The sequence below is a fragment of the Carcharodon carcharias genome, chromosome 28 (assembly GCF_017639515.1).
Source record: "Carcharodon carcharias isolate sCarCar2 chromosome 28, sCarCar2.pri, whole genome shotgun sequence".
NCBI classification, from domain to species: domain Eukaryota; kingdom Metazoa; phylum Chordata; class Chondrichthyes; order Lamniformes; family Lamnidae; genus Carcharodon; species Carcharodon carcharias.
In genome coordinates this window covers 33,145,695-33,434,052 of record NC_054494.1, presented here as the reverse complement: position 1 = coordinate 33,434,052, position 288,358 = coordinate 33,145,695, and the positions used below count along the sequence as shown (strand labels likewise).

Here is a 288,358-nt window from a genome sequence, read left to right as displayed (position 1 = left end):
GGGTCAGTATTAGTACCCTTGCTTTTCCTGATATATAAATGATCTAAATCTTGATGTGCAGGGGACAATTTCAAAGATTTGTGTCAACACAAAACTTGGGAAAATTGTAAACTGAGAGTAGGACAGTGTAGAACTTCAAAAGGACATTGACACATTGGTGGAGATAGGTGGCAGATGAAGTTCAATGCAGAGAAGTGTGATGTGATACACTTGGGTACAAAGAACATGGAGAGACAGTAAAAAATAAAGGATACTATTCTAAAGGGTGTGCAGGAGCAGAGATACCTGGGTGTATATGTACATAAATCATTAAAGATGGCAGTACAGGTAGAGCATACATATTCTAGGCTTCATTAATAGGGGCATAGTGTACAAGAGCAGGGAGTTTATGATGAACTTATATAAGTTAGAGCTTAGCTAAAGTACAGTGTACAGTTCTGGGCGTCAAACTATAGGAAGGATGTGAACGCATTGGAGAGAGTGCAGAAGAGGTTTACGAGAATGGTTCCTGGGATGAGACACTTCATTTATGAGGAAAGATTGGAGAAGTTGGGACTGTTTTCCATGGAGAGGAGAAGGCTAAGAGGAGACTTGATAGAAGTTTTCAAAATCATGAGGGGTCTGGACAGAGTAGATAGGGAGAAATTGTTCCTGCTCGTAATCGATCGAGAACCAGAGGGTACAGTTTTAAAGTGTTTTGTAAAAGAAGCAAATGCGAGGTGAGAAAAAACTTTATCACACAGAGAGTAGTTAGAGTTTGGAATGCACTGTCTGGAAGTGTGGTGGAGGCAGGTTCAACTTGTGCATTCAAGAGGGCATTGGATGATTATTTAAATAGAAACAATATGCAGGGTTATGAGGAAAAGGCAGGAGATTGGTACCAAGTTAAAATGCTCAGAGAGCCGGTGCAGACACGATGGGCTGAATGGCCTCATTCTACACTGTAACAATTCTGCAATTCCGTATATTCAACATTTTCTATTTTTATTTCAAATGTCCAGCATCCGCAGTATTTTGCTTTTGTGTGATTTGTTAGGTATTGGTTGAGGGGTAAATATTGGACTGGGCATTGGGGGAGCCACTCCTCTGTTCTTTGAAATAGCGCCACAGGATCTTTTATATCCACCTGAGAGGGCAGGCGGGCCCCCAGTTTGATGTCTACTTGGGAAAATGGCACCTCTGATCATGCAGCCTCCTTGAATAGCAACACCAGATTCGGAATGAATGCCAAGGATCCACTGACATTCAAAAATGGAAAGGGTGCAGACATCCACCATGGTCAATCAGAAGACCACCAACTGGGATCATGGCTGATGTCAGCTCATCCAACAGATCCACAAGATCATTACTTTCCTGAGCAGAGTGAATTCCAGTAAACTTTAAATGAGAAGTGTAAGGAAAAACCGGAATGATTTGAAAGTGCTTGCGCCCAAAATACTGCCCTCCTTTAAGGAAGCTGAAACATTTTTTCATGGGGAGTAAGAGATGGACAGAGCCTCCATTTAAAATTTCAAACATGTTCAAAGAATGCAGTGGTATGCAATCTCTTTAATGAATCCATAGTTATGCTTTTGATCTGTAAAGTGGGATTTAGCATTTGTTATACTTCGGTCTTCTGAACAATTAGGTTGTATTTTTAGTCCAAAATAAATAATCTTCAAAGTAATTAACTGTTTGGTGTATGTTATTTAATCGGCTTTGCTTAGTCCTGTGAAATGATGCGCCAAACTTTAATTCAGCAGGATAATAAGTCCAGTATTAATAGAAGAGATTACTTTTCTATCCTGATTTATAACATGGATCTACTTCCATTTGTGCAGTCTTTAATAGTTGGAACTGGTGTTGGACATGAGTTGCATTAACCAGATTAACAAGCTGTGAATAATGAAACATAAAGCACGTTCTGATGTAATCTAATGGACCTCAAGTGCACTGAGATGTAGCTCAATCATCCGTCTTTTTGCTAAACTACTGCTCACCATCATTTATCCTCCTTTTTGTGTACTGGGATGTCTAAATGCTCACCATTTTGTTCCCTAATTCAAATAAAACAGGAGAAAATTGGAATTGCTCACAAGTTAATTCAGGCCATCTGCGCCCCAGCTAAGCATAAAACACTTGCCCTTTGCCCGTCAATCAGGAAGCAAAAGAAAGTAAAGGAGAAACAAAAGAAAAAGTTAACAAAAAAAAAGGAAACTACTGAAAAATTTAAGGAACTGTCTTAAAGACTAGAACACCATGATTGGGAGGAAAATATAAGCAAAAGAGAAAAGACAGATAACTTTGAAAGATTTATAGCAAGGCGTTGTTGGGGAAATGTGATACAGCACTGAGTAATAATCAGAACCATTGAGCCGCTATGACTGAATAAGGCAAATTCCAGGATTATTACATGGAATCCGAAGATTTTTATCGCTCTTTTGGGGATCACATTTCAAGATTCTGTCCATTTATGATCAGGCCTATCAATGTTTGGTGACTGAATAATTCAAATTCCATTTATATTATATGGGATTTTGCGATTTGGGGGAATCCTATTCCATGGTTTGGATCATTTTTCCACGAAAACCACAAATTAGTGGCTTTACTCACAAGCATCATGCAAGCACAGAAGGATTTCTGACTTCAATCCTGGGCTTTGAGCTTGCTCATCAGGTTGGGATTGTAAGTGAGGAACATCATAGGCCACTATTAAGTTTCAGTTTTTATTTTTAGCCATTGTTCCACAGAAGGGAATGGCAAGGAAGAGTTACTTTTAATGTTTTTTTATTGCTTTAACAGAGTGTGTACTCACAAGTTGTTTTTTTTTAAAAAGGCACCTGGGTGAAAGATGTAAGTTTTAACTAAGTGGAGGTTGTTGCCCTGGAGATTAAACCATTCATTAGCTTGTCAAGGTGTTCAGAAAACACAGCACACCCCATGAGTTGTAAGGTAATTTGATCCCTGGCTGAACAGAAGGCAGGTAAAGATAAAACAAAAGAGAGAGAGTCTTCTTGAAAGCAGAAAGGCTAATGGGGCAGCCAGGCTTTTAACCAGAGCTCCATGAAAACTACTGGAAGAGTTAGAAAGTCAGAAACGCTGGCTGGATGGTCAAAAGATTTATTTTCTAAATCATATTGTTATGGTTAGTTCAGGAGGAGTAAACTGGAACCCCTTTATTTCAGCCCCCTCAGTTGGTCACAACAAAGGTTTTTAAAATTTCTTTTCCCCGTGAATGCTTTTTCCAATCCAAATGTATTTAGTTGTTAATAAGAAGCCAATCAAAACAGGTTTTCTTGTTTATTACCACGCACACACACACACTTTTTAAAATTCATTCGTGGGATGTGGGCGTCACTGGCTAAATGACATTTATTGCCCATCCCTAATTGCCCTTTTGATGGTGGTGGTGAGCTGCCTTCTTGAATCACTGTGGTCCATGTGGTGTAGGTATACCCACAACCACAATGTTAGGGAGGGAGTTCCAGGATTTTGACCCAACAACAGTGAAGGAACGGCGATATATTTCCAAGTCAGGATGGTGAGTGACTTGGAGGGGAACTTCCAGGTGGTGGTGTTCCCATCTATCTGCTGCCCTTGACCTTCTAGATGGTAGTGGTCGTGGGATTTGAAGGTGCTGCCTAAGGAGCCTTGGTGAGTTCCTGCAGTGCATCTTGTAGTTGCCACTGTGCATCGGTACTGGAGGGAGTGAATGTTTGTGGATTGGACGCCAATCAAGCAGGCTGCTTTGTCTTGGATGGTGTCAAGCTTCTTGAGTGTTGTGGGAGCTGCACTCATCCAGGCAAGTGGAGAATATTCCACCACACTCCTGATTTGTGCCTTGTTGATGTTGGACAGGCTTTGGGGAGACAGACGGTGAGTTACTTGCCTCAGGATTCCTAGCCTCTGACCTACTCTTGTAGCCACAATACTTATATGGTTAGTTCAGTTCAGTTTTTGGTCAATGGTAACCCCCCAGGATGTTGATAGTGGGGGACTCAGCAATGGTAATGCCATTGAATGTCAAGAGGCGATGGTTAGATTCTGTCTTGTTGGAGATGGTCATTGCCTGGCACTTGTGTGGCACGAATGTTACTTGCCACTTGTCAGCCCAAGCCTGGATATTGTGCTGAACATTATGCAAACATTAGCGATCATCCCTACTTCTGACCTTATGATGGAAAGAAGGTCATTGATGAAACAGCTGAAGATGGTTGGGCCGAAGGCACTACCCTGAGAAACTCCTGCATGATGTCCTGGGACTGAGATAACTGACTGCCAACAACCATAACTATCTTCCTTTATGCTAGGTATGAATCCAACTAGCGGAGATTTTCTCCCCTGATTTCCATTGACTTCAGCTTTGCTAGGGCTCCTTCATGCCACGCTCGGTCAAATGCTGCCTTGATGTCAAGGGCAGTCACTCTCACCTCACCTCTGGAATTCAGCTCTTTTGTCCACATTTGAATCAAGGCTGTAATGATGTCAGGAGCTGAGTGATCCTGGCAGAACCCAAATTGAGCATCAGCGAGCAGGTTATTGCTAAGCAGTGCCGCTTGACAGCTGTTGATGACCCATTCCATTACTTTACTAATGATCAAGAGTAGACTGAGGGGGAAAGTAAGTGGCCGGGTTGGATTTGTCCTGTTTTTTGTGTACAGGTCATACCTAGGCAATTTTCCACATTTCCGGGAAAACGCCAGTGTTGTAGCTGTACTGGAACAGCTTGGCTAGGAGTGTGGCAAGTTCTGGAATACAAGTCTTCAATACTATTGCTGAATATTGTCAGGGCCCATTGCCTTTGCAGTATCCAATGCCTTCAGCTGTTTCTTAATATCATGTTGAGTGAATCAAATTAACTGAAGAATGGCATCTGTGATGCTAGGGACCTCAGGAGGAAGCCGAGATGAATCATCTACTTGGCACTTCTGGCTGAAGATTGTTGAAAATGTTTCAGCTTTAATTTTGTCAAAGTAAGAAAGTTAGAGTCCAAGTTAAAAGTTAAAAGTATATACAATTAAATCCTTTTGTTTGTCCGTAAGGTGCAGTTTGCTGAACATTGTGGCCGTTTGAGGTAAATTGATTTCCTTTAAAATCCTGGAGTCGAATTAAAGTTCAGATACACACTTTTGCTGGAAACACTCTTAGCTTCAGAGCAAGAGAGATTCCTCACTGCTTTTTCAGTGGTTCTTTTCCAGATGACTTTGATGATTTTTCTCTGTTTGTTTCTGGCTTTGCAAAACCAGTTCTTAATCCTCCTGTTTGTATATTCCAAGGGAGGTATTTGATTAACATGTCTCACGGTCATTGTTGTAAACCAAGTAATCATAATTTTTGGGTCTTTCATCTCAGAAACTTTTCGACACATTTTGAGATGGTTGAAACCAACAGGGTATGGGGTTATTTCATCCTCCACAGGGAGTTTCAAGTGTCTGAAATGGTATAATTGTCCGAGTAGCATTCCCATTGTCTTGACATAATTACAGTGGATTAAAAGTCCAGCACTTTTCCAACTGGAAGAGAATTGATCAGTTGTACAAAAGAAGGAAAGAAAGACTTGTATTTATATAGTGTCTTTCACAACCTCAGGATATTTCAAAGTGCTTTACGTAAAGTGGAGTACATTTGAAATATAATATAGGAAACCCTGGAATTTGCACACATAGTAATGTGATAATAAAACTGGATATTCTATTTACAATGGTATTGTTTAAGGAATAAATATTGACAGGGCAGCAAGGAGATTTCCTTTGCTCTTGTTCAAAATGATGCCATGGAATCTTTTATTTCCACCTGTTAGTAAGGACCCTCAGCCCTTCAAATTCTTGTCTGAAACACAGCACCTCCAACACTTCAACATTCCCTCACTACTGCACTGGAGTATCAAACTGGATTACCTCCTTACCGCTTTCTCAAGGGCAATTAAGGATGGGCTATAAATGTTGGCCTAGCCAAAGATGCCCATATCCTGTAAATGAATTTAAAGAGTGTGTAGTCTGTAAGTGGCAATGGTCCCAGACTAGCATTCCCAGAGATATTGAGTACATTATGGTAAATTGTGAAATTGAATTCAATTAATCTTATAATTTACAACTGGCACTATAAAACTAACCATGAAAACTGGTAGCTTATTGTAAAGGAACAATTGGATCACAAATGTGTATATTCCCACCTGTACTCTCAAGCCGTTTAAAGCATCATGGTCTTGCTGGTGTAAACATCAGTGGCTACCATATAATTCCACAATCAATGTGACAATAAGTGCTTTTGTTTGCTGTGATAGTGTTAAAGAAATTCAAAATCTGGATATTCTCGTCCCTTTGACTGCAAAGTGCCTCTCATCACGTGGCACGTGCTCTATGGCCAGAAGATTGCACTTGTCGGGTGGGAGCGTGCCCAACCTGAACCAACGTAAAATGACGCACGATGATGTCGGGCGAGCGTCCCGACATCATCACGCACTCACGATATTTCGGTCAGCAAGCACGGACAGGAGTCGGCAGCCCGCCTGCCAACAATTAACAGGCCTATTAAGGCCATTAAAGATCTAATTTAATGTTTTTTTCGCTGCCCGTCCAATCTTACGGTTGGCGGGCAGATGAAAAGGCACAAGAGGCCTTTGGAATTTTTGCAAAACCTCATCCACTGGCAGGGTGAGGTTTCGATCAGTCATTAAAAACATCATAATTTTCAAACCAATGTCTAACATGTCCCTGCTCATGTGACAGAGCCACATGAGGAGACATGTTGTTAACATTTTTAAAATCTTTCTCTTTCATTGTTCAAAATCTTTATTTCCCCGAGGCTGCTCTGTGCCTCAGGGAGCTTTTCCTGCGCGCACCCATGCGCATGCACAAACTTGTGCGCTTGCCCTCCTCCGCACCCCCACCCCGGCAGCGCTGAGCGATGCAGTGTGCGTTTCAGGCTAGGAGGGGCTTAATTGGCCTGCCAGCATGAAATCACACTCACGGCCCGATCGCGGGCAACAGTCAGCTTCCCGACCACTCCTGCTCACCCCCACTGAGCCCGCCCAGCGAGGACAAAATTCTGCCCTATAATTGCCCTGTTCATTTTTTTTCCAGACAATTCCACTCAAATGACTGGGTTGAGTCAATCTCCCTGGTTTGGGAAATGGAAAGTGTGATGTAAAATTTTATTTCATCAGTTATTTAAAAGTGTCTTGCATATGTTGTTTAGGCTCTCACTTCACAGCTTAAATTGTCTGAATGATTGCCCTCCTCTGCAACACTCCATTTAAAGCAAAATAAAAATAGTTGAGGGACAAATACAGATTGCTTTATAATCTGTCCCTCCAGATAAGTAAAGCTCAAGGATTAGGATCCTGTGGCGTTATTGATTTTATGTGAATATTAACTTTTTAAAAACCTGTAGCTCAGTTTTCTCAGCAGTGATGTAGGGACAGAATTTGTTCTCTCTCTCTCTCTCTCTCTCTCTCTCTTTCTTTTGTGAAATTTTATTTTACAACTGCTAACCATATTATTCCTCAACATCCTGAATGATCTTGAGTGCCACTATTTCTATGTAGGGCTGCCACAGCTAATTATAGTTTTTTACCAATGCAATGGAAAATATTGCACCAGTTCACCACTATTTTGTCCGCTTAACTGAACCATTTCATTCTGTGCCTCAATTTTAAAGTATCCTCCAGTAGAAATTCCACTTCAACTGCGGACTTTGATTAGATTGTAGCATCGACGACCGCCAAGAGAATGATCCAAAAACACACCTGAGTGATGGCATTATGTAAATTCTGGTCAAAGCAGAAATCCACATTCTAAAACTGTCATTAAATCTCCATTCACATGAAGAAGATATTTACACTTGTGCTGAATTTCCAAGTTGCCAGGCATCTGATGTGTTAGTGGATGGTGAATTTTGTTTATCAACTCACCCATTTCTCAAAACACTAAAACTGTTCTGTATACTGGTTACACAATATTTTATCACAAACATGTGTGACCATCTACAAGATGTACGCAGGAATTCACCAAGGCTCCTTAGACAGCACCTTCCAAACCCACGACCGCTACCAGCTAGAAGGACAAGGGCAGCAGATAGATGGGAACACCACTACCTGGAAGTTCCTTAAGTCACTCACCATCCTGACTTGGAAATATATCGCCTTTCCTTCACTGTCGCTGGGTCAAAATCCTGGAACCCCCTTCCTAACAGCACTGTGGGTGTACCTCCACCACATGGACTGCAGTGGTTCAAGAAGGCAGCTCACCACCACTTTCTCAAGGGCAACTAGGGATGGGCAATAAATGCTGGCCCAGCCAGCGAAGCCCACATCCCGTGAATGAATAATCCCATGAAAATAAACATGCCAGATAGACTTTCTGTGTCGCACATTCTGATTTAAAGGATATTATTCGGAGTGGTTTTGAATAATAAAAGGATAGGGTTGGGTCATTGCTTTTGTATTTTGAATTTCCCATTGTTTGTTACAATGAGAGGAAGTTACAAACTGAGTATGACAAGCTGTGAAACATTTAATGTCTTCAACCGTATATTGGTGCTTTAAGAGCTCACAGTTAAAACATCTGAAACATCCCTAGGTATTTCACAGGAGCATTATCAAAGAAAATTTGATGCAGGAGGACTAAAGAAGATATTAGGACAGATGACCAAAATGTTGGTCAAAGCAGTAGGTTTTAAGGACCTTTTCAAATGAGGAGGGAAAGGTAAAGATGTGGAGAGTTTTGGATCTAGGCTTACAAAGGCCCAGCAGCTTATGATGGAGCAATTAAAATTTGAAATGTGCGAGAGACCAGGATGAAAGAAGTGCAGAAATTTCAGAGGGATTTGGGCCTGGAGGAGGTTATGTGGAAAGGGAGGGGCAAGATTATGGGGGAATTTGAAAACAAGAACACAAATCTTAAAATTGAGGCGTTGTTTAACCGAGATCCAATGTAGGTCAGCGCAAACAGAGGTGATGGGTGAACAGAATTTGGTATGAGTTAGGATAGTGACAGCAGAGTTTTGGATGAGCCCAAGTTAAGGTGAAAGGTGGGAGACCAACCAGGACAGTATTGGAATAGTCGAGTTTGGAGGTAAGAAAGGCATAGGTGCTATGATTGCCTTCCCCCTCATCCTTTCTAATCTAGAAGGTTGAGATTGTTCTCTCTCTGGAAATTCATAGCCTCACACCCTTGGGTTCTGTTTCAAATTTCTTGTATGTAATCTGTGTCTTTGACCCCTAATTCTGAACAACCCCCACCCCACAACTGCCCTTTCTATCTGTCTTGTAATGATCTGTCATAAATTTTTAAACCTCCATGCATGAGTTCATGCCAGGCAAGTATCTTCCTCACTTCAAGAGACTGCTGGAGAAAGAGAGAATTTTTAAACACTTCTATCATATCATCCCTACAATGTACATTGTTCGAATGAAAACAGACTCAATTTTTTTGCCTCTCTTGTTGCTTGTATCCCTTCAAATCAGACAGTGCCCTATTCAATTTGTTTTATATCCTCTCTAATAATCAATATCATTTTTATAACATGGAGCTAAACACAATACATGAGTGAGGTTTTATTATGATTTTATATGGGCTCATGCTTACTTTTTAAATAATATATCTTTTCCTTTTGTGGTCATATGACACTGAAAGTAAGCTAAATTTAATACAGCATTCTTGTAGACAGTCTAACATTCTGTTCTGCCCAAAGATCTATACCCAACCTTACCCATCCTTTCTCCTTTACAAATGCTGAGGGAGCTGCTGTGTATTTCCAGCATTTTCAACTTTTGTTTTGTGTAAAGGGTGCCTCCTCTTGAGTGTTTATTGCACAGAAACCATAGAATAGATAATGGTGCATCTGCACTGCAATTTCTACTTCACAGCAAGCTAAAGCTGAATTTAGGGTCCATCCTGACTCCAAATCCAAGCAAGGGGGTGAGACGTAGTTTGGGTAGTTGGGTTTGACACCACATGGAGTGTAAATCTGGGCGGTGTCATACCTGCTTTGGAAAGCGCTGAGGGGAGAGATTGTGGGGTTTTTTTACACCTACCTAACCTTAATGGAAATAATAAGAGTAGGATTCCTCCCTTGTCTCTCAACATTAAAGATGCCTTCACAGCACAACTGCAGTCAGTAGGACATGGTTCATTTTTGTGCCTAGGTAAACAGTTACAGTGTGATTACAGCTTTCTACCAGGATCCGAGTCCAACCAGACTCCGAGTGAGCCTGGAGGAGGTAATCTCACTATTTCACTTTGGAGTCCATTTCGGTTTGAATTATATTGCATCAGGTTTGCACCTGTGTCAAACCAAAGCTGCTTTCAACCTGTGGTGTGAATGCACCATTCATTTTTAACCTCTGGGAGCTATCTCTATCCATGCCAGTATCGAGACTTACACGAGCTCTCTCTGAAACAAGATAGGTCCAGTTCCAGCAGGAACCAGCTGTTTAAACAGACTGTGGCCTGGCTGAAAACTGACCAACAGCCATTTTCACATTACACCCAACATCACAGCAATGATTCCATATCAGAAAGCACTACATTGGCTACAGGTTGCTTTGGGGCATCCAGTGATCATGGAAAGGCTCTATGGAAATGCAAGACTTTCTTTTCACCAGTCTCATGTCGGGTCTCAGCTTGATTTCAAACTGTAACTATCAAATGCATTGGATAAATCTAAATATTTTACATCTTGAAACAAACTGCCAAATGTATCCGTCTTATCTGCTCCTTGCAAGAAGCACTTGGGTACAAAGAAGTTTGAACAACTGCACAGTAAAACACCAAAGATGTGTAATCACAGCACAATGTTACCTTGAAAATCCTAACTGTGTAAGGGATAAACAGAAGCAAACAGAATGCCTGGAGTGTTAAACAAATCTAGCAAACATTGTGAAGTTTATGGGTCTCCAACTATCATCAAGTGTACAAATAAATTCCTTGAGTGTTTGCTTTCAGACAGCAATGTGATGAAATGCAGTTTGATTCAATACATTAGTGCAAGAATACTTAACAAAATCCAGCTTCATAATCCTGCCCAATTCCTTTTGATTCTGAAATGTGATTTATTCATTCAGAAATTAATTGAGCTCAACTTCACATTATTACAGGAACATCTCCAAATATGGATACTGGCTGACCTACTATGTATTTCCACACTTTCTGTTTTTATTTTGTACTAATAATTATGATTTCCAATCAGATATTACAGTTTGCGGTTGTCCAATTTAATTTTTAGTCCCTTTATGTTTTTGTAAACGATTTGTGTGACACTTTGCAAGGTAATCACAAGCATATACAGGTGTACTTCAGCACCATCATTTTGTGATTTTTCCTGTCTGGAAAGTTCAATCTAATTGTTTAACATTGGGTGTTTTGGTTTGACACCTGAACTGCCAGACTGGACCTCAAAACAGACAACTTCAGTGCCATCAACCCAAATCTCAGAACTACAAGTATTCAAGATTTTTTCACAGCCCAATAACTTTTAGGCCTGAATTTTTCGCTCGTCCGGTGTGTGCAATTGGCGGGCCCAGGAACAGATGGGAAACAGTTCCCCGAGCACGATCAGCCCCTGACCATGATTTCACACTGGCTGGCCAATTAACAGCCAGCCAGCGTGAAACGCGTACTGAGAAAGGCTCAGCACTGGCAGTGGGGACGAGTGCCAACATCACCGCGGGTGCTGGTGGGCACTTCCACTGAGCTCCCTGAAGGCAGACAGCTGCCTCAGAGAGCTACAGACCTCCGCAGAACAAACGAAACAACAAAAATGCTGCAAAATATGCCCATGCAGTACAATCAAGCACCTGAAAGCAAACCACATAAAAAAAAACAGTCCCCAGATATCTCTTAAACAAAAATAAAAAATACCTGGAAAAACTCAGCAGGTCTGGCAGCATCCGCGGAGAGGGACACAATTAATGTTTCAAGTCCGTATGACTCTTCAACAGAACTAAGTAAAAATAAAAATACTGTTCATTATGTGAGGCGTATGCTTAAATGCTGTTTTGACATTGTAACTTCTATGATTGCATCAAAGGAACTATTCATAGGCACATTTAATTTCATTTTTTTTCTTTTTGTTTGTTTTATGAAGTGAGGCATTTGGAAACCCACAAGTTTCAATACAGCCTACTGCTATATTTAAACGCTGTTTAAACTGTTTAAAAACACTTCATTGCAATATTTAAACCAGATGGATTTTGATGTCCTGCTGAGTTTTTCCAGGTATTTTTATTTTTGTTTTGGATTTCCAGCATCCGCAGTTTTTTGCTCTTATCCCAGATATCACTTCTTGTTTTATTTCCCCACTGAGATTTCACCCGCCCTGGATCGAGGTTTGAGCAAAAACTTAAAGGCCGCCTGGCCAATTGGCCCATCTGCTGACTGAAAAAGTGGACAGGCCAGGAAAAACCACTTTCAATTGCCTCTTTAATGGGCTTTAATTGTCCACTTAATTGTTGGCAGGCCCACTTCCGACTGCCATGCGCACCCGCCAAGTGGGATATCGCTCAAGGACATCGGTACACTGGTCCAACGTCATCTCGTGGCCGGGTGGGTCGGGCGCGCACCTGCCCTCAGGACATAAAATTCCGGCCTTAAACGTACACAGAATTTACAGGGCAGCAATACACCATTTGGCACAACAGATTTACGTCAGTGTTTATGCTCCACAGGCCTCCTCCACCCTACTTCATCTCATCCCAACAACAAACTCTTTTTCATTCATGTGTTTATCCAGCTTCCCCTTAAAATGTATCTATGCTACTCATTTCGACCACACCATAGTGAGTTCCACATTCTCAACATCCTCTTGGTAAAGAAGTTAAAGAAGGAGGAAGATTCTTTTGCTCTTGTACAGAGCTTTTCACAACCTCCTTTCACTTTTGCTCGGTTTTATGTTTTCAGAAGTTTTTCTGATAGTGGTTTTCAAACAACCCCATCGTCAGCCAAATAAACTCAAAGATCGACACACCACAGTTACACAAAGCGCCTTTTAGAACCATTGTAGCTTACACCACAGAAGGAGACCATTTGGCTCTTCTTGGCTTTTTGCTAAGACAACTCAAAACTCATCCCACTTCCCTGCTCTCCCTAGACATTTGAATGGTAATCCAATCCTCGCTTCTGAGAGCGAAGGGGCCCCTGCATCAACCACTGCCTTTCACATTTCACAAAACATCTTACAGGAGCAAGAGAAGCAGGAGCAGGTATAAGCCAAACAAGCCCTCGAAACTGCTCTGCCCTTCAATATGGTCATGACTGGTCTTCCAACTCAACTCCAAATTCCTGCTCTATCCCCATAGTCCCTTCAAGTCCAAAAATCTATCAATCTTAGAATTGAATATACTCAATGATAGAGCATTCACAGCCCTCTGGGTTGGAGAATTCTAAAGATGCACCACTCTCCGAGTGAAAGATTTCTTCCTCATATCAGTCTTAAATGGCCGAACCCTTATCCTGAGACTATGGTCAGAATTTTCTGGCCCTGTCATGGCTGGGAAAATGCCATAAAATGCGAACAGGCCAGCCTAAACTCCATTGACTTCAGCGGGACTGTAAAATCCCACTGGCATAAAATTCGGCACCACGCACAGGATTTTTACGTCATCGGGCAGGCATAGCAGATGGGCCCAGGAACGGCTACGAACCAACCTCCTCCCGCGATCGGACCCTGGCCGCAATTTCACGCTGGCTGGCCAATTAGCGGGCAGCCAGCATGAAAGGCGTGTTCAGATCCTCAGCTCTGCCGGGGTGGGGGTAGGAGGAACATGACTCTTAACCCGGGGAAACAACCTTGACGTGTCTAACCTGTCAAGGCCTCTAAGAAACGTTATACGCTTCAATGAGACCTCCTGCCATTCTTCTTAACTCCAGAGATTATCGGCCCATTTGACTCCAACTCTCCTCATAGAACAATGCTCTCATTCCCAGGAATCAACCCAGCGTACCTTCACTGCTCCAACTCCAAGGCAGATATATCCCTTCTTGAGTGTAGAAACCAAAAATATATGGTTTTCATGCTCCAAAAACCCTCTGGGAAAATAAGTGAAAGTTACAAACATTTCCTGTGACCAGACCAGCTCTCTGAGCTTTTAAAAAAAGATGTTTAGTTAGAATATTATTCTTCAGTTCTGAGTCACATCAGCATTCTTAAAACAATGTCAACATATTTTGTGTCAATCACTCCTATACGAGGGCAGCACATTCAGATCCCATGATGGCAGGATGATTCCATTTAATGACTGCCAATACAAATAATTATTTCATGTGAAGTTGAAACATTATTTCATTTGGAACAAATTGTTTGACAATAAAAACATGAATAGATGTTAAAATTAATGAGAAATGTGAAATAAAATTTATGATTGCAGGAGTGACTAATCCAAGGTGTTCTCCTTTGGCGAGTAAACATTGATGCAACCTGCAACTGACAAAGTCACATCTCGACCTGCATTCTAGATCAGACCTTTGAAAGTCCAGAGTCTGGGCACATGGTGGAATTCTTCAGATAGCTTATGTCAGTTTGATTTTATTTTGCAGAAAATGGAGCAATAGGTTAGTTAGAGAAAGCAAATTTTAAGTTAATTAATTGTTCTGAGAGAACGAGAATATTTTTCTCCAAGGTAAGGTTGAGCTACAGGTAAGTGGAAGATAGAGTCAGTTTATGTATGTTCACTGTCAATCCCTTTCCTGCTAACCTCAAGGGACTTATACTCTATCTGCCAGGTTGCATTCATTGTTCAAGAGAAATATCACGAGAGATTTTGGGATTTTAGAATCCCAAAATCTCACCTTAGGCCCTGTAGGATTTGAATTAGACTACATTTTCCATCCAATTTCCATAAGTGGATGATCAATCATTGTATCTCAATTCTCTTAAAATTGTGAAAGGAATGCATGCCTTGCCCATTGCGAACAGTGGAAGGGACATGCTGTTTGATCCTGTCTTTGGGACGTACGGCCTACATACCTAAATCACACTGGCACTGAAATTCATACATCACATTATTCATTTGTGTGATAGGGAGAATGTCTTTTGGCTTGATGGTAGCATCCTGTTGGTGGCAAATACCACTCGTGTTCGCAATGGCCAAGGTACGGACCATACCCAAGCAGCCTGCGCTTGCAAAAGTCAAAACATAGTGTCCAACATTGGATGTTATTCCTTGATTGGAAACATTGCTAAATAATCCTCAGTGTGCTAAGAATTACGCTGACAACCAATTTAAGATTGTCAGCTGGGCTCGCAGTGTGGTGCATTTGTGCACATTGGAAGCTACATATATGAATACACAGGGCCCTGCTCTTTACAGACAGAAAGAATGTGTACACAAATTGCACCTGTTTCAGCTAAACAAAATAAGTGAAGGCCATTTGCTGGTTCATTCCCCAGGACAATGGCTTGACCAATCAGAGTCAAGCTGCCTGGTTTAAATTTCAACAAAGCTTGGAAGTTAACTGTCAGTCACCATCCACTGGTGCATTCTCCCTGGCAATGCCTCTGCCAATCAGAGTCCACTTGCCATTTCAGTGCAATCAGCACTTTCTTCTCATACAGTATAAATATTTTGTTTCTCCCGACATTGGTACTTTCTTGCGAATGTCCTGATGCGTGCAAGACTAAAAGCTTAGACAAAAGATTTTTTTTTTCAGCAATACTCAAGTTCTGTATTACCAAGTGACTATTCATGTATTTGAAATAAAAGTTGCGTGTGAGAGAGGGACAGTGCTAGAAATGATTCATACAGATTTTACAGATTTGTTGATTTGACTTTTGATATGTACTTTTAAATACATTATTATTTTGCAGTTCCATTTGTGGGGGGCTGGGGGTGGGTGGGGTGGGGGGGGGGGGTGGTGGTTGGTGGCGTGATTTGAACCATTTACTCCATTTTTCACTGCTCTTTTGCCGAAGTTCGGACGGTACAGCCAGACACCATACCATGTGAAATCTCTTATGAGCTTGAGGTCCAATAAATATTCAAAGCCTCAACTGTGAAATAACAAAGCTAGTTTCGTGGAGTTAATTAACTCATCTCGTGTTGCTTGATTAACCTTTAGAGATTTGCGAACATTAAGAAATGACTTTCTATTCAATGTCTTGTTTCCCCTGGGGCTCTGTACATGAAAAGGTTGAGAAGCAACATCATCTACTACAGGGTTTTCTTATGGGTTTAAAACTTGTCTAATGTTTGTGGTGTACTAACTGATAAGCCTGAATACTGCTTTGCTTAAAACAGAATCAGCCTTTATCTGGGCCCATGTAACCTTAACGTAGAAACAAACCTTGCTCACGTATTGTGTTAAAACAATTTGGAAATGCTGGGATGAGAAAGGCCAATTAATTCAATCCTCCACCACCTCTCTCTCTGGCTGTTAGTAACTGGAGCAGCTGAATAACCTGGTTTATTTTTTGATTCTTTACTTGCTTGCCAGATTACCCCAAACATTTGTCACCATTGGTTAGAGATAAGAAACAGTAAAGGTAGGAAGTCACTTGTGGGAGTAGTTTATAGGTGGTTAACAGTAACCATACTGTAGGACAGGGTATACAGGAAGAAATAAAGGGGGCTTGTGACCAGGACCGTCCCTAGGGGCAGGGGCACAGGGCCTGGAGAAAAATCACACTGTGTGGGCCCCCCCTGTAATATTTTTGGACAAGTTTCCTCTGATGGCTGAGCCCCTGAGCGTGTGTGTGTGAGAAAAGGAGCAGCAGGGTCCCAGCTACCGAGCACTTGGGTACAAGCACTTACTGCACTACTGACTGTGACAACCGTGTCACCTGTAAAACTACACCTTGCTTCCAAGGCTGAGCATAATTGTTGACTCTCCTTTTGTTAAGGTGAAATCCATGATCTCGATGGGATTCCGTTAGAACATTTTTACTAGCGCACCCCACACCCCAACTGGAGAAAACTTTAAGGCCGGAATTTTCCAACCCCTAACGTCAGTGGGATCTTCCGGTCCCGCCGATGTGAACGGAGATTTCAATGGCTCACCAGCCCCACCTAGGAGCGGGATGGGGGTGCTGGAATATTCTAGCCTAAACATCGGAGCGAGGACAGTCACTGCGTTCAACTTCTTAAAAACAAATTACAAACACGGTGCAATAAATAATTCAACTTAAAAAAAAATGACTGCCCATCTTCCAACGCTAAGCAAATATTAGTTGCAGATCCACACTGGGAAAAAATAAAATGAGAAGCGGAGGGTTTCAATTGGCCGGGACCGAATATAAACACAGCCAGTGAGTGACTGACCCTGCAGGTCGGAGGCTATGCACTATATGTTGGCTTTAAAGACGTCAACTAGTTTGGAATAGTTCATCTTGCCCCTCTGCGGTGAATGAAATTTGCAATAAAAGCTGCTTCGCCACTGCTGCCACAGTCAGCACTGCTGTCTCGATGGGTGACAGACGGTGCTGAGCCTACACCATGCTTCCGGCCACCCGGTCCTCTGCTTTGGCCAGGATTTATGGTTTTAATCTGTTTTCTCTTCTACCCTTTTCTGCATTTTGGAAGGGGGGATACCTGCTTCGTATATTCGCTTATATCCACTAGTAAACATTCATTTTGAGCTTAGAGTGTGAGAGACAGCGAATCAGCTGGTATGTACTACAGGCTGTATTACATCTGACACAGTGATGTTGAAGCACAGGGCCCCCAAATGCAGAGTACCCTATGGATGGCCCTACTTGTGACAAATGTATGGTGATGATCATGAATGATTTTAATCTACAAAAAGATTGAGTCAGATTGGCAAAGGTAGCCTGGAAGATGCGTTCATAGTATTTTCAGGGCAGTTTCTTGGAGCAACACATTATACAGCCAACCAGAGAGTAGGCTCTTCTAGATCTGGTAATGTGCAAGATTAATTAATCACCTCCTAATAATGGTGCCTCTAGGTAGCAGTCTTCATAACATGATTGGAGTTTGTATTCATTTTGATGCAGAGAAGAGCGGGTCTAAGACTAGTGTTTTGAACCTAAATCAGGGCAATTCGAAGGGTATGAAGACAGAGCTGGCTAAAGTGAACTGCGTGGTTAGGTTAAGGGATAGATCAGTAGAGGTACAATGGCAGACATTTAAGGAGATAGTTCATAATGCTCAACAAAGATACATTCCAGTTAGAAAGAGAGGCTCTAGGGGAAGGACGCACTCTCTGTGGCTAACTAAGGAAATTCAAGATAGTAGCAAATTGAAATAAAAAGTATACAATTTTGCTAAGACAAGTGGCAGGTCAGAAGATTGGATAGATAAAAAAAAAGCAAATGACTAAAAGAACAATAAGGAGGAAGAACATAGAGCATGAGAGAAAGCCATCTAGAAATGTAAAATCATATATTAAGGGTTTCTACAGATATTTAAAAAGGAAAAGAATAACCAAGGTGAGCATTGGTCCTCTAGAGAGTGAGCCTGGGGAATTAATAATGTTAAATAAAGAAATGGCAGATGAATTGATCAGATATTTTGCATCTGTCTTCACTGTCAGGGATACAGATAAAAAGCAATTGTGAATCAAGAGGTGAAAGGGAGGGAGGAACTTAAAACAATTCCAACCAGCAAGGGAACTGAAAAAATTATTAGAACTAAAAGCTGACAAGTCCCCAAGTTCAGATGGACTTCACCCTAGGGTCTGAAAAGAAGTGGTTGCTGAGAAAGGAGGTGCATTGGCTTTCATTTTCCAAAACTTCCTACATTCTGTAAAAGTCCCATCAGATTGAAAAATAGAAAATGTAACTCCTCTGTTCAAGAAAGGATGGAGATAGAAAGCAGGAAACTACAGGCCAGTTAGCTTAACATCTGTCATAGGGAAAATGCTGCCATCTATTATTAAGGAGGTTATTGTGGGGCACTAAGAAAATCTCAATACAATCAAGCAGTGTCAACATGGTTTTGTGAAAGGTAAATCATGTTTGACTAATTTGTTAGAATTCTTTAAGGAAGTAACAAGCAACTTGAATAAAGGGGAACCTGTGTATGTGGTGTACTTAGCTTTCCAGAAGGTGTTTAACAAGGCATGACATCAAAGGTTGCTATACAAAAGATAAGCTCATGATGTAGGGATAACATATTAGCATAGACAGAGAATTGGGTAGCTAACAGGAAGCAGAGAGTAGGGATAAGTGGGTCCTTTTTGGGTTGGCAAACTGTAACACATGGAGATCCACAGGGATCAGTGCTGGGGCCTCAACTATTTACAATTTATATCTATGATTTGGGTGAAGAGACTGAATGTATAGTTGCTAAATTTTCTGATGACACAAAGATAGGTAGGAAAGTAAGTCATGAAGAAGACATAAGGAGTCTGCAAAGGGATATAAATAGGTTAAGTGAATAGGCAAAAATTTAGCAGATAGAATTTGATGTGGGAAAATGTGAACTTGTCCATGTTGGCATGAAAAAGCATCATATTATCTAAATGGAGAGAAATTGCAGAACTCTGAGGTGCAAAGGGATTTGGGTGTTCTGGTACAACAAATGATTAGGAAGGGAAATGGAATGTTGTCATTTGTTGGAATGGGAATGGGAATGGAAAATAAAACTAGGGATGTTGTACAGGGCATTGGTGAGACCACATCTGGAGGACTGTGTATGGTTGTGGTCTCCTTATATAAGAAAGGACATGATTGCCTTAGAAACAGTTCAGAGGAGGTTTGCTTGACTGATTCCTGGGATGAGGGGGTTATCGTGTGAGGAAAGGTTGGACAGGCTGGGCCTGTATCCATTGGAGTTTAGAAGAATGAGTGGTGATCTGATTGAAACAGATAAGATCCTGAGGGGACTTGACAGAGGATGTTTCCTCTTGTGGGAGAGACTAGAACTAGGGTTCACAGTTTAAGAATAAAGGACCTCTCATTTAAGATGGAGATGAGAATTTGTTTCTCTCAGAAGGCCATGCATCAGTGGAACTCCACACACACACCACCCCCCCCCCCCCACCCCCCCCCCCACCCCCAAAAGAGCAGTGGAGGCAGGGCCATTGAATACTTTTAACGCAAAGGTAGATAGATTCTTGACTAACGGAATGAAAGGGTATAGGAGATAGGCAGGAAAGTGGTGTGAGGCCACAATCAGATCAGCAAGCCACTCAGTTCAATTAGGGTTGGGCAACAAATGTTGGCACTGCCAGCGATGCCCACATCCCATGACAGAATTTTTAAAAATGCTAAATCTAAACATTTCATAAGTTTCCATTTGCACCAATTTGGTTAATAAATGGCACCGTATGACCAAATTAAAGCAGAAATTATTTAAGTAATTTGCCTATTGTAATTAAACAGAGATATTGGTTAGATTGGGCGGCAATGGTTCTGTTAGAATTTACCTTATGTGGTATGAATTTTCTTATTGTATTTAAAAAGGCAAACTGGTGCAGTGTAAGAATGCAATAGATGGAATGGACAGCTGCAATCCTTGTCAGAGAGGAGAGTGTCTTTTAATAATCCATGCCCAACTTACATGAATATGTATCACAAAGGTATTTTTCTTCCTACCATTGTATTAGGTGATGACAATGAACGACTGAGTTAAATATTTAGTGATTCAACATTAGAGCTAAACAGCCAGACATGTGCATGCGACTGAAGTGTCTTTAACAAAAAATATAATGCCTGCTTCCTTCAGCCTTTTCTCTCCCTATAAAGAAAGATTTTAAGTTTTATTGTAAGTAAAGAACTGTTGGGATTTTTTTTGACCAGAGCAGAGGAGACCTGAAAGAGACCTTTGAAATTCTGTAGGGGCTCAGTAGGGTGGATGTAGGAAAATGGATTTCATTTGTGGGTGAGTACAGAACAAGAAGTATAAATCCAAGGTAGCCACTAACCGATCAAGTAAAGAACTTAAGAGGAAATTCTTTTCATGGAAAGGGGTGAGAATATGAAGTTGTTGCCATATGAGAGTGTTTGAAACAAACAGCAGTGATGCACTTTAGGGGAGGGTTGGTTCATACATAATACTGGGAGGTGGTAGAGTGGTAGAGGCTGATGTGAAATATAAACACAGGCGTCGACCAGTTATGTTGAATAGCCTGTTCCTATGGATTCTATGTTAGAACCTAAATGTATGGCTAGACTGACACAACTATGAGGCAAGGAGTTTTAAGAAGTTTGGACTTATTGTCTCTTCTTTTAACATTAGATTTTGTTAGATCATCCTAATTAATTTTAACTCAATGTTGATTTGCCTTTTGTTACACAAGAATGTCCGTGTGGAGTTCAAAATACTTGTACCTAAAGTGCCAAACATATCTTGTATAAAAATAACCGATGTGGTCAGAAAAAAAAAGAGCGGAAATCCCAGGAGTACAGTAACTCTAGCAGGCGAAAGGGCTGTAGTAGGATTATAATGGATAGAATGTAAATACAGATAGACAACACAAACACGGTGGAACATGACAATAGCTAAAAACAAATCTCTGGATCAAATCACTCTCCACACTTATACTGACCGGCCATTCAGCAACAGATAATTTTGCAAAATGCAACGTTTAAGAGAAATTGAGAACTGACTGCAGTTCAAAGTTTGATCAAATTTTTTTCAACAAGAATGCGAAAGAGTCAATATTTCAAAGTGGTTAATTGAATAAAATTCGCATTTTGTTAATTGTTTCAACAACTATATATATATATATATAATGGTTTAGAAACTGGCCTTTAGTCGTCTCTTTTCAGTAGAACACAAACATTCGTTCATGAATCTGACATGTCCTGCTAATCATACTGACGGTACTCGCTAGATTCTTACGGTCTGTCCCTACACACTGAGTCAACTGCAACTTGTTCACACACACATCTCCAACCAGCCTAAGCCCTTTCACAACGAGTTACCCTCAGGAGGGCAGTCACCATTGCATCTGAGAGCAGACCGTTGTAAACATAACAGCCTCCGACCATGCAAAAAAAAAACACTATGGTATGACAACTTTCCATTTCTCTGCTGGTGTTTGACTATGGAATGGCATTGGATCTGTCTGCTATCAGGAATCTGGGCTCCAGCCCGTCTCTGGTCACCCACTCACCTGTTGGTTTCGGTTTTGCTACTTTGCATTTTATCAAAACGATCACACCCTCCCTCCTCTTTCCGTTCACATTCTCCGATTTGAATCGCTTGCTCTAGACTCGTGGATTACTCTGGTGTCGGCTTTATTCAGCCGCTGTTCACTTGCTGCTTATTTCGGACAGTTCCGCGCCTAAAACTGCCTGCGGAAGGCCGGCTGTTCGACAATGAAAGCGGCTGGATATCCATGTACGATACCCTTCTCTGGCGACGCTGGGCTTTAATCCACAAATCAGCATTTATTTTCTCACCCTGCTGTTGATGATGGTAAAACTGACTGTAAATCGAATACAGTCTGTAAATACTGAGCTGCTGAATGAGGAAAAACGCGTTGCCGGGGTGTCTGCGGAAGTATGGGGCAGAGTCGGTGTATGGTCAGATTTATTGGGCCATTAGCAAGTTACAGGCCAAAACAATTCGCATAAAATGCGATGGGCTGCTCTCCTGTTATTCTTCAAAAATGGGCGGCAGATACACACAAACACAGATACACAGACATACACACAGAGATACAAACAGACAGACAAGCACACACACAGACAGTCACAGAGACATACATACACACACAGACATACACAGAGAGATACACACAGACAGACACACAGAGAGACATACACACACAGACATACACACAGACAGACACGCACACACACAGATAGACAGTCACAAAGAGACATACATACACACACAGACATACACACAGAGATACACACAGACAGACACACAGAGAGACATACACACAGACATACACACACAGAGATACACACAGACAGACACACAGAGACATACACACAGACATACACACAGAGAGATACACACAGAGACAGACACACAGAGAGACATACACACACAGACATGCACACAAAGAGATACAGACGGACACACAGAGAGACATACACACACAGACATACACACAGAGAGATACACACAGACAGACACGCACACACACAGAATATAGGACAAGGAGGAACAAATTGGGTCGGATATTGAGGGATTAGAGAGGAAAGTCAAGTTAGTCAAACACTGTAAACTGGTTGAAATGAGCAATAATTTATTTGTCTAGCAGCGGGTCTTAAAGAGGTGTTAAAATTGGCGACTTGCGAGGAGACCCCCACTCCCTCCCCAGCTTTACAAGGAAATAAGATGACAAGAATGTTTTTTAATGGAAAATTAATTCATTGATTGGTCGGACAGATTGGGATCTACAGTCCATTTCACTCACCACTCCACTCTCCTAAACACTGGTCTCCCTTTTGGTTTAGGTATTCAACTCCCAAACCAAATATTGTAAACAAACCGACACTTTCCCCATTACAAATAAATGTTGCAATTTAAATCTTAGATTCTGTGCTGATTTGCAATGAATCTCAATCCCTGTAGTCACCCCTCCCAAACAGTGCACCCTCAAACAGGATTGTTTTAAATGTTTCACACACATCAGTGCAGGTTTAATTTTTTTTTCCAATTGCACAATCGAATCCAATAATTCTATTTCCACTGGCTGGTAAATCTCCGCATTAGCAGCGCCTCGTCTGAGCTTGATCACAATCCTTCGAAATGATTGCATTCCGTTTAAAACGGTGCGTGGTGCGAATCCCCGATTTCCTCAGTGAATTCCGTCTGCTCCGTTTGCCCGTTGCATTGTGTTCTGTCCTATGGCAGGTTCTTTTTGCCAAACTACTTAATCGGAAAAGTGCGCTCCCTAATGTTTTATTTGCCCCGCACTTATTTAACACTGCATGCATTGGGACCTGAAATTACCTCTTCGCCTAATGCATTGCAATGGCTCAACAATAATGGAGGCAGATTTCCTCTCTGCTGAGCAGTAAACTCATTCTTCATAAATAGAATTAAAATCTCATTGTACATGACACACAGAGGAAATATCTCCCCAATATCTATCACTGATTTTGATCAATGCTATCGGACTCTTAAGTAATTTCAGCTCACGTTCTTATCCGAGTCATATTATTGATATCAGTTTATTTAAAATCAGTATTTACAGAGAGAGGGGGTTTTCAAAATAACATTAATTGGAGATTAATTTACACCATCATTAATTTCAGAGTTTATTTCGGTTTACCAAGAAATACCGGATAGTAAAGTCAGTGGAAATCATGCCAACTATATAGTTTGCAACGTATTCTTCCCTTAGAATTCTACTTCCTGCTGTATTTACATAAATGCCATAAGCTTTCAAAGAGCAAGACATGTTACTTTGACACAAAGTAGGTTTGTTTTCAATAGAATGTCAGAATATTAAAGCGGGATTTGACCAAAGTTTTCTAAATATTAAGGGGAGTAGATCGGGTAGATAGAGAGAAACTATTGCTTCTGGCTGTGAAGCCTAGAACTAGTCTAAAAAATTGAGCTCGGCCTTCAGGAATTAGATTAGAAAAAAAACTTATATACACAAAGCGTGAATGAGGTTGAAACTTCCTTCAACAAATGGCATTTGACGCCAGAGCAATTGTTAATTTTACATCTGATAATAAAGGCGGAATAAAGTATGGAATTAGGTCGCAGGCTGAAAGGGATGAATCGCCTCTCTGGTCCCAATGTTTCCTGGTGGGCAGCATGGCATTATACAGAAGGTTCATGATGCTACGTACTGTTGCTGTCACTGTTTTAGTACCTTAGGGTCTTGTTGAGCCCCGAACCGTGTTGCCTAGGTTAAGTTTAGGTATGAATTTTCGTTCAAAGTTGATCAAAATTAGCGGGCTTGGCGTGTTTATACAAAGTGAGATCTGCCCAAAGTTACTAAGCGAGTTTAGAGGGGCGGGGGTGGGGTATGGTGGAAAGAACCCAGCCCTAACATGTCCTGTGCTGCTAACAGTAGCCTGGGCCATTTGTAACCATTAAAAAAAAACTACAGCCCGTATTCCGGGCTGTGCCACTGACACCAGCACCAGCTTATTTAGAACATTTCTGGAGTTAAGTTCAGACATAAAATGTAAGTAGACAAGGCGTGTTGGCATCTTGTTTTTTTGGCCATTATCTCTCCCTCCTCAAGATGTTGGCTCATGATGGACTCCAACCAATGTCTCGCTGAATTGACATTCTCCACAAAGGAGTTTAGAGAGTGATTGATAGATTCGTCATCTTCCAGAGGTATTATAACCAAGCCCATTCCTGCTCTCTGTCAGCTATAGCTCAACAGGTAACACTCTTGCCTCTGAGTCACAAGATTCTAGGCTCTCAAGTCCAAGGCTTGAATGTAAAACTCCAAGCTGACAGTGCAGTGTGGAGATGGTGCTGTCTTTTGAATGAGATGGAGTCTCGTTGGGTGTACGTAAAAAAAATCCCATGGCACTATTTTGGAAAAGAGAAGGGGAGTTCTCCCTGATGTCCTGGCCATTATTCATCCCTCAACCCACATCACTAAAAACATTACAAAAACAAAAATACCTGGAAATCAGCAGGTCTGGCAGCATCTGCGCAGAGGAATATAGTTAACGTTTCGAGTCCGTATGGCCGCTGCCAGACCTGCTGAGTTTTTCCAGTTATCTTTGTTTTCGTTTTGGAGTTCCAGCATCCTCAGTTTTTTGCTTTTATCACTAAAACATTACTTGGTCGTTATCACATTGCTGTTTGTGGGAGCTTGCTGTGCACTAATTGGCTACTGCGTTTCCTGCATTACAACAGTGACTTTACTTAAGAGCTATTTCATTCGCTCAGTGTTTTGATACGTCCAGGCTGTTTGCAAGACGTATTTCTCTCTCTCTCTCTCGCCTGTTTTCCACATGTCCGTTTACCAGCAAGGGGCTCTAATTAATTGTAAGGAGGAGAACCCTGTTTTCATTTCCCTACCCCTCCCCAAGGGTCTTGAGGACAATTGTCTTATCCTTTCTGCCGGCCTGACTGAGACGAATAGAACCTGGAACCTACTGGTTCCCATTAACATTCTTTGTCAACTGATCCAGGGAAATTTTAAATACAGCCACCTCGAAACAGATATGCAGAGGCATGGGACACAAAAGCAAAAGACTGATTAGGCCTCAGCTAGAGTATTCATCGCCATCTTCTCAAGGGCAATTAGGGATGGGCAATAAATGCTGGCCTTGCCAGCGAAGCCCGTTATCCCATGAAAGATTTTTTTAAAAACTCTCCAGTCCTGATCACCACAATTTAGGAAGGATGTAAGAGTCTTGGGGAGGATACAGAGGAGATTGACTGGAATGGCACCAGAGATGACTTCCGTATGTGGAGCGACTGGGGAACTGGTGTTGTTCTACCTGAAACAGTGAATTTTAAGAGGAGGTTTAATATAAAAGGCTCAAAATCATCAAAGACTCTAATATGGTAAGTATGGAGAAACTGTTTCCAGTGGCTGAAAGATCCATAACCGGAGGACACAGATTTAAGGAATTGGAAAAGAACCAATTCCGGTATGAGGAAACTTATTTTACACAGGGAGTTGTGCTCTTGAAAGCGCTCCCTGTAAGGGCGGCGGCAGCAGATTCCAGAATAACTTTCGAAAGGGAATTGGATAAATACTTAAAGGGTCGGGGTGGGGTGGGGGGGGCGGGGGCGCGCGGCGGAGGTGGTTGACGGGGGAGGTTGCAGGATCACGGGGAAAGAACAGGAGACTGAGACTTATTGGATAGCTCTTTCAAAGAGCCGGTACAGGCACGGTGGGCCGAATAGCCTCATGCTGAGGTTTATAATTCCATGATTGAACATGTTGCCCGGGCGTTCTGTTAACCCAAGGATTCGCAGCCAGACTGCGGTGGGACTGAAGCGACTGAGAGGAGATTGAAGGCGATAGTCCAACAACAGTTGAAAATTGTTATGACGCTAGTGCAATCACAGCTACTTTAGCTTCACAATAATTGTTACAACCCGCGTAAGTGCCCATCTTTAACATGCGTAACTTCTAAAATCTTTAAAAATAATAAGTCGACTGGACCAGAAACTAAAAATGTTGCAAATTGCATCAGCTCTCAATAAAGGGAAAAGACAAGTTAATCTTTTGGATGTGTAGACTTCGCCAGAACCTTCTCCGCAGTCTGTTGGACCACTTTCAAGTTTCTAATGTAAGGGCCCGCGCTGGAGTTCCTCCCTTGCTCCGACCTCCATCATCATCAGTAATCCTGTTCTAGTAAAAACTGCTAAACTACACCCCTAATAGTGATGTGCACAAGGCAAAATCCTGCGGGTGCTGGAACTCTGAAATAAAAACAGAAAATGCTGGAAACTCAGCCGGTCCGCCAGCATCTGCGGAGAGAGAAATAGACATACGGCTTCGGACGAAAGGACCTGAAAGATTTAATTCAGTTTCGCACTCCACAGATGCTGCCTAACCTGCTGAGTGTTCCCAACATTTTCTGTTTTTATTACTGACCAGCAGCACACACATCTTACCCTTTGCTGCACACCCTGGATCTGTACCATATAATCTCATTGGCGCAAGATGCGCATGTAACTGCATCGCACACCAGCTTCTCGCTGGGCAAAAACATAAGCACCTGAAATAAGAGGTTTCGATCCGCCGATGCTGTGGATTCAGCAACAGAACAACTGCAACCGGGTTTAAACTAATTCAAGGCGATTATGTATAATTAAAAACTAAAGTTTTAAAAGGAACTCCGGCGCTTCAGTTTCACATTTCCAATGATCCGAATGTCAGCGGGAGTCGGAGCCAGTGAACCGAGCGCTTATCCACTCTGCTTATGTCCATTCTGAACGATGCAAAAGCGTTACTACAGTACACAACTGCCAACCTTCTCATAGGTGGTGCTGGTATACTGGTACTGACAGTACAACTGGGGCATTGTGACCTTTCAGTTGTTCACTAAACACCCAATCAAGCCTGGAGGCTTTGAGTAAATAAGGATTTTGGTGTCATGTTCAATCAGGGCTTCTCTGTGAAAAAAAAATGTAATTTTTACCCAAGTCATCAAAACGCTGATACCTAACAAAACCTCAGGCAACTTCACAGATTATTATCGGTTCCAAATGATTCGAGGAGTTCTGAATTGTCTTAGATATGGGGAGAAAATGAAGATAACATGACACGGTAAAAGCATACCTTGGAGCTGAGAGAATAAATGATAATCCCTGCTTCTCAGTAATTATATGGCGGGAATTTAATGAAAGGTTCCCATGGGGTCATGAACTGCGGGGCGAAATTTCCAGTGACTTGCAAACAAGTCTCAAGGCAGAAGGTGTGTCAGAGAGCAAGGCCTAAAGATATAGTCCAGGCTAACTCTCCACTGCAGCACCGGGGGAAGTGCTGCATTGTCGGAAGTGCCGTCTTTCAGTGGGCCAGGTGAATATTAATGATCCGGAGGCACTATTCAGAGAGAGTTTTCTTCGTGTCCCCCGACTCACAGCACCAGGAACTGATCAAACGATTACTCATCTCATTGGTGTCAGTGGGATCCTGTTATGCACAGAAAGCCCAATGGGGCTTCCTCCCAATGCATTCCAGCCGAAATGTTGGGGGTCATATTTAGGAATGTCTTTTTTGAGGATGCGACAAGGCGCTTTATAAATACCAGTGTTTATTTTCCGCAACAGCGGAATTTTTCAGCTTGAGGTCAAGCTTTCTTTATCACTCGGGGCTGTACCGCTTCATTTCTAGATTCTTTCAGCTTATGTTTGAGATGCTGGTCTATTTTGGCCTAGTTTCGATGTGAAGTAGAAGCAGAACTGATTTTGCACCGTGTTCCCAGGATTCAGACCAATTACAGTGCGGTCATCAACAATAATAGTGTTGACGTTCGGAGGAAGTTTATATTTGATCTCTCATGAGAGGAAATATTTATGAATGATAAAATTAACTAAAATGAATACCACTTCATGCACGAATTCAGCCAAATATCGAAAATTCATACTTTAGATACATGTCCAAACGAACAAATTATTTTAGTAGCAATTACGTTCAGAAAATGAGGCTTCCGTCAAATTCAACACATGTACTTCCATGTTTAGAGAGTCAGGTTCAGTCTTTAGTCTTTTTTTCATCTTTATTTTTCTGAACATAAATGTTTTAACGGAGCCCATTTCAATGACACGACGAAGTGCTAAGGTGCTTGTTATAAGTACATTATTCATACTTGGGAATGTTCACCTTGCAATCCAATGTAATGTACTATGCTCACACCTAATCTTTAAAACAAGACACCTGATCCTTAATGTAATTCCCGACACAACTCCCTGAACCTATCAAACTTGCTGCGGACAGGCGGAAATCAGCACAACACATAATGATACTGCCTTGCACAGAATTTGCAGTTTGCAATTGAAACAAGCTGGCGTGGGTTTGTCGGAAATATTTAGACATGTAGTAATATTCGGCGTCCTTTTACTTCAATGCAGACAACAGGGAGAGATTTTCAGAGAATTAAACCCTTAATATTGCCCAATACCTTGCAAAACCCCAAAAGTTAGAACGGATCTCGATAACATTTTATAAATGATCCTAAAGGACGGTCGCAGGAATGAAATTTAGATGCAAGGGTTTTATGTCAGTGTCGTACTTTCTTCTTCTGGGACTAATAATCCCTCCATGGTGGAAAATGTTACATTAACACGGGCAAGATGGGCCGAAAGGCCTCCTTGTGCGCCATCAAGCTTTTTAAGTTTCTTTACGATGTCGCTACGCACAGCGACCAGGAAAATTCGTATCGTTTATTAACTCAACTTATTAATTTCCAAATACCCATTTGGACATTTCGAAAACAAAAAGGAAGCCAGATCTACACTCCCTCGGCGTGGCACGGGCTCTCGAGAATAAGATAGCGTACACAGACATTGTAGAATCTGTTTATTAAGCATTAGCCAGAGTGCAAATCAAGCTGTCTTGTCTGTAAACTTTGGCCTTCTTGGAGAATGTTGCGCACAATAGATTAGAATGAGAAATGCAATAGCTGTCAGCGTCAAGCCAGGAGCCAAACCGTTACAAATACTAAGAACTCGACAAATTAAGGAAAGACCCCACAGAGAATGAGTATATTAATCTGCAGCAAATCTAAGATCACAAGTGGGGATGTATTGATGGGGTGTGGACTTTTGGTTAACGCCTGCTGTTGCGCTGAAAGAAAAACTATCATAAAAGGTCTATTGTTAAAAGGGAAAAAATGAGACATTTTGATGGATCATACAGGGATAAATGAGGGACACTGTGTAAGGGTATACAACAGTGAATAATTCACAGCAGTCTTTACATTCCTAATCTACTAACCAAGGCGCAAGTCAAGTGATCATAGGTATGCTGTTAGAGGACATGCTTTCTTTAACTCTTAAAAACACTACTTTATAGATAATTATTTCACATACAAAAGGAAAACAAAAAAAAAGTTCATTATATACAGCAGATTCCGCATTACAACCGAGGAGGCTGATTGTAACGGTCATGCATATTTTGAATTGTATGTCAACTTGATTAACAAATATTTATCTGCAATAGTTACGAGTATAACACTCTTTTATGAAAGCTTTCTAAAACCCGTCCATGTGAAATGGAAATGTGTCCTCTCAATTGAACAGGTATCATTTTAACCAGCACTGTCAAGGGGCCGGTGGTGTACATTGATGGGTCAAAGGTCATATCTTTAGGGTTAAACCGGTTTTGCTTTTAAAAATAACCATCAGGCTCATACAGGTCTGTCCACAGCATATTGACACGGACTTAGGTTGGACACTTGGTTCTGAACTCCTGGGTAGCCGAAATTGGTGTGTTGTTTGGCCTTGAGCCGGAGACTGGCGAGGCTTGAGTTGCATGTGTCCCGGTACGAGTAAGGGCTGGCCGAAGATGCGTAAGGACAGGCGCCGGCAGTCATGGCCGAGTTGAGGGAGGGGCTGTTGAGGTTGTTCAGATTGCTTAAATTATTCAGACTGGTCCCGGGCACTCCGGTCACGGCCGAAGGCACCATGGAGGCCGGCATGGTCATAGAGGAGATGGAGCTGGGAGGAGAGAACATGGGCTGCGTGGACAGGGGGCTGACGTTCATGGAGTTGAAGAATTGAAAGCTCTTGGCTGACAGAGGGCTGCTTGTCAAACTCTTGGTGGCCCAGTTGTTGTAGGAATAGCCAGAATACATATCATCGTAAGGTTGCATGAGTCCGTTAAACTGTGCGCCAAACCCATTTTTACACAGTTCGGCCTGTTGGTTGCGCTCCCTTTTCCTCCATTTCGCTCTGCGATTTTTAAACCATACCTAGATCAGAAAGGAAACACTATTATTTGTAGGCTGGCGCGCGTGTGTCTAACGTGTGTTTATGAAACAAGTGATCGGTTAAACAGACTCCTTTACGTTCAGGTGTTATTTCACTCAAAATACAAATGTTAAATTCCCAATCAAATTTTACCCGAGACAAGTCCAACTACTTCAGGCTCACGTGGTCTAACCTGTACGCGTAATGAGAATCCTTTGGTAATAATTGCGTGTGATGCTGTCACAAATGAACGGAAAAGAGACTGTTTCGGAGTAAAATTGAATCTAAATGTAAATCACAGTGTATAAATTATAAAATCACAGGAGCTCATCACACCTGTGTCTGCTCCTTGACAAGGGTCTCCACCCGCCTGCCCTTTCCCCATAGCCCTAACATCCCCACCCCCACCCACCTTTTCAAATATTTATCCAATTCCCTTTGAAAGTTATGACTGAATCTGCTTCCACCGCCCCATCTGCTTCAGGCAGCCCATTCCAGATCGTAACAACGTTCAAAAAAAGTTATCTTCAAGTTCCAATGTTCATTGTTCCCTGAAACTCGATTGTCGTGACGATAGAATGGTTCATGTCAACTCATTTCTGACCCCTGTAACTTCAACAAACGTGTACATGTATCTTGCTCCAAGAGATAAAACAAATCGGAATAGTTGCTAGGTATTCATAAGGGCCTAATTTCTAGATTGAACGTAATTACTTTAGAGAACACGCCAAAATATTATAAGCTTCAGACTAATTCTGTTCTCTCATTTATAACGCAGGGTTAATAACAGATGTCCGCCGTTATTCACTTGCAGCATGTCCAAATGATTGCGACAACAGACAGCTTTGGAATTGGTTGCTAAATGATCTTAAAAAAAAAACGAATTTCCTTGAGATCTTACACGATTTCCATGCTGTTTACCCTTCCTCTGCATTTCCTACATTACTTTAGCACTCTGGGCTCCTCTGAATTACATGGCCAATGGCTGTCATGCTCGGATCTAGATTTATAGAGTGATCATAAATATCAAATGCCCGGCGTGTAATATTATCCGTCAATGATTTTAATTACTTAGTGTCCAACAGGCTCTAAATCAAAAAAAAAGATCATGACATGGAATGTAGTGGGGGGATTGAGTGTGTTGAAGTGACTATATTCAGCGTCCAGGGTAATAAAACAATGAATGATTGGGAGAGCAACGTAGAGAGTGTGCTTCGATCCGACTGCTGAAATCCAGTTAGCCGGCTGCATCCGCACATTGATCCGCAGCATCGGAAATGAATGGGAAATGATTTGGTTCTTTGGACAATTCGGGATCAGGTGTGCCTGATTGTGTTTGTCTTAAGGACTTGGCGAACCCTTCACCTTTCACAGTTTCTCTGGATTATTCGAGAATCCATTTTTCTGGCCGTGTAAGGGGCTAACTTGACCTTTTGGGCAGATGCCAGACTTTCGCATAGGAACTATTATCAACTTTAATTCCGCGCCCAAAGCTCAAGACAGTCTTACCCTGACTCGTGCCTCGGTTAAATTTGTCCAGACTGCGATCTCCTCCCTGGTTGACATGTCAGGATATCGGTTTCTTTGAAAAGTGGCCTCCAGTTCCTGTAGTTGTTGGCTTGTAAAGTGTGTCCTTTGGCGTCTCTGCTTCTTCTTGATGGTCGGGTCCTTTGAATCCGAATCATCCGTTTGATTCTGCTGGGATTTCTCATTATCTGTAGAAGTAAATAGGGTTCTCGAAATTAATCGCGCTCCTTCCCCTAAACTCTGGCCCTTACAAACAGGCAGATTCCAAACACTTGCACAAATCCTGATGTTTATTTGGTTGTTGTTGATAACGGTCGTCAGAGGGAACATATGTTTTGATCAATAAACGGAGTTATCCGCGTCCTAACTGACAGCAGAAAAGTTCTATCGCCACTTAGCGTCTCAGGTTACTAAAGAAACGGGTGTTTGTGGATTTTTACCCATGTGATTTTTACCCATTTGATGGGCTTATGAGGGTTCCAAATCGCTATTCGCGATTCAGAAAATGATTCATGATCCACCGGGGCGGATTCTAAATGCGGGTTAGTCACAAGGAATTTCAATCGATGGGCCGAAAAGACGCCAGCGAGAGAAGCAGCTTAGAAGCAAAAAAAAATAATAATTTCTGTTGATGCAGATCTGATCTTTGTATTAACCTTTTCCTCGACACGTCATAACTAGATCAAGAATATTGTGTAATTGTTGTTTTTACATCCCAGTGACCCTGTTTGGAATGCCGGAATTAAAGGAGATTAACGAAGGACAAACTATGCTAATTACCTTTCAACCTCTAGTCCCCCCTCAGCTCCCCCATCACCCCGCACCCCGCACAACAATTCATCACTGAGAGATGGAGAGAGGTAAATACGACCTGACTTTATAAACAATCTGCTTGAATCCAGCGTTCCTGGACGGATTGGATAATTGGTTTTCTACCCAGAAACCTTGTTTCTTTCCTACCTGTACATTGGGTGTTCGGGGTGTCGAGCAGATTCCTCAGTTGATCGGCGTATTGTCCTTTCGGGACTCTGAATGTTTGGACATTGGATGACATTGCAAACCAAAACACCAGGCAAATAAATCTCCAATCTAGCCTTATCTCTTAGCAAAAACAGGCGGACGTTCAATTTGCCTTATAAAACACGCCTTGTGCCCTATCGCTTCCCAAGTCAGTAAGCCTCTCCCAATCCCGGGACCCCACAGAGGGCATCAATTTAGTTGCAAGTAAATCCCTAGCTCAGACAGGCTGACAAGGCCAGGTATGAGGACCCCCTGGTCGCCGCCTTTCCTTTGACTCTTGTTTGTTAAAGGCTTAGCTTTTGGGGCAGTTATAAATGAGCAATAGATGAACCTTCGGACCCCTCCTTGCTGTGAGGCCAGTAACGTCAAGGCGGGCCCGCCGGTGATGCAGGCTGCAAACTGACGCAGAATGTGGCTGTCAGAAAACCTGAGCATCCTCAGAGGGAGAGGGGAAAAAAAATCATCACGTCAGACAATAGCGCAGACAACTTAGAATAAAGCAGTGCACCCAATGATGGTTGTTTTAAAACTGGGAGGGATTAGCTGCAGAAAGAGGGGACGAAACCAAATATTGCCAAGCCGTATTAGATTTCAAGAAGTATTTGTGAGTTAAAGACACAAATAGGGTCTTACAACACTGGGCTTTGCCTTTTAGACTTTCTGTTCAACCCAAACCTGGTGGCTCTCGTTTTTAGTGGAAGTATCTCTTTACTGTATACACCTTCATTACAATATACAGCATTATGGAATGTGATACTTTTACAATTGTAAGGGTTGATTCTATTCCTTTTACTCCTTCCTACTAATCCATGAAATCCGCCTGAAACTGGCAACTAGAACCGGTAGCTTTAAGTGAACGGGCGGATACGATATTCATTCATATCAAACCCGATTAAATTCACATCTCTTTTTACCGAAACTCAGGGACGGGGCCATTGTGGTTAATGTGCCGAGGATCAAACGTGTGAAATGTTGACATGAAAACAAGCAAACAAAAATCCTGGGGGAGTTTCTTGCGGAAATTTAGGTTGAAAATATCCCCCCTCCTCGCCCCCCCCCCCCATATTTAGTCTTTTTCTCTGCATCACTGATTCGTGCGGTTCAAAGTAATGCATGGGACACCAGACACTAAAGCAACCCAAGTCGTTTTATTTTTAGCTCCGAACCTTATTATAAATCACCCCACCCGTATTTAAAATCGATAACTAATAATGCAGACAGGAGTTCCATTATATGTCAGGAAAAACACCAAGGAAACAGGCCCTTCCTGAGAATGCCCAACAGCTGTGGTCAGACGCTTTGCTTCTCGGGGTCACTATTGGATTCTGTGCAGTTTCGGACGCTTTGGGTCCGGAGATTAAAGGTCATTTAAAGATGGAGAAAATGGGGCAGAGGGAAAAGGGAGTTTTTGTGAGGAATGTCAACAATCGCAGATAACCGGTCACGTTTGGCAGAGATGGTTCTCGCCCCTGACCAGTGGTGCATTTTTTTCCTCTTCTTTAGTTAAAAATTAAGCTTTATTACGCAGGTGGATTTTATGATCACGCCGTATCAGCAAAAAAGTGCTAAATCTCCCAGTGGATGTTAGCTTAACAATAATTTATGATGTGAAAGTCCTGCTGGTGCCGCGTAAACATTTTCCAGGTGAGAACGAGAGCGATTCCTGCATTTAAACGTGTGAAGGTCAACTTTTTCATCTAGATTTCAGTAACTCTGAACAAGATGCTGGGTTGGTATCTGTCTGTTTTTTTTTGAGCTCTCTGCTATTAAAATACAAGCATTTCAATTACGGCATCGTCTTTATTCTAAAATTAACGGGCTACTCCTTGGGTGAAAATACTGGACCCACATGTTGAATTCTCCGAGTATCTTCAACGGAAATTGGTCGAAGTTTTTTCAACAGCGGGCAAGTTAATATTCATGGTGTACGGTCATAATATTTGATGTTCGTGTGGCTAGAGGGAAAGCTTGCGAGATATTCCTAAATGCCAGTTTCCCCAGATAGCGACTATTTACAAAAGCAGTCACAATATCTTCTCGTTCAATATTTGCTACTGTCTCTCCGACTGTAAACTCACTCTGGGGAGGGCTCTTGGCATTTGTTCATAAACTGAAGGTTATTTTAACTCGATTTAAAGTATTCACATACCGATCTCCCAAAGGTGCCCGCATAAAAGCTTTTTTTTCAATCATGCGGAAAACGTGGTGTGGAGGGTCAAATGTGCGCAGCACTGATCAAACAAATAATCGACTCCTTAAATTGTTTGGTAGAACTTACATTCTGGGCACTGTGTTATTGCTAAAGCACTCTCCCGTTCTTATCTTGTATCAGAGGGACGATCTCGCCCCCTTATTTTGTGCTTAAAATAAAAATGTGATTGAATGGTTAGGTAAAATTATCAATACAACCCGTGGCCGTTCGGGATAGAATTTCTAATCTATAGATAATAGAGATTATTACAGAGAAACTGCAGTATTGACGGACCTGTTAAAAGCTAATGGCTGTGTTGTTGGTGCTATCTGTTCATTTCAAAATGAGGCAGAGTCACGGTACTAAGCAGCATTTAATAAGTTTTTAATCACGAATTTAAGCATAGAATTTTTTTTTTAATGGAATGTCTCAATGCCTCAGGGGTGCCCATTGCAAAACTGGCGTTATTGGAAATAACTCCCAGCAGAGAGAATGCTTTATTCGAGTTGGATTTTCATAATCACAGTATGCGCATGCATTTTAATCTCTTTAATCCAATCGCATCGTAAAAGAGAGAGGGGATTAATATTTATTTCATTATGTCCTGAAAGCATCTAACCGAATTATATTTGAAGAAGAGAGCCCCAACATTTGAGCCCAGGCTCTGCTCACTCTCCCTCCCTTTCCTTGCTGGATGCAGGTTTGTCTGAATGTGTGGGAAGAGAGCTCGTTCATATTCACTCGGATTTCAAATTGAGAGCATGTAACCTATTAATTAAAGTCCAATGGAGTTCCACTGCACTTGTTGGAGTCCTGCCTGGTGTCAGTTCATTAAAAACAAATTAAGGTAAACATGTATTTATTTTCTAGCCGTCAGGTGATTTAGTTTTAATTTATTTGTTCCAGATTTTTTCAGATATAGCGTGTTTGTGCAATGCCTTCGTTCTCTCGTTTTAAACAAAGAATCCAACTCGCTTTAGAATTACATGTTTGTCTATATCCACAATTAAATTAGATTTACATTTAGGCCAAATTTAGGATCATATTGTCCAGAGCTTAAGAGTTGAATTGTAAAACGACCCTCACTTTTCGGGTGTGCCGGTAGCTGGTAAACAGTTGTATTTACTGACATAATTCTATCCAAAATATGATCCCTCATCTCGAATCGGACATGAGTCTATGATAATCAAGCTATCGTATACATATTCACTCTCGTTTCGCGCCATCTTTCTTGTACCGAAGCATAACATCAAACAATGCTCAAGTGATTTACAAATAGAAAAAAAATCCTTAGCCAAATTCCTCCAAAACACGCAAACAGTCCAATGCGTGTATCATTTTGCTTTCGCACCTAAATTGATCTGCAAATATCGCAATTGGGTCAGTATTTAAATCCCTGCCAAGAGTAAAACCGATCAGCCTGAAGCGAGCCAGATTTCAACACAAGTCACAAAGGCCGCTGGAAATGTGATTTCAAGTGAAGATTGTGAGAGACCCTCTCTGCTTGCAGTACATCTCGCTCTCTTTTTAACCCTCCCAGCCTTTATCCCTTTCTTTCCATCGCTCTTTTTTTTTGTGTCCAGACTTCCACCAAATAAAGATGTGACTGATCTGTCAGTGAAAGATTAGATTTTGGAAAGTAAATATTTTGATGGTTTTTAAACAGAGAGCTCATTGCGTGCCAGATCGTGGCGCCGTCAATCCCTTTTTAATCAACTCGTTTCAATTCAATTAAAAATCCCACTTCTAAAGCCGGGAACTACAGGATCTGCCCCTTTCTCCTCACCTCACGTCCCGGCGCTGGGAAAATAAAAAGGATGTTGAAAATATGGTGCTTTCTGTATTTGCAATCCGGAAATGACCTGTCCTGATTAGACCTTTCGAGAAATGTGTTATACCGTGTCGGCGATTTCTACTAATCCTTATTAAAACTCGGGAGGCCATATCACACAAAACGACGCCTATTTCGACCTTACAGGCAGCCTACAGTACATATTGAGAATTTAAAAGAGGATTTTTATTTTTAAAATACTGCAGACTTTGACCTTTAGTGAGTGGCTACTAGCTGTAAGTGTATGAGATGCAATGCAAGTTTGAGGGGCTTGCTGGGTGGTGTATTTTACACCCACATCTCTCCCAAACTCTTAGCCAATGACTCCCCAAGAAGGAACATTTATCTTTATTTCGGGACAGGGAAGAATGTATTTTTCCATAGCAGTTTGTGTTGAGGTTACCAAACAGGAGGAGAGGAGCAGGATCCTGATTAATGGCTCGATGCCGTCATCTGCCTTGAATAGGAATGTCTGTTTGTCAGAGGGTGAATTATTTCAAAATATTTTAAGGCTTCGATGCAAATGCGGATGTATAACGTGCTTTTCGGGAAATGCTTACACTTTGATATTACCTTCCGTTTTAATGAGTCTTGTCACACAGTCAAATCAAACCGCCACCACACAGGTACTTTCATTAAGGCTCCTGATCGGGGTCAAAATCTGCTGTGAATTGTCGGCGTTAACACGCTCCAGAACGAAAATATTATTTCAACTGAACTGTCCCCGCATGTGAAGCAGAATAAGGTTGGCTTTGTGGGACTGGAATTACCCCGGAGAGATCCGTGAAACAGACTTAGAACAATGTGTAGCACACTATTGAGCCACAATTAATCTGGTGATTCTGGGAATTCTTAAGGGAAATTCCTCTGATTTACACCGAAATTTATTCCACTTTACATATAATGTCTTGATTCCAAATCAATTCCTGGTGGACAATATTTATTTTCTTTGCCGGGTTGAATACAACCAGGTCGGATTGCAGGATATATCATATGATACGCGTTTTTACAGTAGGGATGTTCATCATCCATCTGACTGTACTGTAATTACAGCAAGAATATATCCAACATTATCAGCTGACTTTAACATTTCAACAAACACTAACTTCTAACTTTCTGCAGCCTTTAGTCACCCCCGAACAACTCGCGCCCAGCACAGAAAAGCCGAGCCCTTTGCACGACTAACCCCCCCCCCCACCCCCCACCCCCATTGCGACAGAACAAACCCACACGACTGGAGAGCAGGGGAGACTGGTGGGCATCACTTTAAATCGAACTACTGTCATTGAGCGGCAAGGGATAATTGGATTCACAGCATTTCGCAATATGTGATTCACATACAAAAAAAAAACAGGTTAACGCCCGTTTCAGTGCAGGTGACCGGACGCTACTTTGCTGGAATTTTCATCCCTCTTGTGCAACTGCCTGGAAACAAATACACAATGTTTTGTTCCCTATTCTTCGTCTAGAGTCCCAAAGCTGATTGTGGGTTGAAGTTGACCCAGCCAGACATAATGGCGCGCCCAGACAACGGTGCAACGTGCCGGGAAAACTCAGACACATCAGTGTTGCATTAACGTGGTGACATGCGCCCGCCCGCGCATCGCTCCATCAAACCCAACAGGATTCCTCCCCTTGCCGCAGCTCAAGCCGGCTTGCTTCGGTTCTTTCCTTCACTGGGGTGAAAGCTCACTTGCAACATATATCTATTATCTTCTTCTTATTTTTTAAACTTTGCACAAGCAGGGGCAGAGAGAAAAATGTTGGAGATACAATGGTCTTCATCACATTGCTGTTTGTGGGAGTTTGCTGTGCGCAAATTGAGTGCGGGCTTCCTGCGTTACAACAGTTCAAAGTACTCCATTGGCTGTAAAGAGTTTTGAGATATCCAGCGGTCGCGAAAAGCGCTATATAAATACAAATCTTTCTCTCTTTACAATTGACATTGTTTAGTTGGACACAATGAACCCCCGATTGTTATTTCCTCGAGGCCCTTCACTAACCTCAGTAGCCACTAGAGGTCGCGCGGTTTAACACTGGGACACTCAATCACTGAAGCTGCCTGAATTCTTGGGCCTATTTTCCTACTGAATGTCATCCTTCCGGGTTTTTGTTATTTGCCCCCCTTTTAGGGGAAAGGGGGCAGCTTTTAGGTTTCAGCCTCTTTAATAAGCCTACCCCCCTTATTCCTCTGTCAGTTCTGCCCCTGCCTCTGATTAGCTGCAGTCAGAACTGTTATCAACTCACCGCTGCTTTCATGGTGCGTTTTACAGATTGCTTCTCGTTGTGGGGTCCCGGAGTCTGAGAGAGTCATAGGGCTGTGATCAGGAGCGTCCGAGTCGGTCAGAACCCCGCCCGACAGGTTGTATTCCATCCGATGAGCCTGTCCTGCAAAACAGGAGATCAATTCACATCAGCAAAGCCGCACAAGCCAGAGATACCTCCTTTTCAGCAGTGCGCTATGCGCGGGCACCGAGCTGTTGCAATGGACAGTTCACAGTTTAGATTTCCCAGGTTGACTGTGCTGTGAATCAATCCATTTCAGAAACTGTAATTCAGTTCTAGTTACCAGCATTGGTTATGAACCTGTGATCTGGATCTGGTTGGAGTTTACAGCTGAAACTCGGAACGGGGACTGTTAGAATATATGTGAGGATATTTCGTTTGAAAGTTAACCAAATGCCTTTTAGTTTTCACTGATTTTTTTTCCTTGCTCCGTTAAAAACTTGCGGTAATTCTCAGCGGAGAATTGACAGACAGAAGACAACTTCAGCTGGATAACTTCCATCTGATGCTAATTAAGGAGGCGACCATCAATCAGTTTTCCTCCTGGTCAATTTCAACCAGCTTTGATGCTTTTAAAAATTTCGAGCCTGGTAAAATACACAATGTGGCGTTTTTATTGGAATCCCTTGTTCCATTAAGTTATTATTATCATCCTTCCTTTGGTCCCAAGTATCAGGCGACAGGACACATTTTTTTGTAAAATAGGGTTAGTTACGATGTGTGTGTCACTGGGCTACGTGCTGCACCACACTCTTGACAATTCAACGGTTGAATTAAAGACTGAGCAAATTTCCAGCTTCTGTTTATTTGTAATGGCATCTATTTCAAGGACAGTGATGTGTACGTGTTAAATTTACAATTAAATGCTGAGTTAAATCTGATAAATCGGAGCTGAATAACTAGTAGACCAGCGCCAAAAATGCAAAACCTTATTTCTTTTGTCATGGTGAGATTGGTTTCCAAGGGCACGTGCCTATAGTTTGCTTAAACCATAGCCACTGTATTCCGTAAAATAATTTGTTGCACGATGTTGCTAAGATTTGTAATAAAATGCGATATAAATATTGTATTTTTAAAGATAGAAATTCAGACGGTAACGTCCATCAGAGTCTCCAGGCTGTCTCAAGCCTTGCAATGACGTATAAATTGACAGCTTTTATCACTCACATTTCTATTAATTGAACGTTTAGTTTAATTTTGTACGTCGCCCTTGCTTGAAAGCATATGACAATGCGGCCCCTGACAATTTAACCAGATAGTTACTTTCGCGGCAAATATATCCCCCCAAAAAAGTGTTTTACATTAATTACTAGACCTAACTCAGGATCAAAATGTTGCTTTTTCTCACTTGCAATATCAGGCCCATTGAACAAGAAAGAGATATATCCATTTATATAGCGTCTGTCACATCCTTGGGACATTCCTAAACGCTTTACTGCCATTTAAGTCTTTTTGAAGTATAGTCACTGTTGTAATCCAAGGAAATATACATGTTTCATGGGATTGCTGCCTTGTACCGATCTTTAGTGACGAGGATATTCTTCTAGGGCGTTTCCAGTGTTAGGATTATTCAGCTTTCCCTCTTATTAAGGCGTTTGCTCTGTCTCAAACGAAATTTTCTGCGAATTGAAAATCAATACAATGCTGTCTTTGAACCTCGTGTCAAGACTTTAATGTCATTTTAAATAAATACAATCAAAAGGCCATTGTACTGAGATTCTAGGCCACCATATTTGTTAGGGTCAGACTGCCTTGGCTTCGGATAAAACAATAACTGAACATGTTTGTTGCCCATAACCTAGGTTTAGTATATGTTTAAAATGTCACTTGTTAAAAAAAAAGTCAAATAGCTTATCCGCCAATCCATGGAGTCAGATGCTCCCATCTGTGACCAGAGACATAGCTGTGGTTTTATACAATCTGACAACACCTTTCACGGAGGGGGAAGAGAGAAAAAAAATCATAAACGCGCCGTGAATTAATTTCTTGGATTAAGATTTGATTAAGATGTGTGTCAATTTGCCGTCCCATAACTTATTAAGATGCGGCGCCTCCCGGGCTGTCCCTATATATACATATAGATATAGAGGGAGACGGAGCAGATGGAATTTTGACGGAATGTTTGTAGATGATAATTTCAGCTCTTCTGCTCCCATTTGCATCTGATTGCGTCTGTCAGGCGCGTTTCTTTTCTGCAGAGCTGCCTGCCTCAGGTTGAGGTGGGGGTGGGGGTGTGGGGGTCATGCAGAGCAGCAACAACTTCATTTAATTCCAAGTCACATTTATTATCCAATCTGTTTGAACGCATTAATATTCAATATTGAACCGAGACTGAGCTTATTCGTGTTCCTAGCCGTTGCGAGAGTTAATTCAATGCATTGCGGAAAAAGGGGACAAATCCTTGCGCCAGAGGCTCCACGGTGTGTGAGACAATAGTGGGGACATTTCAGGGTTCGAACGGGAACAGCAACAAGCAGATTTTTTTTTGGTTGTGTGTCCTTGCATGTCACTTGAAGAATGCCGATAGTCAAAGTCTTTAGCTGATTAATCGGTTAGTCATAACGCAAGATGTGCGCTGGACATTATGTGAGACCTTCCCAGTTTATCGTTCGCCCCTTTCCTTGTTTTCTATTTTGCATTTACATTTTTTTTTGCCAGTAAAGCGGCCCAGAGAGGGTTTACTGACCAGGGACTGGTATTTGGTCACATTGCACGGCGAGCCCCAAATGTACACAGGCACCAAAGCTAACAACAAGCCTTGCCAGTGAACACAATATCTGCGCCTCGTTGCGGCTAAAGAAAACTCCGAGGCCAGATGATGTGTTCGGAATGTTATTTAAATCTAATCATCCTCACTCTGGCTATGCGGCTATCCAGCCTCAGGACGGATCCTATTGTGATGATCCCAATATAAGACCTTTGGAAAGGGAAGTAGGCCCAAGTGTATTTCATAGTTAAAATCAATATCAGAAATTCGCAGAAGCCCACTCTTATTTCTCTTGTTAAACCCTTCCAGTGTTCAGTATAATTTTCGTGGGATTTGCAGGATGAATAGCATAAGCGGTCACTCGGCTCAATTTGCATGCGCCAGTTCTCTTTTTAAATATGTATATTTCCTAAAGTTTATTTGACGGAGAACCGTTACATAGCTCGGCAATTTCAATCGTTTGGCTTATTTCACTCAAAAGACTAACTCCCGGCTTTATATACTCTTGTGACATGCCGCTGTTAGGTGGACATTTTTGAATCAGAGGCATGCATTTATTTATATTTAAAATAAGGGGTGGATCGTATGAAAATACTTTCGGGAATACTTCACAATTTTATAATAAAAGCAAAATACTGCTGGAAATTTGAAACAAAAAATACAGAAAGTGCTGGAAAAATTCAGCAGGTCTGGCAGCATCTGTGGAGAGAGAGATTCAGAGATAACGTTTCGAGTCCAGCAAGACTTCTTCAGAATTGCTGAGCATTTCCAGCACTTTCTGTTTTTATATCACACTTTTATGATCTCGCTAATGAATACGGACCTTGGAATTCGTTTAGACTCCCTCGGCATATTCTCACCAGGCCAAACATGCCCGGTGGAGAACTTGTTATTATTTTGAGTTTGATGTTCAGTCGGGTTCGTTTGTACAGATATTTATTTACTTCGAAATGCAATTCTTAACAGCTCCTTCTGAGAAAATAAAGCGACACTTGCCATAGTTGTAGCTATTAATTCTGCAGTTATTTCGCTGTTATTTAAACTCGCCTCAATCTGTTTCGAATTTAATAACGCGTGCATGCAGACAATGCCGTGACACTTACCAGTCATTTCCCGTAAAAGGAGCCTCACTATTAACTGAAAAACTCGTTATATTTTCTTGAAAGGCTCGCAGTTACCGTGCCTGCACGGTCATTCCAATGTTTGTTTAAAATTGGGATTGATAGAGGTGTTTGCCCCTGTCTTACTGAACTCCAAATGCCCGGGTTTGTCTCCAGTAACTTTCTCCAACTTGGTCCTTGTCTCTTCCAGTGAACGTACTGAAAGTTTGTGGGTCTTATACAGAGTCTCCCGTGGCTAGGGCGCACCTGCTAGCCATCAATTTTCCACCCGAACCCACTCGGCACAATTGTGAAAGATTCCTTTTGTTCACAGGCCAGCCATACACGGGCAGCAGAATGTGCACATATACATTATCTGAGGATGTTCTTTCTCGGCCTCTACCTGGATTAGATCTGAAAATAAGCGTCAGAAACCAAACCGATTTCAAATGACCTGCCCCTAACACTTGGAGTGTTCAATTATGCCCCGAGTGCTCGGTAGTAACAGGCAAACCCATTAATTATTTCCAGAAAGAACACAAAAAAAGTTCTGTAAAAAGCTATAAGATTAAAAAAAAACTATTTGAACGCGATTTGATTTCTAAATCTCTTTACATTTTAAAAATGGTTGAAAAAGTAGGCGCGGTTCTTTTTCAATGTGTTTCCTCTTCATCTCAGAGCTGAGTTAAAAAAATAATAATTTCACCCGGCTAATGTCAGAAAAACAACAATCTGAACATCGTTCAAACCCTTGTCAAATTGTGGGTCTGACGGCTCTTGATGCGTTGCTGAATGGAAGAATGTACGTTGCTGGATTCACGGCTGTCCGCTCAGCAAAACGGTGACATAATTCCGAAAGTTACTTCTGCGCAAACAATTCTGTTATATTCTTGCCCGGGGGATGGTGGTGGGGGAGGGAGAGTGGGGTGGGGTGGGGGGGATGCTGTGGCGGGGTGGGGGGAGAGAAATAAACCTTACTTGTGCCTTCACATAAATCATTGGGTATTACCATCTCAGATATATGGCCATCTTATCGGACTCGTAACACCTACTGTGACATCTATTTATGATGTGTTCTCATACATTGGCCTCATCTCGCCTTTATAGCCAAATATTATCGAAGCTGGGAACTTTCCTGACACGTTTTATTTCATTCAGATCCTGTGTCTGGAAACGGCTCACAAGTTCCCCATTGCCTTCACTGAAGGTAATAGTTGAAAGTGACAGTTCTGTTTCAAGCCTGAAACAGGCTTATGTGGTCAAATAATTGTACGAAGTTCGTAAAATCGTTTCCTTCCTGCAATTTTTTTTCCCTAAAAGATATTGACTTGAAACGCGAAATTGATCGATGACAGTGTTTAATAAAAAAAACCAAGAATTTAGCATTCAGCGAAAGTAAAGCAATCCGTTTCGAAATATTTTCATTTTTTTACACACATTAGCCAAGAGAAATAACATTCGCTTTCAGTCTAAATGGAGAAACGGCTGTAAACCGTGGCTCATTAATCATTCTTAAAATATCCTGCTGTTAACACGCCTTCGATACCGAGCCCTGGACATGAAGGAATAGGTCATTCTGGCTTGAAAGGAAGGCAGTCTCGCGCTCTTGGATCACTGCTAACAGATTCAGACTTCAGGAAAGTTCGGATACAACCCCAACAAACACCGAATTCAAGCATTCTTAAACAGTGCACGCAGGTTCAAAGCGCCGCCTAAAATACATATAATGCGGAGTAAAGCTGAACTCTGTGTATAGACTCAATTCGGGGGATTTTCAGTTTTAGCAACAACCCATTCAATTATGTACATATTCTATACAAACACGTACATTAGCAATTGAGGACATACAATACACAATATGACATCTCGGACGCCAAAAGGCAAGCGGCAACTCAAAAAAAAGCACACAAACATTTATCAATGGGAACAAGTCGATACCAGCAATCACTTACAACAAATCCCTCTTTAAATGAATAAATCCGGGGATAGGGTAAGTTTACCGAAGATTAGTGGTTCCTGTACCTGTCAGGATTAAGAGTTCCTTCGAAAACACGCGGCCAGGTCCTTGCAGTTGCACGAAGAGCCTCGGTGAAACCCAAGCTATGCGATCCCATTTGCTGGAAGGATTGATTTTATGCCAATATCATCGGCAGCCACGAAACGACGCGACCACTGTGTGTGAGCTGAAAGGTCCAGCCCACTCGAGTACACAATAAGTCCCAACCCCTCTGATTCATTCAGAAGGGTTTGGGGAGACTGGATTGGATCCCTGCATGTACACCAATCCATTAAAGGCTGACAATTAACAAATTCACATCAGGGGAAAAAGGCCATTTTTCTGGACTGTAGCATCTACTTTTTGCCGGATTATGAAACGTTTGACTAACATCTGTTTATTTATCTGCCGGAAATTCAGGCACACGGATTGATTTTAGGAAGCTGCCTATTTAAGATATAAATTTAACACTGTCAATTTCATAAATTCAGACGCAGGTGTCGAATGAAGTTTCCACCTCAGTTGAAACAGATCTCTCTGGGAGAGCCGGTAGGTCCGTTAAAATTGTTTGCTGCACACACAATAAAGATACGAAGGACTGGGGCAAAGTCTACATTTTAAAGTCTGTACTGTTTAATAAGGCGCTCTTTGCTTACCGCGTTTAAATTCATTGGAATCAATGTAGACTATGAATCAAAATCTGTAAAATTACAACATCCATACTGGCCTCACCTATTCCCACCTGATTTCCTCAAATACCTATCACAAACTTTGCAAGTCCGAATCTGTCCCAGGAAGGGATTGCGCCGCCGGAGAAGGTCTTGTCATAATGAAATTTTGGTTAGTGAGAAAAGACTGTCATCATGTCTGTCACACCCTATTGCACATGGCAGATTCGTTTTATTTTGTTAGCGAGATGAGCAGTGTTTGCAACTCTTCGATCTTCCAGCTTGCTCTATTTCACCATTGTTCCTGCGTCTACTGTTTCAGTCATTAGTTAAAACATCTACAAGTGCATAAGAACAATGACACGAGCACAACATTTTCCAGCGCTGGTGCCACGTCATTTCGTGGAGTGCCAACATATATTGCACAGAGTTCAGGGTTCACTGTAGATTGTGCTCAAGGGTTCACAGCCAGGGCACACGATCAAAAATAAACCACACATGCTGAAAAATTCCATTGCAAAAAGAGGTCTGCTGCTGTAGGGTGCATAAGCTAAGCTGCGAAAGGCCAGGCAGGTTGCAATCAGTTGTCAAACAGCCAATAGCCCAGGAGCAGGCTTTTGCTCCCAACACTGAGCATGTTTGAGGAAATAGAAGCAAAGCACCTTGATCCAGCAGCCTTTGCGAAGACACGCTCTGTTGGGTCAATCGAACTTGATAGGTCGAAGTTTCCCCCCCCTCCGACTGCGTCTATTGGATAACGTCCTCGTCGCTCTTCGACTACGCGGCTTTCGATTGGCTGTTGTCTCCCGTCCATCATCCAGGAGCCGGCAGCAGGTTAGATTGGACCCCTGCGCACCACGTCACTCAGGCCGTGCCGGTTCCCAGGGAGCCGCCGCTTTGCAGCGTCTCCGGCAGGCGGAAAAGCTTCGCTTCTCACTCGGGGGCTGGGGACTGTGATGTAGCTCGGGGCTGTCTGCTGCTCGGGGTGTTAATGATCCAAGGTGATCGGCCGAGGGTATCGCCTGGGTTTTTTTTCCCCAGTCTCCCCATCTCTCTCCACAGGCTGCGGTAACCAGGCCGCCATCTTGGATGTGTTGGAAGTTCCCCCCAGGGGGTAAGTTTCTCGCTCTCTCCCTGTGTCCTCACTCCCAAGGCCCCTGCACACCCACCCACCCACTCACTCCACAACTTCCCTCAGCCTCTCCTCTTTACAATGCCAGGATTGAGAGCTCTGACTCTGCGGCTAATCACCCCCACCCACCTACCTACCTAAAGTGGGGACTGCCTATTGGCGGAGGCCTGACAACCACCAAAGGCCTTTATAAACTCCTGAGTTGCCACCCCCCCAGTTGGAGTATTGTATCCACTTCTGGGCTCGACCCTTCAGGAAGGATGACAGGGCATTGGCAAAGGTGCAGAGGGCATTTGCTGGAATGGTATCCAGGTACTTCTGCTATGTGGAGAAGCTGGGGTGGTTCTCCTAAGAGTAGAAATGGTTAAGGGGCGATTGAATAGAGGCGTTCAACATCAGAAAGATTTTTAATGGAGTTGTCCTGTTTCCACTGGCCAAAGGATTGGTAATCAGTCTTACAACTCTCCTAAACTGTCCGTTCCTATGTATTGTTTCCCACCCCTCCCCCCCCCCCCGCCATCTTTCCCTTGCTTCACCCCTCCATTGGAATTCATGCTTTCAGCCACCTGGACCACTTTAGCAAATTAGAACAGGCCTATTGCAACTCACAGTGTTACTTTTTAACCTGATAGAAGTCTACTTACTGCAGAGTTCATTTGTTATGTTGGTTACCTTGACCCTTGCCATTCCTTTGCTGAAAGGCTGTGCACACTTGAAACCTAAAGGAGGTTTCTCACTAGGTGGGCAGCTGCAGGCCTGACCAAACCACCAGGTCCAAGTGAGGTCAAGAGAGCTAATCAGGAACACACTGGACTGCACCTGTAACCTGTGCTGCCAGAGGAAACAATTATCTGTATTTATATAGTACCTTTAAAGTAGTGGACCATCTCAAGATGCTTCCCAGGAACATTATCAAACCAAAAATTAACACTGAACCACATGAGATATTAGGGCAGACGACTAAAGGCTTGTTTATTGAGGCAGATTTTACCGAGTGCCTTAAAGGAGGATTGAGAGGTAATAGCTCCGGAACAGCAGATCTCCAAAAACTTGAAATCTCAGTCAAGATGTTTACTCAAAGTAAACTGTTAGCAGAGAGTTTTTATATTGAGAGAATGTATATTATGGGATGCCTTGTTTCCTCTATCCAGGTTTAACACCAAAGATTTCATCTCACAACATTTCTAAACAGCTTTCAGAAGTACTAAACAAAAAGTCAAAGCAAAATAGGGATCTGCATATTTTTCTAATTGTCTTGAAATTAACGCTAAGGCAGTTCAACCTAATAATTCATATGGGATCAAAATAGAAAATAGCTGAAGTGACTTGAGGTTAGTAGAATCTTGAGGTTGTTTTACTGGCTCAAACACACACAAATGTTTATTGTTCATATATGTCATTTGTTTACAAATGTTCTTTTGTTTGTTACTTTGGTAGCCAAATGCCAGTAGAAGGGTGAGGTAGGTGAAAGTGTAAGCAAGGTGATATTGACATGAGAGTTCAAGGCATAGATATTGTGCAGTGGCTAACTGTACTAATATTGTTACATGTTTCAATAGCATACTTCCAACAAACCTATCACATTGTTTAGTAGACTAAAAACTTAAACTCCATGGGAAAAGTGGTCCAGCTGTGGCTAAAAAGAGAAGTTAAAAATAGTGCAAGATTAGAGGAAGAAGTGTATAATGTTGCCAAAAAGAGTATTAAGCCTGAGAATTGGGAGGATTTTGGAATGCAACAAAGGCTGACTAAGAAATTGATAGAGAGCAAATAGAAAAGGAGAGTAAACTAGCGAGAGATGCAAGAACACGTTTTAAAAGTTAAATTTCTGCTGGTATGTAAAAAGGAAGAGATTAATGAAAGTAAATGTGGGTCCATTAGTGGAAGAGACCGGAGAAATTATAATGGAGAATAAAGAAATGGCAGAGGCATTAAACCAATACTTTGTATCTGTCATCATGGTTGAAGATGTATGAAACATTCCAGAAATAGTGGGGAACCAAAGGTTCAGTAGAAATGAGGAGCTGATAATATCTCCATATTATCACTATGGAGATAGTGCTGGAGAAATCAACGATGTTGATCATTGACAAATCCCCTGGACCTGATGGCCTGCATCCTAGGGTTCTAAAGGAGGCAGCTACAGAGTTAGCAGGTGCATTGGTTTTCAGAATTCTCTATATTCTAGAACAATGCCTATTGTTAAGAAAGTAGCAAACATAACCCTGTCATTTAAGAAAGAAGGTAGTTTGCTCTATATTAGTCAGTTAGCCTGACAATAGGCGGAAGAATTCTGGAATCTACTATTAGTGATGTTGCAACAGAGCACTTAGAGAATCATGACTTTATTAGGCAGAGTCAACGCAGATTTATGAAATGGAAATAGTGTTTTACAAATCTATTAGTTTTTTGAGGATGTAACTGTTGGTATTCAGAGGGACCTGGATACCCTTATACATGAATCAAATAAATTAAATATGCAGGTACAGCAGAAATTAGGAAAACAAATGGTATGTTAACCTTTATTACAAACAGATTAAAATTTAATAATAAAGTAGCATTACTGCAATTTTCTAGGGCGATGGTGAAATCGGATGAGAAATTTCTTCACTTAAAGGGTTGTGGATCTTTTGAAATCTCTACAGTAGAGGGCTGTGAATGCTGAGTTGAATATATTCAAGACAATTTTGGACAATTCTGGGATTATAGGATATGGGGATAGCGTGGGAAGGTGAAGTTGAGGTAGAAAATCATCTGTGATCATTTCAATGGTGGAGTAGGTTTGAAGGGCTGAACAGCCTACCCCTGTTCCTATTCCTTTGGTTCTTAAAACCTGTGGAAAGCATGCGATAACAGCTTTCATTTCCATAGTGCCTTTGAAGTAGAAAAATGCACAAAAGCACCTCAGGTGTGTCATCTATAAATGAACAAGGCTCCTCCACTAGCAGATCAAACAAATCTCAACATTGCTGTTGTAATTTCTTCAAGGAAACATAAATTCTCTCCACTGAAATGCAATTATTGAAGCTATCTTTTTCTCTTAAGCTTGATGTGTTAACTATCAAATCTCTGGAAGAAGGAACATGCATTTATATATGTCGGTCTCGTTCTCAAGATTTCAGAAGTGCTTCATGGTCAATTCATTACATTTCATGTTTCATCACTGTTGTTATTTAAGCAGATTTTGCAGCCAGCTTGTCCATAGCAAGGTTCCATAAATGTATGTGATCAGCTAATTCATTTGGGATGTATAAGAGATAAGCTGTTGTGCAGGATACTGCAAAATCACATCTGCTCTTTGGATAGTGCCACAATCGTGCCATTTGGGCTTTTATGTCCAATTAAATAGGTAAGGTGATACTTTTGTTCAATATCTTATCCAAATTGTGGCATCTCTGTAAATGCAGCACTCGTTCAGTACTGTTCTGAATCAGATTTGTCACAGCAAGGAAATTGCTGGCCCATTGGCTTCTCATTTCTCATATGGCCTACAAAGAGCCTGAACGTTGTAAATCCATAATTTTATGGGCACAAAGTCTATATTTGATTCTTGGAGTGAAGTGATATGTTGCTGTGATAAAGTTGATGGAAACTTATACACGGACCTTGACTTTGCTGCAATAGTAATGCTAGGCAGGAAGCGAATGTTAACAGCTGAAGTCAACCCCCTTCTGATGAATGATATCTCACCTGAAGAAACTAGATTTGTGGAGGAGTTTTGCATTTTTTGTTTATCTAACTTTGAACCCACAGTGGCCTCTATTAAATTTCCATCAGTATACTTAAGTAATAATTAGGTCAAAGGTAATAGTCACTTTGTGGGAGCGATTATCCTAGCAGTGTTGCAGGTAGGTCGGATTGCTGAAACCTTAGGAACGTTGCAAATTGTGCTGTCCTGAGTTGGTGACATTACAACTGACTCCAGTTTTGGGAAATTGTGTAGAGTTGGTGATAGATGTAGCTGTTAATTCAGTAATTTTGGAGCCATTTGCGATTTGTTAGTCAGCAATCCTTACTTTGTGTACTCTTTGTTCAAGTTTGGCATCTATAAATAATCATAATTGACGCAATCCAGGTGTACCAATTTCCATTGATTATTTAAAGAGGATTAAGCTGGCCTGAGGCCTTGGAATTTATTGTTATGGAAAACAAAACCCTATGTATTAATCTTTCAAGAATATCTGTTGTTATAGACAGATGGTATTAGTGCAAGCACTTTTGGAAACCTTTGGATTTTCCAAAGAGGTTTAAATGTCTTTAAATATCTTTTCAAGTATTTAGTTTTCAATAAATTTGGTGTGCTATTTGTTGGTTTGACTTAAAATTGGAGAAACTTTGAGGCATGAGTATTTTAAAATACATTTTTAAGCATAATTAAATGCAAAAGCAACAAAGCAAAGGAACTAATTCTGTAGAATGGATAATACTCCAGCTACACTGCACTGACCTGATATTTTAACTTTGCATGTTTTACCCAGGTATGGTTGCACTCTTTTTAAGGTGGTCCCTCCTGACCCTAAATCTTGACCTTAAGGTAGTTTTGCTGCAGTTAGCTGCAATTGTTGCTTCATGAGAGTGAAACTGTTTTGCAGTGATGCCAAATACGTCCTTTCCCTTTGGGGCCATTGGATAATTATTAACACTGGCAATTCTTGCTCCTGTGATCAGCCGGGCAATGCCTACACAAATTACTGCTAGCATGTTCATGATCAGCTATCGTAGCAGAAAATGGAGATTAACCTGAAACCTTCCTAATCTGCTCACTTCCAGACCCAGCACTTCCCAATGCAAGATTGCAAAGGAACTCGCGTTGTATTTATATTACTGAATGTAAGGATGTTGATCAAGTTTGAAGCACCATGTAAAGATTATTCCATTTTACACCTGGCAGAGAAAGCAAATCCTTTGTTTTATTCACCTTCAATAATGTGGCTGTGACTGAGTGTGAGCTTATGTTTCCAACATTTAAAATAATTTGTATATGAATTTGTACAGAATGAAATCCTCACTAGGCAATTCTTTCCAATTTTATATAACCATTTCTTTCCCCTTTGCAGATCCTTCACTATGGTAGATAAAGGCATTTATATTGTGCAAGGTGAAATAAATAGTGTCGTTGGTGCTATAAAGCGAAATTCAAGATGGACCACTCATACTCCATTGGTAAGTTTTTCTGAGGAACATTTTCTTTCTGCTGTCCTGTGGTTCACATTAATGTAGTACACCACATCGTATATTCTGTATGAGTGCCAAATCTGTTGTGGATGATCCTTGAATATGATTGTGGTAGCAAGGCTGCACTTGTCTGCTAGTTAGTGTCTTAGTGTTGGTTGTGCGTTTATACAATGTCTCTTTGCTTGTGCAGTGCTTGAACCATGTATTGAGTATTACAGATATGTTGTTGATATGCTACTCAGCCACTGGCCTTAGATGGAGAATGAAAACTAAATTGTAGACACTTCATGATTTAGCCTTTCTGGATACTATTTTTTCAGACTGTGCTACTTTGTTTAGTGTTGCAATGAACTGAAAGGTTCAGCTGCTGCCATTTCAGTGGGCTGAGTGGAATGAGAGAAAATGCCAAGAGGCTCCTTGTGTCTTCAATTCATAGGGTCACTGTGGACAGAAATTTCCATATTGGGCCCAGTTGACCGCTCATGTTCAGTGAGTTATTTTGTTATTCAGTGGCATATAGTGAACCTCTAGTTATCACGAAGGAATGTTTAGCATTGTGACCTCTTATGGTCGGTGTTAGGAACAATGTAAGAAACAGGAGCAGCTGAAGACCTTATGAGCAGTTGAGCCTGTGTTCTGCTAACCTTCTAGAAGTTTTTATGCTAGAACCAAAAACTAGCCATCCATTTAAATTCACATGTCCTGTTTGAGAGTTCAAATCTGCATGACAACTTAAGTTATTTTTCCTTGTTTCCTTACTGACCTTACGCTGTGAATGTGGGCTGAGAAGCAACAAAGAGTGTAATTAGAGAATTTTTTCCAGTGGTGAGCAGCAACTTGTTTATTTGCCACCTGAAAAAGAGAAACTTCTTTTGGGTGATCCGTTCTCTTATACCCCACCGCCCTCCATTCTTTCTTGAAGATACCAACTCCTTTGTTGGGTAGTTGAACAGTTTCTGGCTGTCTTTGGCCATGTCACTGAACAAATCATAAGTTATATTTGAGCCCAGGCCCTGTGTGTTGGCAGCTATTACATCATATGCAGCATCATAGCGGCATTTAAGGCTGTCTTCATCTGATAGTCACACGTTTCAGCAAAAGCTGCTAATAAGAATTGTTCTTTTCGTCGTTTCTAGCCCAGGGTACTGTGGTCAATTATGGTGCAGTTAATGATGTCCCAAGTAATTTTTGTGCCAGGCAGTTTGCTGGGGTGAGTGTGGAAAATCATTGTCGTTAGACACTTGTGTATATAGTTATCATTTCAGTAGCTAAAATGCTTCACTCATTTTCTAATACAACTTCATAAATGCCTTCAGGTTGTGCAATAATTCTTTCGCAGGGCATGTTTGGAAAATTCTACTTTTCTGACTGACAGATATCTTCACTTCTATGTTGGATTGCTGTGTAGTGGTGAGATGAGGCTTTTCATTTCTAGTTCATCACGTGGGGACAAACAATGACAATACTGGCATCGGAAGGTGCCAAGAGGAGGCCAGGTGCTTTCACGCTGAAGGGCCAGCATTATTAGGATGCTAACTGTACCAGATGAATTATGCTGATTTCCTTGAGGCTGGCTAAAGAGGGGTGTAGGGAGAAATCATGATGCATTTCACAGGACTGTTAATTACAAAAGTGAACGCAAAGAAATGCAAACTAGTGAGGCTGTCATGATTTAGGAATTTTTATTATTAAAGAAGTGGATCACTTTGCTTCACAGATTTAAAGTGTAAATGGCTACATGAATGTCAGGAACAGGAGGTTCTTGTTTGGTGATACAGCTACAGTTTTGTCCTGTGAATTTCTTGTTAAAGGTCCTTGTCTGGAAAATATACCTGAGTGAGCCTTTGGAGATAAAAAATAATGTTCCTGATTGGATTATGTCTTTATATCTTACGTTTCCCCTTTCCATATTTTTATGTTGTTGATAACAATAGTAATCATTCACTATAGTTGTGTTCATCTCCTTGAGAACTTATTCACAAGTCCTTATGCTTGCTAGGAAGTATGTGTCATTGTCTGTCCCAGGCTAAGTCAAAGAATGTTGGAGAGTTCCTACATCTGTTGGATTAAAGATAATATTTGGAGAAGTTTGAGAATTTTTCCATAAATTTTGGTAACCGATTCAAATACAAACTCAAGTTGGCTTCCTTGAAGGGTGAAGCTACATTGAGATACACTCTTACAGAAACTGAAATGAAAAGGCAACTGTCAGACCAGACCGTTTAGAAACTTGCTGCTACATCCCATGATGTTTATTACAAAGTATAATTAATATATTAGAGTTTCTTGGCAATTTCCTCTTAGTACAGTTTCACAGTTACTTAATGTTTCAATGGAATTTTAAATTATTGTTGGTTCTTTTAATCTGTAAAATATGACCTTTGTTTAATATTCAACAGTCCAAAGTGAGATAAAAACAGAAAATGCTGGAGTTACTCAGCAGGCCAGACAACATCTGTGGAGAGGGAAACAGAGCTAACATTTCGGGTTGCTGACCTTTCATCAGACGATATACTAAACTTCCACCATTTTCTGTTTTTAATTTCAGATTTCCAACATCAGGAGTAGTTTGCTTTTGTATTGGTCTAGAGTGAGAGTTGTGGCATAGTGTGAGACTAGATTAAATTCAGTGTGCATATTACTTCAAGTAGGGTAATTGCTAATCACTTGTTTAATCATTGCCACACTGCAGGTGCAGATAACAGAACAAGTAAGGGGCAACAATCTCTTGGGGGAACTGCTGTGAACCAATTTGAAGAGCCATCAGAAATTTAATAGTGCAAAAATGTAACTGAAGTATTTACCGATAAGTCAGGTGACCCAGCAGTGCCCTTTAAGCTTGTTTGCTGGTAAGCCTGTTTATTAAAAAAAATCAATAAATGGGAAAACAGGAACTCACCTTTTATTTATGAAGGGGTTCTTCTTGAACACGCCTTTTAATCACCAATGTAAATCCTTTCAGCACAATTAACACTGAAATATTTCTAGACGCTGCCAATTTTATATTTTGCATTTGGTGGCATTTCAATTATTTTGCATAGGATTATCATAACTTTCTCGAATTCCTTTTGCTTGATGTTGGATCTTACAGTAAATAGCTGCTAGACAGTGATATAACTGCAATGTGCAACTCACTTTTCAAGTTGTTTTACTGATAGTAACATCTTTTTAATTGCTTGTTTCAATACCTTTTTAAAGCATTTCTTCTACAGTCAGATGATTCCCAATCCTGAGAATCCCAATCGAATTCTTACCTGATTTCTGCACAAGAATACTTCCCAGCAAAGACTATTAAATACCAGTCAGGAACCAGAAACCTGGCAGATCTTATTTTTGCATTCTTCCCTTTCCTGGCCTAGGCATTGAGGCCACTTGGATTGCTGCTCTGGGTGATATCAGCTAACTTGACCTACAGTGGGGATTGAACGTGGGACTTTTTAGACAGCTTTTGAAAAAAAACTTGAACTTCTAACACGTAATGCTAGGTTACATAAATGATTTGGAAATTTAGAGTTATTGGTGGTAGTTTCTAACAATTGGAATTCTGATTTGCTTTCCAATTTGAAGGTGAGCATGAGCTGAGTGAGTCTTTCACAAGTTCTTTGGATGTGGCCACGTTATGAAACAAGTTGGAGGCGCTACCTTTTCTCAGCCGACCTTACTAGCTCTTGGCTTCTTCAATCTGTTTTTTACTGCTTTGTTTTCCATTTCCTTTGTTGCCGCAGACTGCATTACTGGGGGACAGCAAAACAACACGGCCGTATCAGGTATGTCATAGTTTTTACTGTGATGTATCTGCTGCGTGCTGTTACTTAATTGTAGCATCAGTTGGGTGCTGAATGTTTTTTTTGGACAAGTCACTTGTATGTCATGTGGCCGCAAACACCCATGCAGTGTCTGTATCATTTGTAGACCAATTTGGCATTGTTGGATCTACTATTGTTTATTATGGGAGGTACATTCAGTTATTGTTCAAATAGAATATCTTCCCTGATGATATTGTAATGTAGAAGTTGTAGTCATTGGGTAATGAGAGTGGTTTCAACAAATTTAAAAAGAACACTCTCTTTGTGAATGTCTCTCTGATCCTTTCTTTCTCTGGCCCAATAGTATATTGGTCCCAACTGTCAGTTTCTACATTTTTAGAGTATTTACTGTTCAGTGTAGATTTTCTACCTTTAAAAATGCTCAAGTGAACCTTTTTATTAGTGAATGTGCAATTAGGTTAAATCAGTCTTCAAAAGCCAGGGTGTTAACCCCAGAGAAAAATCTGTCGTTAAAATATTAATAGTGCTTTTTGGATGGATTGTTGATGTGGTTCAGAGCTCACTCACCTTTCACATTGAGGACCTTGGTTTGAAAGCAGTTTTGACGATTTAAAAGATAAACCTACATCTGTGTATAAAAGGGGTTGAATACATTGGAAAATAGGAACAGGAGTCAGCCATTTAGCTTCTTGTGCCCTTCTTACCATTCATTGAGATTACGACTGATCTGTTTCCCAACTCCATTCATCTGCCTTGGCACCATTTCCCTTAATACCCTTAGCTAAGAAAAAATGATCAATCTCAGATTAACAATTATTAATTGAGATAATAAGAGTTAGAGCACAGTGGTTGCAATTACCTTGCAGTACAGACCACGATGATTTAGGTTCTTATGCTTGATGAACTAAAATTGTGTGCACAGTCAGTTCTGCAGAAGCTTGGAGCACTGTCACCACTGTCATTCACACACAGACCACAAGTTAGATTTGTGTGAAGCTTCTTGCATATGCCTGGAACCTTCAACACACTTGTGTTGATGGTTGTAATAATGGTAAAAATTAGTGTTCAGGGTGTATAACCACTGCTCATGATATCAAAATTTTGGTGTGCGATTTCTGAGTACAAGGATTGAACTTGTGTTAGTGGGTAAACTGGTCACAGCATGACAAAGTGACATTGGGCCATGAAAAGGATTCTGAGGCCTGTTCCTGCTTCTCTTCTAATGGAGCTAAAAAAATTGAGGCAGTGCAGTTAGTGATATTGTGTCAGAATGTCGATAGTTAAATGCTTTGGTTGCATTTGTAGTTAGATAAATCTATGGATCTGCCCCCAAAACTGAAGTAAATACCACAAAATTAATGTGGCCAATTCTAAAATGGTTATTTTGAGTGAGCTTGCAGAGAAAGTTCAATTCTGACTGAGGTAGATCTCTCAGAAGTGCTACTTGGTTTTTCCGAATTCCCAATGCATGTTTTTAGAGAGGCGTCTGATTATGAAGCATCAATGGCCGTGTTTGTATTGATTGCCAGACAATAGGGTCAGAAAGTCTTGCTCTAAATTAAACATGATTATAGACTTAATTTCTTTGTGGCAGCAAGTTTAAAATCTGTTGGTGTCAGGGCAGTTTGTGTGGTTTTCAATCTCGCAACATGTTGTGTTTGGTTCATAGTCAGTCTTCCCAGTTTGAAAACTCATTAGTTGATTAGGTAGCAATCAAACACCCTTATAACTGTGCATTGCCCACAAAGGAATTTGGAAGAGTATGAAGCAATCTGCTGGACATAGCTAGGCACTTCAAGTTCTAAAATGCACATTCCTCCCTTTGATCTTTGAGTCTGCTGGGCAGCAAATATTACTTAAATCAGCATAATTGCTTATAATCTATATTTTCATACTTTATGTTTTTATTTCAGGATGAAGAGCAAGATCTACTTCTAAATAGTTTCAACCATCTTAAGGAAGTGTTGAACAACATATCAGGTACCTACAAGTTCACAGATAATTAAACTGAGCAAATTGTGCATCAAACATTTGAAAGGTCGCCTTAATCAAACTTTACATTTTGAGTTATCGCATATTCTTTTATGATTTTAAAATTCTGTACACAATGTGGTTGCAGAAATTAAAATTTACGTAAGAGTTTTCTTTAAAGAAAGAAATAAATGTCATGATTTGTAATGTGCCTTTCAAATAGCAAGTTAGTGAAGTTAATATTCTCTTGAAGGTTAGTCTTTTTTAAGGTTAATAGAATATATTCGGTAAATTCTTCTAATCCTGTGAGCTGCATTGTAATAAATTTCAACTTGGTTCGAATTGCCTTTTTTCCTTTCCGTGCTGAGATTCAGAACTGAAATATTTGATCAGGTGTGGTGGAAATAACCATTGTGAAGTGGTGTTCTTTAGGTTTGTCAATATTATCTCTGTTTCCCATTTTATGGGTTTCAGAGTTTATTTATAATTTTCAGATTCCCTCAGGAAGTGATAACATGGTCTGTTCATTATTTAACCAAAAATTGTAATGAAGTGAGCGAGGCAGTGTAAATGTTAAGCAGTGTTCCAGTGGTGCACAGTTTGCTCCTGTGTGTTGCCTGCTGGTATCTCTGTGCAAAGTGCTGCCTGTAATCCCTAACCCACCTGCACAGTGCTGTGCTTCAGTGCTGCAAATCACAGAGGAGATGCTTACTGTAGCATAGCACACATATAAAAATAGACTTTTATAATGTTAATGCTGGATAAACAAACCTAGGTTTAAAAAATAGATCTATGTTGCTTAGACAATACTTGTTGGATTCATTTTAAGATTTTAAAATAATTTTGACGGTTCAGGAGGTTTGGTTCTTTGAATGGTGTTACTGCTGAGCACAATATAAAACACTGTAGATGTTGGCGTATAAGTTGATCTTTGAAGCCTCAAAATCCCTCCAAAAATGGGGGTCCACTTATATACCAAGTATAAAAGTGAAATGCCAGCTTGGGTGTGGGTGGCCACCATTTTGAAATGGCATCTGCTTCTGGTGTGCCTTAAATTTTCATGCAGCTTTGCAACACAGCCTGTATTGCCTGCTTGATTCCTTACACCCAGTTATAAGTACTGGTAAGTAAAACATGCATTTGTGACTACTAATGCAAGTTTAGCATGATGTGGCTGAAAAATGGTTTGACTTATATGCCAAGTATATGCAAAAACATGATTTTTGGGGCTGGAAAAATGGGACCATCTTGTATGCTGAGTCGACTTATATGCCATGATTTACATAACTACCAAATACCAGGGAGGAACGTGTGTGTGCCAAACATGCTGGTCACAGGATATTGTTTGTGCCTTTTTCCTGTTGGCAAAGGCTTGGTTTTATTTTTCTAATTTTCATCCTTCTGTAGTAGCTTCAGGTGATGTTCAGGTACAAGGGTATTTTTTTGCTATTAACATCCGTTTTTGCTCTACCTTTTCAAAGTATTATGTGAACCTTTCCCTGTGTTATTCCCATTTTTACTGAGTTTACCTCCACTGGTGACAAGTGATTCTGGAATAAACCTGGAACTAGATAAGTTGGTGATAACCCATTTGAGAGATCAGGTTCATTCAGAATGAGATAGATCTTTGGTTGACCCCTATGATAGCAATAGAGACCGCTTTCTCCAAGTGGCAGGCAAACTCACTGCTTTCTTGAGTGTTGGCCAAGAAGACCCAGTCTTCAATTCTGGCCCGTTACTCGTTCATGATTTTCCTAATTTCGTTATTTGGCAATGGGCGTTCAATTGCCTGGGTCTTAAGCCTTGGAATTCTCCTCCCTAAACCTCTGTCTTACTGTCTGTCTCTATTTCCTTAAGACATTCCTTACCACTTGGTATTAACTATCGTAATACCACCCATGACGTGCCTTGGGACATTTTACTTTCTTAAAGATTGTTCTCATTCATACTTCTTAGCATAATGCTGGAATTTTCTGTCCCTATTGGCGCGGGCCTCGTGGCAGGCGTGAGTGGACAATATGGTAAGAAGGCCAAAAAATTGGTTTTATGCAGTTGCACCAATTTGCAATCGTCTGCTCTGCCCGTCAATGGCGGACTGCCTTTCTTGCCATCCAACATCAGGAACCTAATTTCGATGCAGTTGCATCTCATCACTTTGCCTGCTTGCTGGAATCAAACCCACGCCATGTCAAATTTACTGCCAATGTCGGCAGGAAGAGATGCTGGCACAGAACATGTCTTGACAAGAGTGATGTACCCAATTCAGGACTTGCCGTTAGGGTCTTGCTCATATTGGACATCAGACTAGCAGAAGATGCTGGAGTGCTACAGCTAGCAGACCCTGGAGGGACACATGTATCGAATGCTGGGTGGATCCTGATGGACGTGGCTCCACCACGAACTAGCTCACGGAAGGTAGGTGGTCTCCGTTGATAACTGGGGTCTGCTTCGGGACATCACGGCCTTGGCCGTGGGCTGCTACAGATAATCATTCAGGGGGGCAGTGGGAGAGAGGAAGATCCAGTTGTGAGTGGGAGAGGACGGTCTAGTTTTGGCTGGGAGAGGAAGGTGTACTGGGCAGGACTGAGGTTGGGGGGCTGGGGGGAACAAAGGCATTGGGGGGGGTGCAGGTTGGTTGGAGGGGGAAATGAAGGTGTTGGGTGGTTGAGATTGGAAGGAGGGGAATGCAGGTGCTGAGGTTGAGGTTTGGGGGGGTCACAAAGGCGTGACGGGGATGAGGTTGGGAGGGGGGATAGAGGAAGGGGGAAGGAGGGTGTGACCGAGGGGGAAAGCGGCAATTGGGGCGTTAGGTGGAAGGTGGGTGGAGGAAGGTGTAAGGGTAGCACATTGCGGGGAGGAAGGAGTTCGGAGGGGGGTGAATGACTTCGGGAGGAGGAGGGAGTAAGGGTGGGGGGTGATGTCCAGATGAGCGTGCAAGGGAGGAGTCTTTGGAGTCAATGACTGCATCCTGGGAAGCGAACCGAAGGTGGATGTGGTAGCAGGGACTGGTGAGCATGAGAGCGGGCAGAGCGAACTGGAAGGGTGGGAGGGTGAGGGTGCAGTGGTAGCAGTAGAAAGGGTGATGAGGGCGTTTCTTCAGGATTCGGAGGCAGACATGGAACCTAAGGGTGGGAAGGAGGAGGTTGGGAGGTCAATGTGGATGGAGTGGCATTCTTAAGAAGGTAGGGAGCATGCATATTCACCTGAAATTCCTGGAAAGAAGAGGGTTCTGGTTGGTAGGTGATGGTGGGGAGGTGGAATGTGATGCCGGGGTGGTGGTCAACAATGATGGGGGACAGGACATGGGTGACTGAGGGAGGGGAAAGGATGGGGGAGTTGAGAAGAAACCTTACTATGAGCATGTTTTTCAAATTGAAAGTAAGAGGAGCCTCGTGTTGGTCGGGCGCAGGTGCTTCATGAGAGTGTGATCAGTGGGTGGGTGGAGATGCAGGTCAGCTCAGATGGACAACTGAAAGAGAACCCCAGCAGGCAGCATTGAAGTTGCTTGGGACATTGAGATCGAGTGTGATGAAGAAAGGCTCCCCGTGTGTGGGAAAATGCTTGCACAAGGCTCCGAAAGGCCCTGCTGCATAAACATTTCTCCCCCCGGAATCACTCGTGCCCCAGCTGCATGCAGCTGATCTGGTGGCTGGGGATGCAGAAGGAGGACTTGTGAAGCCTTAAAATGAAGCTGAAAGACACCATTGCTCGTTACTCAGCGAAAGTGAATATATTTTCAGATTATAAAGTGATCAGAAATTCTTATCTTTTCTAGGCCTACAATTTTTTCTTGGTATTGCCCTGACGTCCGCAGGAGGGATGGAGACAGTCTGTGCAATGGTTGGCCCTGTTACCTCTGATGACTTCGGCGTGGGTGCTCTGGACCGCTGAGGCCTTGAGGGCTCAGGTTGTCCTCCTGTGGGCCAGCTGCTCCCTTTGCAGTGACAGAGGATGAGGTTGAGTGGGTCACAGGCAAAGGGGAGTTTGACGGAGTGGACAGCCTCTGAGATTCCTAAGAGATGATCCGGGGTGCCCAGCTGCCGCTGCTCCTCCCCCCTTTGGGTGCCCAGGGGCCCGGGCCTGACTCCTTGAGGGGAAGGAACACCTGGAGGGATGTCGAAGTGCCCCATTCCCCTCTCATATTGCCTCTGCAGGAGCTCACCCATGGCCACCGTGGTAGAGCGTAGGTCTGTGCACATCTCCGTGTTGTGCTGGACCATGGTCTGCATGGTGCCTGCCATCCTTTCCATGGAGATCTCCATGCGTGCACATGTAGACACCACTTCATCAGAGAGCAGGTGGACACACTCCTCTGACTCGTGTGCCACTCAGTTGAGGGCTTCCAACAGCTCTGCTTGATTTTCCCCGTCTTCTGCTGATTGACACGGTAAGTTGGAAGGCCGAATCCAGAGGCTCGTCATCTGACTCTGACTTCACAGATGCTCCTTCCCCAGCAGTCCTCCAAGTGCTGCGGAGCTTGGCTGAATGTCTTCCTGCTGCAGACACTTGTCCATGTGGTGATCACCAGATTGTGGACCCAACGTCTGCTCTAGATCGAGGTCCCACCGAGGTGTGTGTCTCTGTGCTGGTGGAAGGTGTGTCTAAGCACTGTGATGGCTCTTCCAGGCTGCTTATTTCCAGCACTTCAATGGAGGAGGTGTACTCTTGGCTGGAGGTGAGGATCTGGATGGAGCTGAGAGGCTGGCTGGCTGAGGATGTTGGTCGCTTGGCAGAGCTCCCTGTGAGCCAACATGGAGATGATTCATGCATAGCAGCAGAGTCAAAAACAGGAGAGAGAGCACCCACAGTTGTGTTGAGAGAGGGATGACATCTTCACTGAGTGTTTGCCTCTGACTTCACCGTCATTGTAGGCACGGACTATGTCCTCACCAGCCGGTGCAAGTTCCTCAAAGTTCCTAATGTCGGCCACTCCACCCCTGGCCTTGGAACTCTCACTGCTGTTGTGAGCCAGCTTCTCCTGCATGAAATCAGATGGAGAGTGTGAGAGTAGGACACATGGCACTGTGTGGAATGTTTGTGTGGTGAGTGGAACCATAGACAGAATGAGGATGTGAGCTCGAGAGGATATGAGCCTGATGGAGTTGTGAGGGTGTGTGTGAGAATTAGTGGTGTTGTCCCTTGAGGTGAGAGATCTCTGTGGACGTGAGATGGTTTATGAGTGTGAGTTGAGAGTGATAAGGTGGTTGATTACCCTGGCGGAACGGATGAGAGCATTCATCATCATCTTGCACTGGATGGCTGACCTCCCCTGTGCTCCGGTGGTGCTGACCTTCACTGCCACGCCTCCCAGGTTGGATTGGTGACTCTGGTGGACCTCCTGTGGCCAGAATGAGGGTAGAAGACATTGTGGTGGCCTTCCCCTGCAGCCAGCAGGCGCCCCATAGAGGCGTCACTAAATTTGGGGGCTGCTGTCTTCTGTGCTTTCAGGACCATCTATTGCCTGGAGCAGTCCTGCTGAAGATGTGAAGTAGGCATGTGCTCTGGCACACTTTAAATATGGTGCCCAGACTGAAGAAGTGCTGAGGTTATGTGTGGCAGGAAAATCTGAGCCTGCCTGCTAGCGAGTTGGCATGTACCCCATGAATGCATTATTAATGAGGCTGGGAATGGGGCAATACAGCGTGAAAAACCGCCGTTGTAGCCGCTGGGTAAAATGCCCTTTTTCCTGTCTGCTACCACACAGCGCAAATCTGGGACGATTCTGCCCGGAGCCTTCGGCCAGTGATTGGGATTTGGAATTCAACTTGATTACCCCTTCCCAGGTCATACTGAGGTGAAATGAGGCTTCCCAAGTGCTGCATGAGATGAGATTAGCCAAATTGGTACTGGTCAGAATGGCTCAGCAATACACAGATTTCATTGAATTACGCACTAGAATCCAAAAGCCTGGTTTAATATATTGTACCACCTGATTATTCATCATATACTACCTTTTTTGGTTTCTTATACTAATCATTTTGAATCTGGTTGCATTGTTCACATTACTTGCTCAGTAATTTCAGTATCATTTTCAAACTTAGTGGCTACTCTCATCCAAATCTCTAACATATAACGAGGATTCTAGTATTGTTCTATGGGGTTCTTCAGCTGCAACCTCAAAAACCCTGCTGAAGGAGATTACTTGGCTCTATTAGCTGATGTTGAGTGGCAAACTAGGCAGCAGTTGGGACTTCCTCTAAATGTGAATGGCTGTAACCAAATGGATAGGATCGAATTGGATAGGACTTTTGCAACATCGGTCCATTTTCCTGCATTCTGCTGTCAAAGACATGCCTTCTCTTTGTACCAAGGAAGTTGCCCAGGCCACTATGTAGCAGCAGGACATTGCAGTGGATACTCTTTATTCACAAACTTATTTTACAGCCCTTAATATTTACTCTGTTTGCACTCAAGATTTTCTCCACCTTTGCTAACTGATTTGTGGATTTGCCAGAATGATCTTTTATGGTTAAGGCCCTCGATAGTGAGCAACTAGAAAATCTTCAACTGGATTACACGAGAAAGGGAAAACTGCATTCATATCGTGCCTTTTGTGACCCCAGGGCAATTCCAAAGCATTTTACAACAAATGAAATATTTTTGAAGTGTTGAAATGTAAAGAAATGAGATAATGACTAGGCAATCTCTTTTAGTGATATAGGTTGATGGATATAAACTGACCAGGACATGAGGAAGACCCCTCTTTGAATGCTAACATCGGATCTTTTGTGTCCACCTGAGAGGGTAGATGGGGCCTCAGTTTAACATATCGTTTGAAATAAGGCACCTCAGAAAATGCAGCACTCCTCAGTACCACACTGAAGTGTCAGCCTGGGATTTATGTTTTGTTTGTGGATTGAGGCTTGAACAGACAACCTTCTGACTCAGGTGATGTTCTGATCTAGATTGCCAGACAATGAAGTATAGAACTGGAGCCAAATCTTTACAGACTTCCTGAGCTTTTATTTGCAGAGGTACATGCTATAAACAAACACCCCTGAACTCGAGGACACAACAGTTTCAGTCTGCTCCAATATGTACCTCTTGTAACTGCCCCTATATATAGGAGAGCAAATGAATCCCCAATTAATTCCCACTGCTTGAATATAATTAAATACTCAATTATTATACAATTAACAGGGAGAGTAGTACCATTGAGCCAGTAGACTGCCATGTGTTATGATAAAGAGAGCGCTTCAGAACAAGTCTGGATATGCGACATGTTGTATTCAAGAGGATCAGGAAACAGATACTAGTAGACATAGGTACATGTACTTTTTAATGACACTACTTCAGGTTATATTGGATAAAGTCACTACCATAAGTGATTGACCAAAGGCAGGTTGTGGCTCAGTTCTCACTATGATCTCCCATTTTTCATGTAGCCTGGAAATATCTTAATTTTTCTCCCTCTTGGTCTTTTTCCTTCCTTCTGTCCTTGTAACATTGCCTTCCATGTGCAACCCATTTCTAAACACATGCCTAAACAAATTAATTTGCCTTTTTCTGAACACAACAATTAAACTGTTTTTCTTGTATAATCTCCAACATTGCCTCAGTAGTTTCCTTATCCGTTTCCTCAAAGCATCTCAAACCTCCATCTCAAAATTCTCTAGAAGCCTGACTTCTTTTATCTCATCAATATTTCAATACTATACAGAACCAAACCCCATATCAGCTCTTCACTAGTCTTTTCTTCAGTTCTGTTCTGTTCAGTTCTCCAATTGTGTACTCCGTATCCTCTTCTTTCTAATGAATGCAACTTTTGCCATTGAATCCTAACTCTTATCCCCTTGGCAGATCTGCCACCTTCACTCATTATACTGCCCAGAGATTTACCCAAATCTAACTATTTCCTGTTCATTAAAATGCTCCCTCTTACACTTGGATTTCTAGAACCTTCGTACTGTGCCCCTATCCGCATTGATCTTCATTTCTTAATCCACTGCTGCAGCATTCTGGCTATCTACACCAACTGTAGCCTGTTCAGGGTACAGTATTTTCTATGACAGATTTCACATGACAAAAGTAGGCTTAGAGAAATATGGTTTGAAGTTTTTAATTGGATTAATGTTTCTTGTCAGTCTACATGCATGAGAGACTGGGCTCTACCATCCTTGTTAGGAATCTGACTCTAAACTGGCCTGAGAACTAATCTGGAGCCATGGGACATGGGTGGTAAGAGGGAAGTTCTGTTGCCTGGGACCTTTGCAGCTTCTGCCAATTTCACAGGTTCCCTGGGTGAGTAGCTTTTTCACCAGCCTAAATGATGGTTCTGGTTGCTTCCAAATGAGCCGCTTGAGGGCATTTGGAGACTCCTAGTTAATGATAATGTGGAGTTGCTTAGTGAGGACGGAGGGAAGAAGTCTAACCTCAGGTTCCCGCCAGCAGGCAGAATATTTAAAAAAAAAAAATTTTGATAAGTCTATCCAATGAAATGCGGGAGTACTTTTTATTAGAAGCTCTTTTTTTTATCTTCTGCTCCCCCCCACCCCACCAATTTAACTGTTCCCATCAATGAAAGGAAAAAGATTGTATTAATAGAAATAAAAGTTTAGTCATGGCTCAGTGAATGAACGCAGAGGGGTAAAAAAGATTATAGCTTTATTTAAACCAACTGAAAGAATCATATTCGGAAGCATACATGACTTAATTTGATGCAATTTGGGTTTTCGTTTGGTAATGATGGTATCAAATTGCAGAATTAAAATTCCGCCTCTTGCTGGTGCAGAGTACAGATTGTTAAGCTGCTAATTAATAAAAACGGTATGATCAGTGGTAGAATGCAAGTGATTGCTTTCTGCCTTCTGTCAATAGCTTTGTATACAGCACAGCTGGCTCCACATGAAAAACGTTAGATGGACAAGCACTTGTGGCTGCGGCATGGCAAGAATCCTACAATGGAGTTTTATTCAAAACCAAACTCCTGTTAGTGCTTGGTTATTTTGAAGAATTGCCACATGTGCATAACTCCAAACTGATTCCCTTTTGTCTTATGTTTCTAAATCGATTGCCATCACTTGCTTGGCGCCCATCATTTCTTGGGCATAATGTTTGTTTCTGACACTGAAGAGTTGTTGCTGTGAACAGAATATCTGTGCTGCTTTGTTTTTAATTTGTTTTCCCTGTTAAAGGCAGGGATCAATAAAACTTTGTGTACACATTGCTGCAATCAGTATTCCCTCTTAAAAGCAGACCATGCTGATGGAAAACAAAACACAAGTGCTTGACAGACTTGAATTGGTTCAAGTCATTATCTACTTTTTAAACTGCAGTTTCTCTCACACACGTGCCTTTGTCTCCACAGAGGACCCGTGTGCACACCATTAAATCTGATGTGTTGATATGCCACTGTCGTGTGGTGTACTTTCAGGGCCATAATGTCTTCATTTAACTTATTAAAACAGCTTCAGCAAATAGCTGCTTAGAATGATGAGGCATTCTGACACCAAAATGAGTTTGAGATGTTGCGTATAAGATTTTTGAGGACTTTGATTAAAATTTTCAGTTAAAAAATGACAACTGATGCTAAAATCTGTCAGACTAGATTATAATTGTGTTCCAATGCATTTCTCAACAACTCAATCAAAACTAGTAAACCGAAGATTCTCCCAAGGATCAGTGACTGTGAATTCACTGAGTTCTAATTAATTAGACCGTTGAATGCCTGTTGGTTTTAACTTATGCCATTTGCATTGTAGTCACAAGCATATTAAACTTTGGCAGCAGACATTTTTTTTACATAAAGATTCTGATGACTACCACTGTCTACAAGTTAAGCTAAGTTATGTTTTCTTTATATTTGGGGAAGGCAAGGAAACCGTTGTTGTTCATTTTTGACCCAGTAAATTTTTAAGCTGTGTTGCCCTCCGATCAAATTTGAAGCTTTAAAATTTGAATTAACCCCAAGACAATAAGGTTGAACTTAAATGCCCAATGTAAAAAATAGAATTTGTGCCTATGTATTTAACTGGCTAATCTTGGCTCAGGTTTAATGATGTCTGCAAGAGGAAATTGAAAACTTTTATATGAAATGTCACAAGCTGTGAGATAATGCCAAAAATGGGACACACTAGAGAGCTGTGCAATACGATGCAGCAAAAGAATCTGAAGAGAGGAAAGAGAAGAAAGCAAAAATGAAAGTACATCAGACTTTGAGTTATCACTGCGGTGGCTTCTTCATCTGGCCCTGTGATTTTTGTCTGCTTCACTGTTGGCAGGGGCTGTCACTCACGAATTGAACCCATCAGCCATTCTTAACCACACAGCAAAGTAACATGGTCAGATATGGAAAATACTACAAATTGGAGGTGCAGTTTTTGGTAACCTTGGTTGTGAACTTTAAAATATCAAACAGCTAAGTATAAAAGCTCTTTGCCACTTTACTAGGCACATTCGACATCATCATTGCTGCCGATGTGAACAATGAGTATCACCCTTATCAGCAGTCATTCTTTTTCAGTTGGTTGAAACTTTTTATTTGGTCATTTGGGTTTATCATTTTTATAAATGTTTAAAAATGCAATTACTGCAGCGACTGAGTGCATTAACTTGTACTATTCAGATTGTTACAGTTAAATAATTTTGAAGAAATGCCTTGCGATGAATTTTAGTCACCAGTTCATTTCCTTAGTACACAGTTCTCTATATCTTTTTTAACAAGTGATTGACAGGAACATGTGTGTATTGTACAGCTGGAAGTATATCATCTGCAAATTCGGTTGGGTAAATATAGTAGACAGTCTGTCGAGTCGAGAGATGGATTGTTCTGGGAAAGGAAGTGCTGTCTATATTCTGAAAATAATTTCCTGCACTTCTGGGACTATATTTTTTTTAACAAAGACAATTCAGTGAGGGAATTGGCAAGTCTGTGTGCAATTGAGGAAATACTTGTGATTGTCTTGTTTGGGGGAGGTGGGGAGAAATCGCTGAAGATGGAAGCTAAATGGTTCATTCCCCAATGGCATAGGTTTCTTTAGTGTGTTTTGCTTTTCCAGAGATTTGCAGAGTAGCTGCCAAAATTGTTTCTTACAGAAATGTATTCTTCAGTTATCGAGCAGATTTTTCTGCTGTAATTTCAATCTGTTTCTTTCTCTTAATGATACTTTAGAACAATAGGCAGACACCGCCTTAGCTTGTGATATGTGCTTTTTAAAAAAAATCATTTTCTTGCTGTAAAGGTCACTGTTTGATAGCTTTGTGGGAGAACAGAGCTGCTAAATCCCCTCATTTTTATTCATACAAATACAAGCATTTAGTGAATCCCAGACAACCACAAGGCTCAGTGGCAGGTTGAATTTTGAGTGACAGCTGCAACAGGCTCCCCTTTCTCCCTCCACCACTGGTTTGAATTAAATTTATAGGCACGTTTCCCTGTTAAGAAAAATGGAGTTAATAGTTCTCTCGGTCAGTTTTTCTGGTTTTAGTTAGTAATTTTAAACACAATAATTGTGACAATCTTGCTTGTCATCATTTTAAGTATGTCTGCACAACCAAACTCCATATTTGTAAAAGAATGTTCAAGGGCATACATAATGTGACACTATCGGGAATGAAGTCAGCAGCCAGGTTAGCAATGACAGGCTGTTTTATTTGCTTTGGATAGGAGCCTATATTTACGCTTTCTTTCTCAGTATTGCCATATAAGATTTAAAACCATGTGGAGCTTTCCAGGGCATTGACTGATGCTTTATTTCCTAAAATAATGACCCAGCTTATGAAGGAACTACCTCCCTGGGAAGTAGAATTGTGTACATTTTTTTCGAGTGTCAAAATGGAAATACATTTCCATTAGCAGTAATAGAACCTTTAGAAAACTCATCGGTTTGCATCCTGAATGTAAATACTCTGGCTACTACCAGTGGTCACTTTGATTCACTGAATGAAGTGAGTTAACCGAGAAGCTATTCTAAAGTAAACAATAGCACGTATTATTTAATAATAAATATTCCTTACTGATTTAGTCAACTCGGTATTCAGAACCATGAAGTTGGTTTTGATCATTTCTTTGATTTTCAGTATGTTGTTAGGGGAGCCGCCAACCTGGGTCACATACTTTTCACAGGGAATGGAAATGACGAGAGACTCATCCTATGCAGCTCTCAAATTCACTGAAGTTTGTTTTATATAACTGATTCTAATAACTTGCAATGATCATATCATAATGGTTTTGTTGATTTCTTAAATTTAACAAAATTTTCACGATTGATATTTGTTGAGCATAAATAAACAGCACTTCTGCTTGGCTTGACTTCAAGCTGAGAAACAGGGAATCAGTGCTGAAGTTTTGGCAAATTCTAGAAGTCAATCAAATAGAAATTTCTGACTTTAGAAGTTAAAAGTATTGTGGAATAATTTTATTGCTAAGTTTAATGGCTTCCCTGAATCTCTCCACTTCTCTCCTTGTTTAAGACCCTCCTTAAAACCTATCTCTCTGGAAAGCTTTTGGTCGTCAGTCATAATATCTCCTTTGGCTTGTTTTTTTTTTGTCTGATTACTTGTGAAATTCCTTGGGTGTTTTATTATTTTAGGATGTTATGTAAATGCAAGCTGTTGTTATGCATTAGATTAATATTTGCTGCACAAGCAAAGCGAAGAATTTGATTATTTTCCAGCAGCTAGTTATTTTCAAAATCAGTGCACGCCTCATAATGATGACGAACATAAAAATTTTTTAAAATTAGCATAATTAATCCAGCTATAACTAGATTCTCACAGCCTGCTGCCAAGAAATTGTACTTCAGGCTGTAAATCTGAGCAGTTAACGGCGTTTTAAATGAGAACTGACAGCTCGGCTTAGGCATGGCGTGAGGAAGGATGCAACTGTTGTTTTTTTAAAAGCATGGTTCAGTTATATGTGTTGAATAATTTAAGTGTCCCAGCAGGAGGTAATTAATCACTTAGGTCTGTAACTTGGTGACAGAAACATTGTGTAAGACATTTACAAAAAAGCTCATGAACTTCAGAGGCAGTTCTCATTATGATGGCCATTGAATTCCATTGAGTAATATTTGGTGTATGCCTGTTGTTTCCTGACTTTAATTACCAACCATTTACTTTTAATTTAAACTTGGAGCTTTTAATTAATTATGTTGGGGAGACAGCCTTGTAATGGGGAGTAACGAGTGGTTAGGTTGGTTGAAGCACTTGTCCTTCAGATGCCTTATTTATACTGCAATTTGAATCCTCAAATCTTCATATTAGTTTGAAATCCATAGTATGATACAGTTTGCCACCAATGTTTATTGTTTGGCATTGTCGGACACAGTTGCACTATTGACATTTTTTGATGTTCTTTTCTAGCTTTCAAAAGATAATACCCAATTTAGGCATAATCAGTTGAATAGAATTGAAGATGGTTCTGTTATAATTGATGGTCAACTGGAGGTGGTGGTGGGCAACCATTAGGGCAGTGGCAGGTGAGTTTGAAAGCAGAGTGAGAATACAAAATTCTCAAAGGGAACAATTACTTGCATTTATACAGTGCCTTTAAAGTAAGGCACCTCTTGAGGGCGATTATCGAGCAAAATTTGTCACTGAGACACATAAGGAGCTGCTAGGGCAGATGTCCCAAAGCTTGGTCAAAAAGTTAGGTAGGGGCTTCTTAAAGGAGGAGGGAGATGCAGAGAGCTTTAGGAAGGAAATTCCAAAGCTCAGGCCTAGACAGTTGAAAGGACCAATGGTGGAGCAATGAAAATTGGGAACATGCAGAGATCTCGGGTTGGAGGAGCTAAAGAGATAGGATGGGCTGGAGCCATGGACAGATTTAAAAACAAGGATGAGAATTTTAAAATCAAGGTCTTGAGATTGAGGAATGTAATTATGGTCCAGAGCGAGGAGACCACAGGAATTTGAGTAGATTCATAATTTTTAAAAGAATCTTTTATCAGACTTTCCGTACATGTAAATATTTAGCGCCATTAATCTTCTTGCTATGAAGTTTTTTTTAAACCAACAAGCTGTCCATAACCTTAAGTGATTCCGAACCAGAAGTCTAAGTTCAACTACTGGGACTAACAGCTGACTTTGCCTTGCTTATGGCTAGGCAACAAAATGGAGCAGTGTGTGAAAGCACTGAAGTGTTATTTATTCCTCCTATGACTATTTCATTATTTGACTACATGGTGCCTTTGGATACAGACTAGAATAATTATTCCATTACCAGATAGTCAGGTTGCATTACATATGAGCATGCGAATTAGGAGCAGGAGTAGGCCATTTGGCCCTTCTAGCCTGCTCCGCCATTCGATTGGATCATGGCTGATCTGATTGTTTGACTATATAAATGCTGACATTTTCTGGGCCAGAAGCATTTTTATGGACTTCAGAGTAAATTTAATCTAGACTTTCTGAAAAACGAAGAGCCTTTTGGTTTTCATTAGTAATGTGCAGTTTGTCACTTTTGACAGTTAGTATTCAGTTTGGATCATTTGAAAAAAGTGAAATATTTCAACATCTCAACAATGCTTTAAAAAAATTCCAAGCTAGCCTTGAACATCTGTACAATGTCAATATTTTCAATCCCATTGTTTCTTTTGATGTGCAATAATTTTAATGCTTTGTACAGCACACGTTATACCTGCATAAGTGCATCTGTGATACTGTTAGCCTTTTTTAATTCCTTTTGATTAAAATTCTATATGCATTGCTTATGTTATATATGAGGGGGAAAAAGGTAAAAGTGAGAACTGACTGAAGTTAAAAGAATAATAGAATGTAGACGATTGTTTGCCAAAATCCCAAATCACAGATTGCTGAATGTATTTTAAAAAAAAGTTAAGCAAGGCTGTGATTCACAATTTTCTCAATGCTGGATGGATTTGTGGAGTTCCATGTTATAAAAACTGAATTTACTTAGTTAAAATTAGGACCACTGGTTGACAGTAACTTGATGGAATTGTAGGATGCACTCCCCAAAATACCAATTTTTAAAATTTTGGGAACCCATGTTAAAAATAACATTTGACTTATTCTGTCACTGTAAACTAGTGCTCCAGACTGAGTTAAACTGTCAGTTAAGTTAGAAGATTGGCCAAGATGCACACAGTCTGGTCATTACAAGCTTTCTTAGTAATTTCTGTAACTCTGTGATCAATAATTTGCTCCTGTCAACTGCATTATTTGTATGCTGTCAATCTTATCTGCTGCTCAGACAGGTTAGAATTCAGTTGAGTAAAAAACAGATGTATTGAACAAATCACTTTCGAGGTCTGCACCATGGGATATGATTAAACTTGCACCTTGAATTGTCTTTTGTGTCTCCGAATGCCTTCATTAAAGTTTTCACTTGAAGTTCTTAGCCTATCCCAAAAGCCTGGGCTTGGAGTTGATATTTTAACTCTGAGCTGTGCTGCTGTGAGCTGAATTTGGATTGTGTAGTTTGTGCATGTGCAATGCACCCAGTTTTCCAGGATGCATCAGTGCCATTCATTTAGTTATACCAAGAGATATTTTTTTTCTTCAGTTTGTAGACATTTATGCCAAACATGCTTCAGAAATGTTTAAAAGGCCACAAATTCCAAATACTTTGCTGAGGAAAAATTGAACACATTTGGTCTAGAAAAGAGAAGGCTGAGGGCTGATTTGAGAAAGATCATTAAGATTTTCAAAGGGTTTGATAGGCTAATGTAGAGAAGTTGTTTCCGCTTGTCAGGAGATCAAAATTTTGGGGGCATAAATATAAGCTAGTCACTAATGCATTAGGAGGAACTTCTTTACTCAGATTTGTGAGAATGTGGAAAATGCTACCACAAAGAGTAGTTGAAGTGAACAAATAATGTGCAATTCTGTGGGCACTTTTTGTGCTTTGGATGCATGCATGTAAAATTTGCCTTGTGCAGTGCTATTCCTTGAGTTGCATTGGGTTTCATTGGAACAGCACTGGAGGCCAAGGCCAAAGTGGGTGAGAGAATTCAAGTGGTAAGCAGCTGGAAGCTGGAGGAAACCTTTCTTGAAAGTGGTAGGGCAATGTAAGATTAGTTTCAATCAGCTTTTGCAAAGCCACCTAACCACAGCAACCCTGCCAGTGATCATTAAAACATACTGATTTATTGTCATCTTGTTGTTTCGAAACATTCAAATTTATGTTCAGCGATTCTGATCTGTTCTCCTAATTGCCATAGCATATGAAAAATCAAATTTTCGTGATTAAATCCCGTCACAGCTTCACATTTAAAGCCAAATTTCCTGTATCTGCATTTTTGGAATGAAATGATCTGCCCCATGAGCCATTGTGCAGACAATTTAGCATGGTCCTTGGTATGTTGGTCTTTATTCAGCTATTTGCATCCATTTTGCTAGTATTATATCATCGTTTAACTTCATCAGCCAATTTTGTTTCACAGTTGTCAGTTCTATGTTGGTTTATGGGAAATGTTTGATCCCACAGGTTTGAGTTTATTTGACACTTGGTCACAGCTCATCAGTCAAATTTTAAATATGTCTGTGATACAAACATCTACATGTATTTTAGAAGCAGAACATTTTGAAGAATGTTTTTATAATTAAAACAGATTACTTTTTAAATATTGCCATTTGTATGAATTCAAGCCAGTATATACATTCACACACGTCCACTCATACTCTCACAAATGCTCTGATTTCATCTTTTAGTAGTTACTATTTTTTTCTTTTGAATTCAGATGTTTGCTTCTCCCCTGCATTGGTTTTTCTCCAGTTTCTATTTGTTTGATAATATTGTACAACCTCAGTTTGGATTCTGTCTTGGTTTTTCCATCGTAACTTTTGTGGTAATGTCATGTTAATGCATCAGTTTTAGTGCTTCTTTTCATTGGGAAACTGTGGAAAATTATGCAAAATAAATTAGTGTGTGTTGATGTTTTGATTTTCATTATTTCATATATACACTGTCATTTAGATTATGGATACAACAAAGCAAAGTACCGCGGTTGCTGGAAATCTGAAATAAAAATGGGAAATGCTGGAAATACTCAGCAGGCCAGGCAAAAAGAAACAGACTACGGATAGTGCATTTGGATTACAGCTGCCTTTGGTCCCAAGGTGTCTAGTTTTGTGGTTCTGCTTTATTGCTGTTGAGTGATTTTGCTAGAGCAGTATTTGTAAAGATGCTGTTTATGCAGAGAATTTATCTCTGCCATATGTTGCGCACACGCAATGTAACAAGTCATCCATTGAAGATTCTTCATCACAATATCGATTCTACTTTGCATCAAAGATTTTCTCCTGCATAGGCTTTACTGAAACACTTTTTAAAAAGTGAAAATGAGTGCAATTTCTCTTTGATTTTTATTTAGATATGTTCAACTCCCTATTCTATAATTTCCCTTTTGATGTGGTACCTTCAGCTCCATAAACAAATGGAGCCTTTTTAGTGACTGGAGTCTAGTAGTAGGAAGTGTGGCTCTCATCTGGTGAACATAATGCTTTGTCACAAACATGTCGTCTTTTTAGATTATGTTAAGCCTCAAAATGGACTTTATTTATACTGCGCATTCACAGGAACATTGACGTGTTTTTCACAAAGCAGCATTTGGGAGAGCTGTAGGGTAAAGATGTAAGTGATTGCTCACTGGAGGAGGAAATCACTGGGTGACATTCTTTTTCAGACAGATTTCTCATTGCAGAGAATTATGAATGCTATCATCAGTGAAACTTAAAGGGAGAAAATAGATAGAGTGAAGAAAAATTAATGTTGAAATAAGTGCTCTGAGACCAAACTGACAGATGTTGCTTTGTCTCCTCTCATGAAGTTTCTGATGTCTGATTCTGGGCACTTGTCATATTATCTACATGAATTATGCTTTGTTTTGGGACATTTTTTTTGCCAGTGTCTGTTTGAAATGTATTTTCATCATTGTAGCAACCATTGTGGTACAGCAATTCTTCCTTAACAGCCTTCCTTAATTTCTCCCCCAAAGTTAGAGAGCTCTCACTATTAGTCTTCAGTCAGGGTTGTAAATAGAATTGAAAGAAGAAACTCTGTTTTCATTTAAAATGCTGGAGATTGAATGATTAAATGAATGGAGGTGCAAACACAGCAATGGTTCTGCCTAGAGACTTCTGACCAAATCAGGGCACTACTTGACAAACCAGTTGATTATGATTGTTGCATTTAACACAGACACTTTAGAACCCTGTAAAGTCTACTGTAATCCACACATGTCTTGTTTATGTGCAACTCTGTATACATTGCGGTGTATTTTAAGGAGCTCCACATAGCCAATCTTTTATTCCTTTATGCGCAAGAAAAACTCACAATTTGTGTCACTTCAAATGGATCATTCTTGACTGCGTTGAATGACAAAATGAGTTACAAATTCTGTTTTCATTCTAAAAAATTCATTTCATAGTTGTGCTAAATGCTAATTTGTAGCAATTTGAAATGTCTGCCCTTTGTTCAGTGGTAGAAATTACCCATCCCAGCCCACTGGTGCAAACTGTTGTCCATTCAAGTACAGCCCCCTAGTTCAGTCAGGGTGTAGGGGAACTTGACTTTGTCATGCTGTGTAAATCCATTTGCTTACTGGCAAAGTGACCGTGGAAACCGCAGCTCTGCTGCCAATGACTGGACCAGATGTCTTTGGTTGTTTCTGGTGTGCACACTTTTTGCTTCTCAAAATCATGCAGCAAGCAATTTTCATCCGAAAGATTCCATTATCATAGTTATTCAAATCAATTTGTTCCATGCAGCGATAATTCAATTTGTTCTATACTGTACACATTTATAACTACGGGAAAATCTGGCTTTGGGATGTACTGTATAGATGAGTTAATGCAGTCTTAGCTAGACAATCTTTTCCCAGCATTCTTACCCCTGAATATGGTAAGAGTAGAAGGAATTAAACAATAAATTTTCTGGGTCACATGCATGCTACAGATTTCAACATTTTACAGGCAAAAGCATTCCAACAAAACAGCACCAAATTTGCTTCCTGGCATCATGAATCCGATCTGCACTCATGAAATTCAGAAAATACCACCTCAAGAATCTAAATTTTTCAGTACAATTTCTTCTCGTTCTGCCTTCCCCCTTGCAAAAGCATTTTTAAAAATTCATATACTAGAGAACTCAGCCATGCAGGTGAGACTAATGCACACTTCCCCTTGATAATATGTGTTCAAAGTCAAGAAAGTTCCCCTCAAAGGAGCATGTGATCTGGCCTAATAATTTAAGTAGTTGAGCCTTAGATTCTCAACTAACAGGTTAAGTTGTGTTTGATTTTAACTTGTTTTGTTTTTTCTTCAAATACTAAGTAGAGGAACAGATGGACTACTGTGGAAAGGTGATCAGTAACTTCTGTTAGGCAGATTTCTGAAATTTAAATCTGTTCATGATAAGGTTGTCTTCAGTATTTCACTGTAACACAACTTTATTTGTATTCTTCATCTCACACCTTGCACAAAGCATTTGAAGTAAGTAACATTCATCACCAGGAAGAATTCTGAGGGTTGTATCATGTTGAGCGTATTGGTGTTATCCTGAGGACTTTCCCTTCCAATACCATCTATAAGGGATGGTCTGCATTTATGCATCCTTCCCTTTTCTTGTTGCAATCTCAAACACTCAGAAGACCACTGCATTGTTGAACAGACTCTTTTTTTGAAGGGTGCATTGTTAAGTAGACCATGCATATATTGCTAGAGTTAGCAATTGCACCATTTAGCAGATGCTAAGTTATATAAAATCAAATAAACATTCCGCCTGCCAAGTCCTACAACGTACAAGTACTTGCTTATGGAACAACTTTGTAGCTCCTAACTTTGAAGCCAAGCTTTGTACATGTACATTTCAAACAAAACAATTCTCTACAATTCTTGATGAAAGGTTCTTTTAGAATATTATTCTCCACACCTCCAGAAACATCAATGCTGTCTATGATTGTGACTTAAGTCTTAAAGGCTTGAAGCCTAGGTGAGATTTAAAATTAATTTTGCAGTCCATTTTAGCATTGTTATATTTTAGTGGCCTTAAATTTCCAATACAGAAAACAATCTTGCTGGTGGTTTTGGTTATAATCCAGTAAGGATAATATGCTCCAAGTGTTGGTTATCACAGTTCTGTCTCTCCTGCAGGAGGCTAAGGCTGATTAGATCTCCTCTGAAGTTCATTAGATGTAGTCTCTCTCGCTTGTGAGATTACTGTTTCTGTTTGTGAATGGGGATGGATTGGATCCATTGGTTTGTGGTGATACCCAAAGACCCATCATCTAAAACTACTCTCATTTCAATTTCTGCTGCTTTGTTTGCAACACCTTTATGGTGTATGTTGGCATAGTGCCCTGGTACTCTATGACTCGGGCACAGGTCATATGTAAATATGCAAAGGATTACATCATACAAGGAGAATTTCAGTCTGATGCCATGTCATTTTGAAAGTGTTTTGATCATTGTGCTTAAAAAAAAAATGAAACCCTTCCCGGACATCAGGACATTTGCACAGCTATTCGGTGTATTGCTGGTGACATTCAGAACAAGATAATTGTTGTGAATGAGGCAGAATGAGATGACATGCACTGCAGGTCCAGTTAATTTTTCATTTAGTCAGATGTGATCTTGCTGTTTTAGCCACATTCTAAGGAAGGGCATGTGAGATGTATTCTAGATTAGAAATTGATGGGGTAGAAATTTCCTTGAAGTTGATCTCCCATGTTCATTTATCTGAAGCCAAGGGGACAGATGTGTATTCTGTTCCCAGGTCACTGTCATTGCCCCCTTTAGTTCCTCACCAGGAAGCTCTAGTGCTACCCAGGTATGCCTTCTCTTTCAGCTTTCCCCAATGCCTCCCCGCTGGGAAATGTTGCGACCTCTGTTGAACATAGCCAGAATCAAAATCATAGTAGGCTGCAATAGTCAGCATGTTTGCTCCCCCAACCCAAATAATTCTTTAATGAGACCTGAGTCATGAAGTTCTACAGTGGAGGAGGAAATTCCATTACGATTTTGGTCTAGAGATGAAGAGGAGACAATTTTCTGCACACTTAACTACATGTACCATATACTATATTTTTAATACATATTTTTAGAATACAAAAATATTTTTTCATAAATCATTTGAATTTATTTAAAAATCATGTGCTCAGAAATGCTCAGATTTCCTCTGAGCTTCAAGATAACTTACATTTCGTAAGCATGGTAATTCAAGTATCCAAGCACCAAGTAAATTGGCAATGTGGTACTGAACCATAGAATTTAGTAAGATCCTTGGTTTGATCCAAGGCCTGTGCTGAGGTGGTTGATTTCAGCAGAGTTGTACATTGTGTGTATCAGATGAAGGCAATCACTGAGCTTGGCTGTCTAACCCTTGTGGTAGAATGATGCTCTGTCAAGAATCATTCTTATGGCTCAGTTATGAAGAACGGCATTTTGGTTCAGGTGACAGAAGGTGCCCATGGAACTTGACGACAGCATGGGTTCATGCATTCCTGAGAGGAGTTGGAAGAGAAAGGGTATAAGCCCAGCAGTTTTCTTGTGGTGGATCTGTGCATGTAGTAGCACTTAGTTTGGCACACTTAGAAAGGAGCACATTCCCCAAACTTATAGCTGATGCTTAGTACTGTCTCCCTAAAATAGGAGGCATACAAAATGCTCTCTTTGTAATAGACCTTTCTGTCACATTTTACATGACTCCCACAGATTGTCATGTGATAAACAGAACTTGAGCATTGCTGAAAAAAGAGACGTGCTGTTGAAGCTTTTCGTCTTGCACTCATTAGGACATTTTTCAGCAATACCTCCACAGACTTTATTATGGAAGTTCTCACTGTAAATTCTAATTTTAAAGATGTATCACAAAGTGGTGCAACAATAACTTGATCACTGCAACAAAGAGCTAAAAGCACTGACAGATGCAATTTTGAAGGAAGCTAATGAGGATGGATATGCTTGGAGTGCTTGGGTGTGTTAAAATTACAATATTGTTGACACTGAAGTCTTGTGCCTTATGCATACTGACAGCTGGGGGTTGGGCTGTGAGAAGAAAACAATGTTTTTTGAGATCTGCTTCAGGATTGTTTTTCTGTTTGTTGTAGATGGCATGATTGTTGGCGCAGTGGCAGGGCTGTGTTACCATTGCTAAATATACATACTTGACAGCTTTATAATGGGTTCCAGGAAGTTCATTGGAAAATAAAAACAAAGCAACATTTATAGCTGATTGAACTTGAAAAGCTTTTTTTTCTAGTTGAATAGGAAATATGCGCACTTCAGCATTCCATGTCACTGATGCAGTCAGGTTAGATGGGTTGACCTTGTATATGCAGATTGAGCTGTAGACACTGCTGCATGTAGTTTGTTCCTTGTATTGCAACGTTTATAGAAAACATGACAATGTATGAAAAGCATTCAGTTGTATAAATTTTTGCTTTTTTGCAAGTCAGCAGCTCTGCTAGAAACACTCAAGGCAAATGTTGAATTTACTTCCATAAAATTATATTTCAAAGATGGTTTCTGTCACTCACAATGAATGAATGGTAATGATTCACAGTGGAAATGTTTTTTGCTTATGTTATACTTAATTAACTTGGTTTACTTTCTAAAGTAAATGCTTGTCTGTTGAACATGGAAGATATATACTAATATGATTTGTATATAATATAACATACACACAAGTGCTGGAAAGTTCTACTCACCAGTTAGGCAGGGGTGAGTTACTTGGCAGCTTTGGTGAATTGCACAGCTCGCCAACTTGTAACTCTGAAGTATTTTTATGACTCAATTTTTGTATCCTTTATTTCCCCTCCCCTCTGTTTTGTAGCATTTGATTCAATAAGGCCTGTTGCAGTTCTTTATGCACTGACTAAACATCTTTAAAAATACTTCCATCAAAGGTTCCTCACTCATCTCGGTGATTGTACTCCACTTTATGCACCTGCAGCCATCATGTATCTCAGCCAATTGGGGTCTGTTCCTATGTGCTCTGTGAAAGTGCCATCTAGTTGCCTGTTGATAGATGACATTGTGGCTGTGTTTGTTCCTGTTAGTTAATGTAGTGATTGGTGATCAGTGTATATGGTTAGTGTTTGCATTATTACATACAGTAAACATAAAACAGTTATAATATCAAAACTGTTCTTGTGGACAGTTCAGTCACTGTTGCATAGATCTATCATGTGAATAATACAGCCATAGTTGTATAAACATAGCTGAGAGCTTTCTGATATGGAAGTACGTCTCCTGCAATGAATGAAGCCCTTAATTTTACTTGACCGAAGAGTAACCCTCATTGATACATCTGGGATGTATAAACAGAGGCCAGCGTTAAGTTATCCACACATACAGTTCAAAGTGTTAACTTAGTAAGTGCAGCATAGAGTTGTTTGGTTTTGTGGCAGACGAGGAAGGGAGCAGATTGTGCAAAACTGAGGACTGGGTCGTGTCATTTGTGAGATGGGCAACAACTTCTCCATTCTCACCACCATTTCCTTTCTCTTTGTTTGTAGTGAGGTGTGCGCAGGGGGTGATGGTGGGGGGAAGTGACTACACAGTTACAGGACATTGTGACACATGATGGAAGGTTTCGAGCACTCTGGTATAATGTGTATGCGTTTTCCCTGAGTACTGTAGACTGATTTATTCATTTCTCCCACACTGGAGCTGTGGTTATCCTCTGTCTTTTGGGGATCAAGTTGTAATTACTGTCATTTTTAAATGCAGTCATCTTCAAATTGTTGATGTTTTGAAATCAGCCCCCTGGTATCTAAAATGGAAACCCTGAGAAATGTCCAACGCAGGGTTATAGGAAAACAGGATACAAAAGACTCTCTAATCCATCTGGCTGATCCTAAAAAACATCTTCAAAAGTTCATTGTCTTAAATTTCTAATGGCTTCTCCTGTAAGTTTTTCTTCAAGGTGCCAAGCCTTGGGCTCAATGCTTACATATTCACCTCTGAGCTAGAAGGTGGTGGCTTAAGCCCATTTGAGCATACAGGCTGGCACAGTGCCCCATTTGAGCACACAGGCTGGCACAGTGCAGTACTGAAGAAGTACTTCACTGTCTGACGCTGTCTTTCAGATGAGATGTTAAACTGAAGCCCTGTCTGCCCTGTCGGGTGGATGCAAAAGATCCCATGTCTTGATTTGAAGTAGTTCAGGGGAGTTCTCCTGGAGTGCTGGCCAATATTTATCCTTTGACCATTATCAAAAAGATTATCACACCACTATCCCATTGCTGTTGGTGGGCCATGCTGGACATAAATTGGCTTTTGAGTTTTTCTACATTAAAACAGTAACAACCCTTCAGAAGTACTTCTTTGCCTGTAAAGTGCTGTTAGGCATCTTGGGGCCATTGCATCCATTATATAAATGCATGATATTTCTTTTTTCCCCTGTTTTCTCTACTGCAACCCTTGACAGTTTGACTGACACATTCACCATCTTCTGATTAGTTAAACTGTGTGAACTTTCTGTTTCTGTGATTGAATCTCTGTTCCTTGATTCTGCAGTATGTGGCAATCTCAAATGTATCTATTCCTTTAGCTGCTCCAAGTGTGAGACTATCAGTGTATTGTGCACACTCATCACCACCTGGGATTTGTGCTGTATCCCTTGGACCATACATCCTTTTCATACTGCTGTTGGTTTCAGTATCCATCAGTATCCCTTGATCCTTCACCTTTGCTATTACCTATTATCTAAAGGTGTTTAGTTTATCTTGTGCTTATATTTCCCTTCCTTCATTATTTTGCATTAACTGCCAGTTTCTGCAGTAATCTCATCTATCAAACCTATCCAGATCTCTTGTGTTTGGTTTGCCTCTTCGGTACTGTTTTGAAACCTCACCCCTCTGCCATTTAACCTTTGTGAACGGCTATTTTTTCCGTACTCCTTTCCAAGAGTATAAATAAAACACTGGATATGCTTGACTTTTCTATAATGGGATCATTAGTATATCCTCATGCATCGTTCCCTCTTTGAGAAGGCAGTCAGACCAATGCTACTTTGTAGCAAGCTAATATGTGCGTACGAGTGGGCCAAAAAAGCTGAATCAGTGATTTAATTTTAAATCACTGTCATCATTTTCTATGGGGGAACGCCACACTCCACACAGCATCGCTTGAATAACTGATCTTGCTGGGTGGAAAATTGCAGTCTTGAATTATCACTTCAACATTACATGGTGCAGTGCACATCAGATATCTGTGCATCTGAGCTGTATCACTAGAGGAATTTTTATTCTCATGTTTGTCTCATAGCAAAAGCAGCTATATCCTGAAGTGGTTTCACAGAAATAGTAACAACGTTCCCATATAACTTGTATTGAAGTAGTGGCAAGGCACTGTTGTGAAATTGCAGCTTTCGGCCAATCTACTGAATTATTCTTAAAACCCTTTATATTGGAAACTTCCTAAATTTAATGTCTAGCTTCAGTTCCTTGCTCCGTTGCTGTGTAAGTTTCACGGCATCTGGATTGACTGAAACAGCTACATGTGTGCGTTAAAGTTCATGTTTTTGATCATTTCTTTCAGTTGGGAGTGCTTTGCTCACTTAACCTATCACTGTGGATGGTTTTTGGCAGCCTTTATCTCAGAATGCTTCACTGGTATTTACTTTGGAGGTTGAGGCAGTGCCTACTCAATGATGGGCATCACTTCTGACAGTACTGCTGCTTTATTAACATTCAGAATTTTATGGTGGCAAACTCCTTATACAGACGCGGTTTAAATGTCAGCAACAGCCAGCGACAGGTTTGCGTATAGAATCATATACTTCACCTTTCTGTTATTACATCTACATGGTCTGCAATTTTAATCATGTATTGGAAGTCAGTAAATCCTAAGTCTCAATGTTGTGTTAAGCAGTCTTGGCTCTCTTAACTCTAACGAGGCCTTCGAAAAACTCAGCAGGTCTCGCAGCATCTGTGGAGAGGAGCACAGTTAACGTTTCGAGTACACATGACTCTTCAACAGAACTAAGGAAAAATAGAAAAGGGGTGAAATGTAAGCTGGTTTGAGCTGGGGTTGGGGGGGGGGCGCACAAGAAGAGCTGGATAGAGGGCCAGTGATAAGTGGAGATAACCAAAAGATGTCACAGACAAAAGGACAAAGAGGTGTTGAAGGTATTTTTGTATTTTCCCCTCCTTTTTGTTTTTTTCCAATAATTTATATAGATTTTTCTTTTCCCGCTTATTTCCATTATTTTTAAATGTATTTCCATCCATTGTTTTATCTCTACCTTTTAGCCTTTTTCGATTCCTTCCCCCCACCCCACCCCCACTAGGGCTATCTGTACCTTGCTCGTCCTGCTTTCTACCTTTAATTAGCACATTCCTTAGATAATATCACCACCTTCAACACCTCTTTGTCCTTTTGTCTGTGACATCTTTTGGCTATCTCCACCTATCTCTGGCCCTCTATCCAGCTCTTCTTGTCCCACCTTCTCCCCCCCCCACACCCCTTAAACCAGCTTATATTTCACCCCTTTTCTATTTTTCCTTAGTTCTGTTGAAGGGTTATGCGGACTCGAAACGTTAACTGTGTTCCTCTCCACAGATGCTGCCAGACCTGCTGAGTTTTTCCAAATTTTTTTGTTTTTGTTTTGGATTTCCAGCATCCGCAGTTTTTTGCTTTTATCTAATGCCTTAATTGTAGGCTCAGTGCAACTAGAAAACTGTACCTTGTTGGGAAATGTACCTACACAACATATAAAACTGCTTGCATTTAGAATTTGTTTTGGTATGTATCTTCCAAATTGCTGTCGGGGTATTTCTTGGTACTTTTTAAAAATGTCAAATCAACAAGAAAGAAAATATCCGTGAATAATGTTCAATCATGTTGTTAAAAGGATCTGATGGTATTTGACGCCAGAAATTATTTTTAAAGCCAAGTGACTTCTATGTAGACAATTAGAGAAGCCATCCAACCACACATGAAATGAATGAGCAGTTTTGCTTTTTGGCCAAATTGAAGGAGGAATGTTGTCCAAGAGATGGGGTGAAATCACTATTAACTATCAAATTGGGCCTTCATTGCCTACCTAAAACTGACAAATGGGACCTTGTTTTATCATCACATCAAAGCTTGGAGATTGTGCATCTGCATTGGCAAGACTTTAGAAGATATTTGTGTAAGTTCCATTGTTGAAGTCAGAAAATGTAGAGGTAAAATGAAAATTCAGCTCAAGCCAAGTCAGAATCTTATATTGGTCACTGTGTTGATACTCAAGCACTCTACTGTGACTTGCCTTAACTAGTGTTTAGGTTCAGGACTTGGTTTTTAAATTGAGTTTTTTTTGCTTTAATCAACGTGCAAAATACAGATGAAAAGATGAAAATATTTTTGATTTAAACAGGAAGTTTAATCTACAATATTTATTTGAAATCTATTAGAAGCAAGCATTCAACATAAGTCAGTGATGAAGTGATAAACATTGTAGCATTCACAGATGAACAAGGCCAAGCATGTTGACCCTTGTCAAGTTTGTAAATTGTGATCTATTTTTAAAATAAAAAAACCCAAATAAGGAATTAGGATTCGATTTAAAAATCAATAGCCAAATTTGAAGTTTACCACGTAAGATATGATAAGTCAGTGCAAAATTTTCAATGGTATTTAAAGAGCACTTCACGTTTCACTGCTGATGTCATGTTTAATGTGATCTGTTAAAAAATGCAAAAGACGAATAACTGTCTCAAAAGCATTCTGTATTTGCAACACACATTCTCATGTGAAAGTGACCTAAACTGTTTACAGCACAAAAGTTTAAATTAAATTTGTGGTTGATTATACCATAACAATTTTTGGGTAATGCATCTATTGGACTGCTTCCCATTAGTTGAGTTATATTCGTTTTCAGGGTCTCTTAGTAAAATCGCAGTTTTCCATATTAAATGCCAGCATCATTGGCTCTGGCTCCTAATCTTACAAATAATTTCTGCATCAGTTTTTTTTTTGATCATCACTGTTGCTTCTTAGTTCTGGGGTGGGAATACTATGTCTCCTTTTGATCTTAAGAAATTTGTTTTAACTCTTTATTAGTTTAAGATCTTACTAATTATTGCTCACACCTCTGAAACCTGCCCTTTCCATATCAATAGAACATTTTGCTGTTGAGCAGCTTTGAATATCTTGAAGCAGTCTGAAATGATAATGCTGATCAGAGTGTTTGAACACAAACTACTGCTATCGTAAATGTTCAGATCTGAATAAAGCAATGGAAACATTTTTCATCTCAATCTAGTGGCAGATGGGGAGGAACAGATTTCAGTTGAGATTGGAAAACATTTTCTATGTGGACAAGTTTGTCCTGATTCTCAACGTAGATCACGCTGGCAGTGAAAATGACAATGAAATCTTCATTTTTCTTCTTACAGTATATAGCACAGATAACCATGTATCATTCCTGACTGTGCAGTATTTTTCATCCAGCCTCTATAACAGGATCTTTGTGCTTTATAAAATGAGAAGAAACATTTTATTGGGTGCTCCATTGCTATTTTTAATCTGATTTGATTTTTGATAGAAGATAAAAGAAATGCACAAAATAATGTCTTTTTTTGAATTTACTGTTTACCTTGGAGGAGCTTTTGAGTCATCCAGAGTCGATGGAAAATGCATTTATCATGAAGCTGCAGTTTGACACACTGGGGCAGCAATCTGACACACTTCAGTGGGTTTCATGAAAATAAAGTTGGGGACACTGTCTTGGGTTAGAATTTCGCATCTGTTGTCCTGCTGCAAAACATAACTTATCCCATGCTAAACATACCGTAATAAGTCACTAGCACTGCTCTTCAGATTTTGAAAAATCGTAGGTGAAGCTTGAATGATTTGAAATCCTCTTGTATAATTTTATGCTGAGGTGCCCTTCTGTGTTTATAGACTTATCAGCAGCAGACTGTATTTAGACAATGCCTTATAATGTCTTTCAGAAATGTCAGAAAGCACAACATGTACAAAGGATTACTTTGAAGTGCAATGACTATTATGCTGGAAATGCAGCAGTCATTCTGTGCCAAATGCAATTTCCGCAACAAAACAGTGGAATGAATAAGTTGTTACCATCCATCCGAACCGCCAGAACTGTAATAAGGAAACCTGGTTGCAAATTATTTAATGTAAAAGAATTCTGTGTTTCTGCTGCACACTTTTAACATATCTTGACTGTAGGGCAGCAGTGTCAGGTGCAATACATTGATATTTTTAACAATTATTGGCTGCTGGTAACTCGAGAGACTCCATGGAGCTCGGGCATTGATGCAGTATTCGCAGCCATTATGGTTACATACAGAATTTGGATATTGAGCTTAAAACCATAACTATGAGCAATAATTTGAAATTTCAAAGAATCATTTAAAGTGTGTGACGAGAAGCCACAGGAGCAACCATTTTGACACTGAGATATGAAGACCATCTTATTTTCTCACAACATTGTCCTGACCCTTTAAAAAATGTTTATTATCTCTTATTAGTACCTTTATTTCAGCCCTAAGGGTGTGATGGCCTGGACCAAGGAGTGTATTCACTCACTCATGTCACTCTGTGATCGGCTGATGGGAGGTGAGGTGGGAATGCTACTGGAACGTCATTGCCTTTTCCCACACCCCTTTCAATCTCTCTCTTGAAATTTACCATTTTATTTCCTTATACTGCAGCATCTAATGACTGGACTGAGAACATGGACAACTCCTGCAGTGAAAATAAGCAAAGTTAAATTGGGTGTTCAAATTTAGATAACATGTCACTGAATGCTCTGGATACATCAGGTTAACTGTGATATACATAGTAAAACAAATTGTTTAATTGAAATATATTCCATGTAGGAAGTTTTAATTGCATTTTAAAATCTTTAGTATAATTAAATTAGGCAAAGCAAAAATTATAACTATGAACAGATTCAGAAAGAGGTTTTCAGCTGATCATCTCTTATGGTATCATCATTATATTATTGTTCCAGCGTGCTTGCTCATGAATAGAAAGTAATTGCAGTGGTACTTTCCGATTTGTTTTTTTCTCATTTTTGATGGTTAATGACATTTGTCAGCATTTTCAGGTGGTGATAAGTGGGAAGATGATCCACATAGTCTTTGGTACAAGGAAGCAGAAAATGTGTGACAAAAGTGTGCATCAGAGTTAAGTTCTGCTTTAAGTCAATTCATCTATGGTCTCCTTACTAAGGAAGAATATACTTACCTGAGAGGTAGTGCAACAGATGTTCACTAGACTAACCCCAGAATGAGGAGATTGTCCTTTGAGGGGAATTTGAGTAGACTAGGCCGATATTCCTTAGAGTTTACAAGAATGAGAGTTGATCTCACTGAAAAAAATAAAATTCTTAAGGGGCTTGATAGGGTACATGGAGGGGTGGATGCTTCCCCTGACTTAGGGAGTCTAGAACTAGGGCTTAGAGCCTTAGAATAAGGGATTGTCATTTAGGCCTGAGATGTGAAATTTCTTGACTTGGGGCTGTGAACTTTTGGAATTCTCAGTTGCACATGGCTGTGAATGCTTGGTCATTGAGTGTATATTCAAGTCAGACATTGACAGATTTTTGGGCACGAAATGAATCAAGGGATATGGGGATAGTGCCATAAGATCCAGCTGAGGTAGGAAATTAGCCATATCTTACAAAGTGGTGGAGCAGGCTCAAGGGGCCAGATTGTCTGTCTATTTCCCCTATTCCCTTTGTTCTAGAATGAGCTATACTGTATCTACTGATAGCAAATGTTTCTTTACATTTGGAATTGTAAGCCATATAAAGTGTAGTTCTGTATTGAGAAGTTGCAGCAATTTCTATTTGGTGCTTTTTAGACAATGCATTTCTTATTAATTCCCTGATATTATATGGGTGGTGAATTGAGGATGGAGTATGGACATGCTCCCAAACATATTTTTGTTAAATTTATAAATAGAGCTATTCTATTACCTTGAATAGTTTGAATTGTTCTATGAAAGACATATGCACACAACTCATTTTCTGTGAATCATAAATAGGCCCTCTAATTTTAAGGTTTTATTCTTGGGCTAAAAATATTGGGTAGAAAAAAAGTAAGTTCATGCCCTTTTGGGTCAAAACTAATCAGCATGTCATGTCAGAAAACTTCGGGTTCAGTCAGGAAAGTAACGGGAAGAAGCGTGATCCGTCCAGTGGCAGGTGATGGTCAATGGTGAAAATCTGTGAATTTTCAGCACTGAGGGATGCTCCTTGTTTCTAGCAAGGAAGCAGGGAGAGTCATTTTGTCTTGTGATTTCCTTCAACTAGGTTGAAACTTGTCATTCAAGGTATTATCCTGTTTATCTTGAATTTTTAAATTTATTTTTCAAAGATAATTATAAAGGAAAACGAAGGACTTGTATTTGTATTGTACCTTCCATGACTTGAGGAAGTCTTAAAGCACTTTATGATGGATCCTTGGCTCTAGATGCCTTCTGAAAGGTGGCATCTCTGACTGTATTGCATTGGAGTTGGGTTAAACCCTAAAATAAATAGGGCAAATCATAAAGTAGCACTCCTCCCCAACCCAAAAGAACATTTGACACAAAACTGACTTAATTTGATATGCAATAAGTAAGGAAGATAAGACCGTGAACTTGCTTGATGCTAAATTTCCATGGCTGCTTCAATGGTATTAGTTTTAGAAGGAGTATTGTGAATGAATGGCTAATGCTTACAAGGATTAGCTATCTGAGATTTGAGATGTGTTTATTCCTGGACTGTCTTGCGATATACACTGGGCTTTACTGCAGTTTCATTTGGTAAATTAAAACTCGCAAGTGGAATGCTAAATCTCTCATTAATCTTTTGCTTCAGTTTTGGATTACTTGTGGTGCTGCTGTTGCTGTCAGCACTGTGGACAATCTATGCCAGTTAGTTGAAACAACTCAGATTAATATTAATCCTTTTAATACTGCTGCTCATAATATAGTCATTAGGTGACTTGAAACTAATCCTGCCCACCTAACCAGGATGATTTATTAAATACACATAGCAGATTACCCATAATACAGCTTTGTATGAACAGGCATCAAATAAATGCACCCATCATCTCTCTGTTTTTACTGGTGGCTTGAATAATGTGCATTTTGCATTTGTGGGTTTATCTGGAAACCCGAGTGTATTATACTGCACAAAATAAATTCTGTAAAGATAATTTGGTTTAAGTTAGTCAGTATCCTGCATAGTACTGGCCACAGAAGGAAAATAATGAACTCACCAGTGTACGTGATTTGAGATTTCAAGTAATTGGTTGGTTTGTTTTGAAAAAAATTGTCAAATTTGAGTTTGTTGCTGGAAACAGAGGACAAGGAGGCCCTAAATTTTCTGCTGTGCCACTTTGCCAATTTGTAAAGGCACTATCTGGCACTGGCATCAAGATTTAGAGAGGGAAAGCATACATATGAGCTTACTATGAAGATTACTGTACAGCCTTAACCGTGTTCAGCTCATTTGTACGCTGCTTTTACTGGTCGTTTCTAATGCAGAAATGCTGTCTACATGTAAGTCTGCTGAGCGTGGTTGAGGATTCTCACAATCCCACAGGCATGCCATTAGTAGGCCTGAAGGGACTGAGCAGGTGAAACAAATAAGGAGGAGGTTATTGCACAGTTGTGGATACTGGAACTTATCAGGACTGGTGTGAAATGTTGTCAGAGCTGGAGCATGTGGGGATTTTCTATGCAAACTACACACCAGCTGTGGTTAAGTGAGAGCATGAGGAGCACTGGGAATTGCTCCGTTTGCTGTTGCTTGTTTCTCCTTTTCGTGTGATAAGACATCCGTTATTTGTAAGTTGATGAAGCATAAACTATTTCATTATAAAAAATGACCATCTATCACATAGTGATATAATGGGGGCCTGTAAAAGACATTAACTGTATGGTTTGCCTGACATTTTAATCCGTTAGAATAATACAGCTTCTGTTTCAAGCATGCAGCATAAAAAATGAATCCACTGTGCAAGAAAACAGGTGGCAGCTCGTAGGACTATATTCTTTTTCCCTCCTCCCCAGTTTAACATTCTGTTTCACATCCTTTATGCTGTTTTTGCACTGACTAGTATGTTTGGCCCATTTTTGCTGGCTTTTAATTCTTGTAGCCAAATGGTTTAGCAGTCTGCACGTTTGGAATTAAAATGCTTTGTGGTTGATTAGCATCAGTAAAACCCACAACAGTATCTTGATATGATCCACTGAGATTGAAATGTAGCCAGACCAAAGTGTGTGAAGGGTGAGGTAGATTGGTATTAGTGGAGGAGTTAGCCAATTTCCAATTACATGGCATCTCTTAAGATTTCCATATTCTAATAATATTTTGAGTACACACTTTTTTATAACTTGAACAATAAATGTTTGATTCCACCAATTCATGTGAAACATTGAGAAATTTTTCCACTTCAGTTTCCCCTCTTTTGAGGCTCACCAGCCTGAAGATCGAATCATCAGTTTGTTTTTGCAGGCATGCTGCCATTTTGGAGGTTGGTAGACCTGTGTGAAATTTGTTTCCAAATAAATTTTGTTGCACATTAAGTTACGACATTACAAAATGCCCTTTTAAAAAAAAATATGTAGGATGGATCATTGGGTTTACTCTTTTTTTTGAAAACACTGAATTTGGGAAATCTCCTAATTGTCCATTTAGCTACCAATTAAATGCCTTTAATCCTGATAGCAAAAGCTGGAGTATTCTGTCAACATTGGGCAGTTGAAGTCCTAAACTGCTTTGTCTTCCAAGCTGGAGGAGGATGTACAATATTAAGCAACATGAAAGTTGGGAGAAGGAAAGCTCAGGGATCCATTGGTAAAATATTCTGAGCCACTGTTTCCCCTCCCACGCCATTTGGCATGCAAAGAAAGACTTGCATTTTATATAGCACCTTTCATGACCCCACAACATTCCAAAGTGGTTTAAAGCAATGAAATACTTTTGACATGTAGCTATTGTTGCAATGGCAGAGGTATAAGGACATAAGAAGTAGGAGCGGGAGTCGACCACATGGCCCATTGAGCATGCTCTGCCATTCAGTATGATCACGGCTGACCTTGGGCTTCAGTTCAGTTTTCCTGCCTGGTTCCCGTATTGTTTACGAACACAGAAAATGCTAGAAAAATTCAGCAGGCTTAGCAGCATCTGTGGAGAGAGAATCGGAATTAACATTTCAAGTTCGTATGACCCTTCTTCAGATTCTCTCTCCACAGATGCTGCTAGACCTGCTGAATTTTTCCAGCATTTTCTGATTTTGTTTCATATTTCCAGCATCCTCAGTATTTTGCTTTTACCCATACTGTTTAATTGTGTGAGAGACCAAAAATCTATCTATCCCAGCCTTAAATGTAATTGGCGATGAAGCATCCACAACTCTCTTAGGTAGAGAGTTCCGAAGATTCACAACCCTAGTCATTTCTCCTCACCTCGGTCCTAAATGATCAGCTCCTTATCCTGAGACTATGCCCGTGTTTTTGTTTCCATTGTTCGGGGAATCTCTCCCTCAGTGTCCACCCTTCAGAATTTTGTAGGTTTCAATGAGATTGCCTCTCATTCCTCTAAACTCCAGAGAATCTCAGCCCAATTTATTCAGCTTCTCATCACAGGACAACCCCATCGTCCCAGTTACCAGCTGAGTGAATCTTCACACTACCGCTTCCGGTGCAAGTATATCCTTTCGATAAACTACACATAGCACTCCAGAGGTGGTCTCACCAAAACCCTGAACAACTGTAGCAAGACTTCTTTATTCTTTGCTCCAATCTCCTTGTAATAAAGGCCAACATGCCATTTTCCTTCTGCTTGCTTGCTGCACCTGCATGCAAACTTTCTGCATTCCTTGTACCAGCACACCCATCTTTGGTTTCTTTGACCATCAACACTTACAAGTTTCACACCTTTTAAAAAATATTCTTTTTTATTCTTATGTCCAAGTGAATAACTTCACACTTCCCGAAATTATACTCCACTTGCCATCTTGTTGCCCACTCCTCTAACCTGTCTATATCTCTTTGCAAACTCTGTGTCCTCTCTGCAGCTTACCTTTCCACATAGCTTGGTATCATCATCAAACTTAGATATATTTCTCTGTCTCTTCATCTAAGCCATTAATATAGATTGTAAAAAGCTGAGGCCTCAGCACTGATCCTTGCAGCACTCCACTATTCACCTGCCAACTTGAAAAAGCCCCGTTTATGCCTCTCTGTTTTCTATCTTTTCACCAATCCTCTATCCATGTTAATTTATTATCCCCCAACTCCATAAGCCCTTGTCTTACCTATTAACCTTTTGTGCTGCACCTGGTTGGATGCCTTTTGGAAATCCAGGTATACGACATCTACTGGTTCCCATTTATCTACCCGACTAGCTACATTCTCAAAAAATCTCTAATAAATTTGCAAGCAGGATTTTCCTTTAGTAAAACCACGTTTACTAGTTTTAATTAAACTATGTTTTTCTAAGTGCATTGTTAAGGCTTCCTTAATGATAGATTCCAGCATTTTCCAAACACCTGATGTTAGACTAACTGGCCCATTTTCTCTCTTTCTCCTTTCTCGAAAAGTGGTGTAATATTTGCCAACTTCCAGTCTAGTGGAACTATTACCGAATCTAAGCAATTTTGGAAAATCATAGTTTTAGCACATCCACTATCTCTTTTTAAACCCTAGGGTGTAGGTCATCAGGTCCTGGGGATTTGTCAGGTTTTAGCCCCTTAAGCTTCTCCAATATGTCTCTGCTGATATTAATTTCCCTAATTGCACGCCTCTTTTTTAGCCCTTAGGTTATTGTTTGTTTCTGGTATGGAACTTGTGCCTTCCACTGTGAAGACAGAGATATGACAGCCAATTTTGTGCATAGCATGGCCCCACATATGACAATGTGATAATGGCTAGATAATCTGTTTTTAGGTGTTGGTTGAGAAATCTTGATCAAGACTTGGGGTGGAGGGGAACTCCTCTGCTCTTCAAAATAGTGCCCTGGGATCTTTAATATTCACCTGAAAGGATAGACAGGACTTTGATTTAACATCTTATCCAAAAGATGGCACTTCCGACTGTGTTACACTCCATAAATACTGAACTTAAGGGTAAGCCCATATTATGTACTTGAGACTCTGGAAGTCAGGAGGTCCAATGGGTGATCCATTCCATGATTGCTGCCACTTTCAGTCGACTTGCAAAAAGATGCAAAGATATTTCATTCCCAGCTTTTGCTTAAAATGTTATTTTTCCAGTGTAGAAATGTATCTTCCATACTTTGTGCCTCCCTCTGGCCACTTGGTATGGGGGAATTTACCCCTCCAGTTTTCCCCAGGTTTACATGATAGTTCTTACTTTGACCTTCTTGTCCATCCTCGCGACTATTATTAAGAGACCCTTCGTTTCCTTGGTTCCTCACTCTAGAATTCTTTCCATAATTCTTTGTACTTTGCTGTGTCTCTCTCTTCACTTTTAAAAAACTGCTTCAAAACTTCCTTTGTAAACATAAGAACATAAGAAATAGGAGCAGGAGTAGGCCATTCCGGTCCCTCAAGCCTGCTTTGCCATCCAATAAGATCATGGCTAAGCTGCTGTAGGCCTCAACTCCTCTTACGTGCCAGTTCCTCAACTCCCCGATATTTCAAAAATCTATCTACCTCCTCTAAATACTTTGTAATTTGTGATCTAGCCTCCACAGGTCTCTGGGGTAGAGAATCCCAGTCATTCAGTACCCTTTGAGAGAAGAAATTCCTTCGCATCTCAGTTTTAAATGAGTGTTCCATTATTATGTAACTATGTCCCCTAGTTCGAGATTCCCCCACTAGTGGAAACATTTTCTCAACATCTACCCTGTCAAGTCCCCCCAGCTCTCATTTCTTGTATCACTTTTAGTTGCTAAAAAGTATCTTGGGATGTTTATGACACTATATAAATCCAAGTCATCATGAAGTAGGCTGACTTTAAAGTTTTCAAATGTAATAATGTTTTTGTGTGAGTTACAACCACCACATACTCCTTCAAGCCTGCAAACTGCAATTAGTTTTAGTTCCCATAACATTTCACACTTGTCAATGTTTTATATGAATTTCAATATGGAAACCTTTATATCCTGACAGTAAATATTTAGAACATTAAAAATGTTTCCATGTTACTACATATTTTGCATACAATATTATCCTGTTGAAAGGCAGCATACTAAATTGGTAAGGAGACCTATTAAAACCAGCTGCTGAAATGTGTTCTTTAAAGCTTTTACAAATTGTGCCAGTGAAATGTTAAATGTTTTGCTTTGTGCAGAATGATCATGAGCATGTGGTTTTAATGAAGTGAACAGGAGCATGTTGGACAGTTGCTAATGACAGCTGTCAAAGTGGCTCATTTTCTTTTTACACAATAGATTTTAGATAGCAAAGTTTTACAACATTGAACAAACTCTTCTAGAGACAAGGTTCTGGTATCAGAAGATGCTTTGGAAATAAATTATCAACACTCCAGACGAGAAACATGAAACTGAGGTTATAGATTGAGTGTCTGGTCTGTGTATTCAGCACACTACATATATTGTGCAGCATATCACATAAGAGTGTGGCAGATCTGGGCAGAGTTACCAGTTTCACTTGCTTTTTCTTTGGAATGAGTTTCTCTACCTTTTTGTTGCTGTAAGTTTATTCCTTCATCCACTTGGACTGACGTCCCTGATGCCTTTTGCAGGTGATTATCTGGAGAGATGTCTTCACAGACAGGGTAGTGAAAATCTGGAATCCCCCCCCGCCCCCCTTCAAACCGAAAAGCTGAGAGACTGGGGGCCAACTAAAAATTTCAAATTTTAGTTTGATAGATTTTTGTTGGATAAGTGTTTTAGGGGATATGGAGTTAAGGTAAAAACCAACCACAATCTAATTTTAATGGCAGAACTGGCTCGAGCGGCTGATTGACTCTATCATGTTCCTGTGCTCCTACAGAGAGGCAGGCACCAGAGGATTCTTGTATGATGAATATTTTCCCTCCCACGCATTGTTTGGTGTGGCTTAGACTGGAAGTTTAGCATAATGCTACCTTAAACCTTGGTCCATCTTTGCTCCCTGGCCATGAGTGTGAGGTTGAAGGCAAGACTGTCATGTTCATTTCATTAATTTTCAACATGTAAATTGCTGTTGAATCTGCTGATGTCATGCATAGCTGTACAATAATTCCAATTTGGCTTAATTTTAATTTGGATGAACATGTTTCCCCTAGACTTGTTAAGAGCCCAGGTTTTTGAAAATGATTAGTGGGTGTATTTTTGCAAACAATTAGGTGATTTTAATGCACCGTCAAAGACAGCTGATCAGCAGTAGCTCCGCACAGTTTGGTTTTACTGCTGTGGCTGTCAAAGGGCAGGACAGGTTAATGTAGAGTTTGCAGCTGTTTATTCACGTAGAATTCTGTTTTTTTTTCTTTGTCTGAAAACATCTTTGATATTAAAGAGAGGAATGCATTGGAAATGAAAAACAAATGCAATGTATGGCTTAAAGTTAAAATGAATGAACTGGAAATGAAGATTTTTCCACTCCCTCCAGAAACAGTTAACGTTAATTTTTCATTCCATCTTTTCTTCTCTTTCCCTTCCCTCTCCCACCCCACTCCCCTTCCCATTAACTTCTAGTGACGTAACCCTGGAAGCAAGTCAACATGGAATTATGGCAACCTACTTCAAATTTCTGGCTAAACTGCCTATCTGGTAAAACAGATAGTAAAGACATGTATTTATCCCTCAAAATATTTGCATGATCTGCTTGGGGTATTAACAACAGGAGGAAGACATTGACATGTTTTCTTTCTGGAAAATGTCACTGAAATGTACACCTCATGCATTCTGTGCTCAAAAGTCCAAGCAAAAGTGTGAATGGCATGTTATTTTTCCCAACTTTGCTTGCCTGAAAATACTGAATTAAACTAACACCTTGACTAAAATTTTGTCTTTTCTTCATGTCACAATGGATAACCCTTTCTTCCACAATACATATGTATAATTCCAAAGCCTGTGTTCAATCCTTGCATTACTCCACAGGTATTTTTAGGATTGTGAAAAATCAGCCTATCAATTTATTTCGAGTATAATTTACTTTGGAGTAATGCTAGCTGTAATCCCTGTTTATCAACACCTTTTTGATAGCAAGGGACTTTATTTTGCAGCAACATAGGTAAACAAATTTGGGAAATTAGCTTTGCGTTTTCTCAGTGATTTGGTGTCTCCTATTTCCCCATCTGACTGCACCTGGTGTGTTTGCCACAATCCTCAAAAAATCAGGCATTTTCAAGTCTTTACTGCAATGCCTTATTTCTTGTATCAAGAAGGTCCAGATGATGATTATGAATAAAAGAGAAAGCTTCAAGTGCTGGAAATGTGAAATAAAGACAAGGTGTATAAAAGCAGCGGAAGTACAAATGACCAGTTCATAGTTTGGTGTGCACCCTTTACCAAAACCATCACTTTAAATGAAGGATCTGCAGTTGAACTGTCAAACCATCATTTCTTTTTCATTTGCTGATGGACATTCTATGTCATTTTAAAAGATACCAAAATATTTATGGCCATTTGGCTCATAAATCTATTCAGAGAAACCCTAACATCCACTCCTTGCAGCCTCCCACTGATCAATATGTGATTACAGGCGTTTCAGTTTTACTGCTCCTCCAGGAGTTTATATGTTGATCACTAGCTGAAGAATAATTTTCTTGAAACAAAAACAAAAATACCTGGAAAAACTCAGCAGATCTGACAGCATCTGCGAGGAGGAACACAGTTAATGTTTCGAGTCCATATGACTCTTCAACAGAACTAAGTAAAAATAGAAGAGAGGTGAAATATAAGCTGGTTTAAGGGGGGGGTGGGACAAGTAGTGCTGGATAGAGGGCCAGTGATAGGTGGAGATAACCAAAAGATGTCATAGACAAAAGGGCAAAGAGGTGTTGAAGCTGGTGATATTATCTAAGGAATGTGATAAAGGTACAGATAGCCCTAGTGGGGGTGGGGTGGGAGGAAGGGATCAAAATAGGCTAAAAGGCAAAGATAAAACAATGGATGGAAATACATTTAAAAATAATGGATATAGGTGGGAAAAGAAAAAGCTATATAAAATATTGGAAAAAAGGGGGATCGGAAAGGGGGTGGGGATGGAGGAAAGAGTTTATGATCTAAAATTGTTGAACTCAATATTCAGTCCGGAAGGCTGTAAAGTGCCGAGTCGGAAGATGAGGTGCTGTTCCTCCAGTTTGCATTGAACTTCACTGGAACAATGCAGCAGGCCAAGGACGGACATGTGGGCATGAGAGCAGGGTGGAGTGTCGAAATGGCAAGCGACAGGGAGGTCTGGGTCATGTTTGTGGACAGACCGAAGGTGTCCCACAAAGCAGTCACCAGCCTGCATTTGGTCTCTCCAATGTAGAGGAAACCGCATTGGGAGCAGCGAATGCAGTAGACTAAATTGAGGGAAGTGCAAGTGAAATGCTGCTTCGCTTGAAAGGAGTGTTTGGGCCCTTGGACGGTGAGGAGAGGGGAAGTAAAGGGGCAGTTGTTGCACTTTCTGCGGTTGCGTGGGAAGGTGCCGTGGGGGGGTTGAAGTGTAGGGGGTGATGGAGGAGTGGACTAGGGTGTCCTGTAGAGAACGATCCTTGCGGAATGCCGCCAGGAGGGGTGAAGGGAAGATGTGTTTGGTGGTGGCATCATGCTGGAGTTGGCGGAAATGGCGGAGGATGATCCTTTGAATGCAGAGGCTGGTGGGGTGATATGTGAGGACAAGGAGGACCCTATCATGGTTCTGGGAGGGAGAGGAAGGTGTGAGGGTGGATGCACGGGAGATGGGCTGGACACGGTTGAGGGCCCTGTCAACCACTGTGGGTGGAAAACCTCGGTTAAGGAAGAAGGAAGACATGTCAGAGGAACTGTTTTTGAAAGTGGCATCATCAGAACAGATGCGACGGAGGCGAAGAAACTGAGAGAATGGGATGGAGTCCTTACAGGAAGCGGGGTGTGAGGAGCTATAGTCGAGGTAGCTGTGGGAGTCGGTAGGCTTGTAATGAATATTGGTGGACCGTCTATCACCATAAATTGAGACAGAAAGGTCAGAGAAGGGAAGGGAAGTGCAGAGATGGACCACGTGAAAATGATGAAGGGGTGGAAATTGGAAGCAAAATGAATAAATTTTTCCAGGTCCAGATGAGAGCATGAAGCAACACCGAAGCAATCCTCGATGTACCGGAGAAAGAGTTATGGGAGGGGGCTGGAGCAGGACTGGATCAAGGAATGTTCCACATACCCCATAAAGAGACAGGCATAGCTGGGGCCCATGCGGGTACCCATAGCCACACCTTTTATCTGGAGGAAGTGAGAGGAGTTTAAGGAGAAATTGTTCAGTGAGAGAACAAGTTCAGCCAGACGGAGGAGAGTAGTGGTGGATAGTGAATGTTCGGGCCTCTGTTCGAGGAAGAAACGGAGAGCGATCAGACCATCCTGGTGGGGGGTGGAGGTGTAGAGGGATTGTATGTCCATGGTTAAGAGGAGGTGGTTGGGGCCAGGGAACTGGAAATTGTTGATATGATGTAGGGTTTCTGACGTCAATCCTAAATTGATCTTTTATTATTTGGGGCTTGTTCTTTTCTTGAAATTTAATTTAAATAAATATTCCAAATTTACCTTTGACTGATTACCATGTATGACTCATGGTTGACATTGCTTTCCTAGGTTGGATGAATCTGGATGTCAACATCCTATACACTAAGCTGCTACAAGGAGATCACAGCTCAATTTGAAATTGATACGTTTCTGAGTGAGAAATTTCCAAGTAAACTTTGGAGCATTTGGCTGCATCTTTTACTATGTTTTCTCCTATCTCACAATATGCCCTTGGTAACCTCATCTTGCTAATGAGACCCATCACTTGTTGGGAAAACTCCAGTCCCACTAAACTGGTGAACACAGACTGACTTGCATTGAAAATAGTTATTTCCCTCCAGTAGTTTCTGCACCACTCGTTTTCAAAACTACTATGCTCCCTTCCTCAAACCCCCTCCTTTCAAATTCTCTGATCTTGTAAACTACCACTCCAGCTGTAATCACCTTGGTCTCCAAAGTCCTTGAACACATTATTGTATCAAATCCATAGTCAGTTTTCCAGTGCCATCATGTTTAAATGCTAGGGTATAAAAATTAAATTTTGTTATTGTTGTAAGCCTCTTCAGATTGCAATCTATATCCAGTACTCCGAAGCTTCCCAAGGACATATGCTTGGTCCTCTTCTGTTTCTCATGTACATTTTGCCTGTCAGCGACATCATCCGAAGATGTGTCAAATTCTACATGTACGCTCACAACATCTAGTTCTATCTCAACATCCTCATCTCTCTCGATGCAAGTCTGTTTGTCCTGTCCAGCCCAGTCCTGAGTGAGCTGCAATTTCCTCCAATTAAATATCACAGCCTCCCATCTTCAATTTACCATTGGCTTTAGTTTACCCAAAGGTTGTATGCTTACCTCCAACAAGCCCTTATACCTGTGCTTGCTAATCTGCGTTGTCCACCGACACCTCAGTTTTCATTCTTGTGCTTGACTTCCTTCATGCCTATCTCTGTTACCTTCTTTAGTCGAACAATCTTCTGAGAACTGTGTTGCTGTAACTCTGACCACTTGTGCATTTCTCCAGTCCCCAAACCCTACCTCCATTCCCCAAACTCTATCACTGGTAGCCATACCTTCAGTCCCAAAGGTCCGAAGTTCTGGACAAATCTCCCTGCCCCTCTGTCCTCCTTTAAGATGCTCCTTAAAAACATTATTTCACCAAGTTTTGAGTTACTCATCCTAATTTCTCCTCCTTTGACTCGATGACCCATACCTTGGAATGTTTTCTTATGTTAAAGGTGCTATATAATTGTGATGTGCTCTGGGCCATTGATTCTATTTACTTGTTTTTTCTCTCTGCTGTTTCTCTCCTGTCCCCACCCCTTACTGTTACTTATTATCCACAATAGGGTTGTGGATGATAAGTACCTTGCTTGTGAGTGAACAGGCATTCTGGAAGGAAACGCAGGTGGAGATGGTGATTCTTGATCTGGCAGAGTCTAAAGGGTTGGCATGAGTGGCATGAGAAGCAGACTGGCAAGGTTATCCTCCCCAGGGGTGTGCAGGATAGGGAGATTAACGACTGAGCGGAACAGGGTTACTGCTTGCGAGGAGACAGCGATGGATGTCTTTAGAGAATGCAAAGAGAGCCACAAGGGTAGCTGTGGGCTACCATGGGGAATTCAAGCCTAACATGTTGGTAGGAGAGTTGAAAGACAAGAATTGTGATAGGTTATGGCAGGGATTGGAGGGGTAAAATTCCCTACAGGCTAGAGGTTGAAGGTGGCATACATGGGCTGTAGGAAAGGGCTAGCGAGGAGCCTGATGGGAAAATAAAGGGAGATAGAAATAATATGCTAGGTTCTGGAGTGGCAGTCAAAATGTTCGTGCAATTGGGCACAGGGGCTTCATGCTACAATATTAGCCAGAGATTTGACTAGACATGTTCTGGTCATAGAGGACAGGAAAGAAATTAAATTGAAGACCCAAGGTTGAAGCCTCAGGTCCTGTGGTTAGTTTAAATCCACCACTAGACAGCATGGAGCAACCACAGATCTGGTTTGGAGGCAGATGTGGAGAGGGAGTGAATCCAAGAGCTCGAGGAGCTGAGTATCAGTGGGTGTGCTGCTGAACAAGAACCATTTTTGTTTTCTGATAACAATAATGGGAAGTGGAGATATTTATCTCTGGCCAGACTGCTTTGTCAGCTGGTGGTGACAATCATTTTCACTGCTAACAGTTTTTAAAAACTCTACTTTTTTTCTCAGATGTACATCTGTTAGTGACCTGATGCAGAGATAAAAACAAAAAAACTGCGGATGCTGGAAATTCAAAACAAAAACAGAATTACCTGGAAAAACTCAGCAGGTCTGGCAGCATCGGCGGAGAAGAAAAGAGTTGACGTTTCGAGTCCTCATGACCCTTCGACAGAACTTGAGTTCGAGTCCAAGAAAGAGTTGAAATATAAGCTGGTTTAAGGTGTGTGTGGGGGAGGGGAGGGGGGGTATGGCGGGCGGAGGGAGAGAGAGAGAGAGAGAGAAGTGGAGGGGGTTGGTGTGGTTGTAGGGACAAACAAGCAGTGATAGAAGCAGATCATCAAAGGATGTCACAAACAACAGAACAGAAGAACACATAGATGTTAAAGTTGGTGATATTATCTAAACGAATGTGCTAATTAAGAATGGATGGTAGGGCACTCAAGGTATCTCTAGTGGGGGTGGGGAGAGCATAAGAGATTTTAAAATATTTAAAAATAATGGAAATAGGTGGGAAAAGAAAAATCTATATCTCTCTCTCTCTCTCTCTCTTTCCCCCCCCCCCCCATACACACACACACACACACACACACACCTTAAACCAGCTTATATTTCAACTCTTTCTTGGACTCGAACTCAAGTTCTGTCGAAGGGTCATGAGGACTCGAAACGTCAACTCTTCTCCGCCGATGCTGCCAGACCTGCTGAGTTTTTCCAGGTAATTCTGTTTTTGTAGTGACCTGATGCAGAGTGGTTAATATACTTATTTGTCACTACTTCAACATTTGGATCCATTGCCCAAGTACATTCCAATCAGCACTTTCACTATTTTATGGCCACAGTGTACAAAAGAACCATTTAATTGTATAATACAGACCTGCATTCTTAAATGGTATAAGCTTAATTTTTTTTGACAATCAATTTGGTAGAATTTGTAATAAGTGATTTCTTCTATCTCTGAACGACAACATGTACAGCTATTCAGGTAATCTAAATGCCTGTTTTCTCAGTGTTGAGACTGGCTGAAAAATGGAATCTAAATAAACAAGTTCAATCAAATATTGTCATATTCTTATGGAAGATATTGAATGCATATTTAACTAAGATTTTCCACAGTTGAGAATCTAAGCAATTTATTTCTTTTTACTACATATCCTTAACATGTTATAATTTTTAAGTGATACGTAGATCATACATGAAGATGTATGAAAGGTGTCTCCTGTGGTTTTGGTCACTCCAAGCTGTTTGTTTTCATCTTTTGACTAACAGTAAATGAGGAGTTCTGTGGTTCAGTCATTGCCTTTGATGTGAAAGGTGAGTTTTCAAACCGACAGTGAATTACATAGCCAGCTTCTATGCTGTAAATTCTGTTTGGCCCATGGTAGTGTTTATGTTCCGCACACCACTCCCATGTTCATTTAATAAATTTAAATAAATTATCACTGTCCTGCTGTTTGTTGTGAACGTGGCCACCACATTTAGGAGAAGTAAAAATTTGAAATAGTTTCTGTAATTAGGCAAAGATCACCTGATGACAAATTATCAGATTATATATTTTCTGTGGTGTAATACTGGATGTTAATAAACTGGGTTTTTTTTTTCATTTCTGTGTTTTGTTGAAAATATAGTTAAATTTTGGTACTAATGGCTACACTGTTTTCATTTTGGAGTTTTGACTTTTCTACATTCTTCAGAATATTCTACAAATTTTGCATATTTGTCATTGAGCATCACATTGAAACAGTTGGGTTTGACAAGGTTTCAGGCACTAAAATAGTCCACCACTCTTGAACATAAAACTAATAATTTAAGTGATCTGTAGTAGGTAGTTTTGCTTTGAAATGTTTGGCTCTGTGATTGACTTCCTTCAGATTATACTGTCTAAGAAAATGCATAAGTACTGAAGCTTCAACATCTGGTGGTCTGTATTCCAGTCACAGTCATTTAAATGAACAAAGAAAAGTACAGCACAGGAACAGGCCCTTCGGCCCTCCAAGCCTGCGCCGATCATATTGCCCGTCAACTAAAACATTTTGCACTTCCGGGGTCCGTATCCCTCTTCCCATTCTATTCTTGTATTTGTCAAGCTGCCTCTTAAACACCACTATCGTACCTGCTTCCACCACCTCTGGCAGTGAATTCCAGATGCTCACTACCCTCTGCGTAAAAAAACTTGCCCCGCACATCTCTTCTATAGTTTTCTCCTCTCACCTTAAGTCTATGTCCCCTAGTAATTGACTCTTCCATCCTGGGAAAAAGCTTCTATCTACTCTGTCCATGCCACTCATAATTTTGTAAACTTCTATCAAGTCGCCCCTCAATCTCCGTCGCTCTAGTGAGAACAATCCAAGTTCCTCCAACCTCTCCTCACAACTAATAACCTCCAGACCAGGCAGCATCCTGGTAAACCTCCTTTACACCCTTTCCAACGCCTCCATATCCTTCTGGTAATGTGGTGACCAGAATTGCTCGCAATATTCCAAGTGTGGCCTAACCAAGGTTCTATTCAGCTGCAGCATGACTTCCCAGCTTTTATACTCAATACCCCTGCCAATGAAGGCAAGCATGCCATATGCCTTCCTGACTACCTTATCCACCTGCTTTGCCACTTTCAGTGACCTGTGGACCTGTACACCCAGATCCCTCTGCCCGTCGATGCACTTAAGGGTTCAGCCATTTACTGTATAATTCCTGCCTGTATTAGATCTTCCAAAATGCATTATCTTGCATTTGTCCGGATTAAACTCCATCTGCCATTTCTCCGCCCAAGTCTCCAACCGTTCTATATCCCGTTGTATCCTTTGACAATCCTCTTCACTATCTGCAACTCCTCCAACCTTAGTGTCATCTGCAAGCTTACTAATTAGCCCAGTTACATTTTCCTCCAAATCATTTATGTATACTACAAACAGCAAAGGTCCCAGCACTGATCCCTGCGGAACTCCACTAGTCACAGCTCTCCATTCAGAAAAGCACCCTTCCACTGCTACCCTCTGTCTTCTATGACGAAGCCAATTCTGTATCCATCTTGCCAGCTCACCTCTGATCCCGTGCGACTTCACTTTCTGTACCAGTCTGCCATGAGGGACCTTGTCAAAGGCCTTACTGAAATCCATGTGTATAACATCCACTGCCCTTCCATTGTCGATCATCTTTGTCACTTCCTCCAAAAACTCGATCAAGTTAGTGAGACACTGCTTCCCCTACACAAAACCATGCTGCCTCTCACTAATACGCTCATTTGCTTCCAAATGGTGGTAAATCCTGTCACGAAGAATCTTCTCCAATAATTTCCCTACCATTGACGTAAGGCTCATCGGCCTGTAATTTCCTGGATTATCCCTGCTACCCTTTTTAAACAATGGAACAACATTGGCCATTCTCCAGTCCTCTGGGACCTTACCCGTAACCAGTGAAGATATAAAGATTTCTGTCAAGGCCCCAGCAATCTCCTCCCTTGCCTCCCTCAGTACTCTGGGGGTAGATCCCATCTGGCCCTGGGGACATATCCACCTTAATATTCTTCAAGATGCCTAACACCTCCTCTTTTTTGATCTCACGTGATCCAGGCTATCTACACACACTTCCCTGGACAAATTGACCGCTAAGTCCTTCTCGTTGGTGAATACTGATGAGAAATATTTATTTAGTATCTCTCTCATTTCTTCTGGCTTCGCACAGGTTCATTGCCTAACACCATGTCCGTGAGTGGGCCTACCCTTTCCCTGGCTACCCTCTTGCTTTTTACATATGTCTAAAAGGCCTTGGGATTTTCCTTAATCCTGGTTGCCAGTGATTTTTCATGACCCCTTTTAGCCTTCCTGACTTCTTGCTTAAGTTTCTTCCTACTTTCTTTGTATTCTCCACGGGCTTCCTCTGTTCCCAGCCTTCTAGCCCTTACAAATGCTTCCCTTTTCTTTTTGACTAATCTCACAATATCATTCGTTATCCAAGCTTCCTGAAACTTGCCATGCATATCCTTTATCCTAGCAGGAACATGCCGGTCCTGAATTCTTATCAACTGACATTTGAAAGCCCCCCATATGTCAGTTGTTGATTTGCCCTCAAACTTCCACCTCCAGTCTAGATTCCTCAGTTCCTGCCTAATATTGTTATAATTAGCCTTCCCCCAATTAAGCACTTTAATCCGAGGACTCCTGTTATCCTTATCCATCAGTACCTTGAAACTTACTGAATTATGGTCACTTTTCCCGAAATGCTCTCCTACTGAAACTTCGACCACCTGGCCGGGTTCATTGCCTAATACCATGTCCAGTATTGCCCTTTCCCTAGTTGGACTATCTACATATTGTCTCAGGAAGCCCTCCTGGATGCACCTTACAGATTCTGCACCATCCAACCCCCTAGCACTAAGATTCTGCACCATCCAAACCCCTAAGCACTAATGCAATGTAGGACTAGCAAATGGCACTGAATTACCTGAAAGGCATAGCTTTACATTTTTTTTGATGCATTGGATCTGAAATTCAGAAATCCCAAATCAGTGAGATTTGAGTATTGTGCACCTAACACCTGTGCTTTGTGACTTGAATGTACTTTGAATTGTTGAGGTACTGCACACAGTTATAGGTTATATAATATAGTGACCTGAGAAAACTGATTGAGGTACTGTGCGTAAAGATTGTATAGGCAGAACGACATGACTGATTAAACAGCTGTTGTTTATCTAGTTGGAGTTTGTGTGGTGTTGTCACTTTTAGGTCAGGTTTGATTGTGGTTTATTCAACAAATGACAGCATTATTGAGAGAGAACAAGGTCACCTAGAAGAGTAACCAAGGCAATCTCACGCAGGGTGTTGAGCAGCTGCTTTAATGACTGTCAGGATAATAAGAAAAGGAATATCATCTTTTAAGCATTAATGACCACTCCAAATGTCAAACAGATCACACATACCAACAGAACCACTTAAGCTTCTTGGTAAAGTTCGGATTCTCATGCGTGACCTTGCCATTTCCTGAAAGATTGATTAGTTAAAAATAACATGGTATGGCTGATCAAGGCTTGATGCAAGGGTTAATTATTTTCTAATCGAGCCCATGTTGCTGATAAATAACCTGTGGTTACCTGATCACAGTATGTGGTAGCCTTGACGTCTGGATGTCTTTTGCTTTGCGATGGTTGCACCTGGTTTTAAATTCCATTGGATTTTCTTAGACAAATTCATAAATAATTTTAATAATTTATTTGCCAGTGAATGTAACATTCCCAGATTGTGATGAGATCTGGCTGCTCAGGTGCAATAGTGTTTTCGCATTGGTTGAGTATTCGCTTTTATGAATTAGTTTGATTTTTCAGAATGTATAAACCCTCTGAAATTTGAATACATTCAGAGGCCAGGTGTTCGTTTAAGCAGTTAGCTGAATACTGGAACACTTGTAGCTGGGCTATATTCGCTAGGATTTAATGGTGTGACAAATCCAAGAAGTATTTATTTGTTTAAAGCAAAGTTTACAAGTAACTGGTGAATAGGGTGGAGGGAGAAATAGGGTCCAATTCATACAAGTTCTCATAAAGGTATATGTGGTTCATTAAATAGCAGAGTGTCAATGTCTTTGTCTAGATGTTTAATAGCACTTGGAATTTATTTTTGGGTAGAACCATTAAAACTGTCATCAGGATTTGAATGTCTGTGCTTGTAAAGGATACTTTTAAAAAGTAACCTTGCACTTTATGATTCATGCACCTTGCTTTTTAATGCTTGTTTCACTGATGCTTTCAACTAAAGTTCAGAAATATCTTTGTCTGCTGTCTGTCTGCATGCCTTCTCTGCACTTCTGCCTTTCTATTTGTATTGTACAAGGTGAAGGAACAAATGCTTTATCTGAAACTGCAGTTTACTAAAATCAAATGTACAATGTATGCATCAGGGTTTTTAGTTGGAAATGGAGAATTGCTCGGTGTATTTTATTCCCATTGGTGAACTGTATTCATTTTTCAACTTGGTATACTTAAGTATGCTGTTATAAACTGGGGATGTAATTTAATGGCCAAAAATTATTAATTCTATATAGTGTTAGTGCAAATAAAACTATTTAAAACAGTTCATTGATATTTTTTCTTTCCCATCTTTACAGTATTCCAAGAAAGGGCAGTGGTTTTACCTATTAGACCATTGGGAGAAGCTGGTTCTGACAATCAGTTTTGACTTTCAGAGCTAAGCTTCACTAAGAGTTCAGTATTTCCAGCTTTTCTGCTGTAGTTTATGCAACCATTACTTCTACTTCACTTAAACATTCTATATCATGAGTTCATTCTTCAGAGCTTGAATCTTCCTCTACCCTGGTAGTTTCTGCATAACCTCTTAACTGTGGATTCAATTGTAATGATATTATGATCTCTTATTTCTGGATGGTTTTCTGCATCTAATTTGCTGCTGTCACTCTGATTTCAGTAAAGCAAAATTGTCATTAGGTACATTTGCACTTCAATGTATACTAGTTTTAATTTATGGCCTCCATTTTGCCAGCACCATCTGAAACCACCGAATCCTCTCCTGCACAACTCAAAATGTTCTCTGCAGAGACAGTCCAAATTTGGAAAGGTGAAAGTTTAACTGCTAGGTGTTTTTCACTATTTAAGCAGATATAATATGTAAATGTTACACTTGCATCATTATGCTATGTCACCTTGTTACTAGAAAATCTTATAAAGAATCCTGTACTGCTTCCAGAAACACACGCACCCTAATTTAGGTTAATTTGTGTTTTGTTGTACAGTGTTAAATGACTGGCGTACATGTGTCAAGAGAAATGAGTGGTACTGTACCAAATTAAAGGATGCAATCTAATTTTCTGCTAAATCTATTTCAAAATACCAGTATATTGTTTGAAGCTGTAGAAATTTATTCTAACATGGACTCAAGCTAAATAGCCTCCTCCTGTACTCCAACCATTCTATGATTCTATGAAATTTGGAGTAGGAATTTGAAATGGAATACTTGGAATGGAATTAAAGCCCTCTCCTCCTTTTAAAATGCACCTTTAAACCTACATCTCTGTCCAAGCTTTTGGTCATCTGTCCTCATATCTGCTTATTTGGCTTGATAATACTCCTTGCAGAGGATCTTGAGATGTTTTTACTATTTTAAAGGCACTATATAAATGCAAGTTGTCCTCATTATTGTTGGACCAGTTGTATGGAATACTTCCCAAAGGAATGAGGAAAAATCCACTGGATTTATAAGTTCATAATGCTATTATATATTTCCAAGCGGCTAGCTGAAGAACCACAAAGGTATTAACAACAATCCTCAAGCCTATTCTCTTGATTGTGGGAAACATACATTATGAACAGGGTACAACAGGAGGAAGAGAAGGAGTTGTAGTTTGTTGATGACTGAAGTACACAATTCAAGACTACTTGTCTAAAACACAAATATTGCAAAAATGTTCAAAGAATTTAAAAGTTCATTGTGTTGTTCTGATGAAGGGTCATCATCGACCAGAAATGTTTAACTTTGTTTCTCTCTGCAGATGTTGAGTGTTTCCAGCATTGTCTATTTTTGATGCAAATTTCCAGCATCTGCAATATTTTGCTTTTGTATCTAGCTCCACTGATCTGAGAGATGATTCAACATCAGCTACGTGTACTTATAGCATAAAATCCTTTGAAGTGAGAAACAAAAATGTAAGATCACTTAAATAAAAATTGGAGCCAACAATTCCCCATCCAACCCCAGCCAGTATTGCTCTCATCTCTGTCAAACGCAGTGATGTGTTGACTAATAGCTCCACAGGCAGCTGTGTCTAATAAGTGGCCATTTTGAGTGTGTTGGACTATAATAGTTGACTGTTGCTGAGCTTTTTGATCATGAAGGCATCACAGCCAAATAAATCCTATTCTCATACCCAGGTCCCAGCAGGAGACACCAGATTATTATTGGAACTACATAGAAATCACAACATGGAAACATGGCCCAATCAGTCCATGTTGATATTTGTCCTCTGCATAAGTAATAGCCCTAATCACATATGCCAACCCTACTCTCATATTTTCTCCAGCCCAGAGATTAATTATTATGTATCCATCACTGCCCTTGCTCAGTAACTAATTCAGCACCAAGTAGGAATTGGGAGCTTCCTGATTTGTCGAGCTAGCTACCTTATTGGGTGGCGTATTTGTCTGCCGAGCCCTGGAGAGTTTGAGGAATGGTATCGAAAGAATTATTCCCTGTCAGCAAATTTTACAAATCAATTTCTGTGCGGTATTTTATACCTCTAATGTTCAGTTCTTTCAGACAAGAAATTATCAGAAGGCTGCTTTACAGTGAACATTCTATTTCCTGGGATAGTGGAAGAAAAACTAACTTCCCTTTCCTAAAAATCAGTTAAGACATCACCTCATTCCTGAATATTAGTCAATGCTGCATTCGCTGCTTCAGCTGTGCACAATTGTGAATTGTTCTAAATTACATTGGCCAAAACTTTAGTATAATACGGTAATTACTGTAACAAGGTTACCGAAGGCAACTTTAAAGGCACTAGGAAAAGATTTAATTTCCCATGGGCTTTTAAATTGCTAGTTTTGTCCAATGTTGCTGCTTTTAATCTGGTGGGGACTCTTGGAAGTGTATATAAAATACCATAGTAAGATGTGCAGCATAACCATATATTGTAGAGCTCTATAACATGAGAACAAGCCGACAATCTAATTGCTTTGTTTGACAAGTGCCAATTTCCTTCAGACAAAGTGCTTAAAGTTGACATGCATCAAAGTTCTCCGATATAAGACAGATGGATCTGAATGTCCTCCAGACTTCTGCTGGTGAATTGAAATTCTCTCTGGATTTTATTTAGTCTAGCCAGCCTTGTTAACCAGTCCTTTTGCGCATTAGAACTGGACTTCAGAACCTGACTTAAATTCACAAAGGAGCTGCAGATCAATATCTATCAATGTTTGGTTTTGGACCAATGAATTTGTCATGGGGTGACTGCTTTACTTTGATTTAGTTTTATTTAGTAATTTCATTTTGAGTTAAAAGTAACTGGGGTGCCAGCAATTGGTCTCATGAAGGGCAAAGGCACTGAAGCCTGGAGTCAATATAGTTCAGTCTGGTGCTGTGGAAGATTTTTTTTCCCAAACCTACCATGATACTGTGTACCATTTACATAAGTTATTGTAGTACTGCTGTGTTTATGGATCAGTAGTACGATAATCAGTTTATCAAGTGCTATTTTGAAATTGCCATGCTATATTTGAATTGTACAACATGCCTAATATTACACTTAGATACTTCCCAAATATGTTCACTTGGGAAGTATCTGAGGCATGAACTGGCTGTAGCTGCTGTAGATTTATTTTAATCCTTCCCCAGACAACCTTTGACCATTTCATGCAAAATCACAGCTCGCTTTAGTTTTAGTGGCCTCCTCTCTGAGTCAGGGCCCTCAAAACATGACCCCCTGCTAATTACATGTCAGTTAAAGCTTTAGAAGCATTTTAAATTTAATTCCTAATCTCCTGGGTTTCAGCAGTTCCTTAGTGTAACTTCTGACAACTGTTGCCTGGTTATCATTTCTGTCTCTGTCTCTCCCTCTCTCCATGTCACTGTCTCTCTCTCTCTCTCTCTCACGCACACACACACGCACACACACACACAGACACACGCAGTAGTGCTGTTTTTACCGGATATCTTACCGTCACGCACAACATCATAAGAGAAAAACGCTTGAAGGAACATATTGTCCTTCAAGTGTTTCAGATTTCCATCTTGTGCTTGGACATGACCGTTCCACATTTCAATTCGAAAAACTTTTGCCTTTTCTCCCCCAAATATATTTTACTACATCCAAATGCATGCAGTTGGGCACTTGCCCTGAAAGCTTCAGTTTTCCATCAGAAGGAGACATAGCCAACAATTAAATTGCTACATGCTTAATTATCTTCTTACTTTGAAATTACTTGTATAGTTAAATTTAATATTGCCCGTGTTAAACTTGAGGCTGCGTGGTCCATAAATCAGATTAACCTCCATTCTAGAACTATTGTAAAAATGGTATTGCCGTCTTATCACCCTGTGAAGTTGAGAACTAAGTTATGCTAGAGCATCCAAAAAGTATTAACAGCATACTACAGCAGAGATTTCAAGAAGGTATTGTATAACAAGTGAATATGGAATTGCTGTTTATCTAGCTAGGCTGCTGTATTCTCTCCTAATTTTTATGTTTTTTTTCTCACTTGCTAACACTATCTGCAACTATTGTCTGGTTCATATGTTCATTGTACTATGTACAATTTAGCTAAACTTAAATTGTTTCACATCTTCCCCTGCCCCCAACCTTTAAGTTCTCCCTTGTGGAGTTTGTGGTTATGTCACAAATGTGTTAGGGTTCAGTTTAACATTCTTAGTAGGATCCTGCCCAAGCTTTTATTTCTGCATTATAAACATTCTGATTTTTTACAACTTACCTTCATAACACCTTCTTAAAGTATCACTTAATTACCCTTCTTCACACGTGGGAAAAGACGGTGTTATTGCCCATCAGTACAAAGAGTAAAATATAATAGTGTGGAAGTGCAATTACAGATGATCACAGGAAGAAATCTCCTCCCTGAAAGGTATTAGTGAACCAGTTGGGATTTGGGAATTATTTGATGACTTTCATGGTCATTACCTGGTGTTAGCAACAAACTACCAGATTTACTGAATTCAGTTTCACAACTCGACTTGGTGGTATCTGAACTAAGGCCTCTGATGAACCACAGGCGATTGTACCCAATGTACTTTTCAAAAAATGACATGATCCTCTTGGAGTAAGGTGATATTAAAATATTGGTATTTTTAGGTGGGCTGGACCAGTACTTCATACGGCCACAATATCACTTCCTGGGACTTGCGTTATTCCTCTGGCTATAAAACCTAAGAATGTTTGCTTTGCTTATTCCTGGGCATTGTGCTATCCATCAGTCTACCTCAAGTACCTCTTATTTGTTGTTTATGTTGTCATTTTGCAAACTACATTGCCATTTAACCCAAGATACAATGTATTTCAATTGCTCTATAATTAGTCCGCTGTTCTTGTGTTATTTACTTCCATGACCACCCTTTCCCAGTTTGGTGGAATGGGAGGAGGGGGGCAAGGTAGTTAAGTATTAAGAATAAGGCATTAATCAAGGCAAAGGAGTCTTGAGGCTCTGGATAAGGTTGCACTTCAGAAATGCTGCAGTACAGTTCAACTGTACTGTCAATTTTAGTGGCTGTTCATTATTTTTGAACAGCAGTGTTTGTGTAACAAGTTTGCAGAATTTCGTTTGTCAACAGTAATGTGTTTACAATGATGTAACACCTCTTCATTGTGTGAAGAGACTGTCCACGACACTAAATTATACTGTGCACCACATAGTAGGTATTTCATCATTTGGCGTGAATGCAAATGATTTTACAGAACATGGTTTTCTTGTATTATTATGAAACCTTGCCTTCATCAGACAAATGCTGCAATTATGATGGTGATGGTTTGCAGCGAGTCAACTGCTTATTTGCCTTTATTATTTTGATTTTAAAATTGATTTTCTCAAGACATATTCGCATTGGCGTGATAATAGCCCAGTATATTTCACATCTGAAAATTACTACCCTTCACATAACAACATTTACCCCCAACTTTTCAACCTTTTCCAAATGCCCTTGTCTGGAACTTTCAAGTGTTAATTGAAGTCAACTAGGATTTTTCAGATTTAATGCTAAAAGTAGCCTAATGATTTTGGATGGTTTACTGAAATAACACAAATTGGAAAATCCAGGTTATGGTTTTCCAAGTTGTGGTCAGAATCTTAAGTTACCAAATATTCTTCTGCCCATTAGTAAATTTTGAGATGTTGTTTCCAACAATTTTTGTTTTTTCAACTGCTTTTCACACCACTTCCCATGGGTTATTCTATACTCATGACAATTTCTTGATACTTTTCTTAGATGCCAGCTTCTCTGTGGCTATCACTCATGTACTATAGTTGCACTCCGGAGACTAGGGCCACCTAACCTAGGGCTAGCACTTCTAAGATAAAAGCAAAATACTATGGATGATGGAAATCTGAAACAAAAATTGCTGGAAAAACTCAGCAGGTCTGACAGCATCTATGGAGAGAAAGATAGGCCTAACATTTTGAGCCTGTATGACGCTTCTTCAGTTCTGAAGAAGAGCCACATGGACTCGAAACATTAACTCTGTCTTTCTCTCCACAGGTGCTGTCAGATCTGCTGAGTTTTTCCAGCAATTTTTGTTTTTGCTAGCACTTTTAATGCAGTTTTGAGGGAGTGATGCACTGTTGGAAGTGCTGTGTTTTTCAGATGAGGCATGTAAACCTTTCAGACATGTTGCACCACTTTTTGATGTAGAGCTGGGCAGTTCTCCTAGTGCCCTTGCCAACATCTATTCCTCAACCAACATCATTAAAAGCACATTAAATGATTTTTGACTGTTTGTTTGCTAGACCTTGCCATGTGCTAATTGGCTGCTGCAATTTGTTCAGTACAAAGTGGCCCCACTTCAAAAATATTGGTAATAAAGGGCTTTGGGGCATCTTGGAGGTCATGAAAGACACTGTAGTAAACGCAACTTCCCTTCCCCTCCTTCTGCCACTGGGTAATGGGATTGTCCAGAGTTGTTCAATTCTAGTGGCTTTCATTTTATTTGTTCATGGGATGCGTGTTGCTGTCAAGGCCAGCATTTATTGTCCATCTCTAATTGCTCTTGAAGATTAATCAATGTTTTTATCTATTTTCCCATTCACCCTGACCAATTTCTTCCTACCAAATTGTAACAAAACCAATGGTAAAACAATGGCCCTTGACCTTCAGAAGCAGTGTAATTTATCTTGAGTAAAAAAAAATGTAGGAAATACTCAGCAGGTCAGGCAGGATCTGTGGAGAGAGAAAGAAGGTTAACGTTTTAAGTTGATAATCATTCATCAGAACACTCATCAATTTATCCTGAACTACTTTCCATGATTTTTCTTGAATAGGTTGGTGTTTTTTAATGCCCTCCATTAAATAACAGCAAAAGTACATATTTTTCTTCTTATGCAGTAACAGTGATCATCTTGTGCTTCAGAACTTTGTATCTGACTAAGATACATCGAATAGACAATGGTCTTTGGAAGCCCAGTCAGGGGCAGGGTATATTTCTGAAAATGGAGGAGGGGGGAAGTATTATTCTAGTGGTGTTGAACTGAGATGTGAGCAGCAATGTTATAGTTGCCCAGGTAACAACAGTTTCCTGACGAGGAAGAGGACCATTTTGAGATGTTTTGGCATGATAAAAATCTATATGTATTGTTAAAAAGCATTCTAAAAGAATCACATTATGCAAAAGTTGACTTTGTTATCTGGTGGTGGGAAATGAACTGATGTGATCTAGGAGACTCTTCAAAAAGAAGTCATTCACTCCGTTGTGATAGGATTAGGCAAATACAATAGCATGATGAGTTTGGTGCCATCTGTCAAGTTGTATTTGCGTTTCCAATGCCATGATCGTGCTGCTTTGAATAGCTATCTTTATTATGGCCATTTCATTGGTCAGGCTGTAAAGTTGTTTTAATTTTCTGAATTTGCAGTCCGTGGTTCACATAGTAAGGTATGGCTTAGCATATGTACAGTTGCTTCACATTTGTTCATTGGAATGTGTGAAATTATTTTTTAAAAATAAATTATCAAAATACCAGTACATTGTTTATATTTGTACATGATTCCTGTTGTCTGGTTTACTACATCGCTTACAAAATTGGAGGGGGAGGGCGATTCAACAGACAAGTGCTTACTGAAAGTATTTGATTGGAACTTTTTAAACAGTACTGAAGAAAATTATAGTGCACCGAATATTTAAGCTGCCGATCACCCAACTTCCCTTCCCCCGCTGTCCCCATGTCAGTTGATGTTGCAAATGGTGTTCTCTCTTCCGATGCAGTCCCCTGTCCTTGAATTTTGCTGTCATTACCTCTCTCCTTTTTAAAAAAAAAACCTTTCACTCCTTCGTCCTTACGAACTACAGTCCCACCTCCAACCTCCCTTTCCTCCTGAAAGCCCCTGAACATGTTGTCACCTCCCAAGTAACCACCTGGAACTCCATAATATAACGGCAAAATACTGTGGATGCTGGAAATCTGAAACAAAAACAAAAAATGCCGGAAAAACTCAGCAGGCCTGACAGCATCTGTGGAGATAAAGACAGAGTTAATGTTTCGAGTCCATATGATTCTTCTTCAGAGCACCTGGAACTCCATGTTTGAATCCCTCCAATCAGTTTTCCACCCTGGCCATAGTACCTCAATGGCTCTTATCAAAGTCATAATATCCTGTGTAACAGTGATGAAGGTAAACTTTCTCTCCATGTTCTTGTTGACCAGTCAGCAGCCTTTGACCTGGATGATCACATCCTCCTCCTCCTCCTTCTCCAGTGCTTCCGCAATGCCATCCAGTTGGGTGGGACTGCTCTCACCTGGTAGTCTTATCTATCTAATTGCAGCCAGAGAATAACTTGCGCTTCTTATCCAACTCCCACACCATTACTGCTGCTATTTCCCAAGGATCTATCCTTGGCCTTATCCTATCTCTCATCTGCATGCTGCCCAGTCACGACATCATCTGAAGGCACAGTGTTAGTTTTCACATGTGGGCTGACAACACCCAGCTCTATCCCCATGACCACCTCTCTCAATTCTTCAACTGTTGCTAAATTATCAGACTGCTTAGCTGACATCCAATACAGGATGAGTAGAAATTTCCGCCAATTAAATAGTGGGAAGACTGAAGCCATTGGTTTTTTTGGTCCCCATTCCAAATTTCATTCCAAACTATCGACTACATCCCTCCTTGTGACAAAAGTCTGAGATGAAGTCTGAAATTCTGAGTCTGTTCACAACTTTAGTGTCACATTTGATCCGGGGATGAGCCTCCAACCCCAAATTCGGGCCCTCAGTAAGAACGTCTATTTTCACTTCCATGATTTTGCCCCTGTCTCAGCTTATCTGCTGCTGAAACCCTCATTCATGCGTTCGTGACCTCTAGACTCAATTATTCCAATGCACTCCTGCCTGACCTCCCATGTTCTACTTTGTGTAAACTGAGGTCATCAAAAACTCTGTGCAAAAACTCACTTCCCTATCACCCCTGTGCTCGCTGACCTACATGGGCTCCCGGTCAAGCAATGTTTTGATTTTAAAATTCTTATCCTTTTTTTCAAATCCCTATGGTCTTCACCCTCCCTTTATCTGTAATCTCCTTCAACCCTCCAAGATTTCTGCACTCTTCTAATCCTGGCCTCTTGAGCATCCCTGGCCTCCCTGATTATAATTGCTCTACCATTTGCGACTGTGTCTTCTGTTGCCTGGGCCCCAAACTCCGGAATATCCTCTCTACACCTTTCCCTCACTTTCCTCTTTTTAAGACATTCCTTATAACCTAACCCTTTGCCCAAGCTTTTGGTCATCTGACATAATATCTCCTGATGGGGCTCAGTGTCATGCTTTGTTTTAATTGCTCCTATGAAGTGCCTTATGTTTTATTATGTTAAAGATGCTATATTAAGTTATGTTATTGTTTGAAGGAATTTATTGAATTACAGAACTTTTCATTTTCTTGGTAAATTGTGTTTTACATTCATTCCCTTTTTGTATCTTTAGCAATTTCCATCAAGTCCAAAAGGTAAATGTTTGTCAAAAAAGATAAATAAGGTTTTCAACATTACGTGTAATATATGACCAATGGTGCATCTACCCTATAATTGGAGCATCAGTGCAAAACAGTGAAGGTGATCTAGTTAGAGTGCCAGTAGAGCCAGGGCACAAACTAAAAATGAGGCAAGGAAGAGCAAGATCCCTTTCTCCACAGAGTGTCACCTTGTTCTTGTTGCATGACATCTCTCATTCCAAACTTATACTATTTTTATACTTTGGTATAAAGTGGAACCGATGCTATAGTTGTAAGTGAACCCATTGTCATTGTATTTTACATAATCTGCCCTATTAAAATGTATAAGGGAAAGATGAATTGTGTTAATTTTCGATTTCCTTTTATTCAAGGGAAACACTTAATAGCACCTCTGTCAACTTAAAAGAATACAATATGTTGGATGATATTCAGAGTTAAGCCGGTAGAAAATATTTTGGCTTTGGTTTGTTTAAATTGAGTTTGATCAGATGTATTATATATGCCTGGTTCCTTCAGTGAAGTACATAAAATTCTCAAATGACAGTGGCAAGTTTTGAGGGCAATCCATACCACTCTTGAAATGCACTTAAGCAGTTGTTTCATTGCAGACCGTTAAAGCATTAGAAATGTTGTATGCAGGTCAGGTTGCTTGACCTTAAGAATTTGAAAGGTGTTTCTCATTGTTAGTTTCTTTTGTCTTGCTGAATCTCTCTTTTTTTCTGTGGTATTGAAAATTGATTTTAAGCATAGTGCCTTATTCTGCCAATATTGAAGAAGATTGGGAGGTTGTTACAGGCAGCCTGCTGAAAGTGCCCCTGGGCAGTGGATCAATATAGCAGAAGTCATTTCATATCTCACAGACACATAGAGTAACGAGTTTCTTTTTCTGAGTTTTCATATTTAAAAGGTGATATTTCATGATATTTCATGGACTCTTAATTGTCTATCATTGACAGCTCTCCTCCATTCATTACCTCCACCTGTATATATAAGCTCAATAGAATCTTTGAAACTTGTACTCCGAACTGTACGTGGATACCTGGATCTAGATTTTATGCTGATAACAATGATGAGGCTATCAGTGCTTACTTTTATAAGGGAGAAGACATGACTGCCCCTGCAGTCTGCACGTGCTCAGTTCAATGTGGAAATCCAAAAATGCGGCCAGAGATATCTCCCTCCTCCTCAGGGTGTGCTGCAAGGTCTTGCCGCTAGACTCAACACTAAAATCAATGCGATGGCATGAACATTGGGGTACTTGCCAGTAAATCCCCACTGTATATGCCAGAAAATGTTAAGGCAGGTGCATTCAGGAGCTAGTATTTTAACAGCATAAGCGAGAACTGCTTAAAATAAACCCCACTGATCCTGAAAATGCTGTTCTGTAAGTCTGGAGTCTTATACCTTCAGAAGTTAATTAACATTGGATATTTTAAAGACATTTTTTTCTATTTCTGTTTCTTGTATCTGTCCTAATCCCATCTATCTTTCCCAGTCTATTTCCACTTTGTGTATGTGATTTAAATCTAATTTATACATCCTGCTTTATTCTTTCTTGTTTAGACTCTGCATGGCTCAGTGAGAATTCTTCAATCTGATTGGTTGGAGAGCCTCACTGTTCCTTGACCTGCTGTGACATGCCACAGATCCCCTGTATGGGTGTTATAAATACCCTGTTCATGGTTCATAGTAATATTTTTGAGGTAATTTTTAGTGCTGGGATGATTAAAGTTTAACTGTAGAAAATGGGACAAATGCAACTAAAGCAGCTTGAGGACTATTACACGAAAAAGGTTGGGGGCATGTTGACTTAAGAGGTTAAAAGCTAGAAAGGTTAGATCATAAAAAAGCAGGTGGCCTTACTTAGCTGGATAATTGGAGGCACAGTATCTACACTGCTTGCAAATAAATGCAGCCAGAGAGTTGTTTTGTTTTGGGAGTTAGAGCTACAAATAATTTCTAAGTATTCAGTGAGCCCTGGAAGGCTATGTAGTCTTGGAGATGGGTGGAGCTGAAGAAAGTTCTTGGGTTGGTTTCACTTTTTCTGTATGTTTGCTGGGGGTGAGGAGTGAGTGTTCTGCAGCAGGGGAACAAGGCCATACTGAAAAGGTGCTGCACCTAACAGGCTCCAGGCACCAAAAGTGTTGCTGTTAGTTGGCTTTGTGTAGTTGGGGCTCAGGAGAAGTCCCAGGAACTGCTAGATAGCTCTGTGCAGTTAGGGCTCAGAAGAAGTCCTGAGGAGCTGAGAAGGTGGTGAAAGGTCACTGGCTCAGTGCTGCAAAGGATTAGGGCTCAGAACCCTAAGCTGGGAGCCATTTATAGCTTGATGTAGCAGGGGAGAATGGAACTTGGTGAAATCCAGCAGAATAGCTCCTAGCCTGAAAGAAAAAAGACCTAAAACCTTTGGCTCCTGTGTGTGTAAGATTCCAGTAATTCTACAATAATAACTTAGCTGGCTTTTTCTCCTCATATCTCTATAACCTGCTCTCTCTCTCTCTGATAACCCCCGTCAAGTGGCAAGAGGGAAAATCACTGTTAGAGACATTGAAAGGCAAGTGCTCAACCAGTGAACTAAAGACTGACAGTGCTGGAAGACCACCTCTTGTCATTAGTAAAAACTGAAAGGAATTTGGAAGGCATCGATCAAAATCTACCCATTGAAGCCTGTACTCTGGAATTGGTGCCATTGAACTGTTTCATCCCACCCTTGAAATCCATGTTTTTGCGTGTCTTGTGAGTCTTGTAAGTGTGAGTATACGGATTTAAGAAGGGATAGAGTTTAGGTTATAGACTTAGAAATTATCAGTTTATATTTCTTTCTTTTGCCACTGATTAAAGACAATTTGTTCAATTAACAGTTATTTACTTAGGTTTACAAACCTGGTGCTTGTATTCTGCTATTCTCCCCAGGCGGAGGTGATAGCTTAGTGGTATTGTCGCCGGACTAGTAATCCGGAGACCCAGGGTAAATGCTCTGGCAATCCGGGTTCGAATTCCGCCATGGCAGATGTTGGAATTTGAATTCAGTAAAAATTTGGAATTAAGAGTCTAATGATGATCACAAAACCATTGTCAATTATTGTAAAAACCCAAAACAAAAACAAAAACAGAATTACCTGGAAAAACTCAGCAGGTCTGGCAGCATCGGCGGAGAAGAAAAGAGTTGATGTTTCGAGTCCTCATGACCTTTCGACAGAACTTGAGTTCGAGTCCAATAAAGAGTTGAAATATAAGCTGGTTTAAGGTGTGTGTGTGGAGGGCGAAGAGAGAGAGAGAGAGAGAGGTGGAGTGGGGGTGTGGTTGTAGGGACAAACAAGCAGTGATAGAAGCAGATCATCAAAAGATGTCAACAACAATAATACAAAAGAACACATAGGTGTTAAAGTTAAAGTTGGTGATATTATCTAAACGAATGTGCTAATTAAGAATGGATGGTAGGGCACTCAAGGTATAGCTCTAGTGGGGGTGGGGAGAGCATAAAAGATGTTAAAATAAATAAATAATTTTTTTTTTCCTTTTTCTCTTTTTATAATGGAAATAGGTGGGAAAAGGAAAATCTATATAATTTATTGGAAAAAAAAGAGAAAAGGAAGGGGGAAACAGAAAGGGGGTGGGGATGGGTTCCCAACCGCTTCCTCTTCACCATGGACGTCCAATCCCTCTACACCTCCATCCCCCACCAGGATGGTCTGAGGGCCCTTAGCTTCTTCCTCGAACAGAGGCCCGAACAATCCCCATCCACCACTACTCTCCTCCGTCTGGCTGAACTTGTTTTCACGCTGAACAATTTCTCCTTCAACTCCTCTCACTTCCTCCAGATAAAAGGTGTGGCCAAGGGTACCCGCATGGGCCCCAGCTATGCCTGTCTCTTTATGGGGTATGTGGAACATTCCTTGTTCCAGTCCTACTCCGGCCCCCTTCCACAACTCTTTCTCCGGTACATCGATGATTACTTCGGTGCCGCTTCATGCTCTCGTCGGGACTTGGAAAAATTTATTAATTTTGCTTCCAATCTCCACCCCTCCATCATTTTCACGTGGTCCATCTCTGACACTTCCCTTCCCTTCCTTGACCTCTCTGTCTCAATCTCTGGTGATAGACTGTCCACCAATATCCATTACAAACCCACCGACTCCCACAGCTATCTTGACTACAGCTCCTCACACCCCGCTTCCTGTAAGGACTCCATCCCATTCTCTCAGTTCCTTCGCCTCCATCGCATCTGTTCCGATGATGCTACCTTCAAAAACAGTTCCTCTGACATGTCCTCCTTCTTCCTTAACCGAGGTTTTCCACCCACGGTCGTTGACAGGGCCCTCAACCGTGTCTAGCCCATCTCCCACGCATCCGCCCTCACGCCTTCTCCTCCCTCCCAGAAACATGATAGGGTCCCCCTTGTCCTCACTTATCACCCCACCAGCCTCCGCATTCAAAGGATCATCCTCCGCCATTTCCGCCAACTCCAGCATGATGCCACCACCAAACACATCTTCCCTTCACCCCCCCATCGGCATTCCGTAGGGATCGCTCCCTCCGGGACACCCTGGTCTACTCCTTCATCACCCCCTACTCCTCAACCCCCTCCTATGGCACCACCCCATGCCCACGCAAAAGATGCAATACCTGCCCCTTCACTTCCTCTCTCCTCACCGTCCAAGGACCCAAACACTCCTTTCAAGTGAAGCAGCATTTCACTTGCATTTCCCCCAACTTAGTCTACTGCATTCGTTGCTCCCAATGTGGTCTCCTCTACATTGGAGAGACCAAACGTAAACTGGGCAACCGCTTTGCAGAACGCCTGCGGTCTGTCCGCAAGAATGACCCAAACCTCCCTGTCGCTTGCCATTTTAACACTCCACCCTGCTCTCTTGCCCACATGTCTGTCCTTGGCTTGCTGCATTGTTCCAGTGAAGCCCAACGCAAATTGGAGGAACAACACCTCATCTTCCGACTAGGCACTTTACAGCCATCCGGACTGAATATTGAATTCAACAACTTTAGGTCGTGAGCTCCCTCCCCCATCCCACCCCCTTTCTGTTTCCCCCTTCCTTTTCTCTTTTTTTTCCAATAAATTATATAGATTTTCCTTTTCCCACCTATTTCCATTATAAAAAGAGAAAAGGAGAAAAAAAAAAATAATTTATTTATTTTATTTTTTTAACATCTTTTATGCTCTCCCCACCCCCACTAGAGCTATACCTTGAGTGCCCTACCATCCATTCTTAATTAGCACATTCGTTTAGATAATATCACCAACTTTAACTTTAACACCTATGTGTTCTTTTGTATTATTGTTGTTGACATCTTTTGATGATCTGCTTCTATCACTGCTTGTTTGTCCCTACAACCAAACCCCCACTCCACCTCTCTCTCTCTCTCTCTCTCTCCGCCCCCCACACACACACCTTAAACCAGCTTATATTTCAACTCTTTCTTGGACTCGAACTCAAGTTCTGTCGAAGGGTCCTGAGGACTCGAAACGTCAACTCTTTTTTTCTCCGCCGATGCTGCCAGACCTGCTGAGTTTTTCCAGGTAATTCTGTTTTTGTTTTTGTTTTGGATTTCCAGCATCCGCAGTTTTTTTGTTTTTATCATTGTAAAAACCCATCTGGTTCATGAATGTCCTTTAAGGAAATTTATCTTCCTCACCTGGTCTGGCCTACATGTGATTCCAGACTCACAGCAAAGTGATTGACTCTTAAATGCCCTCTGAAATGGCCCAGGAAGCCACTCAGTTGTATCAAAATGCTACAAAGTCACAAAAAAAAGGAATGAAACTGGACGGAGCACCTGGCACCGGAAACAACAGTTATTAACATCTGGGGGCAAAATTTGGAGAGCTCCCTCATAGACTCATCAACCAACAGCCTGATACAGTCATCCTCACGGAATCATATCTTACAGATAATGTCCCAGACGCTCCATCATCATCCCTGGGTATGTCCTGTCTCAGTGGCAGGGCAGACCCAGCAGAGGTGGCGGCACGGTGGTATACAGTTGGGAGGGAATTGCCCTAGGAATTCTCACCGTCGACTCCGGACCCCATGAAGTCTCATGGCATCAGGTCAAACATTGGCAAGGAAACCTCCTGCTGATTACCATGTCCTGCCCCCTTTCAGCTGATGAATCCGTGCTCCTCCATGTTGAACACCACTTGGAGGAGGCACTGAGGTACTGAAGGTGGCAAGGGTGCAGAATGTATTCTGGGTGGGGGACTTCAATTTCCATTGCAAAGAGTTCCCCGGTAGCACCACTACAGACTGAGTTGGCTGAGCTCTAAATGACATAGCTGCTAGACTGGGGCTGTGGCAGGTGGTGAACTGTTTTACCCACCTTAAAATCCATGTTTTTCAAGAGGGAAAAATGTACTTGACCTGATCATCGCCAGCCTGCCTGCCACAGATGCATCTGTTCATGACTACGTCAGTAGGAGTGATCACCGCACAGTTGTTGTGGAGACAACGTCCCGTCTTCAAATTGAGAATACCCTCCATCGCCTTGTTAAATGGGGTAGATTCCGAACAGACCTAGCAACTTGAGACATGAGCCGCTGTGGGCCATCAGCAGCAGCAGAATTGTACTCGAACACAATCTGTAACTTCACGGCCTGACATATCCCCCATTCTGCCATTACCATCAAGCCAGGGGATCAACCCTGGTTCAGTGAAGAGTGCAAGAGAGCATGCCAGAAGCAGCACCAGGCATACCTAAAAATGAGGTGTCAATCTGGTGAAGCTATAGCACAGGACTACTTGCGTGCCAAACAGCATAAGCAGCAAGTGATAGACAGCTAAGCGATCCCACAACCAATGGATCAGATCCAAACTCTGTAGCCCTGCCACATCCAGGCATGAATGGTGGTGGACAATTAAACAACTCACTGGAGGAGGAGGCTCCACAAATATCCCTATCCTCAATGATGGAGGAGCCCAGCACATCAGTGCACAAGGTAAGGCTGAAGTATTTGCTACTTTCTTCAGCCGGAAGTGCTGAGTGGATGACCCATCTCGGCCTCCTCCAGAGGACCCCAGCATCACAGATGCCATTCTTCAGCCAATTCGAATCACTCCATGTGATATCCAAGACACAGCTGAAGGCACTGGATACTGCAAAGGCTATGGGCCTTGACAATATTCCAGCAATAGTACTGAAGACTTGTGCTCCAGAACTTGCTACGCCCCTAGCCAAGCTGTCCCAATACAGCTACAACACTGGCATCTACTCGGCTATGTGGAAAATTGCCCAGGTATGCTCTGTACACAAAAAGCAGGACAAATCCAACCCAGCCAGTTACTGTCCCATCAGTTTACTCTTGATCATCAGTAAAGTAGTGGAAGGGGTCATCAACAGTGCTATCAAGTGGCACTTGCTTAGCAATAACCTGCTCACTGATGCCCAGTTTGGGTTCTGCTCGGTCCACTCAGCTCCTGACCTCATTTACAGCCTTGGTTCAAACATGGATACAAGAGCTGAACTCCTGAGGTGAGGTGAGTGACTGCCCTTGACATCAAGGCTGCATTTGACCGAGTGTGGCATCAAGGAGCTCTAGCAAAATGGAGTAAATGGGAATCGGGGAAACGGGAGTCATACCTAGTACAAAAGAAGATGTTTGTGGTTGTTGGAGTTCTGTCATCTCAGTTCCACTATCCCCAGGATAGTGTCCCTGGCCCAATCATCTTCCGCTGTTTCATCAGTGACCTCTCTTCCATCATAAGGTCAGAAGTGGGGATGTTTGATGATGATTGCACTATGTTCAGCACCATTCGTGACTCCTCAGATACTGAAGCAGTCCATGTCCAAATGCAGCAAGGCCTGGACAATATCCAGGCTTGGGCTGACAAGTGGCAAGTAACATTCGCATCACACAAATGTCAGGCAATGACCATCTCCAACAAGAGAGAATCTAACCATCGCCCCTTGAGGTTCAATGGCATTACCTCCACTGAATCCCCTACTATCAATATCCTGGGGTTACCATTGACCAGAAACTGAACTGGACCAGCCATATAAATACTTCAGCTACAAGAGTAGGTCAGAGGCTAGGAATCCTATGACGAGCAACTCACCTCCTGATTCCCCAAAGCTTGTCCACTATTGACAAGGCACAAATCAGGAGTGTGATTTAATACTCCCCACTTGCCTGGATGAGTGCAGCTCCCACACCACTCAAGAAACATGACACCGTCCAGGACAAAGCAGCCCACTTGATTGGCACCACATCCACAAATGTTCACTCCCTCTACCACTGACGCACAGTAGCAGCTGTGTGTACCATCTACTAGATGCACTGTAGGAATTCACCAAGGCTCTTTCGACAACTCGTTCAGAACCCACGACCACTACCATCTAGAAGGACAAGGGCAGCAGATAGATGGGAACACCACCATCTGGAAGTTCCCCTCCAAATCTCTCACCATCCTGACTTAGAAATCTGTTGCTGTTCTTTTGCTGTCACTGGATCAAAATCCTAGAACTTCCTCCCTACCAGCACTTTGGGTGTACCTACACCACATGGACTGCAGCTGTTCAAGAAGGCAGCTCACCACCATCTTCTCAGGGCAGCAAGGGATGAGCAATAAATGCTGGCCTAGCCAGTGAAGCCCATATCCTGTGAATGAATAAAAAAAATTAAACAATTAGCTGGGTTGATCAAACTTTTTCACATTTATCATGGCTCGAGGTGCAGTGGACTTGATGTTGCAGTGCACCATCCCCAGCGACACTGTTAATTCACATGTACCTCACATTAACCCTGGGTGTTGGAGTATAAGATACATATTGTAAATTTTTTTATCGTTCTGACCTTGTGTAACTAAGTTTATTTTTGTTCAAAACCTGTGGAATCTTGTGGCTTTATTCTCTTAGCAAGTGTCTTGAATCTCAAACTTTGGCTACTTTGAGCAAAACGTTATTGGTCCCTAGCCTGATCTTATCAAAGACTTGGGGCCTGGTTCAGGATCATAACAGAGGTCACCATGCTGGATCAGACTCTGAATTAGAGCAAGCCTATGTTCTAAAGCCCGAGAAAACGTTGCGGGCAGCTATCAGCAAGGTGAACGGCAATGTTGTTTCTTCACAGCTGACCACAAAAACTGATTATTGTATTTAAAAAGCCTTTGCTGCATTTTGTTGAGATAGTTGGAATTTAGAAATGTTTTGCCAAGGTATAATTGAACAGCCAGTGGTTAGAATTTTCATTGATACTATATAGAAGATATTTTCACCATGGCTTCAACTATTGCAAATATTTAATTTCAATGATACAGCAAAACTATAATCGGTGTCAACTTTATGAATGCAATTGATTTAAATACATCTAAAAGCTGTTTTGTAGATGGCTGATAAATGTTGCCAGTTTAATCCTGCAAACCTAGTCTATTTAATGATGGATATTGACGTGCTGCCATTAATACTGTGTTGGCACTCACTTCTAAACAAGTAACCACACAAAAATAAGGTATATGTCATATCGTGCTTTGAGCTGTTCTTTGCAAATTTCAAATTATTCAGTATGTCAAAGCTGTCTTCCAACGTAACTAAAAATCAGTTGTTTGCTTTGTCATCTGTAAATTTGGATGTAATGTTAGAAGTTTTCAATAAACAGTCTTCCCTTAAGAAACTAAATTGTGTGCAGCCCCTCATGGCATGAATTGTATGTAGTCTGTTTAAGAAAAATACTTGCATTCACATAGTGCTTTCCATGAACTCTGGACATCCAATTTACAGCCAATGAAGAACTTTAAGCAAGGTAGTCTCTGTTGTAATATTATAAATGATTAATTGCATTTTCTCATTGTTTTCCATGTTCCTCCCTACAAGATCCTGCTTAACTGTTGAAACTTTCCCATTGATGCAGGTGAAATGTTGGAATGGGAATGTGTGGCTTTCTATCAGGCCAGACAACCGAAATGGTTTTGAAGTTGAAGTGAGCAGAACATTTATCCAACAAGTTGGTTGAGTCAGCTAGGCCAGGAAAGTTTTGGGTTTAATTCCTGGTCTGGGCTGAGTTCACTTATCCTGGTTAGAGTTCGACAGTTGGCATCAGCACCATGCATTAGGTAAAGAAAAATTTGGCCAGCAACAGTTGCTCTCTAGTAAGGAGGTGAAGGGAGAATATTGACAAGAAAAAGAATTATTTAATATGCTGATACATGCTGCCCTGTTAATCCCTTGAATTGCTAGTCACGATGGTATCCTTGCTTAATAACAAATTCTTGATTATTTAAGCCTCTGCTTAACAAAATTTCTCTTCCTCAAGTGATTTTTAGTCTTAATTGAAGATCTTGTTCAGTTCAAGCACTTGCAGTTCATTTGCCTTATGTAAATTAGCATTTTTGGTGTCCTCTGTTAACAGTGCCATTAGATTTTTGCCAATCGACTGATGATGTTATGCTTCAAAATGCATGAATCCATCAAAAAATTGCATGCAGAAAGCAGCATTTTTAAAACTATATATTTCGCAACAGTTTTTCACAGCTGCCTTAACAGCAGGCCCTATCTCCAAAATCTCTTGGTTTCTGCTTTTTAAAAAAAAATGCAGTATACTTTGGATGTTGTCCAATGTCAATTTGTTAAAGTGTTGGCCACTTGGAAATATATACAGTCAGACAGCAATGTGCTGGGAATTTGAGCTCTCTGGTTAACAACTTCATGGAAAAAGGCTGATGAGAACACCAGCTACAGGACTTCCTGACACCTTTTGTAGTGCAAGTAATAATCAGATGTAATCTTTAAAAAAAAATCCCAAATAATTTACCCTAAGGATTTCGAACAAGATTTTCAGCGTGTGTGCTTACTTTTAAACTTTAACTTCAAATTTCCAATAAATGCCGCTCTCTTGTCCAAACTTTAGGGCCTTTTAATATCTTGTGCACATGCGTGTCTTGTACTGCAGGTTACTGATGGTCCCGTGTATGTTGACATCTGTTGAAAAAGGCCAAAATAATAGTGTCATAATAAGGTGGTAAAGGCCAACAGATCTGCAGCAGAAAAATTGAGTATCCATACTGTTGATGAAAATGTGCTATGTGTTCAGGTTTTAACTAGTTTGGCACAGGAGGTCAGATTTGGCTTTGAAGTCTTTTATTGCATCTCAACATGATTAAGCTATGTATGGCTTTTAATGGATTCGTTTCTTACAAACTGCTGTCGCGGTTCATCTGAATGGAGTAGGATCAGGTCATTTGGTGATTCGTGACTTTCAAAATTCTTGAATGTTGTTCTTACCTGTTTTCTATTTTCTGTGCAGGTTTTCTGTTTTCATTAAATGGGTGTTGTTACAGCAGCTGATAGCCCCAAGATGTTTTTCACCAAATTAAATGGGGCCTGCTTTATGTTGCTTGGTGAAAGTAAAATGAAGGATTTATCAACTCATTCATATAATAAAGTGATGAGAAATCCCACTTTAATTGATATTTAATGCCAACATAAATTTTTGCTATAGATTTAAAATGAGCAACAAAAAGCAAATGTACCAGACTTCAGATAGTGTTTTACTTTTTACTTGTGAGGAGTTAAGAGAAATGCAAAATCTATCTCTTTTCTAATGTAATATCGATGTGAGTGTTGAATATTGTGGATGTAGTACTTGGTGAAGGAGTTTTGGGGGGGGGATGGCGGTGGGAGGGGAGTGTGGTGGTGGAGGGAATGGAGGAAAGGAAATCATAAGTGTTTTCACTTTAAGAAGATTTGTCTTAAGTAGTGTTTTCCTTCACTTTTCTCCCCACTAGCACTCTGTCTGTTGGTGGCACATTCCTGTTGTCTCCCAAGCCAGAAAAGTCTATATTCTGTTAATTGACAAGCATCTCAGATCTTCCCCCTGCATTTGTACAGTTTGGATGCAGGAAACTTTTCCCTAACTTTGTCGAAAGGAGGATATATTCTGCTTGGCTTCGAGTTGCTTGAATTCACATTGTGTTTTTAAATTCTTGGCGCATTTGCTTTCAAACCAGTACACCCTGTCCCATGAGAACTGACCAAGGTCAGAGTTCATTTTGGAATTTTGCACCAATTTTTAGTTTGAATTCTTGGCAGCAACTGACCTACAGCGACATTTATTACATTCTATATGTTCGTACAATCTTTTAGCAGATGAATCTTGCTTCAGCCTCAGTGCAGGACATAAAGAGAAAATGCCTTCTGGGATGTCCTCAAAACTACCCTGAAGAGATCAACCACCAACTGGTGGGAGTCCTGTGCCTGACCAAAATGGAGAAGGTTTATTCGGAAAGGCACCGAGGACATTGAGAGACTTTGTTGGGAGCGTGCAGAGACAAAGTCATGCCATCAAAGAGAGCACACAAGGCTCCAAATGCCTCATCTGCCTGACCCTTCAAGCGCTGGCATATGGCAGAATGTGCAGATTGGACTTATCAGCCATTTCAGAGTCCATCAAACCTGAGAGGAAGCATGTCATTCTCGATCCTGAGGGACTGGCCAAGAAGACAAGAACATTACAGGATCATTGAAAGACCGTGATCTAGGTCAGAACCATGGTAATAGAAATCATCTGTTTTTGGTATACAAAAGAATGTGTTTTGCATATCTTTGCAATAGTATTCTTAAATGTGAACTTTGTGGTTCGCATACTTATCACTCCTCCGTTCATTCCAGTTTATGAATAACTACAACTGTTTTCCAATTGACTTCAGGAGTTTATAAGTAGCTACAATTACCTGATTGCCTATTTAGACCACTTAAACAGTGAAGACTTGAGCAGTGGCCCAGAAGGGACAGACCAGGTTCAATGTAGCTCATCTTAGCAGCTGAACATCACAACTGCGCTTCAAATACCAAACTGTCTGTGAGCAACACCACAGGAGATTTGAAGCTGGTAAAGGAAGGGAGAATGGAAAGGAGTTTGTGCAAAAAAAAGCACTGGAATGATACTTGAAAGATAAAACCATTAATTTCTGGTAAGATTGACCAGGCTTCTGGCTTTTTCTCTAGGAAAGAGAAAACTTCAGGGGTGGCCTGATAGAGATCTTCAAGTTTGTGAAAGAGTTTGATAGGGTGATGTAGAGAAGATTGTAGGTGAGACTAGACTAGGGGTCATAAGTACAAGATAATCACTAATAAATCCAAAAGGGAATTCAGGAAAAACATCTTTACCATCGAGTGAGTAGAATGCAGAGGCCGCTACCACAGGAAGTAGTTGAGAAAAACTAGATGAGCAGATGATGGAGAAAGGAGTTTCAGGATATTTTGATAAGGTTAGATGAAGTAAGGTGGGGAGGAGGCTCATGTGGAGCATAAGCATCAGCGTATACCTGTTTGGGCTGTTTCCCTGCTGTATATACTTTGTAATACTTCCTAATATTTCCTAATTTTGAGTTGTCACAAAGTGTTCAATAAATTACTTCTGAAGTGTATTCCATATTGTAACATATGCATATATAGAACCATAAAACCATAGAAAACTTTCAGCACAGAAAGAGGCCATTCAGCCCATTGTGCCTGGGCTGGCTGCAAAAGAAAAAATAAAAAAAAACTAGCTGCATATTTTAATGCCGGCTTCCAGCACCTGGCCCATAGCCTTGCAGGTTACAGCACTTTAGGTGTAGATCCTTAGATGCCTTTTAAACGAGTTGAGGGTTTCTGCCTCCACCATCAGACCAGGCCGTGAATTCCAAACATCCACTGCCCTCTGGTCAATATTATGGTCAGTATGCACAACGAGATTCCTTGAGATTAAATGTGATCAATTCTATCAATTTTGGTGGTGTGAACCAGTGACCAATTTTGGACAGGGCTCTGGGACAACATCCTGCTCTCCTTAAAAAAAAATTGATGTTGAAAGCCTGAAATAAATGTTATCAATTAGAAGAGCAAATGTGTTTTCATGTTATTTCTTCAAAATGACATGCTGGATCTCTTAGACTCCTGTTCTCACAGATTTTTCTGCAATACTTGTCGGGCTGATTAATGCTGGAAGTTTAACAGTTTGAAGCAGTTTTAGTTTTGTTTGCATCAGTGTTAAACTTGCGTAGTCGTAAGTCTGACATTAAGATCTAAACTGACTGATGCAGTCCAGATTGAGATGTCCTTCTCAGGAGGGATTCTGCTTCACACCAGGTTTGGGCTGTATCTGCTTCACACTAGTGCTGTAATGTAAATTCACCCTTAGATGTATCATTGAATAGAATCATGTAAGAATGTCATTTGGCCCATGATGTCCGTGATGGCTCTTTCAAAGAGCAAACCAATTAGTTCTGCTCTCCTGCTCTTGCTAGATGGCTAGAATGTGATGCAGAATGACACCAACAGAGTGGGTTCAATCTCTGTACTGGCTGTGGTAGTTCATGGAGGCCTGCCTCTTTGCCTTGTCCCACGCTTGCAGAGTGGTGCCCCTCAAGCTATACAAAACTAATTGCTTCTCTTAGATGGAGTGAGATCCTATGGTCCTTTGTAGACTATGCCTAATTAGTTATTAAATTCCTAGTTATCAATCCACCTGGCAATGGAACCAGTTTCTCCCAATCTAATCCATCGTAACCCCTCATTTTGAACACTTCTATTAAATCTCCCCTTCAGCTTCTCTTCTGTAAAGGGAACATTCCCAGTTCAATCAATTTTTTTTTACTCCAAAAGACAAAATACTACAGATATTGAAATCTAAAACACAAACGGAAAAAGCTAGAAATGCTCAGCAGATCAGACAGCACTCGGCCCTGCTGAGTATTTCTAATTTTTTTTTTACTGTCTCGAGTCATAGGATCATCAGACAATATTAGTGCTTTGTTTGGTATTATTTGCAAACCTACAAATGTAGGAAATATCTCATTGCACCAATGAAGGAATCCATTATTGTGGTGAGAAGCTGAGCTTATGGAGTTCAAATCTAACTTGTCCACATAACTGTGAATTTGTTACTGTAACCTAAGAAATACATAACTCAGACGTGTAAAAGATCTTCAGCGACAGCAATGTTGGTATGCAGATTGCAAAATTTACAATTTGACAACAGGCATCGTTTGAAAAATACATCAACGTTTGCTTCCCGATACTACACATCAGCTTTTCATGTGTTGGTTTGTAATAAACTGATGGGTTGACCTTAAAAATGGTGTACTTAGTAACAAAATCAAGCCTATGATAAAAGGCTTAATCAATAGAATTGATGCAGGAAAATGGTTACTGTAAGAATGTCTTTTTAGTACTTTGACACCATATTTTCCCATACAGCACATTACTTTCATAAGAGCTTGATAGTTAACCATCACCTGAAAAATGGGCCTTGAATTCTGTTTGTCAAAATGTCTTACTGTAATGTAAAGTTTTGTATTCCTAAGGGAATTGCATTGGTTGAAATTTATAGCTTTCGGTCATTCACAGGGCTATGGCTCACAGCATACACCTTCATGAGCATATCCGGAGAATCATAGTGGAGAAAAGAAGCATTCTAGCTCATTTGTTTACTGTAAATGTGTTGCATTTATTGGATGGTTAACCTTGGCATTGAAATATAACCGCTCCCTAGTTATCGGAATCAAAAAAAGCATTATTGGATGAAAGTTAATTATTTGTAACACAACACAACATTATATCTCTTTCATTTTAAGTAGGTGAATAGAACAACCAGTGTTGGTGTGAAATTTCTGTAACTTTTCAGCCAGGTCTCTGCTTTTTCATGTATCAGGAGATGATTTTTTTTTACTCTAACCTTGCATTTATTTGCCTCAATGCTGAATTGCTAGATAGCTACTGCATTACTTTTCTCTCTTTTTTTAATGCTATTTAATCTGTCGCTTCTCTTGCATTTTTAAAAATCATTTTATTTTCATTGTGATTTTATTATTATGCTGATGTACCCATTTTCTTTTGAGGGCAAGTTTTCTTTCCCTTTTCATTGCTTGGGTCTCACTGCAACATTTGAAAATAAGAAAAGTGGTTGCACCTTTCATTCCAACTTGTTTACAATTTGAAGTAACTGTATACTGCTCTGTTGTACAGCTGATTTCAGTAGCTTGCCATTTGAAAAGTTCTGAACACGAACCTGCATCTAATCATTCTTTTGTAAAGCACACGAGCTTCACTACATCACTTTGCCAGCTAATTTAGAATTCCCTCCACCACCCCCACTATAATGTAAATACTGTAGTAGCATAAATAAGATACGAAGAGATGGTCTAACTGACTTCTGGTACCAGCATTGCGGTCTTGAAAATGTTAGCAAGATCGCATCTAATTTTGAGTGAAGTTTGAATGTGACAATGTTTACTGACAGATTGTTCAGGTGCGGTCTAGACGGCAAATCACCGATGATGGTATGTAACTGCTTTAAATGCCACACAAATTAATAGACCAGAACACATCTGTTATTCACTCAAACTCTTCTGGGGCAGGGACGTTCACTGCGGCGAAATTCAAACCCCATGACTGGCTGACATCTCCAAATGTAAATGCCAGTAACCCCTCTGGGGAAAATAAAGCTCGTTTACACTGCAAGATTGCGAGAATTCAATGAAATTGAAGATTTTTTATAGCTAACTTTTTTATGTACTGTGCATTAAACAGACAGTTGCAGGAAAAATATGCCTGTTTACATGTTTATGCTGTGAAAGGATTTTTGCATCATTTTTGCAAAGGTTAGCTCTTGCATTGCTGAACAGGTGCACAATAATTGCTCTATTTATCTTGCACTTGAAATACTCTTTTTTTCTAGTTTGTGTAACAATCATTCTTTTTGATCAGCCTCTCTTTACAAAGTTCTATTTTTTAATTAGTGAACTTATTTTATAAATTGCATTTCATTGTAAATGTCAGAAACAAATAACATCCCACAGTTCATCAAATTATATCTTTCCTGGCTTGTGGTATTCTTATCAGAAAGTTGTTTTTACAAGCTCCACTCCTGCGCTCACCTGGTTCCATTCTGATCTTTTCGGTCAAAGCCAGAGAATCACCTGTAGTGCCTTCTCTTCCTGCTTCTGCCCCACGACCTCTGGTGTTCCCCAAGGATTTATCCTTAACCTCTCCTATTTGTTCATCTACATGCTGCACCTCAGCAATATCATCCAAAAATGCGTCAGGTTCCGCAAGTACACTGACGACACCCAGCTCTACCTCACCCCCTCTCTCGATTCCTCCATTGTTACAAAATAATCAGACTGCTTGTCTGACATTCAGAATTGGATGAATAGAAATTTCTTTCAACTAAGTATTGGGAAGACTGAAGTAATTGTCTTTGGTCCCTGCCACATTCTCTGTTCCCTAACCATCGACCCCATTCCTCTCCAGACTATTTACAACCTTGATGTTGCATCGCTTAAGCACATATCTGTGCTATCATTTAAACCTCTTATTTCCACCTCCATAACGTTGCCTGACTCAGTCACTGCCTCAGGTCATCTCCTGAAACTCTTGTCTGTGGCTTTGCTGCTTCCACACTTGACTCATCTAATGTAGCCTTTACTGGCCCCTTACACTCTTCATAAACTTAAACTCATCTGAAAGACGGCTACCCATGTCCTAACTCTCATCAAGTCAGGTGCACCAATTACCGTGGTGTTTGCTGACAGACATTGTTAAACGAGGCCTAAATTTTAAAATTTGCATCCTTGTTTTCAAATCTCTCCATTGCCTTTTCTCACCTTTAATCTGTAACTTCCTCCAGCCCTAAAAGCCTTTGAGATATCTATGCTTCTGTAATATGGCCTCTTCAGCATCCCTGATTTTCATCACTTCACTGGAGAATGTGCTTACAGCTACTGAGGGCCTCAGCTCTGCAAGTCCCTCCCTAAACTTTGGTGATTCTCTACCTCTTTTTTTTTTCTCCTTTACGACACTCCTTGGAACCTATTATTTTGACCAAAATTTTCATTATCTGCCCTAATATGCCATGTGACTCAGTGCTGACCTATGTTTTATAATGCCTGAATACAACTTGTTGATGTTGCTGACCTGAATGTATAAATCAATTCACATTCACTTGCGGTAATGAGGGAGTGCTGAAGGTGCTGCCCTTCAAATAAACCACTAAATGAAGGCCCTTTCTGCCCCTTCTGGTGGTTCAGATTGACATTAAAGATCCAATAATACAATTTGAAGAACAAGGCATATTTCCAGTGTCCCTGCTCGCACTTACTCTCGATCAACATTGAAAACAGTTTAAATGGTCATCCATTGCATTGCTGTTTTTGGCATCTTGCTGGGTGCAGTGTGATTGCTGTATATGCCTAAATGATAACCACTGATTTCCTGTGAATCCCTTTGAGATGTTTCTAAGATGGGATAAGTGTTATAAATAAATTATATGTGTTGTGCATATCACATTATGAAAAAAGGAACTTTCATCAGAAGGGAAAAATAAGGTAAATGTCATGGAATACATAATAAGGCCTGATACTGAGTACTCAGTCCTAAAGTATAATTATACAGCAACTGAATGAATAAGGTACATTTCCAAAAGTACATTTAGGCAGATTTTCATTCTAGTATATAGGTACTTCCATTAGGTACAGTCTTCGATTTGATGTTATATGGTTTAATATTAAACTTGATTTCCTTTTCTCTCGCAGACCTCTCAGAAATAGAACCAAATGTCTTCCTTCGACCTTTCCTGGAGGTGATCAGATCAGAAGATACAACTGGACCTATCACAGGGTTGGCACTGACATCCGTTAACAAGTTTCTGTCATATGGATTGATCGGTAAGTATGTTTTCTTAATCATAGAATGGTCTGCTGCTGAATTAAGGTTTGAGCAGAAGACAGTCCTTCAGTTCTTCAACGAATCATCCCATCTTGGGCTTTTGAGAATAATAGTAAAAATATCTCTTAATTTGTGTTTTAAAGATAAGCTCCATGGCCTGGTTGGATTCCTTCTGCCAAAGCAGCATTTATTTCTTGCCACCTCTTGAAAAACACCTCCCAAATTTAAAGATGAAAGTTTGCAGGATTTTTATTTATTCTTCATGGAATGTGGCTATTGTGAAGCTAATCAGTTTCCAGATCATTGTTTGGGAAATTTTCACAGATGCTTTTTCCTTTTAATAGCAATGAATAATTCTCTCATTGCTAGCGACATAAATTCAGACGAAAGGGATCCTTTCACTGCAAGCAAAAGAAATATGCTCAAGCCTCGCAACTTTTTTGATTTACCCAGAAACATGGAGAGCCTGTAGTTCCCTGATCAGAGATGAATTTTCCAGGATATATTTTACCCCTTGTTGGCCCTTGCTATTTCTCTTTTTCATTGACCATGATTTTTAAATGAGTTGCTAATAAAACTGCCAATGCTGGAAATCAGAAACAAAAAGCAAAAATGTGGAATGCCTGTGTGCCAGCAGGTCTAACAGTTCCAGTGAAGAGAAACACAGCATTTTGTAGAGTACTGTAACTGTCTATAACAATGCTGCCCCCGCATTGCTGGAACCTATTCAATTGAGTACCATTCAAAAGCATGTTCCTCCTTCATGATTTCGCAAGGTTTTGTGGGAACATAACCCCTGCGAACGGCAGGACTTTACTGTACTTCCTTTTTAAATTCAGAATTGTATACCTATCTTTGGATAAAATGGTCTATGCGGTTGATGAACATTAGAATAGCCGAATATGACTCGGTCTCTGTTGTCCTTGCCACTTATGCAGAAATTTCTCTACTCCTGTTCCTAATTTGCTAATGGCACAGTTAAGAGGGCAAGTTGCAGGTGTGAAGCCGCGGCACTTCTTTATTTCGTTTTGACCTAGTTTGAATTACTCCCACTTTCAGCTGAGTGGCCTGAACTTCATGCTTCTCCATAGTCAATAACTACTGGTCCACATTGCTTCACTAGGTGATTGTTTAAAATGCACATGATCACCAGAAAAAATACATTGGATATGCTTACTATTATTTGAGATAATTTCCCAGAATTTTTTTTGGAAAGAAGTTTTGCTTTTGTTCTGTGTAGCTTTTCAACTACCTGATTTATAGTTATGCAATTCTGAAATAGGACATTAGTGCTTTGACATAGGGCACAGAGGTTTCCTCAACATTTTATGTAGCTTGATGTTATTGCTGGCAGCTTAGACAATGGGTCAAATAGAAAATGAACTACTTATATTACTATTAAATATTCACTTTTGTACCTTCCCCTTTTTGGAGGGGAAGATGGGGAGAATAGTAAGAAACTTCACATTCAAGGCATTGAATGGTGCGCTTTTCTTCAAACTAAATGTTTTAGTGTGGATTTTAATTGTCAAAAAATACTTTCAGTAAATTTGCACAAGGCTATTTCAATTTACAATGACATTTACTTGTCTGTGTGTGTTTTTCTTCTCATCACATTTGAAGCACTTTCACAACCCCCAGATGGGGATCAGCTGATTTGCTTTGGTTTCAGTGGAAGAAGTTTGGATTTTTTTGAACCTGCAATATAAAAAGTGTTTTTCTAAAAGACATGTTGCGAGAAACCAGATATTATAAAGCTGCATATAGAATCAAAGCACCATACATGGATCCAGATAGCGAATTTTGGAGGAAGAAGGAAAAACCTAATTTGTTCACTCAGGAAACCAATGAAGTGATGAAGAAAGACTTGATTGAACTGCTTAGGTGATTGTACAGAGCAGTTGAATATTTAAAAATTTCCTGAAGAACTGCTGTTCTGGAAGTCAACACTCTGATTTACTGTTTTGACTTGCTGAGGCAACTGTGGAGAGGTAGGACAGGACAATACTGTTTTTGAACATGAAAAAATTGAAGAACAGAAAAAGACCAACTGGCTCATCCAGTCTGTCCCAGACTTTGATGTAACTAATGCATGCTTTGACCTTCCACCCCACCAATTCCCAAACAACCAGCCACATGATTTTTAAGGCAGGAAAAAAATTGAGAGAAGTGTACCGAGTTGCCTTTTAAATATTTCCCGTGGATTTGGGCTGCACGAGCTATCAATTTATTCCATCGATGATTGAAAAGAAATCCCACCTTGTGTGCTACGTAACCCTGATCCTTCCTTAGCCACATAACATAATTAGCTTGGCCACGTGGACTGAATCTAATCCTTTCATTTGTTTACAGAGACAAAGAATTCACAAAAAAGTTATGTGATGTCTTTGGAATGGGTCAAAATGAAAACTGTGATCTGAATTGGATCAAATGTATGGTTTTCTTCAAATTAGGCCAACTGAAATTAATTTTGAGTTATAAAACTTCCCTTCTGTACTTGTTTCTTGTAATGACCTTTTTGCAGTAAACAAATATCAAATACCATCATATTAAGGCCAAAGTTGTTTTCAAACAGCAAGTTTTCAAACATAAACTTTCATCTTCCTGTAAAGCTGAATTATCACTGGTTGAAAAGTGCATTCTCCTTTAGATACACTTTATTTTGTACTTTTGCTGGGTGATTGTTTACAGTGTTTTGTAAATATTACTTTTTACACAGGTCTGGGAAATTTTAAGGGGCACTCTGAAATCAAATGTTTTTTTCGTGAGTTTCCATGGAAAACTCCAGCATGTTCCTTTAATACCAGGAGAAGTACAAAAGGGCAAAAAGGTTTTACATTTGTTTGAACCCTCTCTTCCAGTTTAAATTTTAAATACACAGTGGAATCTCCATGCAGTGGAGTGAAGAGGCTGGCCAAAAATAACAATATGTGGAGACTTAAAAATATTTGGAATTTTTCCTTCCCTTTTTCTCCAGTTAGCTGCTGTTCCTCCTTGTCTGACACAACTGATATTTGACTGATGTGATGGCCCAGCTCTCCCACGATAAGTGGGGCAATAGATCTCATTACTGTCCAGCTCTGACCTGCTGCTGCATTTAACTCCTAATCAGCATACAAGCACACAAACAAATGCAGAATAGTAATTGCTCTCTGTACCTTCTGCATTTGTTTGTGTGGATTTAGTGGGGCCCCAGTGGCATTGGGATCTTGGTACTGCTCACTCTTTTGCTGGGCTTATTTTAAATCATGAAGAACCGATAAGTGGATCATAAATTATTTTGATGTTTCAAAGAAAAAAATCAGCAATATTTTATGGAGGAGGCTAGGATTTGGTCAAATGTTTTTGTCCAGTAAGGCATAGAATATGTCAGGGCACCATTTTGCGTGTGTGTATATATTTCTGTGTGTGTGCAATCAGCATTTGCACATCTCCCGTGGCATTGCTTATGTTAAAAGCTGAATGGCAAATTGTTTTGTAATGGAAGGAGCATAATTTGTTACTCTGTTGCCTTGCTCTGTTTAAACTGGCTTTTCCCTTTAAAGGCTAATTGTTGTAAATGAAGAAATCCTGGAATCAGTCAAAGTTTAATGGTCTTTTAGGAACTGAATTTTCAGATTGGGATGTATTAATTTCCAAGCAGCAAGCACAACAAACTGTACTGTGTCTTCATTAATATGCTCTCCCAAAGCGTGTGCTCCTCAAAATTCACTGTTATCTCTCAGGGCCATGTTGCTGTTGTAAATGTTGCTGAGAAGTGTCTCTTCTTCAGCAAAAACATTCATTTTAATTTTACATGCAGTGGTTACTATATTACTTTAGTGGTACTGTTTCAGCATAATATGATTCTGAATATCTCCTTCAGATTGAGCCACTGGGGACTCGTTTGTTGAAGGATAATGTACTGTACAGTGCTGCCAGCCATCACTAATCCCCGTTGAGGAATGTTGAGTTATGAAGCCCAATTCCATCATTTTTTGTGTGTATAATAGTTTGTTTTGTCTTTAATCTATCTCTTTTTAATCAGTGTAGATTTTTTTTTAAATTAGAAGTTTAAATTAAGGACATTAACTAAAACTGGGCTTCATTTACATTATTTGTAATAATTTCAATCTTGGGTGCAGATCTTGGGTTTACACTAGGATAAAATCTATAGTTACTGAAAGATTGGAATACTTTGCTTGAATTTCTCCATTTTCTATTCAAAAATGGCACAATAACATAAATAAAATGTTTGTTTCAATGAGGCCTTCTTCATGAGGTGGTCCTCGTGCATCTGGTAATATGAAAGCAGTATGTTGGAATAATTTGAAAGATTTATTGGAAGGAGGGCTAAGGTTTTGGTCAACAAACTTGATTAAATAATTATTGCAACCAAGAAGTGGAAAAGAAGTAATATTCAGGATAAAAAAAAAGATATGATTATAGAAGGTTCAGATAAAAAGGTGTTGAAAAGTAAGTGGAAACATTCTGATGCCAAACCAAGGAGTATTGAAAATAAACTATTAGATGAGAGGCATGTGCAACTTGTGAAACCAATGCTTTTGGCAGAAACGTTGCTCCAAGCAGATGATGGGTAAGAGGTAAAGCTCTAAAGTGTAGAATAAGAAAATATCTTTCTAGTAAGAAAAAAAGAAAACTGAACGTTTCCTCAGATGATGGAAAGGAAATATATTCTTGAGAAAAATGTAGCTAATTCATCTCTTCGAGGTTCTACCTATTCAACTATTGCTTTAAAATTGTGTGAATACGATTTTCTCAGTGTGTGGTTACAGCTCTTGTCCACGCCAATGACGAGAACAAATGGTTCACTGAAATCAAATAAAATTTTCTTAGACTTGAAAAGCTTGAGGGTTACTTTATAGTTTCGAAAACTAAGGATGCTTTTACACTATTTCTGTCCTTTTGCAGATTATATAAACGGGATAATTGGAAATCGGGTTTCTACAGTTAGTTGGAGCTATTGTACGATGATACTGATTAGAGAAGCACAAAACTAAACCATTGGCTGAGAGGCATATGCAGCTTGTGAAACCTGTATTTGTGAAACCTGTATCACTTGTGTAGCGAATGCCCCTGTCATTGAACCAAAGGACGTGTCTCAGTCCCTAGCACTGTAATAACTTGTGACCTTGTTCAGTGCCTTGGTTCAGTGGGTAACCCTGTCAGAAGGTTGTGGTTTCTAGATTCCCTGCAGAAACTTTAGCACATAATCTAGACTCACACTTTAGTGCAACATTGAGGTGGTGCTCCATTGTTGGTGCTGTTGTCTTTTGGATGATATCTTAAATCAAAGCCCTGTTTCTTGGATGTAAAAGATTGCATTACATTTTTCAAAGAAGAGTTCTCCTGATGTCTGGCCAAATCCCTTATTCAAAATCACTGGAAAAAAAAATCACTTGGTAATTTATTTCATGACTCTGTGGACCTTGCTGTGCACAAATTTGCTGCTTAGTTTGACCACATTTCAGAAGTATTCATTGACAGTAAAGTTCCCTGGGGTGCCTTGACATGTGAAAGGTGCTTTATAAAATGTAAAATTATTTCCTCCCTTGTTCAGTGGCAAAAGTAAGATTTCTATAAATCTATTGCCATTGAAGTTTCCAGTGAAGTGAGAGTGCTTGTAGTAATGCTTAACTCACTTTTCCTATGTTGTCCATTTCTTGGCTCAGCATTTGATTGGTTCCGTTCATCACGTTTTGCATCAATATGTATTCTTTTACTCCGCTTTGTTGCAATAGCTTTATTTAGCTGAAGACAATACTGATTTCTTTTTTACAACTTGTCATTGTAGAACGATACACCACAGAAGGAGACCATTCACCTCATCGTGCTTGTGTCAGCTCTATAATAGAGCTATCAAATTAGTCCCACTCCCCTGCTCTTTCTCCCATGGTCCTGCATTTTTTCTTTTTGAGTGTCTATCTAATTCTCTTTTCAATGTTACTGTTGAATCCATTTTTACCACCCTTTTAGGCCCTACATTCCAGATAGCAACAACTCACTGTTTATTTTTTCTTTCCTCATCTCACCTCTGGTTCTTTTGCCGGAGGCCTTAAATCTGTGCCATCTGGGTATTGACCCTCCTGCCATTGGTACCAATTTTTCCGTATTAATCAAAATAATTCAAAATAACCTCTGTACCAAACTTTCTCTTAACCTTAACAAAAACAGAATTACCTGGAAAAACTCAGCAGGTCTGGCAGCATCGGCGGAGAAGAAAAAAGTTGACGCTTCGAGTCCTCATGACCCTTCAACAGAACTTAACCTTTTCTGTTCTAAGGAGAACAACCTCAATTGCCCAAAACATTTTAATCTTAGGAGTCCCGCTGCCATTTTTGTATTGCACTGATGGAATTCTCATTGTATTTCAAAGCTGAATAAGGAACAATACTGAACTATCACCTGTCGGTATGTTTTTATGCCATTTTTGAAAGATTTTCAACTGTTGCTTTAAAAGTTTCCAACCCAACCTATTTCTCTGATCTCATGTGACTCAGAAAAGTTTTTTTATTTACTGTTGAGGGTTCAACCCCCTTTGTTGTTTGGAATTTGAATAGTGCTTGCTCTGGGAAAGGAGACGATCTTTTATGCAGCAGAGTGAGGTTAGATCAGCTGGCTGCCCAGGGCACAAATGTCTTAAAGAAGCTGTTCAGTATGATTATTCTTGTGGGTTGACAGCTGTTCCTATTTGGTCTTTGGATTTAGGTAATCTGCTGTTCTTCCGAGTTTCATACCTTCAGCATGCAACAGGATATTATTTGTCATCCACTGCGGGAAATCCCAAAGGGGTCACTTTCTTAAAAAGTTCCCTCTTTTAGTAGTCATGTGATAGTGGCCTTGGTAGTGATTAAATAGTCTAGGTCGACCAGCCAGCAGCTAATAGTGAGCGGAGGTGAAGTTCACTCCCTTTGGATTCATATGCAGGAAGATTTATGTGGTATTCGTAGAGTGTGGCTTTTTGGAGAATAGTATAGGGTAAAAGACTGGCATAATAGATACTCAAAGTGGATTGTTTTCTTGCAAGGGGATGTTCCAGTTTACAGGCCCTGTGTTTTTCATTCAGACCAAAGCGTCTTCACATGTGTCAAGAAAATACTAATTGTGATAATGCTCTGGACTTTCTGTTCCAAGAACAGTCAGTTCTTGCACACTGACCCTCAGATCTTCAAACTGATTACATTTCTCTTGAAAGGATCAGTCTAGAATACCCAGTTCTTTAGCAGCCAATGGTAGAAGTGTTATTGGCAGCTAGGAAAGTTTCTACTCAGAAAACTTGCCAAACTACATGGAAGCATCTTGCTATTGATGTCATGAATGTGACTTCGATTCGTATGATGTGCTTGTTGACATTTAACTGTCAGTAGCTATTGGAGGACTTTTCTTGAGTTTGCTCAGAATGCAAATAAGTGGTGGTTTGTTTCATCCTGTCACTTGCCTGTTGCATTGGTGGAGCGTCATTCCATTGAATCCCCAAATATGAGAGATTCATCAGCTCAACTTTATTTGCACTGTAACATGGAAGAGGACACGTGCTTTGACTGAACATTACTGTCTTACCTTGGCAGCTCAAGAAATTGGTCCTTGGAAACCTGGAATATTTTGCTGTACTCTTGTATATATGGAGGTTCAACAAATTATCTCTACATATTATGATTAATCGAGTGAAGTTCTCTCTCTACACAAAAATCTCCCTACCTGCCTCACTTTTTTAACCTTTCATGGATTTGAGTTTCAAGAAAATGTTTGTTGTTTAGTATTTTTTGAATTTTGTCACTGCCTCCTCTTGGGTGAAGTTCAGTATGAGATGGTGAGAATATGTAGACAATATTTTTGTGCAGTGTAGAAGGGGAAAGCAAGTTGATCGCAAATGGAGAAGATTTTTAAAAAGTATTCCCAAATGATTTGTCTCCTGACGAATAGCTTACATTCATCCAATTGTACATGGAAGTAGCACTTCAATCAGAGAATGAGAAAGATGATAATTAAAGGTAAGTCACCTAACATTTCTTTTTGCTCTTTTATTCTTAAACATATCATCCATTTTTAAGCTTTTTATTTCTTTTTGCATTCCCTTAATTGTCCCTTCTATGCTTTTTCCCTCTCTGAATTTTATTCCTTGCTCTTTTTGTGCTTAGTGCGACACCCCTGATTAGTCTGAGAACTACAACAATTGCTGTTGCTACTCCGACTTCCCAGTAACATCACTGTTCAGACATACAAACTGTAACCCATATGTTTGCCATTGTAATACTGTATTAATGCAGCTTAACTTTTTTTACCATTTTGCAAAATGAATGCTTAATTTTGACAATTGAGCATTGGTTGAATAAAGCAGGCACTGTTTCTTGCGCAATGAACCTAAAGTCTGTCCCCTCTTGGTTCCACACAGGCATGCATAGCTTCAAGCCAGAATGTCTGACCTCATAAATTTCAGTTAAAGTCTCGATGGATATGTGGCTAAATAACCAGATTTGACTGAAAATATGAAAAAAGGTGTCTGTGGACACATTTCTTAAAACCATTGGTTTCCTAACATTTATTCAGCACATCAATCATTTTACTTGGGACAGTATTTTTGTGTATTCCACAGGGCATTGGTATTTGAAGCTGCACATGCTTAGCATAAGGTTGATATTCTTTACAACATTACATACTTGGCATAAACTTTAATGCAATTTGACAAAGACTTTACAAAGCAGTTTATCATTTCAGATACATTTATTTTTTAATTGAAGAATATTCTCACTAACATGAAAGATTTCAAAAGGTTTCCCTCGTTTGTTCATGTAAAACTAACTTGCCTTCAGATGAAGACATAATAAAAGTAACTCAGTCTTAAATCAGTTTTCCTCCAGGGAAAACCAAGACCAAAGATTAAACAAAACATTCTGATGGTCAGGGAATTTTGTCATATCCAAACATACAGGCCCTTTTTACCAATTGTAATTGGCAACCTTCTGTTTTGTGAGATGATGGTTTGCATGTGGTGGTCAATTCTGTATTCAGCATCACCTAGTGTGGTTCAGGAGCCCCACTCTGGCATGGCAGTCCCTGCTGTAGAGGGAGAGAGTGGGCTGAGATAGTACAGGATTTGCTGGCATCTGTTTTCTCTGCGCCCTTTTCTCAGCTAGCTAAAATTTCTGTTTCTGCTTGCCTTTCCAAAGCCCCTCCAAACAGCCAACCTCCAGAGGCTCTAGAGGCCTTTATACCAACAGTAAGTTGAATGTCAGAATTTAGTCCAAAAACTCAACATAGGCAGATTTTGTTGTTGGTTGGAATGATGAGATAGAGCGTTGGAGTATTGTATTTTTAAAGCCATATTTTATTATAAGTTTTAATTTTGTAGTTGAAAAAAATATCCAAACAGCAACCTAATGTTTTACCCTTGCTTGTATATAGTGCCACCTATAGGCTAACTGAAATAATTTCTGACAGTGTATTTTGGCACCTTATCTGAAATTAGAGGAAAATTTAAGGTCAATTACGTTTTCCCTATAAATAGTTTTCACATATTCACTAACTTTTTTCGGACACTTCATAACATTTTGGAAAATCATTGCCCAGTCACTGAAATTGTCTTTTTTTACCACCAATATTTCATGAGATTTTTGTTAAATTTAAAATATTTTTAGTAAACTTTTCCATTGATTGTGATACTTTGCCTATGAAAATTCTCACTGAAAATGTACTGACTCACTTAAGAGAGAGTAATGCAGAACAAAGTTGTTTTCTAACCACATTTTGCTGCCGTAACTGGCTTTGAACAAGTTCTAAGTATCTGGGTTTACAGAGAACAGGAAATGCACATGAAAAGATTAATATGGACAGACAATGTCAGTATACTTTTGGTTTATATAATTCACTTAACATATAAGTGCCTCTTGTTAAATACAAATGTGCCTTAAAAATACTAGTCAAAAAGGAAAACGTAGGAATTCAATATGGGTTTGAAATGAAGTTTGAAAGCAACAGGGAACAAAGGAAATCAGATGATAGGGCCAAGTTGTTCTTAGATTTGAAGTGCAGTCAATCTTTCAAACCCCTGTTTCTGCAGAAATGTTTAGTGCTCACCTGACTTCATTTACTTCTATGGCTTTCGCTTGTGATTTTCTTTTCCCTATATGATTTGAACCCTTGTATGTATTAATTCTCCCTGTTTGGCTGTACTTAGTATGTGTTTCCTATACTTGAAATCCTTTGTCATGGATTAGCAACATGATTACAAAATTGGCTGAGTGACAGGAAACAGAGTAGTGGTTAACAGTTGTTTTTCAGATTGGAGGATGATTTATAGTGCAGTTCCCCAGGGGTTGGTGTTAGGACCTCTGATCTTCCTGTTATATATTAATGACCTAGACCTTGGTGTACAGGACACGATTTCAAAATTAGCAGATGATACAAGACTTGAAAGTGTTGTGAATTGTGAGAAGGATAGTGTAGAACTTCAAAAGGACAGGTTGATGGAATGGGTGGACAAGGGCAGATGAAATTATAATGTAGAAAAGTGTAAACTGATTCATTTAGTAGGAAGAAGGTGGAGAGATAATATAAGATAAAGGCTACAATTCTAAAGGGGATGTGGGAGAAGAGGGACTTGTGTATATAAGCACAGGTTGCATGTGTAGTTAATAAAGCATATGGCATCCTGGGCTTTATCAATAGGGGCATAGTACACAAAAGCAAGGAAATTATGTTAAACCTGGGTAAAATACTTGTTTGGCCTCAGCTGGAGTATTGCATTCATTTCTGGAGTGCCACACTTCAGGAAGGATGTGAAGGCATTAGAGCGAGTGCAGAAAAGATTCACGAGAATGGTTCCAAGGAGGAGGACTTCAGTTACATAGTTTGGAGGCGTTGGATTTGTTCTCCTCAGAAGAGAAGATTGAGGGGAGATTTGACAGAGATATTCAAAATCATGAGGGGTCTGGACGGAGTAGATAGGGAGAAACTTGTTCCCATTGGTGAAATGATCGAGAACCAGAGGTGTGTATTTAGGTAATTGGCAAAAGAAGCAATGACAACACAAGGAAAGCTTTGTCATGCAGTGAGTGGTTAGGATCTGCAGTGTACTGCCTGGGAGTGCGATGGAGGCAGGTTCAATTGAAGCATTCAAGAGGGAATTGAATTATTCTCTGTAAAGGAAGAATGTGCCGGGCTACAGGGAGAAGGAGGGGGAGTGGCACTAGAGAAATTGCTCCTTCAAAGAGCCAGCATAGACATGGTGAGCTGAATGACTGCCTTCTGTGCTGTAACCATTCTATGATTCTATGGGAAGAATTTTCCTGTTGGCGAGTGGGACACGGTGACATTGGATGGGTGTCCCAACCTCACTGCACGTCATTTAGATTGTCAGTTCGGCAGGCGCATGGTCACGTCAGCTGCTTGCCCGCCGAACCATCAAAGGCCTTTTAAGGCCATTAACAAAGTAATTAAAGTTGTTAAAAATGCTGCCCATCCAACCTTATGGTTGACAGGCAGACAAAGAGCCCAGGCGGCCTTTGCATTTCTCATGAAACCTCATCCACGGGTGGGATGAGGTTTCATGAAGGGTTTATTATTTAAATAAAATTTTTTGTAAAAATTAATGGACCTGTCCCAGCTCGTGACAGTTTCACTTGTGGGGACATGTCCTTAAAATCTTTTTTCACCTTTATTAAATATTCCAGAACTTAAACTGGTCTCCCTGAGGCACCTCCATGCCTCAGGGAGATTTCTGCGCTCTATTGCGCACATGCACGAAAGAGCGCAGACCCCCAACTCGGGGAATTCCCTCTGCCTGCACAGGGAGCGCACAATGCTTCTGGGTGTGCGTCACGCTATGTGGGCCTTAATTGGCCTGCCCATGTAAAATGGTGGTGTGCACCTGATTGGGGGCACTGGTCGGGTTCGTGCTCGACAGGGGAAAATTCAGCCCTATTATTCATTGATCATTTCATTTTTTATAATCGTACAATCAACTTTATTCATGTCCTATGACTTTGGAATCTTTATTCACCCACCTTGATAACTAAGATCAAGCCCAAGCCCATTTTCCTGAATCTTTTTAAATTACTAAGATCTGCCATTATGAAAAGTGTAAATAATTATATCTGTCCCATAAAGTTCATCTGGCTGAATTACTATCTAGTACCATATAAAACAACAAAAATTTCTCGGTCTCACAAGCCTGCAGTGAGGAGATCTTAACCAGATATATCGTCCATCACCCCTCCCCATGTCCCAATATACTCTGTTCAAATCCTTGACCTCCTTTATAAGTTTCTCCCTGGCTTGCCCCATCTGCACCCCCCCTGCAGCACTTTGTTGAACATGCACTTTAAGATATGTTGATTGTGCACCCTGTGCAAACTCAGTAATCCTATTTTTGTTGCGATTCCTCTGGCCACCTTAAATATTTCCCTAATTTCTCTCCTGTAGCTCAGTCTTGTTTTCTCTTGCATTAAGTGCCCTAGGGTGTTGAGTTATGTTAGAAGTGCCTCTACAAGTACACGATGTTATTATACAACTGAAGATATGAAACAATAGAGATATAAGATTTTGAAATGTGAGGCATTTACAGTGTAGTCCTTGAATGGGACTTAAATGGTGAGCGCTTCAACAGTGTGTTAAAATGAAGCAGTGTGTACTTGGACTGAAGTAACATTATAAAGAGAAATTTTCATTGTCCCAACCCAAGCCTTTTTTATTTTTTCCCAACGTGTTTTGCCTGAGAAGTTTGTATTTGATAAAGAATGAAATGATCTGAAATATAAAAATTGAGGAATAAAAAGTAAGATATTTGACTAAAAATTGTTCTCTAAAGCTCTGTGGACTATTGTGCAACGGCTTCCATACTCACTTACACAGCAACAGTGACTTTCCTTCAAGCGTATTTGATTTTTTGTGGAGCATTTTTGGCAAATATTGAAGCATGTGGTAAGATGTTGTATAAATATACATCTTCTTGATCTTTTCTCAATCCCTTTTCCTCTTGTCTATATTTTTATGAAATAAAAAAGTGTTTTAGCAACAGTATAATCAAAATTTTGAAATTGTAAACCAATGTTTAACTTTAGTCACTACATTTACGCTTGGATTCAATTAGCATTCCATTAAATAGGTTTCTCTTCCATCTTAAAGAACTGATGGACTTTATCGTTAAAATCTGTCACTTCACAAGTAATACTGGTTTGATTGCTTACTAAAGATTAAATGAACTTGCATTTTACTGTCACAAAACCAGAACACCAAGCAAATCCTGCTGCATCTGTGGAGAGAACAGAGGAATTGATGTTTCTGGGTTTGTTTCAGATTTCCAGTATCTTCAGTTTTTATACTTATTATTGGCATTTTGCTATGTTTGTTCCTTGCTGTGGAATATGAGAATCCTATAATGTGCTGACATTATTTGTTCAACGATAAACCTGATGATTTGAGTTTTAAAAAAAAAAATTGGCAGAAACTAATTTGTTGATGCAGCCATATAGCCCTTTGTACTGAACTCTTCTTCTGCAACCCAGTCTCCCTCTTTGTATTTCCCCTTGCCTCCACAGCAACCATCCCTTACCCCCATGCCTTGCTTTGACTGTTTCTTTTTCCCTCATTCCCCTCCCTTTCTCATCCTTCTCTGCTTGATTTGGTCACCTCAGTGTATCCTTTTTGAATTTAGAGGAAGCGAGGTAGCTCCAAGTTGAATTGATGTATTTCATTCACCCCCTACTTGGAAGTGAACCAGAAACTGCATTTGTGGACAACAAAATAGTGAATGAATGAACTGCTGGACCTTGAGTGATGGCATGACAGCAGTTAATCATAGTTTATGATCAGCATGGTGAAAACAGACACTTTGGAGCAAGTGGGACTAGTTTGTTTCTGAAACAGCACCTGTAATGTCAAGTTTTACTGATTAGCTTTCTTTCACTTCATTCAGCAATGGCTTTTGTGTAGTTCCAGACGCAAATAAAAAAGGAATTACTTCCAGAGATCAAGTGTCTCTACATGCCTATGTTGTAAAACCTTTAAATTCTTTAGTGCTTTTTGTAAAATTAACTTTTGATATTGTCTTTGTTCAATTTAGTTAGGACAGGGATTCAAACACAACACAGGCAAAAGACTACTGTAGCTTTTTTTAGCGTTAGATATCAACAGTAACACAATATGATATTGTAACAGAGCTTTTTTTGAGATATTGAATGATTCTGATTCTGTTTGCTCTCTTTCACATACAGCTGTCAGCTAATCTTATAGTAGGCATTTGCTAATGTTCATTTTGAGGGAACTCCTAGGGATCTTGCACCTCCTGTAAAGTTGAGTTCATCCAGAACTCTCTGCCCATACCCAAACTCCCACCAAGTCTCGTTCACCCACCACCCCCTGTGCTCTTTGGCTTCCTGTCTGGCATGCTCGTTCTAGTTTTCAAATCCTTCCATGGCCTCGGCCCACCCTATTTCTGTAACCTCCCACAACCATCTGGGACCTCTGTCCCCTTATACCAGGTCTCTTGCACAACACTGATTTTTATTGCTCCATTATTGATGGCTATACTTCAGTCATGTGGGTCCGAAATCCTGGAATTCCTGCCTTAAACCCCTCCATTTCTGTACCCCCCCTTTTCTTTTAAGACGCTTCTCAAAACCTACCTTTGTGACTAAGCTGATATCTCCTATGTGGCTCAAAGTAAAATTTTGTTTGTTAACACTCTTGTGAAGCACCTTGGATGTTTTACTGTGAAACGTGCAAGTTGCTGCTGTTGTAGGGAAGCACATAATTGAAGCTTGGTGATGACACTGGCTCTGTTCTTTTTTTCTCTCTGCTGCATCTGCTTCGTGCCTCCCTCCATCAACAGCACTGAGATTAGCAGCTCAGGAGCACAGTTGAAAAATTATTTTGCATTTATAAAGCACCATGTCTCGTTAGGCAAATATGTAAGTGCTCTGGACTGTGAATATTTTTTTTCTTGGAGCGTATTGACAATATTGTAATCCAAGATGGCCATGCTGCACCAGCATCAAACAGACTGTAGTGTGATGAGTAACCTACTCCTCTGTTTTTGGTTGAAGTAGGATGCCAGAAGTGCTATATGATTTTCAAATAGTGCCATGGGATCTTTAACATTCATCAGAACCACTAGACAGATGACTGGGCCTTGGTTTAATCTTCCACCCAAAGGCAGAATACACTTGGAGGTATTGGAGCGGGGAGTTGGTGCCCCATCATGTAATCTAGTTGGGTTTTATTTGTGACTTGAAGTTTGTTTTTAATACATTTGTAGAATTTCCATTTTCTTTCAATGATTTAACAGCAATGCCTTTAAGTGTACCTTACATCCTACAATCTGATAGCCACACACTTTCAAAAAACTCTGCCAAACAGTCTTGGAATTTACTGATATATCACCAAAGTTTTTGCAAATTTATTTACATTGCACAAAGAATTTCTGTCTGTACATTCTTTGGGTACATGATACAAAGAAAGTGACCACAAATCTGTTGCATTGAAAGATGGCCTAGTTAATGTAGAAGTTTGGTAATATTAGACAGAGAACTTTATAAGTGTTGATGAACTTGTCAGTATATTAGTCAGACCCAAGTAAATACCAGTGTGCATTTATGGAAGTGATATTTGCTGAGCAGAAAGCTGTAGTATGCTTTAGGCCATTTGGTTTGCAAAGGTTTAGAATCAGTAGTGGAATCGATTTTTGTGTTGTAAAATATGTAATCAAAGTAGTTTGGTCAAGTGATGAATCAGATTATAGGATTTAGGCATGGTAAACACACACTGCTGAGAGAGCTGGGTAGTTATTTAGCCAACTGGTTGAATCTGGTTTCTCTAGCTGCAGTTGAGTTTACTATAAATTTAGGGTTCTTTAGTGTAGCTAAAGCAGACAAATGCAGTTTTGGAACTGAGTACATGCATGGGAATTTGGTGAGTTGGGGAAAGAGGTGTTCCTTTCCTTTTACAATTTTTTTTAACCTATTTCACCCTGGAGGAATTGATTCTTTGTTTGGTGAGTATTGGTAAGTGGGTTAAGATTCCAGTCCTGAGGTTTAAAATAGGATATGAACTTGTGGTATAGTTAATAAGATATATAAAAAAAGGAAAATAAGTGTATAATAAAATTAATTAAAACATTTTAAGGATGACAGGACAGGTGATGTGTCAAGGCTGCAGGATGTGGGAGGAGGAAGGATCCAGTTGTGGTTTATGTAGGTATCAATGACATAGGTAGAACAAGGAAAGAAGTTCTGCATAGAGAATGAGGAGTTAGGCACTACATTAAAAAGCATAATGTCAAAGGTAATAATCTCTGGAATATTATTGGAGCCACGTGCAAATCGGCATAGGATGCATAAAATTAGAGATGAATACATGGAAACATAGAAAATAGGAGCAGGAGTAGGTAATTCGACCCTTTGTGCCTGCTCTGCCATTTAGTATGATCATGGACGATCATCTTATCTCAAAGCCATACTCTTGCCGCACCCCCCCATACCCCTTGATGCCTTTAGAGTCTAGAAAAATCTACTTATTTCTTTCTTAAATATATTCAGTGACTTGGCCTCCACAGCCCTCTATGGAAGAGAATTCCACAGATTCACCACCCTCTGAGTGAAGAAGTTTCTTCTCATCTCAGTCCTAAATGGCCTACCCTGTATCCTGAGATTGTGACCCCTTGTCCTGGACCCCCAGCCAGGGGAAATATCTTCCCTGCGTCCAGTCTGCCCAGCTCTGTCAGAATTTTATATGTTTCACTGAGATCCCCTTTCATTCTTCTAAACTCCAGTGAATATAGGCCTAGTCAACCCAATCTCTTCTCATACGACAATCCTGCCATCCCAGAAACCAGTCTGGAGATGATTGGCTGCACTTCTTTTATGGCAAATGTACCCTTTCTTTGGTAAGGGGACCAAAACTGCACACAATACTCCAGGTGTGGTCTCAACAAGGCCCAGTTCAGCTGCAGTAAGACATCCTTGCTCCTGTACTCAAATCCCTCTTACAATGAAGGCCAACATGCCATTTGCCGCTTTAACTGTTTGCTGCACTTGCATGCTTGCTTTCAGTGATTGATGTACAAGGACACCGAGGCCCCTTTGTCCATCAGCATTTCCCAATTTGTCACTATTTAAATAATACTCTGCCATTCTATTTTTCCTACCAAAGTGGATAACTTCACACTTAATGACGTTATATTGCATCTGCCATGTATTTGCCCATTCACTCAACTTGTCTAAATTGCCTTGAAGCCCCTTTACATCCATCTCACTACTCACATTCCCACCTAGTTTTGTGTCGTGAGCAAACTTGGAAATATTACATTTGATTCCCACGTCTAAATCATGGATGTATATTGTGAATAGCTGGGGACCAAGCCCCACTAGTTGCCGCCTGCCATTCCAATAAAGACCCATTTATTCCTACTCTGTTTCCTGTCTGTGAACCAATTCTCAATCCATGCCAATATATTACCCCCAATCCCATGTGTTTTAATTTTGCACATCAACCTCTTATGTGGGACTTTACCAAAAGCTTTCTGAAAATCCAAATACATCAAATCCACTGGTTCTCCCATGTTTATTCTACTAGTTATGTCCTTAAAAACCTCCAATAGCTTTGTCAAACATGATTTCCCTTTCATAAATCCATGTTGACTTTGTTGATATTTTATAAGTGTCCTGTTATCACATTCTTCATAATAGACTCTAGCATTTTCCCTACTACTGATGTTAAGCTAACCAGTCTGTAATTTGCTGTTTTCTCCCTCCCTCCATTTTTAGATAGGAGGGTAGCAAATGTAACCCCACTATCTGCTGAACCTGTTTCAGAATCTACAGAATTTTGGAAGATGACAATCAACGCACCCACTATTTCCATGGCCACTGCCTTTAGTGCCCTGGGATGTAGATTATTAGGTCCTGGGGACTTATTGACTTCCAGTCCCATTAATTTCTCCAGCACTATATTTTACAAATACTAATTTCCTTCAATTTCTCCTTGGTTCCTTAGCATTTCTGGGAAGTGATTTATGTCATCTTCTATGAAGATGGGACTAAAGTAGACTGTAAGGAACCTACATTTGTCTTCACTAATCTTTTTTTTTTACATACTTAATAGAAGCTGTTACAGTCAGTTTTTATGCTCCTTGCACATTTACTCACGATCTATTTTGCCCCTCTTAATCAATCTCTTGGTCTTCCTTTGCTGAATTCTAAACTGCACCCAATCTTCGGGCTTGCTGCTTTATCTAGCAACTTTATATGACTCCTCTTTGGATCTAATACTATCCTTAATTTATTTTTTTAGCCATGGTTGAGCTGCTTTTCCTGTTGTGTTTTTGCTCCAGAAAGGAATGTATAACTGTTGCAATGCATACATTTGTTCCTTAAATATTAGCCATTGCCTGTCCACCATTGCCTGTTAATGAAGTTCCCCAATCTATCGTAGCCAACTCACACCTCACATTTTCATAGTTTCCTTTGTTTAGATTTAGTGACTACACTTTCCATCCTAATGAAGAATTCTATCATATTATGGTCACTGTTCCCTAAAGGACCCCACACAACAAGTTGACTAATTAACCCCTTCTCATTGCACAATACCAAATCTAGGATAACCTTTTCCCTAGTTGGTTCATCAACTTCCTGGTCTAAAAAAAATCTCATACTGACACCAGGAATTCATCTGCTACAGTATTATTGCTAATTTGGTTTGCCCAATCTATATGTAGATTAAAGTCACCCATGATTACAGTAGCACCCTTGTTACATCCATCTTTAATTTCCTCTTTCATGACATCCCCTACCTTACCAGTACTGTTTGGAGGCCTATAGACAACTCCCAGCAACGTTTTCCATTCCTTAATGCTTAGCTCCTCCACATCCAGAATTTCTGATCCAATATCCTTTCTCACTATTGCACAGATTTCATCCTTAACTAACAACACTACTCCACCTGTTTTCCCTTTTTGCCTGCCCTTCCTAAATATCGAATACTGTTGGATATTCAGTTCCCAGTCTAGGTCGTCCTACAGCCATGTCTCTGTAATCACAATCATAGCATACCCGTTTACATCTTTTTCTCTATTAATTCATCTACTTCATTGTGAATGCTCCATGCATTCAGATACAGTGCCTTTAGACTTATCTTTTTAACATTTTACACTTTTTTTTGTACTGTGGCCCTATTTGTTGCTAGCCCTAGGAAGGCCAGGAAGCTACAAAAAGGCAAAGGGGTGGCTCTGCTAATTCATTATGGTATTAGCACAATAGAGAGGGATGACCTAAGTTCAGGAAGCCAGGATATAGAAATGGTTTTGGTAGAGATGAGAAATAAAAACAAGAAGTCACTTGTTGGAGCGGTGTACAGGCCCCCTAACAGTAAACATACAGTAGGACAGGGTATAAAGGAACAAATAATGGGAGCTTGTCAGAAAGGTACGGCAATAATCATGGTGGATTTTAACTTGCATAAAGACTGGGAAAATCCAGTGGGCAAAGGTAGTGTTACAGACAGGAGTCTAATTTAAACAGTCCTAATTTCTCCTTTTACCAACTTTCTGTTTACAGATGGGTATTTTTGATTTCTCATTTCCCCCGATATAAGTGGTGACGTGTTTTCCCCAACCCTTCAGTTTGGGGTGATCCAGTCCTCTATTAATAACCCCACAGCAAACCCGAGATAAGTTAAAATAAGAGAGTTGGTTTATTTTCTCTCTCACACAAAACGCGTGGTTTTCCGGCGCCCGCCCTGTGCCAATCATATAATAAAAGAGGGATAAGGGAAAGAAAGGGGTACAGGGCAAGACCACAATAAAAATAAGAGTTATGGTTTCATGTGAGTCCGGAGTCTAGAATCAAAAGTCCAGTGGTGTATTCCTTCAGAGGTTAACAGGCTGAAGCTGTTGCAGTGTGATTCAACTTTCCAGAAGCGAGGGCTTCCACGATAGAAGAAGGCATGTAGAGATGAATGAGTTTTATAGGCACTGACACAGGAGTTCCAGTATTCCAGTAGTACAGTGAAGATGAGGGCGAGGCAGTTTACCTGGACAGAGCTCTTTTTCCTGCTACCTGTTAGATGGTAAACATGGTGGACTACCTGGGTTCAGTTCCAAATGGCAATATTACAGGTTCTAGCACCTTGGGGGAGATCATATGACATACCTCACACTCTTCTCCTCGGTGTTGGACAAAGGATGTATTTTCTGAGGCCTGGAATCTTGATGTGTTTAATAGAGAAGTCAGGGTCACTTTCATCCTTGCAGGCATGCCATCTCTGTTGGACAGCTCTACTTTAGAAATGTAAAAGATCTTGGTGCATTTCTTTGGAATTTGATTTTCTGCAGTCACAGGGGCATTAGTGCAACTTTCAAGATAATGAGGTCCCTGCTGGTTTCTGAAGTTTAGAAATTCCTCTGGTATGAGTCATGGCTAGTCAGGGAAAAGCCTTTGTCCATTTAAAAAAATTATAGAGTAACCAGGTTGACAGATATATTTTACATCCTGTCTTCTGGCCGGGAGACATCTCCTCCATTGGAGAAAAATGAAATGAATTTCATTTCATCTCATCTTTTTTTAATGTGGCCTCAGGGAAGGAAGAATAGGAAGCGTCAAAGAATACAGGCATTGTCTCATTCACACTGGCACATCAGACACACAGCAGGGGAAATGGTGGTGTCCTGCTACATTTTTTTGTTTAGTGGTTTAAACCCAGTACAAAGTATCTGCAAGGATATGGCCTGGTCCTGGGATTTGGGCAGGCTTATGTGTTTGGGAGGATTTGAAATTCATCTGTCTGGGGAAGTCTATTCAGTGCTGGAGTTCTGACTTCTCTCTGTTCGGGGTCAGGCACTCCAACCTCCTGATTAAATGTCATCAAAAAGGGCCTGGGAATTTTACACTGTGATTAGCACTCAGGGAGCAAGTGATGGTCAGGTGTCTCTGGGTGATCCTCAGGGGAGGGCTGGACATCTCACTCTGTTGGTGCCAGGCCCTGGGATCATAGGGCTGAGCTGTTCTTGTCCAGCTTAGCTCCTGCTTGTCCACTTTAGTAACCTGTGAGCCCAGGTTTTCAACCCAGAGACTGGGCTTCGGCTGAGGGTCAGGAGAATGGTGTGTTTTAAAGGGGACCTTGACCTCTTAAGGGGATTCCAGTTCGGGGTCCAGCTCCAGCGCTAGCCCAACTGGAGAGTTCCAGCTTCTGGTGCTAGGTGCTTTTGGTTGGCACAGCAGCAGGTGAGCAATTGGCCCCTAACCTCAGCCAGCCTTTCTGGGCCAGGATGACAAGAAGATGGCCTTCTGGCAGGGGCCTCTCCCGAATCCATATCAGATGTGGCTATAGGGCTGTAGCCTTTTTTTTGGGTGGGGGTGGGGGGTGGTTATGAATATTTTAAAAGGGGTGGTTAACTCTGTCCTGCCCTTTTGCAATTCTGCGTGATGATGGGTGAGCATGGTGTCCAATCTGGTTGGGGTCCCTCTGCTGTTCATTTGCATGATGGGTTCAGTCTTTTGGGGCACTACTGCCCTCTGGGGGATGGTCAGTTCTTGCTTACCTCCAGGTGGCTTATCAACTATGTGGGGCATCACCCTCTGTTTCAGGGCCAATTTGGGAACCTTTCTGCTCCACATTTAAATTCACCATAAAGCGGTCAGCAAAATCGATCACGGGCTTTCCTGGCTCGGGCGCTGTCCTGACATGTTCCATGTCCTCTGGAACACCATAGCCCTCAAGTGGGGGTGAAGCTCCAGCCATTCTCCCTCGTGGCTTTTTGGCTCGGGGAGACATCTCCCTCCCTATCTGCTGATTGGGTTGGAAACTCCCTTTGTTCCTATTTAATGCTGGAGAGAATATTTTTGCCAACTATACTTCGGGCAAGTGCTTAACCTTTTCCTTTTTGAGTTTAATAACCTGTCTTCTTTCAGGCTCTTCGGCCACATGGGGCATATCCGTCACTCTTTCTTGGCCTGCTTTAGGACTTCTCTGGTCCCTATTTAATTTGGGGAAGCTATTTCCGATTCTAGGGGGCTTCTCTGGACCCTGTTTAATTCTACTAGGCTGGCTTTGGCCTTGCTACCTTCGAGCAGCTCTTGCTCGAGGTTTGTGGGTGCTATCCCACCCTTTTTGGGCCTCTGGACCTTCTCCAGCTTTCTGCTCTTCTGCAGATTTCTGCTGCTTGGTCTTGTCTCTTTTGCTGGCTAGCATCTGGCTGTCAGCCAAATCAGTTCCAACGAGGAAATCGATTCCTGCCACTGGTAGCTTAGGGATAATTCCTACTGTAAAAGGGCCTGAAACAAGGTCACACTCTAGATATACCTATATGGAGGATTGCAAACACGGGGCCTCCTCCCACTCCACTGATCAGGGCTTGGGTCTTTAGGGAGAACTTGGGGGCTGTGGGGGGGAGGGGGGGGGAAGTTTCCCTCTAACATTAAGAACTGGGTGGCTGCTGTGCCCTGGCGCAGTACCACGGATTTGGTCACGTTTTGGGCCGGGTAGGGGGACATGCATAGTGCCATGACCTCCAATGAGTAAGTTTCTGCAGCGAGAGACTCTGCTGCACTACCCATCGGGGGGTCCTTCGGGAGACTACTCGTGAAGCCTTACAAGGCCAACTGGCTTGCCTCGCAATCTCCAACATTCGGGTCTGGGATGGCAAATTTTGTTGCAATTAGAATACACCAGCACTGGTTTCATTTCTCCAAAATTCCCTAGATTTGGGGAAGGTTTCATTAGATTGGAAAATAGCAAATATATCTCCTTTATTCAAAAAGGCAGAGAGACTGAAAGCAGAAACTACAGGCCAGTTAGCTTAAAATCTGTCATAGAGAAAATGTTGGAAGGTATTATTAAAGATGTTATAGCAGAGCACTTGGAAAAATTCAGGGTAATCAGGGAGACTCAACAGGGCTTTGGGAGAGGAAAATCATGTTTAACCAATTTATTACAGTTCTTTGAAGAAGTAACATATGCTGTGGATAATGGGGAACCAGTGGATGTACTGTATTTAGATTTCCAGAAAGCATATGATAAGGTGCCACATCAAAAGTTATTGTGAAAAATAGAAGCTCATGGTGTAAGGGGTAACATATTGGCATGGATAGAAGATTGGCTAACTAACAGGAAAGAGAGCAAACATAAATGGGTATTTTTCTGGTTGGCAGGATGTAATGAGCGGTGTGCCACAGGGATCAGTGCTGGGACCTCAACTTTTTACAATTTATATAAATGACTTGGATGAAGGAACTCAAGGTCTGGTTACTAAATTTGCTGATGACACAAAGATATGCAAGATAATCAAGTGTGAAGAGGACACAAGGAGGCTACAAAGGGATATAGATAGGTTAAGGGAATGGGTAAAGACCTGGCAAATGGAGTATAGTGTGGGAAAGTGTGAATTTGTCCATTTTGACAGGAAGAATAAACAAGAAACATATTATCTAAATGGCAAGAGATTACAGAGCTCTGAAATGCAGTGATCTAGGTGCCCTAGTGTATGAATCACAAAAGGCTAAGCTAATAGAATGTTATTATTCATTGCGAGGAGAATTGAATACACAAGTAGGAGGAGGTTATACTTCAGTTATATGGAATATTGGTGAGAGCACACCTGGAGCACCCACAGTATTGGTTGCTTTATTTAGGGAAGGATGTAAAGGCATTGGAAGCAGTTCAGGGAAGATTTACTAAATTAATACTTGGATTAGAAGGGTTGTCTTATGAGGAAAGGTTGGGCAGGCTAGGCTTGTATCTGCTGGAGTTCAGAAGAGTAAGAGGCGACTTGATTGAAACATATAAGATCCTATGGGATCTTGATGTTTCCTCTTGTGGGAGAATCTAGTCCTTGGGCCCGCTGTTTAAAAATAAGGGGTCACCCATTTAGGACAGAGATAAGGAGAAATTTTTTCTGAGGGTTGAGAATCTTTGGAACCCTTTTCATCAAAAGCTGGTGGAAGCAGAGTCTTTGAATATTTTTAAGGCAGAGAGAGATTGTTGATAAGCAAGTGGGTGAAAGGTTATCGGGGGTAGCCAGGAATGCAGAGTTGAGGTTGTAATTGGATAAGCTATTATATTGAATGGTGGAGCAGACTCGTAGGGCTGAGTGGCCTAATCTTGCTCTTAATTCGTACGTTTGTATGTAGGACCTTAAATTGTTTCAGTTGTGATACTTTTTATTGAAAAATACAATCGGTGGCCCTTAAGGACATTTTAGTTTTTAATTGCTGGACTACATTTAAAGCATTTTACAAAAACAGTCCAGTATTAGCTGGTTTGGAGATTGGTACTGATTCGGACCACATTACTCCCAACTAGCTGTAATGTGAAAGTTTCCAATTTATAAACAACTTTCTTTTGGTATCTTGATTCATTTTTCCTGTTGGTGCCTGTTTTAATTTTTCTTAGTAAGAGAAAAACATCACATGACCAGAAGATTGATACTTTTCCTTGCAGTTGGATATTTTTTTAAAGCTATCTAAACATATAATGTGTTATAAATACCTAGTTCATAATTTGCAGTAATATTTTAGTCCTGGGAAGATTAAAGTTTAACTGTAGAAAATGGGATGAATGCAACAAAAGCAGCTTGAAGACTATTACACTTAGCATTATAGTGCTCTTCTAAGCAATCCAATTTGCTCACAGCACAAAACTTCTTTCCACATAACTGAGCTGTACATTACCTTTCTGCGTGGACAAGCAATACTGCAATTCTTTCTAGCCATGTCAACTAAGGATGCTCACAAAAATATCTTCCATTGAACTTGAAAGTAGCTGATAGTTAACTCCATCATTTCCCCCCTCCTGATTTGGGAACTCCTTCCTCATTGATGGCAGTAACATTATTTATAATCAATAAGACCTTATGTGACTGTGATGTAGTGAGAACATTATTGATTTCCAGGTTCTTGTAAATCTGATGTTGTGAATTTTGATTTTGCAACCTTTTACTGTAATGTAACTGCGTTTTTCTGTCAATGGCTCTTGACTTTAGAATGCTAATACATGTGCTTTAGAAATAGCAATGATTTATTATGTGGCTGTCTATTCTTACATAATCCAAAAGCGTCATCATTTCACCCAAGCCTCCCTGCCTCTCAACCCTCAAAATTGCCTGCTGTGTTTCTCCTCATCCATATCCAAAGAACCCGCAGCCAGTTACTGACGTACTGCCACTGCTAATGTTGCTTAAGATGTAGGGTAGCCGCTCGGGTTGACCTCATTCTCCTTCCTCCAGACACCAAGGGAGGATTGCTTTGAAGTTTTTGGTGAACCCATGTACCTAGTGGACATGTGAACATGTAATTTTGTTGCAGGAAGGCAGTATGTTACAATGCTGTCCTGCTTATACCAAACTCAAGGACCTGCATAATAGCACTACCAGTTTGTTTTGCCTCAGCTGAAGGTTTTTACTTCTTACCAAGGCCTTCTAGTTGCTAAAAGTCCAAGACAAAGTTTCCAACCCATGTACACCTGGATGACACGACCCTCACTTGGTTCAATTTTAGGTTGGTTGTTTTAGTTAACCCAATATGTAATTAATAAGCTGGCACTTTACTGATCATTAGATAAAGCCTCTGGCTCAATCACAGCCAAGTCTGTTGAATGTTCTATTAATAGATTAAGTCTGTGAAACAGCTCATTTGTGTTGCAAGTTTTAAGCCATTAATCAGACGTGGCATTCATTTATCACTACAAAGTATGTTGATGAAAAGTTAAAGCATTTTTATATTCATAATTTTCTGCAGATCCTAGTCATGAAGGTGCGGCAGAGGGAATTGAAAACATGGCTGATGCTGTCACACATGCACGCTTTGTTGGCACTGACCCAGCCAGTGACGAAGTTGTTCTAATGAAAATTTTGCAGGTACTGCAGTCTGTTGGTTAATACTAAAGAAAACAGCTGAACCAATTAGTCACTGGTATTAAAATGAAATCTGGTTACTTGGCTAGTAATTAGAGTAATGATGTATTCAGTTTCATTCAAATCCATGTGGGAATACCATGTTTTGGCTTCAGGATTTCTCCTTTGTATCTGTTGTGAACAAGGGGATTTGATAGCACTCTACATTGTTCTGGTTAATTGCTTCTCTTGTCCTCAGTTGATTCTCTAAGCTTTTTTTGGGCATTTATTTTTCCTGCCCTCCTAAAGATGATGACTTATACCGTGGTTTGCTTATATGGGCACACTCAAGACCAAGCCTCAATAGACGTTTGTTTGCCGTCCTCGAGAGTGAACACTGGCAAACTGTTTAACCGTAGGGATCTCAACAAAGATTCAGCATATCCTCAGTTGATGTCCACATATACTTTCCTGCAGGGGTCGCTCTAGACCAACTGAAACTTTGTTTTGTTATCTCCCTTTGCTCCCAGCTGAGGAACGTTGAGGTTATTTCTAGTGCCCTGGCAAATGGCTTAGTTGAAGTTAGCAAATTCAGCATTAAGTTCTTTTTGATCTATAATTGGTTTTGCACGCCATTGCAATAGTGAAGCTACTCATTGAGCCATCTTCATGGGGAGTCCTTTAAAACTTGAGTATAAATTTATTGAAGGATAAAAGTGAGTATTTTTACAAAAAGTCAATAACAAACAAAACCTTTACTGTTAAGTGAGATGAAATATAATACATTGTGTGTGGGGAACAAATACTTTTGAAATGCACTACTTATCTACCCCATGCCCCCACCTGAAATATGGTTAAACTTTCTTGAAGTGTTTGAAATTTAAAATCACTTCTGTATGGAAGCATGGAGCTACTCAGCTTCAGGTTCTGACAGTAAGCAGTACTGGCTTGGATTCCCCCTGAATAACATCCAGGATTGAAAGGTTACTGAATTATTTTGTACCCTGTAAAGCTGTTGGCTGAAGTATTTTGACTGGTGTTTGAAAGCCAAAAACAAGAATTTCTGAAGTAGCAGAAATGACTTTAAAGATTGAATACTTTGTACAAGGTGCAAAGCTTTAAAATCTCCTCTGAATTTACTAACAAAGGGAAAATCTTAATACAAAAGAGTCTGCAACACTTAAAGACTGCTTATTGAAATTCTAGATTCCATTAATAATAAAGCTTCTATTTCAAATTGGCTTCACTCTTACAGATCAATAACACTGATCCCTTCCATTCTAACAATCCAAATTGCCTTCAGTATGAAGACACAGTGTGTGTTTAGAATTTTTCCATTCAGGTCACTTAGGATTTTATAGAATGTTCTTTTATTTAGAAAACCTATTAAAGTCACATATTCAAGTAATTGTTCTCCTCCAGCCACATTAGAAACTGATGTTTTTTTCCATTTGTGAGTTTGATTTGATGATTCTGCAACTAGATCACCTTGTCAGCACTAACTTCAGAATGTCTGGACTATAGAATAACAGCGTAATTAATTTTGTATCTTGCAGGATAAGTTTACAAGAACTTTTATTTATGTAGGACAAATTATTTTTTGCCACTTTTGGTGGAATTTTGAACGTATATTCTAATACTTGTGCGTGCTTTTAGTTTCTCAACTCTTCCTTATTGTGTTCAAAATGGAGAATGGAGAAGGAATTTTTTATCATGAAATTTTTTTTAATTGTATCTCAGCTCATTATGAGCACCTTGCACCAAAAGATGTTCAAATTTAATCCAATTTAAATGCCTTCATCCAATCAAGACTTTGACTCCATTTGAAAACAGATTAAACTGGGAATGAGTTACATGTTGTCTTATCCATCAAATTATTAAAGAAGGCATCATTTATCATTTTGTTGAATTTCGTGCTTTTTGAGTTGAGGACATAGTTTAGGAAACACATGATTTTCTATATACCAGTTGCCATCTACAATATACCTTTACCTAACTTGAAAAAAGCTGTCTTTGCTGTATCAGTAGGCTACATTTTAGTTCCAATGAGCGCTGAACTAAAGGATGTTTTGTGTTGTAGCCTTGTGTCTACTGGGAATTAGGGTTACACTGTCCAAACACGTTATTTAACTTAAGGTCCTTAGCCAGCAGAGAGATAGAGAACTTCAATCCTTATTGGTTTGTGCTGAATTCAAATGTTGTAGCCCCTTATAATCTGAATTGTAAAAATTATAAATTTTAATTATTCTTGTGTGCTGTTGAGGGCTAGCTGAGATTGGGAACAGTTGTCAGTACATTCTTCTAGCTGGAGGTTAATATGTGGCAAACTGAAGAGGCAACAAAAACTAATTTCCCAATTGAATTTTCTCTCATTCAGAAAAGAGTTTTTTTACACATTGCATACTTTTTCTGGTTAACAATGTTACTAAAATGTTAATAAAATTCAAAACCTGTAATAGGAATGCATTTCAGTGTATAGTTGAGGACAAGATTGTATTTGTATTATCCAAAAAGGTCTTGATTGTGCCCTTGTAAGCAAACCACAATATAAGTCATTGAGTTCACTTGCATTTTGGAACATGTTTGTACATGTGCTTTGTCTTTGCATGTGTGTGAAGAATGGATCTATTGACATACCTTCTGGCATTCACTCTCAGATGTCTTGGAACTTTCCTGTAATTGGCCCATCAGACCAGCTACAATCTAGGAAATCATTGTTCAAATTGTATACGGGCAGGAACCACAAAGGTTGCCCTTGAACTGAAAAGACATAATATCACATTGCATATATTGCACTTAAGTTTTTTAAATGACCATGCAGTTTTGGTGGTGAGTTTTTGAAGAGTATTAGCTCTGCAAAGTTATTAATTTATACTGATGAAAGAAGATTTTTTAAATGCTATTTGCATGATAAGCAGTAAAATATACTTCATAAGTTAAACTTATTTTTGGTTTGTTCCTTATGATGGATTTATGTTAATGTGTAATCAAAAACATGAAGGTTTTATGTAATGTTTGATTATGTCTTTTAGGTCTTAAGAACGCTACTACTCACTCCTGTTGGTGCTCACCTAACAAATGAGTCAGTCTGTGAAATAATGCAATCATGCTTTCGAATATGCTTTGAAATGAGACTTAGTGGTAAGTTTCTATTGGCTATTCTACCACAATCTGCTCGATTGTTGGCATTCCATGCTCCTGCTGGATGAGGGAGCTAATTAAGTGTCAACTTCACAGGATCCACATGTAGCCTCATGTCCCACTCGGGCTGATCATTAAAAATTTTAGCATGTAGTGGAGGTCGATGTTAGTTATGCTCTTCAGATTAGTTTAGTATATGTGCAAGGTGTTCAACTGCTGATGGTGTTCTTCAGTAGTTGTTGAGTGTGAAACACTGATGACTTGGGAGTATCACAGCGCAAAGAAATCATGATGATCTTTACATGAATAAAATTCACTGCTGGTGGTAACATTCTTTTTACTCTGGCTGTGCAGTTTAGATTAATTTTGTATGTCATTATCTATTGTGTTACTTGTAATTGGTTTGAATCCCCTTACAAAGGAGGGCAACTCTAAGCAGGAAACATAATTAAAAGCATTACCTATTTTTTAAAATAAGTCACTAAAGGGGTTATAAAATATACTGTGGCCTTTAAAAATGCTTCCATTTTCAGTTGTATGAACTGCTAAAATTGGCTATATTTATTCTAGATCTAATTGAGTATTTTCAACATGTTTTGTAAGAATTGCAGTGCATTTCTGTATTTATTGAATAAAACAGACTGTTATCTAAAATTAAATGAGAATTTTAAAAAGTCAGTGTTTCATGGCCACAACCGTGGGTTCAGATGACTGTTGCAATGTTTTCGTCAGATATTTAATTAGCGAATCACTTTGCACTCACAACAAAGTAGTTCTTTTTCCTTGACTGGAAAACATACTGATTCTACAACAGACTAACAAATAATAATTATTTTTATATCTTTTCCCTAACTGTGGCTCCAGGGTATGCCGCATGTTTCTGCGCCTCTGTCGATGCTTTTCTGACTGAGCTCACATATCTGTGTGAGGTCTGCCTGGGCATGATTCTTGCTCTTTTATTTTCATGTTTGTTACCCCCCAAGCCTCCCACCCACCCCATTCCTCGCTGTGCGGAAATGCATAGCCTTTCATAATCACTTTACACAGCACAGCAACTGGGCTCAGGAGTTCAGCTGCAGAAGGCAATGGAGAAGTAATAGGAACATATGGAATAGGAGGAGAGGAAGTTTTTATAACCCACAAGTCTGCTCTCAAGAAGATCATGGCTGATCTTCTGCCTCAACTCTACCTCCTCGCCATATCCCTATATCTCTTGATTCTCTTAGTGCCCAAAAGTCTATTGATCTCAGTTTTGAACATTCCCAACAACAACTCTGTGATGGAAAATTCCAAAGATTTACAACCCTCTGTTTGGAGAAATTTCTCATCTTGGTCATAGAATGTTAAATCCTGAGACGTACTGTGTAATCAGTGGCACTTAGTGAAAAATATTTCTTTTCAGGTGGTTTTAGTATATCAGCACAGTCGGATTCCACTGTAGGCCCATAATGGGCACAGTGTAAGTGACTATAAATAGCCTATAGTCGAACAAGTTGAGGACATTGGTCAATTATTATGCCTTAATGCAACAAATTTATGTTGTATCCTGTTAGGAATATTTATTTCATGATATTTGGTTAACGTATGATGTATTTATCATAGGAACTATTTTGCACAGAAGGTGCATTGCTAGTTGTGTAGTGTGAAAAGTCTGGTTGCATTTCCATGCAAGTAATCAAAGGACCTTTGCAGAATTGCATTGAGCTAAGTTTTCCATTCAGGGTGAAGGATGCCTTTATGATTTAACCCTTCAGGTACTGACAAAGCAATTCATCACTTAGAAAAATCCTTTTGAGTAAGGTATGCATTAAGTGTTAAATGGCTCTCTATTTCCCCCAGATTCTATTTTATAAATGTCATACTGTTGGAGATATATGGGTATTGTTTGCAGATATGTCATCAGAAATGTGAATTTTATTTTAAAAACAGTGAAAGGGCATTTAGTGCTCCGAAGGGATAAACAGACAGCTGCTCACACAATGGCTGACAGTGCTCTAGTGCCATCTTCCTTCTGTTTGTGTCAGACAAATGCATCGAGTTTAATTTAAAATGGTTTAATAAGCTCTGCTTAATCCTTGGTAAACAAAACTAGGAGGGAGGTCTACTTGTTGGAGCCTCTTGATAATATCGCAATGCATAATGACACCTGTGTTATTTGTTTTTTCTCTCTGCAGAGTTATTGAGGAAATCTGCTGAGCACACACTGGTAGACATGGTGCAGCTGCTGTTCTCAAGGTAGACTGTAGAGATTAACCTGTCACAGTTCTCCCTTGGGGCTAACCAAGGGCAGCTAACTTCTTGTGCTTTGATACCTTAATAAAAAAAAGTGGACTTGTCTCATTTAGCCCTGGCACTGCAGTTTTGTTTTTGAGCAGTGCAAATGTAAGAGTTTTTTCTGGACCTAAAGAGGCTTTTTAAATTATCCTTTGAACCAGCAATATTGTTAAGCAGGTATGTCATTTGATATTGAGTTTGCTTGCAGCTTATTCCCTGCTGTGAGATCTATAGGCTTTAAGTCTTTAAAATCTTTTTACTCTGTGATTCAGAATTATGCTTCTATTTAAAAGGAAATAAGCTGAATCATTTGTGCTCTCCTGCCTCATAATTTTTCACTACCTTCAAATCTACTGTCCATTTTTTCAGTACCATTTCATAAGCTGAGTACTTCCAGGTCTTCTGCCTATATGATTCTTGAGCCAGCTATTAGGGCATGTATGATGGTGTAGGGACAATTTGTCCTCTGGCTTGTTTATGTATGTGCAGCGTAAACTGACTGTAATAGACTTGTTGTACATGGGTATTCTGTCTTTTCAAAGTAGCTGCCCAATTTATTTTTCAAAGCACAGTAAATCTCTCAACTTAACCTTCATTTTCAGGATCAGCTAATGCGGCAACTCATTCTGCCACTCAAATTTAAGTTTCTATGTTAATTCTGATAGAATGTGATTATGTCCCCCTTGGACACCAGGGTGACCAGCTGGAGTGTGCTGAGAGGTTTCGTGATCAAGTGGATTTGGGATCACCCATACTTCTCTAGCAGGGCCATATGATGTAGCTCCTGCTCGGCTGATCCTCCTGGTGTTGAATCCCAAAGAAATCAGTTGTTTCAAAAGAGGCATCATTTGGTTTCACCGCAGTAATATATTTACTTGTGAAGTTGTGAATTTTATTTGTGTTTGGATTTTGCCTACTGTAAATGATGTATCTGCTATACTTTTTCTCCCTCCCCATCTTATCTCTGCTGCTGTGGGGAAGTAACTTATTCCTGTCTGAAATCATTAATTTGACATGCAAGCTGTCATAGAAATTAGTCTGTGTTCTGCAACTTTTGGCATACAGCAATAATCCAGTGAAATACTTGTGCATCTGGCCTCCTCATATGTATTAAAAAGTTGAACCAAATTTTCTTCCAATGCACATGTGTGACATTAACTGTAATATTAGTTTATAATGTTCTTTCTAACATTTAGTTATATATTTACACATAAAAATTGAATTACTAGAATAAGTCCTCTATGATCTTCATAGAATATTAACAGGCCAATATTATGGAAAAGTTAACTCAGACTTTTGGCAGGCCTAAGGTAACAACAGTGTCTGGACCACTGATGATGAGAGTTTTCAGCTCATGTCCATTCTTTGTGAAACTTTCATCTGTTTCTAATGTATAATTTAACCTAATATATTTTCCATATTGTCTTTCTTTGCTAAAAGCTAACTTTGAATCTTCTCTTTTTAAACTCTTCCGTCTCAGCCCCCTTCATAATTTTTCGCCACCTTCAAATCTACTCTCTCAATTTTTTCAGTACCATTTCATAAGCTGAGTACTTCTAGGCCTTCTGCCTATATGATTCTTGAGCCAGCTATTAGGGCATGTATGATGGTGTAAGGACAATTTGTCCTCTGGCTTGTTTATGTATGTGCAGCGTAAACTGACTGTAATAGACTTGTTGTACATGGGTGTTCTGCCTTTTCAAAGTAGCTGCCTGATTTATTTTTCAAAGCACAGTAAATCTCACAACAGCACCTTCTTTTTCAGGATCAGCTGTGGCAAGGCAGTTATTTGCAGATAATGCAGCAGCGCATTCCACCACTCAAATTTAAGATAAATTGAAATATGGCAGAGTTTTTATTTTTGGCTTGGCTAAGTACCAGCTCTTTGGATTTGCCCTTTAAAGTAATCTAAAACTAGGCAAGTGAAAACTGGCGGACCTTTTTGGACATATTTTGCATCCCTCAAACTGTGAAGGGGTTGCTGGCAATTAGGGTAGGCCTGTAGTGATTGATATGGATGATAAGCAAACTCATCTGCAGCACACACAGTTATAAATAGGGTGAATGTAGAGAAACCGTATCTACCTGTGGGTGAGTGCAGAGCGAGGGGGTGCAAATAGAAAATAGCCACTGACAGATCAAATTAAGAATCTGGGAGAAATTTCTTCACACAGCGAGTGGTGAGAATTTGGAATTTGCTGTCACATGGAGTGATTGAAGTAGATAGCATTGATGCATCTAAGGAGCTCCTTAGCCTTCACCCTTGCGGTTACAGTTAAGGAGCTCCTTAGATGTCAGTGGCTATTTTCTATTTGCACCCCCTCACTCTGCACTCACCCACAGGAAGATACAGTTTCTCTACATTCACCCTATTTATAACTGTGTGCTGCAGATGAGTTTGCTTGTCATCCATATCAATCCCTACAGGCCTACCCTAATTGCCAGCAACCCCTTCACAGTTTGAGGGATGCAAAATATGTCCAAAAAGGTCCGCCAGTTTTCACTTGCCTAGTTTTAGATTACTTTAAAGGGCAAATCCAAAGAGCTGGTACTTAGCCAGGATATGGAAATATGTTGGGAGAGATGTATAGAGTGAGAGGAGCCCTCTGTTGAGTATAAATGCTGGTCCAGAAGAGTTTCTGTCTTGTAGATTCTGTGTAAATTCTGTGTTTTTCTGGAATATTAGCTATCTTGATTTTTGGTAATTGTCAAGAGCTTCAGAGTTCTATTCTAGTTACTGGAAACTAGACATCTCAACAAGTTCCTTCAAGTCCATCTTGTAGAACAATTGTCACCATGTTTGTGTTTATTGATGGACTCTTGCTTTCACTACACAAGTTTTATTTCCTTTGTCTTTTCTCTGCTGTCACCGCAAATTCTGACTCTGGTTTTCATTACTTCTCCAGTCCACATTTGTGATCTAATTTCTATCAACCTATTTAATGTATACTGCCCACAGTTTTAACTTCACTGCAACTTTCCAGATGTCACCACTGAGTTTTTCAGGAATGCAATTTGAATGAAAATCATCTTCAATTTCAAAAGCAATTTTGCCATCTGTTAAAATTTGGTATTTATTTTGTCAAGTATTAGAGATTTTCATACTGAGGTGTACATATATCATCTCTTCATTCTGTGATCCAGTCAGATCTACATTTCTCCTATAACATATTGGGATTTACTCAGATACTCTGTATATGAGAAGTGCTGTAATTATTAAGTATGATGTTTTTGTTAATGTGTAACAAGTGCAAGAGGTTAGAATCATTGCTCAACCTTTCACGACATGCTCATGAGACCAGAACAATTTGGGTTGATAAAAGCAAAGGTGCCACTCTATGATGCGGGTTTGGTTTTTAATATTATTAACTCTTGCTGAATACTTGATAGCTTTTTCCTAATGAATTTTGTTCCGTAAGATGTTGGGGACCTGAAAAATGTGTTAATTTTGTGTTCACATGATTGCTTTCGTTGTTACTATTCCATGCACATTGCTGATGAAGAGAGCTTATGGGAGGAACAGATGTTGTGGAATTAGGACAATCACAGTACAAGTGGTAAAATACAAGATTAAATTGTATGGTGGGATTTAGAACATCAGATCTATTTATTCTAAAGCTCAGTTTGTGAAGCAGCATGTTAGACACTACACTGAATGCCTTTTGTTTTTGACCACCCACCTGATGCCTGATCGCCTGATCTGTTAGGTATTGAGTTCTGCTATAATGAAGCAATACAATTAACACAAATTGCTGTCACTTAATGGCTGTAGAGGTTAAGTACACTTAAAGAAGTATGTAGGCACTGCAACCAGAATAAAATTTGAGTCCTATAGTGCCTTAACAGGTTCACCAATTGTTGTTTATATGTCAGTCATGGATTGACTTTTTATAGCAGTTTATACTGAGTACTTTGAGTTGACTGTAATAACCCAAGTGTGTGTTAAGACTGTACCAAGGACATAATTAAAAAAAAACCCCTGGTAGTTCAAGATGTAAACAAGTATCCTTTAATAAGTATGAATGAGTTTCAAGTAGTTTACAAAGAATTACTTTAACTTTTTTTTTACTTGTTTTCTACTCGACTATATTGAAATGACCACATTTTCTGCTGCGCTGTGTGCCCTTTATCAGCCAATTAGCTTGGAAGGCAGCAGGTGATTTCCCCTAAATTCCTTCCGATGCCCCTCGAGTCAGAAATGGATGATGGTTGTTAAAGTAAATGCATTGCCTAGCTTTCTATCACTGAGGAAGTGCCGAGGCTTTGCTTAATGATTCCTCTCTCAGATGTAAACACGTCTTATGCAGAACGGATAAGAAACCCCTTGCCCTGTGACTTTGTGGTACTGCCACAGTAGATTAAATTACAGCTAATGATTGCTAACCTATTAGCCGTTTCTGAATGTGACGTTAGTAGTTGCTTAAACTTTAAAGGAGCACCTTCTCCCTTTTTAAATTTAAACCTGTTATCAATTTTGTAACAACACTCAGCAAACAGAGACATGTATATATTGGTTCAACAATAATGGAGATTTGGGCGTATAGTGTATGGTAATTTGCGATCAGTGAGTCTTTCATTCAAGTGGAAGCCCTCCATTGATGGTAAGATACAATTAGATATTCGAAAATGTTATCTCCATGTTTTTGTATTCCTTAGTATCTGGAAACCTTGGAGGGATGAGTGTGAAATTAGATTTTTTTTAAAACAGTATTCATAACTTTGCTGTTAGGTTTTCTTAGGCTTATAACAATCATAGCAAAGTTACTGATTGTGTCAGTGAATAACTATATGAATTACTTTCTTTGGTCTCACTGAGCTACCTATTGACTTGTATGTGTGAAGTGTAAGCTGAAGTAGTGGTTTTTAGCAATGCAAGAACTGGTAAGGCTTACAGGAATAGGAGTAGGCTATTTCACTGCTTGTTCTTGGCAAAGTTCTGCAGGATTAGAACCGTTGTGGCTCTATTTAAAAAGAGCATCAAAACTGACCGGGAAAATTGCAGGTTTATTAGGAACATGGTTAGAGGGGCATAGTGAACTAAGCAGCCACTTAAAGAGCGAACATTCTGCTTGACAGATCATCTTGAATTATTTTGAGGATGTTGTAGATAGAGTATATATAAACACCCCATACCGTACATTGTAAGATTCTTAATTTTATTGTCAAAGGTCCAGATTGAAAGACTTTAAATTTAAATTAAATGGCACAGGAATCCAAGCTTGTATGAGAAGCTGTTTAGAAAAGAATGGAAATGAAGAAAATAAGGAAAAACATTCAGACAAGTGCAAAATGTTGCAGTGTTGAGTTTTTATCGTGAATATTTTCCGCAGATTAACTTCACATTCTGTTAGCAAGTTGAAGCTGTCTCCACAATGAGTGTGCTTTTATTGAATATTTTGGAAATGGTAGTGAGCTTGGCAACTGTACCAAATTGTTTGAAGATTGAACAGAACAAAGGAATTTAGGGACAGGTATGATTAATACCATGTTGCTTATGGCGCATGTGCTATAAAAACGTCGACAGGTACTTTGTATTTAAATTGACAGGCTTCACCTGGTAGCTGACAAATCTGTCCCAAAACAGCTCTGGTGCTTTTTGTATGACACGTCCCAACCTAAAAAGTTATCAGTAAAACTAGCCCCTTCTCTTTGACCTGTCAGATGTCCTAAATTTGAGAAATGGTTTGCCAAGTTATTCAGCATCTTGAGAATGGTTGTTTTTTTTTCTGATACATAGAGTTCAGAAATTTCCATCTGATTGTCTTTTTGTTGAGTCAATCTGTGTTCTTCATGTACTTGACAGATGATATTGATAGTGTTGATTAGGTCTATTTCATAGCAGATTACTAGGATGTAGTGCATTTTTGGGTCCAAGCACACACTTACACACACACACAGGAGCCCGCACATGGAGACAGGCGCGTGCACACGGACAAACTGCAATATCCTAGCTTTCAAAAGGCTGCTGATGCAGTGCCACATAGACTTGGAAGCAAAATTGAAGCCCACAGGGTAAAAGAAGCATTTGAAGAATGGATACAAAATTGCCTAAAGAAAATAGTATTAATGAATGTTTGCTTATCGGACTGGAGGGAGGTATACAATAATGTTCCCTAGGGTTCAGTGTGAGGACCCACTGCTGTTTTTTGATATACATTAGTGACTTGGGAGTACAGAGCAGAATTTCAAAATTTGCAGATGACAAGAAACCTGCAAGTGTATTAAACATTAAGGAAGGTTTTAATAGACTTTGAGGACATACACGAGCTGTTGGAATGGGCAAACACATGGCAGATGAAATTCAAAGCAACAAAATGTGAGCACATACATTTTGATAGGATGAATGAGGAGAGATAATACAGGTTAAATGGTATCATTTTAAAGAAGATGGAAGAGAGAACCCTGGGGGTGTTTGTGTACAAATCTTAGAAGGTGGCCAGTTAACAAAGCAGTTAATAAAATCATAGGGAACTAGAACTTTGTAAATAGAGGTGTAGAGTACACAAGTTAGGAAGTTGTGCCAAACCTGTATAAAACACTGGTCCAACTTCTGTTGGAGTATAGTGTCCAATTCTGGGCCCAACTCTTTAGGATGGTGTGAAGACTTGAGAGGGCAGAGAAGGGATTTACTGGAATAAGTTTATTGAGGAAAAACAATTATACGGATAGACTGGAGAAGCATCTTGTTCTCCTTTGAGCAAAGAAAGTGAAGAGGAGATTTGATAGAAGTGTTTAAAATCTTTAAGAGTTAAGATAGAGTAAATGGAGAAACTGTTTCGCAATGGCTGAAGAATCAATGACCAGAGGGTACAGATGTAAGCTGATTTGCAAAAGAATCAGAGGCAACACGAGGAAAAAACTTTGCACACTTTGGTTAGGATTTGGAATGCACTGACTGATAGGATGGTAGATGCTCATTCATGGTAGCCTTCCAAAGGGAATTGGGCAAATATTTAAACTGGGAAAATATTGCAGGGATATGGATGATGAAAGAGAGGGTGAGGGAATAACTGGATTGCTCTTCAAAAGAGTATTGCAAACTTGGGTCTATGCTGCACTATTCTGAGATTCTGTACATTACATGGTGATAGTGTATATATATATATATATATATATATATAGGACAAAAAAGGATAATTGTTTCAGAAACTGTTCTTTTTTTTTGCTATTTTCTCACAGTTGATACATTTTTTATAGGTTACCTCAATTTAAAGAAGAAGCCAAGAGTTTTGTGGGAGCCAGCATGAAGAAGGTAGTACGATACCAACTTTTTATTCGACTAAGTCCATAGTGACTTTTTGCTTAAATGCAGCAGTGTGTTTAAGTTATTCCATCCTGTATTTGTGTTTTCTTTGCTTGTGTGCATTAAGTCCTTATTTTGACTGGGTTGTGCTTCACATTGATTCTTCACTGTATCTCAGAGTCCAGAATTTTGAATAAAAACATTTGAAAGAGTGCAATGACGGCAAATCACTATTTGACAGGAAATTAAGGATTGAGCGTTCTTTGGAATTTTCCCAATGCAAAATCTGCCGTGCCCTCTTTTAATTGGTAAAGGGCAAGCTTCGCAGCCTTAACAATTATCTTGGGCATCCAGTGATCTCACCTGCTCTCCCTGCTTTTGAAAATGTCATTCAAAGTACTGGTGCAAGTGCTATACAGATAACCAATCTGCATAATTTTCTCCTAGGTTCAGAAATAGGCAGTTTTTTTAATATAGCAAGAACGAATGGTGCCTATCAGGTGGTGGCGTAGTGATATTGTCACTGGACTAGTAATCCAGAGACCCAGGCTAATGCTCTGGGTTTGAATCCCGCCATGGCAGTTGGTAGAATTTGAATTTAGAAAAAAAAAATCTGGAATTCCATGTCTAACAAAACCATTGTTGATTGTTGTAAAAATCTATCTGGTTCAGTAATGTCCTCAACTGGTTTGGCCTACATGTGACCCCAGACCATGGCAATATGGTTGACTCTTAAATGCCCTCTGAAATGGCCTAGCAAGCCACTCAGTTGTATCACAATCGCTAGAAAGTCTATAAGGAATATGGACTGCAGTGGTTTGAGAAAGCAGTTCACCAGCACCTTCTCAAGGGCGATTAGGGATGGGTAATTAATGCTGGCCTAGCCAGCAATGCCCATGTTCTATGGACAAATATTAAAAAAAACTCATGCCATTGCTCTGGTAATATAAAATTTGTGTTGTTTTGAAATCAGAGAAATAGCAAGTGATTGCGAACCAAGTGTGAAAAACCTAACAGAGAAACAAAATTGCTCTACCTCTCGCCAACCATGTTTCTGTAATTTCTGACTGGTTGCTCTTGCAGATCAGTAGATGTGATGAAGCATGGTCTGAAGTAAAGTCAACCTTTACGTTTGGAATTACATTGTTGTCTACCCTGGAGCTGAACTATAAGATCTAGCATTTCCAGTTAAGTTATACAGCATTTTCACTGTGGTGCAGGCATCTTGGAAATTGGGAAAACTCTGGGAATTATTTTCAGAGTTCACCATTCCAAAGAGATCAACTACTAGGAAAGAGTAGAATAGTACAGAGCAAGAAAACCCTCACCCTCCTCTTTCCTGCACAGTCTTCATTTCTCCATTCACCCTCGCACCACCTCGCCCCTGCCCCCAACCACCCCTTTCTTCAACCTCTCAAGTGTACACGTGTGCCTTCTGTAGTTTGTCTGGGAGATCTATGATTAGGAGCTCAATTTTACATTTCCACTTGGAGCACTGGTGTCTCACCAAAATCTGAATCAAGAACTATACATGCAACTGTCGAGAGCTGGCTAACTAATCAGCAGTTGGACAAGTTGAAATTGCAATCAAGCTCCCTGGTTGTCACATCAAGATAAACCCTGGAGTGACATTCTGTTCAATCCTGAACAGAACTTATGTTCCAAATCTCTCCATTCTTAACTCCTCTCCGTTATCACTGCTGAAGCCCTAATCCAGGCTCTCATCACCTTGACACTCAAAGCTGGTGTTTGCCTTGTTAACCTCCAGATCTCCTCTAAATTTAACTTTGAACATCATTATTTTTTATTTATTTATGGGATATGGATGCTCCGTAAGTCCAGTACTTGTTGCCCATCCCTAAGTGTCCTTGAGAATGTGGTGGTGAGCCTCCTTCTAGACCTGCTGTAGTCCGTGTGGTGTCGGCACACCCATGGTGCTGGTGGATAGGGAGTTCCAGGATTTTGACCCAGTAACAGTGAAGGAATGGCGATTTCAGGACGGTATGTGGCTTGAAGAGGAACTTGTGAGCGGTGGTGTTCCTATGTGCCTGCTGCCATTGTTCCTTGAGGTAAGAGAGGTCACACGGGTTTGGGTTGTGCTGCTGAAGAAGCTTCGGTATATTGCTGCAGTGCATTTTGTAGATGGTACACATTGCAGCCATTGTGCATAGGTGGTGGAGGGAGAGGATGTTTAAATTGGTGGAGAGGGCGCCAGTGAAGGTCAGGTGCTTTGTCCTGGATGGTGTCGAGCTTCATAGTCTGTACTGTCATTGCTCTCACCCGTACCAAGTTTCACTGGCTTCCTTTCCACCATCAAATTGATTTATAGAATCTCGCTTTTGCTTTCAATTTCCGTCCATAGCTTCATATCATCACGCCTGCATATTTTCCTGCACTTGTACTTCCTTGAGTGCGTCATCATTCCTCTGCCATTCCTTGTCCCCAGCTCCATCATTAATGACTATTGTTTTAGCTGCTATGCCTGTGCCCTCTATTTTACCACAAACCTCCTAAAATCCTGTTCCTTCAGCCAGTCCCAATTTTTTATTCTTGGTTCTATCTCCCTACATGGTGTCCATCTTTTTTCATCCCTATAAGGCGCTAAGATTTTTTTAAAATTTGAAGACCACCATAGAAATATAAATTGTACTTCCACCAGTACTGGTACAGAATTTGTATAATAAACACCCATATTTATTATAAAATTGTGACACAAAATATTTTGCCCAGAGATCATTATAACACCTTCCTGCTGTATGTAAATAAAACAGACACTTTTTAAATGGATGGGTGAGCATGCTGAAAACAGTTAAATAGTTTTGGAGCATGTGTAAGATAGCATGTAAACTGAAGTAATATTCTGGCTTCTCTCTATGAAGGTCAGACTACGTAGCTCTTGTACCCAAATTGGCCTTTAGTTGAATAAGAAATGCATTGCTGGTATTTGCAAACAAGCACTATCATAATATGTATAAACAGCAGTTGAGCTTCCAGTTAATTGGCTTGTTTTGTAGAAGTGCAGGTAAATGGTAATTCCAAGAAATGCAAAAAGATAGCACTTTAACATGGTCTGTCGTGTCCCCTTATTAAAACCTTTAAGTATGGTGCATGGTTTGTGTCAAGTATTGCATGATGTGGTGCTTGTGCTTTGGAAGCTTCTCTTTCAATTGGAGTTTGGCTAAAATGGATAGCCTAAGGCATGAATATCTGTTTAAATTCATACAAGCGTGCATTATAATGAACATTTCCACAACTTTCAAATTTTACTTAATTAAATAACAATAGTGCAGCGTTTAAATGAGGAATGTTATTTTTTTACCCCTTTATCACAAGTCATTTTGCAACCTGTTTACTTTTATTTACTATTTACTGGCAACTGCAATTTTTTCCTCCGAGGCTTACACTATCTTGTGGAAAAACAAACGAGTGCAGGTAAGGATGTTATACTGATGCAAAATGTGTCAGTCCATGGAAGATCACCAGAACTTTTGAGATGGTTCAAGGCTTTGAAAGCATTTGCGCTGCGGAGAGAGATAATGAAGGGTTGTATTTTTATCAGCTATGCTCACATTCCAAAGGTATAAATTTACAGCTGTATGCTGATGATATAGGTATAAATCTGAGCAAGAAATAATTTCTGGAAAGTGCGAACCTGATCTAAAATCTGTCGGGGAGCTCGTTGACTGGCAGAGAGGTTCTTTGGAGAGGCAGAGTTAATTAGTTGGTAGTAATTTTCTCCATTATCATATTTCTCAATGTGTTGACAGAATAAGTGGCAATCTCCATGTATAATTGCATACTAAATTGTAAAGATTTGTTTGCGGGTTGTGAGATATGCTGGTGCTCAGGCCCTCAACTTGATAGTGGAAGGTCAATTTTCACTATACATTCAGATAACTCCTCTGAGAGATGTCTTGTGAATTTGACTTGAGAAAATATTTTTTTTCGGGAGAAAAATATTTTAGTTCATTCCAGAATTGCAATTACACAGAGAAGGTACAAGCAAATATAATTACCATTATTGCAAACACTAAAACTTTATGACAATATTTCATCATATTTATACTTAAGTCTATGAAAACTCCCATAATTTTCTTCAAAGATGGTGAAGGGTTTAATGATGCTGTATTAATTCATTGCACAAGAATACCTGTATTGACTTGGTTTAGAGTTTTTATGCAGAATAGCTGTATTTAACCAGGTGATAGGTTGGGTATTCTGTGGCAAGTAACTCATCTTCTGACTTCCCAAAGCCTTTCCATCATCACAAGGCACAAGTCAGGAGTGTGATGGAATACTTTCCATTTGCCTGGAGGAGTGCAACTCAGGAAGCTCAATGCCATGCGGGATAAAGCAGTCTGCTTGACCCCCATCCTTAAACTTTCACTCCCTCCACTACCTGTACATTGTGGCAGCAGTGTGTACCATCTACAAAATACACTTCAGTACCTTGCCATTGCTCCCTCAGCAGCATCTTCAAAACCTGCAATTTTACCACCTAGAAGAACAAGGGTAATAGGCATATGGGACTACCATCACTTCTAAGTCATACACCATCATGTCTCTGAACTAAAGTGCTGTTTTGTCATTCTCGGATAAATCCTATATACTTGTTTTATTTTTAATTATGATGTAAGCATAGTGTCAAAATTGTACAGTATTGTGGGTGTTACTACACCACATGGACTAAGCTCTGTTGAGTGCAATGAGGGAAGTGTAGTAAAGGATGGGTAATAAAGGATGAAATTGCAGTGATGCCCAAATACCATCAGCCAATTTAAAAATAAAGCAATTTACAATTAGTCTACTGTTTAGTAAGCTAAAGTTGAAACTAATGCAAGGTCAATGTAATTGCTGTATCCTGATAGGAATGCTTAAAGCAAGACAGAAATTAAAATTCACTACAAGCAGCATTTACAGAGACAAACATATACTGAAACTCAAGAATATGTTCTTGAGTATTGCTGAAAAAAGAGACTTGTTGAAGCTTTTCACCTTGCACTCATCAGGATACTTCGCAAGATACCAAAAAATGAGGCAAACAACAATTTACACTCTGGTCAAGGTATTGCCCTGAGGAATATCAGGGTCAAGCTGCCTGGTTTAAATTTCAGACAATACTTGGTAGTTAATTGTCAGTCACCATCGCTGCTGTATTCTCCATGGCAATGCACCTGCCAACCGATCAGCACTCTCTTCACATACAGTATAAATTATTATTTTCCCCTTATGTTAGTATTCTTGAGAAGTGTCCTGCTGAGTGCAAGACAAAAAGCTTTGACACGCCTTTTTTTCCAGCCATGCTCAAGTTCTGTATTGCCAAACGTCTATTTGAATGTGTTCTCTTAGCAAATGTGCTCCTGGAAATTGCGCTGGTACAGCAGTCTAAAAACAAAAAGTGAACTGATTATATCCTTCAGATTACTGTTTTAATTTCTAAACCTGTTTCAAGCCATTTAAACTGCAGAGCGGTTATTGACTGTATGCAGTTTTGGTCAACTTATTGGAATGCAAATAAAAATTAATGTTAATACAATAAAATCAAAATAAAAATACCACATGTACACAAGCTCCATCAGTACCTGAATAGAGGAAATTTCAGGTATAAATGCTTCGTCAAAGCTAAAGTATCTGAAATTTAGATGTTGCTTGTCTCTTTTCAGATGTTGATAAACCAGCAATTTCTAACATTTGTTTCAGTTTTCCAGCTTCTGCAATTTTTACGTACATTTATCTGAGTACTAAAATTATTACCACAAACTGCTCTGTATATCAAATTAATGGTTTTAAATGGCTGTTGTAGTTCACTCACTATGGCCCAATTGACAATTATTTTTAAAGCTGCATTTCCTAAAATTTGTATTTTTGCCCAGTGGAACAAGCTGAGCTTACTTTAGAAACAATTAAGAAGGAAAGTTACTCCTCAGCCTCAAATTTCTTTCAACATATAATTTGTAGAAGGGCTCCCATTGAATGATTTTGGCTGCAGTGAGCAGCACTTTTTTTTTCCAATCTAAGTTCAGCATATCCAGAACCATTCAACCTAGGCTTAGACTCCTTTGTGGCTGCTCGTAATTCACAAAATAACTAAAACCCTACTAGGTAAGTAATATCTTTCCTCAATTTAAAAAAAAAATGAATTATATGTTTTAAAGAAATATTATTGGAAGGCTATAATCTGATGCTTAAGTACAGTTCATAATTGCAAGCCGACTGAGAACAACGCTACATGACAGTCATGTCTGAGTATCTTTGTCTGATTATAACCTTCTGGTCACTCTCAGATAAACCATATGCACTTCTTAAATTTTTGTTTTTAATGCTAGCACAGTTTTAAAAGGAGAATTTCAGCCCACAGAATTGTTTTTGGTGTTTCTAAAATGAATGCAAAAGAAAACATTCTATCATCAATTTGATTTTGAGTTTCGTGCATTGAGCATCACCCACTGCAATTGAAAAACTGAAGGAAGAAATATGCAAGGAGAGAAAAATCTTTGTCGGTACCTATATGTTAGTGTTTTAAAACGTGCTCATATCACAATGTGTTATAATTCAACTTGCAGCTCAAAATGAGAGCAGGAGGAATGAGTGACTCGTCAAAGTGGAAAAAGCAGAAGAAATCTCCACGACCATCTCGTCACGCAAACAAGCTTCCCCTTGCGTCAGAGCAACCGTCAGTGCCGGGCCAGGTTTTGCACAGTTCAATAGGTTCTGTACCTCAGCTCTTAAACAATCAACCAGGTATAGTTTAGCCTTTTTAAACTTTGTTTCTGAGAAGAAAATTTTGCAATCAGCCTTTTTTGAAAAAGTGATGAAGAATTTGAGTTGGTTTAAAATTTTGCTTTTTGAAAATCGCTTGTTTCTCTTGAATACCATGGCTGCTATCCATACACTTAATTTAAAGATATTACTGCAAATGAATTTGGAAGAAGCTTAAATAAATCTATGCAGAGGTGAAATTATATGATCACTGGGTTAATGGGTGATTGATGATTGCGTTATATCATGTACAATTTCTAGCTAGCTCCCTCGATATAATCAGTGGCTCCTAATTAAACAAAAGTTAATGGAAGAAAAGCTGAGAAAAGATGAAATCTCCTGGTTGATGGATAATGACACCTGGGATACTTTGAACAAGGAGTGCCCAAGTTTTTTGTTGTCTTTCTTGGGTGCCTTGGAAACGAGGGGGTGGGAGAGTACTTGTAAATTTTTTATCAGTGATTATGTTACTTTGCATGTAACTTAAGCTGTGGATCTAAATTTTCTGGCTTTGGATTTACCCAACAATAGAGCAGTAACACTGAGAACAGCATTGTTCCAAATACACCACAGAAACAGTGAGTAAGAAATTAAAAACACAGATCAAAGAACAAAGAAAAGTACAGCACAGGAACAGACCCTTCGGCCCTCCAAGCCTGCACCGATCATATTGCCTGTCAAACTAAAACATTTTGCACTTCCACATCCCTCTATTCCCATCCTATTCATGTATTTGTCAAGCTGCCTCTTAAACACCACTATCGTACCTGCTTCTACCACCTCCTCTGGCAGCGAATTCCAGACACTCACCACCCTCTGCGTAAAAAAAACTTGCCCCGCACATCTCCCCTAAATTTTCTCCTCTCACCTTAAATCTATGTCTCCTACTAATTGACTCTTCCGCCCTGGGCAAAAACTTCTGACTATCTACTCTGTCCATACCACTCATAATTTTGTTAGCTTCTATCAAGTCGCCCCTCAATCTCCGTCATTCTAGTGAGAACAATCCAAGTTTCTACAACCTCTTTTCATAGCTAATAACCTCCAGACCAGGCAGCATCCTGGTAAACCTCCTCTGCACCTTTTCCAACGCCTCCATATCCTTCTGGCAATGTGGCGACCAGAATTGCGTGCAATATTCCAAGTGTGGCCTAACCAAGGTTCTATACAGCTGCAGCATGGCGTCCCAGCTTTTATACTCAGTACCCCTGCCGATGAAGGCAAGCATGCCATATGCCTTCCTGACTACCTTATCCACCTGCGTTGCCACTTTCAGTGACCTGTGGACCTGTACACCCAGATCCCTCTGCCTGTCGATGCACTTAAGGGTTCTGCCATTTACTGTATAATTCCTACCTGTATTAGACCTTCCAAATTGCATCAAACTGATGATCAATAGAACAAATAGATCTAATGATTAACTGCGATCTAATTGAATGGCAGCGCAGACACAATGGGCCGAATGGCCTTCTCCTGTTCCTATGTGTTGTCTTGGAATATATAGAAGTGATCCATTGCTCATAATTTGGTCACTATTGCAATGATATCAAGTATCATGAGTTGAAGAAATGAATGGATAATTAAGAATTTTAAACTTATGACTTACAGATCTATATGTAAGATATACTGGTTGCTTTTTAAAGGTGAAGTACCCTTCCTGGAACATTCAGTTGTATCTGCAAGCAGCGCAGCTTCCACTTCAACCACTCTTTCTGAAAATGCGTCCACTGTCTCGAGCCCTACCACAGACAGTGGTATGGAACTTTCTTCAAAGACAACATCAAAAGAAGACCTTACTGATCTTGACCAGGTCAATTCTACAGGCATCACTCCAGCAAACACCCCTTCCAGTGAGCCTGGCGAAGAGAAAGTCTTAGAATCGCAAGCCCAACAAGAGTCTCAGGTAAATGCTACCATTGTTGGAGGTTTTAAAGCAATTAGTTATTTGAGCATTGTTGAAAAAAGAAACGTGCTGTTGAAGCTTTTTGTCTTACATTCATCAGGACAGAATTCAGAGGAATACCAATTGTAAAGGGAGCAGCAATTTATATTGCATGAGAAGCGTGTGCTGATTTTGGTTGGCAAGTGGACTCTGATTGTTAAAGGGGTTGCCTCCATTATTTATTTCCCATCATTTTAATTTGCTATCTTTAAACCTCTGGTGTTTATTTTGTTCATTTCTTTTTAGCAGTTTAGCGTGCTGCAAACACTGGCAAGAGCAAAATCCATTTTATACTCAAAGGAAAACAATTCATAACATTTTAACCATTTTCAATTTGATGTTCCACATAAATATATTGATACAACAATGTGAAAGAAAGAGCTTGCGTTTATATCGCAGCCAATAAATTGCTTTTGAAATGTTGGCAAACATGCCAGCTAATTTCCCTGCAGCTTGGTCCCTGAACAGCAATGAGAGAAGTGACCAGATGATATGTTCTGGGTGGTATTGGTTGACAGATAAGTGATGGCCAGGACATGGGAGAATGTCCCTGCCCTCTGGAATAATGCAATGGGACCTTGTACATCTACCGAAATGAGCAAAATGGGTTTTGTTTAAAAATTCATCCTGAAGATGGCACCTCCAATAGTGCAGCAGTTCCTGAAAACTGAATTGGAGTGCCAGCCGAGATTAGTCTCTGGAATGGAGCTTGAAATTGGAACCTTCTGTCTAAGATTAGAATGTTACCAGCCAAGGCTAACAGAAGACAAAAGTTTGATACATTATGACCAGGACACCATTACAGTAAATTGTCCCTAATTGATTAACATTTTGAAATTGCCATGTACTCGCTCTGTTCCCCCAATGAGATGGTTGCATACCCAGGGTACTATATTATATTATTGATCTATTGTTAGAAATACCAGAACCAGTTCATATGACTGGTACTAATCTTCCAAAAAATGCCATACCATGGTTAGTTTCTTTTGTTAACTTGATTGGTTTCTTTGAACATAAATCTATGCATTTGCCTTTGCAATTTACCAATCCTATTCTCATTGACTGTCTCCTTGAGTAGCCTGTTCTGTACAGTTACCACTCTGAGGTAGTTAGATCTGAACGACCTCTTTACTCCTCTTCTGAGGTCAAGCCTGTGTCTTATGGTTGTAGACTTTATGGTCATATCAAACAATTTTTTTCAATTTATCTCTAACCCTCAACCAATTTGAGTACTTCCCAGCAAAGATCTTGTAGTGGCTAAATAATTTTTAAATCTAATTGTTATTTATGATTGATAAAGTACATTGTACATGTGTGGTGAACTTCCTCTACCTCAAATAGAGTTAGCCCTTGACCACCTCGGTAGTTTGAGCCTTGTTCACAGACCTGTCATAAGAAAGGATTTAAAAGATAATTATACCCTACAGATGAGTTAACTTGAAGCTTACTATTTTCCTAGAAGGGTGGAGGAGTAGAAGGCTTTTTACCTAAGGAAGAGAAGGCTCAATCAACATCAGTGGAATCTATTCCAGAAGTATTAGAAGACCGGGACTCCCTTACAGAAACGTCTGATACTGCTTCAATCCATGAAGTACATGATATGGACTATGTTAACCCTCGTGGGGTTAGGTTTACACAGTCAACACAGAAGGAAGGTTTGTATGAATATTCATATATCCTGTACAATGAGCAAAATGGTGATGGAATGCTTGCTATTAATATTAATCCTAAATCAAATTTGCATCTTATAACTTTTTGCAGTGCACTGGTATGTCATAAATGCTAATTGGCCTGGTTCATTTACATTCAGATTCAGTTTCTTTTTAATATTTTTCATAACTTAGACATGGACAGCCTATTTCTGTTAACACTAAATTGAACAAGAGAAACTAGACCATTGTCTCTGACGCAACTGTTACAGCTAATACCCAGGTCCTTGATGTTTAACTTAAAAGTTGTAAGCAGTACATTGAAAACTGAAAATATTGTTGTGTGAAAGGATTTAGCCTACCTTTAGGAAATTTAATGCTGGAACTTAAAGCTGAAATGAGAATAGGCTCTGCACTCTGCTAATTTGTAATGCTTTATTTAACATTGCATTCACTATGACTTAAATGTTGTTTTTCTGAGAAAGCTATTTTCTTCATTTTTGAGAGTAAATGTTCACATCCTGGAAGGGCACACTCTTTTCCACCTGATGTTTTTTTTGTTCTGGCTTTATTCTCTTTACTTCTCCCTCTAACAGCCTCCTTCCTAAACAGCCCAGTAGAGATTCTGCTTCCAAGTTTCTTTTTCTTTTTCATCCCTCTCAGCAATATGATTAAGATTAAGAACTTGAATTAAACTGTTTTCTGTCACATTGAGCCACTATGCCTCAGTTAAACTCCGGTTGCCGAGCAACTTGGGCCATTCAGAAGAGGAGCTTAAAAAGAACATTGATATAGTCAGGAGAGAAAGAGAGAAAATAATTGACAAACTAGTAAAATTAAGAGGTTAAAATCCCAGGTCTGAATGGTATGCACCCTTGCATTTTTAAAAAAGCTATGCATGACATAGAAGAGGCACTAATTTATTTATAAAAGTTCTGTAGATGACAGGGTAGTACTAGTGGAATAACAGATTGCTAATGTTCTTATATGCAATACAGGGACAGACCAAAAACTGGGAACTATAGACCAGGCAGCTTAATGCCTGTGATAGGAAATGTGTAAGAACATAACAATTAGGACCAGGAGTAGGCCATTCGGCCCCTTGAGCCTTCTCTGCCATTCGATAAGATCATGGCTGATGTAATTGTAACCTCAACTCCACTTTCCTGTCAATGTACTGACATTTATACTGAAAGAAGTGATAGAAAAGCATCTGGAGATAGAAAATATAACAAAAAAAAAGTCAGCCTGGATTTTGAAAGTCACACTTGATTAACTTTGATTTCTTTGAAGAGGTAACAAGGAAAGTAGACAAGTGTGTCAAAAATTTGATAAGATATAACATGACAAAGGCTAGGGTATGTGCAGCCGGGACAAAGAGCTGAATGGAAAGTAAATTGGCTAAAAAACAAAAAGCATAGAATAAGGATAAAGGGTAGTTATTCAGATGGGAGGGAAGGCATTGAGCCACAAGGATTGGTTCTAGGACCGCTTATTCATAATTTACATTTGTGTTTAGGAATAAGTTACTCAATATTAAAATTCTCAGATGGTACCAAATTAGGGGGTATAGCTAACACTGAGGAAGAATGACATAAGACAACATTGGAAAACTTGGAGACAGGCACAGTTAAGTGGCAAATTATCTTTAACATTGATAAATGTGAGGTGATGCATTTTGGAAGGGGCTGGTTGGGTAGAGTGTGGTTCTAATAACGCCAATGGCGCGGGTTCAGTCCCAGCTGAGGTCATTCTTAGGGCCAGCCTCTTCTGTTTGCTCCATTGTAATACCATGATGTAGAGATGTGTGGAAAGCCATGATTAGCAACCTTGGACAGCGAGGACGCTGCTTGAAGAGAGAGAGAGATGCATTTTAGTAGGAAAATCAGAACCATCACTTACACCTTAGAAAGTAGGAAATAAAAATGAGAATAAAAACAAAAGAATCTAGGGATTCAGGTGAACAAGTCATTAAAAGCAGCATCACAAGTCAGCAAAGCAATTTAAAATACTAAACAAAAACAAAAATACCAGGAAAACCACAGCATCTGCGGAGAGGAATACAGTTAAGGTTTCGAGTCCGTATGACTCTTCAACAGAACTAAGGAAAACTAGAAGAGAGGTGAAATATAAGCTGGTTTAAGAGAGGGGGCGGCTGGTGGGACAGGTAGAGCTGGATAGAGGGCCAGTGATAGGTGGAGATTGCCAAAAGATGTCATAGACAAAAGGACAAAGAGGTATTGATGGTGGTGATATTAGCTAAGAAATGTGCTAATAGGTGACATTAAGGGTAGAAAGCAGGACGAGCAAGGTATACTAATACAGCTCCAAGATTTTTTTCCTAAATTTATAGAATTCAAAAGCAGTGTAGTTATATGGAACTTGTAAAGGACTCTGGTCAGGCTACACTTAGTACTGTGCACATTTCTGGTCTCCATACTATAAAAAGGACATTGAAGCACTGGAGAAAGTGCATAAAAGGTTTACAAGGATAGCCCAAGAACTGAGCAATTGTAGCTACTGGGAAAGATTGAGCAGGTTGGGACCTTTTTCCCAAAGAGAAGACTTAGAAGCAACTAGAGGACTTTATGAATTATGAAAGGGTCTGACAGGTTAGGTATGGATGTTTCTATTTGTGGGCGAATATAAAACTAGGGGCCATAAATTCAAGTTATGAATACGTTAAATATGTAAACAAGAAGAAATTCTTTTATTCAGAGTGATTAGAATGTAAAATCGCAGGAAGTGGGCATGACAATTGACTTTCCGAAATGAACTAAACGAGTGCATGAGAAAAAAGGGAATAAAAAGACTTGCTGATAGACTTAAGTGAAGTACTGGATATATTCTTGTAAGAGTCGAATTTTTGAGACCCATTCTTTAGGTGAAAAGTTTAAGGGGTCGACTTTTACACGGGTAATGTTTTGAGGGGCTTACTTTCAACTAAAACACATCCACTTGACACACCTAACATGGCTCTCAAAAGAATCCAAAATGGGGGAAGCAGTACCCACACCAGCTGTTTATTGTCTCTCCCTCTCTCTCTCTCTCTCTCTCTTATTATTAAGGAGTTCAGTTGCTGTTAACAGACATCCTTGTTCCATATTTTAACTTTGCTCATCATGGATTCAGAGCTGATGTTTGGCTTACAACTCCTTTAGTTGCATCTGTACCTTTGTCACCTTAGCAGTCATCTCCCTTTCTCATGACTGCAAAATCTCTTAATTTTTTTTCTGGCCCTTGTAAATAATCATCCTAACATGGCTCTCAAAAGAAAATGTCATGCTGACTGCTCCCAGCCCTTGACCTAAGCCTTGGTGTAGGGGTTTGCATTCTGTAGGTATTCACAAGTACTGTTTTAATGAATAATGAATTGAGGTCAAAGAAAGTTAAGGATTTTTTTGTCCAAAGGTCAGGGGTCGCCTTTTACACGAGATTGACTGTTACTTGAGTATATACAGTAGATAGACTAGAAGGAGACTCGTGAAGTATAAACATCAGCACAGACCAGGTTGGCCAAATAGCTGTTTCTGTGCTCTATGTTCTACGTAATTCTCTGTAATTATACTCACATATGAATGTATCTCTTTCAGGTGCAGCTCTGGTTCCGTATGGCTTGCCTTGTATACGGGAGCTATTCCGGTTCCTTATATCCCTCACCAATCCACATGACCGCCACAACTCTGATGTGATGATTCATATGGGTTTGCAGTTGCTAACTATAGCACTGGAATCGGCGCACATTGCCAACTATACATCTTTGCTTGGTCTCGTTAAAGATGAACTCTGTCGGCACCTGTTTCAGGTCAGAATTTGGTGTTTTATCTGATTTTTTTGGACTGGTGATTTTGTATCTGAGGATATTCACAAACTGTTTTTGTATTTTTTTTTCAGCTATTAATTGTGGAGCGTCTTAATTTGTATGCCACTTCTCTCCGGCTATGCTTCCTTTTATTTGAAAGTATGAGGGAACATCTTAAGTTTCAACTTGAGGTGGGTGGAACTGAACTTAAACAGAGACCTCAGTATGTAGAACCTGCTTCACATTAATCAGCTTTCATGGCAAATGACCATGGTGATCATTCTAATCCTAGTTCAATCTTAGTATTGAGATCCAAAATGCTGTTGTTGAGTTCAGGAATTCTCTCTCATTTCTTTTTGTTATTTAGTTTAAACCAAGTGACAAAATTGCATAATTTTCATTTTCATAGGATTAAATAATGACTAGCAGAAAATAATGAGACTTGCAGTAAGGGATGATTGTTCATGTACTGGATATGAAAAGATATGAATTCAGAATAATTGGGGTATGAAATGGATCTCTACAATAATGGGCATAATTTTCAACTATAGCCAGGTTCTAAAACAGACCTTGCAGATTAGCCATCTATTATATACCCCATCCAGTAACTTTCTTGTTCTTTTGCAGTGTGGAGATGATGGCTTTAATTGGTAAACGAGTTTCAAAAATATTTTTAATGTTTCCATCACTGGAGCTACTTCTTTACTTCCTGCCTATAGAAGGCAACTTTATTTCATGATCTCCAGATACGTTTTGTTTCGAGAAAGAGTTTAAACTCCCTAGCTATTTACAATTAACCATTTTGTATATCTATGTACAGCAAAGAGCTTGAGTTACATTTATCCAATATTTTGCATGAAATAATTTATCTTGCAGTTTGTAAGTGATGTCGTAATTTAGTTTAAACCAGGTTTTGCCTTCCATGAAAATGCTTGACTTTTGTTGCTTTGTTGTATTTGATTCAGAAATTATAACAATCATGGTGGGGAAGCTATTCCAAAGTAAATTAAGAAATTGGCCAAACTTTCTGTTGTCCTGCTGCACTTGCACTGTTGCAAGAATATGTTTTGGAACTGTAGTTGGAACCGTGGCTTGCTGATTGAAGTTATCTATAGTTCTGTTAGAAGTTCAGTGTGGTTTAGGAAATTGTAATTGGCATTATACATGGAAAATTTGCGTTTTCTCTTCTCCAGATGTATTTGAAAAAGCTAATGGAATTGGTCACCTCGGAAAATCCGAAAATGCCATATGAAATGAAAGAGGTGGCTTTGGAGGCACTAGTTCAACTATGGCGAATCCCAAGCTTTGCCACAGAACTGTACATCAACTTTGATTGTGATTTCTACTGTTGTAATCTCTTTGAAGATCTTACCAAACTCCTTTCCAAGGTAAACAGACTCTAGGAAATTTTTGATTCTTTCAAATGTCGGGTCTTTTTTCAACTTTAAATTAGTATTTCTTGGTTTTATCAAGTAAAGAGCTTTGTTAAGAAATTCAGTATCTGTAATACTTTAACATATTAATACTGGAGTGATTCTAAAATTGAGGAAATGTAAAGTGGGCTTTGGAAAGTTTGTTATTGAGCAACTCTGGCATGTTCCTTCATGGGAAGCACACAATTCAATCTGAAATTGTTGTTCTGGAATTACTGTGTTTCGATACAAGGTTATCTATGAGAATGAGTGTAATTGTTCCTACTGTTCAGTACTTTACGACATTAAATATATACTTTATATGCAAGCCTGTTTCCATCCTGCCTTCTGTCAAGATGCAAGCTTGTTCTCTAAATTTGCTGCCTTTCTTGATTATTAAAAAAAAGTAGAAAAATATAAGCCAATCTCATTGAATTATTGATGAAAATTTGTTTCATTTAGAATTTTTGCATCCACTCTGCAAGTTTTACTGAACTTCTCCTTTGATTCTTTTTGTAGAATGCTTTTCCTGTCTCTGGACAACTGTACACCACTCACTTGTTATCACTTGAGGCTTTATTAACAGTTATTGACAGCACTGAGGCTCACTGTCAAGCCCAGGTTCTCAATAATACTTTACAACAGGACAAAAGAGATGGAAGCACTCCGGTACTAGAAATGAATGATGGCAAAGGCATCACAAATGGTAAGGAATAGTACCAGTAGAGGCTGTCTATTCTCAGATAGACGACTCTCACCAGAATGGTTGTCATGTTTTTGATGGGCTTAATGATGGCTCCACTGCCAAATAGCAATAATGCATACACAAACACTCATCCATGTTAGACAAAGGTAATGGCAACATAAGAAACCAATTGAAGACAAATTTTTGTTCCAAGTTTCTATCATAGTATCATTTGAAATGTGTAGAGTGAGGCTTGCTGTTTACTTTTCAGCTGAAGCTTACGCTACGTAATATAAGAAACATAAGAAATAGGAAGAGGAGTGTATTGGCCCCTCGAACCTGCTCCATCATTCAATAAGACCTTGGCTGCTCTGCTTGTGTTTTGAATTCCGCATTCCCGTCTACCCCCGATAACCTTAGATTCTTGTTATGCAAGGGAATCAATCTATCTCTGCCATAAAAATATTCAATGACTCTGCCTGCACCACCTTCTGAGGGAGAGAGTTCCAAAGTCGGACAACCCTCAGAAAAAAATTTTCCTCATCTCTGTCATAGAAGGGCGACTCCTAATATTAAAATAGTGCCCCCTCGCTCTGGACTCACCCATGAGAGGAAACATCCTTTCCACGTCCACCTTGTCAAGGCCGTTCAGGATCTTGTATATTTCAATCAAGTCACCCCTCACTCTTCTAAACTCCAGTGGAAACAAGTCCAGTCTGTCCAACCTTCCCTCATAAGACAACCCACTCATTCCAAGTATCAATCTAGTAAAACTCCTCTGAACTGCCTCCAACACATTTACATTTTTCCTTAAATAAGGAGACCAAAACTGCACACCGTATTCAAGATACGGTCTCACCAATGCCCTGTGTAACTGACTTTTATGTTCAGTTCTTCTCGTAATAAAGGGTGGCATTCCATTAGCCTTCTTAATTACTTGCTGTATCTGCACACTAACTTTTTGTGACTCATGTACTGGAACACCGAGATCGCGCTGCAGCTCAGAATTATGCAGCCATTCTCCATTTAAGTAATACTCTGCTTTTTCATTCTTCCTGCCAAAGTGAACAACGTCACATTTTCCCACACTATGAACTCCATTTGTCGGATCTTTGCCCACTCACTCAAACTATCTATATCCATCTGCAACTTCCTCATGTCCTCTTCACAACATACTTTCCTACCTATCTTTGTGTTGTCTGCAAATTTAGCTACCATGCCATCACTCCCCTTGTCTAAGTCATTTGATATAAATTGTAAAAAGTTGGGGCCCCAGCACAGACCCCTCCAGGACTCCACTTGTCACATCCTGCCAACCATTTATGCATACTCTTTGTTTTCTGCATGCTGGTAATTATTGATGATATAGTTTCAATACTTTAAGGCAATGTATTTTCCTGTAATTTACTTCCAGAAGCCAAGCACAAGCCAGAGCTGTTAGCATGTTAGTTCTTATAATCTGGAACACTGTCTGAAAGGATGGTGAAATCAGATTCAATAACAATTTTAAAAGGGAATTAGGAATATATTTGAAGAGGAAAATATTGGTAGGTGGTGGGAATGGAGCAGGAGACTGGGAATGGTTGATTTGCTCTTTCAAAGAGCAGGCATTAACATGAATTGTCACCTCTTATGCTGTAAGATTTGATGAGCAATAATCGCAGGTGTGCCATTTTCATCTACTAGCTGCATGCTAAGACTTTGCTTTGTAACACAAAAATTCAAATAGCTAATACTGGCAGGATGTACCTGTCTCAGGACAAGTGTGATTTCCTGTAGTATTAGTCCAGATACAGCTGCTTTGAGCTAGTGAATTTTCTCAGTTGTTGTTAGAGTGACCGAGTTGCATCACCAGCTCTACCACCAATTGAAGCTTGTTTGGGATGGACATTGGCTGCAATCTGGAAGGAGTTGGTGTATTCTGCCAATAAGGTGCAGTTAGAAAGTTTAAAGAAAGCTCAGGGTGCCTCCTGTACCGCTGTTCTCAATGTCAATGATGGAAGGAAACTGACTATATTGTTTGACAATTTCAATCAGTAAAAATCGCACTTGGTATGTGAAACAGTGGGCAATACTGCACGAATGATAGTGCCATGAATGCAGCGTTGCATCATGATGTGAGCAGTAAGTGCAATCATGATTCTCATATGAATCGCTTGAAAATAACATTAAATGGACATTTCATTGAATTCGGACGTAATCCAATTATTTGAACAGTCTGGATAAGGGGTCTGCAACCTGAGCTTTTAATTAACATTGTACTTGGAAGAAAGTATTCAATTAACATTTTTTGTAAAACCCTTTAAAATATTGCTGAAAATGTGTCTCTGGCTTGTTTTTCATGATTATTGGCATTTGAGTAACAGCTTTGCAGCTTTTAAGATATTGTGTTTTTCACTAAATTTTTTAAAATTTGCTCTTGTTATTAAGGTTGCTGACCCTTTCTCTAAGTCTAAGTTGATGTCTTTAAGCTTGCTGAAAGATGTCCATTGTCCTTGTGTACACTAGTTGAGAAGTGTATGTTACTCTTACTCTGTATGTTATAAACTCATTGAGGCCTGCGTGCAACATATAGTTAATTTATAGGTGTATTTTTATTGGGTTTCAGCAGATATCTATTATGTTGTACCTTGGACAGACTTAGTAGGGTTCTTAATAAGTTAGGGTTTGGAATTTTTATTACTAGTTAATGTCAATGTGACAGTGACACCTGTATGTTGTCAAGTCATGTGTTTAAGGATTGGAGGGCAAGCCTTAGATAAATATTAATGCAAAGGTTGAGCGAAATTGGCTGTAAACATAAGCAAGATTGTGGAATGCATCTCTACTCTCTCATAGAACACGGCATAAGGGAAACCAACTTACTTGCTGCGGAAGTGAACTACTGTTCGCATCAACTAATTTTTTTGAGGGTCAGTGAGGATGTCTGTCAAATGTTTATTATTTATGGAAGTTTCTATAACCTAAAAAGCAGTTTCTATGACGATGGAAGTTTTAAAGTTTTAACTCGACATGCTTTTTGTTGTAAAAACAAAAAACTGTGGATGCTGGAAATCCAAAACAAAAACAGAATTACCTGGAAAAACTCAGCAGGTCTGGCAGCATTGGCGGAGAAGAAAAGAGTTGATGTTTCGAGTCCTCAAGACCCTTCAACAGAACTAGGTGAATCCAAGGAAGGGATGCATGCGTGTGTGCGTGTGTGTGTGTTGGGTGGGGGGAGAGAAGTGGAGGCGGGGGGGTGTGGTTGTAGGGACAAGCAAGCAGTAATAGAAGCAGATCATCAAAAGATGTCACAGACAACAGAACAAAAGAACACAGGTGTTGAAGTTGGTGATACACCTATGTGTTCTTTTGTTCTGTTGTCTGTGACATCTTTTGATGATCTGCTTCTATTATTGCTTGCTTGTCCCTACAACCACACCCCCCACCTCCACTTTTCCCCCCCCCAACACACACACACACACACACACACACACACACACACACACCTTAAACCAGCTTATATTTCACCCCTTCCTTGGATTCACCTAGTTCTGTTGAAGGGTCTTGAGGACTCGAAACGTCAACTCTTTTCTTCTCCGCCGATGCTGCCATGCTTTTTGTTGTTGCCACTGATCTGCTGGAGATCTGTTGCTAAATGAAGATTCACTACTTCTGTAGGAGTGCTGAGTTTGTGTTACGTTACTTGTTGTCATTGTTGTGAAGCTGGATTGCCTCATGTTCCTAATAAATTGCAGCATTTCTAGTGTATCCTGCAAAAACAAAAGATAATAATCTTTGTTCCACCTCTTGCTTAGGTGTTCTCAAAGTCAGACTTCTGCAGCACTTAGAAAACATTTTGGAATGATTTTGAGCTACAGAGACAGGCTCATTCCCTTAGTTGGTAATATTTTATAATTTTGTAACCATATATTGCAATGTTTGATGCGAAAAACAACTTTGGAAATAAGAATTTTGTTGGTGGGAGAATATCTACATGATCGTTATTGTTTTTGGCAGATTATCGAGCCTTTATAATTGAACTCCAAATTATCTGGAATGTGTGTGTTTGGATTGAAGTGCAATCATGTACTCAAGGTCCTACCTGGCTTGCACACTGTACTTATTGAGCTCCTAACAGTGAGTGATTTGAGACTGAATCTGCATTCTGGAATTTACAGCAGAGCCTGTCAGAATCAGGTCATGGAGATATCTGTGGCTTTTTCAAGGAAATTCTATTGCATTGAATACTTCCTTTTTGCTTTTTTGAATATTGAAATAAAATAATTGGTTTTGTACCATGTGCATTCAGTTATACATCTCTAGCCATGGTACAACGGATAGCACTCTCACCTCCAGAGTCGGAAGGTTTTTGGTTCCATTTGCACTCCTGAGACTTGAGCACATAATTTAGGCTGATGCTCCAATGCGGTACAATTGAAGGTGAAAGGGTAAAACGAGGTCCTGTTGCCATCTCGGTTGAATATAAAAAGTCGCATGGCATTACTTTGAAGAAGAGCAGGGAGGTCCCCTCCAGTGACCAGACCAATAATCTCTCAACCACCATCAGATTATCTAGTCATTATCATATTGCTGTTTTTGGGAGCTTGCTGTGCATAAATTGGTTGCCACGTTTCTAACATTATGACAGTGACTACATCTAAAAGTACCTCATTGGCTGTAAAGTGCTTTGGAGCGTCCTGAGGTTGCAAAAGGCATTATATAAATCTCTTTACTTCATTGGCAGGTATTGAAAAGATTGGGACTAGTGGCAGCGCACCTCCTTTGGATGTGGAAACGTCGCTACCTCACCCCCCGACCAGTGGCCACCTTATGGCTCAGAAAATGAAACTGGGACGGCAGGTTGCAGAGGAAGGTGGAACAGGTAAAGCTTCAAGCTAAGTAGAGAGCACCCAGATTGTTCAGAAATCATTGAGTCATATGATGAGAGCTTAGACACTAAGAACAGCAATGAGACAATTAACCAAAAGTTTTGGGTACCTGAACTTTTGCCCCCTTTTCGGTCTGTTTGGCTCCTGTTGTGAAGAACTTGTCTTTAGGCAAAATTCAACCATTGATCAAGGCCCCTAACAAAGTACAAGTGTCAAAGTTCTTGCAACATCTTACTGGTCACTTTTCTTGGAAATATCCCTTCTGACAGTGGTTCCCTTTGTCACGTGATGTACACAAGATAAAATTTGTGTGTGATAAAAATGCAATAATTTTAAATGAAGTGATGGGATAAAGCTTCACTTAACTTTACTACAGACCAGTTGGGTGAGTTGTGTGTAGGATGCAAGTTTCTTTTCTGTGGTTTAGACTTGGATTAAAAAGTAAGGATGGCCCTTCCTGGAAAACAGCATGTTGCACTTAATGTCTGAGGCCAGGGAAGACCCCAGGGTTAATTTGTGGTCTTTGAGCTAGCTAGTATCTCTATCAAGTTGTAATGAGGATGCTACATTTGTTTGCAGTGTCCAAGACTGGGGACAAATAAAAGCCTATAGTCACCACTCCTGATAGTTATCCAGCAGACTCTGTGTTGAAGTATTAGTGACCAGATTAGGAATGGCTAGTGTGCTCCTCACATGGCCAAAGAGATTGTATTTTTGGAAACCAAATTATGTCATCTTGGTACCTTGAAAATGCTTGATATCTTTGGGAATGAGATGGTTGAAAAGAATAAGTTCAACCTTATATTACTAAGTGTTTTATTTTTAAGGTTTTATTTTTGAATATTCTATCCTTTGTTAAAATCCTTTTTAGAACCAGAATTCACTCACCAGTGAAATTTATTCTGCAGATGAAAGTTTATTTTTTTGCATTTTTTTGGCTTGTCAATTATCAAGTTTTTTCTGTCATATATTGAATATATTTCTGGTCAGAAATTAGGAATTAAAATGCATTCCATGTGGAGTGTGTGTGTGTGTTCGTTCTACATGCAGACATGTTTTCAATATTAACGTAAGCTCTGATATGTTTGTTTACAGTAGAGAAGAGGGTTCCCAAGAAACCAACTCGATTTTCTTCTTTCCTACCAAGTCCTCAAGAACTATCGGAAATTAAAAGTAAGAAGAAGGTAAGAGATTTATAGAATTATGAGCATTCATTAGAAATTTAGTTATGCAATTGAAGCAAGAGTGAAACATTCATTTTGTATGAATAATTGGCACGTCAAATTTATACTTCATATTTAACAATTTCTTCTTATTCTTCCCTCCCAACTTGCCACTGATTTGACCATGAGATGTAGTATACTAACCTTGTTACATTCGTACAGCTGCAGAATAAATTGTTGCTTGAATAAGCACATCATTGAGGCGTGGAATGGCTTCTGTTTTTCTACATCCTGATGCTTTCTGCATAGAACCTTCCTCCAAAGATTGTGTTATTTGGAGAAATTTCTTCCCCCACAATCCATTCAGAAAATTGAGCTTTGAATGAATAGGCACAATGTGATTAAATCCCTTTATCACCTTTTTCCTCCTCATCACAGTATTCAGCTCCAGCCATACATTTATACTCCCACAAGTTCTCCATACCTCTGACAGTGGCTTCTTGTACAAAACCCCTCCATTTGCCCACTATTGGCAGTCCTGTGTTAAGGCAGCTAAGTGCCTCTCTAAATCTCTCTGCCTTTCCCCTCCACTCTCCAGCCCCCACTCCTCATTTTTTAATGTCACCTCTTACCCTTTGACCAAGCTTTTGGTCACCCAATCTAATATCTTCTTCCTATCTTGTCCAAACTTTAACTGTAGATTCTGTTGCAATTTGACAATGTTTTCAAGTTGCGTTGTTGTGTGCAATCTGTCATTTAAATAGCTGAATGCAACTCTTCTGAACACAAGTTGACTCAAACAAAGGATTTGTGAGACCAGCTTGAGGAGGTGATCACATGCCAAGTTCTGTTTTTTGCCAGCTATATTACAAAACAAAATATTTAATAAGTCCCCTGTGGATTGCTTTTACTATAAATGAAGCATGGACCTATTGCTAGCAATAACATTTCAGTAGCATTCAGATTCATCAAAATGCACAGGCAGATTCTCCCCTAAATGGAGAGCAGCACTAGTGAGGCAGCTTGTGTCAAACTCTCAGAACTGTACCAGTAAAAAAGTGCGTTTTGAAAAAAAACATTTTTTTTTTCAGAAATGAGTTTTTTTTGTTTTCTTTCTTTTAAGTTGCTTATTACTGGAACAGAGCAGTTCAACCAGAAACCAAAAAAAGGCATTCAGTTCCTTCAGGAGAAGGGCCTGCTCGCATCCCCCATGGACAACAGTGAAGTAGCTCAGTGGCTCAGGGAAAATCCACGATTGGACAAAAAAATGATTGGCGAGTTTATCAGTGATCGGAAAAGTATGGAACTCCTGGACAGTTTTGTTGGGTATTGAAACTTCTTTTGAAAAATGTATTAATTTATGTATTTTCTTGTATAATGAGTATCCTGTAGAATATGCAAATGCTAGCTAGGAGTTAGGTCCACAAGGAAATCTTTGGTGACAAAGGAAAAGCAAAAACAGTCTTTGCTACCTATTGTAATGAGTGCACACATGGGTATGGCTACCTGCCCTCTCACTTTGAGAGACCAAAAGCTAAGTTTACAGTGGTGGAGAGACATCATTGATTCCACCTGCCACCTGTTTCTCTACATATGTAATTTATTGCTGTTAATACTGTTAATTGTCTTCTACTTATTTTTGAGGTGTATAGATAACAATTGTTAATATATCATCCATTGGAAAGAGCCATGTTTCACTATGCTGATTAATTTGAATGCGTCATGCATTTCAAGCCCTGGTTGCCCAGCCAACAGTTCTGTTGATCTTTTTCTGTTCCTACGGTGGTATAGATGCACACTTTTTTGGCCAACACGTACCAAAGAACTGGGTTTAATCCAAGAGTTACGTGGTAAAGGTGTTTTGAGGCATTAATTTTTTGAGATGAACTTGTCTCAAATTATGACTACTGTTTATTGGCCCTATGCATTATGAGGAAAGCAAACATTAACTATATATTATATATATAATTATATATTAATGTTGAAATATTTGCTAAATACTGAGAATTTCTTTCCCAAGGCTGCCTGCTTTTACAAACAGTATTTCATTGTACAAAGTGGTAAAAGATTTCACTCTGTAACTAGTGGTTCCCATATGATATTAACTTGATTACCTCTGATCAGCAATAGCCAGTTTCACTTAATGTTGCTTTCTGTCGTGCTGTCCGCAAGGAAATATCAAGTTGATACAAGAGGTAACTTTAAATAGTGGGTCTCTGAGATTAAAATACAGGAGTGAAATAAAGGATACCTCCTGTGAGGAAGTTTTGACCCATTTTGCATTGCTTATGCAGTCGACTCAGATTGTGGTGTTTTGTGTTGACAGAATTTAATTGTCTAATACTTTGAACTAAACAACAGAATAACAGTAAAATGAGAATTCAATGCCTCAAAATTTAATTTCAGAAAATTTGACTTTGAGGAGTTGACTTTATGGAGAAGTTCTCTATATTCAAAGTTCTATTACATTTTATCTTATTAATTCTCTCCAGTTTTAATTTTGAAATGGTGAAAATAATACAGCTGTTCCTTTTGCTATTTCTACCATATGAAGTAATTCCACCACATAGCCACCTGTGCTGATTGTGCATTAATTGCATTATCCTTACCAAATAGCTGCATTTAAAAAGATATTTTTTTACAATCTCATAGAATTGTGACTTGTTTGCAAGGATTTAAAATTTCCGTATCTTTTTCATATAAAAGAATGTTTGGATTATATTGTGTTCTACTGTAAAGACTAACAAACTAAAAAAAATTGAACGTTAATTATAAATAAGCTACAGTCACTGACTAGTTTTGTTGTTTAAACACTAGGACGTTTACTTTCCAAGGATTGAGAGTTGATGAAGCATTGCGTTCCTACCTAGAAGCCTTCAGACTCCCTGGTGAAGCTCCTGTCATTCACAGATTATTAGAAGTCTTCACAGATCACTGGCATGTATGTACTTTGCAAACTGAAAGAAAAACAGGTTGTGAGCATTTTGAAGCTTGTATGATGAAGATTGTCCTAAAGAATAGTAAAATTGGGCAGGTTCTTGCTGCTAGCTATAACCAGCTTTTCAGGGGCTCTTTGTGTGCCCCTATATTTCTGCTGTTGCTGTACCATCGGGAATGACAGCTGACAGATTCCTGTTACATAAACTACTCAGTCTTTAGGGATGTATGTTTGATCTTTAATAGTATCAGCCACATCCGTACAATAAAAGCAAAATGCTGCAGATGCTGGAGATCTGAAATAAAAACCAGAAAGTGATGAAAAAGCTCAGCAAGCCTGGCAGCATCTGTAGAGAGAAAAGCAGAGTTAATATTTTGAGTCTAATATGACTCTTCAGCTGAAGAGAGGTAGAAATGTGATAGGTTCTGTTGAAAAAGTAGGAAATGTTGGGTAGAGCATAAAGGGGGAAGGTCAGGGATAGTTAGAAGGTGAGGGGATTAAATTACAAAAAATGTCATAGAACAAAAAGCAAAGAGAGTGGGAATGGTGGTAGGAAAGAAACAGAACATTGGTCCAGAGTAAGCGTTAATAGCAGAGTAAAGGTCAGCACTGTCTGAAAACAAAATAGCTGCATATGTTAACATCAGTACAACTGAAGCAACAATTTACTTGTACTTTTTTCAACTTAGTCTATTGTATTCGCTGCTCATAATGCGGCCTCCTATACATGGAGGAGACCAAACGCAGACTGGGTAACCGCTTTGCAGAACCTCTCCGTTCAGTCTGCAAGCATAAACCTGACCTCCCAGCTGCTTCTCATTTCAACTCACCAACTTGCTCGCATGCTCACATTTCGGTTCTTGACCTGCTGCAGTGTACCAGTGAAACCCAATGCAAGTTTGAGGAACAACACTTCATCTTCCAATTAGGCACTTTACAGCCTTCTGGTCTCAACATTGAGTTCAACAACTTCAGACCATGAGTTCTGTCCTCCATTTTATATATTTTTCCCCTAGTGCCAGCTTGCGTCTTGTTCTCATGTTTTGCATTCAGGCAACATTGACCTTTATTCTGCGATGAACACACTCTCCAATTTTGCTTTCAGACAGTGCTGACCTTTATTCTGCTACTAAAACATTCCCTAGACCAATGTTTTGTTCCTTTACTACTACCATTCCCATCCCTTCTCCCTCACCCTTTAATCTATCACTGACCTTCCCCTTTTTGCCCCCACTGACCCTCTCCCTTTTTCCAACAACATAAATCACCTTTTTGCCTCTCTTCAGTTCCAAAGAAGAGTCATATTGGACTTGAAACATTAACTCTATTTCTCACTCCACATATGTTGCTAGACCTGCTGAGTTTTTCCAGCACTTCCTGTTTTTATTTCGGCCACATGAATGGTGGTGGGCAATTAAACAACTAACCGGTGGAGGAGACTCCTCCACCTTCAATAACTGGGGAGCCCAGCACACCAGGGCAAAAGACAAGGCTGAAGTATTTGCATCAACCTGAGTGAATGATCCATCTTGGTTTCCTCCCGAGGTCCCCAGCATCACCAATACCAATTTTCAACCAATTCAATTGACTCCCAGGTGATATCAAGCTGAAGGCACTGGATACTGCAAAGACTATGGGCCCTGACAACATTCCAGCAAAGGTACAGAAGACTTATGCTCCAAAATTATCCATGCCCCTAGCCAAGCTGTTCTGAATCAGCTACAACACTGGCATCTACCCGGCAAGGTGGAAAATTGCCCAGGTATGTCCTGCCCACAAAAAAACAGGACAAATCCAACCCGGCCAATTAACACCCAGTTAGCATAACTCTCAATCATCAGCACAGTGATGGAAGTTGTCATCGACAGTGCTATCAAGCGGCAATTACTCAGCAGTAATGTGCTCACTGGTGCTCAGTTTGGGTTCGGCCAGGACCACTCAGCTCCTGACCTCATTACAGCCTTGGTCCAAACATGGACAAAAGAGCAAAATGCCAGAGGTGAGGTGAGAGTGACTGCCATTGACATCAAGGCAGCAACTGACATGTGTGGCATCAAGGAGCCCTAGCAAAACTGAAGTCCATGGGAATCAGGGGAAAATTCTCCACTTGTTAATGTCATACCTAGCATAAACGAAAGATAGTTGTGGTTGTTGGAGGTCAATCATCTCAATCCCAGAATATCATGGCAGGAGTTCCTCAGGGGAGTGAGTGTCCTATGCCCAACCATCTTCAGCTGCTTCATCAATGACCTTCCCTCCATCATAAGGTCAGAAGTGGAGATGTTCGCTGATGATTACACAATGTTCAGTACTGTTTGCGACTCCTCAGATACTGAAGCAGTCCAGGTCCATATGCAGCAAGACCTGGACAACATTCAGGCTTGGGCTGATAAGTGGCAAGTAACATTTGTGCTACACAACTACCAGGCAATGACCCTGTCCAACAAGAGAGAATCTAACCCTCTCCCTTTGACCTTCAATGGTAGTACCATCGTTGAATCCCCCACAATCAACACCTTGGGGGTTACCATTGATCAGAAACGTAACTGGACCAGCCATATAACCAATGTGGCTACAAGAGGCTGGGAATTCTGTGATGAGTAACTCACCTCCTGACTCCCCAAAGCCTATCCACCATCTACAAGGCATGAGTCAGGACTCTGATGGAATACCTTCCACTTGCCTGGATGAGTGCAGCTCCAACAACACTCAAGAAGCTTGACATCATCGATGGCAATGCAGCCCGCTTGATCGGCACCCCACCCACCACCTTCAACATTCACCTCTCCGCTACCGACATACAGTGGCAGCAGTGTGTACCATCCATGACCTCTACACCCTAAAAGGACAAGGGCAACAGATGCATGGGAGCATCACCGCCTGCAAGTTCCTCTCCAAGTCACTCACCATCCTGACTTGGAACTATATTGCCATTCCTTCATTATCGCTGGGTCAAAATCCCAGAACTCCCTAACAGCACTGTGGGTGTACCTACACCACATGGACTGCAGCGGTTCAAGGCTCAAAATCAGAAATTTTGATGAAGGGTCATACGGACTCGAAACGTCAACTGTATCCCTCTCTGCAGATGCTGTCAGACCTGCTGAGTTTTTCCAGGTAATTTTGTATTTGATATCAAGTAAATATCTTCACAGTCATTGGCTGCAAGTTTTCAATAATGGCTGGTGATGGAGGAAAAAGAGGATCTTGTGTAACTGAAAGCAAAGCATGACTTTGTGTGAAAATAATTACCCGTGTGTTGAATTTAGCTGAAAAACATCCTTTTGAACCAATTGTCTAATTTTTTTGTGGGAAATTTCTGCATTTGCTTCTTCCTCTTTTCAGAAAATTAATGGCACACCATTTTCCAACAATGATGCCTGCTTTGCACTTGCCTATGCTGTAATAATGCTCAATACAGACCAGCACAATCACAATGTTCGTAAGCAAAATGTGCCAATGACATCAGAGGTGAGTGGTCAGAAGCTTTATTAGTAAATTAATCTTGCAAATACTAATTTACTTCCCCTGAGATAGATACAACAGTCATGTTTTGTTGTTGGTAAGATAATAGGACATGAGAAAGTATGGAAACTAGGAAAGGCTTTCCAGTTCAATCTCTGCAAATAAATGTGTGACCTGTGGACTTGACGAGTGCAAAAACCACTGGATACTGTCCTCACAAGCATTTGTGATACAGGAGCCAAATTAGTTATGTTGTCTTCCTCCAGCCCTGCTACAAAGTGTCATAGAGTCATAATGTCACAGAAGGAGCAATTCTGCCCATCGAATACATGCCCTGTTGTGCTTCGTTCTGAAACCATTCCTCTGTCGACCCACCCATTATTAGTAGCAGTTTATATTCTGTAAGAAGGTTAATTCTTATGTCTTGTTGATACTTTTGACATAAGAATTAATAATAGCACAGGATTGTCTTCATTGCAGGTTAGAATTAGAGAGCATTTTTGTTTGGGATATTTGCTGTTACATTGCAGTCTGTTATCCTGCGTTAAACTGGTTGTTATGGTAAGCTGAATGAGTTGAACTTCGGAAGCAAAATTGCATTATCAAGACAGCTCATCCCTTCTGGAGAAGGGATAATTATATCCACTGCCTGGCTCTCCTTCACAGATGGTAGTGAATGTGCAAACTCCACAATTCTGGTACTTGCTGTTTGGTACAAGAAAGCGGGCTTTTAGTCCAGGTGTAATTTGTTTCCCGGGTGTCCTGAGTAAGACCGTCGGCTGAAAGTAGGGGGTGGGAATTGCTGCCCTATCCACAGGTTAATTGGTACTAGGAACTTAAAGCACACTATCAGCATCGTATTACTCTTTTGTAAAGAAGGCAAATGATGGCCGGTAGATGTTAACAAAATATTCCATTTGTACTTGAATGATGACTGAAAACAGAATTTCACCGTACCAAGATATGTTGTTTGTAATTTTTAAGCATTGTGTCCTGACCTAATTTATTTTGTATATTTAATATCTGAGCCAATTGCTTTAAAATAGGCAATCAATCTACCTGATTTTGTCAATTTTAAATTGCTACTGTTAGTTGAAAAGAGGGGAACTTTAAATATCCCCATCGGCCTGATGCTTAACTAAAGTTTTAAAGACCTCTTGCCACCTATCTTTTGCATGTCAATTAACTTGATTGTAATTTGCTCACACATTGTAGAGCAGTTAGGGTTGCAGTGCTTCTCTTAACATTCATGATCAGTTAAGCACTATTCATGGCAGTGTAATTTGCAAGGAGCATTGCCACCTCTTTGGGAAAGTTTAACCCATAACGCCATCATGTGGCTACCAAGAAAAATTTGTATTAGTTTAAAGGGGACCACATTTTGTAATGTGTTTCTTGTATATTTTGGTTTCTGGTTGAATTGCTGTAAGTTAGAAACAGAGATACTTGCATTTCTTATGTATCAGTTTGATACGTTGTCTCAACAGAATTTGGATGTTGGGTGCTTTGAGAAGAATAAATGTAATGCCTCTCATATGCTCAAGGATGTGGCATTGTCTTTGCAGCCAATGAATTACTTTCGTAGCCATTGTTTTGTAGGCATGTATGGCAGCCAATTTTCATGGATCAAGATCCCACAAACAGCAAATGATAATCGGGTAACCTGGCGTTGGCTAAGGGAGCAATGTTGGCAAGGATACTGGACCAAACCTTTCTTGTTCTTTGAATAGTGTCGTGGGATCTGATCTCACAGCTGGGGCTTTGGCTTAACATCTCATCTGAAAGGTGATCATTGATCCACAGCACAGTACTGTGTGGAATTGTCGGCCTAGAGCTATTGCTAGAACCCTTGTGGGGCTTGATCTCTCTGCCTTCTGAGGCAGTACTACTACAACCGTGCAGAGTGCAAGCTAGGCTCCTGTCAGATGCCATGGTGGCAACAACATTTGCACCTTTGAAATTGGTTGTCACATAGTACAACCCAGAATAAGTTCAGGCAGCCATTTACTGTCACATCTTTGGGGTCATAAGTCAATTGAATTTTTTGTTCTGTAATACCTGAGAGGCTTATCCTTTTTCAAGGATTTTCCTCATCATTATGTTTGTAGTGTAATTAGTTAACAATCTCGTCCCAAGTAAAGTGCAGCCATTTAAAAATAATGGAGTGAGCTTTTGAAGAAATATGCCTTTTGATGCCCATTCCAAGCTCCGTACAGACTGAAATTATTGCTGAGAATTCTGTAAGATCGTTAACTTTATTAAATAATTCATCTATCCATTAGGATGTTGTGGGTTTCAATTTTACCAACGTTGCAATGATCTACATTGAAGTTTACCTACTAAAATTCCAAGTGAAAGATATCTTTGAAGGTCTAAAGTAATTACAGTTGTTCACTATAACATAAGCTTTTAAACCCCTTTACATACCTAAAATGGTGCCATGTTTCATCAGATCGCCTGCTTGACCTGTTCCATGAAATCATTTTAATTAACTGAAAGCTCAAATGCGTACAAGGACTACTGCACCTGTCCTTCATGTTGTTTATAGTTAAGGAAATTGAGAGATATATTTTCAATGTTACTACATTAAGGTGACTTTACAAGAATTTTACTATGCGTCTTATCCACCGCTTTTTAAAATATTGTTTTGGGTAGGTGGTGGCATTGTCAACTACTTTGCAATTTATATCAAGAATTTTTGGTCTTATTTTTGGTACCTTTTTTCCTGCTGCAGCAATTCAAAAAGAATTTGAAAGGAGTCAATGGCTCTAAAGATTTTGACCAAGATATGTTAGAGGACATCTATAATGCAATCAAGTAAGTTTGCTTCACTAAAAGCTTCTACTTCTAGTCAGGTTCTAATTATCTTACTACCTTCATAGTTTTAACAGCAATCTACAGAGTGAGCTGCAGCCAATGGGAATATTCTTCTCAGCAGTTTTTGAATCATGTTTTAGAGCTGAAATTTATAGGATGGAGGGTAGATTTCAGTAGCTTATGCTCATTGATTCCTTACTAACCATTACGTTTAAACAGACTGATTTATATTAATATTCCTGAGAGAAGTACACAGGAATATCACTTGTCACAGGAATTGTGGGTGTATTTACACTGCCGGTGAAGCCCAGCACTGATAGCTGGTGCATACTTGAAAACTGTAACATGCAAAATTTCCTCTTCAAGCTTGGCTGTAAAAGTCAACGGAAAATTATTTCATCCTGAACTGAAGTTTCCTGTGAATGCATCCTCAATTGATCTCACTCTTTCTTTTTGCTTCCTTTTATCCCTCTCTCTCTCTCTCTCTCTCTCTCTTCCTCAGTTCTCTCTCTCACCATCTGTCCCCTCCTCTCTCATCCTTTTCCTTAGAGGGCAACAGCCCTGCAGTCCAGGTAGAGACAGAATAGGATGTATATGTCAGTTGTCTGTATCTGTTGGTCTGAATCTGTATCAGTCAGTTGCTCTGAAGAAGAGTAAAACGAGCTTGAAACGTTAACGCTGTTTCTCTCTCCGCAGCTGCTGCCTGACCTGCTGAGTCTTTGCAACATTTTCTGTTTTTGTTATACTAGAGGCAGAATAGTTTTGGCCGTTGAGGCATGTTTGGAGTGGGTGTCATTTCAATTGCTGTATGTTGGAGGTAGGGTATCTGCAGTCTGATAATTGGATGTAGAGACCAGAGGCATTGGCAGTTTCAGGTTCTGTCACTGAGTATGTATCAATCAGTTGCTCCAAGTGGGACTGTTTCTTTCCTCCCACACCTAATGCAGATTTAAAATTTAAGAAAATTCCTTGGTAGTGTTCAGTGTTTTGTCAGCAAATGTGCACCAGATTCAGCTGCAGTTCCTGTTCCACTTTCCTTTGGTCAGGACCTTCCTGAGGGATGCACAGTACTGCTCCTTATTGATCCCTGGCTGATTTTCCACAAGTCTGAGGAGATTATGGCCAATTATACCCTGCTCAGCTCCTTGGCTGAAATAAGCTGCTGAAAAAATATGCATTTATTTAGCAACCTATCACGTCTTCGGGAAACTAGGCAAAGAACTAGGGATCAAACTTCAAATTTCCTTATTTATTGACCTCAATGCTTAATGTTCGCTGTATTTACCACTGTGAACTGTTGGTGTAATTTTATAAAGTAGCTCCCTTTTTAAAGAAAAAGCATTCCAGAGCGAATAGCAGTTTTCAATTGGCTAGAAAGATGAAGTGTTGCCTTTAGAGAGAGTTCAGTTGCAGTTAGAGTGAACCTGTTGGTGACCTGTTTCAGAAATGTAAAAAATTTATCTAATTCACTTCAAGGGCAAATCACTTTGGTCAATAATTGAAAGACCACCACGCGAGTATGAGTAACCATGTAACAAGCTAAAGCAATATTTGCCTGCTGGCATTTGCTCTAGTTCATATGTTCCTCATAAACCTGGGTAGCTGTGATGTGGTTTTAAAAATAGAACTGGGTAGTATTAAAGCTGTCATATGTTTGCAAGCTATTTATATGTTACCTTCCTATCATGGGAGTTATTTCACCTTGGTCATGTATACCAAATGGTTCACACAAGTTTGTACATTTAGATACTTTAATATTGGTAAATTTATATAATGTTTTAGAAAAGGAAGAACTTGCCAAATATTCTAGAAAAATGGTAAAGAAAATATTCTTGATTTAATTTAGCATAATGCCAGGTATTGGTTACTTTAAAGATTAAGAGCTCAAAGTGCCTGAGATGCAGGATGTTCTTACTTTAGTCTCAGATGGTTTTAATCTGGGAACACATGCAATTCATAATTATTGAAAACTATTTTACTTTCTCATTTAGTATTAAAAACTTTTTATCTACGCCACCTACAGAGATTAGTGAGAGTTGTTGACTCATGGGAACATTTTATATTTCTAAAATTAACTCGGAAGGAAGAGCAAAGTATTTATATAGCAACTTAGCAAATCCTCAGAGCATCCAATGCATTTTGTGTCCAACGAATTAATTTCTAACTTTAGCTGCTCTTGTTATGTAGGGACATGGGCTGGATTTTTTTTTTGGCAGAGTCTAGTGCTGTAACTGAAGATTGAAAGTTTTAATGAGGATACTTGTACAGTTTATGCCAATTTGAAAAACTGCACATAGCTACTGAATAGGTTGAAAAAGCCACTGAAAGCTCAAAACACCCCCATCAAAAACAGCTCTTGAATATCGGCTGGCGACCAGGGCCCTCAGTATATAGTTACTGAATATGTTAAATTCTTGTTATTTTGTGGGTTCTAGGATTTTTACCAGTGTTTTCAGAATCACTTTTGGTTCATTTATTTACGAAAACTGAAACCTCATAGACTTGCCCGACTGATTTTTATCAGAAATGCTGATGCCTGATGTGAATGCACTCCGCGGATTGAAACTAGAAAACTCTTGGCCTATATGGCTCAGTATAACAGCAGGTGAAGCATTTGCCCAATGAAATGCCAACATTTCTTAAAGTCTTATCTTAATAGATTCACTGATGCTTTCTACTATAGAGATTCCTGTAGATCCCTACTATAGAACAAATGCTGATTAATGTTGATTAAAACACCCAACTAAAAGACAAGAGTAGTTGTAAAAGGTTTTGAAGGCTGCAGAACAATATTCACAATAATAACTAAAGTTTGTTTTAATTGTTTGCAGTGACTTTGTTTTTATAGCCATGTTTGATGTTGGTCCTTCTATTTTGTGGGTCCTTTTTGGTTCAGTTGAGTGTTAATTGTACCTAATTAACCTGTACAACCTTGATATACGGTATACAAATTGGAAAATAAACTTCTCTCTGCAATTTCCCCCACCCCCCAAATGAAACCTTCGCAAAATTTGGGGGGAATAATTATTTCAGCATTCAGGATAAAGTGATGGTTGGGAAATAGGCTGAAATAAAATTTACTTATTATTTACAGAGTTAAGTGTGTCCTAACCTCCTTGGGGTGCTATATTAGTACAATATGTGAAATAATTTTCATCCTTTTTATTACAGGAACGATGAGATTGTGATGCCAGAGGAACAAACTGGTTTTGTGAAAGAGAACTATATATGGAATGTACTTTTGAATCGTGGGAGCTCATCAGAAGGCATTTTCCTCCATGTACCTCCTGGAAGCTACGATCATGACTTATTCACCATGACTTGGGGTCCGACCATAGCTGCACTTTCTTATGTTTTCGACAAGAGCTTAGATGAAACTATAATACAGAAGGCAATATCCGGTTTTAGGTAAAAATTTTGGAACATTAAACACTTGTGCCTTAACAATAATACATTATTATACACGAGGGATCGCTATTAGAAAGCAGGAATTCATGTTTGTCCAAAGTGTGTAAATAGAACAAATGCTACAAGAGCTCAGTCATGCTACTGCTGAAATCTGTGGAACAGTGATAACTGATGATCTTGTGTGTATGATGCTGAAAAGGGGAACTTCTGGAAGATGAAACACTCCACTTCACCTTTTGATTTAATCAAATTTGTTCGTTATTCCAACACAAAATGGTTTCCAGCACTGATTGCATTTGCAGTTTTGATTTGTAACATTCTGCAGTTAGTTAATTCATCTGTAAGCCAAATCTTATATTGAATCTTTGTGTAGTCTAGTTATGCTTTAGAAGGATTGGTATCATCAGTAGCTCTTAGTGATCAGACATATATCATTTAACTTGAATTTATTTATTTAGGTATCTTAGTTTTTGTGTATTTCCACAGTGTTCACTGAAATTATGAATAACTCTTGTGTTCCATTACAAACTAAGTTTGATCATTTAGAGTGTGCTATCTTAAATGTACGATCAAATCATACTCCATGCTTTGTTTTAACCCTGAAGAAGGTTAAACATAAAGACCTGATTAATCTTTCTGTGCAGTGATCATTTTTCTTTCTCCCGTGTTCAGAAAATGTGCAATGATCTCGGCTCATTATGGACTAAGTGATGTGTTTGACAACCTTATCATTTCCCTGTGCAAATTTACGGCTCTTAGCAGTGAGGTTGGTAGTCTTCATTGTTTCACCTAACTAGTATTCCTTTTGAAAGTTACTGAGGTAATTTATACACTGTAACACATGTGCTTTGAATTTGTTAACAATAATAATGAAGAAATTTATTTAAAGTCAAGATTTGTTTTCGCATCAAAGCCTTCACCTCATTTGAATCTTTTGCTCCCTGTTATAGTAGTTTGGTTTAAATGGCAGTTGATTTTATTATATGGTGCAGTATTCATGATGGGATAATTTACAGTCTGGAGTCTTCCACTCCCCTCTCGATGAGGAATAATGTAGCATAATTCCTAGGCATATGTAGACAAAATGTGATGTGTGTTCTATTTTGATATGTTGGTAAACTAAACTAGCTGGACCTAGTTAATGAACAAGAAACAAAACAAAAACTATAAAATCATTTGATTTTTGAAACTATCCAAAATTCATTTGATTCAACTATAAATGATGTGATAGAAATGGTGACAAAATTGCTTCAAGATATCTCTATGTATGGGTGCCAGGCTATGAAAAACAGTTTCTACAACCTTGGGACCTAGTTTATGGATTCCAGGCTCCCAGAATCTAGACAGCAATATAAAAGCAGTCTAAGAGAAACATTGAGTGAAGCATAACAACCCATATTTTAGCTTAGGCTCTTCTGCTTAAACATAACTGACACCAGGAAGCATAATTTACTTGTAATAAATGTGCTGGTGTTATTTAACATCATTAGCCACATTGTTCAGACCTTAAATAATCTTTAGCTCTTCCCTTTTAGTGCATCTTTAACAAGTGGGTTATCAGTAGATGGTGCACTGTTTGAAACATGAAGAATATAGAAACAACTTCAACCTTATCATTTTTGTCACAGTCCTTCACTGTCACATGATCCATTCACCAAACTCCATCGTCTGATGGAACCAGGGAAGTATGTAAATAACATAATACATGAAATATATTCGGAACTTTCAACATCAGGTGTGTTTAGGTACAGTGTTGTTGGAAGTATGTTAAACTTATTTGCTTACTTTTATTTGGCAATTCTTGAAAACAATTTCAATTAAAGTTTTAGAGAAACTGTTAAATCTTTGAACTCCTGGTACTGCAAATACATTTTTCTAGTCAATCTTGATAATCCAATTCAAAGTTGTAATGCCCACGTTTAAATGAAGAAGATAGCCAGCTAGGAAATCAATATAGAGCTCACATCACATTTTAAAATATGCATCATTGGTTAGGCATTGTGTCCAGCATATGCCTGGCAATTATACTGCATTATTCATCACTGAGAGAGGAGTTGCAGACTCCAGACTGTAAATCATCTCATCATGAATATTGTACCATTTAATAAAATCAACTGCCATTTACACCAAACTCCTATAACAGGAAACAAAGGATTCAAATGAGATGAAATTCTTGATCCAAAATCAAACCTTGGATTTAAATTCATTTAAATACATTTTCTGATTCAATTTAAATCTTCCTTATTTAATTGTGGGCATTACAACTTGAATTGGATTATTAAGGTTGCCTAGAAAAATGTATTTGCAGTACCAGGTGTTCAAAGATTTAATGATTTCTCTGCTAAAACTTTAATTGAAATTGTTTTCAAGAATTGTCAAAAGTAAGCAAATAAGTTTATATTGGAGAGAAATCTTCAGGAAAGTCCAGAATTAATTAAAACTTTATGCAAAACACCACTGGCCTATTTTAAGGTGAGGGTGTTTTGAACACAAAAATAAATGACTGTGTTTTATATGTAATGGGGTTTTAATATGCTACAGATATAATTTGAGAGTTTAGTAGACTTAGTGCTGTGAGCATTGGGCACTTAGGTTGTGGGCATTGACAGCGTCTACAAATATGATGTGAAAGTTAAAATGCACAGTTAAAGATAATTTTTCTTTACACTACATAAGTGTACTGATAATAAACTTTATGCATTTTAAGAAAATAATCTGAAATCAAACACCATAAAATAGCCAGCACTGAGGGGAATTAGTACGTAAATAAGAAAATTAAACTTTTGAGTTGTGGAATTGAGGAGTAGACTGCAGTATACCATAGACTTCAAAAAAATTAGACATTTGATAGTGCGATGATCTAGAGATACCTCTCTCCTCTTAATTCAGATTGAATTTTACCACTAACCTACAGCATCTTTCAAGATTCAGATCTGCCAAATATAATTACCTGCCAGTGGGTCATTTCACCAGATCTTAATACTGGAGGGAACACATGAGACTTAAGCTTAGCCCATGCTATCGATATCGCCCCCATTCTTAGATTTGGACTAATATCTGTTTTGATAAAACAATGGGCATTGAATTCTGCTACCTCACTTAATGGACCTGCTGCTGAACAGTGTTTGTCTGTCAGTTTGAGAACATGGTGACAGTCTTGCTCCTCCTCATTGGCTTCATGCCAGCAGTTTTTCCTTCCCTTTTGCCTCAAGTTTCTGTCCTTCCTTCTTGCTATAATCCACATTGTTCATGTTACTCTCTTGCCTACATCACTCAAAATCTAATTGAAACTTATGCTCTTTTGGCTGAATTTCTCTTCTTCCTTTCGTGAGCTGACAACCATGCCAACCTAAGCTCAACAACTTTTGATTAAATCAGCTACATTCGCCATGCTTTTTTTTGCTGTTAATCCACTGTATTGTGTTCTCTTCCTGCAGACTGTAGAGAATCTTCCAAATGTTTTTGGTAGCAATGCAAAGGCTCAACTTGCAGCCAAGACGGTGTTTAATTTGTCACATCGTCATGGTGACATTCTTAGAGAGGGGTGGAAGAACATTATGGATGCAATGCTGCAGCTTTTCCGTGCTGAGCTTTTGCCCAAAGCCATGGTGGAGGTAAGCATTTCCTCTTGAAGTACTTCTTGTTGTTAAATTAAATTCTGATCAATAATTGTGATAACCTGTGCACAAAGAAGAAAAATGACGAGTTTATAATAAAATATATGGCTGTTGTGATGTTTGTTTTCTGAGATCAATGACAATTAGTCTCTGGCAAATATAACAAAATCAAGATAGCTGTTGAGATGGCAACAAGAGCATGTTTAAAATATAACAGTAAATTTTGCAGAAGATGTTGCTGTAAAACACTTCAGGAGTGAAGGATATTTTCACTGCTCAGTTGGAAAATGATTGGCTTAAGTAAAGAATAAATGCACGCAGTAATTGGCAGCACTCTTCCCCACCACCAACCCAATATATTCTTCAATGCAGAGGCTGCAGTGGTTTAATAAAGCGGCTGACTGCCACCTTCTTGAGGGCAACTCGAGATGGACAGAAATGCCAGCCTTGCCAGTGATGCCCATAATGTAAGAATGAATAAAATAAAATTAAAAATCAGAATTAGAAAGATGCATTCACTTCTGACAACTGAATAAGATTGGTGAGTTCCAAGAATTATTTCAATAACCATGCAGGAACATCCAAACTGTTGAAAACATGGTTTGATGTCATTTCAAAATCCCTGTACAAGAATGTTTCTCCCTTCTGATTAAATTAGTTGATGAAGCGATGCCTATAGTATCTGGGAACAATGTGCATGAAATGTTGCGGTGAAGATTTGTGGCATTGGGCCATCTCTCAAAGCCAATAAGATATATTCAACAGAAGTCGAATAAAAGCTAAAGCAGGAAAAGCTGGAAATATGCAGCAATGCCCACCAACATCTGAAAAGAGCCAATATTGGTTAATATGTGTATGGAAACCATTATTCAGGAATCTCATTGAAACATACAAGGTTCTGGAGGGGTTTGACAGAGTAGACACTGAGCTTCTGTCCTTGGCTGGGGAATTTAACCCCGGGGCACAGTTTCAGGATAAGGACTTGATCATTTAGGACTGATATTGAGGAGGAATTTTTTCACTCAAGGGTTATGAATCTTTGGAATTCTATACGACAGAGAGTTGTGAATGTTCCAATATCGAACTGATTTAAGGCTGAGATAGATAGACTATTGGTCTCTCAGTGAATCAAGGGATCTGGGGCCCATGTGTGAAAGTGGAGTTGAGATAGAAAAGCAGCCATGATTGTATTGAATGGAGGGGCAGGTTCGCCAGGATATGGTATACGTCTTCTCTTCCTTAGTTTTTAACTCAAAGAAGAAATGTGAGACCAGCGTAATGTGGGAGGGATCTCTACTAGTGGGAAGTTAGCTCTACTAAGTTTGTCATTAAGAGACAGCTGATTGATTTAATGGCAGTGTTAAAGATCTGGAAGAATTGACGCGTACACACAAAGGTTACCTCATTCAGGCTTTGAAAAAGTATGAGAAATACTTGAGGTGAGTAAAGTAGTTCCATGATAGAAGAGAACACTGGAATGTGAGTGGGAGCAACAGCTCTGATCAAAAATTGATAAAATTGGTGTTCAGACTGGAGGGCTGGGGAGGGTGTAAGGGATAGGGAGATGAAATGCTGTTGCTGAAGTGAGTTGAGCTCACTACAGATGACCAGGGATGGAAAGTTGGATTGGAACGAGGTGGGGCAGTTGAAGTATTAGCCAGTATGAGGTGAATGGCAATGTTTAAAAAAATGGTGATCTAGTCTGCTTTTGGTCAACAGGAAGTAGGATTATTCAAGATTTTTAATAGCAATTGATATTGTTCAATGTATTATTTTGATAAAACAAAATACACTCTATCAGATTATAATATTGGTACCAGCACAAAGAAACTTTATGCAGAAATGCCTTGAGGACACAATTTTAATTTAACTATTTTCATTTTAGCTTCCCTTATCTGCTTTATACCCTTACTTCTCCCTTAAATCGCTGTAACATACTGGCTCAATCCCTTGTGAAGTTGGGGTGGGAAGTGTAGAAGTTGTTATTTGTGGATTGTAGGCACTCAACATCGAACGAGAAAAATTGTAATTGTGTGCTAAAAGGCCGTTATTGCTGAAATTGTAGCTATATCAGTATCCGTTCATCATTCTGTGATTATCAGCAGGTTCGTCGCCTGACCTCTCAAAAGGTTAAACATTGAAAGTTCAGTTCCTCACTGCTACAAGATGCTGGTTATATTAATCTGCTGAAATATGAGCTGGTTGTTAATCTCAGATACATTAACAGACTGTCATGATTTAAAATTTACTGAGTGCTAAATTAGCTTTAAAAGGTTTGAATTGACTTTTGTTTACTCTAGCCTGACAAGTCAAAAATCCCAGCTAATTCGTTTGTCAAAAACCACACCATAATTTGAGAAACAGATTTCAGTGAAAAGTGTCACAATCTCTAAATTGCTGTATTTCCTTTGATTTTGATCTAACATTATGCATTGTTGTAATAATCACGCCTTTGAGAGAAAGCTCACATGTTTTCTTCAGCGAAATTCCACTGTGATGGGCTGGTGATGATATTGTAAATTTATCCTGTTGAAAGTGCTGGGACAGCACTTTCTATTCAGTCAGGATGGTTGGAAGCATGAATAGCTTGAGTACAAGCCAAGCCGCCTCTCGAATACTGTGTGCAGTTTTGGTCTCCCCATTTAAGGAAGGATGTAAATGCATTGGAGGTGGTTCAGAGGCGGTTTACTAGATTGATATCTGAAATGAGTGGGTTGTCCTGTAAGGATAGGTTGGACAGACTGGGCTTGTTCCACTAGAGTTTAGAAGAATGAGGGGTGACTTGAATGAAGTATATAAGATCCTGAATGGTCCTGACAAGGTGGATGGAAAGGATGTTTCCTCTGATGAATGAATCCAGAACAAGGGGGCACTGTTTGAAAATTAGGGGTCACCCTTTTAAGACGGAGATGAAGAAAAAAAATTTTCTGAGAGTTGTACGACTTTGGAACACTCCGCCTCAGAAGGGGGGGTGGGGGGGTGGAAGGGGTGGCAGGGTGGGGGGTGGGGGGGTCGGGTCACTGAATATTTTTAAGGCAGAGGTGGTTGGATTCTTGTTAGGTAAGGGTATCAAAGTTATCGGGGGTTGGTGAGAATGTGGAAACCAAAACACAAAGGGATCAGGTATGATATTGAATGGCAGAGTAAGCTCAAGGATCTGAGTGGCCTACTTATGCTCCTATTTGGTATGTTCATGTGTCTTTCATTTTTGTAATGTAGCTGAAATTCACTGTGCATACTGTAAATCTTGGATTATAATGTGCTTTGACCTATGCGTTCTAAGGAAAATTTAGTATTGTGCATTATACTTGCCTCATCCACCTCAAACTGAAGTGCTTGATCACATGCCCAAACTAGACTTAGTGTGGCAGAGAAGCTTAAGATGGTTGAGTACAGTAGGTTGTAAGCACTAGGGGCAATCAAGTTCTTGAAGAAAAAAATTGATTAGAGATCATTTTGCATAATAAAAATATTTGAGTGCAGCCAATGAGCCTTATGTCTGCAATAGAGAATTGCTGCATAAATGTCAATGAAGTTGAAGAGAGATTAACTTCAGCTGCATCAAAAACAGCGCCCTGGATGACATTGCTGGATCTTGCACATGATCTAGTTGATACTGACTATCGTATTCTGTTCCGTTCTGATGGCATTAAATTTGACGGCTTCCAAACTTCAATTGGGAACACCCCATGGCATTCATATTGAGCAATGAGCTGGAGAACAGTGGGTCCCTAGGAAGCAAAGCTAAGAAATCTGCAAAGGCATGATTTCTCAGGCTGGTCTGAAGTTCTGAACCTACATTGCATGTGGTTTGCAGACTTCAGTTTGGTATCCTTACCTGCTGAGTGTTTACATTTAAAATGTATTAATATTCTCTAAGTAGACAGCTGAAAGAAGGCAATGAAAGGACCTGAATAAAGGATGGCCACTTGTTATGATCTAACTTTGTTTATAACAAGGTGATGATGCCACCTGCTGTTCAGTTTCCTGATTTTAAATAGTTTCGATTTTTTTTTTCCCCCCCACACATTGAAGGGCTGTTACTTCTAATCAGCGAGGTATGTTTCTGACTGATGTCTCTTGGGCTCCTGACATTTTGGTGCAGGATCAGGTGAACTGTGCAAATAGCTGTTCACACCTTTTCTTCAGCGTTTCTGCTGATGGGGCATTGGGGGAACCTGGGCAGAAATTCTACCCCATTACTTCTGCTTGTAACGGTTAACGTAGGAAAGCTTTATTTTACATGTAGGTATAGGTATTACTATTACCCTGTAAAGCCAATTGTGCTTTGGTAAAAGAAAATCGTTGGATGAAATAATAGGTTGTGCCCTGACCTTTCAAGCTTCCGAGTAAAAACGTTGCATGTATTTTCAGCTAAACCAATTAGCTGAAAGCAGATGAAGTGCTTGATCTTAATCCTGAGAGTGACTATTCAGTTGGTGATGTAGATATGAGCAGCAACTGAATCAGCAGTGATCTACTGCTCAACCTGTTCCACTGATGTGTTTGGAAGAGACTGAATGAAAAACTACTGTACGGTTGAAAATGCAACGAAGTTATATTTTTGACAGAAGTTTGATCCACTTCTCAATTGTCAGTCTTATTTAGTTAGTTCACTGTTGCTCTGTTGAAAGCTTATGGGCAGTTCTTTGCAAATGTACTGTAACTAGAGACAGCAACACTACATATGGCAATCTCATGACAAGATTTGAAATTCCATTGCAACATTGGTATAGTATACCAAGTATTTTTTCCTATTTCTAAACCTTAATTTTTTTGCAAACCTGACCATTTTGGTATGAAGCGATGTTTAATCTCTTAATGTAAGGTGTACTTCTGACTGGTGTCTCTCGATCTCCTACTTTGGTGCAAGATCAGAGGAACTCCATAAAATGGGGGAGATGGTAGTGTAGTGATAAAGTGAGTGGACTAGTAATCCAGAGGCCCAGGCTAATGCTCTGGGGACACTAGTTCAAATCCCACCACAGTGGCTGGTGGAATTTAAATTCAATTAATAAAATCTGGAATTGAAAGCCAGTCTCATGATGACCATGATTATTGTAAAAACCCATCTGGTTCATTAATGTCCTTTAGGGAAGGAAACCTGCTATCCTTACCTGGTCTGGACTATGTGCGATTTCCAGACCCACAGCAATGTGTTTGATTCTTAACTGGCCTCTGACATTGCCTAGCAAACCATTCAGTTCATAGGCAATTAAGGATGGACTTGCCAGTGATGCCCACATCCCATGAAAGGATAAAAAAAATTGTTCTTATTAGTTGTTGCCTGTTTTATATTACCTAGTTATGCTGAAAGTTTTAGTTTAAACCTGTTTCTGAGCCTTGTTTTTAAAGCATTTAAGATAAAATAGAACTGACCAATTATGATTCTCAAAGTTATTTTGTTCATGAAGGTCGAAGACTTTGTTGAACCCAATGGGAAAATCTCTCTCCAGCGTGAAGAAACCCCCTCAAATCGGTAGGAGCTGCATTTGCATCATTGAATGATTCAAATTGTGCTTGACTGATGTTAGATTTTGAGTGTTACTTAGAAATTAGCCATAGTCCACAAAGGGCCATAGCCATGTTTTTCCATTAGAGAGAGACACGTAGTTATATATACCTTGAAGGGCATCATTCTGCAAGTCTGGGGCTAGATGAGGAGGAAGGCCTGCCTGAACTACCACAGCCAGAATGGGGATTGAAGTCATGCTATTGGTGTCATTCTGCATCACATTCTGCTATCTAGCCAACTGAGCAATCCCGCCCCAAATGTTATCACATTATAAACATTTAAAACTTCCACCTGTCCTGTCCATTCCAGTTTGATATAGAGAATACATACCAGTTAATATTACATGGCAGTGCTCTTGGAGAATTGAAACCAAATGAAGTATTCAGGTCAGGCAGGGGAACTAGACCCAACAAAGGGAGGAGACAGCTGCAGTGGGGGAGAGGGGGGGTTGAGGTGATAGTGGGGAGAAGAAAAGGTTGAAGGATATTGATGGATGATGAGGAAAGGGAAGTGAATAGTAAATGGGAAGAATGAGATTAGGGCAATGGGGGTTGCAGGGACAGGGAGGAAGGTGGAATAATAGGAGGCGGACAGGGAAGTGGAGGATGTTTGGGTGATCAGTTGAGAGAGTGTTACCAACTCGGGAAATATTCCTTGCAGTTTCTTCTGCAACCCCCAACACCCTGTCAAACAGCATTTTTCTTACCAACACTATTTTTCCAACCAATGAACCAAAGCGTTCCATTTTAAAATAAAAAACAGTCTTTTTAATTCCCCTGTGAATTTTCTCTTGCGTTGCTCACAGCAGTGTCCAGGGGATTAATCTTGCATTCCTGGTTACTGCAGGACAATCCTTGAGGGTTGTTAACACTATTGGTGAAGAGGGGGTTGGGGAGGGATGGAAATGGGAGAGTTCAATAGTTTCCCAGAGTCTATTTCAATGTTGTTTGGTGGAATGGGCCCAAGAATGATTTCCTTTCTCGTTGCTACCATGTCCTGCTCCATTTTCACCTCTTGGCTGATGAATAACAAGCATGTGTACTAATTGGTATTAAAAGAATTAGCTCTTGAGCTATTAATTATGCTCCATTCTTGTTGTGTAAAACCACCACTGTAAAATAAGTGCTGTAAATTTTATAGAACTGATATCAAAATGCTTTGTGCTACCATCTTTTGGTCTTGTGCAGTGTGGTTCAAAAATTCATCATTATTACATAGAAGTTTGGAGTGATTTTGAGTGTGATTTGAACTATTATATACAAATGCTGACTGCAGTTTCAACAATAAGCTGGGCAAAACCATTAATAGCTTAAAGGATGTCAACATTTCTGCTGTAATTTTTGTCCAGTTTCTGTACAACAAATATGTGTTTCAGAATTCTCTGCAGCTAATATGTTTTCTTTTGAAATGCAGTGGTGAGTCCACAGTCTTGAGCTTTGTTAGTTGGCTCACATTAAGTGGTAATGAGCAATCCAGCCTGAGGGGACCCTCTGTAGAGAATGAAGAGGCCAAACAAGCAGCTCTGGAATGCATTAAGGTAAATTAACTTGATGCTACTTCACTGCCTGGAAGGTGGTTAACATTTGGTGGACTTCTGTAGTTTCTAATGAACTAAATGCAACTTAACCATGAATGAAAACGGTGGTAGGGGAATAGGATAATGGTGCTTTCATATAATCAGTGCATCTGCTCAGAATTATTGCATTGCATTATTTCAGACTTTTGCCCCTTGCCATTTCTTCTCTTTATCCCATTAATTTTGTTTGCATAAATGTGTTTTTATGATTTCTCAATGCTTTTTAATGGGTTTTAATAGCCTGTGAGTAAAAGCATGCCTTTATTCTAAAATATACTCCTATTAGTTAAATACCACTGAGCATTAGTAGAGATCAAGAAGAATTGAAATGGCTCTCATTTCTTCCCAGTGTGTATCTGCGCTTGATGAAGGGAAGAGGTGGACACACATTAATGATGGACCTTGAAATTAAGCTGTGTAAATATCAGCATGTGAATTCTTAACATGTCCATCTTGAGAAGATCCACATGCGCTCTGGGTAATGGTATCTTCAAATTCCAAGAGGCAAAGCTCCCAAACATCATTATTTAAATGCAGCAATGTGTGGTCTTTAATAATAACAGGTTAACAATGCTGCAAATCAGCAACTGCAGCAGTTCTTCATCTTCCAATTATCCATCTCATTCTATTCCTCCACAGAATTGACAGACCCAACTTTCCCCGTGCCCCCCAAAACCATAGGATTTAGAGGAGCCACAACATCATCATCTCACAACCAATCCTTTAACCTTGTTATATTCTTTTCTATTATTATTCTTTTCACGGGATGTAGGACTTGCTGGCTAGGGGAATTCAGCAATGATAGTGCCTTTGAATGTCAAGGCAAGATGGTTAGATTCTCTCTTGTTGGAGATGGTCATTGCCTGGCACTTGTGTGGCACAAATGCTACTTGTCACTGATCAGCCCAAGCCTGGATATTGTTCAGATCTTGCTGCAAATGGGCGCAGATTGCTTCAGTATCTGAGGAGTCGTGATTTGTGCTGAACATTGTGCAAACATCCCCACCTGACCTTATGATGGAGGGAAGATCATGATAAAGCGGCTGAAGATGGTTGGGTTTAGGACACTACCCTGAGGAACTTGTACAGTGATGTCCTGAGATGATTGACCTCCAACAACCACAACCATCTTCCTTTGTGCTATGTTTGTATCCAACCAGTGGAGAGCTTTCCCCCGATTCCTATTGACTCCAGTTTTGCTAGAGCTCCTTGATATCGAGGGCAGTCACTCTCACCTCACCTCTGGAGTTCAGCTGTTTTGTCCTAAGTTTGGCCTAAGGCTGTTAAGAGGTCAGGAGCTGAGTGATCCTGGCGGAACCCAAACTGAGCGTCAGTGTGCAGGTTATTGCTGAGTAAATGCCACTTTGTTGGCGACCCCTTCCATCACTTTACTGTTGATCAAGAGTAGACTGATGGGGCGGTAATTGGCTGGGTTGGATTTGTCCTGTTTTTTGTGGACAGGACATAGCTGGGCAATTTTCCGTATTGTTGGTTAGATGCCAGTGTTGTATCTATACTGGAATAGCTTGGCTAAGTGTGCAACTAGTTCTGGAGCACAAGTCTTGCTGGGATGTTATCAGGGCCTATAGCCTTCACAGTATCCAGTGTGCCTTCAGCTGTTTATAGATATCACGTGAAGTGAATTGGATTGACTGAAGACTGACATCTGTGATGCTGGGGACCTCCAGAGGAGGTCGAGATGGATCATCCACTTGATACTTCTGGCTGAAGATTGTTGCAAATCCTTCAGCCTTGTCTTTTGCACTGATGTGCTGGGCTCTGCTATCCTTGAAGGTGGGGGATATTTGTGGAGCTGCCTTCTCCAGTGAGTTGTTTAATCATCCTCCACCAATTATGACTGGACTTGGCAGGACTGTGGAGCTTAAGTCTGACCCGTTTGTTGTGGGATTGCTTGACTCTGTCTATTGCATGCTGCTTCCGCTGTTTGGCAAGAAAGCAGTCCCGTATTGTAGTTTCACCAGGTTGACATCTCATTTTTAGGTATGCTTGGTGCTGCTCCTGGCATGTCCTCCTGCACTCGTCATTGAACCAGAGTTTATCCCTGGCTTGATGGTAATGGTAGAGTGGAAGAAATGTTAGAACATGAGGTTACAGATTATGACTCTGTATAATTCTGCTGTCACTGAAGGCCCACAGTGCCTCATGGATGCCCGGTTTTGAGTTGCTGGATCTGTTTGAAATCTCTCATTTAGCATGGTGGTACTGCCACACAACACAATGGAGGATATCTTCAATATGAAGATGGAATTTGTCTCCAGAAGCACTGTGTGGTGGTCACTCCTACCAATACTGTCATGGACAGATGCATCTGCGACAGGTAGGTTTCTTTCCCTTGTTAGTTTCCTCACCAACTGCCGTAGACCCATCGAGCATCTATGTCCTTTAGGACTTAGCAGTGGTGCTACCAAACGACACTGGGGGCAGAATTTTGCCCCTGGCGGGCGAGAAGCTGACTGGCACCTGCAATCAGCACCACACCACGTGAGTGGCTGCCTTGGGGGGGGTGGTTTGGTGTGGTGGTGGGTGGGGGGAGGAGGGGAGGGTGTGAGCCGGCCAGGCGCAAAATTCATGTACACACATGATTGAGCACTGCATAATCTCTCTGAGGCACAAAAATGTCACAAATCATATATCCTCATGTGACTGTCACATGAGTAGGGACATGTTATTAATGAAAAATTAAAGTTTTTATTTTTATTTGCTTTTGGAAATCTCATCCCGCCTGTGGATGAGGTTTACAAAAAATTGCAAAGCCGCTTAGTCTTTTTGCCTGCCCGTCAACCGTTAGGCTGGATGAGCAGTGAAAACTTTAAGTTAATTGATAACTTAATGGCTTTAACAGGCCTTTTAATTGTTGGTGGGCACACTGCCGGCTCCAGAACATGCCCTGCCCACCAAACTATTGTGCCTCATTTCACACTTGAATGGGCCAGATGCACGCCCACCCACCGAGTGAAAAATATCGGCCCTTGGTGATGGACATTGAAGTCCCCCACCCAGAGTACATTCTGTGTCCATGTCACCCTCAGTGCTTCTTCAAAATGGTGTTCAACACCCGGTGGTAATCAGCAGGAGGTTTCCTTGCCCAGGTTTGACCTGGTGCCATGAGATTTCATGGGGTCCAGAGTCGATGTTGAGAACTCCCAGGGCAACTCCCTCCCGACTGTATACCACTGTGCCGCCACCTCATGTGGGCCTGCTCTGTTGGTGAGACGGGACCTTCCCAGGTGTGGTGATGCCGGTGTTTGGAACATTGATTCCATGAGTATGAGCAAAGAATGTTTATTAGCTGAATTCATGTTAAGTGGCACATGGTGTACTACTGAGGTGAGTAACAACATTGTTGCTTGTCCTGCTTGTATTTGACTCATCTTTCTTTGATTTTCTTGTTTCAGCAATGTGATCCTGAGAAGCTGATTACTGAGAGCAAATTCCTTCAGCTTGAGTCTCTTCAGGAACTGATGAAGGTATTTATGAAGTAAACATTATACAAACTGGAATCACCAGTACCATTGCTTCATGATAGTCTTGGGTCTTGAACCTGGTGGTTTTGTTTAGCTGCTAATGTGTCCTGGCCTGTTAAAGGGGTTGCTCGAATGAAGCAAGTTCAGGGAATTGTAGTTACTAATAGTTTGCTAAGTTTTTGTTAGAGTTACAAAAATTTGCTAAATTAAGGAAAGATTTATACTTCTTTGTTCTGCCAGTTTAGGATGTATAGTATAACTGTCTCATAATACAAGGGCACACTAATCTATCAAATTGAACATTAATTTCTTTCTTTGTATAAAGCTACAGACTTGGTCATGTTGCATTCATAATGCAAAATTAATCTAACTTTGATACTTGTTTGGAAATGTCTAGCTTGTTTAGATTCAGAGACTTTTATCGTACCCCTAGCCCATATTAAAACTTGGTTTTCTAACCTGGAATTTCATCAGGCGCTCATTTCCGTGACACCGGACGAGGAGACCTATGATGAAGAAGATGCGGCGTTTTGCTTAGAAATGCTGCTACGGATAGTGCTGGAAAACAGGTAGGTGGGAGGTTGCTGGGTCACTTAAGGTTTGAAGAGCTGTGGTTAATCTCAGAAGCTGAATGCAAGTCAGATTTATTGTCAATTGTAGCACATAGGCAGAAAAGGTCAGTCCCTCCTTTGGGCTGTTGACGTTTGGCCTGAATTTTATTTGCAAATGGGAAGCTTTTAAAAGGTGTCAAATAATTCAAGGGACTGATATGACAGAAAGCATACTTGAAATAACGTGACATAATCCCACCAACCCTTCCAAACAAGTTCACCATTATCACAGATTTCTTGGCTGAATTGGCCTCCTTGAAAAGTCTTGAGCGTGAAGATCAACCAGCATGTACCTTCCTACTTGAGAGCCATCCCTCAAGTTGAATTGATCTTTGCAAGTTCTCCTAACTTAATATTCACCTCAAACTGAAGTGTAGAAAATTCAGGTTTCCAGATACATGAAAGATGTTTGCAATTCTGAAAATTGAATTTTGTAATTTACTTAGGGTAAGTATTTCATTGAGAGGTGACAAAACATATCATCAGAATCTTTATTAAACAAATAAGATGGTTTCTTTTATCAGGAGAATGTTGTTGTTTAAATGAGTTGTTTACCAAATCTCCCTGGTCCAATTCTTAAAAACATATTTGAATTTTGAGAAGGCGATGAGCAATCCTCAATTTATTTTGTCCTTTGTAACTCCTTGTTTTGCACTGCAGGGGTGTAATCAGGCCTGACATTTTATGAGCTTTCCGCTGTTGAGAACCTGATTGAAAATAGGATCATGACTTTGCAAATAGTTAGTGGTACAGTGCATTTCCTCTTTGCACATGGCTTCCTATAACACCATTGTGCTTCTTTTCTTTTCTTCAGATAAAGGTTCTTTACCCCTTGAATTGGATCTCTTGGACCCTCAAGTTTGAAGCAAAGTCTCCAGCTTCTGTGCAGGAGCATTAGGCTCATCGTTACAGTATTATAACATTTTTACATTAACTGTTCCAGCTTCTCAGGAGATTGAATGAGAAAGGGATGCCTCTGAAAAATAAGATTACTTTCAAATCCTCTTTCCTAACTGGTAGGTTACACAATAGCTAGGTTCAGCGGCTTCCATTCTTTGGAACCACATGTAGTTTCTGATTGTTGTGCCATAGTTTATTTCTTTTTCCCTGCTTTTGAGGACTATCCAAGCATGTAGGTAGATGCTCGGAATCGTCCCCTGGATTTGGGGAATCTCAGATGCCTTACACTTATGAGTCTAAATTATCATCCAATGTCGACAAGTGGCAAACATCTGGGTCTTAGAAAGAATTTGCACCAATCAAGTGAGAACTTGTGTGGAGGGCTGCAGTTTCTTTCAAAACGGGAGAAATTTACTGTTCTTCCACTTTCATTGATTACTTCAGAAACCTTAACAATGAAGGGGTTCTGTGTTTTTCTTTTAACCAATTTTCTTTTCTCTTACCTTTCTAAAGAGATCGTGTTTCCTGTGTCTGGCAGACTGTACGAGACCACCTCTATCATTTGACTGTTCATGCCACAGAACAGTGTTTCCTTGTTGAAAGAGCGGTTGTTGGTCTGCTTCGCCTGGCGATACGGTTACTACGCAGAGAGGAGATCAGTCCACAGGTACACAGCAAAAGCACAACTTTTTTTTAAAAAGGCTTTAAGTTGTTTTATTTTTTAACTTCAGCTAATAAACCCAACTTTGTATTCATAGGCATTAATTAACCTTGCAACACATGGTGACATTTTAACTCACTCAAACCCCATTCACTTACCGAGTTAAAATTGGGTCAGTAGAGTCAGAGAGTTTTAAAACACTGAAGGAGGCCATTTGGCCCATTGGACTTCTACTGTCTCTCATTCTCTTTTAATCCTATTATGGATGCTGCTTCTGCTGCTATTTTTGTTGAGACATTGCAACCTTCTTCATAGAACCAATTTTCCTATTCTTCTAACCCTTTCTTTTGTCATTGTAAAGATCTTCAATTTTTGCCCTTCAGACTAACTCGTTGATGGAAATAGTTTTTCCTAGATTACCTTCTATAAACCTATAATAATTTGGAGTACTCTATCATATCTCCTCTTAACTTTCTTTATTCTACTGAAGAGAGCCCAGTTTATCTCGCCCAGACATGAGAGCTTTTACTTATGATCTTAATCTCTTACACGCTCTTCCCGTGATCTTGACATCCTTCCTAAAGTAAGGTATCCAAATGGCAGCCTAGCCAATAAGTTGAATGGTTTTTGTGTTATCACTTTGTTAACTCAATTTGATTCTTCCAAATGGGAATTACATTATTGGAACTGCACCAATACAGTGAGCATTAATGTAGAACCAAGCTTTTCAATTATCTCAGATCTCTCCAAACTGAGATGTTTTTAATCTTATGCAGAAGGAATTGTTTTCTGACTGACATTAAAATATGTTGTGCAGCTGCTTAAGAGTAATCTATTTAAAAAAAAATCAAGGAACAACCTGACGGATATTTAGGAAAATTCAAGGGAGTCAATGAGAGAATTTTTTTTACTGGCCGTGAAGCATGCATTTTTGTGGAGAATTTTGTGCTTATTGAGGTGTTTGTACTGCCGACTGGTGCTGTACATTTTGAGCATCAGGTATAAAAATCAGATGTGGAATAAAGCACATTTTACTCTACCCTAAGAGAATCTCTCAGTCACAAACTTGCAAGTATTTTGTCAGTGTTCTCATCCAAACAGCAAGTTAATGCCCATTTTGATTTTAGTGACATCTCTGTGAAGTAGAGATTATGTAGATTATGTAAATTGTTTTGGTAAATACATTACTTTCTTCCAAAAAAAACCTTTGTGTCTTCACTGCCCAACAAAATCCAGTGATGACTGTGACATCAACTCTTCCTTTGGCACCTCTGAGGCTTATTGTATCCCCTTGATGTGCTGCATAATGGCAAGTTTAATCAAGCTTCAAATACCAGAATAAAATAAGTTGAATGAATTTCTATATGGAATAATCACATTTATTTTTCAGGTGCTTCTCTCCCTGAGAGTTCTCCTCATGATGAAACCAGTTGTCTTGTCAAGAGTGAGCCGACAAATTGCATATGGCCTACATGAGCTGTTGAAGACCAATGCTGCCAATATTCACTCCAGTGATGACTGGTGTACCTTGTTTACTCTCTTAGAATGTATTGGTGCAGGAGTCAAACCTCCACCTGCTCTGCAGATAACATCTGGAGTCGATAGCCATGATGCAGGTTAGATTTCCAGAATAACTCTGTTACTAAGTAATCCCACGGCTGTAATGAAAAGCAAAGCTTCTACTGTTGATGGAGCAGCTGGTGTTTTTCTCTATTTCAGTTAGTTGTACAAAAATGACACTGGTAAAGGTGGGGGGAAGACAACAAACTGAAAACAAGGACATAAGGAGAATGTTGAACACCTGGTGCTTCAACTACTTTTAACTGTAAATAGAGGCTTAAGAATCATTTAGCTTAATATATTTTATAAGACCCCTTTGATCTAGAAGGACTCCATTAATGCAAGCGAAAGTGAATCTCACTAATTGTTCCAAATGTTGAATTTGACCTGAGCTTTTAAGCACCAACAGTGGCAGATCTAATGCATCGCTAAGTAGGTTATATTAGTAAAACCAAGAAAGATAATTAACCACATCAAAAAGGTAAATGATGTTTCCATTTGAGTGATATGGAGAAGGAAACTGAAGCAGTGTTTTGTGGTAGATAAACATTTATTAATGTCCCTTACATTATCTTAATTTTATCACAGTAATTACATTGCGATTAAATATTATTGGTAATGCAAAATATACTTTTCAATATTGCAAATTAGTGTTCTACCATAAGGGAGAATTTCTGGCATTTTTTAAGTTAATGAAAAATATCTGTTAAATGTTTGCAGTTTAGGTCACCTTGGAAGGATATTTTCCTTATCAGAGGCACAGGTTTTGATTATTTTATGAGAAATCTTCCAGTAGGTTTGCTCAAGTCTGACTCCAGTTTTGCCTGTGCTTCTCTCTTGTCCTCGGTCTCCATGCTACTGCACAGGGTGGGCAGATCAGCTGATCTCCTTTTGAGTCTCTGCTAGAGTCAAAAGGAATTTCACAAGTGGCCCAGCGTGACTGAGCATATTCGATCTTTCTGAATCTTTGGACAGCAACTAACTCCTAGACTGCAGTTCTCCCTTTGGCCTGGTCAAGATCTGGCACTCAATCAATGAGCAAATAGCTGCAAAAAGTGGCTAATTGGAGAACAGTTTTCAAAGATCTTTGGATGTAGGGCATCCAAGTTAGGCTGAACTGATTCAGTGTAAATCCATATTAGGAGGCATGGTTTTCAAATATATCTATGCTATAAGCAATAGTAAGATGATTCATACTAAACTGGACTTGTATGAGACTGCAGCTGGCTGAAGATGAATGATTCTTCCTCCATTGTTGTCACTTCCAGATTTGGGGAATCAACAACATTGAAAATGTGGGTTTACAAATGTTTCTTTGGCTGAAAATAGCTAGATTTTGTAAAGGACATGTGTGAACCTAGCCCCAGTGTTTACCCTCTAATAATATGGCCCACACAGCCAACAAGGCTGGTATCCAAAATCGGGAGTGATGCACCAAAGTTCCCTTCCAGTTTAGGCGTAGTGGAAAATCAGTAATGGAAAAGTGCTGCGAAACTGCCTGATCTGTAGATTTGTACATTGGAGATGATTTCAGATTCAGGAGCTCTTATTCCAAATTGCAAAGAGTAAATGACAGAAAACCGGTCTGTATTGTCTTTAGTTTCTGCAGCCTGTGTACCTGGAGCCTTGGGTTAAAGTTAATCCTGAAAATGGATTCACTGTAACTTGTCCTTGCGCTAATAGCATTACATTGAGATTTTTAAAACTCAATTCCCCACTGCTGTTCTGGAGAAGTGGGGAAGATTTCCATTGTTTTCTGTTTTTTCTCAGACTGAGCTGAGCTGAACTGAATTCCATGTCATGAGTTCTATGTGTACCGCTTCTCCTCTTCCTCAATTTACTGAAGTCGACCGTGCCAACAACTTGCATTTAAATAGCACCTTTAAAGTAAGAAAAAAACATCGTCAGTGCTATCAGACAAAAATTAACTGAGCCAAAGAAGGAGACATTAGGACAGGTGACGAGACTTGGTCAAAGGTTCGGTTTTAAAGTGGATCTTGAAGAAGGAGTGAGATGTGGAGAAGTTTAGGAACAGAATTCTTGAACAAGCATGGTGTTGATTGTTGGGCGAGGAGGATAGAATATCATTAACAACGACAGAATCCTGCTTTTGTGAGCCTAAACTGAAACTGGTGAAAGGTGCAGACTTTTAAAGGCCTTTGTACAGTACTATACCTTTAAATTCAAACTATCTGAACAGAAAGATCCCAGAAATCAGTGGCTGGGATATTCTTCATATTGGTGAAGTGCAGTAAGGTTCAGTTATTGACAGCTGTAAAGAAGTAATTTTTTTTGACACTTTTTTCAACACTTTCCTCTCCCATCAAAAAGGAAATAAATCAATACTTTTGTAAATTTCCAAGACTCACGTGACTTCTCCTGATTGATGCTGTTGTATTTCTTTAAAGGTGCACAGTCTGATAGTGAAATTGCATCTTACCATCCCAGTGAAGTTAGTTTAGATCGTGGCTACACCTCGGACTCTGAAGTGTACACTGAGCATGGCAAGCAGACTAAGGTACACCGTTCCATCACTGATGTTGACGTTGCCAGTAGTGGCTGGCTGGTGGTGAGTCGCACACTAGTGAACCATACACATTTTGACTTTTGTATGTTTTCATGTTCTGAAATAAATTATTAAAATGACTTATTGCAAAAAGTCTGAAAAGCCAATTACTCCACTGTTGTTCATTGGTGTAATGAATTGCATATCGTGATAACAGACATGCTAAGATAACACTGAGTGCCTTGTTGTACATCTTGTCACACGTGGATATTAAATGCATTTGTCCATGAAACTAGTAACCTCCATTGAATTATATAACACAGAAGGACATGCTTATATCAGGTTTTTGAAAGAACTATCTAATTAGTCTCACTCCCTGCTCTGTCTCCATAGCCCTGTAAATTACACCTTTTTAAGCTATTTCCTTTTGAAAGCTACTATTGAATCTGCTTCCACCACCCTTTTAGGCAGTTCATTACAGATAACTCACTGCGTTTTTGAAAGAAGTCACTTTATCTCTCCCCTGAATCTTTTGCCAGTTACTGAGATCAGTGTTCTCAGGTTACCATGGAAATGGTTTCAACTCTAAAACAGTTGCAACACTTCTATAGGAAATGCATTTGATTTGTACATGTACAACACTGGGGCATTTTTCTTCTTCCACACACATAATCTGAATGAGATTTAGGTGCCAATTTTCCAGAGTCCATGCCGCAAGGTATTATACTTGGAGCCCTAGGTGCCAAGGCAGTGAGGGCTTTCATTTCATCAAACTGTGCTGCATTTGAAGCCTGATTCCAGGGGCATCCAAACCATTGTGCAACACAGTCCTCATATTCTGTGAGAGCATCCATGAGATTCTCTTTTTGAGGTTTTTTTATTTTCTGTTTAAGAGCATTCTGCCTTTCTGCCACTAAAATTTGAGAAGTTCCAGTAGGACCTGTTGATTTATATCATCAGTTAATAGAAGGCTCCAGGTTGATGCCTGTGACCTGTGAAGGTGAGCCTTCTTGAGCTGGTGGCCAGGGAAGACCCTGGTCACTGCATGCTTTTCCCTGTTGTCTGTCACACCCACAAACCCAACAGAGACAATTCTCTTTGTGCTGGTTTTCAACCACAATAATGATTTGCTACATTTTAACAATTTGAAGTCTCTTTTATGGCATATTTAGAGCCAACTAATCAATGGGATATGTTTTATGCTGCCTTTGTCTTAATTTCCACTGCTGTCCACAGTATTCTTTCCCACACAGCATGGGAATCTGGGACACTGCCAGACACTGATCTCTTTGACAGTGTGACACCAGTCATTTGGTGTTCATAAGATACCCTGAACTGGACTGCAATTGTTTTTTCTTCCACTTGGCGATAACAGCAAACTTCAGATTAAGTCTGCTGGTTACTGAATACTGAAACATTGTGCTTAAATGAGTATTGCTACCTTGTTTATACAGAACTAAGTAATTTTGAATTCACAGTAACACTGAAAGACCAGTTACTTGAGTGATTGTCAGAACACATTACAGGCAGGTATTCTAGATTTACCTACTTCTGTATAAATTAATTGACTGTGAAGTAAGACCATAAGATGTAGGAGCAGAAGTAGGCCAGTCGACCCATCTAGTCTGCTCTGCCATTCGATTAGGTCATGGCTGATCTGATAATTCTCAACTCCACTTTCCCGCTTTTCCCCATAATCCTTGCTTCCCTTACTGATTAAAAATCCACCTATCTCAGCCTTGGATATACTTAATGACGCAGCCTGTACAGCCCTCTGCTGTAAAGAAGTCCACAGATTCACTGCCCTCCGAGAGAAGAAATTCCTCCTCATCTCTGTCTTAAATGGGCGACCCTTTACTCTGAGATTGTGCCCTCTGGTCCTAGACTCTCCCACGAGGGGAAACAACCTCTCAGCATCTACCCTGTCAAGCCCCCTAAGAATCTTATGTGCTTCAATATGGTCGCCTCTCATTCTTCTAAATTCCAATGAGTACAGGCCCAACCTACTCAACCTCTCCTCATAAGAAAATCCCCCCATACCCAGGATCAACCTAGTGAACCTTCATGGACTGCCTCCAGTGCCAGTATATCTTTCCTTAGTTAAGGGGATGAAAACTTCACAGTATTCTAGGTGTGGTCTAACTAGTGCCTTGTGTAGTTTTAGCAAGTCTTCCCTATTTTTGTACTCTTATTTTGTTTAAAATAAAGGCCAACATTCCATTTACCTTCCCTATTAGTTGCTGAACTTGTATGCTAGCTTTTTATGATTCATGCTGCAGTTTTCTTCAGTCTTTCTCCATTTAAATAGTATTCAGCTCCTCTATTCATCCTGCCAAAATGCATAACCTCATATTTTGCCACATTATATTCCATTTGCCAAGTTTTTGCCCCTCATTTAATTTGTCTATATCTCTCTGTAGGCTGCTTGTGTCATCCTCACCACTTGCCTTCCCACCTATTTTTGTGTCATCCACAAACCTGGCGATAGTACATTCATTTCCCTCATCCAAGTCATTAATATGTATTGTAAATAATTGTGGCCCCAGTGCTGACCCCTGTGGCACTTCAAGCTATTTGTCTGAAATTTAACCCAGGTCAAATTATAGATCCTAACTTGGTGTGACAGTGCAACCTGCACAACATATCATTCCTGATCTTTCAGTAGAATTACAATACAAAAATACTTAATTTAACAAAATATCAGATTTAGTTGTATTTTCATCTTCAAAATTTGTGTTTTTGCTTTTATGACTCCCTATACACTTCACCTGATGAGGAGGCGATCATCTTCCCTTTGTTTTGGTGACATAAATGTATTCTGAGATGACTTATTTTTTCACATATTCTGACTGCAATAATCCTTTCTTCAGTAACCTTGTTACAGAGAACAGTGAATGCTGCACTTGGTTATCTATTCTTTATATTTAATAATGTGCTAATTCATAATTTATTTTATTTTCATTCTGAGCAGATAAAATGTAACATCACCTTTAGTAACATTGCCTTAAAGGCTTGTGTAAAACTCAATTCTTATGAAGTAAGTAATAGGATCTATTGTAGTACTTTTGAAAAGATTTTAAATTAAAGGAGATTTCCTACTATTTGTCCGTATCCTGACTTGGGCCAAATCCCATTCATCCATCCTCCCTCTGCTCGCTGATCTATGTTGGCTTCCAGTCTAGCAATGCCCAGAATTTAAAATTCTTATGTTGTTTTCAAATCCCTCCATGACCCTATCCCAAAGGCCCTGCAACTCTCTGAGAACGCTGCACTCCACCAATTCTGGCCCCCTGCACATCCCTTATTAGTAGCTTTCCCATTGGTGAGTGTGCTTTCTGCTGCCTAGGCCCTAAACTCTGGAATTCCCTCCCTAATCCCCACTGTTTCTGCAACTTGGAACCTACCTCCTTGAGCAAGCTTTTGGTCATCTGACCTAATATCTCCTTATGTAATTTGTGGTCAAATTTCTCAGATAATGCTCTTATGAAGCACCCTGAGACTTTTTACTTTCTTAAAAGAGCTATATAAGATATAAGCCGTGGTCTACAATGGTCATTAGCCATATGACAATCAGACAGTGTTTTGCATTGTTCCCTGTATGTGACGATGAAGCAAGAATTGTGCATTTATTTATAGCCCAGTGTTTGACTTTAAAAAAAAAAATCATATTACTCAGGATGGTGATGTTGCTTGCAGGTGGGGAAAGATGATTTAGATGCCAGCAAACCTTCTGGTCAAGGCACAAAGCAGGGTCCTTCTCCTCTGGTCAATCAGTACAGCCTAACCCTCGGGCAGGATATGGGCTCGCATGATACCAAGTCGCTCATCAAGTGTGTGGAGTCGTTGTCATTTATTGTGAGGGATGCTGCCCATGTGACACCCGAAAACTTTGAACTCTGTGTAAAAACGATTCGTATCTTTGTCGAAGCAAATCTGAATGGTGGTAAGTTTGTGGAAGTTTTTCCTGTTTAATGAAAGAATGTTTCTTATCATTCAACAAATCGTAGCAAACACCAGCTTAAAGTTTTGAAAATATCAATTACCATATGTTGCAATCGTACAAGTGATAGTTTACATCTCCTTTGTCTCACAATTCAGCCTCAGGCAGTGTTTGCTGATGCATTAGACACGGTTATTTGGGAACCGGGGTGTAGCTAATTGCATTTTTTAATTATTTAAATAGAAACTGAGTAATCGGCTGTTGAGTCTATGATCTCATTGCTCATATTTGCACGGTGTATGTGTGTGAAATTTAACCTTTTTGTGCATTTTTTGATGATATCATCAAACCAGAAGCATAAAGTGTAAGTGTTGATCACTGTGAGTGTGTTACTTTTTTGAAGATTGATGGTAAATGATTGTGTATTAAATATGCATGCTTGGAAGTACATATACCTGTATCGTTTGTGTTTTTTTATTTAATTATGGTATGTAGGCGTCACTGGCTGGTCAGCATTTATTGCCCATCCCTAACTGCCTTTGAGAAGGTGACAGTGAACTGCCTTCTTGAACCGCTGCAGTCCCTGTGGTGTAGATACACCCACAGTGCTGTTAGGGAGGCAGTTCCTGGATTTTGATCCAGCGACAGTGAAGGAATGGCAAATGGCTTGGAGGGGAACTTCAGGTGGTGATGTTGCCACCACCTTGCTCTTGCCCGGAGTCAACGCCAAGGACTTCCAGGGCGACTCCCTCCTGACTGTATACGACTGTGCTGCCACCTCTTCTGGGTCTGTCTTGCAGGTGGGATAGGATATACCCAGGAATGGTGAAGATATTGTCTGGGACATGATCTATAGGGTATGATTCCCATGAGTATTAATATGCCTAGCTATTGCTTGACTAGTCTTTGAGACAGCTCTGTCAATATTGTCCCAAGCCCCAAGATATTAGGAAGGAGGACTTTGCAGGGTCGACGGTGTTTTCTACTAAAGTGAGTGCGTGTGGCTAAAACAATGTCACTGTAACCATATGGTTTGTTAATGATTTCTGTTGGACAGTGCTTGGCTAAGGAAAGTAAATTTCAAGAAACGAATTGCCATGTCACCATTTTGTTTATTGAAATTTCATTGGTGTCCATTGATTTCAAAGTATTTCCTGCTTGTGCAATATAACCAGCAGCTACCGTGTAAAGCTCGTTTACAGAGAGGCATGCGGTTGTATTGTTTGGTGTGAAAATGGCTGCCCAGTTCTTAAGCTGGTGAATATTTATTAGAGATAAAAACAAAAAACTGCGGATGCTGGAAATCCAAAACAAAAACAGAATTACCTGGAAAAACTCAGCAGGTCTGGCAGCATCGGCGGAGAAGAAAAGAGTTGACGTTTCGAGTCCTCATGAACCTTCAACAGAACTGAGTAATATTAGAAGAGGGGTGAAATATAAGCTGGTTTAAGGTGGGGGGTGGGGGAGAGAAGTTGGGGGGTGTGGTTGTAGGGACAAACAAGCAGTGATAGGAGCAGATAATCAAAAGATGTTACAGACAAAAGAACAAAGAGGTGTTGAAGGTGGTGATATTATCTAAACGTTGAAGGTGGTGATATTATCTAAACGAATGTGCTAATTAAGAATGGTTGGCAGGACACACAAGGTACAGCTCTAGTGGGGCTGGGGTGGAAAGACTAACAGGGCATAAAAGGTATAGATTTAAAAATAATGGAAATAGGTGGGAAAAGAAAAATCTATATAAATTATTGGAAAAAAACAAAAGGAAGGGGGAAGAAACGGAAAGTGGGTGGGGGATGGAGGAGGAAGTTCAAGATCTAAAGTTGTTGAATTCAATATTCAATCCGGAAGACTGTAAAGTGCCTAGTCGCAACCCCCACCTATAGCACCTCCTCATGCAAACGCAAAAGATGCAACACCTGCCCCTTCACTTCCCCTCTCCTCACCGCCCAAGGGCCCAAACACTCCTTTCAAGTGAAGCAGCATTTCACTTGCATTTCCCCCAACTTAGTCTACTGCATACGTTGCTCCCAATGCGGTCTCTTCTACATTGGAGAGACCAAACGCAAACTGGGTGACCGCTTTGCAGAACGCCTGTTGTCTGTCCGCAAGAAAGACCCAAACCTCCCTGTCGCTTACCATTTTAACACTCCACCCTGCTCTCTTGCCCACATGTCTGTCCTTGGCTTGCTGCATTGTTCCAGTGAAGCCCAACGCAAACTGGAGGAACAGCACCTCATCTTCTGACTAGGCACTTTTGTTTAGATAATATCACCACCTTCAACACCTCTTTGTTCTTTTGTCTGTGACATTTTTTGATTATCTGCTCCTATCACTGCTTGCTTGTCCCTACAACCACACTGCCCCCCACTTCTCTCTCTCTCTCTCTCTCTCTACCTTCTCTCTCTCTCTCTCTCTCTCTCTCCCCCCCACCCCCACCCCCCCCACCCCCCCAAAACCACCACCTTAAACCAGCTTATATTTCACCCCTCTCCTAATATTACTCAGTTCTGTTGAAGGATCATGAGGACTCAAAACGTCAACTTTTTTCTTCTCCGCCAATATTTATCAGACTTGTTTTTAGTGCACTCTGTCATAATTGGTTTACATATATCTTTTAGATGTTTGCAGTAAACAACTTTTGCTTGAGCTTATTTGGTAAAAATACATGTTTTTAAAAGTTAATTCCTTTAGATGCTTTAGCCTTGCCTGTGAAGCTCTGTAATGATGAATAAGTGATGGTTATTTTAGAACCAAGAATGATTCTGGAGGGCAACATTACATGGCTTGGATTTAACACTGTGTGGAATGTAACTAAAAGTGTAATCCTTAGAGGTCCTTTGTATCTTTAAACCTACCATGAGCTTACTTAGACATATTAAGACAGTCTCACAGTTGTAACAACAGAATAAACAGTCTGTAAAACCTCACGTGGTCATTCTCCAATTGCTTTTCTATCTAAAGGCTATCTGTTCAATAACAATTTTTTTTTCATTTTTTGTTTCTAGATAACACTGTTTCTAAAAGTTGTGGTTTCTCATTGCAGGTTACAAAACACATGAAAGAAAATCTAAAACATATAAGTTCGACAAATCCAACCGACTGAAAAAGAAACAAAAGGAGAAGGAAAGTTCCATGAAGCGCTCAAAGACTTTTAACCATCGTCCGTCAAGATCACATAGTGATGATGATGAGGATGACAGTGTACCAGCAAGTTACCACACTGTGTCATTACAGGTTAGTCAGGATGTAAGTATAGCAGGTCTTTCCCATTCCTGTACTTGGTTCACGGTACCTGTTTTCAGTAAAGCTGTCCTGTCACTTAGCTTATCATCTGATTTCTATTCCATCGTCTCTCCCTAAGCTTTGCTTCATCTCTTGTTCTGAAACCTCTGCCATTTTACCCATTGTTAAGTTGTACAAGTGCGACCCAGTGAAACTGCCTTTCCTGTTCCTTCCATTTCCCTTGATTCCCTTCCCATCCTGGATCAGATTATGCAGGTTATGTCTCCTAGTTGTCTGACTTAGATTCAGAACTTACCATGTGGATAATGGCCAACATTATATTCATGCTACAATTTAATGGTACACCCCAATCCTTTGACCGTTTTGGACACCTTATTACTGTAGACTTAATTGATCCCTTTCCTGTTGGCTGGGATTTCAGATTTAAAAACTGCATCTGTTTCAGGTGGCTGGATAAATAATTTCAGATTTTATTTAAGTCAAGAAATATAGAAGTTTTTGATTTTGATTATCTTCACTGTAAAAGAGCTCCTTCCCTTTGTGGAAAACCGTATACCTAAATTCTCCTACACATGAGGAAATCTTTTTCTCCACGTAAGTATTAATCCAGATTTCTCCTCACAGATAAATCACCTTAATAAAGTTATTGTGAAACTATAGTGGATTTGCATTTCATTTTGAAGATATTGTGCCTGTTCTAAACTGAACAATATTGTCCTGAAGCGTGCAGTTTGCATGATTTTGATAACGTTTTGTTAGTTGTACTAATTAATTCTTTGGCATTTATTACTCACCAAAGAAGTTTGGCGAATGATGAGAATTAATGTTATCACTGAATCTACGTTTTCACATCCAGTCAGTCTTTTAGTAATTGCCCTTTGTCTAATTTTCTAATTGCTGCAAAGGGTTAATGGGCATTGACATGTTTTAGGGTTTCTGGAACAATCTTCTGAAAACTCCATGCATGCTTTTTAACGCCAAACTTTATGACTTAGGCCAAACTGTCGCAGCACGGCTTTCTAATTTTTTATACTGTTTCTTTCCTTAAATCTTAAAGATCCACATTGGTGTCTGTAGTTTGTAATACGATTCTGGTAATGTATCCTCCTGTGCTTAAAACTGTAACATGCAGGATGGTTCACCAAGTGACATCTGTGCCTTTAACATCTACACTGGTAAATTTTTAGGGTGCTTTTAGATTGTACAGTATAATTGTTTACAGCGGTGCTGAGGTTCTATTGAATGCAATGTGCTCCCTATGTAAATATGCTGATGTTGTGTTCAGTTAAAGGCATTGCAGCTGAGGGCAGATATATTGACCTTGCAAGGGGTGCAATGCAGAGTTACCAGAATGAGATAAAAGGGTTAAATTATGAGGACAGATGGCAAGGACCAGGCTTGTATTCCCTTGTGCATAAAAGATTAAGGGGCGATATAAGGTTTTTAAGGTAATTAAAGGATTAGTTAGGGCAGATAGATATTATTTCTCCTGGTGGTGGAGTCCAGAACAAGAGGGCATTGCCTTAAAATTAGAGCCAGGTCATTCAGCAGTGATGCCAGGAATCACTTCTTCACACAAACTGTGCGCCCGAAAAAGCCATTGTGGCCAGGGATCAGTTGAAGGTTTCAAGATTTTTGTTAGCCAAGGGTATTAAGAGTTAGAGGAACAAGGTCAATAAATGAATTTCCAACACAAATCAGCTATGATTTAATTAAATGGTGGCAGACTCAAAGGGCTGAATGGCCTCCTCGTGTTCCTATAGGTTTAAAAGAAAACCCATTGCATTTCTGTTGAGTAGGGGTTGCTTGCAGGTAATTCTGTTGATCATATTGATTTGCTTGTGTTTCTTTTTTCAGCTTCTCGATTTGATGCACACACTCCACACTAGAGCTGCCAGTATTTATAGCTCGTGGGCTGAGGAACAACGCCACCTAGAGTCAGCAGGAAGGAAAATTGAAGCTGATGCCAGAACCTTGTGGGCTAACTGCTGGTGTCCACTATTGCAAGGTAAGTTAGAGCTGCAGGAGCATACAGAGATTGTTCACGTGTTTTGTTAACGAGAGAAGCTTTTGCTTTCCAAGAATTGAGAAGAAACTGACCATTATTTTGTATTCCTTTTTCACTTTTATTGAGTCAGGGCATTCAAAAATTGACTTCTCCTAAGCTGCCAGCTAAACTGTGTGTAAGACGTGTAAAAACAATTGCCCAATTTTCCAACCAAGAGGAACCTGCAAACAGTTGATGACCCATGTGCATAGGATGTTTCACTGGTCACCACGGCTCTCCTGGGATAAGGAAATTTGATCTTGTGCTTGCTGACTGGTTCATTCTTGTCACTGCTGTGCGCAGACATGTTGTGAGAAATTAGGCTCCTGAGCAAGTGGTGTGCTACAGTGTTCACAATAGACAAGGACTATGGGAGCAGACCAAGAGCAGTCATCACTCCTATACTTTGTTTTAGGAAAGTGGACTATATTAATTGGCCATCCTAGTTTTGCGGGGAAGGTTCCTCAAATGTACTTAGAACTGCCAGAACTAAATTACCCATCTCGTTTCCAAGCATATGCAGTAAACTTTTAAGAATGTGTATAAGTTTCATTAGACACGTAAAATTTTCTTGCTTCTGATTGTATATCAATTACACTGCGAAGCTAAAATGGTGTGGGTCTGCTTGCTGCTGCTGGTCTCCCAGCATTAAGTTAGTTGAATTTAGGCTACTTGACACTGAATTATACTAGTCATGTTACTGTAAAGCCAAAATGACCCTATGCTGACCCAAACTGTAAGGTGGAACTGCAGTGGTAAATTCCAAGTCAATCTAAAATTAATTGAGATTTTTATTTATATTCATGGAATGTAGCTTTTATTGCCCATCTCTAATTGCCCTTGAGAAGATGTTGGGCTGACATGGCAGGGATGGCTCTTGTATTTCCTATCAGTATGGCGGTATATGCGATCAGTACAATTCTCATGATTGGAGGAATGAGCTGAGTCACGCCAGAATCATGTTCCTGCACAATGATTTGAGTATGGGGAAAATCTCAAGAAACAGAGCCTCCTTTTTTGGGGCTTGGGCTGTTCTTGGCTGCACACCATTTTCTTGAATAATCTTTGACCATGATGAAAATAAGTTTTGCCTTTTTGCAAGCTTGATTTACGAGGAGTTGTAGAATTAACCCTTTGTCTGTGCACTTTTTGATCCAACCACAGCTTACAATTGCAGGGAACAATTGCAGTTCTAAATTTAGGTCAATAGGAGCAATGTGGGTTGGCTTTGAAGTACTTGACATGAGATCGTGATGGATGGTGAATCTGCAATTTCCCTGTATAGTTTATTCAGACAGGAAAATCAGAATTGAGATGAACTAGTACGCTGAACAACAGCCAGTAGCTGAAGAGTCCATGATGAAAACCTGTGGAGTTATTTAAAGCATACCTCTTATTCTTCTCTGTACCTGTCTCTTCAGGCATTGCTTGGCTTTGTTGTGATGCCAGGCGTCAAGTCAGAATGCAAGCACTCACTTACCTACAGAGGGCATTATTAGTGCATGATCTGCAAACACTGGATGCTTTAGAATGGGAATCCTGCTTTAACAAGGTACTTACCGAGCTCTACCTCCAAGTTGAAAATGTTAACTTTTGAAGATGATTGATTGAAACACAGTTTATACAAATCTGCTTTATAATGTTCTATGGCTTGTTTGCTTAGGTGTTGTTCCCACTATTGACCAAGCTGTTGGAGAACATCAGCCCAGCTGATGTTGGAGGAATGGAAGAGACCAGAATGAGAGCTTCAACTCTGCTTTGCAAAGTGAGTTTGTCAGCCAGAAGCTACCTCGTTTTGAGAGGGGGCTTTCAAACAAACAGTGCAGAACTTGACTGCCAGTGATTGATCAGATACTGTGCAGTGGTTTACGTGTTTTAGTGTGTTTTATAATGCTTATAGGAAATGAGTGGATGTTTTGAACAGCGTGCAGACTATTAAACACTTGCATTGATGAACACTTTGAGATCCATGTTAACTCCATAATGTGGCTCTTAGTGATGCATTTTTACATTTACATAGTACACGCAACACTCTACACTGCAGGATAATGTTCATGAACTGGTGCCTCACCAATGCTTTGCAGTGGTTTTGTTTCTGTTTGCACTTTATAATGAATGAGATAAATGGTGGATGGGGTATAATTGGGCTGGAAAAGTCTACCCTGTTATTTCCAGCTCAGTTTCAACTTCTACTTTCTGCCAATTTTAATTTCCACTCAGCCAATATAAAGTGTTTGGAAATCAAATAAACAAAGGTTCTTTTTTAAACTACAGTCATAGTGATTTTATTTTCCTCCAAAGCTGAGCTAATTTAGTGGAATGTTAATAAACCTGGCTCTGCATCTTCCATCAGATCATAATAGTATAATTTTGCATTAATTAATTGGCAATATTAAATGCGATGTATTAGAAATTGTGTGAGATATGATTGCATGTTCTGCTATTGAAGGGGGTGCGTTCCCAATACAAGAAAATCCCAATAAGAACTGTTCTGTGCATTTTCTGCCAAAAATACTTCAATCGTGCAGGTCCAACAGTGGCCAAAAGATAATTGCCCTAACATATCACTGGAAGATCTTTTGTCAGTTGTTGTTCATTACTGCTATTCTCATAAGGTTCAAATATAAGATCGTACTACTTGAGCCTAGCAGTTATTTTGATCTGTTTGCAGAAGTGGCCAGCACATTTCTCTTGTCTCTATTTTTTGAGAACAACTGACTTTCTGTAGTAAAGGTTTACCTTTTCTGCTCACCTAAAGGTTTTCCTCCAACACTTGTCTCCACTGTTATCTCTGCCAACATTTGCTGCCCTTTGGTTAACGATCCTGGACTTCATGGATAAATACATGCATGCAGGATCCAGTGACTTACTGGTAGGAAAAACTTTTATCAAAATTTGCATGAAACCCAATTACAAAATGCTTGCTGTATTCTAAAATGAGGATATTTCTCATAAAAAGATGGTTTAATTCTTTCCATAATCTTAGACAATTTAAAATTAATTACACAGTCGTTTATCTCACTGGTTTTCAGATGGCCTCATCCCTTCTTATCTCTGTATTATCCTCCAGTCTAACAACTCTCAGATCTCTGTGCTCCTCCAATTCTGGCCTCTTGAATATTCTCAATTTTAATTGATCCACCATTGGTGGCTATGCCTTCAGCCGCGAGCTCTAGGATCTGTTCTCTAAATCTCTGCAACATTCACCTCCTTTCAGACACTTAAAGTCTTCCTCTTTAACCAAGCTTTTGGTCACCTTTTCTAGTATCTACTTAATGTGGTTCAGTGTCAAATTATGTCTGATAAAGCTCCTATGAAGCGGTTTGGGACTTTTTACTAACTTAAATGGTGCTATATAAATGCAAGTTGTATTTGTTAATTTTAGCTACAATTTTTATATGTTGAATTATCTCCCTTTGGTGGGTATTAAGGTCCATCTTTATCCGATATCTCTGTGAAATCCATTTATGATTACAACATAACAAAAAAATAATGTTCCTGTTAATTCTTCTGCATTTATTGTGCTGCAAACTAGTTTTATTCATTTACGGGATGTGAGGGTCGCTGGCTAAGCCAACGTTTATTGCCCATCCCTAGTTGCCCTTAAGAAGTTGGTGGTGAGCTGCCTTCTTGAACCACTGCAGTCCATGTGGTGTAGGTACACCACAGTGCTGTTAGGGTGTTCCAGGATTTTGATCCAGCGATAGTGAAGGAACGGTGATATATTTCCAAGTTAGGATGGTGAGTGGCTTGGAGGTGAACTTCCAGATGGTGGTGTTCCCATCTATCTGCTGCCCTGTCCTTCTAGATGGTAGTGGTTGTGGGTTTGGAAGGTGCTGTCTGAGGGGCCTTGGTGAGTTTCTGCAGCGCATCTTGTAGATGGTACACACTACTGCCACTGTTCGTCGTTGGTGGAGGGAATGAATGTTTGTGGAAGGGGTATCGATCAAGTTGGCTGCTTTGTCCTGGATGGTACCAAGCTTGACTGTTGTTGGAGCTGTGGAGTGCAAGTGGAGTAACATTTGCTCCATGCAAGTGGAGTGTTCCATCACACTCCTCATTTGTGCTTTGTAGATGGTGGGCAGGTTTTGGGGAGTCAGGAAGCGAGTTACTCACAGGATTCTTAGCCTCTGACCTGCTCTTGTAGCCACAGTATTTTTATGGCTAGTCCAGTTCAGTTTCTGGTCAATGGTAACCCCCAGGGTGTTGATAGTGGGGCATTCAGCAATGCTAATGCCATTGATTGTCAAGGGGCAATGGTTAGATTCTCTCTTGTTGGAGATGGTCATTACCCGGCCCTTGTGTGACGCAAATGTAACTTGCCACCTGTCAGCCCAACCCTGGATATTGCTCAAGTCTTGCTGCATTTGGACATAGACTTGTGAATGACACATCATTCAACTGGGATTTGGATGCCAGTAGACTGGACCTTAATTGAAGCTTCATAATTAGGACTAAGTAGGTTTAATTGTTAAAAGGACTTTGTTGAAATAATTGGAAATGTTATTGAATTAATTCCAAAGTTAATAGATTACAGTTCAGTAATTTGGCATTGGACAGATTAAAAGGATTGATTGCATCGACTCTTCAGTCTCAACTTCTGAGTTAATTGTTTGCTTCACACAGTTGTAAGCGTTAGTAACCCGTTGGCTGCCAAAAGCAATTTACTGAATGGGAGATGTCAGAGATCCCCTTAAAGCATTAGAGAAACTGATGAATGTGCACATCTAATCTCACATTTAAAACGTAGTCATTTGGGATCGCACAAGCACATATTTTATTATATAACCCTTGTAGCTTCAAGCAGTAGCTAGTCATTAAATGATGCTGCAAAGAATTTCTTTTCAGAAGCAGGATAAATTACCGATGCTCTTTGAAAGCTGGCTATCTTGAAACAAATTATTCATATATCATTAAATGTATATTCAGTGAGTAAATGTCTCCAAGGCATTTTATGTACAACATGAGTTTATCAGTTTGACTTTGAGAGTCTCTTGTTTGCATACCAGCTGGCCCTAATGGCCAATGTTGATGTTAATAGACCTTGGTGTTCTGATTTAGCATTTGAGGCAACTGTACTGAGAACATTTTGTTTTCCAAACCCATTGATCACAGAAATCGAAACATAAGAAATTAACAGTGGGAAGAGGTTTGCATTGCTTTAGAGCCAGCACAGATGCATCTCCTTCTGTCATGTAAACTTCCATAATTCTAACCAAGAGAAAGAAATATAAGTACAAACAACTGAATTGCTTTAGATTTACAGAATGGAATTGGCTTATAAGCCATAGTTTATACAACCCCGATACAAAGTGTGCTGGATATGCCTGTTAAGCAAGTAGTGAATTCCAATTGCTATTGTAGAAATTGCCATGAAAAATTCTTAACACTTGCCATTTTTTTCATCCTGCTGTGCTATGCCGATTTCTTTCTTGCTCAGTTGGAAGCAATTCCAGAATCGTTGAAGAACATGCTTCTGGTTATGGATACAGCTGGTATTTTCCATTGTGCTGAGTCAAGGAGTGGTTATTCCCAGCTTTGGGAGATTACGTGGGAAAGAATAGATTGTTTCTTGCCTCAGCTGAAGGATGAACTCTTCAAACAAACTGTTATTCAAGGTAAAAAGCTTCTATTGCACGCTTACCCCACAGATTTGATATTTTGGTATTCTAAGTTGTTGTGACCCACTTGCTCACAACTTAGCATAAAAACCTCCTGAATGCAGGTAGTAATTAAATAGTGTCATTCTACATTCTTTCCAGTGCTTGTGCTGAAAATATATTGGCTGAAATGGCATGACCAAGTTCTCAAAATTTATGTTGACCTTAGTTAGCAAGTTTCCTGAGGATCTTGAGCATATGTCAATGCAGAAACTGGCACAGCCCAGTTAAAAATCAGTGCAAACAATTAAATCCTGAGAAAGTGGTACTTTGCACCACTTTTAAGTACCCTTTTATGTATAAAAATTTAAAGCCATCAAACCATTTATGCACATTATGCATAACCTGTTGAAGAAAATGCAATAATTTAAATTTTTAATGAAGATGCATTGCAAGGGACTGAAAATACAATGAAGCTATTGCCATAAAACAAAAATGACACCTAAAATTTTAGGCACAAATTTGCAGTCCATTCAGAGTTGGTGCAAATGAATGAATTGGTGCAATCAGTGGATTTTACCATTTTAAACAAAAAATTATGAATCAGTTTTGGTGCTACAGACTATTAATATCTTTGAGTGGTAGTCTTTTGAAAGACAAATTTGGCATATACACTCTTCCCTAATTGTTGAAACAGATATTCAAACTGGTTCAAGCTTTTGTTGGTGTCTCTCTTGAGCCACCTATTGGAAGTCTTAATGTTTAAATTTTCATTAGATTTCTTGCACAGTCTCACCTGTGACACTGCTTCAGTATTTATTTAAATTGATTGCAGAGCTCCTGTAACATTTGTTGATTAAATGGAACGAGCACCTTGTTCATTCACATAATAGATTTTGCAACAACAGTATTAAGGCAATACAAAAAACTGACCATATAATTCTTGGAATAGTCCTGATATAACATTGGTGAATAATAGCAGGACAGTACCAGGTGTCATCTCACTGCTAGGGTTATGGCATGGAAATTGACTTCAGTAGAGGTTCAAACTGAGTTTACCAAAGTTCCATAGCATTCTCAACTCCTAAGTTGGAAGTTGACAAGCTCTACTCCAGAAACTTAGACGCAAACTAGGCTGGCACTCCAGAGTAGTTACTGAGGGAGCGCTACACAGTCTGTGTGCTGTCTTTCAGATGTTCTGTAAAACCAAGGCTGTAGGTGAATTTGAAAGATCTCATAACGCTTCAAAGACCTTTTGCACAAATCTGCTGTCTTGATTACTACATTTTTTTTGGCTGTGAAGTGCTTCAACATGTCCTGAGGTTGTAAATGATATATAAATGCAAGTTTGTTATTTACTTTCTACAGTCTCAAATAGGTAATAGACTTTGTACACAATATAATCTTTGATTCCTTGGTGGCAGAAATGATTTCTACTGCTGGGCTCCAAAATCTAATTTCGGTTCTTACATTCACAGCTACAGTGTACAAGAAACCTAAAATTCTTTTTAAAAAGAATTTGACCCAAAAATAAATGCAAACCTTTCTAAGAAAATTACTGATTTATTTTGTAGATCCTGTCCTTGGTCCAGCAGTTGAGCCATCTTCTCCAAATTTAATGCAGCAGGTTAGCAGTGCACAAACATCTACAGTCCCAGGTTCAGAAGCAAACCCATCCACCAGTCAAGTAACTGCATCAGAAAACCTTGCCGAGGCTAGTGCCAAAGGTGAGTACATGCCATTCAGTTCAGGAACTTCATCGGGTCTTAAAGTTCTGCAGGCCTAAAGTCCCATTCCACCATTCAATATTATGATCTTGAATTGGAGTTTGGATTCAGTACAATATGTATCCAGAAGCTGTCAAACTTTCCAGCATTTCTATTTCTGTAGGAAATAGCATATGGGGATTGTGATGGTTTTCTGTAGTCAGGCAGCCTAGGACAGAGTTTCCGCTTGGGCATAGTTCACCAGAATTAATTAATGTAATTGTTAGGGCACTGAATGAGGCCATTTGGCCCATTGCATCCATTTTTAATATATTAAATTTAAGTATTGCTGACAAAAAGAGACATGTCTAAGCATTTTATCTTGCACTCATCAGGACACTTGCAAGGATACCAATATTTTGTGGGGGGGGCGGGGGGGGGGGGATGTGTGTGGAATTTATACTGTATATGGAGAGTGCTGATTGGTTGGCAAGTGGTGATCCCATGGAGAATGCACCACTGATGGTGACTGTCAATTAACTCAAGCATTGGTTGAAATCTAAACCAGGCAGTTTGACCCTGACTGGTCTGTCCTGAGAAATGAGCCAGCAAATGGCTGTCAATTATTTGTTTAGCTGAAACAGGTGAAGTGCATGTACATGTTATTTCTGTCTGCAAAGAACAGGACCCTATATATTAATATATGTAGCTTCCAGTATGCGCAAATGTGCCACATTGCGAGCCTGACGATCTTAAATTGGTAGTCAGCGTAATTCTTAGCACATTGAGGATTATTTAGCAAATGTTGTCCAATCTCAAATTCACATCTAATGTTGGGACACTGTGTTTTGAGTTTTGCAAGCATGGGCTGGTTGGATACAGTCTGTACCCTGCCCATTGCAAACAGCGACCGGGACGTGATGTCTGATACGATCCACCTGTCTTTAGGACTAACGGTCTACATACCTAGCATCATACTGGAATCTATACCACATTACTCATTTGTGGGAAAGGCAGAAAATGTCTTTGGCTTGATGGTAGCATTCTGTTAGTGGTGAATACAACTCATGTTGTTACAGCATCCTAGCAATGTGAAACAGCTAGCTTCACTTGTTGCTCAAATTTTTAAGATACCTTGCCCTGCCAGAGTAATGAGGTAAACTGGACACTTTTTAGGGCTGAAAGTGACGGCCTCGGGCTCGTTGGGTAGCTATTATCCTCAGGATGCCTTTAATGCGCCCTATTTCTGCATCTAGCTTGCGAGAGCCCTGATGAGTGCAAGACAAAAAGCTTAGACATGTCTCTTTTTTCCAGCAAGTTCCATACCATCAAATAATTGTTTGCCATGAATTAATTAAATAGTTATGTTTGAAATTACTCTATTAACTTAAGTAATGCCCAGCCCTTAGCAAAATTTTACAAAACATCAAGCTTGAATCCAGTCACACGCCAAAGGGTGGTTGTTTGGAGGCCTTAAAATCAACATGTGTTTGGTGAACTGAAACTCAATTTTTGAAAAGGTACCAAACCTGCTGTGGCTCTAGTTTGTCATTTTCATGGACAAGTTTTTTTTTTTATGATAAACCTTTTTTTTTCAGCTGTATTAATAGAACTGCAACAGGTTACTACTCTTAAATATGTCAAAGTATATGTTTTAATGTAACGGGGAAAAATTATTATTTTCTATTACACTGCTTGATTATGCTGGTTAATGGATTTTATGTTTGAGCAGAGATTTGATCCATGGCCTCACTTTGTGTAATTTTGCTCAGATTGTCCAAAAAGTGAAAATTTTACCTCAATATCCAAGCTTGCACATACTTGCATTACCTGGGGAACTACTCGCCAGGTAAAGTTAGTGGGATGGGGAGTTTAGTAACTTTGAGTCTATTTTTAACTTGCTCAGCATCACTTCTAGCTGAAGATTTTGCCACTGTCCAAAAGCTGTAAAATTTGAAATATATTGGTTTAATGGATTTGTCTCCCAGAAACTGAAAACGTACGACTTGGAGGAACTCCCAGCCTTACTCCAGTAACAACTCCGATCTCTACACCAGTGAAGATGAGTGTTGGGCCAGAAAGTAATCAGTCACTTGCTCAGTCTCCATTAATTCTGCAACCTCTTACTTCATCACTGCAAGTTGGTGTTCCATCCATGCCTTTGCCTATCATACTTAATCCAGCTTTAATTGAAGCTACATCTCCTGTTCCACTGTTGTCCACGCCCAGGCCTGCTACCACCTCCACTGCATCAGAGGTGAACTAATAGGTCAAGGCTGGCCAAGAACCAATTCTTTTAATACATATTTCTGTGAATTGTCTGTGCTTTTCGCACACCCAGCAATTGTTTTGTAGGCACACTATTATGAGTCACTTCCTTTTGTCCACATTTGTATTACAGTTCACCTATTTTAAACCAATCATCAAACACTAGCTGGGTGTGCGATTTGTATTAAACAAGATGCATCCACCAACATAGCGTACTGCTCCACAAATAGCATTGCAGCTGTTCTTACCTACTACTGTAAGAACCATTTAATTTTCAAACATCCTAGAAGTGGAATGTTGAAGATGTAAAAGAACTGCAGTGTATTGTACCACAGATGTCTGTTCCAGTTATCCGTTTCTAAAATACTGTATGAGCCATGTTATAATTTGCAAGTGAACTATTCATCTCGGCTGTAATGTTCTGCCCCCACAACTAATCACTGGATTGACTTTCCTTACAAACCAGAAGATGCACATTGTTTTAAAATATCTTTTGAATCCTACCTTTGTGTTGTAGCTCCTTATGCCATAGTGGCTGATCTGTTATAACTAATTTAATGGTACAACAGGACTCTGCATTACCATTCTTTTGGATGGTTAATCAGAGAGTTTTGCTGTAATAAAATTCAAGATGGTTTTTGAGGAAATTTGTGACAATGATTGAATTAAACTATTTCTAATTGTGAAGTCTATACTCAATAGCACCATTTAGTGTAGTTTACTTCCTTTTTCAAGGCATGACCCACATTCCCCACCCCTCTCCATTTCAAATGCTAATTTACTTCCTTTCAATTAGCAACACTCTTGATTATTTTAGCCTTTTTCCCAGCCTTGTTATCTACAATCTCTACACCGTACACTGTCAACAAATGTCTGGGTTCCGAATTGCAGTAAAGATTCACTTCTATCCTTATTAGTTCCATAAATTTTTAAATATGAAGTGCTAGTGGATATGTTAAGCCTTGCTTTACATGCCTGCCCTCAGTTCCCTTGCCATGCTGGTATCCAAGATTAGCCATAAATGACCTAACATTGATTACTATAGGCATGAAAGGCCAAAGCTTGTGTAATTTGAGACCAACAGAATCTATATTTAAAAGTCCTTACGTTACTTTGTTCCAGATTTTGTACATTTGTCTGATTTTAATTTAATGGTAATGTGTGGGAAATGTCAGCAGGATCTTCTGTATCTGCAAACTTTCATGATCTGTTCCACTGTACTGTAAGGATGGTTAAGAACAGTAAACACATAAACAATGTATATAAATGAAGAAAGGTAAAACAATTTAAATGTACTTTTTACAGAGTAATAAATATCAAATGTAAAGAAATTTAATTGGTGGTTTGTTGATTTAGCAAGTTGATGCTCAGCTCAATGTTCCAAGTGAAAGAAAATTGACCAATTCAAGAAAGGATTTTAAGTTTCAATACAGTTCTTGTCAGACCTTTAGATAAATAACGAAATTAACTTGCAGATATAATATTCCAAACTACTTAACAAGAGTTAAATGATTGAGGTTGGATGTGCTGTTAGTATTATCTGAATGGACCAGAGTAGCCTGTCAATGTAGCCTGTGTTTAATGCATTTGTCATCTGGTGATATCTAAACTGAAAACACTGAACATTTGATCATTCTTTTAGCGTGTTCTAACACCAAACCCACTCTTATACTTGGGACAGGTAATCTGCTCCAGTGGTGAAACCAAATTAAGCATGATCCAGTTAAGGTGGTCACAATTTCAATTCTTGTTTGTTGCTGAATTAACTCAATAGAATGCTGAAAGCTTCAGTTAAAAATATCACATTGTTAGAGATCCAAGATGTATGAAACCCAGGAGTGAAACTGGTCCCCACAAATTTAAGAAATTATAGCTGAGAATTTATAAAATACGCACGAGAGGTGGGTGAAAGTTACTTCAATATAATTTACTTTTCAAATATGAACAGATTTAGGGTTGATTTTGTTGCCCACAATGGTAGAGAAGAGTTTCACAGCTGAAAGTGTGGATTATTCTTTCTTTTATGGAATGGTCTAAGAACAAACCATGAGTGCTTAGTTTATACATTTTTGAGAAAAGCCAACAGTCACCATGGTCGCACTCACCGAGTGAGGGAATGGTGTGCTCCAGGTGCGGACCTTTTAATGTAATTTCAACTTACACAAAGATGTTAAAGAGGCACCCTGCCCAAAATTTATCCGTCACAAAAAAATAATCTGCAACTTGTTATACACAAAATGATTACCATCTTTCACTTTAAAAAAAAGTACTTCATTGGCAATTTCGCAAGTCAGAGTTGCTACATATTTCCTTATGATGGACCACCTTCCTTTCCAATAGCAGAACCTCGATACAATACTTTTTTGTTTCATTTTATTATTTTTTTTAAAAAGCTGTCACACTATCAAACTACTGCAAATGGTACAGGGAGAGACATAATGCAGCCAAACTGCTGCTTCATTTTCCAATTGTTCCGTTACACACTGGAATGTGAAACCAATGCACTAGCTTAACAAAAGGGATACTTAAAACCACATGTACATGGAGTCATAAAACAATGTCTTCCACAATTTTTTTTTAAAAAAAAACTAAACTTTTAAGTATCAGTAAAATCACCAAAAGAAATTTAAAGATGCACAGTATCAAGGTTGTTTTTTGATTTTTTTTTCCTGTAAAGTAAATTTCAAAACTTTTTCCCTGTTTGGGAGAAGTACTATCAAAAACGTATTTAAAGTTTACACTTCGAACATGTTCATGATCACAGAACTCATACTTTGCACCTTCTCATTTACTTTTTAAACACACACATACGCACACTTATCTGTATTGTCAGACAAAAAGCTGTTAAAATCCCCAGCTTTCCATTTTAAAAAAAAGATAAAAACAGGTTACTTTGTGTCAAGTTTTGCCATTTCCTGCACATAGATACCGATGCTTTCACTGTCGAATAAGACAAAAAATATGTTCTTCAGCGATGACGACGTTGTGTTAACAAAATAATTGGAGGTGGCCTTGAGGATGAGCTGTGCTGCAATGTGCTTTGGGAAACAATTTCTGAAGGTAAGAAAACAAATTAACTATTACTTCATTTATCAAGCTTCATTTCTAATTACTATGGCAGTACACCCACTAAAAGTGTACCCAAGACCAATAAAAGACCATCTTTTAATGCTTTGCAGATATGTACAATGGTTAGGCCAATTACAATAATGTGTCATTTGAGACATCACATTTTAGAAAGGGCAATTAAAACTATAGAGTGCATGCCATAAGGAAGTCAGGGATAGGGAACTACACAGGTAAAAGTCAAGACTAATAATAGTGGGAGTATTTTCATTAAGTATAAAAATTTATGGAGCTTTTAAAATTAAGACTTTTGCTGGGCTGATTGGGCCAAGATTGATGAGAATTTTAAATGGTCAGTGAGGGTAAGTGCAGCGAGGTTAGAAATTTCTTTCACACATGCAGGTTGTATGTAAAACCACTGCATCTCTGAAGATACAAAAGGTGGAGAGTGTAAGGAAGGGGGATTAGTTTTGGATTGTTATCAGAAGGACACTATGTGTCAAGGTTCTCCTCTACAGTAAACTAAAATGCAAAGACAAAAACATTTTGCTCTTAAGTGACTGTAAAATAAATATCCCACATAGCTTCTGTGAACAAAAATATTTCCTGGGGGAGGTGGGAAGTAATAAGTGGCTAGCTCTATTAAAGGTTTAAATTGGTTACCCCACAGATGCTCAGCTGCATGAAAAACCTTTTCTGCCATACAAAATGTCCACAATTGAGACATCTGTGTATAGAAGCTCAAATATAAAGTTAAGAGTTCAGAGAAAAAATATAATTTCTTTTTGTTGTGTCTTAGTGGCTACTCACAGGGTCTATTTTATCCCTTCTATTTTCCACACAGGCCTCCTGATCCTGAGTGTCTGATCCAGGTTAAAATTTTTGTACTGAGTGAGAAAAGCAGTTTTCTTCAGTGCATTCCCTTCACCTGTAACTTCAGATCAACCATAGGAGAAATAAGCACTAATAATTCAGCAAAATATTCCATGCCAAATCAGCACAGTCTGACTGCTGGTCTTCATCTTTCATCCACAATTGCTGACAAGAGTTCAGTTTGGCTATGAGGTTCACTTCTTTAGAACGAAGCCTTTATAATTAGTCTTCAGTCAGGATTTAAATCATTTCCACTACTGCTGCATCAGTGCCCAAATCCAATGGAGAATGTTGGAAGTGGAAGTTTTCTACCACATTTGCTAGCAGGGTAGTCTCAAAATATCTTGAGAAAGAAGCACGAGACCAGGTGGAAAATCCTGGTCATATATTCCGTCCTAGATTCCACCCGAATCCCAATGGGTCCAATACCTATGACAACTTCTGACCGGTACAGTGATCAAATTTGCAGTATTACCATTCCGTGTTTAGCAGACTCAAGGCCATTATGTAACGCATCCAGGACTGTCAGAATCAAAGCTTGATGCCATTTCAGTAACTCGGATCTGTTTGTTGCTTTGTGCTCTGTCCAGAACATCCACGTTCAGCTCCAGAAACATGCAGATCATGACACTAAAGCAACTGGTATGATAGAGGGGTCACTATCCTTGCCCCTCATTTAGATCTAGTTTTACCCCTGCCATTGAAATAAGGATCTGTATCCTTGTTGTACTACAACTATTATTTAAAAAGCTACCACCTGCTCTATTTCCATGATGGAATGGTTCACCTCCAGCTGTGCATCTGACTAATTCCAATCCATAGCTGACTAGAGGCATTTGAATTGCTGAAAACATGGTTGCACAATTCCTGATCAGGCAATCAGATTAATACTTACTGTAACAATGGGAAGTATTCATCCTGATAAACCATTTGGTAAAATGAAGGTTTTGATGATACATCAAGCAGTCATTTTGGTAGATCAGGGGAGTTTCTAACTAACCAATAAAATTGAGTGTATATAATAAGATAAAAGGAATTATTGGGTACCAATGGTGGTGTCTCTCAAGGCACCAAACTTGGCAACCTACCCTTTCTAATAATAATGAACAATCTTCAGGTTCAAGGACAATGTTAAATATGTGGATGACCACCATAGAAGCATTTGAACGTCCTACCTTGATTGGTTTGCAGACCGACCTGAAGCTCGAGAGCTGGTCCTGTCCATTGACATGGAAATCAACCCCAAAAGACAAAAGAGTTTATTATTAATTTTAGGAGGGGGTGATTTGCATTACGAGAGCTCCCACCGTGAAACCTGCATAAAATTACAGAACAGAAAGGGGCCTTTCAGCCCAATGGATCCATGCTCCGCACGAGCCTCCTTCCACCCCATTTCAGGGAATAATGAGGATTTAAATTGTGAAGATCAGATTAACCCTATGTACAAAACAAATGGCTGCCTTTACCTGACAGTCAAGTGGTGGTCTTCCAAAGGCATACCTGCAATGTATCTTAGATCAGCAATTAGAGGGGGCAATGGGACATGCTACTCAGGTGTGACATACCAAGTTTTTGGTTCAGCTTCATGCCAAAATTAAATTAGTGCAACATTTTTATGTAGTTATATTGCAAAATACTTAGCAAGACTGGGTTCTGTCAATGGCCACTAGTAAAGTGTAGAAAGTCTGTTGCAACTATAGGCCCTTTGCAATCTTCACTAGTTTACATTCGAGAAGCAGCGACATATTTAGCATTAGGATTTCAAGTAAGAAAGAATGAAATACCCTTCACTTTAATGGAGATTGCTCCTTAAGAATTTTTATAAATTCTTTGAAATTATTGTCCACAACAACTGCATTACCATTACAATTTTAAAGTAATAGTTATTATGACGGCAGGTAATATTTCCCAATGTTTTGCCAACACTGATCACTGGGCTTTGGTATAGTATTAATAACTGCCTTAACAAATCAATCAATATAATTTAATTTTACAATGCTTCAATGCTCAAAGAGCTTAAAAACAATGTTGGCATAGAGACTTTGTTCAAATCCCTCCATGGCCTCACATCTCCCTAACTTCTTTCGGTCCACAGCTCATCGAAAATAGGGACTCTGGTGCAACCTCCACTTCCTTCAACCTACACTGACTACTGTGTCTTCAGCCATCTACACTCCAAGCTCTGCAATTCCATTCTCAAATTTCTCTTCCTCCGCCTTCAAGACTGTTAAAACCTCTCTTAGATCTAGTGTTTGGCCACTTGTCTCAATGTCTCTTTCTTTGGCTCTATGCCAGCTTTTCAATTATTCTCCCATGAATCGGTGACTTTGCTTTAAAGGCACTATATAAAATGTACGTTGTTGTTTTGGCAGACACTATGTACTGACATGTATGACTCTAGGCAACAACTAGACCTAGCTGCAGACCTGCCTTTGCTACTCTTTCAGAGAACAAACCAAGATTCATCTGAATGGGATAAATTTGAAAGAAAGCCATCAGGGCCATTTTATGTTTGTCCTGCAAATCAAAAAACCTCCCATAGGCTGGAGGATGAGTTGATATACTCTTAGCCAACACTTGGGACAAAATAGCATTAGGTAAGGAAGATGCATTATGCTCACATGTTATCCATGAGAGTCTCAGGGAGATGCAGGAGGTTTTATCTATTTGTAGTAAATCTCATCCTAAAATTCTGAGAATTAAATATATGGCCATCACTCTTCTGACAATCCAGGAAGTACCGCTAGGCCTATAGGGACCAACGTGAAGAATATGTCTGCTTTCATCCAATTGTCAGGATCTTCTAGAGTTACCAGGAGGAAGTACAGTTTCTCTTTCATTGCACTTATGACACCCACTGATTTCAGACATCCCTCAAGTATTCACTTAGGTTTGCAAAGTGCACATCTAAGCAATCTCAACAACTGGTTTGTTAAATGCATATGAGCTGAAGTACATTCAGACAACCCAAAGAGCATTTCTAATACCTGACAAACCAACTCCAGCTTTCCTTGGCAATTTAAAATGAAGGAAAGTCTAATTACAATCTCATTGAGATATCACAGCCTTTACAGGAACCAAGATCCAAGATACCTATGGCCAGTTAATAGTTTTCAGACAGAATTCCTCAGCATTGTTAACTCTGCAGCTCAATCTTTAAGCAAAGGTAAATTTTCCAAACCGTAAGAAGGAATCCACTCTACTAACTTAACTGACAATGTTTTGGCAGGCCTGCAGTTGTAGCCTTTGCTACCCTCCAACCTCAACCACCAATGCCTTAGACTGTGGATAATATTGCAGTCCAAAAGACACTTAAACAAGTTGGATTTATTGCTAGTCTAGTTTGTGTTGTTGTCCTTCGAGCCTCATTGCAAGGTTCATTCTCACTCCAAGAGCCCAACACTTGTCATACGTAGAGAACTAGTGGATCTCCTCAATGGGATTATGATCCTATCCCATGAATAAATAAACCCTGTATAGAATGGTAGACACCATAATCTTGTATTAATTAGCTTGGTCACATGTAGATTTATTTGCTTCAAGACAGCAAAGCTGAAAGTGTTGATCTCTTCTTCCCCTCCAACGCCCCATTCATTTTCAGCCGATCAAAAATCAGAAGCAATGGGATCAAAGTAATATCACACTGTATTGGTCACAAAATCCGTGGCTTCAAGATCGAATCCTTTTTGGTCAATCTTCTTCATGCCCTAATAACCAAGGTAGACTTCTCCTGGGTGTAGAAAGCTTTTTCAAAAAGGGGGCTAACTCTAGCAATTCTAAGTATGTTTTAGCCACCATAAAAATCCTCCACCATTTTTCACGCAGCAAGTGTATAGAAAAGATAAAAACACACAATTTGGTACAGCAGGACCTGCCCTTGCAAAGAATCCCAACATGTAAGAATTATTATACACTGCAGAGCAGTACATTCATTGGCAGTCATCTCAAGTTACTTCAGTGTTGAGCATCTTGTCATTGGGAAAGAATGTTTACATTCATAGAACTTTTCACCACCATGGTTGACCTCAACCTATATGGCAACTTTAATCGAAGTACATTCAATTACAACCTCATTGAGACATCACGCCCTTTACAAGAACCGTGATCCAGGATACCTTCCCCACATTAAATGAAATTGCAGGATGTAGATGTAGTTTCAGCTTTGTTTTTGGTCCCAGTGGAAGAAACACTGCTTCAAGTCACTTTCTTTTCTCCAGTTGGCCATTCCCTGCTCTAACCAGTACTGAATCTTGTAGTCTTGTACATTGCTGGGTTTCTAATGAACCCACGGATGCTGCTATAAGTGGCAGTTACCCATTTTCTTCCTCTAGTTCTCAGACCACAAATATGGGTCCCCAGAAAAGAGGGGAAGCAACATATCTTCAAATGGCCTGACATCCTATTTTTTTTTTAAAAAGGTGGGGGATTATTTTTAAAATTTGAGGTCAGAATACATTTTTCCTCTTCTATAGGGGTCAAGTTCTAGCAGAAAGAAATATAGTTTGTAAACAGCAACCTGACCAAAATAAAATGGAACAATGGCATACTAATAAATGCTGCTGAGTCATTGTAAACAATGATAAACTAACTCAAATGCAACACATTTGTGCTTTTTATTTTTAAATTAAAGCAGAATCACATTCTCTAACCAGTATTTAAAAAAACCTTCAAGTTCTAACAAGTAATAAATTTTACCTGCTACTGGCGATGGATGGGAAGGCAATTGATTTAAGCTTCTTCTCATCTGCCAAGGTCAGGCAATTCTTCACAGTTTTTTCCAGTTGCTCTTCACATTTATCTACTCCCCATTGTGGGACGTTGCAGTGAATGACGAACTTTGCTGGCAGTCCAGGGGCCAGACCCAAAACAGCTACAATAGACCAAGAGGATTAAATGACAACTAACCCCTCAAAAAATGGTATTCATTGTACCTCAATGAAACAAACTTATTTTAAATAGCACATCAACAGTGGTTTGTAAGTATGCAAATGGAAAGGCCAGTTAAGTTCATACAACTTTCAGTTATAGCTACGTACATTTCAAGGAAGGCCACTGTAATTAAGGTAGTTAACAATGTGCTATATTTCTGCAGATCAGTTGCTTTATACTCAATTCTACTTAACTGCTTCAAAATTCCAGGATGTTTTTCTAAAGTAGATAAGTGACTTATGGAGCTGCAAGACTCTAAAACTTCTATTTGGGATGATGATTAATATGGAATCCACTCAGGATCCCCACTTTGGCATGGCAGCCTGTGCCCACTTGCTGCTGTTGAAGACAATAGGTTGTGAAGGTGCTGGAATCACAGGCCTGTTTTCTCAGCCAGCTAACCATTGTTTCTCCTCATCTCTTCCAATACCCTTCTGAGCAGGTCAGCCTAAAGGAGGTCCTGGCCACTGCAGTTGTCTACCATCTTCATATCTCGCTTGTAGGTGTCCTTGTAGCAGAAGTACGGATGCCCAGAATGTCATGACGCAGTGGCCAATTCGTGGTACAGAATGTGTTGGGTGTACAGCCATCATTTATCCAAAAGTGGCTGAGCCAAAGCAGACACGGATGGCTTAGTAATGAGTGTATGCTGACAATCAGCACACTCTGGGACCTTTAAGTAAGTGACCTTGTACCATCAGGAAATGGTGAGGATATGTCTGAGACAGCAAAGGTGAAAGCTGTTCAGCCTTTTTTCTAGCCAAGCATAAGTTGTCCAAATCTTAACACTGTCAAGGGTACACTGAGAACACTGGCCCGTAGTTTGGAGTTCTCCGTCAGCTTACTGTTGTTCCACATTCTTTTGCTCAGTATGAACCCTAACAGCTAGCCTAACAACTTCTGCAATGCGCATGTTGATTGCAGCATCAACAAGTGACAAGATTGCTGATGATTGAGGAGCCTAGATATGTGAAGCTATCAACCAGCTCCAGCCGCATTATAAAAATGCTTACTGATAGTGGTTATGGTAATGTCCTGGACCATGACAATAGTCTTCCTAAACAAAAATAAAAATGAAAAATACCTGGAAAAACTCAGCAGGTCTGGCATCACCTGCGGAGAGGAACACAGTTAACGTTTCGAGTCCGCATGACTCTTCAACAGAACTAAGGAAAAATAGAAGAGAGGTGAAATATAAGCTGGTTTAAGGGTGGGTGGGACAAGTAGAGCTGGATAGAGGGCCAGTGATAGATGGAGATAACCAAAAGATGTCATAGCAAAGGACAAAGAGGTGTTGAAGGTGGTGATATTATCTAAGGAATGTGCTAATTAAGGGTAGAAAGCCAGACAAGCAAGGTACAGATAGCCTTAGTGGGGGTGGGGGTCAAGGTAGGCTAAAAGGTAGAGATAAAACAATGGAAGGAAATACATTTAAAAATAATGGAAGTAGGTGGGAAAAGAAAAGTCTATATAAATTATTGGAAAAAAAAGGTGGGGGGGGGGTCGGAAAGGGGTGGGGATTGAAGAGAGTTCATGATCTAAAATTGTTGAACTCAATATTCAGTCTGGAAGGCTGTAAAGTGCCTCGTCGGAAGATGAGGTGCTGTTCCTCCAGTTTGTGTTGAGCTTCACTGGAGCAATACAGCAGGCCAAGGGCAGACAGGTTGGCATGAGGGCAGGTGGAGTGTTGAAATGGCAAGCGTCAGGGAGGTCTGGGTCATGCTTGCGGACAGACCGAAGGTGTTTTGCAAAGCGGTCACCCAGTCTGCGTTTGGTCTCTCCAATGTAGAGGAAACTGCTTTGGGGGCAACAAATGCAATAGACTAAATTGAGGAAAGTGCAAGTGAAATGCTGCTTCACTTGAAAGAAGTGTTTGAGTCCTTGGACGATGAGGAGAGTGGAACTAAAGGGGCAGGTGTTGGGTGTTGCACCTTCTGCAGTTGCATGGGGAGGTGCCGTGAGAGGGGGTTGAGGTGTAGGGGGTGATGGAGGAGTGGAACAGGGTGTCCTGGAGCGAACGATCCCTGTGGAATGCTGCGGGGGGGGGGGGGGGGGGGGGGGGTGAAGGGAAGATGTGTTTGGTGGTGGCATCATGCTGGAGTTGGCAGAAATGGTGGAGCATGATCCTTTGAATGCAGAGGCTGGTGGGGTGATAAGTGAAGACAAGGGGGACCCTATCATGTTTCTGGGAGGGAGAGGAAGGTGTGAGGGCAGATGCGTGGGAGATGGGCCGGACATGGTTGATGGCCCCGTCAACCACCGTGGGTAGAAAACCTCGGTTAAGGAAGAAATGTCAGAGGAACTGGTTTTGAAAGTGGCATCATCAGAACAGACGCGACAGAGGCGAAGGAACTGAGAGAATGGGATGGAGTCCTTACAGGAAGCGGAGTGTGAGGAGCTGTAGTTGAGGTAGCTGTGGGAGTCGGTAGGCTTGTAATGGATATTGGTGGACAGTCTATCACCAGAAATTGAGACAGAGAGATCAAGGGAGGGAAGGGAAGAGATACCTGTAATCCTGGGTGGGTTCGAAACATGAGGGATGGGACTTCAGTTGAAATCCATGTGGAGTAAGTCCGGTCCATCTCTGACACTTCTCTTCCCTTCCTTGACCTCTGAATCTCAATTTCTGGTGATAGACTGTCCACCAATATCCATTACAAGCCTACCAACTCCCACAGCTACCTCAACTACAGCTCCTCACACCCCGCTTCCTGTAAGGACTCCATCGCATTCTCTCAGTTCCTTCGCCTCCGTCGCATCAGTTCTGATGATGCCACTTTCAAAACCAGTTCCTCTGACATGTCTTCCCTCTTCCTTAACCGAGGTTTTCCACCCACGGTGGCTGACAGGGCCCTCAACCATGTCCGGCCCATCTCCCACGCATCGCTTGCCATTTCAACACTCCACCCTGCTCTCATACCCACATGTCTGACCTTGGCCTGCTGCAATGCTCCAGTGAAGCTCAATGCAAACTGGAGGAACAGGACCTCAGCTTCCGACTAGGTATTCTACAGCCTTCTGGGCTGAATATCAAGTTCAACAGTTTTAGATCATGAACTCTCTCCTCCATCCCCACCCCACTTTTTCCAATAATTTATATAGATTTTTCTTTTCCCACCTATTTCCATTATTTTTAAATATATTTCCATCCATTGTTTTATCTCGACCTTTTAGCCTATTTTGATTCCTTCACCCCACCCCCACTAGGGCTCTCTGTACCTTGCTTGTCCTGCTTTCTACCCTTAATTAGCACATTCCTTAGATAATATCACCACCTTCAACACCTCTTTGTCCTTTTGTCTATGACATCTTTTGGTTATCTTCACCTATCACTGGCCCTCTATCCAGCTCTACTTGTCCCATCCACCCTTAAACCAGCTTATATTTCACCTCTCTTCTATTTTTACTCAGTTCTATTGAAGAGTCACATGGACTCGAAACGTTAACTGTGTTCCTCTCTGCAGATGCTGCCAGATCTGCTGAGTTTTTCCAGGTATTTTTATTTTGGATTTCCAGCATCCGTAGTTTTTTGCTTTTACAATAGTCTTCCTGATACTGGTGGTCTAAACAAACTTTTTACAGGCATGAGCGAGTCTGTCCATTTGCTACTGAAGGTGTCTCTTGGTAGTATGCTAATGTGGCATCATCACAGAGCAGAACTCCGATGAAGACCTAGTGCACTTTTGTCTTGGATTTCAGGTGAAAAAGGCTGAACAGCTTTCCATTGGTTCTGATATGCAAGTCAACATCCTCTGTAGATGAACTGGAAACATGACAGCAAAGAGCAGAATATGCAAAAAAGTGTCAGCACCAGAATACAACACCATTTGACCCCACTGTGGATCTCTTCATCTGAACCAAAATCTTGCAAACTGAAGGTCTGAGGTTTTTTATGAAAGAAACTCAAACTTGGGGCAGATTTAGCAAAGCCATCATTTATAGCCCAACCCCAGAGAAAGTGGTGGAGTCGTCTTCTTGAAACATCCTAGGTAGAGTTCCAAGAATTTGACTCAATGACGATGAAGGATACCCATCCAAGTAGGAATGCTGTGAAACTTTGGTGGTGGTGTTTCCCATGTGTTTGCTGCATTTCTCCTTCTAGGCGTTAGAGGGCATGGATTTGGGATGCTTTCAAAGTAGTATACGAGGCCTGAAGCAATCTTTTTTTATGAAAAAGAGATGGCCCAGTGCCACTACAAAATCAACCACTTCAGAAAAGGAAAATTCTACCTCACACCTGTTGAACACCGTCAAGTTACAACAAAATTCAAGTCTCGCATTGAACTCAGTAGGCTGGATTTTCATCACGGAGGCGGGAATTAGGATCCTGCCTCCATCAAATCAATGCTGGCTGACAGGATTTTCATTCAGGAAGGTGGGATCTGAGTGGAGATGGGCCTAATAAAAATGTCTGCCTCTGCCACCAATTCAGTTCTGTTCCTCAGTTCCACAATTCTCAGACCAGGGCTTTGAGCTATTGGTGCAGGTAGTTAATGACAGGAGGGACATGCCTTACCTGGTGGGCTGCAAGCTGCCTCTGACCCTCACCAAAACAGCATGGGTCAAGTTAGCTGAGGTGGTGAATGCTTCGAGGGAGCAGCGCCAAATATGCGTGCCGTATCAAATGACTACCTGAATTGTGGAAAGGTGAGTGAGGCATCCAACTATTGTTTCCTCATGGTTCCCAGATTGCAACATGTACAGCAGGTGGAGGACACAGGGCAGAACGTGTACCAAGGTCACTGACACAGCACCCAATGCATAGGGGTTTGACCACTGATGCATAAATGTTCTCTCATTACACAAGGAGCTGCCTCCACCACCTTACCTCCATCTTATCCTTGCAGGAGAAACAGGCACACATGTGCAAGATGGCACAGACTGAGGGGTGGGGTGCCACTGCTAAGCACTGTTTGGGTTGCAGAGGAGACGGCTATGGGCAGGGCCAGGGACCCCTCGCAAGAGCATGTCAGTGGTGGCAAGTATCCCATTCCAGGTGGACATCACTGCGGAAGATGTTCATGCGAATATGGTGTGGTGCTGAGAGCTTTTGATGGCAGCATTTGGAGGAATGGTCTTCGCAGGGGACAGGGAGGTCAAGTGTGTCCCACTAGGTCCGGCGAAATTCTAATCTGCCAGCAAGCCGAGCTCTCAATAGTGTGGTACGTGGCACCATTGTGGAACTCAACAGCTTCTCTATTGCCTGCATTTCATGAGCTTTTACATCTTTTAAAAAATTCATTAACAGGATGTGGGCGTCATTGGCTAAGTCAGCATTTATTGCTCATCTGTAATTGCCCTCGAGGTGGTGTGATGGTGAGTTGCCTTCTTGAACTGCTGCAGTCCATGTGGTGTAGGTACACCCACAGTGCTGTTAGGGAAGAAGTTCCAGGATTTTGATGCAGCGACAGTGAAGGAACAGCGATACATTTCCAAGTCAGCATAAGTGACTTGAAGGGGCACGTCCAGGTAGTGGTGTTCCCATGTATCTGCTGCCCCTGTCCTTCTAGATAATAGTAGTAGTGTGTTTGGAAAGTGCTGCCTAAGGAGCCTTGGTGAGCTTCTGCAGTGCATTTTGAAGATGGTACACACAAGATCTCACAGATCTTAGTGGTTTATGCCCAACCCCATGAGCAGAGGAATCCCTTCGACAGCAGGAGGAGATGTCTTAGGATACAGCATGACATCTGACGAGCGCTGATACTTGCGCTTCACCGAGTTCATGTGTGGTAGTAGAGTCGGCACTGGGTAAGAAGCACATCATGTGCAGCAGAGGCATCTGTAGACTGTCCTCCCTCTTCTCAGGGAGACTTTCACAGTGATGTTCCATTGGGGAGTGAGCAGGGGCCTCAGGAGTCACCGTTTTGGGCTTGGTACTGGGCCACACACCTGCTGCTGCTCCATCTGTTGGGAGTTCCCTGAGACTGTGATTTCCTGCCCAATGGATGACTCCATTCACAGCGCATATGGACTTGACAATGTCTCATGAGAGCTGCCAACCTCAAGTAAGGAACTTGCAGAACCTCTACAGGACACTTGCACAGGTGGCCCAATGATGGGAGAGGGGAGGTTAACTGCACCCCAGCAGCATTCTTCAAGCCAGCAGGAAACTTGACCAAGGGCTAAGGATATTCAAGACAATGAGAGTTTCCTCCTCATCGTTAAGTTCTCTTTCCCCTCTGACAAAGGGAGCATACATGCTGCAAGTGTTACTAGCAGAGATGCAGGCAGCAGGTTTGCAGGAAGGGCCCCAACAATTCCCTGCATCATGAGGCCAACTGCCATGGTCCTCACAGCCACTGAAGAGGATGTGAGTAGCTGTCTTCACCTCCAAGTCAACAAGGTGAGTGCATCACTGGAGTGTCCATGTTTGCAAGGCACCATGCTACATATCTTACTCAAAATGTAATTACAGTAGTTGTTTGTTTCAATGTTTTGCATGCTATTTACAAATCAATGTCAAGCAATATTTACAATGTATGCATATCAGCAGGTTCTCACCAGTGTCAATGGAGACTGTAGCCTGTATTCCATCTCCACGTTATGGTAGAATTTTGAAGGATGTCTGCATGGTTGACCGCCTTGTGAAGGCTCACGCTTAGTCTTCAAGTTGCTGAATCAGTAGGTCCCTCGCAAACAATGGTATCCTGCATGGATCCCTCTCTGACTACCTGGCATGGCCACCACCATTGTCTGTGTCCACTTCCACATCAGAGTCCTCTGGCCCTTCTCCATCAGTCTGCTACTCCTCCAACATGGGGCCTTCCTTGTGCTCTGCCTCTTCAAGCCTCACTTCCCTTTGCTGTGCCATGTTGCAGCATACTACAACCATGCAGGAGACCCTAGCATGTGTATACTGTAAAGCTCTACTAGAGTGGTCAAGGCAGTGAAATCTCACCTTGAACAGGCCTTTATCCTGCACGAGGGTCTTGGTGTGCAAGTGGCTCTAGTTGTAACTGGGGTTCAGTCTGGGGATCTCACAGGTGTTAAGAGCCACCACCTTAGAGGATAGTAGCCCTCGTCTTCCAGATTCCAACCATGTACCGGGGTGGGGTGAAAGAGCAGAGGCAGGCTTCACTCTCTTATTCTAGAAGGTGCTGTGGCAGCTGCCTGGAAAGCATGCACAGACATGCAGAAAGTTCTGTGCCTCCCTGTTTATAAACTGGTAAGGTCCGTCAATGGGTGGCTTAATGGCAGCAAGGGTGTCGTCAATCCTTCCTTTCATAAGGTCAGAAGTGGGGATGTCACTGATGATTGTACAATGTTCAGCACCATTTGTGACTTATCAGATGCTGAAACAGTCCATGTCCAAATGCAGCAAGACCTGGACAATATCCAGGTTTGGGCTGACAAGTGGCAAGTAACATTCACGCCACACAAGTGCCAGGCAATGACTATCTCCAACAAGACAGAATCTAACCATTGCCCCTTGACATTCAGTGGCATTAGCATCACTGAATCCCCCACTATCAACATCCTCGGGTTACCATTGACCAAAAACTGAACTGGACTAGCCATATAAATACTGTGGCTACAAGAGCAGGTCAGAGGCTAGGAATCCTGCAGCGGGTAACTCACCTCCTGACTCCCGAAAGCCTGTCCACTATCCACAAGTCAGGGCTGTGATGGAATATTCTCCACTTACCTGGACAAGTGCAGCTCCAACAACACTCAAGAAGCTCAACACCATCCTGGACAAATTGATTGGCATCCCACCCACAAATATTCACTTCCTCCACAACCGACAGTGGCAGCAGTATATATCAACTACAAAATGCACTGCAGGAGCTTGGGCAATAAAAGTTGGTCTAGCGAGCAATGCCTACACCCCATAAATGAATAAAATTGCACCCTGCACCAGGGGTAAGCTGGCTATTGTGGTGAAACCCATTGTCCTCTGTGCTCATTAGGCCACATTCATGGGGAAGCTGATGAAGTCAGCCGTACCTAAAGTCAAGGTGTGGATGGAATGGTGAGCAGCCGAGTCCAGAAATAGTCCCACGACGTTCAGTGCTCCTGGCAGGACCTGCTGCTGAGTGTTTCAAGGTAAGAGATGGTCATTAATGAGGATACCTGACAGTTGCAGTTGCCTCCTGCACTGCCACTTGTAGATTCCCAGTAGTTAAGGCTGTTGCACTAGACCCTGTGCTCCAGGTCTTCTCGAATCCACAGCCTAGGTCTTGGCCTGAAGTTCACCCTCTTCCTGCCTGGGGACTCTTCCTTATGCTGCTGCATTGCCTCGATGGCCTGCAAGTGTAAGGGAGCTGAACGCAATTTTCAGTGGCAGTCTTCCTTCTTTGGGATAGGATTTCTGCAAGCTTAGTTGAATGGTTGAGATGCCTTGTTGCTTGCAGATTTTTACCCAGCTCCTGAATTTCTCAGGAGGTCACCTCTCCCTCTTCTACCTCCCCTTGTGCAACTGCAGCACCTTGCTTGGAGCTTTTTTATTCATTTTACTGGAAAACTATGCTTATTTGCAAAATTTCCAAGACTTTTCCACACTTCTGAATGGCATCCCATGCTATGCATAACTTGACTGTTCTGCCATGGTTTAGGTCTTCTGAAAGTCCAGCCTCTTGAAATCCCAGAGCTTTTGTTTCAACATTTAACACAACGGCACCATTGTCACAACAAGCAGGCTTCCTGACTTTCACCCACTTTCTCCTGAAAATAGCTGGTGCTGGAGATTGAGGTAAGAATCCTGGATTCATGCCCTGGCTGCCAATTTTTATCTTGCCTGACCCCATGCGGTCCTGAATCAAATCCAGCCCAATACCTCAAATGAATTAATCTAAACATCCATAAGGTGTTGCAGTCCAAGATGGTCACTGCCTTTATCAACCTCTATGTCGAAATTTGTACAGATCATTTACTAGATTATGACAAACCTCAATGCTTTTTGTGATTTGTTCACTTACACATGACAAAAAACATGCTTTGCAAGCAGATTGGCTGTCGTACGAGATCATTATAGTGATGTATTACTTTGAGTGTGTTGAAATACATTAGGTTTGCTATTTTAAACCAGAATATGAAGTTTCTTTTGCTCATGTGTGTATAAAAGCAAGTACCCAATGAGCCAAATGGAAGACTGCAGAGCTTAAAGCAAAACCTCAAAACTGTGATCAGGATATTCTGAGGTACAAAATTTCTTGAGGTACAATTTCTTGCTAAGAGTTATTGCAAACATCTACACACTTTCAAATTGGAAACAGTAATCTGAGCCACTTCATGTCATGGATAAATGGAACTTTGGGGCATTTATGAGCCTCAAACCTCAGGTGACACTATCAGCTCTCACTCAGATCAGGAGAATATTGGCTCAAAAGTCAGACCCCACCAAATGCTCCACTGAACTCCAACCAGATCTATTTCAGCTACATGAGGTAATGCTAATGAACACTACTGTGGTGCATATCACAGCAGGTAGTTGGTCAAATAAGCTGTGACCCACCAGTCCCCACTACTAAACCACAATCAAATAGGAGTTTGGAATGGAAATATTTTGATATTTAAACATATTAACCATTGCATGGTTCCCAATAACACACAGGTGTAGGGTATTTTACCCTTGGCTGTAAAATTAAGATATACTTGTTAAATTATGGCATTCGAAAACACCATTATACTTTGATATTCATAATTGTGAAAATTTCAATTTAAAATATATGAAAGTGATTCTTCAATGTATTGTTCATGCAAGTTACAGATAAAATAAATGCAGATCTTTAAATATGAACTGTTTAATTGATTTTAATATAGTTAACAGCATAGAAAGATAGTGAACTTAAAAAACTTGCCCCCAGTTACTTCCAACGGTCCATTAGATTTCCGCAGCTCTTTCACAGCATCCAAAAACTCCTTTCCACCTGCTTTTTCCAAAGCGTTACCTGAAATTACAATTATACTTTAGAATGTATTGTAGGCTAATTGATGGGTCTCTTGGTGAAGTGGACTGAATCTCATTAAAAGGGTCAAACTAACACAAGTTCCACTCCCACTCCATCATATCAATATGTAAAACAGTACCATCTTAATAGCAATGGTAGTCTTAAAAACCAAATTGTAAGCTGAACTCCCAGGGTTACCACTGTTAGAAGTCTCAACAGAGGTCTTGATACATTGTTCTTAATGGTGCAAGAATTTTTTGTGCAATAATGTTACACAGGAAAGTTTTGTAATTTTGTTACATGCATGAGAGAAAATCTCTATGTCCCTCTAACAATGAATGCATTAGCGCTTTGAAGCTTAATATATTTCTGATACAAAAATACATTGGAATGAAATACATAGAAAACATCTCCATAGATATGTACATACTTTTCAGTTCTTTTACACGTAGGCTCAGTCCATGTGGGGCTAAAATGGTCACTCATACATTTCCAGATATACATCTGTTCATTGCACCCTTGTAATATGAATCTTAAAATTACTGAAGCTTGTACAGCAACAATGTTCTAAACCTCTGTGAGAACAGGTGCTTCACTTTGCAGATGTGAAATATCATCCTGGTAAAACTGAAAAATATCCTGGTGTGGAGTAATTCCAGGTCATAAAGATATGTCAGGAAATCAGTTGGTTCTGAATATTCAGACTGGTGGTCTGCTTGGAGATTAAGTTATTGGGGGTTGCGGGGAGGGCACACTGTACTCTGTCATCAGTGGCACTAAAATGCAGGTGGTGTAATCAGACCAACAACAGGAAAGCAGGTGGCAGGCAGAAGACAGGACTCAAGGTCACTCACTCACCAGGTTATAAGGCTTGTGTCTGGGTCAGTACTGGCAAATAACCAACTTAAGTTGATCTTTACTTAATTTCTTTGTTGTTGAAATAATACAAAACTACTCTGCTATTCTGATGAATATTTTTCACAAAACTAATGTACGGCTTATCCTAGAACAATTAAAGGTATTTTGTTTGTTCTCTACTGTAACAAAGCAATAGGCATTTATAATTCCAAAGATGACTCCAGTATTAACATGTTGACACATTCTGTTTCCCTTACATGTAAGTGTTAATGACAAAACTAACCTTGTTTAAAAACCAAAACCCACTTGGCCTTCCTGTTTTAAAGCATATGGCATTAAATATCACAACACTGCTTGGCCAATTTGTGAATCTGTTGCTTTTGATAAAACTATGCAATCTGATGTTCAATAATTATATGCAATATTAAATGATTTCTTCTGATGCTCATAGTTGTAGATTCCCATCTTCCCAAATCTCAATAATTTGGTGGTCTATTAATGGATCAAAATATATTAGGGAAAAACCTGTACTTCAAAAGTCAGCAGAATCAAAGTTCAGGACTAGTCGTGAAATTTACTTTTTAATTACTTTTCTATGCACGCTTCTTTTAAAAAGACAGTTTCCATTAAGATTATCAATAGATTAGAAAATAGCTTGGGACAGCAAATCTTACTGCTTAAGGCAATCAAGTGTTTGATCAGACATGATCGTATTGAATGATGGAGCAGGCTCAACAGACTGAATGGCCTGCTCCTGTTCCTAATGCAACTTTCATATTTCAAAACTTTAAAACAAATTTAGGTATGCTAATGTATATCCAACAGACTTAGAACCATTGCATAAAACTCCCCATAGTTACTGAAGTTATCAGTGCAAGGCCTAATGGGAATAACACACAGAAACATACCTACATCCTCTTTCAGATCTATTTCAGCATTTGTTGGGTTAATGATGCACTCAACTTTAACTGAACCAATGTTACTGATTTCACTCTGAGTCAAGGACAGCTGAAAAATAAAGAGATCTAGTGAAGCACATTAATAGTAACAGTTTGAAAATAATCAAAAACTGTCAAAATGATTTAACCTGAAAACAAAGGTTAATATATAGCATGTTAAATCAGTACATAGTTTTAATAGGCATCAATCCTCATGCAAAGGAGTAAAAAACAAAACTGCAAACTGTACACAACTGAGGTATGTCAGGACTTTTGGATTAATTTAAATCTGAATCAAACAATGTCTCAACTCTTACCTTTTGCCCCAGGAAAAGGCTCTTTGTCGAAAGAATTGTGAATCCTTCACCAGGTACATCATCTGATGTGGAACTAGATGCCCCTTCCTTATTTTCTGTTCGTTTACCCTAATTTAAAAAAATGTCTTGGAAATCTTAATTTCTTTGTTGTTGAAATAATACAAAACTACTCTGCTATTCTGATGAATATTTTTCACAAAACTAATGTGCGGCTTACCCTAGAACAATTAAAGGTATTTTGTTTGTCCTCTACTGTAGCAAAGCAATAGGCATTTATAATTCCAAAGATGACTCCAGTATTAACATGTTGACACATTCTGTTTCCCTTACATGTAAGTGTTAATGACAAAACTAACCTTGTTTAAAAACCAAACCCCACTTGGCCTTCCTGTCTTAAAGCATATAGCATTAAATATCGCAACACTGCTTGGCCATTTTGTGAATCTGTTGCTTTTGATAAAACTATGCAATCTGATGTTCAATAATTATATGCAATATTAAACGATTTCTTCTGATGCTCATAGTTGTAGATTCCCATCTTCCCAAATCTCAATAATTAAACAATACATCTGTATTTATATATTCATGATTTCCTATGTTTTTCTATATGTTCAGATAAGAAAGCATCAGTGGTGGGTTACAGCATTACCACTTTTGATCTAAAAATCTGATTAAATCAAAACCAGACTAAAGGATACTCGTGAATGCCTGGTCAACACAATCACAGTTTTGGCACAAAGCTACCTTAATATTAACAATATCACTCAAAGGCTTTAACAGTAATGAATGAAATGGAAATGTCACTAGTTAAATTGGCAGTTAGACAAAGTAGGAATATTACCCTTGATATAATCCATGCTGTAACTGACCATGGCCTGCTTTGCAGCAGGTGTGAAGGGAACAATGCTAAATTTCCCTGCACTGATATTCCCCATTCCAATTAACTCAAAAATTGTAAATAAATATAACTGAGTTACTTGGGTCATGTTAATGATAGGTGGCCCAACAACAGTAAAGAATGTTCACCATCGGTCTAGTGGGATTGGAATTTGACTTATCCTGAAAGTTAAAGGAATATCATTTCCTGCAACAAAACACCAGGCCCTCCACACAACTTTTCCCAAGTTGATGAGGGGAGTGCTGCTTTGGGTGCATTAGAGTGCCTCAGCAGGAAGTTGGTGAGAGAGGGAGTTTGGTGAGGAGTGAAGGAAGTTTCTACCTTTCCTTAGTAAGAAGAGTGGTGGCCTTGGTAAGTAGGACCTGGTAAATATTTCTTCTGTCCTTAATATTCTCTAAACTAGGGGAAGTAAAAGTAAGGGAGTAATTTAAGGGTAAGTCATGACAGGGCAGCTCAGCCAAGTGGAATGCTCCTCCTGTGCAACGTGGGAAGTCAGGGTCACTTCCAGAGTCTAGGATGACCATGTGTGCAGAAGTGTCTCCAGCTGCAGCTACTCAAAATCCATGTTTCGGAGCTGGAGCTGTGGCCGGAATCACTGTGGGGCATCCGCAAGGACGAGATCTTCGTGGATAGCATGTATAGTGAGGCGGTCACACGGCAAGTAACGAATGAACAGACAGAAAGGGAATGGGTTACCACCAGACAGAGTTGAAGCGCTAGGCAGCTAGTGTAGGAGTCCCCTGTGTCCATTTCCCTCTCACATAGATTTTCCATTTTGGATACTGGTGGGGGAGATGGTTTCTCAGGGAATGCAGCAAGAGCCAAGACCATGGCACCATGAGTGGCTCAGCTGCACAGAGCGGGGGAAGAAAGAGTGGGAGAGCAATAATGATCGGGGATTCTATCGTAAGGGGAAGAGAGAGACATTTCTGTGACCACAGACATGACACCAGGACGGCATGTTGCCTCCCTGGTGCCAGGGTCAAGGATGTCACTGAGAGGCTGCAGGACATTCTGAAGGGGGACGGTGAACAGTCAGAGATCATGGTCCATATTGGTACCAACAACATAGATAAAAAGGATGAGGTCCTGAAAGCAGAACAAAGGGAGCTAGGAAATAAATTAAAAAGCAGGACCTCAAAGGTAGTAATCTCAGGATTACTCCCAGTGCCACATGCTAGTGAGATCAGGAATAGGAGAATAGACCAGATGAATGCATGGCTGGAGAGGTGGTATAAGAGAGTGATTTAGATGCCAGAGGCATTGGGACCTATTCTGGGGAAAATGGGACCTATACAAGCTGGACGGGTTGCACCCCAGCAGGGCCAGGACCAATATCGTTGCAGGGCTATTTGCTGGTATTGTGGGGAAGGGTTTAAACTAGATTAGGGGGATGAGAACCTGAGCGGGAAACAAAGATAGGAATGAAAGACAGAAAAGTAGGAAGCAAAAGTGTAAGGCAGAAGAAACAAGGGCTAGCAGCCAATAGGGCCATAGTACAAAAATAAATGTAAAAATGTTAAAAAGACAAGTCTAAAGGTACTGTATTTGAATGCATGGAGCATTCACAAGGTAGGCAAATTACCATCACAAATGAATGTAAACGGGTACGATATGATTGTGATTACGGAGACATGGCTGCAGGGTGACCAAGGCTGAGTACTGAACGTTCAAGGGTACTCGATATTTAGGATGGACAGGCAAAAAGGAAACGGTGGCGGCATGGATGGTTAGTCAAAGATGAAATCAGTGCGATGGTGAGGGGTGATATTGGGTCAGAAAATCTAGATGTAGTATCAGTCTGGGTGGAGCTAAGAAGCAACAAGAGGCAGAAAACATTAGTAGGAGTTGTCTATTGGCCTACAAACAGTAGTGATAAGGTAGGAGACTGAAAATTAAAGATGCATCTAACAAGGGTGCTACAGTAATCATGGGTGAATTTAATCTACACATAGACTGGGCAAACCAAATTAACAATAATACTGTAGCAGATGAATTCTTTGAGCGTTAACAAGATGGGTTTTTAGACCAATATGTCGAGGGACCGACTAGGCAACAAGCTATCCTAGATTTGGTATTGTGCAAAGAGAAAGGGCTAATTAATAATCTTATTGTGTGGGGTCCTTTAGGGAACAGTGACCATAAAATGATAGAATTTTTCACTACGATAGAAAGTGAAGTAGTCGGATTTGAAATTAGGGCCCTAAATCTTAAAAAGGAAAGTACAAAAGGTATGAGGCGTAAGTTTGCTAAGATAGATTGAGGAACTTCATTAAAAGGCATGACGATGGATAGCCAATGGCTAATATTTTAAAGAATGAATGTATGCATTGCAACAGTTATACATTCCTTTCTGGCGCAAAAACACAACAGGAATAGAGGCCCAACCATGGCTAATAAAAGAAATTAAAGTTAGTATTAGATCCAAAGTGGAGTCATATAAAGTTGCTAGAAAAAGTAGCAAGCCTGAGGATTGGGAGCAGTTTAGAATTCAGCAAAGGACAAAGATTGATTCAGAGGGGAAAAATAGAGTATGAGAGTAAACTTGCAAGGAACATAAAAGCAGGCTGTAAAAGCTTCTGTAAGTATGTAAAAAATTAGTGAAGACAAATGTAGGTCCCTAATAGTCTGCAATGGGAGAATTTATAATAGAGAACAAGGAAAAGGCAGAGCAATTAAACAGCTACTTTAGTTCTGTCTTCACAAAGGAAGAAACAAATAACTTCCCAGAAATACTAGGGAACCAAGGGTCTAGTGACAAGGAGAAATTGAAGGAAATTAGTATTACTAAAACAATAGTGCTAGAGAAATTAATGGGACGGAAAGCAGATAAATCCCCAGGGCCTGATAATTTACATCCCAGGGTACTAAGGGAGGTGGCCATGGAAATAGTGGATGTGTTGATTGTCATCTAAAATTCTGCAGATTCTGGAACAGGGTCAGCAGATTGGAGGGTGGCAAATGTAAACCCACTATTTAAAAAAGGAAGGAGGATGGTGAACCTATGGAATTCTCTACCATAGAAGGTTGTGGAGGCCAACTCGCTGAATATATTTAAGAAGGAAATAGATAGATTTCGGGACTCTAAAGGCGTCAAGGGGTATGGGCAGAGCTCAGGAGTATGGTGTTGACATAGTGGGTCACCCATGATCATACTGGCCGAATGACCTACTCCTATTTTCTATTAAATTGCAAGTCTTAGGCTGAGGTGAATTCGAGCTTTAAAGATTACATACATTAAATGGCACTTTACAAAAAAACAGGATTAAAGTTTTGAAATTTGAATATTGCTGACGAGACATGTTGCAAAAGCTTTTCATCTTGCATTCATCAGGAAAAATGCAAAAATGGCAAAAAGACATTCTGTCTACCAGCAACTTAGCAACGCCATGTTAGCAATGCAAGAACCTAGGCCTTTTGCCCTTCCCAATGATCATCTAATCAAATCAAACAACATGTTCCTCTGGCTGTTTGGAATAGGCAGAGTATAGACTGTACTCAATCAGCACGTGCTTGCAAAACCCAAAACAATACGTCTACTGTGATTCTGCCATTCGGAGCACTTACTGAACAATCCTGCGTGCACCAATAGCTACACTAACAACCAAGCTCGTAGCGACATATGTTCATACGCAGGGACCCATTCTCTGCAAACAAAGAGAATAGGTTCAAGTCTTCAGCCGTTTTTTGAATTACCCGGAAGTATAAGGAGTCTATTGTTCTCCCAGCCAGGGTCGCCTTGTCAACCAATCAACACCCCTTTTCTCCTGTGGTCTAAATTGCGGTGATTATTTGAAATTTGACATTCTTGCATTTGTCCTGACTAAAAACTTCGGCAACATGTCTCTTTGCAGCAAGGTTAAAGTTATAATAGCTAATAATTGGTTACTAATTACTAGTCCTGTATAGTTGTGCACCATTGTACCTCTTTACTATCAGAGTGACACAATGTCCAAAATAATATGCCTGAATCTTCTCATGATGCACACTTACCTTTCTGACTGATTTGGATTTTGCCGCTTTTTTGACAGATTTCTTGACAGATTTCTTGACAGGAGAAGCCTTTGCTTTTTTTGCTTTCTTTTCTGACGGCGTAGAAAGAATGGTTTCTGCTTTACTTCGGGAACCACGTTTCTTCGCCAGAAGTTCAGGATGAATTCTAGGCAGCACGCCACCACTAGCAATTGTTACTCCCCTTAGTAGCTACAGGCACAAAAGTAGTAGCAGTTTTGAATATGAAGATTAATTATGGGTGTGCATTTATATGTCATTAAGAATGTTAGTACATTGTGGCATCATTATTAGAGCAAAATACATTTCAAACCAGTAAATAACAACATAAGGGTTGAAGTTGTTTTTAGGTCCACACCTCACAACATAGTTTGTGGGGAGCAGCACCATTGAAATCAGGTGATTGGAATGCACAAATCTGGATGCAAATTTAATTTATATATAGAATGAAATGGACACTCTGATATGCTTTATAAGTATCAGGCAATGTAAGCTCTGCAGTTAGATTCACATTTTAAATAGTTGCTCTAATCATAGCCAATCTATTTCCGCAAATTGAAAAATTAACTTGTAAAACTGTTATAAATATGGGAGGAGAAACTAGCATATTGCAGTTCCTGTAATATATTAATTTGAAAAGCTAAGCTTACGCAATTAACTTAAAAAAATAGAATGACTATGGGTTTTGAATCTCTCATAGCACAAAATCAGTATTACTTAGGCTTCTGCACTCAACATCGAGTTCAACAATTTCAGATCATTTCCCACCCCAACCCCAGCAGACAGCAGCTGTTGGTAACCATTTTGCTATTCCCTTTTATACCCTCTTCATATTAATCTTTCGCTTTCTTCATTTGTCCCACTACTACCCTCTTGCACATCACCCCTCTTTTGCATTTAACCACTCCTGCCTTCCAACCTATCACAGGCTTTTCCCCTCATTTTCCCCCTTCCCCTCCCTCTGTATTTGCTTAAAATATGTTAACCTTTCATCAGAACTGGAAAATGTTAGAAATGTATCAATCTGAAATTTTAAGACAATAAGATGTAGGAGCAGAAGTAGGCCATTCAGCCCATCAAATCCACTCCACCATTCAATGAGATCATGGCTGATCTGATAATCCTCAACTCCACTTTGCTGCCCTTGCCCCATAACCCTTGATTCCCTTAGATTTTTCATCAGTCTATATCAGCCTTGAATATACTTAACGCTTCTTTCTGCAGTAAAGAATTCCACAGATTCACTACCCTCAGAGAAGAAATTCCTCCTCATCTCTGTCTTAATTCTGTTTCTCCCTCCATAGATGCTGCCTGACCCAAGTAATTGCCATATTTTCTGTTTTCACTTCAAATTGCCAGCACCTGGAGTATTTTGATTTTATCATTACAAGCCTTACTTGATTTAGTTCTTCATCATTTGCCACTGCCAGCAGAATGTGTCTTGGAGTTATTCTACTCTTCTTGTTATCTCTTGCTGCATTTCCAGCGAGTTCCAGGATCTCAGCTGCAACACAGTTACAGTTGAAAGGGTTAGAGAAAGTAATACCAGAACTTCTTTTTATCTAAAGATTCAAAACAATATGCTCAACAAGATTAAGAGACCCATTTCTATAACCTTCTTTCCTTCCAAAGAGATTTTCTTTTTAAACTAAACTTTAATACATTGTTCTTAACATTTTTTTTACCTGCTAGGTACTCTATGACTGCTGCCAAGTAAACAGGTGCTCCCATTCCAATACGATATTTGAAAGTTGCTTTCCGCAAATAACGCATCATCCTACCAACGGGAAAAATTACCCCTGCTCTGGCTGAGCGTGACAACTTGGTCATCTTCTTTTTTCCACTTCGGGCTGACATCTTGTATGTTGTGGGGCAAAATATTAAACCAACTGTGAATCTAAACAAACACAATAATTAGTTATTTTGACATAGATACATGCAGCGCAGCACAGAAGGCAGCCACTTGGTCCATCATGGATGTGCTGCTTCTTGCAACTAGGGATGGGCAGTGAATGTCGGCCTTGCCTGTGTCCTGAGAATTAATACATTTTTAAAAATGTAATTCTCATTTTTCACAAAATTCTGTGTTGGACCTACCAAAATGCATGATGTTACATTGCCAGGCTCACCAATTCCCATGTTCTCCTGGCCAGCCCCCCAATTTCCACCCTCAATAAACTTGAGCTCATCCAAAACTGCTGCACTGTACCCTAAATCGCAGAAAGTCTCATTCACTCATCACCTCTGTACTTGTTAGTTGCCTTACATTGACTCATGGTCGACTAAAAACACCTTGATTTTAAAACTCCTACCCTCATGTTGAAATCCCTTCCTATCCAAACTCAGTAACACAGGTGCTGCATGTTCTCTGAAAGCAGTAGTGGCAGCTACGTGCCTTATCTGAACTTGACAGGATGCTTGATAACTAATGGATCAAATTACATATTGCAAAGAACATTTAATTACTCCAAAGCAGAGCACATCAAATTACATCTTCCAGACAAACTGTTAGTTGTGTCTTGTCCAAGTGAACCAATCAGATATCTGGTCCAGCCCACTTGTGCTGCAAACACATGCAGCCATAAAATGATGGTGAATCTCCTACCTCAACTCCACTTTTCTATCCGATTCCCTTGATTCCCTTAGTGTGCAAAGACACATAGATTTTAGTCTTGAATTTTTCAGAACAACTGAGCATCCACAGCTCTTTGAGATAGAAATTTCTAAAGCTTCAAAGTTTGAGAAAGAAACTATTTCTCATTTCGGTCCTAAATGGTTAATACACTTTTCTGATACTACAATCCTTTGTTCTAGATCCTCCAGCTAGGTGAAAACAGCTTCTAGACACCTAGACTGTCAAGACCCCTCAGAATTTTATGCGCTTCAAAGACTGCCTTCCATTCTTTTAGATGCTAGCTTCTCAGCACCTACCCTGTCAAGACCCCTCAGAATTTTATATATTTCAAAGAATGCCTTCCATTCTTTTAGATGCTAAAGAATATAAACCCATTCTACTCAATTACTCCTTATACAACAACCCTCTCATCACAGGAATCAATCTACTGAACCTCCAATGTTCCACCTCCAAGTTATGTATATCCTGCCTCAGGGAAGGAGACCAAAACTGCCTGCCAGTCTTTGACTCCAAATTACCCAGGACAGATGCTGCTTCAATTAACCCTCCTCTAGTTGAGTATTTTTATTCTAGATGCTCCCTGATGAACATTGTCCCATTTTGTCCCCAGAACTAGATTCAGCAATGCCTCTTCCCTCTTTGGGCTAGAAACATACTGAACAAGAAAAATTCTCCTGAACAGACTTCAGAAATTCCTCCCCTTTGCCACCCATTCAATATTGGGGTAGTTAAACACTTACATTTTTCATTAATCAATAATTCTTGCACCTCTTAGTAAGTTCTTTGCAAACCTGTTCCATTATCTCCTTCCCACTATTTGGTGACCTATAGAATACACCAAGTAGTGTAATAGCTCCTTTATTGTTTAACTCCAAGCAAATAGATTCTGTCTTTGAGCCCTCAAGGATAATCTCTCCTTCTAGCAGTGTAATATTTTCCCGAGTCAGAACTGCAATCCTCCTTTATTCAGCAACTTGTATTTATATAGCACTGTTAACACAAAACATCCCAATGTGTTTCACAGTGGCAGTATAAAGCAAAACCTGACACTGAGCTACATCAGGAAATATTAGTGCAGATGGCCAAAATCTTTGTCAAACAGGTAAATTTTAAGAAATGTCTTAGAAGGGAAGTAGAGGAGTGGAAGTGTTGAGGGAGGGAGTTCCAGAGCTTAGGGCCTAGGCAGCTGAAGGCATGACCACCAACGGTGGAGCAATAAAAATCAGGGCCACTGAGGAGGCCAGAATTAGACGAAAGCAGTTATCTCAGAGGGTTGGAGGAGATTATCGAGGTAAGGAGGGGACGAGGCTATGGAGGGATTTGAAAACAAGGATAAGGACGATAAAGTTGAGGTGTTGCATCACCAGGAACCCACGTAGGTCAGTGAGCACGGGGTAATTGGATGAACAGAACTTGGTGCAAAAAGGACACCAGCAATGCTTTGGATGACCTCAAGTTTATGGCAGCGTAGAATATAGGCGATCAGCCAGGAGTATGTTGGAATAGTCAAGTCTAGAAGTAACAAATGCATGGATGAGGATTTCACTGCAGCAGGCGAGCTGAGGCAGGGATCGAGATGGACAATTTGCAGAGATGCAAATAGGCAGTCTTAATGATAGTGCAAACATGTGGTCAGAAGCTCACCTCAGGGTCAAATGACACCAAACATTTTGGTTCAACCTCAAGAGGTTGCCAGGGAGAGGAATGGGTCAATAGTTAGGGAACAGAGTTTGTAGCCTATCCTTCCTAAACACCTTACACCTATGAATATAAAGAAGTCAATCATTCCATTTTTTTGAGCGAGGTCTCAGTTACCACCACTACATAGTATTCCAACGTGGTATTTGTATCTGCAGTTCACCATATACATGCACTTCAAACCTAACTTAGAAAATACAGAGTTCTATGATCCCACTTAATTTTATATCATTTCCACAAGTCTCTCTCAGCCCTCTGCAGCTTGTTTCAACTTTTTATTACAATTTGGTGTCCAACCCTGCCAAATTAATTTAAACCCTTCCCCACAGCACCAACCTTACCACAATATTTTTTTTAATCGTTCATGGGATGTGAGCGATGATAGAAAGCATTTGTTGCTCGCCACTAATCACCCCAAAAAGATGACGGTGACCACCCTTCTTGAACTGCTGCAGTCCATCTAATGTAGATACATCCACAGTGATATTAGGAGGGAGCTTGAGATGTTTAACTCAGCAACTATGAAAGAAGTGGTGGTGTTCCCGTGCATCTGCTGTCCTCCAAAATGGTAGAGGTTCCCGGTGTGGAAGGTGCCAAAAACAAACCTTGGCAAGTTGTTGCAGTGCATCTTGTGGACGGTACACACTACTGCCACTGTGCACCAGTGGTGGAGTCAGCAAATGTTGAAGTTGGTGAATGGGGTGCCAATCAAGCAGGCTGGGTTGAGCTTGAGTATTGTTGGAGCTGCACTCATGCAGGCAAGTAGAGGGTATTCCATTACACTCCTGACTTGTGCCTTACAGCTGATGGATAGGACTTGGGGAGTCGGGAGGAGAGTTACTCGCTACAGAATTCCCAGCCTCTGAACTGCTCTTGTAGCCACAGTATTTATATGGCTGGTCCAGTTAAGTTTCTGGTCAACAGTAAGCCCCCCACATCCCCAGGACATTGATAGTGGAGGATTCAGCAACGGTAATGCCATTGCACATCAAGGGTCCTAGCTCTGTTCAGATGCTACCTCTCCTCCTTAAATAAACTCTCTTCTGCCCCAGGACTGAGCTCAATTCCCCAGGAATCTGAAGCCTTGCCTCCTGCAGCAGGCCTCTAACCACACATTCAAATGCCACATCCTCCTATTCTTGCTCTCACTAATGCATGGCAATGGGAGACCCTTTGAGGCACTTTTTAAATTTCCTCCCCTACTCGTTAAACTCTGACTGCAGGACCTCAAACCTCTTCCTTCCTGTGTCGTTAGCTGACAGGAATCAGCTTCTGGTCCTTCCTTTTCAATGCACCCCTGCAGAACTTTTTAGATTAAGTGAAACAGACTCAAAGAAAACAACTTCGAGTGGGAAGAACGCAAAGGTAGTAAAAGAAATTTGTGACCACAGACTGATACAGCAAAGTCTTATGGTAGACTTAAACAATTAGTCCCACTCCTTGCTTTGCTTTTCTCCATAGCCCCTGCAAAACTTTGTCCTGCAAATATTTATGGAATTCTCACAATTCTGCACAAATCATCGAGAGGAGGCCTTTCAGCCCTTCAAGTTCGTGCCGGCTCTCTGCAAGTACAATTTGGTTAGTCTCACTCACCAGCACGTTAAGGAGAGCTTTTAAACCAGATGCATTCATCGGCACAATTAGAAAGACTTGTTTTTTTAAAAGCCAGTATTTTTAAAAAGAACTGCAGAAGCAGACAATTCTTCATCATCCAGCCCAACCAACTGTGGTGGCGGTCACTGGGAATTGTCAACTCAAAGAAACAAACCAAAAGCATAAAAAAGTTGCAGTTCATATTTTAAAAAGCATGTATACAGTCATAAGGCCAAAATGGCATAGCAGGAGGTAATTCAGTCCATGTTGGCTCTCTGGAGGGCAAGCCAGTCAGTCCTGCAAGTTTATTTTGCTCAAGTACCCATCCAATTTCCTTTGGTCATTGTTGATCGTCTCAGCTTCCACTGCGACCCTCATGAAGATGTGGGTTTCAGATCCATCCCAATTGCTGCGTAAAAAAAATTCTCCCTCAGTCTCTCGTTCTCCACTAAAACCTGCATCCTCTCATCCCTGTACCACAGGCAAAAGTGGAAGAGCTTTTCTTCATCTCCTTCAAACCTAAACCTATCATAATCTTGCACATCTCGACCCTTCCCTCCTCCATACCAACAGGTACGTGGACAGGTTTTCTGTCAGGTCTCCCCCCAACCCAAGCCTCCGTCACTCCCCTCACAACATCCACCACCCTCCCTCGCCCCCTTCCCCCCCACCGCCACCCTCCCACCCATCGCCCCCTTCCCCCCACCGCCACCCTCCCACCCATCGCCCCCTTCCCCCCCACCGCCACCCTCGCCCCCTTCCCCCCCACCGCCACCCTCGCCCCTTCCCCCCCACCGCCACCCTCGCCCCCTTCCCCCCCACCCTCGCCACCCTCCCCCCCCACCCTCGCCACCCTCCCACCCATCGCCCCCTTCCCCCCCACCGCCACCCTCGCCCCCTTCCCCCCACCGCCACCCTCGCCCCCTTCCCCCCCACCGCCACCCTCGCCCCCTTCCCCCCCACCGCCACCCTCGCCCCCTTCCCCCCCACCCTCGCCACCCTCGCCCCCTTCCCCCCCACCCTCGCCACCCTCGCCCCCTTCCCCCCCACCCTCGCCACCCTCCCACCCATCGCCCCCTTCCCCCCACCGCCACCCTTGCCACCTTCCCCCCCACCGCCACCCTCGCCCCCTTCCCCCCCACCGCCACCCTCGCCCCCTTCCCCCCCACCGCCACCCTCGCCCCCTTCCCCCCCACCGCCACCCTCGCCCCCTTCCCCCCCCACCCTCCCCCCCACCGCCACCCTCGCCCCCTTCCCCCTCGCCCCCTCCCCCCACCACCCTCGCCCCCTCCCCCCACCACCCTCGCCCCCTCCCCCCACCACCCTCACCGCCCCCCCCACCACACTCGCCCCCCACCACCCTCGCCCCCTCCCACTCGCCCCTTCCCCCACCACCCTCACCCCCCCCCCCCACCACACTCGCCCCCCACTACCCTCGCACCCTCCTCCCCCCCATCCCTCCAACCACCACCCCCCCTCCCCCTCCCCCTCCCCCCACCACACAAAACATCCCATCTTGAGGAGCCCGAGCGAGACAAAGGGAGATGAGCGCGAGCGCTTGGTTTAAATTTTGAACTTCCAACCGAATGGAACGTGGCGACGGCCTCCCGCCCGAATTCAAACCGTCACCGCGAGCGCCGGCCGCTCAACAGCCATCGCTGGAGAGGAGAGGACGCCGCGCTTCGGCTTCGCAGGCCTGGCTCAAGGTCCCCTCACACACACACACACACACACAAAAAGTGGAACTTCTCCCACACGCCTCAGCATTACAAGCCGGTAAGAGCTCTCATAACAAACCCCACACACGTTTGGAAAATTTTATTTACGGGTGTTGTTGTTGAGGTGAATGCAGGACTGGGAGATTTAGTAAATTTTTTTTTTTGGAGCGCGGAAGGCCGCTTCCATCCAACCATCACCCGCCGAGGGCGGGAAAAGAATAAATAAATATCCACAGGCCGACGCAGAAAAATAACAAAAATCCCCCCCCCCCAACCCCCTAACCCCTCTCAAGAAAGATAAATCTATTTAAATCAGTTGATAATAATTTTTAAACCTCTGGGCCTAGAGCAGGATACACACACACACACACACACAAAAAAAACCGAGGCCAAGCGCTTCCCGCCGCAACAAACAAAAAATAAATAAGACGCCCACTGCCTGCAGACGATACGGATTGTTTAAAAAAAAAAATACATTTTTCTCCTCTCAGGTATTTCTTCACATTTATAATATTTAGGATTTTTTTTTAAAAAATCCGACTCCCACCACCAGGTGCCCGAGACAAGTCTCGGCGACCGTGTCACCCCCCCCCCCAACCTCCACTTATATATTTATCACAAACGTGTACATATATACATACACATATATAAACTTTCTGGTGTTCAGCAGAGATCCTTTATCCTTATTTCCAACTGAACCCGCTGTGTTGTTATATATATATATTTTAAAAATGATATAAATAAACATTTATTTGGCACTTACCTCCTGTTCTGGGCGGCAGTTGGTGGTTGCAGCTCTTGTTCCCTCCTGTATTAATCCTGTGGATGGAGCAGGAAGGGGAAGTTCTCTCTCTCTCTCTCTCTGTGGTAACCCATTTGAAAATACAAACTCAGCCTATCAGCAAGAGGAAATCACCAGTCGAGGGCAGGATAGGTTAGCGCCGGGTAGAGAGGAAAAACGCAAAATCTCCCAACATAAAAATAATTGAAGCTTAACCGTTGGCATAAGCTTACCCCCTCCCACCCTCCCACCCTCCCACCACCACCACCACCAAAAGCTGGACAAGTCCTCACCAGTTACCACCCACATGCAAAACCACCCCACCACCTATCTTGTACACCAAAAACAAAAATTAACTGGACAAACTCAGCAGAGGTCTGACAGCATCTGCTGGAGAGGAAGACGGTATCTGCATCCACCACCACCCCCCCCCCCCCCCACAACGTGTGCCAATGGTTTGCGGCATTCCTTCATAAAACTCCATTCTTAATTAGCACATTCGTTTAGATAATATCACCAACTTTAACACCCATGTGTTCTTTTGTTCTATTGTTGGTGACATCTTTTGATGATCTGCTTCTATCACTGCTTGTTTGTCCCTACAACCACACCAACCCCCCCCCCCCCCTCCACTTCTCTCTCTCTCTCTCTCTCTCTCCCTCCGCGCCCCCCCACACACCTTAAACCAGCTTATATTTCAACTCTTTTTTGGACTCGAACTCAAGTTCTGTCGAAGGGTCATAAGGACTCGAAACATCAACTCTTTTCTTTTCCGCCGATGCTGCCTGACCTGCTGAGTTTTTCCAGGTAATTCTGTTTTTGTTTTGGATTTCCGGCATCCGCAGTTTTTTTGGTTTTTTTATCTTCATAAAACTCGATGGACCCAGTGCCCTCGAACGGAAACGAATTTTAACGAGAAAGGCAGGGGCGCAGTGCCAGGTTTTGAGGCGCCGGAGCTCGAAGAAAATGTGTCGGCCGCCGTATCATTTCTAAATCTGCCATTATGTCTGCGTTTGAGCCCCCCCACCCCCAAAACGATAGGCGGGATTTCCACATCCCAGCCTGCTGCCGGGGACCATCCGGCCCCGCTCAAAGTCAGCGGATTTTTGGTTGGACTGCTGAATCTCTCGTGGTGGGTCCCATCATGACGGGGCTAGAAAATTCCAGCTCATGCCTTTTAAGTGAAAACTATTAGTGCTGGTGGGCATTTTATTTCAAACCATGTGGTACTTTGAATCAGACTTTAACATAGCTAGAATTTCATTATGCAAAAGTTTAATTCTTTAATTCCAATCTATTAAAAACTTAAATTACAGAAAACTTTACTTGTTTCTGACTTGGGGATGGTATATAGAGGGGCGGCACAAGTTCAACATTTGAAGATGATGCAAGACTTAGAAGTATTGTGAACTGTGAGGACGATAGTGATAGACTTCAAGAGGTGTTACAAAAGTGGGCTACAGCTTCCTCAACTACCTACAAGTATAATAAACTTTTTAAGGATGACCTGTGTTTTTTAAAGAAATACAAGTAAAGGCACTGATCAAAAAGATAGCTGATACTGTAAAGTGACAGCTTTCTGGAAGATTCCTATGTGGATTATACTGACAGACCTGTCCTGAGAACATGGATTTTCGCACTTGAACAGGTGTCATGACCCAGTTCAAATAGAGACACTTGAAAGAAAGGTACAGAACATGAGTCTTGCTGAAAAAAAAGATTTTTTGTCAAAGTTTTCCATCTTGCACTCATCAGGACAATTTGCAAGAAATACCAACGTCAGGGGAAACAGTTATATTGTATTCATATTGTATGAGAAGAGAGTGTTGATTGGTAGAGGCATTGCCATGGAGAATGCACCAGTTGATGGTGACTGACATGTTAACTACCAAGCATTGTGCCCTGGGGAATGAACCACCCAATGAATGTCATTTACTTTGTTTAGCTGAAATATAGGAACATGGGAACAGGAGAAGGCCATTCAGCCTGTCGAGCCTGCTGCGCCATTCAAAATGATCATGGCTGATCGAACATTTCTATGCCCTTTACCCACAGTATCCCCATAACCCTTTACATTATTGTTAATCAGAAATCTGCCAATCTCTACCTTAAACATACACAATGACTGATCTTCCATGGCCCTCTGGGGTAGAGAATTCCAAAGATTCACAACTCTCTGAGTAAAGAAATTTCTCTTCACCTGGGTCCTAAGTAGCTTCCCACTCATTTTGAAATTATGTCCCCTCGTTCTAGACTCCCCATCTTACTTGCATCTATCCTTTAAGTATTTTGTAGGTTTCAATAAGATCACCTCTCATGCTTCAAAACTTTAGAGAATAGAGGCCCAATTTCTCTTCATAAAACAGTCCCACCATCCCTGGAACAAGTCTGGTGAACCTTCGTTGCACTCCCTCTATGGCAATGAGATCCTTTCTGAGGTAAGGGGACCAAAACTGCACACACTACTCCAAGTGCAGTCTAACCAAGCTTCTGTACAATTGAAGTAAGACTTCACTACTCCTGTACTCAAAATCCTCTTGCGATCAAGGCTTACATACCATTAGCCTTCCTAATTGCTTGCCGCACCTGCATGTTAGCTTTCAGTGACTTATAGACAAGGACATCCAGGTCCCTCTGTACATCTACACCTTCTAATCTCTTACAATTTAGGAAATGCTCTGCACATCTGTTCCTTCTACCAAAGTGGATAACCTCACATTTTTCCACATTATATTCCATCTGCCATGTTCTTGCCCACTCACTAAGCCTGTCCAAATCCTTCTGTAGCTGCTTTACATCTTCCTCACAACACACATTCCCACTTAGCTTTGCATCATCTGCGAACTTGGAAATATTACATTTGGTCCCCACATCCAAATCATTAATATATATTGTGAACAGCTGGAGCCCAAGTACTGATCCTTGCGGTACCCCACTAGTCATAGCCTGCCAATGTGAAAATGATCCATTTATTCCTACTCTCTGTTTTCTGCCTGTTAGCCAATCCTTAATCCATGCCAGTATGTTGCCTCTTATCCCATGTGCTTTTATTTTGCTAATAAACCTCCTGTGGGGTACTTTATCTAAAGCCTTCTGAAAGTCCAAGTATACTATGACCATCAACTATCCTTTAACAATTTTGTTAGTAACATCCTCAAAAAACTCCAACAAGTTCGTCAAACATGATTTCCCTTTCGTTAATCCATGCTGACTATGCCTAATCAGATCATGATTATCCAAGTATCCATTTATCACATCCTTTATAATAGATTCTAACATTTTCCCTACTACTTATGTAAGGCTAACGGGCCTGTAGTTCCCTGTTTCCTCTCTCCCTCCCTTCTTAAAAAGTAGGGTGACATTTGCTACCTTCCAATCTTCAGGAACCGTTCCAGAATGTATAGAATTTTGGAAAATGATCACCAATACATCCACTATCTCTATAGTAACCTCTTTCAACACTCTGGGATGCAGAATATTAGGTCCCAGAGACTTATCAACTTTCAGCCCCATTAATTTCTCCAATACAACCTCCTTACTTATACTAACTTCCTTCAATTCCCCATTCTCCCTAGTCCCTTGGATCTCTAAATCCGGGAGTTTCCCTGTGAAAACAGACACAGAGTAATCTTTTAGCTTCTCTGCCATTTCTCTATTCTCCATTATGAATTCTCCTGACTCTGCCTGTAATGGACCTACATTTGTCTGAGCCAAACGCTTCCTTTTTACATACCTATAGAAAATTTTACAGTGTGTTTTTTATGTTTTTTGTGAGATTGCATTCATATTTTGTTCTTTTTTTTAAAAACCAGTTTCTTGGTCTTCCTTTGCTGTATGCTAAAAGCCTCCCAATCCTCAGGTGTACTACTATTTCTGGCAACTTTATAAGTCATTTCTTTTAATCTTATACAATGCTTAACTCCCTTTGTCACCCAGGGTTGACTGACTTTTTTGGGGGGTTTTGCACCTTGAAGGAATGTATGGATGCTTTAAGTTATGTAATAGTTCTTTGAAGACTATCCGTTGCCTATATACAGTCATACCTTTTAATGTATTTTCCCAATCCACCTCAGCCAATTTGTCCCTCATGCCTTCATAATTTTCTTTATTCCACTTCAACACCCTTGCTTCAGACTGAACTATCTCACTTTCAAACATAAAGAAAAAATTTTTTCAAGCGGCGGGAGTGGGTGGGAGTGCCATTGGCTCTGCGCCACCATGTTATGCGAGTGGGCCTTAATCGGCCCACCCAGCATAATACGCAAGCCGTAGTGCTCAATGCTCCCTGTGCGGGCTGGGAGATGAGGGAGAGTCGGGGCCAGTGCTCTTTCATGCATGAGTGCGAAAGAGTGCTTCAATCTCCCTGAGCACGGAGCTGCCTCAAGGATATTGAATCAATGTTGAAATAGTTAAATAAATGGTTTAAAAATTTATTTAAACATGTCCCCTTATGTGAGAGATTCAGCAGCCCAGCCAAAAGTTCACTGACTTTCAGTGGGACTGGATGATCCCGGCAGCAAGCCGTGATGGAAAATCCCGCCTGTAAGTTCTAGTGATGCTTGAGGATGAGGTTTCCTAAAAAATGTGAAGGCCACTTGGCCTTTTTGCCTGCCTGCCAAGCTTAAGGTTGGACGGGCAGTGTTACCAATTACATCAATTACTTTCTTAATGGCCTTAATAGGCCGTTTACATATTGGCGGGTGCACAGCCAACTCCAACGCATGCCTGCTGAATGAAATATCACGGGAATACGCGATGACATCACGACACATGCCCGACGTCATTGCGCGTCATTTAATGCATCACCATGTCGGGCCAGTCCCCGCACGCCAACTGAAAAATCCTGTCCAAAGTAAAATTCTGTAATATAAAATAGCCTGTCCTCTATTTGGCTCCTCAACATACTGCTGTAGAAAACCATACCTAA

General features: G+C 40.3%; 3 protein-coding genes across 11 annotated transcripts; 1 reads left to right on the top strand and 2 right to left on the bottom strand.

The window, feature by feature from the left end:
- Window positions 1–30,630: 30,630 nt before the first annotated feature.
- On the bottom strand, window positions 30,631–40,135 carry pitx3 (paired-like homeodomain 3). The gene is made up of 3 exons (XM_041176406.1): window positions 40,009–40,135; window positions 32,702–32,907; window positions 30,631–31,194 (listed from the first exon to the last, which is right to left on the bottom strand). The coding sequence occupies exons 1-3, from the start codon at window positions 40,133–40,135 to the stop codon at window positions 30,631–30,633; spliced, it is 897 nt and encodes a 298-aa protein (XP_041032340.1).
- Window positions 40,136–47,374: 7,239 nt separating this feature from the next.
- On the top strand, window positions 47,375–250,557 carry gbf1 (golgi brefeldin A resistant guanine nucleotide exchange factor 1). Of its 6 annotated transcripts, none has more exons than XM_041176616.1 (40): window positions 47,375–47,632; window positions 52,708–52,813; window positions 58,506–58,572; window positions 136,471–136,602; window positions 162,325–162,443; window positions 165,452–165,560; window positions 167,735–167,795; window positions 175,032–175,086; window positions 181,641–181,818; window positions 183,480–183,739; window positions 185,241–185,433; window positions 189,021–189,232; window positions 189,322–189,420; window positions 190,423–190,617; window positions 191,161–191,347; window positions 196,053–196,190; window positions 197,293–197,381; window positions 198,484–198,686; window positions 200,178–200,301; window positions 203,644–203,769; window positions 206,498–206,580; window positions 209,752–209,988; window positions 210,661–210,754; window positions 213,426–213,602; window positions 219,020–219,084; window positions 220,534–220,657; window positions 224,113–224,184; window positions 224,656–224,750; window positions 226,206–226,359; window positions 227,744–227,969; window positions 230,322–230,482; window positions 234,116–234,362; window positions 237,406–237,608; window positions 239,463–239,613; window positions 241,074–241,204; window positions 241,316–241,417; window positions 242,411–242,524; window positions 245,093–245,270; window positions 246,827–246,979; window positions 248,947–250,557. In XM_041176616.1, the coding sequence occupies exons 2-40, from the start codon at window positions 52,718–52,720 to the stop codon at window positions 249,222–249,224; spliced, it is 5,688 nt and encodes a 1,895-aa protein (XP_041032550.1). In that variant the 5' UTR covers window positions 47,375–47,632; window positions 52,708–52,717; the 3' UTR covers window positions 249,225–250,557. The 6 variants fall into 6 exon arrangements, with proteins under 6 accessions (XP_041032550.1, XP_041032552.1, XP_041032551.1 ...); XM_041176618.1 differs by having other exon boundaries at window positions 185,238–185,433; window positions 230,322–230,431; XM_041176617.1 differs by having other exon boundaries at window positions 185,238–185,433; window positions 237,406–237,596.
- A 575-nt stretch (window positions 250,558–251,132) lies between these two features.
- Window positions 251,133–283,530, bottom strand: LOC121270945 (core histone macro-H2A.2). Of its 4 annotated transcripts, XM_041176621.1 has the most exons (11): window positions 283,414–283,454; window positions 281,255–281,341; window positions 276,692–276,903; window positions 276,404–276,510; window positions 274,989–275,198; window positions 270,098–270,205; window positions 269,751–269,850; window positions 267,895–267,984; window positions 257,861–258,035; window positions 254,341–254,382; window positions 251,133–252,280 (listed from the first exon to the last, which is right to left on the bottom strand). In XM_041176621.1, the coding sequence occupies exons 2-11, from the start codon at window positions 281,308–281,310 to the stop codon at window positions 252,115–252,117; spliced, it is 1,266 nt and encodes a 421-aa protein (XP_041032555.1). In that variant the 5' UTR covers window positions 281,311–281,341; window positions 283,414–283,454; the 3' UTR covers window positions 251,133–252,114. The 4 variants fall into 4 exon arrangements, with proteins under 4 accessions (XP_041032555.1, XP_041032558.1, XP_041032557.1 ...); XM_041176624.1 differs by lacking the exon at window positions 281,255–281,341 and having other exon boundaries at window positions 283,414–283,530; XM_041176623.1 differs by lacking the exon at window positions 254,341–254,382 and having other exon boundaries at window positions 283,414–283,430.
- Between the last annotated feature and the right edge of the window lie 4,828 nt (window positions 283,531–288,358).

Coding starts and splice junctions, on each gene's coding strand:
- gbf1 (XM_041176615.1), top strand. CDS start 52,718: ATGGTAGATAAAGGCATTTATATTGTGCAAGGTGAAATAAATAGTGTC. Junction 200,302..203,643: donor TCTTCACAGATCACTGGCAT/GTATGTACTTTG, acceptor TCCTCTTTTCAG/AAAATTAATGGCACACCATT. Junction 239,614..241,073: donor CTGGTGTCCACTATTGCAAG/GTAAGTTAGAGC, acceptor CTGTCTCTTCAG/GCATTGCTTGGCTTTGTTGT.
- pitx3 (XM_041176406.1), bottom strand. CDS start 40,135: ATGGAATACAACCTGTCGGGCGGGGTTCTGACCGACTCGGACGCTCCT. Junction 32,908..40,008: donor AACGCACCATGAAAGCAGCG/GTGAGTTGATAA, acceptor TTACTTCTACAG/ATAATGAGAAATCCCAGCAG. Junction 31,195..32,701: donor TAACCGAGGCACGAGTCAGG/GTAAGACTGTCT, acceptor TTTCTGATCTAG/GTATGGTTTAAAAATCGCAG.
- LOC121270945 (XM_041176621.1), bottom strand. CDS start 281,310: ATGAGGGTCGCAGTGGAAGCTGAGACGATCAACAATGACCAAAGGAAA. Junction 267,985..269,750: donor AGATCTGAAAGAGGATGTAG/GTATGTTTCTGT, acceptor TTGTAATTTCAG/GTAACGCTTTGGAAAAAGCA. Junction 254,383..257,860: donor CCATCCATCGCCAGTAGCAG/GTAAAATTTATT, acceptor GTCAATGGACAG/GACCAGCTCTCGAGCTTCAG.